Raw genomic sequence first — 245,848 nt, 5'->3', positions numbered from 1 at the left:
GCCAAAATGAAGTGCATTCGATTTAAAATGGGTATGCCAACACCTACTCTTTCTTCAGGGATTTCATCCAGAGTGTCTTCACAATAATCATTCTTCCTTCATGTAGTGGGAGCTATCCTTGTAGGAAAGCCTGGCTGCTGGAACAGCAGCCCCCAGCTACAGCAGGACAAAACCTCCATCCGGCCTGTGGTCCCTCATCTAACACCGTTTGTGTACATTCATGCCAAATGGAACGGGGCAGCTTGAACTGCACACTGGTAAGGTACCTGAGGAGCTGGAACAAAGCCAATATTGACATTTACTAAATACTTTAGTTTCATTTTAGGGGAAAAGATGTCCCATGCCTCAAGACTAGAGGGATGCTTTTGGTTGTCTTGATAGTGGCACACTAGGGCTGTGAGTGAATATTGCTGAAATGTGGCAGTGGTGAATGTAAGGTTGCTGTGTAAACAAGCCTATTTGGTACTAGTTTTTTGTTTGTTTGTTTTTTTAAGAATGCTAGTGGCAGAAATAATAGCTATTGAAATACTTAATATAGCACAGGAATTACCATTTGCCAACATAAACAGTCACCTCCTGTATTGCTGTGCTCTTGACCTTTGGTTCCTAGCTGTCATTTTCCAAGGAGTTTAGGTTTGGCCTAAAAATAGCTCCTGCTCTTTGCTTGCAGTCTGCAAGCAGGAAGTGGGAGAAAAGCAAGGAATGACTTTTATACACTCATCACTTCACAACTGGCAAACCCTCACTGACCAACTCTCAATGCAATTTTAAGCAGAAAAAAACACTCTGCCAGTTACTACTTTAACTTAAAGCCCCTTCCAGGAATGCTAGAGGACAGGAGCAGCTGCTGCTCAATCAGGATTAAACTACTCCAGTAAGGCAGAGACTTGTTACATGACTTGAAAAGCTTCACCTCAAGAGGGAGGCGATCTCAGTAATAATTACCAATCAATTATCAAGCCAAAGTTAAATTACTGAAAATAAAGATCTTGAGTCAGCGCTCTAAGAGCTGGTGTACACGTACAAGGGCGCAGCGTGTGCAAGCCCTGCGGGAGGAAGGCAGCGCTGAGCTCTGCACTGATACAGAAGGAGAGCACCGACCTGGTACAGCTGTTTCCTACAGCACCCAGCAGCCCGCCTCTCACCGCCCCTCGCTATCGGCTCCCAGGCTGTAAGAGGCAGCCGAGACACGCTGGAAGGCAGTGAAATGGGCACAATTAGCAAATGTAGCCTGAGAACGCACGCTCTTGTTTCTCCAGTCTACACATTTAGGCTGGGGCAGCCTGAGGTACCCAGTTAATGCACAGCACAGACTTCGTTACTAAAATAAACCACCAATCATTTAACTTAATTAAATGTAGCACTGTATACGTCAGCCCCAACTTTACCACCTTTAGCTCAATACGCTGGTAAGGATCTGACTTAGCCCTTTCATTACAGCATGTTAATGACTTTCACAACAACGAGGTCTAAGGATCAAGGAGGTTTACTTTATTACTATAAATTGTTTTTATGTTCTTATACTTCACATATAAATACCTTGACAACTAAAAAGGCACATCTATGAAGACATCATGCACCTTGTCCGTGTCTGTATTTTGTTACAAGAACTATCAGGTTCTCTGCACTGTCAGAAATAAAAGGCTAGAACTGCTTTTATGACATATACCTCTCTGTATTGACAAAATACTTCAAACAGTTGGTAAAAATTTACATTTCTACAAATTCTAAAAAATGACACTTCATATCTAAATGGCAAGTTCCACTTTGCCTAGGGCAAAAGGACAGTTTAAAAAAAAGGTGATTTGACTCATCAGGTTCTAAAATTCAAGCACCACTTACAGTTTTATTCCAAAACTTACTGATTCTAACCAGTAAGGTTTCAGTTCCTGGCATAACAGCCTATTTTATACGTACAAAGCACTTGCTGCTTCCTGTTTCTGTGTCTTCCATCAGCATCCTAAAAATAAAGATGAATGTTCATACTTCAATGAAAACACAGAATTTACAAATATGTTTCTTTAAAGTATTTGCCCCTTAACACCTCTAGATTACCATTTCAGCCTGTTCCCTTTATTCCCAAACGAAGTAAAAGAACTCTCTTTAGTATACAACATATTTAACTCAAGCTAAAATGGCAGGCTTAACAGTTTTGTCACTGTACTTCGTTTTTAAAAAGATGGAGTTGTTATAGTCTTTTTGAAATACATAGATGAAGAAAAATGCATTCTCTAAAAAGGAATGAGGTAAAGATTCACACATTCAGTGGTGTAAATAAATACCAGTAAAGTTTTATAGGAACAGGAATATAAGTTTACGGGTTTTATTATCAAAGGTTTGTAAAACAATTTCAGAAACTGTACATCAACATGGCACAGACTGTAGCCTACTTTTGTCTTTTTACCTGCACAAAAGTAAAAGCTCTTGAACTTCTGTAACTAAGAAAACAGCTTGCCTACCTACTTTGCATATAACATGGAATCACTGTGTGCATAAGATTACTACTGCAGTGACAGTAACACAAATTTATTAGTTTATACAACTTGAGATCAAGTAGAAAGTACATTATCAAGTAGACTTGCTTTTAAAAGCATACAAAGATCAATTTTAAAATGCACTACCCTTTTTGCAATATGTCTAGCTCATTAACAAATAAAACAACCTGGATTATGAAGACTGCACAAATCAACCTTTAATCACCGGGTACAGTTCAAGCAGAGACTTTCACTCCCAAGGCCCAAGATGAGAAGCTAAGAACCATTACAACTTGTCACTTTTTGCTGCCTGGGACGGATTTGAACTGACAGATTAAAATAAGTCCTCAAAAAGGTCAGTGCATTTTAACTTTGTCAAAGCCAAACAAAATCCACCGGAAAAAGAAACAAAACAAAACAAAACGAACAAAAAAGCCCAGCTGTATGGCTTAAAAACAAAACAAAAAACCCTACCTATATCAGAATGGTTATTTTCAGATGTACTGTCATTTTCTGTGTAGTCACACTTAAGACCCTTAAGTAGATCCACCATATGTTGTAAGATTTTAGAACATTTAGGATGTTTCTGCCACAATCAACATGCAGTCAGTGCATTCCCTATACTGCTCTATTACTGCAATGAATCAAATTCTAGAAACACTATCATAAGTGAGCTGATTTACTAAAGGAGGTCATACAACAAACAGTCCATGCCTGCTGTAGATGCATGCAGCTTTTTGCTTTTGCTTGAAGCATCACTGAGTTAGTAAGGATTGCTTGGATACGCAATCCCTTTCGTCCGGAACAAGAATGGTTACCTTTCTATAAAGCTTTTGATGGGAGTTAGTATCAGGAGCTTTACAAACCATATATAGCTTAGAGCTGTATACATCTAGATTTAGGATTAACAAGTACAGCATAAAAGAATCACACAGGAATGACACTGATGCACGTCTGCAGCTGTGTTGACTGCAAAGGCAAAATTCAGTCACTCATATCCATGTCTTCTTCGTGATGATCATCCCCATTTACTTTGGACTCCCTTGATGAATCTCCGCTTCCTTTATCTGCTGCAGACTCCTTCACTTTAGGAGAAGAAGAATCTGCCATTTTCTTTTCTTCCTTTTTCTCCTTCTCGCTGTCATATCCTTGTTCTTCTTCATCATAATCCCTTGTGACCTGCTTCGCCGAGATAAAAAAAATAAAAATTACAATTTGCTTTCAAAGCCCCCGAGGGTTTAAGGTTAATGCTACAGTAAAGGTGGTGAATAAACAGGTTTTTAAAACATACTTTCACATCTTTATCACTTTCGGATTTTCGTTCTCGATCCTTCTCTTTGTCTTTGCTTTTTTTTTTCTTGCTGGTTGACCGTTCCCTCTCATCTCTACTTCTCTCTTTGTCTTTATCCTTCTTTTTTTCCTTTTTATGCCTATAATGTTTAAGAAGAATGAAAATCAGAGTCACACCATTCCATAAACAGAACACAAATTACATCCGCACTGTTACCCACTGTTTTTTAAAAATCTAAATGGAGAAAGAGTCATGTGCAACTAAGATGCGCCATTTGCTTTCAGAAAATAACCAAACATCCTGATTTCTTGGCTCCAGATCAAAAACAAACACTGCAAAGTGAAGCCTAATAAATGTTTTTGTTAAGAATAACATTATAGTGGTTTAAGGAGAACCGCAACTTCCACATTTAGGGGAAAATGATCATAATATGGCTAGGCCACACAGAATTCAATTGACCAGTACTGTATAGAGCCAAATAGGCCAGGAACTCGGGATGTCTCTTACTCCTCATCCCTAGAATACCTCATTTTGGAACTCTTGGTACTAACAAGCTCTATGCTTGAAGCCAATTAAATTATGATAAAAGGTAGCAGGCAGCAGAGATCCACTCTCTCTTAAGAAGTCAACCCATGGCCTAGGTAGAAGAAACATGCCAAACCAACCACCTGCGAGCTGACCCCACTGTGATCTCTACTATAAGTTCAGGTTCAGAATTTTCCACCAGCTTTTTTTAGCCAATTGGTACTGACCTTCTTGGAGATGGGGACCGGGACATTTTCCTTTTAGGAGACCTGGGTTTTTTAGGTGACCGTGTTCCACTCCTGCTTCTTCTACGTCGTCTTTCTCTGTAAGGAACAGAGATTAAAGCCTTTCTATTTTTTTTTTCCCTTTTTTTATTTTTATTTTTTATTATTTTTTATTTTAAGCTACAAATGCATCCATGGCTCCATAGTTAGTACTGGTTAAAATGTAATAAATATGTATTATAAATGGAAATTGATATTTACTATTAGCAGTACTGCAGAACCCCTGCAGTTGCTGATCAGCAGAGTAAACTTTTCTATTCTACCACCACCTTAATGAATAAACGAACAGTTTCAACTCTTTTAGGGATGCTGACTCTTACTTTATCCATAACAGACACAAAACAATTTGTTCTTGTTACTACAGTAAGTAGATTTTCAAAGCCACTTTCAAAAAGAACACAACTATACATCATGCCAGTATATATTCCAGAAGCCAGGAAATAGTTTAAAAGTGATACAGAGCAAGGAGTACTGTGCTTTGGGGTCAAAGAGAAACTATTCTAAGCCCAAATGATACCTCCAGAAAATTACAGGAAAAAAAATAGTCTTAGAGACATAGGTGTAGAGAGTACATATGCACTTGTACAAGCACATGCGCATACAACCAATATATCCGCATCGATCATCATCCTATTAAATACAAGAATGTTCCTTCTATGAAGTGGATAAAGCATACTGGAAACAGAGACTACAGAAATTTTTCAAGTTACCATACCTGCTTGTGCTTCTAGATCGTCTAGTTGTGCTGTAGCTCTTGGGAGGAGTTTTAGAACGCTTCTTCTCTTTCTCTTCTTTCTTTTTATCCCTTTTAGTAAAATACACATTTTAAGTCATTTTCAGACTATTCATGTATTCGCTACTACTGCTGTATCAGAAAGTGAATGAAGACATGACAGTTACATTGGATAGCATAATTATTTCTTTTATTTCTGGGGCCAGTTATATTATGTTAATGGAAAAGAAGAGAGATGACTTTTATGGAGAAATAAAAGAAGAGCTCTTTTATAACTACTGTGCACGAACAGCACAAACTCTTCAAGTCTAGATACCTGCATTTCCTGTTTTCTAACGATAGCTAATGCATGATTCAGCTAATGCATGCTGCAACTGTTGACTCCTAGGAAAAGCACGTTACCTCTTTTATGACTAACTGCACATGTGTAGGACAAACTAAAAAGATGCAACAAAAGATTGCTATTAAAGAGCTATTTGTTCATTTTTCCCTGGATTTTTTTTTTTTTTTTTAATTAAACACCAGAATTTAAATTCATTTCTGGAAAATACAGTAAGTTTAGTGAAGGATTACCTGGTTTTGGATGTGCTCCTAGATCTTCTGCTTCTCTCTCTGGAATGAGACCTTCTTCGCCTTGGACTTTTAGATCGCCTCCGGCTTCTCGATTTTGAATGGGACCTTCTCCTTGATCTGCTTCTTGACCGTCTACCAATAATACATTGGACATGTGAGTTAAACACACAAAATGCTGATATACTATTCAGAATTCATCATCTCAATACTGACAGTATTGCAGTGCAATGATACAGAAAACAGAATAAAGAGTACAGAAAACCAAGCAAAGGCGTCACATTCAGTCCACTGAGGAAACAGAAAAAAGGGAGTGCACAAATGCTAGACATGAAAGAAGAAATGATGCTTTGGTCAGCTCGCTTACTACGCTCATTGTGAAAAAATAACAGCCCTATAGTAGAGGAAGAACTGGCAAGTCACATTGAAATGTGAAGAAGAATTTTAAAATGCTAAAACCAAATAAGGGCCAATTACAGAATATGCAAATAGCAAAGAAGTACAAATGAGAGGGTCATAGTTAAAATGGCTTTGCACGGACAGCTAGCATGGACTGCTTCATTGGAGGTGACAAGCCAACAATGCATTTGTTTAGGTAGGTCAGTGTTAAGATCTTTAGTCAGGATACCCACACAGACCTAGGTTTTGATTTTTGACTTGGGTAACTTCCACCACGCTGAATTGCTGCACATACTAGAAACAAGCAGCTCAACAGATAAACGTTCAATGTACATCAATAATCACGCTCACAGAAATTTCTCAGTACTTCCTTCTAAGACAAATTATAATTACATAGGCACACGGGAAAGAGATTGAAGAAAGAAAAGAGGTTTAAGGAACTAGTGCAAAATGGACTGCCTATGGTAGCTTAAGTGTTGATAGCAGTAAGACCTATGTAAAAATCAAGGCTTTATGCCGTTTCCTATCTGAAACAAGAAACGGTAAATTATTTAAAAACAGAGCCCAAGCACTCCTAGAAAAGGAAGCCCTGTCAGAAGATGTCCCATTCTTACTGTTCCTAAGTTCTTGCTGCAGTGGCTTAAGGTATTTTTGAGATATTTTTGCTAGCATTACCCTCTCAACTTTCCTATAAATACAAGAATAGGCCTTCATCTCACACTATATTCAAGCCAAACCATGGTTGTAGCTTCTTTAGAACATTTGCATTTTTTTTTTTTGTCAGCCTCCATGAGTCCAGCATCACTTTGAAGCAGTAATTCTGAAGAAATTGTTCTGTTTGTTTGTGTGTTTTTAAGTAAATGCAGTAACTACCTGTGTCTAGATGAAGAAGGTGTCCTCCTCCTCCTCGAGCGTGATCTTGACCTTGAATGCCTTCGTTTTTCATCTTTTTTATCTGGAGTTGGAAAGGAAAACAATCTACAGTAATCTAAAACTAGAAAACTACAAAATAGAAAAATATTTACTAACTTCTACAGCTCAGGAATTAAAGGAAAACATCGCCATGAACAAACTTACCAAGGATGTCAAAGTTAAGTCTCTTGCTGTTTCCAATGAAGTCTCAGAGATGGCAATATGAGCTTCAAACAGGGGAAGCTCAAGCATTTTGCTATCTCCAAATCAAGTCAATTTTGGAAAACAAACAGATGATTCCCTGCATCATTATGCTGGACACTTGCAGCATTAACACTGTAGCACAATTAAACACTTGTGAACTAACCATTCGGTCACCATAGATCATGAAAGCACTAAGCCAATATTGTGCTGACCATTACTTTTTGCCATACACTACGTGGGAAAAACACCTTGAATTGAAAATTCCATGATTTAAAATTACCTGGCTCTATAGCAGCAGAAATTAATGACTGTGCTTCTCGTACTCTTTTCATTGCTTCTTCTATTTCTTTACTGGAGGTATCTGATTTCAGACTTGGTGAAACAAGACCTGCAGCTACATGGTTCAACCTGGAATAGGAAAACAGAATTTTACCTATTCAGTACGTCAGAATCCAAAAACCACAATCCTCCATTGTCAGTTTATAGCCTATCCAAAATGACTGATCCAAGTGAACCAGAACCTGTCTGCATTTTGTCATCACTCAGATAACAGAGAAGTTTATGATGAAAAAGTCCAGAATGAAGCCTGTAGTGATAACAGTTGCATAAAATACTAGCACACGTGGCTTTAGAATTCTAGTAAGCTCTAAATAGTAGGGGAGTTCACATTGTCCTGCACAGGCAAGTTTCTAACGACGCTTTTCAGTACATTTTTGTATAATTCAATTTCAATTTTCATCACCTGAAAGAGCAGCTCCACAGGAAACAATACATTACACACTAGAAAGTCAGTTTCCACTCTATAAGCCATACTGAGAACCCCACAAACAGTGATGAAAATTAAATTGTATAAGTTCTGCTCTACATGGTAGTTTTAAAGACAATCAGGCATACCCAACATACCTTTGGCTGATATTATTTAATATATTACCCTTGATAACTAGTTTGTTCAATTAGTTGTACATTCTCTACTTACAGAAATGTCAATTTAAAAGAGAATAATATACTGGAATAAAATTAAAAATGAAGGTAGAACACATCCAGCTTTATCCACCGGTATAGATCAGATGGCTTTGACTTGATACAAGAACAGTGCTTCCCTACTTGCTCTTCACATGTTATAACGTTTTGGACAAAATTGTTGCTTTTCTATAAAGTTAAATAAAAACTAGCAAATACACGTGTTTATTGTTATTTGCTCCTTCTATAAAGTAAGTAGATCTGCTATCTTTTATTACCTTCTGACAGCTGTAACATATGTATTCTTATTCTAGTCTTTTACAACTGTTGCTCATTTTAGAAAATTCTTGGCCATAGCTTGTTTTGCCCCTCTGGCAAAAACGTCATACAAGAAACTAAATTTCTGTCTTTAACACAATGAAATTCCAGGGATGGATTGGTGTTATTCCATAGATACAAGGTTGAATAATCTTAGTTTCCTACCCCTCTTCCCCTTACTGCAGAAAATAGAACCCACAACAGATTTCCAAGATATTAGGTTTCTCCGAAAGACTGGATGTTGAATCACAGACGTAATTGCCAAGATTAAGTGTATTGTACAAACATCTGTAAATACTGAAGCTTACTTTGGATCCACTGTGCTCATAAGTTTTAGTAGCTGATCTGCCGCAAGAGACTGTGGGGAAAAAAAGAAGAAGTTAAAAGCATGTCGGAAGATGCATGTGCTTAAGATTATCACCACCCTCAGCAGTGACTATAAAAAAATCCCAGCAGTACCTATACAAAAATCTCTACAGATGGAAAGAAAAATAGAGGGGGACGAGGACAAAAAGCAACCCCCCAGTAAGTTACCAACAGAAAGATATACCGCTCTATTTTAAAACTTGTGGATGGGGGCAAGGGTGGGGATGAAGGTCTGACCACTACATTTCATGGATGCTTAAGTACTTCTTTTTCCCCCAAAGGAGCCAAACAGCCTTTCCTGGGTGGTATCAAAGCACTTCAAAATGCAAACTGCTACATAGTTCTGGTATTTGCAAGTTATTTCTCTGTCACTCCAAGAGAATAGCAAACTCATTAGGGAACTAAGTCACATGCCCATGGGAAGTCTTCAATGTCAACTTCTAAATATGCAAAAGCTCCTTTACTCTAAAGATTTAATTACAAAATATCTTTTATAGCTCTTAGGAAAATCCAGGTACTATCACTACTGGTAACATCACGAACCAATGGTACATTAACAAAGCAAAATGTTTTGTTCACAATAAATTATTTTATATGGAGGCAGCCATTTGCTGAATCCAAACAGCTTTACAATCTACAGGCCTAAAGAAAAGAAGAAAGAGTGATTCATCATTCCAAATGTGTATTTTTCTAATTTGCAATTCGAATGCTTATTTTGCTTCTTTTATTTCATTGTCACTATTATTTGGTTTTGTGTGGCATGCAGAAACAGAATGCTAAATGAAGGATTTCTTAAGGAAGCATTAATAATTTAATGCAATGTTTATCCACAGAACATGCTCTGTACAATATTTGGTTCTTATATAAGCCTTTGGTGATGTTTTAGAATCACAGAATCATAAAGGTTGGAAAAGACCTCCACGACCATCTGGTCCAACCAGCACCTTACCAGCAATGTCACCCTTGTTCAAACCCAAGTACAGTGCTTCCTGATCTTCACGTTGGTATTTAATACACTGGTGAACACTAAAAGCATCATGAATCTTAGCACATCTATTGACGTACTAGGGACAATAAAACCAATTTTAGAATGTGTAACATACCTGAGAGTTTAAGTTTGCTCCAGGAAGCCCAAGAGCAGCTAGGGCAGGATCAAGAGCAGGAGCTCCTAAAGCAGCTAAAGGAACAGCACCAATCTGTAACAAAGAGAGCAATTGGTCAAAACCATATTAAAAATTGATAAAAGGCTGATAATTCAAGGTTTACAAGCATTACATGCATGGAGATTTGAAGCTAGCCAGAGAAAACGTTGTAGTAAGGTCAGTAAGAATACTTTCTATAAATACTCTAAAACGAGTGTTTCCACTGCATCCCAGCAGGTAGGGGGGAAAAAAAAGTAAAACCTTCCAATACATCCAAGAAATAGTTTAAAATGAAATTCTGTCAAGAGTTACCATGAAAATTCATTAAAAGTTTCTGAACCAATTACCTCCTATTTAAGTCAGTTCAGGATTTGAAATTAACATATTTTATGTTAAAAGACAATTATACATTTCTTTATTTTTCTATAATTTGGTTTAAAATAGCAAAGAGTTTAAAAAGCTTCTGGGAGAACGGGTCTGAATTCCTTAAGACATGGATCTAGAAGCCTCATAAAAGAACATCATTTTTCGGCCACTTAAAGCAAGATGACCGAAACACAGACTGGAACCGATCTGCTCAGAAACTCACGATCTTAGACTAATCGAACGGTTCACAGTTGCTGTGAGGTCTTGCTCTCCCTCCCATTACTTCTCACTTCTTCCTTTTGGTCTTTGGCACTTTTGAGTGTCATTTGTCAACCAATTCAACAAAGCTGCCAGAGAAATTATTGTTGGGCTGCCTGCAACAAGCTTCTTCCATAACCTTCAGGTTTCAAAATTATACTTCAGACTTTTCCCTCTACATAAGGTTAAAAGGAGTTTCTGAACAGCGGCAAGTACATCTTCAATGCAATCGGAAGTAACAGAAGCTATACAAAGTCCTAAGCACAAGCTGAAGATTTAATCTGAAAAGTGCAGAATTAATGAAGCCTAACTCCTATTAATTTTACTCTTGCACTTTGATTCTCTTTTTCGTAGTAAGCTATGTTCTTTGACAGAATTCTTCCATACTGTACTACTCTTACTGCTCAACTTCCATGTGAATTTTTGTGTAGTTAGATAGAGAAAATATATACTGCAATTTTTTCCCCCCTTTAAGCTGGAGTATTAATGGAAGTTCTCTCCACACAGCACATCACTCTCTCAAACTTCACAAATTTAAACTTCCATCTGTAAGATCTCTACTCCTTGCCCAATTTGTCAGTAAGCATACAATGGAGGAAAGAGGGATAACAAATAGATACAAACACAGAGGTCATGAAACACCAGAAGTGTCATATTACGGAAACAGAAGAACTCCACCTAGCACCTGATTACTGCTTTGCCACAAATTGTATCAGAAAGCTGTAACACCACCATCCATCAAGGTACACAAGCTAGGACATTCGATGAATCAGCATTAGCACAGTGTATTTGCCCCCCGCCCCATCAAAGAAACACAACAACGACAAAATAATTAAATCAGCATTTAACAATATATTTAATAGTTTCCCTTCGTGTTAGTCTTAATTGGAAAGCCTACCTGAGAAAGTGGGTTGGGAGTAGGCAGGAGTCCACCCCCAGGCAGCAGACCTGCCACAGCATTAGCTGGTGCCAAGAGAGACAAAGCCTTAGTCTCATCAGGAATAACTCCTGCAGAGAAATAGCCTGGCATTAGAACGCATTCTGTTTCAATAGCAGAAAATACACAAATACACCCAGAAAATGTCTCCCTGATACACCACCTGAGTTTGTTGAAAGTACTTATGTTGGCTAAAATACAAAGCTTGATGTCTATTAATATTTATCATTAAATTTTTTGTCAGAACGAAACTTCAATGTGTGAAAATTTGACTGTTCCTTTTTCTCTACAAATGGTTAAGTATCTAGAGCAAAAAAATAGCACAATACACACTACTTTTTTGTTAACACTGCCAAGATTTCATCACCTGTACTCGATTTTTAAGTCATGAACCAAACGTAAGCAAGCACAGTCGGTTCTCCAGGGGTGTGCTCTCAACTTTCAAAAGCTGTTTTATGAACAACGACTCGTGTCGGCTGCTTCACTATAAAGCACACAGAAAAATCAAGATACACAAGACAAAAAAAGTTTGATTTAGGGGTTAATAATATGGTACAGTTCACTATGTTTTCTTTTACACCTACCATATAAATTTTGTAAAACTTAAGAGAAGGTATGGAAATATATTTTGTTGAATCAAGCGTAGGGCTTTTGCTGACTTGTCAAATAAAAATGAAAGTCTGCAGATCTTCAAATACACGCTGTGTGTGTGTGTCTGTGGGTGGGCAGGTGCATACGTACAGTATATGGTGGCACATTCCTTACCTGTGCAGTAAAATGCTTATGTTCCAATATGTGCCATGCTTATTGTACCAAGAATGCTGCTACATACTGCCATTTCAGAAGAAACTTCCGGCCCCAAATCTTGCAGCCAACTAAGACAAGTGTCTTATTTTACTGCCTGCTCTGCACATATCGTTTTAAGGGTCCTACTGTGAAACAAGTACTTATGTAGGTATTTTTTATTCTATCCAACAGCAAAAGCCCTATACAGATGGATTAATTTGTTAATGTGCCCAAGCCCCCAAAATGAGAGTTCAATAAAACAATTTTACTATATATTTGCAAATACCAGTAGTGTTTCTGTAATACATATTAAGAAACTGCATCTCATCATAAAACATACAATATGTACAGGGCACTTAAGAGAAACTGGATAAGCTGCAGAAGAAAACTGTTGGGTGGTATTTTCAGCAGGGCCTGGTATATAGTTCAGGCTGAACCAGGGAAAAGAACTGTAAAACACAACAACAAAAAAGAAAAACCACTGTTAAATAAAGGTAATGGTTCCTTCCACCTATACTGAGAGTGCCGATAATATAAACAAATGTATAATACACAGCACTGTTATCTTGCTTGTGTCATTGAGCTGTCATCAATTTAGATACCAAAAGTTATGGAGGGAGAGCGGGGGAAAAAGGTCATTTAGATAAAGGGCATTAATGCATAAATATATTAACATACCTACAGAAAGATTATGGGGTAATTTTGCATGCAAAATTATGTCTCAGAGGATATTTATAAATTATATCTAAACATTTCAAATTAGTGCAACTACAACATTTCTGGCATCTAAATACAAATCCTCAGACTTATTTTGAGACACCTCATAGAAGATCTGCATTCATTAAAAAAAATCATGCATCTGATCCTCTAATTGTTTTTTAAAAAAGTATTTAGAAATAAATAAACTACAATTTAAAAAAAAAAGCAATGAGGCCCCTCACCAGTTAATTTTCATGCTTCAAGAGTTTTTTTTACTGCTGCTTTGTTAGAACCATGAAATACTGTATGAATGTGTAGAAATGAAAGAAAAAGAAACAGACAAAAGAAACAAACATTAACCAAAGAACCTAAATACCCCCCCCAGCCACCTTTAATCTTAGAGTTCCTTCCAAATCTAGGAATAGCACAGTGAAAATTACAATTAATACTAAACCTTACCGTAGACTTTGTGTATAGTTCTATAACACAAAGCAACAGCCAACACCAAAATGTCTGTGTATGCTACAATTGGAGTGCACTTGTGATATAGGGGATAAGTACTGCACTAAACAGATAATAAACATTCACTTTAGTGACAGGCAATATTAATACAGAATTATCACAGTAGAAAACAAAAGCGAAAAGGGCCCAGTTCAGCACACCAGTTAAGCATATGCCTGACTTTAAGCACGTGAGCAATTCCACTGTGGCTTTAAGAATTTTGCCGTATCGTGCTTCAATAAGTTGTTGACTTGGGAGCCTGGCAGTATGTATTTGGAGGGAAAACTATACTCCAATACAGGGACAAAAGCATGTGATTACAAAACCAGGGGGCATGACTTTATTGGCTGAACACATCTCTTGCGATATGCCACAACAGTATGCCAAACCCATTATCGTTCTGATTTACCACCACAAGAAACAGCCCATAAGGAACCCCGTGACTTAAACGGGCCCGTTAAAATACAATAAATGGGTATTTTATTTTCTTTACCCAGTCCAAACCAAAACTACTGGGCAGATTTCTCTATGTGCCAGATTTATCCACCATCAAGCACAATGGACAAGTCAGACGGACAAAGAGAAAGTTGTTTTTATCCTTACTGGGAAAGTTAAACACTAACATTTTTCACCTCAGGCCTTGGAGAGTATTTCAGTATAAGCTCAGGTGGACCGCTACTTTCTCATGCTTTAATATAAAGAGGAGAATGAGATGTCTTTCAACTGCTGTTATACCTGAACTAGCGAAAGCAGAGGCAATAACTCAACAGCAATTTCAGAACGGGTTCTGTACTAGCAAAAAGCAGCAAGTCTCAGTCAAAGGTCATGCTGCAGATTCCTACAGCCCATAAATTAAGTTTTCGTATCTTTTAAATTGCAGGAATACAAAGATAAGACAGCTCCCCAGGCCTCAAGAGACATTCTATAGCATTATGTCTTGGCAAAAGGTCTGACCCCAGGCCGTGTACCAAATTTATTATTGTAGCATGACTCAATCTGCAGAGGTTGTATTTAATTCAAGCAATTTGGGAAAATCCATTATTTCAGAAGTAAATCAAGAAACAGTACAATGGAAATCAATTACTTCTAAAGCAAGTCTAGAAGAGTTTAATAAGACTTCTGCAAGAAGAGGTGTCTTCTCAGCACTTTGCTTTTAAGTTCCAAAAACCCTGCTCATTGCCTTTCAAATTACTGTAACACCCTAAAATGTAAAAATAAAAAGAAGAAGAGAAAATGTAGTTAACAAGTGGTTACACCAGGAAAACACTTGGGGACTTGAGTGCTTGCTGGCCTTTAGTTAATGTCTAGAATCCCCTGTAGCTGCAGAGGACCCACTGTTTTTCAGTCATCTGGAAGGGCTTTGCATTTGCCTTCTCCACTACAAAAATCACACACACAAATAACAGAGAGAAGAGTTTATTATTTAGTGAAATTCTATCAAATATAGCAAGGCTGAACAAGAAAACTTGGAATAAAAACTAGCACCAGTGCCCATTTGGCACCTCTTGGAAGATCTCACTTCCCAATTAAACCTTAATTATTCAAACCCTTGGTATATTGGAGTTCACAAGAGTGAATGGCTTTCCAGGGAAGCTCCCAACTAAACGCAGTGGCAGCATCTCCCAAAACGTTAATCTACTCTCCCATGTCCTCTCAGGGAGGGAGGAACCGTTCCCATAAAGAGATTTATCATAGGTGATAGAAGCAAACACTTATGGCAAAATTTCCTTAAAACGTTGACCTGTTTGCATAAGTTCATTTAGGAAAACATCTCACTGAAATTGATAAAGGGCATAATTTGCAAGTAATTCTGCCTAAACTGTTCGTATTCTAAACTGAAGGCACACAAACCCAGTAAGAGTTAAACTCCCCAGTTTCATTCAGTGTCGCTAAACAACAAAAAAGTATTTAATCCATGGGCAAATTGCAATATACCAAGGGTTTCAAAAAGTTAATCTCTTATGTTTGACATTTAACTAATCCTCATTTTTGTGAACTATACTGAAACGAAATGCCATCGTATGTTGGCTTCATAGGCCATTAAACAATTCACAAACCTTCTGCATAGGGTACGACTATCAACGCTCTGTCAACGAATACAGTGTTTGTCAGATGCTGGGCCACAACTGCCGAGTCAGGATCATGGAACTTTACAAAACAGACACGCGATGAAACAGGCAAAGGAGAATCACTGAAAAAGAAGGAAAAAGAAATTAGTTAAATGGAAACTTGTCTGCCATTATGAGGCTTGTAACTAACACGGTCTCTCCCCTTCCATCAAGCTAGAAAGTCATATGGACTGTGTAAAAAAAAATACAGCTGGATGAAGCTACTTCCCATAAAATCACAGGAACAGTTTCATTGCCTCTTCTGTAATTGGAAATGAGTTCTAGTACGCAGGATGCATCTCTGCCCAGTCACCTACATGCAAATTAGTTTTTGTGACCTATCTGTGGGAAAGGAAGGCTATGAAGTACTTAAGAGAAATAAAATTATCTTACTTCATATATGACAGAAGTTGACAAGATCAGCAGTTTTATACTCTCTGCGTTAGCCCCCACGTTAGGTTTTTGCAGTACACTGTGAAGAGGGTAACGATGCAAAACGCCATTACGATTTTCCCTATTAACACAATTCCAGAAAAGCTTCTAACCCAACCTCCGTTATACTTCCCTTAGCCAAACACTCACGCACAGATCTGCCAGGCTCATTTTGAAGGGCTGTGCACTGCTAAATATATGCCTACTACTCAGCAGTAACAGCACTAAACCCAAAAATGCAGGAAATTCACGTAGGCAAAACTACAGCTGAAATCTCACTAGCAGGTGAAAACTTTCTGAACAACCCACCAGTAAGCATAAAATCGTTTGTAAGACGGGTCCCTGCCTACTCCACAGCTCACACAGGTGCCTGTCAGCAGAGCTGCGGAAAAATCCTCGGGCGTGGAAAATCCAAGAGACCACACACGTTTTGAGTGACCATATAGCCAGGAAACCATGCAGATTTTCCTTTAGCCAGAGGTATCAACCACAAGAAAGCAAAAGAAAATGTTACACAGACAACTGTGCCGCAGATGAGCTAAGAGCTGCCTGCAGAAGACCCAGAGCAGATGCAGCAAGCAGCAGCAAGTCCCTCAAAGCCCAGCTTCTAACCAGGGCCAGATACGGCCACCCTTCAGCTCTGCCCTGAAGTATCAGACACATTATTCCGAAGAGCTAGGTCTGAGCAATGCTGAGCAACTCCTCATGACAATCACCTGCCTTTACCAAGCAGGTACCCAGGTACAGCAGTAGTTTTTTGAAGTGCATCCCACTGCCAAAGCATTTCATCTAAGTTGAAGCAAACTGATCAAGTCTTTAATCAGCTGAGAGGGAACCTGTCAGAATTTAGGAGAAAGGAGAATGACTTTGATACCAAACAAGAACAACATCTACTACAAGTTCTTGTCAGTGTAAATGCCAAAATGCTACCTAACCTTCACCACCAGGCACAGGCTCAGCCCAACATGCAAGTTACGTAAACTCAACAGCTGTCTTAAACGAGTATCAGGTTACCCTTAAACATGTACTTTACATCTCATCTGGCATTAAAAACTAGATTGGAGCCAGTGCCTTTTATCTTTTAAAAGTATTAAAACCAGAACTATCCAACCTGCGGCTGTGAACAGCACACTGACAGCAGAGGCCAAGGAAGGCCCTTCCAACCCAACAGAGACACAACACACCAGGAACTCCCAGACATCAGGACGACAAACACTGGGACACACGACGATGACTGCAGCTCGACACTGCACCGATTCTGAAACACAACAGGGCAGCGGGGCACTCCAACCTTCACCTCCTAGCCTCCAAACAGAAGCAGCGTTCCCACACAGCGCAGCCAGCATTTTAAACATTACTCTGATTTCTGAAGGTACGCTCCTGCCGCTTGCATAAACCTTCTTGCTCATGTAAAACGAAGCTAGAAGCAGGCTGGAGTGACACGATTGTGCAAGCAAGAGATGCTCTTCAGCATTACCATATTCATACCAGAGTGGGAAGAAACAGAGTAAAAATACCCAGCCATGCTCCTCACTTTGAAGCCCAAGTTGTCATCCTTTTCTCACTGAGCACCCAACTCCCAGTGGCAACTGCAGGCAAAGCCAGGATTCTGCGGAGCGCCTCCGTCTAGCTGTCACTTCAGTTATTGCAGAGGAGGGAAAAGATCTTGCAATTACTGTCATCCAGCTTATCAAATCATTAAAATGTACGTTCCTAATTTTATTAAGCTTTAGCACTGTAGATGTTAAGTTTTCCATCCAATGTGCTTTTTGCTTGGTAAATTTCTCCATCCATAACAATTTGACTGGACCGTTCCTGCCCATGAGCAAGGCCAGAACACACACTGGGGTCTGTAACTCCGGTAGCAGTTCTGCCAGTAAATCCTTTTGTACTTAAGCTTTGATGTAAAGGCACTTTTCTTAGGCTAAACAGGATGTACTGAAATTAGCTTTTTAAAAATACGTGTATGTGTGTGTGCGTATGGATGTATCTGTATTTTTTTTTTCAAGCCCTCTCCAAAGTCCATGCCCTCCACTTTTCAGTGCTGCCTGTCACGGAGTTGGGAAAAAGCAGCAGCAGCAGGGGTGACACCCTCCTTTTCAAGGAGAAGTTACGGAGCCTGCTGTGGGTTACAGCTGCAACATGAAGCTGAGGAGCATGTAAAGCCTGAAACAGCTGATTAAATAAACTAGGCTGGAGATGGACGATGGCAGAGAAGGAGAAATGGAGAGAAGTTTAGGAAGCGACTGTTCTGGAAGCCCACAATGATAACAAACTTCTACAGGGGACAGCAGGATCAGAGTGACAGGAGAGAGAGATCAGCTGAGGAGGAGAGCAATGAAACGGGTGCCCAGGAAGAGCGTGTGTAAGAAAGAACCCCGGTACAATCCGGGACAGAGAGAGATTCAGATTAGGGAGAGAAATTACACATTTAATTTGTCCTTTACCCCCCAAAAATGGGTGAATGCCAACGGCAGGGAGAAGCCAGGAGGAGGAACTGGAAAGCACTCAAAGAGATGAAAGAACCTGCTGCTGCTAGGAAGTAAACCTCTCTCCAGGGTGAAGTGAAGCTGAAGCCCTCAGAGCATCCCTCCCCTGCCAGCACCGCGTGGCGGCGGAGCAGAGCACTGCCCCCTGGCGCTGCAGCCCGGCAGGGACCTGCCGCGACCGATCCCTGCGCACCCCAGCGGAGACCCGCGGCGGGTCCCGAGGTGCCGGGCAGAGCCCTCGGCATCTCTGCCGGGACAGCCGCACAAAGGGAACAGCGGGAAAAAAAACTTAAAATAGTCAAATTAGAAATTTAACCCCAGCCCAAAAACCCACGAGTTCTCATTTTCATCAAGAGCACAACCTTTGGCTAATTTAAATGCACTCTCTATTTGCAGACGTGCTGTTTTTCCACCAAGCCCTACACTCCGCAGCGAAGACACAATACAGCTCACTCCCGCAGCTCTTCAATATTTTCTCCATCTCTGTGCCAGACCCACTTAGCTATGATGCATTTCCTCTCCTGCGTTCATCTCTTCTATGGCTCTGCCTTTTTCATAAATACTCAGGACCCTTCCCAACATCCCTCCGTGGCGAAGCACTGCCTTCCTCTTTCATCTACAGAGTTGAAACCTAAGAAATGTAGGCCAAATGTTTTCACTGATTTTTAGTCTTCTGCTTTGTGATACTTGGAATCTGGGTCACTGGAGTTATTTGCATCGTGCTGCCTTTCCCTTGGTCAGCAGCGAGCCCTCAGGGGCCCTGAGTAAAGGCAGGCAGCTCACTGACCTTCTGTAGAAATCAAGCAGCCCAGCTGAAGCCACAAAACCCCCGATGCCAGAACAAAGGAGGCAGAAGGCAGCAGGCAAGTGCAGGAGCCCAGCCTGGTGGAAACAAACTTACACCAGGACACAATCCAAAAAGTTTCCCTTGAACACAGGCATCCCCTCGTACCCAACTAGTATCAGACACTACAGACACCAGGATTCAATTCAGGCTCTCCAGAGCCAGCTGTCCCGCCTCACAGCCCAGCCCTACAACACACCCTCACAGGCTTCTGCGCCAGGTCTCGCGGGGCCACCACTTCACAGCACACTGGTGCAGAGGAGGTACCTCACGAACACACAGCCAGCCTCAGCTGAGCCAAAAAGAGAGCTGCTGGGATGAGCTTTTTTTTTTTCCCCCTCAGAACGCTTCATTCTGAAACCACAGAAGCGATCTTCTGACACCTTAGTTAATGTGTATCTAAAACAGTGCAAAGTTTCAGAAGCAGAGCTCACCTATAGTAACCTCTCTTGAAACCTGGAGAAAACATTAAAGTACCGAGCAGCACGTCAAATAACCGCATTTTTTTTTAAAGGCGGTTCACTCTTTTAAAGGCTGCTGAGCACCGCTGCTGTGCTGCTGCAGTACGGCTGTCCCGGCCCTCACACAGCAGCGCTCAGGCCTGGCACTGTCCCACACCCAGCTATGAACACATCCCCCTTCCTTCCGCGCCTAATTCCCGACATGAAGTCACCGCTGGCCAACTCAAAGGAACTACACGGAGCCCCAAAAAAATGATCCTCAGTGTGATCTGTGACTGGCTGGCGGGACGGACGAGCACCCCCAGCTTTGGGCTAGCAGCGATTGAAGGCTGAGCGATAAAAACCTCACTCTGCGATGCCTTTTTCCCTGAAAACGGCACCTATCAGGCTTGTGGATCAGCCCCCAGCCGCCCGCTTTGCGCACAACTTTTACCAGGGAACCACGCTGCTGTCCTTAACACCAGCTGGGGACCAGGCCCCCAGCAGCCTCCTGCAGCCCCGCTGCCTGCCCAGCACAGGCGGCTCCGCCGGGAAAGAGGCCGCGAAGGCCCCCCCAGGCCCCACACCCGCGGCTCGGGGCCGTGCCGAGCCGTGCCGGGCGCCATGGCGGCGGGAGGCGTGCCGGGAGGGGGGGAGGGGAGGCGGCCGGGCCGACTCACTCCGGGGGGAAGAGGCGCAGCTCCTCGATCTTTCCCAGGAAGCCGAAGAGCGTCCGCATCTGCTCGGAGCTGGCGCTGGGGGACACGTTGGTCACCTGGATCACGTCGGTGCCGCTGCTGGAGGCCATCGCGCCGCCGCTGCGAACACACGGGGAGAGGGGGGTCAGCGGGCGAGGGCCGGGCGGCTCCTCCGGCTCCGGGCGGCTCCGGGAAGCCCTCAGCGGCCCCCCCCGCTCGGCCGGGCCCCGTCACGGCCGCTCCCGGCCCCCTCCGCCCCCGCCGCGCCGCGCGGCGCCTCACTCACCCGCCCGCCGGGCCGCAGTATCCCACAATCCCCCGCCGCCGCCCACCGCGCAGGCGCAGCGCGCGCGCGCCCCGCCGCCGCACGCAGCCCCGCGGCCCGCACCGAGCCGCCGCCGCCGCCGCCGCTGCCGCTGTCACCGCGCATGCGCGTGCGCGCGCCCCCTCCCGCCTTCGGCCGGGGACGCGCGGTAGGGGCGGCGCCTGCGCAGTGGGGCGGGGGTGGGGGAGGCTGCTGCGCCTCAGTGCGTGCGCGCCGCGGGTGTGGCGCATGCGCAGAGTGCTCGGTTGGTTCCTGAGGGACCAAAAGTGGTTGTAAAATAATCACAGAATCACAGAATTTCTAGGTTAGAAGGGACCTCAAGATCACCGAGTCCAACCTCTGACCTAACGCTAACAGTCCCCACTAAACCATATCCCTAAGCTCTACATCTAAACGTCTTTTAAAGACTTCCAGGGATGGTGACTCCACCACTTCCCTGGGCAGCCTGTTCCAATGTGAACGTTAACGTGCATAAAGGTATTTGTAACGTTAATCGGTGCGGGAACGCCGCCCCTTCCAGCCCCAGTCACGGCTTCTGGGGGAGTCACCTCGGCTTCCTTCACCCCCACGCTTGCAGATGTCTGCCTCCAAGTTTAACTTGAGCGCTTCACGCACAACTGGCAGGTGCCGGCGCTTTATTTAAAGGCCGGGTTGAAATATCCGGAGTTTTCCTATGGGGTGGTGCCCGGTGACACCCAGCATGAGAGGAAAAATGAGGTTAAAAACGAAAGGGCCAAGTCCTTGGTCACAGCCCAGAGAACGACGTATGGCGGGGGCTCGAATCACCAACCCGCTCACCACGGTGGTATTTAGCCCTTAACGAACTACTTCTACATTCAATGGAACTTAGATTGTAGATTTAAAAAAATAAAAGTAAAAAGGTTGTGTTTGGAACACCAGGTGCTTGAAAACTCAAATGGCTGTAAGTTTTTAATGACTGAGGGAGAAGCATGTTCCTTTATTCGCTTCTCAGAGGATCCGCCAGGTGGGTCAGACACCGATCGCACCCAGGAGCCGAAAACAGGGCTGGTCACCAGTAATGGCAGGTGTTGGTGGGCAGCCAGCGCTGATCAGGTGGGAGTCACAGAATCACTGAATATCCTGAGTTGGAAGGGACCCATAAGGATCATCAACTCCAACTCCTGGAGTATTTTCACTTAGTTTGCCAACGCTGGGCGACAAGGAAACGAATTGAAGTAAAAGTGCCTTTTTGTGTGGCATACCTCGCATGTATATTTACAGTGTTTTCCAGGTTATTTGGTCTGGATTCACTCCTGCGACAAAGGTGAAGACCTTAAATAAAAAGGGGGAGAGGAAGGAAGTGAAATCTGAGCAACACAGCATCCAGTTGCAGCTGGCTTGTTTCTCCATCTCCTTTTGTAGGAATTTTGTACCCTCCGTTCTGCTGCCATCACGCAGTTCCCGGCCTGGCTTCCCTCCCCACACGCCCGGCTTTGTACCCGCTCCCTCCCCAGCCCCAGGCTTTTTGGTGCGGCACCAAATGGCGCTGGGGCTGAGGCCGGGGCCGTGCCTCCCGCTGCTGCCTCCCTGAACCCGGGGCGGGCGCTGGGCCGGGCCCCGCCACCCTGCGGGGCGGTGCCGGCGGCCGAGGCTCGGGATGGCGGCGGCGGCGCGGAGGGCGCGGCGGGGGCAGCCCCGCTCCGGCTTCGGGCGGGCGGCGGAGGAACCGGGCCCCGCCGTGCCTCAGGGGCTGCTCCGGGCCGCCCGCAAGAGCGGGCAGCTCAACCTCGCGGGCCGCGGCCTCGGCCAGGGTGAGCGCGGGCGGGGGAGCCGGGGAGCTGCGGCTGCAGCGCCGGGAGGGCCGGGGGCTTCCAAAATACAGCGATAAGGGAGGGCAGAAAGATCTACAAGGGGTACAGCGGCCATAAGGAGCGCTCCCTGCCCTCCCGCCCTCGTTGCTGCCGCCTCCAGCCACGTCCAGTTGTCAGCTCTGGAGAAATCTCCAGAAGTGTAATTGTGTGCATGCGGAAAGCACTCAGAATGGGGAAATTTCAGGGTGAGTAGCAGGTGTATGTAGCTGACCCGTGTGTGTTTGTGCTTGTAGTGCCTCAGCATGTGTGGCGGATAAATTTGGACACGCCGGAGGAAGCCCATCAGAATCTCTCTTTCAGTGCCGCGGATCGCTGGTGGGAGCAGACAGACCTGACCAAGCTGATTTTAGCCTCAAACAAGCTGCAGCTTCTTTCAGAGGACGTCAAGCTTCTGCCTGCACTCACTGTGCTAGATGTACGTACAACGATCCTGCTATGTGCTCTCTCTGTAGGAGGTGGGACAGGATAGTCTTAGGCCCTTGTTTTCTGTTTCCTATGGAGGTGGATGTGTAGAAGTGCCATTGGTGTGTTCTCAGGATAAAGGTTTGTTCCATACCACCCTGCTGATACATCAGTTTATACACTGGTCGTAGGCATTGTTCTGTAGAAAGATTTAGGAAATATTAATATGGGCACTGAAAGAAGATCTGGTATTGGATGCAACCACCTTTCATACACTTCCCCCTACTTCATATTAAATAATTTAATTTCTCACTGCTTACTGTCAATTAAGTAGAATTTTGACAGATTGGCGGTTGCAGTGCTGTTATTGGTAATTGTATCGAGTCATATACACAGCTGCTACTACTGTACAAAACTATTCTATGTATTAGTTTTTTTAATATCTTTTTGTCTTTTGATGTTGGGGAAGAAAACCTACAAGGTGCAAATTAGTAACTCTTCTAAAAACTCTATTTTTCAGGTACACGATAATCAGCTGACATCTCTTCCATCTGCTTTAGGACAATTAGAAAATCTTCAGAAACTCGATGTCAGGTAAGCACGTTACAAAACTAGAGCATTGGTTTCCAAGGTGTGAATGAGAGATTGTAGTACAACAAGTTTTGTTGCAGAAAAGTTAACTTTTGGTTTTTAAATAGACAATATTAATATACTGAGAATCATAGGTTTTGGGTCAAAAAAATTATTTAGGTTTGTTACAATTATTTTGACTAATACTCAGTCACATTAATAGTATAATAATAATAGTATTATTTTGACTAATACTAAGTCACAGTCTCACTTGGAAGCTGAAAGCTGGTATTTTGAATAATCACACAAAAGTAGTATCAAGATTCATTTGCTTCAGTGTGGCAATTTTGTTTTAAAGGATTAAAAATGTTTTTTCTCATGAATAATATACATTGGAAATAACTATAGGCCTCGTTTATGCTCTTCATAAGTTCACATTCTTCAGTTACGAGGAATAACTATGTAAGTTTGTGCACAAGGAGAAACAGGGTACGTTCCTTTTGTGTGTGTGAACTGCATTAAAAAAATTAGATCCATCTGGAATATTGTAAATTCAGATGAGGATTAAAACTGGTCTTGAACAAATAACCAGACATAATTCCTCCTAGGAAACCAATCCATTGCAGAGGGCTATAACAGCTGTAAGAGAGATTTTTTTTAAAAGTGATGGTGTCCTGAACAGCATTCATATGCAAGCTGCACTCTGAAAATGTTTCACAGGAGCCTGTCTCACTGCAGCTGTAATGAACAGTCGGTCTGTGCCAATATCAGAATTTCAGGTGCATGCTGGAAATGCTTGATACTTGCTCGAGGGCCCAAACAGTTTGCATTTCAAGGGGTCATGGTGGCTAGGACAGCCCTGTAGGTATTAGGGTTGTAACGCTAGTTTGGATGGCATCATGTGTAACAGAAGTTTTTTCATGCAGTTATGTTCTTGAAACTACTTAGTGATTGAAATTTCCCTTTGTTTTCCACATTTTAATACCAGCCATAACAAACTGAAAAGTATCCCGGAAGAGTTGATGCAGTTGTCGCACCTGAAGAGCCTTCTTCTTCAGCACAACGAGCTGAGCGACTTGCCGGATGGGTTTGGGCAGCTTGTCAGTTTAGAAGAATTGGTAAATTACAACTTTTTGAAAAATATTTATTTGCTCAGAAATGTCAATTTATCCATGTTTTTCTATTGCAAATGTAAATCACAAAAAAAAAAGTCTTACATTGCAGAACCTTATGAATATCCCAGTCATTTATGTAGCTTATCAGCTATTACGTTTTTGTGTGTTTGCTCAAAACCAAGCTTTACTTTGGGTTTGCCAAATATTTTAAGAAAAATCAAATCCCATATGACCTGTCAGTCCTGGGAGACTTGTCTCAGCCATTCACATTTCTACCAGGGAGATCCTGAAGATGTCAGCAAACTAGTTTTAATGTTCTGCCAGTAATTAACTTTACAGTAGCAGTACTCATGGGATACTTTAAACATCTCTCTTTGTAACCTCTTTCTTTCTCTTTTTATTTAATCTGCAGGATCTGTCCAACAATCATCTTACAGACATTCCAACAAGTTTTGCTTTGCTCATTAACTTAGTGCGACTCAACTTGGCTTGTAATCAACTCAAGAACCTGCCTGCAGATCTCAGTGCGATGAAAAGTAAATTTGTTTCCTCAGCTTATTAAGTGTCATACAGCCATTTCTGTGGTTATGTTCGGAAACTTCTTGTATGTTATTCAGGATTAAGACAGTACGTTTTGAAGGAGTTAAAGTATTCTCAAGAGCTCTAGTTCAGTGTTATGAAAAAAAATCAGCTACAGCTACTATATATCAAGCTTAAGTCCTCTCGTGGTTTGTGTTTCTTGACAAATGGAGCACAGGGAATTGTTAGAAAAGCCTAAGGATTACTGTTGCTCAGCTTTGAAGATATTAGCCTTAAAACTGCAATAAGCAATTTGACAAATGTTTTCTTTAATGCATATTTTGAGTGGAAAATAAAGCATAAATAAGAGGGTTGAATTCATTGGAAAGAGAAAAAACATGAATTTTTCACTGATGAAAAAATCTATTTTTACTGTTCAAATGTTAAATATCAAGCTTATTCGTGTCAGATGCATATTTGAATAGCTGTGGCAGATCTGATGGCAGGACCAGGTGGTAGATTGCCATCTTTTTTAAATGCTGCAAAAATTATCTGCAGATCTTTCTGAGGTGGTCTTTGATATCAGACTGAATGTTTCCTGTTGTCTCCAAATGAGAACTGGTATCTGGTAGGGTCACTGGAGGCGTTCCAGAATGTCTGTGAAGAACGAAAGAAAAACAAATGCTTTGTTTTCAGAAATGCTGATGCTAACTGACTTGATTTCTTCCAAAATTCCAATTGGCAAAATGTTTTTAGGCCTACATCAAAAAGCAGGAAATGTGTGCTTCTGCAGAAAACTATTTTTATTTTCTTTCTTTGTCATTTGCACACTTACTTCTGTAGGCTTAAGACAACTGGACTGTACTAAAAACTACCTGGAAACTGTACCTGCTGAATTGGCGAGTATGGCATCTTTGGAACAACTTTATCTGAGAAAAAATAAATTACGTTCCTTACCGGAACTTCCCTCATGCAAACTACTGAAGGTAAGGTTTGAAATAGTTGGTGCACTGTAAATGTGTTTGCAGTAAACTTCTAAAATAATGATTGTTATGTCACAAGTTACTGTGAATCACTGCGGTCAAAAATTAAGAATTCCCTGTGTAGAATTCTGTTTAATATGTACCCATTTGCAATTCCTCATATTGTCCGCGTTGGTCTGTCCTAATGTCATTTGGAAGGCAAATTTACAGTGGTGCTCTTCAGATTTGGAAAACAAAAGAAATACTAAAGGAGAAGAATGACTGAAAAATAGATGTAATATTGTCTGCAACAGTTGTGTTTTATCTCTGGCAACATCTTCTGGATGAATTTACATTGTTCACTGTATTTTTTTCTTTGTAACTGCAGAGAAAATATGCACTTGAAAGAATCCCATCTTTCAAATATTTTGTAGCCTTAGTTCCCCATATGTTTATAATTGAAAATTCCCTGGCTGGGAACATCATGTTTTTGTTGCTCTACTAACAGAAACATTATTGGGCCAACTGAATGCCTGTATCATTGTGTTGTTTCCAATGACCAAATCCATCACTGAATGCGGACACCTTCGTTTCTCCGAACTCTGAACTCAGCCTTTACGATCCCAGGCTATTGCAGCATTTTCTAACCAAGCTCCTGCTGCTGTGAGAAGTTCAGTGTCTGTAGGGCATCCAGTAGCATGGGTCTCTTTGGTCTAAAGCACCGTTCAGTTCTTCCATTGTAAGTGAAGCATTTCCAGTAGGGAGATGGAGAGCTGCCGTCTCAGCTTCATATAGCTTAGAATTTAAGAAACTTCTTGGGTAAAGTAGTTGTTAACAAGTTCTTGACAAAAACGGAGCAGATTTATTTCTAACTTGAACATGAAACTCAAAGCTGGGAGTTCTCAGATGGTTTCAAAACAAGCTGAGTTCAGACACATGTCCCCGGATCTTTGGAAGCTTTGATGTTTCCTGTGTAGATAAGTGGGTATCAAGATCTGTATCTTCTCCACGCCATATGTTTTGGCTAGTGCCATGATTTGGGAGATTAATAACTTGCAGGGTAATTTTACCAGGGTAACATAACTCTGTGAGGGATCTCTGTCTCCACAGGAATTACATGCTGGTGAAAATCAGATTGAAATATTAAATGCAGAGAATCTTAAGCATCTGAATTCCCTGTCTGTATTGGAACTGAGAGACAACAAGATAAAATCAGTTCCTGATGAAATTACTCTGCTTCAGAAGTTGGAGCGACTTGACCTTGCCAACAATGATATCAGTAGGTAATAATAAAAACCACGTATGTCTGCGACAAGGCCTTGCTCAGGGCATCTACTGATGGCTAATTCTGTAGCTAATGTATTACGCTTTGTAAAATGTGATTAAAAAAGGACTTGGTTGTAAAATGGAGGAGCCCCTTCTGTGTTATATAAATGCTGTGATCAAAGTCTGCCTTTCTTAAACGTAATACATTCTGTATCTTCTTATTTGAACCCGGAGCTTCAGAATAGCAGGCCATCTGACAAATAATTGCAAGTGCTTTGGGATTTATTTTGAAGCTGCTTTGAACTGAAATGGGTTGTTTCTGTTTGCAGATTGCCCTATACATTGGGGAACCTTCCGCAGTTGAAATTCCTGGCATTAGAGGGAAACCCTTTGAGAACCATTCGAAGAGACCTTCTACAAGTAAGCACGTTTAGGTAGTGTTGAAAATTTGGCTCTGTTGCATACTTATGTTATCCAAATCATGTAGCCAAAATATTATTAGAAAACATCGTAGCCTGCACAACTTTAATCTGTCTCTTTTGTTTGTGTAATTCATGTGCTCTTTCCGTGGGAGTCTGATAAAATGCTTTAGATCATAAGGACTGTGGAATAAAGGAGGTTGATGCTTCATAGGACCCATTTCTGATTTGCTGCAGAAGCTGTAATATATATTGCAAACAAAGCAACAGATGTCTGGGGAGAAAAGGATAAGGCAGCTGTCTGCTGCCTAATTCTGCTGCAAGTCACAGTTCATTGCAGTGCTAGGCAAGTTCTTTATGTCAGGCTTTTCCTAGATGAGCGTGGATTTCTGTTTCTCATTTCCTGCTTGCCTGAATTAAGGATCTAGGATTCAATTTCCAAAGAGTTTTTAAAACAGATGTGTTTTGAGCCATGACAATATGAGGTACTATGTTTTCTTGTGGATAACCTACACCTCAGATCTGTGTTCTCTCTGTAGGTAGATGGCAAAGTGAAGGTGTGAGTTGTGCATGAGAAAACAAGCATGGAGGGCAGCAGGGAGGCTGGAGCATGGGCACTGATGCTGCTATAGAATTCTCTTTTATTTTTATCTCAGCAGGCTCTTCTTGGTGGTGGCATACATTATTTCTTCTTTTCTGTGCTTTTTCCAGTGCTTTAAAATAAATGTTTCCAAAGCACTTGGATTCTCTAAATACAAACAACATCAAAGGCCCTCAGTTGAAATGAATTTTTGTAATATGTCAGAAATAAGAGGGAAAACATACGTATCTCATTAAGTGTGAATTGTAATTACTGAATTAATGAGAACGTCATACGTGATTCTGGAGTTCAGAATTGTCTTAAAATGTACATACAAAGGAGTCTGAGTTAGGGTTGCTTGGCTACTTCAGTTCTGCTGTTCCCTAGTATCTGAGGATTTACTGTCTTTCAGCAGTAAGACCACAGATATATGTAATTTTTTTGTATATATTTCTTATTTATACCAAACTACAGCTACAAGGATTCCAGTATGACATTTTTTACTTATACCATCTTGATCCGTTTCCATTACACTGGAAATTTATAGCTGGAATTTTATGTGCCTGACTAGATTTTTTTCCACTTGATTTAATAGAGAAATAGATAAATCTTGTAGGGTCCCCAGGCACTTGCTAGCAGCAGGTGAATGCTGAGATGAAGGAGTTGCAAAGACGGGGGATAAAAGTATAGCCTAGCAGGCACAGATTCTGTCTTGTGCATCCCTGATTCATCTCTTCCTGTTCCTCAGGTTTCTCATTCTGGTCTGAAACCCACTCTTGTGTTTTGTTTTGCTTTGTTTGTTTGTTTTTCCAAAATCCAGTCATCTCTTATTAAATCCTAGTCTCTCCTATTTGCATAAAATTATCACCTGACTGCTGAGCTTTGTCTTACTGTCTGCCTTCCTCTCCATGAGCCAGATGACCATCACTTAACTTTCTGTTTGACCTTCACCTTTTTCTTTTTAGTTTCTCCTATATGGGCTCCTCTTGCCTTGCTCAGCTCAGCAGATGCCAAGTCTTCCTGTGTCTGCATTCACTCCCAATCTTCTCCAGCCTCTCTTTCTCTGTCTTCTGTCTTCAATTTCTGTCTGGTTTCATTAGATTCCTTGTGAGAATTCTTCCTTTCCCTTCTCCACGTTTTCTTTTTCCCCTCCGCATTCAGATCAGTCTCTTCTCGTGTATAATAAATGTCAGCTAGAATGAGAAATGTTAATTCATATTCACTGCTTAAGTTCAGTCTCTTCTTTTAAAACTTAGAGGAGAAACACTCAAAATCATGAGGAAAGCCTAGTTTTATCCTAAAGCAGATGGGCTGGATGAGATTATGCTTAATTACTCAGAGATTGTGCAGGTAGTAACTGCGTTTGACCAGTAGAGGTTGCTATGAGAGGATTGCCAATCAAATCTTTGGAGAATCCAGCAGTTAAAAATGCATGCAAATACATAAACTGTGGTGATACAAACAGTTACTGGAACACTGAGCAGTCAGCTTCCCTGACAAATGTTAATTTTCTTCTCCAATGCAGAATTGTGTTAGACCTTTTAAGAGAAAACTAAGTTCTTTTGAACAGTTTTTCCTCACTCTTGGCCAAAGTCTTTAGATTAAAAGCTAAAAATGTGCAGCCTAAGGTGGTAACATGGGTCTGGACCTTTCCATCTGGAATAAACAACACTCTAAATAAGCAAGTTCATAAGCTACCACAAGAGAGTTTTTCTACACAACCTGTTAGGTAGTTTTTATAGTTAGCAGTGCTATGAGCTCTACCTGTGTGACTGAAATTGTCATTCCTGATTGTCAGAACAGCTGTATAAATACTGGCTAGCAGATGCTTACTGATCTTTCCTTTTCTTTTCTTTCTTTTTTAAGAAGGGTACCCAGGAACTTCTGAAATACCTAAGAAGCAAAATCCAAGGTATATTGTTCCATCGCGCTGCATTTTACAGATAATCTTTCTAATAAATTGCAATAAGCTAGAGTCTACTCCGGGTAGCAGTTTTAATCCAGTTTCCTCCAGTTTTCCCGCAGTAATAGTTTTCTTTACTCAACAATGTGCTCTTATATCTCACTGTTGTTTCTTTTTCTTATTCTATTGGATAATACTGAACAACAAGCATTCTTTATGGGTTACTGTCACTTAGAAAAATAATCTTAAGTGTTATCCCCTGGTCCCTTTATGCATTTTGGATGAAGAATTCCAGTAGCTTTTTATTTTTTCCCTGAGCATCACAGGAAGTTTATATAACAAGTTCTTCATTTTAAGCTTGCCATCTGTCTGCTGGCTTGGTCGCAGTATGGAAGGGCAGGTGAGATTATGCAAAGGTACTCTGTATTATTGATTCATTCATGTGGGAATGTGGGCAGTAAAGTCCAGTGATTCCCAGAAAGTATATGCATGAAAAAGTCTGCCTTGAAATCATGGTGGTGCCATAAGGTCCAGCATGTAGCTAACGAATAGTATAAAAAATTCTGGGGGAGAAAGTAGTTGATTATTTTAAAGAAAATTCTAATCTTGGCCTACTAGAATTCATCTTTCTATGACGTATGAGTCTTGATCCCAACATTCCCTATAGAAATAACTAAAAAGTCATAAAGCAGAAATTCAGATGGAATATCTCAAGATTAATTCTCTGGATGCCTGCTGTATGTTTTTGCAGAATCTTCTTTTGGATTCTGAGATCCAACTGCATGGATTAAAAACCACCTAGCTGGTTGTGTATCACATTTCTCTAACAGATGCAGTACATTTTACTACCACCAGTTCTTTTTACAAAAAGGGATCATAAGTTTTTAGTTGCTTCCATGAATGGAAATCACTTTTCAGATTATTACCTGGGCCTCCCATTCAGTGAGATACTTTGCCTTTTTTTAGTTTTGTGCTGTATTTTCTAAGTAAAGTGGTGGAGATGACACTGTATTTTTGATTATATAGGAAACAGGCTGTCAGAGTCTAAGCAAATGGCATGTTGAGGAGATGAAATCTTTTCAAAAACAGGATTTTTTTTTTTTACCATCTTTAGAAATCTTCATCTTTCTTAAAATGTATGACATGAAATAGGCAAAATAACCGGGTTTGCTGATCATGTTAAATATCATATGGAAATGATTTTGCAGCGCTTAAATGGCAAAAAATGCTTAACTTCTTCATTGAGAAGGGGCCTTGATAAGACACTTAGGCAACTTTTATTGAACATGGTACGTGTAAATTTGTATGCTTTCTGTAAGTGAGCTTTCTCTCCATCTGCCAGATGATGGCAGCATTAATTAGGTTACTGCAGTTTGTGAAATTGCTTCAAAATGCCTGATTCCATGCAAGTATAACCTAGTAGTAATTTCGCAAAAATTAGTTGGATGCTAGAGTACATACTCAGAAGCTCACCTGGTGACCTATGACAATACAATTGTGGATAATAAAATAAGCTAATGTCCTGCATGGATGGCAGCGTTTATGATTTTACTGTATCTGTTACAGCATCTAATAGGGAGTTAAACCAGTAGCAGTAACAGTCTTATTCATGTAGGGATATAATTGAAAAAGTGGCTCTTAGATCTTGGTTTTGGTTCTTCGTAATGTAAAGCTGACTAGCTGGGCTTAGCAGCAATAGTCAGTTGACTTCTATTCATTAATGCCACTGAATTTCCTACAGTTTTGTTCATTTATTTTAATGGAAGCTGGGTTTATCATGCTTGGACTTCTGGGTGAGCTTCACCCTACTTAAGCATATGTTGAATGCCTAGGGTGTGATGCCGCAGCTCAGACATGCAGAGCATTTTTAATTGACTGCTTTTCTTACATACTCAAAGGAGCAAACAACTTTTTCATGTGGATTGTAGAGAGTAATCAAAAGGAACTCTACAGAGGAGGATATTAGGAAGGTGTTTATAAATATTAATGTTTTAACTATAATTATGGTCAGGTTTGCTGTTCTGCAGATAGTTGACCCTTATCACTTCTTGCCTACCTTCCCTGTTTCTCACCTCCACACCCTGAAGGTTACTGGCTAACATAAAAGCTAGCTAGTGCTAGCATACCAGGTGTGGTGTTTAATGACCCGTTTTTTCAAAATCCAAGTCAATTCTTCCACCCCCCCCCCCAAAAAAAAACCCACAAAGAACCCAAACCCTGAAACCCCAAAATATATGCAAAAAAAAAAAAATTATTAGGAAAATCTTGAAATAATCTGAATTAGATTATATGCAGTCAAGCCAGAAGATAGGCAGAGTTAAAATGGCTGATGGCAGGTGACTAGGGACCCTAAAAATTCACCATCTCTGCTGCTCAGGGCACATCTACAGCAGCCTGTAGGTTGTGTGACTGTCTGTGTGTGCTATCTCCAGATGATGGACCTAGTCCAAATGAGGAGCCTCCTGTGACAGCCATGACTCTCCCAAGCGAGTCAAGGATTAACATGCACGCCATAACTTCCCTAAAATTACTGGAGTATAGGTAAGTGTTTGGAAATATTGCCTATCTCTAAAGTTATAAGAAAACTTGTAGGACCCTTCCAACTTGGATATTCTTTCTTATATATTTTTTTATTTATTTTTACCTCATGGTGTTTACCAAACACTTTTTGAATTCTGATATATTTGTGCATTTTTCACTTTAATTTGAGTGCTCAGGAGTAGGCAGACGTGATTGCAGTGTGTTTCACATCTCGTTTTCTTTTTTTTGGCCTGTGTATTGTCAAATACTCCACGATAACATTCCTTTTAACTCATTGAAATGCTTAATATCTTTAGATGCTTTAAGAAGCTTTTACGCTTCCTTAGTTATTATCATTAAGTCTCAAAAAATCTCCTGGTAGGTGAGTATTTCTTCAGTTACTTCTTAAATGTAGCCAACAAGTTAACTTGTTAGGCTAGGAAAGGGGAATAAAACCCTGCTTGCTGAGAACTGCTGGGTGAAATGCACAGTCCTGCAGAGAGCTGGAATGTAGAAGGGGCTGCACTGTAGTGGAAGGGCTGGGATGGACACCTTCAGTCTCCTCAGATGGTCAGAGGCTCCAAATTCAGTAGTTACTTGAGTTACAGTGGGGGGATGTTTTCTCAGCTGAGAGGAGGAAACAAGTGAAATGCTGATTTACTGCAGTTTCTGGCCCAATATATGGCATTGACACATTTGTTGATGTAGTGACCTAATTAAGCTCTTAATGATTTTTCCTAAGCAAGATGACAAAACAAGATGTCAGCTAACATGGTGCAGGGATTGGTAGCTTTTTCACAGCCATCCTTTCAGGACTTTTATTTTAGATATTTATGTATTTCTTTTATTGCTCATCTTTTTCTAAAAGAAAATGAAAATGTTTTGTTAATAACTAGGAGATGATTAACATGTTTGTGTAACTTGGGTAAATGCTTTTTATTGTTCAGTGAGAAGCAGGCAGCTGTGATTCCTGATGAAATGTTCAACGCGGTCAGAAGTAATCCTGTCGCCACTGTCAACTTCAGCAAAAACCAGCTGACTGCCATTCCTGCAAGGTACTTTCAGACAGATCATCCTTGTTCGTTTTTATTCTGCCTCTGTTCCTCAGCGTCTTGTGTTGTTTCCACTCAAGCATATTTACACTTCTTCCTCTCTCTGTGTACACACACACAATGCAATTGAGATGCTGAAAAATGTGCTCATGTTTCTGGTACAAGTAGCCTGCAGGTGGGTCCATTTATTAGCACAAAGATCACGGTAAAAACAAGCTTGGCTCTGCTCATCGGTGCTTACATTATACGTTGTCTTTCATACTGCTTTTCTAAGCATTGTTGAAATGAATAGGGGTGGACTCTGATGTGACTTCTAATAATTATGAAGTGCTGTACTTAACTGCAGGCTAGTATTGTTTTCCTTGCAGAGTGGTCCTTTTCCCATACGAAGATAATCTGTGTGTATTCACCACTTTGTTAGGTGATAGCTTTGGACTATTGCAGAGATCCTTTTTCAATGTGGTTTCTTCAGACAGTTTAATTGTGAGGTTTTGGGGTTTTGTCTTCAGAAGCCTGAACAATATCCATGCCTTTTTTCTTGATAGCTATTGTCCCACCACAGCACTGGATATTATTGCACTTGTTCCTCCATCCCCAGTCAAGGAAAAGCTTTCTGTTGACAGTAAGGGGAATAAATACTCTTATTGCATAAGGAGGAGGCTTACTGCATCTCTGTAAGCCTAAGAGCATCATGACAGCTGATTTTTAAGGATACCACCCCACTCGTGGGGATAACTTACTTCCATTCTTGGACACAAATGTGCTGAACATTTAACCTTTTGCACATAGAACTCGAGGAGGTGCTATCTCACATGGAGAAAATGTCTTTTCAGTACAATTTAGTATAGCAAATCAATTTAGTGAGATAATGCTTGCGCCGCCCATGCTTTTTCGCTCTGTGAGAGTCTGTTGCATTCAGGGGGAGGAAGGTGTAGGTGTGCAGCTGCTAGGTGCAAGGGAATTCAGTGACAATCCAGATAGGAGAGGCGAGTGTTTAGTTCATTTAATTACTTTCTGTTTTTAGGGTTATGACAGACATTCTGTTGTCAGGATTCAGCTACTAACTTTTTGAGCTTTTAAATGCTTTACATCACAGCATCTTAATTTAATATAGAAGCAGAAAGAATAGCAAGAAGCAGCAAGTGTTGTGTTTCTTGCCGTTTGTAACAGCAGAAGTGTTGAACAGAATCAAAAGATGGAAATAAAATGGCAATCTCTTTCAGTTTGATTGCTTAAAGATGGATAGTCTTCCTGTCAAAGCACTTGCAGGACTGGAGATGGAAGTGATTGTCATTTCTGCCATAATTTCTGAAATCTCTAAACTGCATTTAAGTGAGTAGGCTTTCTTAGCAAATTTACTCTCCTAATAACTTTTTAAAAGTGCTTCTGAGTTTTGTTTTTACATCAAGTGTAACTCTCCAGGATGGAGAGTTTTCAGAGGTGGTTTCTATAATCTTCACAAAATTGCTTCTGAAACATCAAGAAACACCAAATGTTCTTGATTTGTAGATTTCTAGAATGAAATATTTTTTTCAGCAACTTAGAATGCAACACGTGCTTACATAGTAAAAGGATTTTCACGTTGGTTTCAGGATCGTGGAGCTGAAGGACTCACTTTGTGATCTCAACTTTGGCTTCAACAAAATCTCATGTATTTCCTCGGAGCTCTGCATGCTTCATAAGTTGACACATTTGGATATCAGGTTTGTGACGTGTGTTGGACTTCCTTTCCCAGTGACTTGTTTTCGTGCCTTTTTAAACCAGCCATCTGTTGCAGTGGAATAGCAGTACTGAAATAATTTTTCATTTCCCAAAACAGCTCCGTAGCAGCTGAATGACCGGCAGATCCAAAATAGCAAGTGGCCTAGATTCAGGCACTGGTTAAAGCACAAAACAAGTGGGCAAGCTCCAAGATTTGCTGTGATGGAAGGGCTTGCCTCAGTCACTCAGTGGTTCTCAGAGGTGTTAAGAGCGTGTTTAAAAACAAAACAACACGGAAAAAAAATAATCCTGGGGGATATCTGGGAAGTAGGACAGTGACTGTACCAACTCTGGTGTGCTGCCTGAACCTGCAGCTGTCAACTGGGATCTTATTGCAATACAGCAAGATACTTACTGTCATTCTTCCTTGCATAACTCCTGAAATATGCTCAATGCATGTGTTTAGACCTCAGGGTTAGCTTGCTAGCATTTATTATCTTGGCTGTTTCACAAAATGAAGAGCAGCAAAGCAGAGTGCAGAGACAGGTTTGTACTTTGGCTTGGTTTAAAGTAATCTGCCTGAGGTATGTGCTGCTGGTGGAGGAGTTCTGCTGAAGACTGCAGAAATGGATGATAATGAGAGACTGATGAGGGGACAAGGTTGAATATCTGATTAAGAATTTAGGCCTAAGTCTGGGCATCTTTTAGTGAGTGGCCTTTATTTTCCTGTAATGAGACTTTGTGGCATGTTCAAGAAATACCTTGTTGGTCCTTACAAAGCTCTGTCTTCATTTTATTTAAGAATGGCTTCCTGTTGTGGGAAACTGTGCAGTAACAGCAGCCATAAACGAGTTTGTTAAAGCAACTGGATAGCAGGCTAAATGAATTTTGAAGAGGTTTAGAGTTATCTTAGTGATTCATGTTGGCACCAACATCTGGGCTGTTTCATGAGATTTCCTCTGAAACCCAAGTAGCAGAATGCCTGTTTCAGAACTGTTAGATGCTTTGAAATGCCTGGGAATTTTTTAGAGAACAGGCTTTTATGTTTTCTTATTGGCAAAAAATGAAAATGCAAACCTGGTTTGCACTCTTGAGCATGGTCTTGATCCATTTACGAAGCAATATAGTGGTTTAAAAGAGCACGTTAACACTGATAAATATGCGTATTCCATCTGTGGATTCTTAATTTAAACATCTTAGAAGTTAGTGATTATTCTTTGTCTTCGTTTGATACACAGAAATAATTTTTTGACATCTTTGCCTGAAGAAATGGAGGCGCTGCCAACACTACAAGTAATAAATCTTTCTTTTAATAGGTGAGCAACTGTTTTTTTGTTTGTTCCTCTTTTTGTTTGTTTTTGTAACAAAAAAATCAATATAATTTTAATGTGTTGTAAGATTGAGTAGGGACTTCATCAACTAACTGTGAGCTTAAAACAGTTAAAGAGAACGTATTTCTTTACACAGTGGTAATATATTTTTGGAACATCCTGCCACAAGTTTTTGGAGAGAGACAGTAGAAACCAGTTAAAAAAGGGTTTAAACAATCTTGTGAATGATAAATCAAAAAATGGCTTCCAGCAGGACTACCCTGCAGCGTCCCTAACACAACAGTTCTGAATGATGGAAAAATACAAGGGGAGTGGGCCACGGGAAGCAGCTGGGAGGTGGCCGTAACTAATAACTGTAGCCACCATGTTAGCATCTTCCTCTGGCTCAGCAGGGCAGTTGTTAAGTACACAGGAAAATGACTGCCCATTGCTCTCCCCTCCTTACACTGGAGAGTCCCCTTCTGTGTGACACAAACTGTCATTCACAGCTGGCCTGTAGTTCTGCTACAGGTGCTGAGCTGTCACTGTGCAAATTCTGTCCATCTTTTTCACCATGTGCAAGATAATAATAAAATAATCAATGCTTTCTCCTTCCAGAGCAGCACGTTTAAACATTGAATTTCAGTAGACAACACTAAAATGCCATCACACTTAAAAGGCTGTTAATTTTTGAATGCCTTGTTTCTGACTTTCATTTGTTTTTCTCCTTTTTACTGAAGGTTTAAAGTATTTCCCGGTGTCCTTTACCGCATCCTAGCACTGGAGACTATCCTGCTCAGTAATAATCAGGTTGGGTCCATTGACCCTCTGCAGTTAAAGAAGATGGAGAAGCTTGGAACACTGGACCTTCAGAACAACGACCTTCTCCAGGTGCCACCAGAACTTGGAAACTGTGAAAATCTGAGGTGTGTACTTTAAGTGACGACACGTTTTATAAAAAGTATATTCTGGCTGGTTTCTTCAAGGCATGTTTTGTCAGAGCATAAAGGGTTCAAAAAAAATCAGTCTTATTTATTAACAAGAAGATGATGCGTGATAGTATATACTATCTTGAGGTAGTCTGCATTTGGAGAATATCTCCAACTCCTGATACTGATTGCTGAGTTCTCAGCAGCTTTGACCACTCACCTATCTAAGTATGAGTGTCTTTATCAGCAGTGTATGTTATTGTGTTCCGGCTATGGATGAAAAAATTAAAAGAACTAAGAAAAATGCCAGATGCCTATAAGAAGTATGAAAAAAAAAAAAAAGGAAGGTTGTGTTGGTTTGTGAAATGCCATGTCAGAGCCTCAGTCAGTTACCTTGTCTGTATGTGTGTACACTGCTGGTGTGTCTGCGGACGAGCCTGTTGGCCAGGTGGGTGAGCCATAGCACTGCCTGTCAGTAACTCCAGTTGGCTCCTGAACTGTGTAAATAAATCCAATTGCTAGAAAAGAGATGGAATAACACTCTGTAAATAATAATGCTCATATAGGAACAAGGCTGTCAATATCTTCAGTTACATACCTCAAAACCAGTTGTGGATACGTAGTCTGTCTTGTCAAAGATAGCAGATTATCGTTAGTATGGTTTTCTCCTTTAAAGGGCACTTCTCGAGGGACTTAAAAAATACAAAATAAAACAACCCCTCTGAACACAAACAAGCAAAAAAAAACCTCCACAGACATTTATGTTTAGTGAAGAGTGAGCTAGCAGCCAAGCTAGAAAACGGAGGGTTGCAATTTAACCCAGCTTTTCTGTTTAATTTTGCAATGTACATACTTGAGGAGCTCTTTTTCTCACTCTGTATTTTGACAGGTTGCTTTAGAAGTGGGGTATGTGTGTATTGTGCATCTACAGTAATATACCACCACCGATTTATTAGCATAAATTAAAATTCAGAAGATAGGTTAGTATGAAGTAGGGTAGCAGAAGTTAACATTTTTTGGAAGAACAAAAGAGGAGTTACGTAAGAATTTCAAGATTCATAAATCTATCTGCAGTGTGTGTGTGGTACAAGGAAAAGCCTTCATAAAATAACTCGGCATCTCTGTCTTTGCAGGACGCTTCTTTTGGAAGGCAATCCCTTCCGCACTCCCCGAGCAGCCATTTTGGCAAAAGGGACAGCTGCCGTGCTAGAGTACCTGAGAAGCCGAATTCCTACCTGATAGTCCGTTTCCCTCCCAGATTTGTGAATCAAAGTACAAACACAATACTTCTCCTGCCTGACCAAATGCTCTGCGATTATATTGCCTTCTTCCTTCTTTGTAAACTTCTTGTTAATCTGGCCCGTGCCATAAAGCATTTGTAATTCTGTTCATGGTTTGCATGTTAAGAAAGAATTCACCCATGAAATATTTCCCCCTCAAGGCTGCATGTCTCAGGAGTGCATTTTAAAATACCACAACCTACGTTTACACTTTTTTTTAATAAAGAATACAGTTGAAAGCTGCATTTAGTAAGAGAGACAATGTTTTTCTACAACTAAGCTATTTTTTTTTAAAGAACTGTAAACACCAAAGTACTTGAAAAAAGGTGTAAGTAAACTTACTGATTTTTGTATGCCTGTTTTATAATCTTCTGCAAGGTGTTTGGTCTCTCTTCACTGCTGCCTCAAACAATTAGTTACTGGTCTGTACGTGGTGAAATGCTTGAACCCTTAAACTGTATGGTTCTAAGAACACAGTGTGAAATGTACTGCAGACTGCCTGCATGCCTCACGTAAAAGTAAGCAAAATGTGGTTGCTATTGGTAGCTACTCTGAAACAATAAATGTTTGCTCTTGGATGTGTGTTTTCTTTCTACATTTTTAAGAACGTGCTCTAAATTTTGTAGCCAGTGGCATATAGACATTTAATTTTTTTATTTAAACACACTTCAACATCATGAAAGTGATCTCTTTATTTGTAACAGTAACACATCATCGTTGTTAATAATATAAAGGAAGGGCTGCTTGATGTTACTTGCTCTGTGACTGTAGATCTGCTTCTCTGTTAGACTGTCCTAGGCCTGTGAATTGACATGAAATTGAAGAGAGATCTATCACATGGATTTCCACTGGTAGGGTTTTTGTTTGTTTTTTAAACTACGCTAAGTATTTCCATGATGGCATTTGGATGATTGAACTGCTGCTGCTCTTAGCCCTGTGACCCTCTCTTTTGTTTCCCTGCCCTGTGTAAAGCATTTGTACCACAGAGAGCAGCAAATCCTGAGCTTTTCTTCCTAAGAGTGCAGACGCTGCACTGCCATATTTGATGTCTCACCAGTAGCGATGTGCTGAACCAGTGGAGTTGCTCAGTTTTCAAGTCTCTCTCTGACATATCTGTAATTATCTGTAATTAAAATGTCTCTTTCCTGAAACGTTGCTTTGTTTGCTGGTAGATAGAGCAAACATTTCTGAAGCTGTAACTTAGATCACTGATGATGCAGGTGTAGCTGCTAGCTCCCTGGCCCAGTTTTAAGGAGATGGGTTGGTAACAACCGCCTCACCTTCCATCCCTTGTAGAACTGCGACTTTGGAAAACTCGGATCCTTTCCAATAGTAAAAAATGACAAAAAATAATTACAATAAGGTGACATTTTTATTATTTATACAATAAAGAGACTTTTTAATGTTATTCAAAACACTTTTTTAAATACTGAAAAAGTTGGGTACACCAAAGCCGAAAAATGGCTCTGCTATACACTGCACAGCATTGTTTTAGTCCCTGTATTTGTTTTATGTACAGAAGCATCTGCAAAATGCATTCTAAACACAATATGCACCTTACGGATAAGTGTCATACATGAAATAAAACTGGAAGGATACAACCTGCATGTGCAAATTAACCGACAATATAATTGATTGCACTGAATCAATAGATTTAAAATATAATTTTGAAGTACCTTTTTGCACATAAAATGAAGCAGCTTTCAAGTTCAGTTAAGTCTTTATACTGCAAAAAACATTAAGTACATTCACAATCTATGTTAATAAAGTAGTAAATATTTTTCATTCAGCTTTATTTACATTAATACTGTAATTAAACTGAAAAGTACAGTTAGTCATTTGTAATATAGCAATCTTTTAACACATACAAAAATGACCATTTTCTGTATATAATTTAAGCTCAAAATCACAATTATCTCAAAATATTAATTACAATACAGCCATCTCCATCATAATTAAACATGTCTTTTATAAAATGGTAAAATTTTTAATAAAGTAAGCTGTTGGTTTTGAACTGGATACAGTACTCACAAGTAGAAAACTTAACTGATAAGTGTTTGTTCTGACCAGGGTTTCAGGGCAAAGCCACATATGCTAGCAAAGAGACAAAGAAGGCCCCAATTTACAAAGATGAAGCCTCTTGTGCTGCAGGGCTGTGGCTCGGTTGGTGGTGCTGCAGGAAAAGCCTCACGAGGGCCGTGTAAATTCAGCATACAACGCAAAGATGTCATTCACTTCTGGAGTATTTGCTTGGATTCTCAAGCAAAGAGGATTGGCAAAGGCTTTTTTGTTTGTTTGTTTGAACAAAACTATTTTAGTTCTATGACTATTAAATACTGTAATTTGAAATTTGCTTTTGCAACAAAAATTCACGTTGGCCGCCCCAGGCTCACGCCGCTGGGGAGGAGCGCGGGTTTCCTTGCCTGGCCTCTGGTGTCACTGCTGTGCTGCACGCGTGGCTAACGCCAGCGATCAAACGTACCCGAACCAAAGTTGTTCGAAACAAAACCAAACCACCAATTAGTTCATATCCTATCCAAACTACTGGCCTGAAAGTTGTATCATCACTTTGTATTCCACTCATACTAGCAAGACTGACAAGTGAAATAAGTCCTTAAACCTGACTGGCTGAAAATAAAATGGGAAGTCTTTGTGCCCTTGTGAAAATGAGAATTTTGAAGGCAGAAGAACTGGGAGAAGAGCGCTGAGGTGGGATGGTGAGGGTGGCAATAGCCCCTGGGTTAGGAGCTCAAGCTTTAGACAGCATTTTATTCTGAACTGGAAATCCCAAAGGTAAATTCTGCAAAGGTAAGTAGCGGATCTGCAGCCCACAGCTGAGGTTTGTAATCTCCTGTGCTTGTTTACAAATTTGGGCAAATTGATACTTGTGTTTTCTTTCTGTTTTATGTGTCCTGCCTGGCTGTGAGAGCGAGGGGTTAGACCACAGTGAAGCAGATCCCCGGGTGCTTGTGAGCTTCACTTTCATCTGGGAGGCTGGGCAGCACACAAACCCCAACCCTCGTCCTGCTGCCAGTCAGTTCCCCAGGAGCCAGCAGCCAGCCTGGTCTAAATCCCCGTGTCTGAGAGCAGATCCTGCACGTGGGCAGGTTGGAACGCGTGGTTTGTCCTTTCCTCCTGTCTTTGCATTTACTGTTGCATATACCCCTGTCAGATATATACATATGTACACAGAGCTATAGGTACGCGGGCTTTTCTTTGCATAAGAAAATTCAATGCTATATTACAAGCCGGAGAGGTTTAACCAAGGAGAGTCTTTACATTTTAAGTGCTCACTAACAACAGCAAACCAATCTCACGAACACTTTGTACTGCATTTTTAGTTGAACTTTTGGGTCACGAAGATTAATGGTGTTCTCCAACATCACTGATTTGACTCTTTCGATATTAATCTATAAGCTAAACGTATGGCTATTAGAGCAATGTTTCCAAGGTCTTTCAACTGCTCAGAAAAAGGCCACCCCACAACAGCGCCGTATCTGATGGAGGTCCACAGAACGTACGCGCAGACAGGGACACGTTAAAATACATCTTGGAAAACACCAACACTGATTTGAAGATAGCTATTATGAATGACTAGCCTTTAAATATCACAGCTCACCAACACCCTGAAAAAAATTGCAAACTGTGAATGGAAAATGAATGAATTATCCGGACTGAAGGGTCTGCACAGGGCTTCCTGGGGTTTTCTCTTAAAATGTTGCTCAAAATAAGAAAAGCATTTGGCGAGCAACTTTTTTTTTTTTTTTCCTTTCTTTTTTTTCTTAACAGCAGCCCACGGGGCACTGCTGTGGGGGACGGGGCACTGCTGGCAGCGTGAGCCCAGACTGCGACCACCGAGCTCCCCAGAACCTGCTGCAAAAGGAGGCTAAGGGAATTACAGCGCAGGCATCCCTTTCCAATCTAGTCCTTCCCTGAGGATCGTTTGTTGTTTATTGCATGGGAAATCCAGAAAAGCAGAGCTGTGTGCTCACCGCGAGCGGGGCCATTGCCATGGGAACATCACAGCTGAAAGCTACCGGGGGCAGCCCTGCCGGGGAGAGCTGCCAGCAGCACACCGGACCTTCCAGTGCTGTTTCTAACCCGGCGTGTTTCAGTCGGTATTAGCATGGCCAGGAGTAGCTTCAGAAAAACAGAGCGTGTGAGTGCCGGTGTAGTTACTGTGGGAGAACATATGGGGTGCTTGGGAGTGCTGAACAGCCCGAAGGAAGGAAACCATCTGCAGTTCCCAGCCTGCTTGCCTCGATCAAAATCCCTTCACACACATGAAACTTAACCCACACACGGAACTCGCCTCTGGGTAAACTGTCACCTACCACCAGCACTTGCCATATAACCACATTTAGTTGAAAAAAATATATATAAACAGTATATATATATCACATATATCGTACCTATGTGCAGGGCATGCACATAGCCGGGTTCCCCACCTGCACACCGGGCTGTACACGACCATGTACGTGAGGCTGCTGGGGACTCCAGGACAGACAAAAGGTGCACCTTATTTCGAAGGACTAATGTACAAATTCTAATCGGGCTCACTGAATCAGTTTAGTCGCTCATAGCATTAGTCCTATCTAAACATCATTTCTACAAATTTGAATAAAAATAATGCCAAAAAGGAAATATTTGGTGATTTTGGACAATGGAGGTTGATGTTAAAGGTTCACTGCTGTTCTGTTTCATCTGGGAGGCCAAATTCACCGCAATCCCCTTTCTAGAGTCAGCAGGAGTTTTGGATAAGTTAATTTGGCATTCCATTGCACTAATTCAATTTTATTGTAATTTCGTTTTCATTATAATCCATTAATGAAAGCACTCAGCAATCTTGAACTACAGTTCTGCACACAGCCCTGGCTGATTGTGCCGCTGCGCCTCAGCTCTCAGAAACTCAGCACGCAGAAACCCAGCTGAGCACAAAACGCAGAATTAACAAACACTGAAGACTGCTTCTGCCTTTCTCGGTTTCCCATTTTTCATCTGCATGTTATCTTGGGTATAGGTGTCAGGATGGGCCCCCTGTCACCCTTCTGAGACCTGCAGCTCCCCAGCATGTTCCTGGAGCTGCTGAGCAGCCGCCACAGGCTGCAGATCTCTGCCTTGGAGCTGTGTGCGGGGACGCGCTGGGTGGGTGTGCACCGAGTCCTGCGCCATGGCAGCAGGCAGCGGTACAGCAGGATTCAAAGCTGCGGCAGTAATTTACTCCGTTTTCCTGCTGGAAGGAGAAGTCATGGGGAAAATTTCTGCGCTAGGGAGCTGTGCTATCATGGACTGCCCCCGGGCATGTAGCAGCAGATGTGCAGATGTTCGCTGCACCTCCGTGTGCACGCGTGCTCATGTTCTTAAGTGATTTTTTTTGCATGAAAAGACAAAAGTAGCTCCAAAGAGGAGCTGGGTGCGTAAGTACCTATTAATGTCCCTAATTCCCATTCAGTATAATTAATGACAAATGATGTAGGTGTCTGCAGTTTTCTGAGCATATGATGAGAAAATCCTTACTTCTCTAAAGGGCAATGGGCTTAAGTATGGCAATGTTGGCCTCTGACATGCCATGCATGTTAGCAAAGTTTTAGATGCATTCTGCCAGAGCCTCTGTGGTTTGAGGGGACATTATGAGACTAAAAAACTGGAAGCTGAAAAAATGGGGTAAATAACAATCCAAACCCAAATCATATGAATTCAGCAAGCAGCTTTGGCTGGTAGCGTCGAGGTTTTAATTTACTGAAAATAATTCATTATTTAAATTTATTTTCTAGACATAATCAAATCATGTATTCAAATAGCACATTTTAGGACTAGCATTACTATGGCTCACTGGGGTACCTGCTGCTGTGCTGCCACTCAGGTGGTGCAGAAGCTCTTGCAGTGTGAATGCTTGCATGTGTTAAGTAAAAACTCGTATTGTGTGGGAACCTGCTCAGTCAGCTTGGAATTTATGGCTCATTAATGGTTATATTAATAAACCTAATCACTCCTATTGATTAAAGAGAAAGGGGGAGGTGTCAACGACCATAGGACAGGGAACTTACATGCAAATGTAAGTCTCACTTTCCTAGCCACTGCTAAACAAATTCCTGTGGGGAGCTGAGGTGAGGGCTGTGGGCTGCGTTTCTTTGCACAGTGCTGGGGGCTGCCCTGACCATGCTTTGCAATCGACGCCACAGAGGTAAAAAAAAAAAAAAGGAAAAAGAGTGCAAACAATAAAAATCCTGCTGCTCCATAACGTTAGAGGATAGTTCCTACTCCTACTGATTATGTATGGGGTACTTCTCTCTCCTTTCCCATGTGCATAGGTGGTCTTTATATGACCCTTTCCTTCCCAAATGTAACAAGTCTTTTTTTTTGAAGGCCCAGGAGCTTCCAGAGAGAGGCAAAGAATGACTGCACCAGCTTTGGGAAGCCTGAGTTCATTTGGAAACCTTGCTTTGACAGTTATGGCCAGGCTGGGGGGGGAAGGAGGGGCTGATTATGCATTTTCCTTTGTGGCTGGTGGATGGGATGAGGCCCCAGGTCCCCTCGCTGTGTAGGCAGTTTCTAAGAGCAGCCAGATGTGAATGCACAGAGATGATAACTGAGTAGAGCAAGGATTTGGGGTCCTGGCCTGGCTGTCCCTCTCTCTACCCAGTTCCTCTCCCAAAACCCACAGCCAAAGTGATTGCTGTGCACATAATAACCTCAGTAGACTGCTCTTCCTGAACTCGTTGGGTTTTAGGGACTTGATGTAAGCCCCCAGCACACCAAGCAGCACGTGCAGCAGTGCTGAGCACTGGGGTGTCTCAGTAACACCAGGGACACATCAGGAATGCTGCCAGCACCTTTGATAGCTCCAGTCCTTCCACTTACTATAAACAAGACTGCAGCAAAATTCACAAAATGCATTTATACCCCTACAGCAGGACGACTAGGTCCATACAGCAGGCAGGGCAGTAGACGTAAGGGCTCTATTGTCTCTGGAAGTCATGTTAGTTTAATTCGAAGTGTAATTACCTCAGTCATTGTGCGCTTGCTTATGGGACGAGAAGAAAGGTTTGAGAATTTCTAGAGGCTCTTGTAAGCAGCAAAGTGACACGTCCTTTGCCATGCCCGTGAGCTGTAGCACCGTGACCCTGACCAGGGCCCGGCTGCAGCCCCCTGCCCGCGCTGTGGCTCTCCCTGCAGCCCACCACCACCGCTGCCAGGCCGATGGCAACAGCACCCCTCGGAAACACCTCGTGGGAGGTTTCCTTCTGTTTCGCCTTCTTGCTGTCAGTTACGCCCATGATGTAGGCCTGAATTACTGAACCAGCAGCAGGTTTGCAGAGTTCTGTGCTGCCAGTACGCTCTGTCGAGAACAGCGCGAGGATTTTTACCTTAAGGGTTTCAAACTGAGTGCTTCAGTGGGAAAGCTCTTCCCATGCTCTCTCAGCGCCGTTCTTCTGCTCCCCCTGTGATATGTCATATCTCAGATTAAATCTATCCCCACTCGTTTTAAAGAGACTGTTACACAAATAAAGGGTTGTATAAAGGTTAAAGCCTTACTGATAATGAACATATCGAGAAGGGGATAACAGCCTGCACCAGAGCAAGAATACAGAACACCAAAGACTGGGGGAATGGGCAATGCCCAATGGAAGGGGCCTACAGTTTTAAATTCAAAAGTTAAAATAATAAAATTAGCAGCAACAAAAGAAGTTTTACTGCCACCCATCATAAACGTCTTCCATTTATGAAGCGTATCTGTCTAACCTCACTGTTCGTCCATTTAGTGTGTTCACATGGAATCGACTGAAAGTGCCAAAGAAAAGGAAGTTAACCAATCTCCATGTAGGTTATTTATATCTAGGTCCCAGAGTTGACAGTATCATTTATTAAGTATCTCACCCTGTATAGTGACATTTTTACTAATTAGTATGGAGCCAGCTATACACACTGCATATGTACAGGTATTTTCATAAGGCATATAATATCTTTGCATTGAAAATAAATGAACATTATTAAATTTAATTTAATATATACTTTCTTTGAGGTGTTTATGAAAATATTTTTTCTCTATATTTTTGTATGTGACATGATAGAAATATTTCATGGGAAGTACAGGTTAATATATTTTATCTTTATAAAGGCATATACAACTTTGAGGCAGTGTTTCTGATGGACAGCAGAATTCCTAAAGAATTTGTATGTGCTTCTGTGTTTTGAAATCATATGAAATTGACTTTAAGAAGTAACTTGATTAAAAAAACGCACCAATGCACAGCCAGAGGCTGACAATTAAAACTAATACATAGCCACATGAACAATATATTTATATAGTTAATATATTTTTTTCAAGATGATCGGTACTAACATAGAGTATTATACATTTGGCACTACTGTTTGCCATTGGTCCAGCAATTGGCAAAAATTTGTTTCCTATGTATAAATCTGTTTGAACATTAGATCTGGCTAGACATATTTACTATTTATAAAAAAATATTTAGACAGTAAGCTCACGTTGAATAACTAGGTCTACTGTATTCTGGAAACTCTTCAGTAGTAATACAGCTTTCTCATGTTCCATATGTACAAAACTGTGTCCATTTGCCTGCAACACAAAAACAAGAGGAAAAATCAAATGAGATCCTATTTAATATCTTCATTTTGTGGGGGCAAAGGGATATATGGAAATGAAAAACAAGCCTAAAATAAACAACAGTCATATGGTGTTTTCCTGAAAGCAGGAGTTCGAACGGTACCGCTGAGAGAACACGTTTCCCTCTTCCTGCACCGGAGAGATTCAGCACCCCCGGGGAATTAGTGCAGCTTCCAGCAGGGGAGGGACCAGGTGACCTCAGGGGCTCCCTTCCAGCCAAAGTTTCTCTCTGACTCTACAATATTCAGCATATTTTCCTAAGAATCCAGAACTCTGCGATGTAAGGGTTTCCTACACTCTGGAGCCCAAAGGAGCCTGCAGCAGCACAGCCTTGGTCTCAGACACTGCATGTATAGGGAGTGAAAAATTACTGAACAAACTGCTCTGCTTTAGTGCTAATTAAATCTTTCTGTAATTGGCTGTTAAAATGCTACTTCAAATCGTCAAACTTTAACCTAATTATCAACAGCTTACTGCATGGGATCGATAAGTAGAACCTCCACAAACAGAGCAAGGCTTGGCCTTCACCAGGCACCGAACAAAGACAGCGCTCGCTGCACACATCTGCCAGTTAGCCACCCACAACAGCTTCACAATTTGGGCCAAGGTTACACCCCAGGACTGCCGTGGCTGTGCTGCTGACCCCACACAAGGCAGGGTGACTGCTGGGCTGCCCCTGGGCTCCCCTTCCCTACAGGGCCCCCAGCAGAAGCCCCGTCACTGACCCGTGCCCAGGGTGCAAGCACAGCCGGACCAAGATGGTCACTGGGAGAGAGGAGCCAGGTCTCTAGCTTAGGGTAATGCTATAAGCTTACTGTGCTGTGACAAGATATACATTTAAACTCTTTAACATTTTAACTAGCATTTATGAGTAGGTTAGTGAAGCCTTCCTGCCTCAGGCGATGGCAGCAGGCAGTCACGGAATGCCCTGAAGAGGCCGCGTGCAAGCAGCAGTGAAAGCAGCTCCTGGGCATCGAGTGATGCCAGTGAGTGTTAACACATTTAGGTTCACAGAACCTTGGGAACTGGATCCTGTTAGCTAAAGGCATTGCTTGTATTGGAGAAGTCAAATATCCTTCATCCTTTCACACCTATGTTTTTTTCCCCTGTTAATTCTTTCACAAGATTAATGGCTTTCCTTTATTTGCCACAATATAAATCAATACCTGGTAATAGGTATTATGGTTGCATAAAGGAATTGCAAGTAAAAGGAAAATGTTCCTGCTGGAGAATTTAAAATGACATGCTGACAGTGACAAATGAGAAACTGCTGAGACTGATCTGTGGTCCTACAAGAATGACCGAGAGCACCAAGTCAAACGAACGCCATCAGATCAGTGATGAAAAGAGTTAGGAGAGGGAAATCTGCTACCTGAAAAAATGCAGCAGTAGCTTATACATGATTACGTCAGTACAGGCAAATGCTCCTATGTTAGGAACAGAAGCTGAAAACCCACCTGGATGTAAGGAGCAATGTTTTCCCTGTGAGGGTGGTTGAATGCTAAAGCAGGGGCCTGCTAGGTGCCCCATGCTAATGACAGCAGGAAAAAATCTTTGGCATAACAAAAGCCATAAAAGAAACAGCTCAGAAGAGCTGACAGGTGCATGCACCTCTCAGAACTGCTCCCACACAGCCCTCACAGAACCCGTCAAGAATGTCCCCACTGCCTGTAGTTCATTTAGCATATCAATTTCTTTTTTTCACTGCTTTTGAACATACTAACAATTAATTGCAGATGTTAGAGCTGATGTTACAGAGATGTCAGATGTTCTGCAGTGCCCAGACAGGAGGGGCTGGGGCAGCGAAGGGGAGAGGGAAGCAGGAGGGGAGAAGAAGGAAGGCTCCCAAAGATGCCTGACCATGTCCTTGGTGTGCTGATTTTCTTCATAAAGTGATGACAACACAGTTAACCTCTAACCCTTGATCAGGCCAAATGGCTTTAAAAACTGTTATAAACCTTTCAGACAACTCCAGTGACTCTTCATTTTGTCAAAAGTAATACTATTTGCTGCCAGTGGTAATACATTTTCCAGGCTTAAAAGCAAACAAACGACCTTGCAGGACGTGGCAGAAAACATTTTTCCTGTGTCAACAACCACCATTTTCTGCAAATGAGGAATTTTGGAAAGGTATTTTAGGTAACAGCCTGCCTTTATTCTAAAACCTGAGACCTCTATTTAAAAAAGTACATTTGAATACAGAAAATATTTGCTTCAGAAATGTAAAAGAAAACCAAAGGCTGAGGTTTCTCTGTAAGTTGTGCAGAACCCAGCAGAAGGGCTGCTTTTCATGCAGGCACATTCAAAAATGAGGAAGCAAAGGAGAGGCAAAAACAATGCCAACCACAAATCCCTCCCAGGGTGTGACTACTTTGCTCCTTACACCAGGATCACATCAGCTGCAAAGGTGAAAAGTAGAAACACGCCTTACTTTGTCATATCCTGCTGCTAGAGAAACTGCTTGTAAAGCTCCTTCCTCCCTGCGGCATCTTGCACTATTAATGTTGAAAAGCTGGGTATGATGTAAGGAACATTTGTATTTTCAAGTTTAAATTGTGTTACCTGGATTTTTCCTGTGACAGGCTGTGATCATTAGCCCTTTTCTGCAGTGCCATGTCCTCTCAGAAAGCTGGTGCTGGCATGAACGTGCTTTATCCAGCATCCCTGGGGAGGGAGCAGAATCTGCCAAGCAAAACAAAGGCCAGCCTGGCTCCTGGCTGTGTGATGCTCCCTCTGTTCCTAATGTGCTCTCTGTGTTTAATTCAGCTCCCAGCTAGTGGTTAGGGGTTTGTCAGCCAGCACACCCCAGTGCCTCTTTCCCACATACTCATTTGGTTTTCAAACAGCTTTGTTCCTTCCGAGACCAGCTTTCAAGAGTACTGACAACAATACAACACTCTATTATAAATCAAGTGCCATAACACCAAAAACTGTAGTTGTACTGAAAATAGTGTTACTGTAAGATGCAAAGATTGGCTTTATATCACTTCAGTTACAAAGCAGTCAAGTCCAGCCATACCTGGAGGATCTTGTCGCCAGGCTGGAGCAGGCTGGATGCTGGTCCGTCAGGCTGAACCCTAGTAACAAAGATACCCTATAAGTCAGAAGTAACAGAGGTTAGGATGCTATCACCAAGAACTAGTTCCCAAAATACAGGTGTCTCCCTAACTGCTGCTCTGGGGGATCTGTATACTCTGACAATGCTCTAAACTCTAAACTCCTTTTTTAATTTGTAGGTAACCAAACAATGGCAGTGACTTGCAGCAGCTCTCTGTGACCTTCAGCCAGTTACTGCCAAATACAAACATAATTGTGGGTCATTGGAAATTGAGATTCTGCTTCACAAAATAATGTGCAAGTGGAATAGTTTTTGGGCATAGACAAGAGTAAAAGGATTATCAGGAGGTTAATTAAAATGGAGCAATGGTCTGTAGCAACTTCTCTTAATCCATTGTCTGAGGAAGAAATGACTTTGAAAAGGGATAAATCATTAAACAGTGAAGAATATTTTAGATTTGGATTTCAAATTTCTGTAAAATATGTTAATAAACCCCCAAACTAAAGATTGAGTTCCTGGATGATGAACGCATTAGAAATGTTACCCATACAGCTCATGCAGTCCTGCACATCTGCACCCATGGTCTCACCCTCTCTGCTGTCCTCACCCTACTGCTGACGGCGAGCTCCTATAAGCAGCCTGGAGAGCTGGGCACAGGCCACATTTTAGCCACTTACATTGCTCACATAGACACCAGGGGAATTCCCTGCTCGTTATCATCATGCAAATCATGAGTTTGAGGGATTTTATAGCCTTCCAGAGCAAGGTACTGCCCAGTATTTCTATTCACCTCACAGAAAGCTGAGCTTCTGCAGAGCAGAGGGATGGAATTTTATCATGCTTACATTTCATCCACACACCATTAATGAGTGACTTAAGTCTGCCATTCAAAATGACTGCTTCTGTGCTTTTTACTGCTTTTCCTGTCCTTCCCTCTTTTCACAGCACCGTCAGCACGTCATGGCAGGGACACATCACCGCGCAGAGGAGGGCTTGCTGCCATCCCTGCAGACTTCATCTTGCAGACAGAGCAGTACCATGTGCATGACTTAAAACCATCACGAATGACTGGCATGTATGATGAGAGACAAAGTCACCCTCCTACTGCTTCTGTGACATGCCAAACATGGTAAATCTGATTTAATGGTATGGGAAGCAAGGGTTCAGTGTAATAACATAAAACTTTAACTGTTAATTCTTTCAATATAACCACCTCGTCAGTACCTTACACACAATTTTGCATTTCTATTACTGGTAAAATTAAGTCTATCTAAAGCTATTACTGCACTGAACGTGTTACCCATGTAGGCACATTCATAGTTGGACAGAGATTCCTCTTAATAATTCCAGGCAAATGATAGACAACAGAAGTATAGCTTAATTCTAACATCATACATCAAACTGAAAAAGGGACACGATGTTATAAAGTGTAATACCAGTCTGCAGTCTCAAAAAAGGACACCAAAAATGAGCACGTTTTAAGGGCTAACTGTTAAAATGCCTGATGGCACGTACATTACGGTAAACTATACTTTAGGTTCAAAACAGGGATTATTGATGATAAAACTGAAAAAAAGTAAGATTGTGTTAGACTGGTATTTTAAAGAGCATTTTACTTTTCCTATTAGAATCTCTTGTAGTTTGAGAGTGGTGGGTAAATTATTTTTTTTAATTTGCATGCAGATCTCAAATTTATGATACAAGATGAAGATTCATTATTATTTTCATCATTTGCCAAACATTCTCAGTGTTTTTGTAAATTATGACTGCCTCCTGAAACTGAATCCAATATTATCAAACAATATAAACTATAATAATACATTTAACTTAGAGGTACCCATAGTCTTCATTTTCCAACAAACTCCTGTCAGTTTTATTGCACAGGACAGATGAACTCACAGGTCTAAGAAAGAGTTTTCTAATCCTAAAGCACTGTATAGCTGATAATCACCAGATGTTGTATTCTTATTAGTCATCCTTCCACTGACTAAAGAGATTTATCATCCTCTTAAATGTGTAATTCCAAAAATGAATACTGAATGTCCCTGGCCATCGTGTACCATAATGGTTATTTTTTTAATTAACATTATAAACTAGGAGATTGCTTGTCACGGTGTTTGCAAGCCGTCACTGCTTATCTCCAGACCAGTTTGTGGGCCAGGCCTATTTTATTTGACACCCTCCTATAGACCCTGGTATTTCAGTTATCCAGTGAAGACAGTGCTGTTTTAGCATTCCCTCTAATGACTCCAGTGACAATTTAATCAGGGCCTATACCGAGTCTCGAAAGAAAAAAAGTGAAAGAGATGGTACTCCAGAAAACAGTCTGAAAAATTATCTTACACATGGGCTGTAAGCCCGACACCCATGTGACTTCTGGTTTGATTCTCTTGTCTTCATTAAACACAAAAGAAAGAAAGCAAACACTGCTGCCTGAACAGAAAAATGCCAGGCATGGGAAAACTTCTTTCATTTATCACAACAGAAGTGCATAGAAATGTCATTCATGGTATCTATGTCTCCTCTATATGGCACTCTAAAATAAAGCCTATTTAGTGAGCAATTTATTACTTACCTTATCAGAAGGTTTGAATGGATTGCCTTGTCCACTTATTCCACCACTGATACTAAAACCAAGGCCAGGATTCTTCTCTATTCTCACACAAAACTAGGTTAAAAAGATACGGCAAGATAAGTCAATGCCAACACTAAAGGCTATCTAAACAATGGCATCTTCTTCTCATACAGTCCCGTTTACCATTACTGAGCTGACCTGACCCTCTCAAAAGCTGTTTAGCACAACACAGTAAAAGCCAGCAGAATGCTGTTACAAAATGAAAGTATTCTAATTGTTTTAACATGATGCAGCGGTACTATAATATTCACAGCACTGTGTCTATTTTTGCATATATAAAAAATTTATTTTCAAGGAGAGAAAAAAGGGACTCTTGAAAAGACAGTTTATGTTGGCCAAATTTTTTGCTCTCACTTGAACTTTGGGTGTATGCCAGTGAGAAGGGAATCTGCCCGTACATAGACTTCTTGTGCACTTGTGTTGTTCCAGAAGGTGTCACACAGGCAGCACCCCTGGATGCTATGCAGGTGACAAACGCAAGCATTAAGTAACCTGAAGATCTTCAAATCATTGCCAGTTTTAGGGCCAGGGCCCCAGTAGCTCTGAGCACCAATGGGTTTTGCAAGTGCCTTACTACAAAAAAAAAATGCTGAATCTTATCTTTTAGTCAGGGTGAATTTAAATGGCATTGGCTAACTTAATATAAAATGAAAATGACTTCAGTGCAGCTTAATGACTACTCATTGAGCCAGTCTGAACACGTACCACAAGCCACGCAAGCAATTGTTTCCAAATCTCAGTGGTATACTCAGAGACTTAATACAGGCTGCTCCTTACATGGATTGCCCAATGTTTTACCCAAGAGAAAGGTTTACTAATGATTTGGAGCCTTACTCTTAAAGTCAGGTGCCTCATACAGTTGTTGAAACCATTAAGGCCAAATTTAACAGGGATAGGACCACTTAGTGCAGAAGCTTGTCAGCACCCGCTACGTGCAGCTCAGGGACTGGAGCTGCCGCTGGCCTTTCTGGGCACTTGGCTGCTGCAGCCTGTACAAAGCTGAGCAGATCAGCACCTTGCCAAATATGCTGTACTGTTAGCTCTGAGCTAGGTTATGCGGGAATTGGTAGAAATTCAGCATGACTCAGTGATGGGTCAGAAACCTCGGTGCCAGGCTGTGTTGCTTGGTCAAGCCAAGCAAGAATGGTGTCAGAGCCTGGTGCTGGGAAGGACAGAGCTGCTCACACCCCTCTGTGTGCCTCACATGGTATGGCACATCTGCCCTTACTGCCACAGGCTCCCTCTTACTGCTATGCACAAGAGAGGGAATAAAATGAAGCTTTTGTCAGTGTTAGCTTATGCTCACACTTTCCTACCTGCTCCTGATAGGTGTCCGTACTTCTCTGCCCCTTGGTCTGGATGAGACACCGCCCCGTCTGAGGTGCTCGGGAGCTCTGCGAGGAGGGGATCTGGATAGGCAGTGGTGGCTGAAACTGTTGGATGGTCACCTTGTTCATGTTTCCTTCGTACTGCTGCTCGCGGCTCCGGTGCTGCAGGCTTTGCGATCCCATTAAGGTCTGGATATGGCTACCTGCCTGTGGGTAACGCAACCCGTTAGGCCCGAAAGTCAGGAAGCTGCAAAGAAGCAATTATTACAACTTACAGAGTCAGGTCAAAGCAAACCTCTTATATCACATCAGAGGTTTGTCTTTTGACCACGACTGGAAGCAACTGTGATTAAAAGCAGCGAGGATATGTACAGTGCATTTGGCAGCCCTGGGAGAATAAAGGGAAATTAGGCAGATAGAGCTTGCTTTATGAACAGGAAATAGTTGTTTCCTCATGTCATAATGATTCTGCTCCAAATATTTCTTGAACTGAAAAAATACAATAAATTGAAACAGAGTGCATGCTACAGGCATTGGAATGTTTTGTTTGTTTGTTTTCTGAAGCTAGTTTGGAATAGGATTTATGCCACAAATAGATATTGTCCATTGCAGTGTGCTGCGTACAAAAAGCATGATTAATTGAATTAGTCTTGTCCTAGGAACAAATGTGGTCCTTACAAAATTTAATTAATCAAATTACCAATTTCTATGATAATTTCTACCAAACTGAAACTCTAATATTTTGCAAATGTAAGTGAAATATTGAATTTACATTGGCTTGACATGTTGATATTTTCATTTAAAAAAGGGCAATTACTGCCATCCCTCTATCCCCTCTGCCCCACTACTTTCTACGTTTTCAGCAGTGGTCTAACAGGTGCGGTTTGTGTTTTGTGTTCTATTCCTGACATAGTAAAGTCGCCTACTTGCTTAATCTTCAATACACGTTGTCTGTTTAGGCACGTGAATTACAGAAACATTTGAGACAAATCTTTGCAAATGAAAATAGGTCAAGACAATTTTACACCTTTGCTATATACAAGATTGAGATGTTGCTTTTAAATAATTGCACGCAACTTAGCTGTAAGGGAATGAGCAAAATTCCTGCTCCACTGTATGACCAAATATTACTGCCTCCATGAATTATCACTCCATCGCATTGTTTTCAGATTAAAGCACTCATCAACCAGCAGTTTTATTTGAAGAGCCTGAACGTGAACGAGCATTATGACCGCACATCTCAGTACCTACAAGTGGCTTTGGATGAATGGAGCTACTTAAACAGTGCTTCACATTGAGTTAACACCAGCCAAGGGCACAACCACATCTCCTCATCAAAGTCTAATCCTCATTACCATGGAACCTTTATGATCCTGGTGGAAGAATCACCGGTGGTGAGACCGTATTTTAGACACAATTAAAGTTAATACAGCAAAAGATCAAAACAAGTCTTACCCACTGGACATTCACCTGTCCTTGCAAGTTATGGCAGCCAGGGCCATAGAATTGATTGCATGTTGTCATAGCAAAAATACATCTGAATGGCTTTTTAAGGTTTGTCTGCGGAATACATCATTAATACAGGTGCAGATGGAGCTACTTGAGTCACCGAACACAAAATCCTAGAAAGACACACAGTTCCTGCAGTGACTGCAGGCAAAACTGATCTGCTCTGACGTGCTTTTTTGCTGACTACATTCTGACAAAGGAATGAGCCAGAACAACTAGACCACTTTTCTGGAAGGTCTGTATCTTAGTATATGAGGGAGATAGTCTCAAAGTGAGTAATGGCAGAGGAAGCTGTTACATCCTGTACCCAAATCTTCAATGCCCAAACTCCTCTGTGCTAACAGATGTTGACCAACTTCCTCCTGGAAAAGCCTGGTGAAGTCAGCCTGTGCTGTGAATAGCCCACTTCACAGGTCAGAAAGATCTACTATTCTTCCAAGATCAGAAGGGAAGAAAAATGCCCAGGACAGACTTTTTTTGCTGCTCATTAACTCCCCAGCAGCACCAGGCCATGCCTGCAGCAGGTCACTGAGTCTGTGTCACCCTGAGCTGTGCAGACCCACGCCAAGCAGGTGCCCGCATGCAGCAGGGCTCTGTGCTTCATCTTGTGCCAGGTTGCCATTGCAACAGGATCCAAAAAGCAGAATCTCATAAATTTCACTGTTCGACTCAGATATAATCCCAGCGTATCCACCACAGCATACACAGCAGGTACATTCTGCCTCAGAGGAAGACATCTATTTCAAATACAAATAAAATTGTGCTTTTTCACTGAAAATCCTCCAATCTTCTTTACCAGCTTAAAAGACCTGTAGGTTGAACAACAGCTGCTGGAAATGAAACAGAAAGATGCCCCAGCTTCTCAGTTCTGGCTAACAGATACACTCCCAAGTCTGAAAGGGTGAGCAATGGTGACCTGGCCACTTCTGCGCTCCAGTTCCATAGCACACGCTTCTTCCACAGCCACCGAGCCTGTTGGAGCCCATGCAGGGACCTCCAGGAGTTTGTGTGGCCTCAGCCTCTGTGTGATCTGCTGCCATCCCGCAGTACCTGCAGAAGAGCCCAACTCCCATGGTCCAAACACCCATCCCAGACCTGCATAGCTCGTCGTCTTCCATGACCATCAGCATGCACCCAGGTCGGCTGAACTGATGGCCATTCATTTTCCATCTTCATTCTCTCACTTCGACTACTCTTTTTCATAAGGAGTGACTTCCAGGTTCCCTTTTGGTGGTTCCCCCTGCCACACTTCTATCCTTTCCCTTTCTTCAGAGAAGCACATAACTCAGAATGCAGCTGACTTCTGTCTCATTTAGCTGGCAGAAAAATTGGGTCTTCCAGGAAGTATAAATACTGTAGTCTTTTAATAAGTCAGTGGATTATTCGATTTAAAGATTAAAATATCCAACTTCTCCATAGGAGAGACATCTCATAAATTATGGGCTGATTACATAAATGATCATAGTTAAATTAAAATAAAACTGGCATTTAATCTCTAGTCTGAACAGCAAAGAGGACAGAAACAAGCACTCACATAATATATAATGTAGTGACTACTGCGTAGTATTCCCAGCCTACCTAACATACATGAGTAGTATATGCATACCACATTAGCCTAGGTACACAGCCTGTCCGTCTATTGTACATGCTCTTTCCCTTGGAATAACAAGTCCCAATTTTTCTTCCAGTGATTTCCCAAGTACAGCTCTACCATGGGCTGACCCTGCTCTGCACAAGCCCATTCACACTGGTACTACTGTGTTACTGGAAAACCACAACATACACTACTATTTATATTTACATCATTTAATTGTTCCTTATGTTGAACTTTATTTCTATAGATTTTCCAAGTCTGACTTCAAATAATTGCAGTATATTAATCCCCAGACGCTGGTAAACCAGGACACTCCAGGTGACTTTATTGAAAAAGACATTAGCATCGTTGTACCAACACACTGCAAACCACCTCCTGAGGATGGTGGGTAAACAATTTTCAGAATTCATTTTCTCATTCCTGTTAATAGACTTTGTTTGAAGAGATCATATTGTGATTTGGTGTGTATTCATACTGTGGCTCTTGCTGGAGGTGGATAAGCTGAAAACAAACCCTTTTCTTAGAAATGGCAATTATTTATTCTGCAGAAAGAAACTTTACTATGCAGACTGTTCCCCCTGATATCATTTGTATTCTGTACTTTATTTAACATCCACCACAAAAGTTAATTATTTTCAGCTCAGTGTCCAATATTTACAGTATAATTAAAGTAGCTGACAGCGGATGTAACAATGGATTGCTCCACTGAGTTAAGCAGATTTCAGGACAGTTATGCAATGTTTGTACTTACCACATCTGAGCAGCAAGACTCTGAAATATTCAGAATGAAACAGAATCTGCAGTTTCTTATTATAGTACCACTGATGCACAAATGAAAGACATGGACTTGTATTAGATTGTGTGAATGGATATGTGCAGGCTTTATCCCAATATGTTCATGAAGATAAGGAGTAACTCCTCTTAAATATCTTATCTGCGTTTCTTGCATACCAGAGGATAAAGAAACCCTTTGAACATCTTGGCTGTCAGAGACAATTCCAGTGAACAATGCCAAGACACTGTCCTCTTTACCCTCCTGCACCTCGGGTGGAGCTTCTGGGCTGCTCTAGGTGTAACAGCTCACAGCTCCCATCTTTAAGCAACCCTCCTGCATGCGTGCAAACTATCTCGTCACTATTTTTTTTTTTGTAAAGGCAAGGGCTAGTGCTGCTGAAACTGTCTTGGATAAATAGATGTGAAGCCAGTAGGGAAATATTTGCTTCATCAGTGCTGACAGTTAATTACACTGCAGAAATGATCAATGTGCACATTATGACTCATAAGACTTCACTTCGTCAATGAGCAGGACCCATCTCCATACAGTTAACAATCAGTGGAATTATCATTGCTTACACGTGCAGCTCCACCTTCTAAAGCTGATTGCAAACAGTTCACTTTGTCAAGATCCTTTATTCTGCAGCTTTATGATGATAATATCTAAAAAAGACAGTTTCTCAGCCAATGAACAGAGCCAAGTCGAGCTGGGAGACAGCAGCCAGTGTTTTCACAGGAACTGGCCAGATCCCAACACTGTGCCATTTACTGCCACGAGGTACTAGGAATTAGACACCTTTCTAGTTTATCAGCAAATGGTATGTGCTCAGGATGTCTCTGCTGAGATGTCTGTAACAATCTGGACAGTGAGCTGCTCCCCATCTCAGCACTTTTTTTTTTCTTTTTTTTTTTTTTTTTTTTTCCATGAACTCCATAATTTAATTCAAACAAAGAATTTAAATGGCATAATTAGAGGACAAGAGGGGGCTGATAGCTGTCTGCTACATGCAGGAATACTCCTGCTGAACCAGTGTGCCCGCATCACGCACTAGAGACGTACTACTACCATCTGCATAAATAAACAAAAAAAGCAGGTAGCAGGAATGAAAACATCCTTAATTCATAGCAATTGTTCCTTCAAACTTTGAGACAAAACCAAGCGTCCCCCAAACCTGTCCCCGTTGCCCCGTGCTCCTCCTTCCGTGGATTCCCCAGGAAGGGAAGGGAACCGCAGCCGTGCAGCCGCTCTGCTCGTGCCACCTACCTTCTTGGTGACGGTGTCGGGGGGCACGTCCCGCCGCCCCAGCGGGTAGGGGTTCCACTGGCCACTCACAGGCACCTCGTCCTGCCCGTTGTCCAGGATGCTGCTCTGCTGCGACGGGGTCTGTTGCAGAAACGGTAGGGCAGCCTTTAGTCACTGGCAAAAATTCTCTCCTCATGCTTATTTCAGTCATCAACCCAGTTAAACTGCCGCACACTATTGCTAAATGGAAAGCCTCCAGTTCCTACGGCATTTCATTAACACGTAATCACAGTGCAGTGGGACTCTGCAAGTTAGAGATCTCGAGAGACATACAGTGAAAATAATGAGCATGATGAATGATGAGAGAAAAGAGAAAAATAATTTAACGTAGTTCCTTATTTCAGGAAAGCAAATTTTGGTGAAGCCACGTATTTAAATTGCAGTCTGCCACTAATTTTTTGAATGAAATGTTTCTAACAGGTCATTCAAGTATCAAAAACATTTTACTGAGTACTTGACATGAAGATTAAATTATATGCTCGTATTTTCTTTAAAAAATATTCCCCATAACGGCAATATTGGACCTGTGAGTACCGTGCCTCAGGCAGAGGGAGCTCTGTGTAACTCCGCCTGTTGTACACTGCTCACAGACCTCTCTAGGATGTGCTGGCTTTGTTTTAGGTTAGCAGGACATCACACGCACGACAACCAGTAATTAAACTCTTCCTGAATATGAATGGACATAACACACATGCAAAGTTTCCTAAATGATCTCAATACTTTTTTCTTTTCCACTTTTCTCTCCTTCAGTCATGGTTCTCATCACTTTTTCACTCCTTACTGTGCTCCCGCTTTCAGTACTTTTCAGGGCATGTATACCTTTGCTGTCCCATCCAGCTTTTATCTTATCTGTGTCTATTTCTTCACAATAGCTGGAAATTTTCCTAACATGGGTATGACTTTTTGTGTCAGACCTTCCAAAATACCAACATTATTTTACCACCGACAGCATATTACATTATACATTATTACATTAATATTATTATCTACATTATTATTTATATTACAAAAAAATCACCCTTGATTTTAATCATTATTTAAAAAGACAAGAAATCTGACATCATAATTCTCTCATCATTCAAGAAGTCCTCCAGAAAAAAATCAGGAAAGATGTGATTTTCCTCGTATTAAAATGCTGCAAACATTTCCCCTGCTGAAAGCACAAGACCTCCCCTTAGAGCTCTCTTTGCACATACTAAAAAGGGAAAAATGAGACCAACCTCAGCACTTTTTCCACTGGTGACCCCTCACAGCTCAGCGGACCCTGTCCTAGTGCCTGACACTGCAGTGCTGCCGCTCTCTGGCAGCACAAATCTCCTTTAATGTTGGCTAAGGTGGGCCCAGAGCTCGGCAACATAGGGACAAATGCATTTGAAAGAAGGGCTGCCTGAGCAGGGGCCAGGGAGGGACTTGGTGCCTACATAAAGCCCTGGATCAGCCTCTCTGCCCTGTTTGCTGCTCGCCCCTGTGTCCTCACCCAAAGGGGACACATCAGCTGAGAGCCAGGCAGCAAAGTTCTAAAACGAAGAGGTACTATTGCAAAAATCCGTGCTCTGAGGAGTAACAAAAACAAAGGAAAAGAAAGGAAAAAGAAAGGACATCATCTGCGTGCCATGAGTCAGCCTTCCAGACCCACCACACAGCGAGATGCCCAAGGCTGGGCTGGAAATGTGGTCACCTCCCTGCGAGAAAAATTGATGAAGAATTGATGCCCGCAGCCACACAGCCACCGAGGGATTGTGCGGAGGCAGCTTCCTACTGGCACTTGTGGTTTTTCTCCTAAGTGATGTATGGGAATACGCTGATTATTCCTGAAGGGAGGGGGTGCCGTACACTTCTGAGACTGAAATGCACCAAACCGCAAACTTTTAAAAGAATTGTGACACAGATGCCAACAATTCAAAGCAATCTTCTGAAAAGTGGTTCTTTTGTTACTGCAGACAATGCTGCGTCTTTTTGATAAGCGACTGACTAATCTGCAGAGGTGAGTTAACACTCAAAAAGGAAAAAATATAGAGGATGCTTTCTGAAGAAAAAGGAAAATTCTGTGATAAGTTTTCATTTTCATTTTCATTTTCATTTTCTGCAGTAAAACAAATTCATTTACTTGCAATATCACTCATTTACAGAGCTTGGATGGACTGCAAACCAGTAAAAACTATGTGCTTTTTATGTCTAGGTAAATAAAGAAAAGCAGCAGTTTAACATTTTATACATGCAATAGACTCAGTGTAATAAACTTTCCCAGTTTAGGCAATTCATATACTTGATTTCCTGATCTTCCACTGGACAACTAGACCCCACTCATTACTCTCCTGAATCGAGGCCACAAGAAAGAGGAAGAAAAGGTAAATTTGAAGCTGCTGTGGCCTGGATTCATTGAGAAATGCAAAATGTTTTAGAACATGTGAAGGAATAAAACTGATCAACAATGAACATTCAAAGTTCAGCAATAGTTTTACCCCACTTCCCAACAGTACAGTAAGAGAATACACCCCCTTCATGCATTTCGGCACCATATTTTGTATGGATATGTAGCAATGAAATGCCGGTGAAATATAAAGCAGAATAATTCACATAAGGCCACACCAAAACATGTCCAGTTTCATGAAGTTTCATGCCCTGACCATTTTCATTAAGTTCCTCATATATCCATATTAATTTATACTTTAAAATTGTCAAGTATGTAAGATCTTATTCTTAAATGTGTGTACAAAAATACTCCCAACATTTGGAGCTACTGTCAAATTAACACCTTTCAAGGACTTGTGACAGGAATTCCTACACACCTAAATAGACAAACAAATTCTTTGAAATAAAAAAACAACATGACCAACACTGGGAAGCTGTCTACATCCAAACAAACACACAGCTACAGCTAAGATTTGACCTAGATGTCATTAACTGAACAACAACGGAGAAGCACACACTAACACTTGGACTTCAGTCCAGGGACAGCTGAATGGGAGCTGCAAATGAAGATAACAGAGTATGGAAAGTTACAGCAGGAGAAACCCAACAGTGATCTATGTGTAGTGTGTGTGCACATTGTTAAACTATCACAATTTTGTTGAAAATAAATCCAGTGCACTGTGTATACCTGCATTAGCTCAGAAATACTGCTGCCTGCCCTCCGGCCAGCAAGTGCAATCTGGTCGTGCTGCTGCCCCTAAATTCTCTTACTCTTGTATGCAGGGTTAGATCTCAACTCTTACACTGGGCACTGAAACCTCCTTTGGGAACTCACCCTGGCCAGGCAGTGCCTGGCACAGCACCAGCTGGCTCAGGCCAAACGTGCCTGTGGCCAGCCCGACAATTAGCAGCACAGATGATGGCATTTCAGTGCCTGGATCCATGCTCTGTGACCATTTAATTACTTACAGAGATGCAGCTAATTTGTACCAACAGCTACCGCTGCTAATGCAGTAAGGCACAGAGCGGTGCTCGCTGTGCTGCTTCTAGCAATGCTGTGGTGCCACTGGCCTTAAGCACTGACCCCACAGCACACGCATGGCACCTGGCTGATGCTGCGACTCCAGCATGGCCACACACAACAGGGAGTATGGGCTCGGCATCTCCTCCCTGATATGCAGATACTTCAGCAGTGTCCCTCTCTGGCCTGCTGTGTGTGCTTTTCCTACCAATCATTTGCTTTTGTATAATCGTGTATATATGTGCTAATCAACAATAAGTCATCCATTGCTCACAAATAGAAAAAAAAAAGATGAAGAAAAATATTTCTATGGGCAGTCCTCCAAACAAAAGTTTAACATTAGTTTAAGTGTGCTAGGCACCTACTCGTAATGTATCCGCTATTACAGCATACTCAATGTTCAAATGTTAAAATGTCCATCTCCTGGAGACTATTTAACTGCATGTCAAACATCTCTACATCAATTTTTCTTTTTCCTTTTTTTTTTTTTAAGATAAAACAGTAAAAAACCAAAACATGTTCTTCATTTCTATGCACAGATTAAGTCATTTACAAAATATAATGATTGCATCAATCTAACACAAGAGCAGAAAGCAGTAATGACAGCCATGTGAGCTACTTAATCCAAAAAGCAAGATTCTTAAAAGATTCCAGGAAAACTGTGTTACTATCATCTTTGCTTTTTGGATTGTGTATAGTATAAGCATGAACTATAGGCAAAAGCTAAACCAGGAAAAAGCAAGGAGTATTATTAATTTATTTCGTAATGCTGGTATATGCTGGCTATCCCATACTTACTTTCGGTAGAGGTAGCTCTTGAAGCATTTGGTTTTCAAATTTAGATTTAGTCTGCAAGTTTAAAGTCATGCTTCTGCCGGCATGCATTGCTGAAAACCCTCCAGAGTGCAGCATGCCAAGGCTAACTGTGTTGTGTTTGTAAGCAGCGGTCTGAGTAGAGGAAACAACCACGTGACAGGATATGAACACACATGCTCCTTGAATCAAGTATCACACATATATGGTTAATTTCACAAAGTTTTAGTTTAAGCAAACAAACAGTACCAAGAAATAAATAGCTTTTTGATGCATGCACTGAGTCACACGGAAGCAAATACATTGCTAGTTATACATAAAATGGATACCATAAAAGACTTCAACGCTGACAGCAGATGAAATATGTTGTTATCTGTATTCTGAAAACTGCAGCATATAACATGGTACAAGTCTTTATTTTGCAAATATGGCCAAATTTTGGTATGCCTGCACAACCACAGAAGGGCCAGAAAACATATCTAGTAAAGGAGCATCAATGTCAGAGAACAAACCCTCTGCACCAGGACCCTACATCCCTGTGAACATTCTGTGGGAGCTCCCAGGTCCTCTGGGGAAAGCCCCCAGGCGTGGCATGGCACAGCAGCATGAGGCTTGTGCAAGGCAGAGCCTGGGCATTCATTCATTCCCTGGATAGCCCCCACACCAGTTAGCCCAACTTTGTGGAGCTTTGCTGGTCCGTGCCGCAAACAGCTGGAGGCCGGCTCTCTGCCTCTGCAGAGATCACTGGGAACTTGATTTAACCACCAGTGTCAGCTTTCCACGAATTAAAATATTTCTTAGGCATATACACATTGTAAACTACGTGTAAAGATGTTTCCAAAACATCTGGGAAGTGTTTCCACCAGAAACTTCTCTACTTGGTCTGTTCTATTTTGGTTAGATATTATGCATATTCCCACCAGTTTCACATAACTCAAGGAAACTAGCTGAAGTAAGGAAAAAGCTTCAGCCTTCAAGCCAATTTGTAAAGTTTACCCATTTGATCGTTAATGTTATTTTAGTATGCATCACGTCGAGCAATTGGGAAGTATTATAAATATATTCATACCAAACGCATGAATATCTAGCATTAAATACGTATATGGACACAGTTTGCAACTAACTTACGCATTAGACCACGGTAACTTTTCACAATCACTTCAGATTATGAAGTAAATCCAGATTCATGAAGTAGGCCATTAAATAGTCAAAATCATTATAGAAATCATGCACTGTAGTACTTGTATTATGTTTTGTATTTATGTTTTGAGGTTAAATAAGCATAACTTTCTACTGCTAAAAGGAGTAATAATCATATTCCTTGTTAAAAACAGTGGCAATATATATCCAGTAATATTTCTCAGTGTTGAGAGCTTTAGATCCCCTCCACTAACAATAATACGAAAGCTAAAACACTTTTTTAAAAAAAACTTTTTATCTGCGATTTTTTCATTTATTTTGTTTTTCTGCAAAGATGTATCCAGCATCTTCTAATGCTCTCAAATCATTACTGAAGTGGTGGACTTCAGCAGCATGTTCACATCTGCTGATAAGAAGAGATTTTTACTTTTTTTTTTTTTTTTTTTTTTTTTTTTTTTTTTTTCACTTCAGACAGTGCTGCAACAGGCACTGAATAAGCACCGTGTGCCACGGTGCAATACCCATGCAGAGGCTGTGTGCCAGCCTCTGCCCAGGAATGCCTCACTCCAGCTGCTTTGTGCACCCACAGACACCTTTGCAAGCCGGTTCCTCTGACACCAATGCAGGAATTTCATTACTGGGAATTCTGGTGGTTACCACTGTACGTGCAAATAGTTTGAAATACCAAAACACACAACTAAAGGCATTAATTGCAGAGAAATGCCAAACATACCCTGTCTAACCTTCTAGCTTCTATATGTCTAAGTAGCTGTTGTCTCCAGTCAGCAGGCATTTTAGCACAGCTCTCATTTCCCTTCACAGGGGTAGGCCTTGTCTTTATATCACTGTTATCGGAAGGCTTGTCGCCATAGTTACCCAAGTTATAGTCTGACGGTATCTTTTCCAGCAGAGCTGCCATTGTAGGCCTCGCTGAAACTGGCCTGGTTTGAGAGGTACCGTAACTCTCTGTACTGTAGCTTCTTGCAGACAACGGCCTCCTTTGTGTAAGGTTTTTAACAGGAAAGCTGCCAGTCTGGGCTTTCACTTCTTGGTAGGAAGGATGCTCGTCTTCGTACCTGCCGTTCCTCTTGAGGAACTGAGACTCGGAGACCGAGATGCTGCTTTGGCGCTCCACAGCTCCTCGGTACGGAGGCCTGCCATACCTATCGCTTGGGGGCAGCTCATGGGGCTCACTGACCCTCCTGAACATAGACATCTCGGTGGAACTGGCCAACGAATCTGCTCTCCTCAAGAAGCCCGGCCGAGAGCCCTGGCTTACGAAGGGGGCACTGACGGCCTCCTCGTTGACCGACGGCTGGGAGAAGGAGAACATGTGCTCCACAGGGGGGTAGCCGCGGTATGCCCTTGGGCTGACCAGCTCCTGGGGCAGATTTTTACTCTGCTGGGGAATGTACTCGGGGTTGAGCTGGAAAGGTGGTGGTAACCTCTTCTCGGCTGTGACCTCCACTGCTCCCTGCGGGTTGAAGCTTTGGTCAAACTGGTAGACCTTCTTTGTCACGGACGACTTCTGCTGTGGCTGCACCTTGACACTGCCGTAGGTCAGCAGCTCGTCATCCAGCATGGGGACCGACTGGCTGCGGGACATGCTCAGCATGCCGTGCTCCGGGCCCAAGAGCTTGTCCACCCTCTCGTGGGCTCCTACAGTATCATTACCAGATGCATAGTTTTCTAAAGGTATATTATAAACTTTGTACGTTCCAATGTCTATCTCATCGATACTCTGTGACTTCTTAAATTTGTTAGTTTTTAAATCCCTCATCATTGGAGACAGCCTTTCTGTGCTCTTGCTGATCGAAATAACACTTTTAGAAGGGTCTGGGCGACAGTGAATATGTGAAAAGACATTTGTGAGACTTCTGTTAGCATTTGAATCGTGATATTCCCATGCTATTCCTGGAGTGAAAGTGCTAGATAATTCAGGAGACTCTTTGATATGATCTTTCCGCTCAGGCAAAGGGCTGGTGGTGGGGGTGTTTTCCAGTTTGGAAGGAAAAGCTGTCCTGTCTTCAAAAGGACTAGGGGTTCTGGTCCAATTTTGCCAAGGATTGGGAGGAGGCACTTCAGATTCGTGTGTGTTTCTGAGCGTCGGCTGCTCCAGCTCCAGAGGAATGCCAACTATCCTGTCTTGTCTGATTAACGGCCTGCGCCCATGCGCAGATGTGCTTCTAGATTTCGTGCTTAGGAGAGGGTTAGCGCTCGGGTTGTCCACCGTGCTCTCCTCTGCAACGAAGCCGGTGTTATCGTAGTGCGAGCTATCATTCCAGCTGTCGGTGAAGGTGTCGCTCAGGGGACGCCTGTCGTTGCGCTGTGGCAGGTTTCCTGCCGGAGCAGATTCCCGCTGGCTCAGTAATGGCTTTGTTTCAAGGGGCTGTGGAAATGACTGCACCAGCCTGCTGAAATAAAACAAAATTAAATAAAGTAAAATGCTCTCTATTAGAGCACAGAAACAGTCAGCAGAAAGACAAATTTATAAAGCAATTTAATATTCTCCCGTCCATATTCAGGCTTTGCGATGGGCACTTATGTCACTGAACTGGCATGAGTGTCTGCAGCAGTTCATTGCACTGGAGCACAGATGCTTCAAGTATGCACACAGAGAAAATAAGAAGCGAGTCAAAAGTCCTGGATGGCTCAACACCAAGTTCATATATAAATCCAGCTGAACATATTTTTTTACTGTAAAAATAACCTTCTATGAATTGCAATATATTTATTTTTTTAAAAAACAAAGCTGCCAGATGCAGTTTGTGCATCTTCTCACCACCAAGATGCTATGCATCGCCAGTAAGCAGGCTCCAGCCTCTATTAATGGGGAAGAGCCTGTGCATTTCTTAAGACAGAGCTACATTTACGCGACTTACAGCAGGAACAGACAGGGCAGAGAGTTCCAGGTATGGTACAAGGGTGCTTTCAGGTTGCTGATGGCCAGTGCAGATTACAGCTTTCAATGAACTGTATTGCAATTGGAGGTCCAGGGCACAGTGATGCTCAGGACAGCATGAATATGAGACACATGCACTCTGTTAGCTACACTAAACTATAGCCAGCTGCAGCTCAGGACCACACAGAACAGAATAATTGCAGCTTGATTACTAGGCGCTTTTAATGCATGGCTATAGCACATGGTTGAAAAGACAGCTACAGAATTACTGACATTTATAGAGTATGAATGGGTGGCCAATGCTGCACAGCCTGGGCCATGTATGGCTATGTACACCTCAGGATAATTGGGGTAAAATGTTATGATTTTGATCTGAATATTTTTACAGACAGTACACAATTACTTTGAATGAGTACAGCAATGTAAGACAAAAAGCAGTTGGAAGCTGTGTTAGAGAAAGAGGATCACACCTGTTTCCCCACAAAGAGTTATTCACTGCATCTTTAGCTGTTGTCTGCAAGGACCCCATTTTAACATGCGCATTGGAGGACCCTGAGGAAGCCTGGGAAGGGGAATAGTCTGAGTAAGTGCCTGAGGAAACGCTGTTATTCAGACAATGGATCTTATCTGCTTCAGACTCATCTGTCGACTCTGAAACAAAACACAGCACATGTTTTCAGGAGGTGGTGTATGGAAACTAAACTCCAGAAAAATGCATTTTCAAATAGATACTATACATATATACATGTATGTGTGTGTGTGCACAAATACATACACGATATGTTTTAAAATCAGTGAAGTGCAGAATACGTTAAATAACACATCTATCTATGTGCATTACATATGCTTCCATCTAGCAGGCTGTAAGTCAAGTTAGTACCTTTCTTCTCTTTACCCAGAAGAACAAGCTTGGGTGGGTACAACGGAGTCTCTGGTATGGAAGGACGAAGTTCACCTATCCTCATCTCACTGGCAGGATGTCCAAAGGCATCCTGAGGAATACAATAATGTAGAGTAAACACAGGAAACAGAAACCACTTCAAACTGCAACGAGCAAACATTTCGAAGCCTTCTTTTCATCAATGTGACAACACACCGAAACCCCACCATACGGGCAGAGATTGTCTAATTATGATGATTTGTCAGCTGAAATTTCTAATTAGTTCTACAAAAATACTTGTAAAATTATGGTGATGTGTTCATTCTGAAAATGTGTACAAAACAGATGGAGCTCGTAAGATACATCAAGGCCGTGTAAACATTTTTGATCAGGCAAAGGTCACAAAAAATGCAAGCTGCCAGCAGAAATAAATAAAAATTTTGAATAAATATTTACTTATTATTTCAGGAATAACTGTTCCTCATTCATTCATGGCACAAGTCTTTCCACAGATTCAGCTCTCCTTATAGCTATATTTAATTCAATTACTTTGTCTCTAAAGAGTTTTCTGCTAAATTAAAATGATTCAGATTTCAAAAACTTCTCATAGAGAGTTTAGCAAATCTTGACATTCTCAGACTTCCTGCACAATTGTTTTGCTGTTCTAGTCAGCAATAGGATACAAACTGAAAATAACATGAGTTGAAAAGTGGAAAGAAAGTGGTCTTAAAAGAGACATTTTAAATTAAGGCTTTTAAATTGAGCTCATAGGATAACTAGAAGAAGGGAACAAAGACACAAATAACCAATCTGTAGCATTTCTTATGCCATCACTGAAAAAAGTTCAGAAATAAGAGAGATGCTACACCCAAAGATAGGTGACACGGGGAGACAGGGTAGGGGAAGACCCTAACTGGAGGAATGACAGAGGTAACCCAGCTCTCAGGAAGGATGGGCAACACAGGAATCGCATGCTGGGGGTGTTAGTGCATGGGCTCAGGGGAACATCCCGGAGAGAGAACTGATGGAGATGGGCACAGCAAGACCGGATGGTCGTGCTAACTAACACCAGTGAAGATCCTTGTGGGAAGGGGCAAGAGAAACACATATCATCTTGGAAGCAGGAGGATGAGCTGTGATTTTGTAAAGAGAATGGAAGCCGGGGAAGGAGGGTATCTAGTAAAAAAGAGGATGTGTCAGACAGGTACTAGGAGAAAATCCATAATTAGTAGCAAAAATTAGGAAGGGAATAGTTAGGGGAAACATATTTAGGAAGAAACTTTCCCTAATGGAGACAAAATGAGGATTTCTGTACCCTGACATTATGTTGTTAATGGTACTCCGACGATTATGGGTCATATGGTTTTGCAGAGAGAAGTCAATAAAGGAAGAGAAACAATTAAGAATTAAATATTTAGAGAAACAACTAAAAATGGAGTACCAAAACCAAAAATGCATTATCAAAATGTAAAATTCTACATTTTAAAACTTTATTGATTTTACTCATAGGGTGAAAACTTTGTGAGGTGTAGCTCCATTAACTACTTTTGAAATAACAGTGGAAACAAATATTTGTTAAAGCATTTGCCATGTGATTTATCCTTGAAGAACATAATTGTATTTAAGAAACAGATATTTTAATCCTTCTACCTTTGGTGTACTACTGGAGGTAGCACCATACCAAAATAGCAAAGAACAGGCATCTTCACAGCCCATTTAATTAACCCTGCCAATGATAACATTTAAGTAAACACAGCCACATGCTGACTCTTACATGATGTAATATATTCAAGACTTTAAAACACTTTGATACCCAGAGCTCCCTTGTGGTGTATGGTATTTCTCACATAACGATATTGATGTACATACAACTTAAAGTGAGCAATAGTGCAATAGCATTTTTTCAGTGTAACACAATCATTTCTACTGCAGTGTAGCAAACTTATCATGCAAAACCATTTTTGAAAAATAACAAAGTGCATAGCATTCACAGAACGTGAAATTCCCCACTTTTGAAGCATAGTGTATGCTTCAAATGTTTTTGTTTTGTTTTGTTTTGTTTGTACCTCTGAGCTTTTTGTATGCTCTTCTTTCTCCTTCCTGTCTGGGATTTCCAGAGTCGATTTATGAGTGTTGTCTGTATCAGACAGGTGACTCTTATGGAACTCTTTACTTTCTCTATCTTGCACCTAGAATCCCAATATTGTGCCATGAAACTTTTAAAAGTTATAAGCTTAAAATAAAACTACTTGCTGTAAGATAAGAAGAACCAGCAGTTCCATATTTGACATAATGGTGAGCACAGGTTTTTATTTTAGTTGCATGATTTCATGAAGTTTTCTGCTATTCCTTCTTTCTTTCTTTCCTCCTTTCTTTAACTTACTTTAGCCTCTAGTCTAGCTATTCCAACAATAATCTATACACTTTTGAAAGAATTAGTCTGGCACTTCTGAACATACCATGAAAAAGTGAAAGATGTAAAAAAACAAAATCATATTCCATTTACTTTTACTCTGCTTAACAGCACCCTTTTTCTTAGAAGCCCAAGAACAAAATGGGCACTAAAAGAAAAAAGAAAAAAAAGTATTATTAATAGGACCACTTGCAAGAGCAAAGTAAAGAAATAGACGTAATTGTGTTTTCTGAGAACCTATTCCTGAAGAGTAACCACAGAAAGATACAGGCAGAGGAAAGAAAAATATGTTGAGCTGTTTCCCAAGAGAAAATACATGGTAAACCCCAGTAAAATAACTGGGAAAGAGAAATATTGGCAATTATTCATGCTGACAACACAAAAACATCAAATTAAAATCTAGAGAGCTGTGATTTTCAAAATAACCTAATTCTGAGAGTCTGTTTGCAAAGAACAGAAAAAGAATAGAAAGACCCGGGCTCAGTGCAGATGCATCATGCATAGGGCAAAGGCTTGGAGGACCATTAAGGATGGATCTATTCCAAAAGAACAATTAAATATACATAGAGGGTTGGCAGCACTTCTGAACTGGAGTAGGCGAGGGCAATCTGAAAAATGACAAGCTGGCTATAAAGAAATCGAGAAGCAAAGACAAATAAACAGATTCAGGCTAATATTACTTGGTCCATATTTTATTAAAATTTTAATGAGGGACTGAAGAAGATCACAGAAAATGTAGCAACAAATGTAACCAGATAGATATCAGAATATCTCTAGATACAGTGATACATGTTTTCCCCCAGAATCACAGTTAGGTCTAGAAGTGCAGTCTTAGAAAAAAGCCTCACTGAGCCACTCGCCATGTCACAGACTCTGCACATAAAATGGCAGATCTTCTGTCTCTCAGCCCTGCATGTGGACAGCTTCAAAGTCCCACTAAAAGTCTTCTCCTGATAAGACCACAAAATGCAGACTTCCTGCAGCTCCGTGTGAAAGTCAGTCACAGTTCTGAATATGTTGCTAAAATAGCAATGACCAGATTGACCTAAATAAAACTCAGTCACTAATCCAGAAATGCACTGAGAGTCACCCAAAATGTGGGATTATCCCAGAAGAATGTAGAGTGCAGGGTCTTCCTCCTGCTCCCACAACTCTCCCACTCTTCTGCCTGCAGAGGCTGCTTCCAGGAAGGCCATTTCAGTAGCCATTAGTTCTGAAGGCTGTCCTGTGTGTACAGGGTGTAAAGACGAGGTATAAGTCCTACTAAAGAACTGAACTTGTGGGAGGAGAACTTCTGAATGTGGATCTGGAATCTGAGGGTGGGAGAATGAAGAAACCCTGAAACACGTCTCACCTGCTGGGGGGTACAGCAGCCAGCACACTGTTAGAGCATTGACGCAGTGAGCTCTCCCCTTTTTAGCTCCAGCAGGCATTCCCAGACATACAGCATGGCTTTAAAAGGAGACATAAACTTGCTGATTTGGTGACACAAGTACTTGAGGAACAGACTGGGATAGTGTTTGGGCTCCACACAGAAAGACGGAGTAGATCCTGAAAAATAAATTGTTCTGGGCAGGTAGGGCTGTTTCTGCCATGTCTTTCTGCTTTGCAGTCCTGGGGACTGGCAAGCATTTAGAGGAATGCACACTTTAACCTTGCCTGTTAGGTGATCAGAAGTACAGCCCATCAGATGCACCCAGGCACTGACCAGAATTTGCTGCCACCTAAGAAGTCAAAGTCTACAGAGATGCATTTATTGTGAAAACTTCAATTTCCAATAGTTTTATTTCAAATGGCTAAGCTTGTTTGCTGACATGGTCAGAACTCTGGAAAGATAAGCTGCGGATTCTTATCCAAGCAGTTTGTCATGTACTGCAGAGGATGGGAAACCCTGTAACGTCATCCTAAGTTATAACCCATGGAGATGGTCTTGCCCAGTTCTGTATGTAGTCTTCAGTTTGAGGACAGAAGGCCCAGCAGTGCTCTGAGTTACAACACCCTAATATCCGAATTGCACTCCCTGTGCTCTCCCATCTCTGGAGGAAAAGAGCTTCTGCCACGCTTGGTCTAGATGGATATGTACCCAATTGCATATATTTCACTGGGGTGAACAGAGACATTCTCAGGTCTCTTGAAAAAGAGACTTTTTATGGCCCATCAGACATAATCCAGGCCTACATGCCCTTCGTATATGAGCTTGTACAGGGTGCCACATCCAGACGTGTGATACTGCATCTCCCAGGTCCTCACTCAAGTGGGGCCAGGCAGAGCAGCAGCCTCAGTGGGTCCGCTGATACCTTGGACTGATTTTATGGAAGGTGGGCTTTATCTTGGAGACAGTTCTGAATAATGCCTCTCCAATCCAGACACAAAGATAAGGTCAGGCAGAAGTCAAAGTAACTCAAAACAGACTTTAAGACATTTGACATCTTATGTGGAGAAAAGTCTCTTGTAAGCCGAATGTCCAGAACAGGAAAGCATTACTTCCCTTCTCCTTTGACAAGAAGTCACTGAGGTCGTAACCTCAATAAGCATCCTTTGTACTATGGAGAAACCATATGGCAAAACTATGATGAAGATGTTTCTGCCTCCTTATTAAATATAGGTAATTCTGTTGCAAAGAGCTTATCGTGCTATGGCCTTAAAGCAGACACAGACTGAAAACCTTTAGGACATATTTCCCTCCCAGTCAAGAGAGACTGCCGTTGTGCATCTCATTAAGGGAAAACAGTTCCCAAAAGAGACACATCAATTGAATCAATTGAAGCCAGGCAACCTGGGGAAAACAAAAGTGTGCAAATTCTCTTGGAAAGGCAAGATGATCTTTTAGACAGTCTCTAAAACTTTCACTAAAAACAGAACAAAAAGAACACCTTTCTCCCTCTCAGCCCCCATTCCTCCAAAACAACCCAAACCCATGCAAGTAATGAACTAAGAAGTTAAAAGGATTACAGTCTTATTTTGATTGAGATGAGATAAAGGTCTCAGAAGAGCCAATGCAGCTGAGGCAGTATTTTTCTGGCTGTTAGCACTAGTACCAGCACCAGCATCTGGAGCAGATTACTCAGAAGACAACAATCTCTCCTTTTTACACAGTACTAATGAACCTGCTAGGAATTAACACGAAGGATGGAATGTTGCATGCTGGACTAGAAACTGCTTTTTATTTATTTATTTATTTATTTATTTATTTAAACACAAAGCTGACAGTTATACAGAACTCTTTCAGATGATTTTCTCAGTCCATACATATCAAGAATATTAACTAAAGATCTCAATTGCCTATTTGTGGTATTTCTCAGTGATGCTCATGGAAAGGGTACAAAATGCACTAAGTTATCCCAACCTTCTTTTTGTCTAAAATGCACATCTTTCGCAATGACATAGGACAACAAAAAGGTTTATTTTAAATGGTGATTAATTAAGAAATTGTTTATTATTACCAAAGGTGGAGGATAATACAGGGGTTTTGAAATGTAGCTTATTACTCATTTCAGATTCTCCTTTTAATTATTTAGGAGCAATTCTGTGAAGACACACGTGTGAATTAATTGCAAGAGAACCCAAGAGAGATCAGAAAAGAAACCAGCTTATCTGGCTTCTGAAGATGAAAAAGTGAGCACTGCATCTGAAATTAAATTACCTTGTTATAAGAAAACTGTCTTCAGTCTAAATCTATAGCAGAACACACCTGCATTTTCAAACTGTATTTTAACTTGAGGCTTGAGATCATGTCTCCTAATTATCTGAAAAGCAAATGGAGCTTAATTATGTTTTATTTAATGTGTTACAACTGAAATCATGCTAATGTTATTCACAAATAATTCATAATTTTTCTACAGTTTCTCATACCTCTTCTTTATCTTTATGCAGGAAGCCAAAGAGGAAAATGTGTACATGATCTTGTTTTATTGCCATAAAAACTTCCCAGCAATGTTATTTGCCTGAATGACAAATTATTTATTTATTTATTTATAAATAAAATATTTATTTAAATATTTTATTTGCCTTTGTTTTGTTTTCTTTATTTGATGAGATAGCTGTGCTACTAGTCTTGAATAAGCACTAGGGAATCTAAAATCTGGAAAAAGTCTACCATCTTCACCCTTGTAATAAAGGAAGATGAGAAATATGTTTCTATTGATATGATGGAAATAGCTCATGGACTCACATCAGTTGCTTGTGGTAGAAAATCAACTAGGAAATTGCAATCACACTATTTAATTGCACTTCAGGAATTACTGCAGGGTCTTTAGCAATTCAACTATTTTTATAAAACATATATTTTGATACTCTTGGATTAAACAGTTCATGTACATTCACAGGAAAACTAGATATGATTATTTTCCCGTTGCAAAAGTGAATGCATTTTTATCAAAGAATAAAATGCAAGAAATCTGTCTTTATCTTCTTCTGTATTAAAATTCAGTATGCATTCTACATACTGGCGAATAACGGAGGCTTTGCTAGGCTTTGGATACTCTCAGAACTCTGTCATGGCTGTTAGCTGGGACATTACTCCCTGCTAAGGGGCTCCTCTTGGGCGACAGCAGCAGAACCAGTACCGCCACCTGTACCTGAAGCCCTGTGTTGCCAGACCCAGAGCCACGAGACCTAACACCCAATGGCTTTATCAGACAATACTGATTCCAGATAGTATGTATGTGGTCTCAGTATGGTTCATTAAAAACATCAGAAACCTATTAAGAATACTTAAGTTCAAAGTTAGTTGATGCACAATAAATTGTATTCAGCAACAAATCAGAACACGTAAATACTCATGCCACAAGACGTAAGTTGGTTAAAAGGCCAAATTTACACAGTGAGATAGAGAATAATTGGTAAAAAAGAATAATGGTAGAATTTAAGATTTCACCTTTAGATAAAACATGAATGATTTAACTTAATTTGAGATTTGAAGAAAGTTTTCTGAAGCCATCCTAAGTCAAAAATAGATATTCTTTTAATAAATGAAAAGATTTATCTTTAAATAAAATACACAGTACTGACAGTGCAGCTACAGTGACTGCTGTATAAGTGTGAACAGCCAATCTGTGTTAAGGATACAGAAAATTGAGGAAGAAAAAGTCATCCACACCCAACCAGCCAGGGATATTTCAAAGACAGTGAACTTATCATAATATTTAAATAACAAAGGGGTGAAAAGATAATTTGATTTTTTTTTTCTTCTCATTTATTTCTTTTGAGTATTAGGACTTCATAAAGATTTGTAAGAATGGAGGTATTCCTGTAGACCTGTCCAAGCATTTTACAAATTATCAAGAAATACTGCCAGAGTAAGAGGTTTCTGCTATTTATAAGGTGTGGCTACACAAAGTAAGTCATTAGTATGAATGTATCAATGAGTAGACATCCTCTGAGATCAAACTTCAGCTAATAAAAACAGCTTTGCACAGGACTGTGCAGTACTTTGGAACTGATCTTTTACTAACTGTATTTATATCAGAATAGAAAACTTTGTCGCTATGCATACTGATCCACTTTTGGCCAAAGTATTAAGGGCTAGATTGTGCCACTCATTGAAAAGTACTGTTCAGGGGCAACTGATTTTTAAGTTCCCTGCAGTCAAAGAATCACTTCTGTTGGCTTCATTAACATTTGGCAAGGTTTATTGGCTAAGGGGGATTGGACTAGATGATATTTCAAGGTCCCTTCCACTCCCTAACATTCTGAGATTCTGTGATGTATTATGTATTACGTTTAATGGGATAGAAGAAGCAGAGCCTAATGGCATAGTATTGTGAGACAGAACAAACTGATTTGTCATTTACATATTTGGTGCAGAGATAAACTTACGTAAGCCTGATGTGTAAATCAAGATCAGGTCTAATCTCCCAATAATATGCAAGTCTCTCATATCATTAAAATTTAGGAGAGTGCGGGTATATATCAATACAAAAATTCAGATTTAGCTAGATTTAAAACCCAAAATTCAATCTGATAATCTTAGTTGTATTGAGAAAAAGAGCAACTCAATATAAAACTAGACTTACTTTACAGAATTAAACTAGAAACTCTTAGGTATGAAGTTCACAGCAGATGTAGCATATAATTTGAGGGAGTTATGTTAAAACCCCATCTTGAACTATTGAAAGGAACAACGATCCTTTTACATTACCTCCACTGAAATCTCCTTTGGTGCCATGGGCCACTTGTGCTCATACTTTTCTTTCACAGTTTGTTCACTGTTCGCAGTTGGTGCTGTGTTCTCAGGCCGTACTCCATGGCTTGTTTTGCCCACCAGATTTTGAACTGATTTTACCATATTCTTTAAATCCTCCGGGTATGGAGTGGGATAACGTTTTAGATTTATTTCAACCTGAACATTCATAAAAAGAATTAAAGCACAAATACAAAATGAAAACAGCATGCAAACTAAAACCATGGTTACAGTACTATGCCTAAGTGCAAATTCCTCAAATTTTGAGTTAATCTATTTGAGGCAATTTGTTACATATAGCTACCTTCATGGATTTTTAAGTTCTTGGACTGAAATTTGCATTCAGTTACATTATGGAAACCTATAATGGAAATTCAGTGACATAAAATAATGGATGGGAATGCTTCCCTATAAGCTTATCTTTCACCCTGTGAGAATATTGTATTTTAATTCTACACTTGACTTGAGAGTACTAACATATTAAATCACACTTTTCCAAAACGATACTGGTGTAAATGAAGAATTAATTTAGCCATGTTCAGTGTACTGAATTAATCTGAATTATCTATAACAACTGAGAACAGAATCTGATCTACTGGGAGCTATTTGCTCTTTGAGATGGATAATGTACATACATACACTCAAGTATATGAATACTCTTAAGTATACAGAAAATGCAGGAAAACAGACTCAAACCACTACAGAAAAGTCACCCCAAATCACACTGAATATTCCTTTGACTGAAAGAGCTACTGTTTTGTTACAATGATCAACATCTTAAGCTTATATTTTTTTTTATCACTCAGAAGTAAAGAAACACGGTATTCACCCAAGTCCAAAGCAACCCTAATTTTAAGACAATTTTACAGAATCTCAGAGTTGAGTGAAAGGGGAAGAGGGACATGACATGACGCTATCAGCAAATCGCTCAGAGGAGACGGTGCTGTAGATTACCACGTCAGCAGGGATCTGAGCAGGAAAGAAGACATACATGGTGCTGGCCTCTCCTTACACCTCCCCATTGTGTTACAGATGTATTTTGTCTGCTGTACATTGCACCCCATCGTGAGAAGAGATGCTGAGGAACCAGAAGAGCATGTCCAAACAGAGCATGACCTCAGCAAGGCTGCTCGGGCTGTGCAGAGTGGGCATTTGGTAGGTTTGTCCCTTGCAGCCAGCGCATGGCAGAGGCCCCCACTCAGCGCATGGCTCTGTCCTCCATGGAGCAGCTCCTGCCCTCCCTGCTCTGTCCTTCCCACTGCAGACCTGTGCTATCTGCACTGCTGGGACTGATGGTTGAGGGTCAAGCACCAGCTCCGTGGCTCATGTGGTAAAACAGAAAAGGTCTGCAGAGTGGTCTGTCCGCTGTCAGGCAGGAGTAATGGCCCCCAAGCATGGCCAACTGAAATAGAAAAAGTGCTGCCTGAGTCTGCCACTCTCTTTGGGCCTGGGCTTGGGGTGGAAATGCAATAAAATCCTTCAGTGAAGGAAAATTACAGCTCCCAGGGCAAGCTCTGTGTGTCAGGATAACTGTTGCTGTTTATGAGGCTGTGAACTTTGAAATTACTCTACATTTGCCATGTGATAAGTAAGTATTTAGAAGCATTTACCACAAAGCTGCTTTTACCTGGTTGTGTATGTGAAGTAAGCAAAGGGAGGTTGCTTTTAATAGCTCACTAATACAGCCACTGAATTTTACACCCCTAATGAGTAGGTAAAAGGTAATTTTGGATTCAAATGAATATGGTCTGTTGATGGGAATATTTTAGAAGCAAGAGCATGATCAATTTGGAAAATGAAACTATATGAAATACTAGCTTATAAGTCTGAACCACAATAGAATAAACATTACAGATAATAGATTCTGACATGACCTTAACATAAAACGTTAAAATGTATGACTATGATGTCATATGTTAATAAAGAATTTCAACAGAAAAAATAAATTAAGTCTGTAAAGCATTACTAAAGCTGTGGTTGATTTGCGGTTGAAAGAAATCGTATTTGGATGTAGCCTAATTAGGCAATAGCTTTTTCACAAAATCCGAGCCATGATTTAAATGCAGGTTGTACAGACAAACAGAGCTAGAACTCAAGTCATAGAGCAAATCCTCAATGAGTACTAGTCAAGGAAAAATTAACTGAAAGACTTTCATGTGATAGGCAAGTCAGACAGGGATTTCAGTAAGAGTCTTATATCGCTATGCGCATAACTATTACACAATGAAAGTACTGGCAGTTGTGGTGGGTGATATCCAGCAGAAAGCAGGCATTTTCATCACTGATTTAGAATTACCATTACAGTGGAAATCTGCACTCCCTGTCGATGCAATTCATTAATGTTTTAACGCTACACCAAAAGTACCATGACCCTGAAAAGAGAATTTTCAAAGTTCAAAATTCTTTATGGAAGTATTTATTGAATAATTAAAATAATCAAATTAATGTTATATAGTTTGGCTGAGAATTCAGTTTTAACTGTGAAATATAGAAAGGAAAAACCATTTACACTTTTATAAAATGCTAACACTGTTTCTGATTACCACCTATTGTTAATTGGTTAATCTTCGAATTCATCCCATAAAGGTCTGATGAAACTGCTGAAACTGCAAATACAAAATAGTCCCTACAACCAATTGCAACACATGGATGGACTGACACACATTAAGTTCACAAAACATTCCAGAAATTAGCTTTTAGCTCATGTGCATGCATTTAAATGAATGCTTGTGAACAGTTGAATCAAACAACTCTTTATGGCACTTCTAGGGTCATTCATATATGCAGATGAATTAGCCCTGCTGGAAAAGAGCACAGACATATCAGAAGGATGCAAGTAAGTGTTTCTACCCTATTAATTAAATTTGAGATTTATTTTTTTTTTAATAGCTTGGGAAGAAAGGGTGTTTTACGGGTGTTTTCCATCACCCACATACCTACAGTGGGTAATCTTTTCCTTTCAAAGTCTGGTAAGATTTCCTTGTTTTGAGCAATGTTATTTCCACACTTTCCGTTTTTACAAACTTACGGGATTTGTTGGTATTTAGTGTACACACAGTGAGATATAAGAAAGGAAAGATGTTTTCTTTAAGAAACACAGATGGGAGGAAGTATCTGAGCAGCTCCTAGCTCCTTGCTTAACTTTTCATTTAATATCTCTTCTCTGTATAAGCAACGACTATGGCATCTGCTGCAAAACGTAATGGTTTGCTTTGATGAAGAGATACTAGGATCATTATGGAGGAGAGGAACATTGGATTGGAGCACCTCTCCTTCGAAGACAGGCTGAGGGAGATGGGTTTGTTCAGCCTGGAGAAAATAAGGTTCATAGAGGCTTTCCAGTACCTAAAGGGGGCTACAGGAAAGCAGGGGAGGGACTGTTTGTCAGGGGGTATAGTGACAGGACAAGGAGTAATGGTTTTAAACTTAAAGAGGGTACATTTAGATTAGACATTAGCAAGAAATTATTCACCATGCAGGCAGTGAGGCCCTGGCCCTGGCTGCCCAGAGGAGCTGTGGCTGCCCCATGGGGTTTGGGCAGCCTGGGCTGGTGGGACGGGTCCCTGTCCATGGCAGGGGGTTGGAACCAGATGATCTTTAAGGCCCCTTCCAACCCAAACTACATAGCAAAATCTCATGCAGAAATGGACTTGTATATTACAGCGTTGGTATATCCACTCTCTATGGATGAGAGGGAGAAGAGGTAAGTAACAACTCCAGAAAATATATTTTAGTATTGGACTCTTCCCCCCACACTGACACAAAGGATGACAACTGTCTTGACCTTCATCAGGCCAAGACGAAGCAGTAGGGAGACCTGCAGCCCCGGGGGCCATGGGTCACCCACATGGCACAAACCGCTCCTCCACGACCGGCTGTGCCACAGCTGCCTCCTCGTGCCAGCCGTGAGCAGGCAGCCCGGGAAGGAAGCACTGCAATCGCAGCATCCACAGCATCCTGAGCAGCTCTGGTGCTGTGTGCCCAGGCCTGGCGTCACACCACGCCATGGCAGCTGCTCACCGCACGGCACAGGCCAGCTCCTATCTTCACTAAATGCTGTTTCTAGGAAACCTGAAAATATGGCAATGAGTCTTGGCTGTGTTTGCCTCCCCATTTTCCATACAGCAGATGGCAGCATTGGAACTCGAGTACAAGAACACCATTTAGTGGATGAAGGATATCATTTTTCTACAAAAACATCTTACTCGAAGGAAACACTTGTTTCAGTCATTCATAGAGTTCAGATATATATTAAAACCAAAATGGCTAAGTGACATTCTATTGCATTTAAATATTGAGAATAATGCTTACAACTAGCATATAATACAGTTAAGTTCTTCTATGATCTTAGAAACTTATATCTATTTCCCTGTTAATATTTCAGTTATTTTGCATATTTTACACATTTGGACATCCATATTGTTAACAGTTAAAATTATGATAAGAAGTAGTGGAACAACGTAAAACTCTCCCTGATTCTCTGCTTTCCATATGTGAGCCATAAATCTGCAGTTCACCTGGGGTAAAATTTCAGTTTAATCTATTTATCACAAGTCAAAGATTGCTTTATGATTTCATTTTTCTGTTTTGTGAAGTAGTTTTTTACTTTGCTAAGTAAGTTCTGTTTTGCAGTAGAGTGAATTATCTCTAGTTGCAAGACTTTGATGAAAATTCCTAATTAGGGAAAATAGAATAAAAAATACAAATTTTCCAAACAGATCTAAACCAGATGTTAAATATTTATTGCTAATAGTATTGCTCTTTTAAAAATTAAAATATGATTTTAATATCCTCATATGATTTTTGTCTCTGGCAACACTTGTTGGGTATTCTACTGCAGTTCAAAATGTGCATTGTAAAGTGTTTGATCTGGGGTAATTCCTTTATATAATTCAAAAGATAGACATTGACATTTTCAAGTTTTTGATAGGTTACAAAATTGATGAAAGATAACCCCTCTGGTGCACATTCCTGTGTAACTCCAAGAAGTCGCAAAGTGCTCATCAACTTCCACAGTGAGAGGAATATGGAATATAGGGTATAAATATTTCTAAAGAATGGGTCTAAATATTTCTAAAGAATTAGGTGGCTGGAGGGTAATTCTAAGTCCCTAAACATTTGTTGTTAATTTTGGCTTAGTGATAAAACACCTGTCACATTAGGAACCCAACACTAGGGTTCTTAATTCGAAGTTTTGCTGTCTAGGCAACAGCAGACTACCTGGTACCATGTACTTCAGGGAGAGCAGGTATGTTCTTCTTTCTTAACTGCTATACTTGAAACATGGTTTCAAGTATTTTCTGCTTATTTATAAAACAGAAATAGTTCAATACAAGATCAGTATATTGGACTCTGTCCATAACATGTGAGTACCAGAAAAAATCAAACAGAGCTTACCTTAACTTTCCCTGCATTTTCCTCCTCTTCCTTTTTGTCTTCGAATTCGAAGGCAACAGTCATACGTTGCTGTCTCTGCTCCTCCCATAAAGTAGGATTAAAACTATCACTGTCTGACTGGAAATCTACAGTTAAATTGCAAACAGCAATGCAACAGAACAAAGGATTAGTGCACTCAGCAAATGATTGGAAATGACCTAAAAAGACAAGTTCTTAGTGGCTTCTATAATCTTGGGTGACTGCCTTAAAACTGTTGTGGGGTGTAATGAAAGTATTAACTGACAAACCACTACAAACAAATTTTAATGCTAAAATCGGAAGAATGGTGGAAAGCAAGAGGGTTTCAGGGCAGAGGGGAGTGGGGTACGGGGATTCCAATGTAACAGGGGTATGTCAGGAGCCAAATTCCCAGATGTGCTGAGCCCAGAGCTCCGCACCCGCACATCTCGGAGGTGCCCCCACCCCAGCTCCCTCAGGCAGGCCGAGCAGTCCCTGCTCAGCTCCAGCTAGACCCTTGGTTTCTGCCCCACACACACTTCATGCCCAGGTTGAAATCATTTATACGAGGCCATTCTTCTGAAAATGTAAAAGAAAATGTAAATCCTGAGAATAATGGACAGGAGCCCTTTGTGTGTGACAAGATATGGGCTGTTACGTGTGCACTGCTGACTTTACGTGTCAGAAGAGAGACACTCATACAAAGAACCACATCTGAAACCCCTCCCTCTCTTTTATCTCCACTACCTGAACAAGCACTGCTCCTGCCTGTGTAGGAACTGCTGACGATGTTTTACCTTCATCACTGCGGGGTTGCTGGGGAAACATGTAGTTAGTCAGCACTCTCTGCTTTGTTTCTGGGTGAGCCTCCGTTTGCAGTGGAATGAGAGCCTTGGACTGTATAGGAGAGGCAAAACAAAGGACTGGTCACTCAGAGCATGTGTGTTAACTGAAACAGGATTTTAGTATGTGATAAATAGATAATACAGGAAAAACTAAAATTCTGTGTGAAAATAATCCTCTCCATGGACTAAAACCAGTGTTAGTTTGATGGAAATTCTTACTGTCCCATTCCTCACTTCTAGTCTACATGTGATTCCCACCAGGGCCACCTGAAGAACACTAAACATCAGAAATATTGACTGCATGTTCAGCACCACACCGGTGGGGAAGCTAAAGGATCAGAAGAACAGAGCTGCAACTGCACAGTAGAACACCCACATTATGGCTGTGAGTTGTTTTAAGTCAAGGTTAATGACAGATGGGTTCGTGATAGCTATTGGTTCAGCTGAGCGTAAACCTGGTGCAAGCTACATGGAAGCACCTTGAATATTCAGATTTTACCATTAGGTTTTACTTTAATTGATTATTTTTATTGCCTTGCTCTAATGTAGGAGTGACTGTCACAGTTCACAGAAGAGAAGTTGATCTAAAATGCATCACTGGAAAGTCAAAATGCTGAAAAAATATAGTAAATTTAAAAAGAAATATATGTTCTCTGGCTGAGTGGAGGTGTCATGCAATGTTAGTTTTTTGATGGAAATAAGAGTGAACAGAAGGAGAATCCTAATTTAGCACTTTAAAATTATCAGTTTCTATTATCTCTCCCAGTTAGTCTCCCCTCCCTTCAGCTTTGCAATTCTTTGATTAGCTATACAAGCTAAAAGTAAATTTAAGGAGAGATGCAATGAGCAAGTGCTGATGTAAATCTATTGACTGCAGTACACTTGGCCTTGTTTGGGGGCCCAGCTGAGTGCTACGTGCTGGGCAGGAGCCCGGAGGTTTGTCTGGTACCACTACAAAGATACAACCCTGTTTGTGCTGCTCTGCACGGTTCTGCCCTCAGCCATGCTCAGCATGGGCAGATGCGCCTGGTCTGCAAACGAACAACAGCAGGACCAGAGTCCCTGTGGCTTCTTCATCCAGATAAAAGGATGGATTAATTTCCAGTAGTATGATAATTACCCCAATCAACTTCAGTTAAGGAGATATAATATCTGATGTCGGGTGTTATTGTAAGGTGAGAAAGAAGAGATTATGAGAATTTATTGCAATTATTAAAAACTGTTAGGTATGTTGAACATTTCTAGCATGTTATTAATTGAGTTTTTCTCCACTTAAAGTCACATTCTGGAACTGCAAGATTATTTTATTCACCAATACTGGCAAAGATTGATGGGGGACTTATTTTAGTGCACAGATGCTGGCTAACTGTTGCATTTCCCTGTGTTCGTGTTACAAAATTTGTTTAAAAATAGAATCCTAAAGAATGTATAGTAGTGATATATAAACCAAGAAAGATATATAAACTAAGAAAGGCATATTTAAATTTAAAAGGAACTTAAACAAGAATTTTCTCCAAAACAAGATTAAGAGTACTTGTTCGTCTTCTACATTTTTAAACTCCCATTGACTTTAATGGAGTTTAAAATATGCAGGAATGGAAGCATGGACAGGAAAAGGCAGAAGACAAAAATGTAGGCATAGATGGAATATGGAGTGGGACAAACTAAGAACAAGTCCAATGAAAAATCTTACCTCTTGAATTTCTATTTAAAAAAACATTTTCTTGATAATTCTGGACTTTATTTTCTACTATATGTTACTACTTTTGTCAGGATATAGAAGGTTAGTTAGAAGCAAGAGGTAATAAATGACAGCCAGGAGAATCTACACCTTGGTATGAAAGTAGCAAGCTCGACTGAGACTAAACACTTCTAAAATTCTACTAAAGTCATGTATTAAATTATAGGCTTCATTTATGGCCCTTGCTAAGAACCCTACTACTTTACTAAAGAAATTATGAATATTGAAAGCCATTACCTGGTTGTCAGAAAGCCACAAAGCTGCAAGTTCTTTAAGTTTAGTAAAAGTGAATGGTAAGTTCTTCAGTCTGTAAATGATAATGGAACAACATGAATACTTCATTTCCACAATAGTTTCTTTTTAATCTACATGCAGCACATTTTGGCTCAATCCTACAGAAATTGCTGTCATATCTTTATTTTCTCTTGCATTTTATTAAAATACAGTAAGTTACTAAGGGGATTCCCCTTAAATTGCTTCCACATTAAGAGAGACTTTTGGATTCTAAAACTACTGATTTCATTGCCTAGAGGTACTAAGGAGATACCAATGTCTTGCCATCTTGCCATGGCTGTAACATAACCAGCTTTATAACTTATAACCAACACAAGTTACAGCTTATAACACAGAAAAAATCTTGGTCCCAGTGAGACTTATAGCAAAGTCCTTACAGTTTACAGTGTAGTTAACACAAACCCTTTTATTTATCAGTTAAATTTCTGAACACAAATTACTCTAAGATAACTGAAAATTCATTTTTGCAGAAATGTTAGGAATGAAATTAAAATCAAATTAAAACAAACAAAAAAAAAAACAACAAAAAACAACATTTTAATTATATGCATGAACCCATTTCCTAAAATAATCTGTATGTGGGAACAGGGAAAACATGACTAGATACTTGTGGAAACATCATTCATGTTTTTCCCAATAAGTAACTCATTATGAAAACATTATTTTTACTTTGCAGCCTGTACTAAACCAGAGAGGGATGTCCTACTCACATCCTGATATCCTCCCATCTTTGTGTTACAGAAGGTTAAAGAGCTGGAGGACTGTCGAAAGAAATGGACCAGCCAAAGGAGTGACTACAAAGACAAAATCTAAATGTGATTTAACAGAAAGAAGAGAGGAAAAGCCCTTCTCTGAGAGAGTCAGACAGGCTGATATTGTGAAGAGGCCTGACAAGTATGTTCATTTGCACCTCAAATAAAGACAGGCATTCTACTCTAAGGGACTGCACCTGCCCAGCATCATCAGGAGAATCCTTTGTCCCTCTATCATTAAATAACTGATAATATTCCTACAATCTTCTTCGCATTAAAAATCTATCTGCATATCTGGGAGATATGTAACTCACAAGCTTTTGTACCATTGCCTCTATGCAGCGTTTTGAAAGTGCATCCACTGTGGAATTACTTTGGATGCATTTTTTGCCACAAAGATACTACCATTAAATATTGTGTTATTTTTGAAAGCAGTGTCTACTTACTGCAAGTAACACATTTTAAAGACTGTGATTTTAATAAGAATATCTTATACTAAAGATGACTTAACTACAGAAAAGAAATAAATTGACGTGAATATATACAAATACAGTGTGTTGGGAGATAATCTCCAATTAAATGCTTGTACAGATTAGAGTATCTTTACATATGTGTGCATGTTTAAGCCTGTAATTGATGCCACAAGAAAGGAAAGAGTTCCTAAACTTCCTGATATTTAGCTTTCATTCCTATTTTATCAAAAAATTCATACTGCAGTGTGTTTAAATGTAAATTTTCACTTTTCTCTGGAATAGTGCAGAGTGAGACATTCTTTATAAATTAAGGTTACAAGATTAACCTTTAATAGATAGTTAACATAAAGATTGTTAAATAGTGTTTATCTGGATGTTTTATTCAGGGTGCTTTTTTTTTTTTTTTTTTTTTTTTTTTTCCCCTGTATAAAAAGATATGCACTTTGGGTTTTCAAGTGATGCCCTTATTTCTTTACACTTTAGGATTCCGTAGGATGAGTTTCAGAACTGCATAGAAACTTTTGTCTGCAGAGCACTACTGGTAAAGTTTCCAACTCACTCAAGCTGAGAAGTGTATATCAGAGGGAGAAGCAAAATTGGTAAGCACTCTTCAGAAATGATGTGTGGCAAGTGGATCTCCAAGCTGGTTTTCCATTTCCATATTCAAATAAAACACCAAACACTTCATTTTTTGTTCTTTCTTGCACATAAGCCTGAACACCTAGCTTTAAACATCTGAAGAGGACTGATTTTAAGGAGTCCAATAAGAAAAAATCTCAAATTAGAGACCAAAGAGTGGAGGCACCCAAAATCAGTACCATTTTTTGAAAAATTTCCACTGGGACAAGACTCATTCTCTTTTTCTAACTGCAATTTCTTTTGACAATTTTAAGACTGCTTTTTAAATTTTATGAAGTTTATGAACATTTCTCCTTATGTGCACTAAAAATGCAAATGCAAGCATTCTGACTTTCATGAACAACTGAATTACCAAGTCATTTTGTGTTTTACCCATTTTCACAACAAGGCCTGTTATACTTGTTATTTACACTACATTAGTTTAACCATGAAAGGTAAATACGTAAATGTTTTTATAGCTTCATCTGCCAATATAAGGTTATGATATAGCTACAAAGCACCTCAAATGTTACTTATGCATAGCTGTAGCTTGATTACTTTCTACAGATTAGGAATTTTGGTATAAATCAACATAACTTTACTGATTTCAAAGAACTAACTCACAGCATTCTCAGTTAAAGATTTGGCCTCCTCCAAGGAGAAAATTGTCCTTCAGTAATATAAAAAAAGTGATTAGTTTGAACTGCTTCCATTTATCTAATATATGGCTGCAATCAGATATTAACACAAAGAAATGAAATGTCCATGAATATGCTATTCAACAAATAACTTTTCTGTTATGCTTAGATGCTGAAGCATCTCACTAGACAGCATGGAAAATTACATGCATAATTGTTTTTGTAAATCTAAGGAAAATATATTCACAATGCTAGATGAAACTTTAATAAGTGCATCTTCTTAATTATTAAGAAAAATCAATTATTAATTATATTAAGAAGATGTCCAAATTAATCAATTTACAATGAAAAGGCATATTCTGCTGTACCAAAATAACTTATTCTTACTATGGCTGAAACTCTGCTCAGCCTGAGTAAATAACCTTTGCATGAGGCCATTTCCTTACTGGTACAGTAGGACTTTCTTCAGTAAGGACTTTTCCTTACTGAAGCAGTAGGACTGCTTCAGAGCAGCCAAAATCCAGAAGTCAGGACTGGGAACTTGCTAATAGAAACAGAGCCATAGCTCCTGCACCCATCAGGCACCAGGTGAAGGGCATTCAGAGGCTTGAGTTCTGTGGGAAGGCAGGATCTCTGAATCTTCAGAACAACTACACTGCTTCTGACACTTGGCAGCCATCTGTTGCACATGCTTGCTTGCATAAACAACAGTTGCATTCCTGTACAAGTTTTAAATCACTCTGTTTTGCAGTCTCTTAAACTTAATTGTAAAAAGAGCTAAACATGCAATAACAAAATAAGGAAATCTTTTAGTGCTACAGACATTTTCTGTATTTATATTAGTTATGTTAAAATATATATAAAATCATGTATGCCTTTGGTAAATGTAAAAGTTTAAAGGTTATTAATAGAATTATTTCTTAAAAGGAGAACACTGAAATACTGATTTTTCAGCAAAGTAACTCTCCTCAGTAATAGTTCAGAAAAATAAGAAACACATATGTTCTTTATTGTATTTAATTTTCACAGATAAAATGTTTTCCTAGGAGGAAAAAAAAACGAAAAACAAACAAACAAACAAACAAAAAAAAAACATCCTGTGAATTCCCTTAGGTGAGTAAAACCAAAAACTAAAGCAACAACAGCACACCTTTTGAAATGACATCCTTAAACATTAAAACCATTAGCACCCTATGACCCCACAACCTCAAAGAAACTATATGTCACTGTGTTACACCAGGCTGGAATGAGGACTTTAGGTTAATTTAGAGTAGACTAGCCAGTCAGTCAAGCCCACAGACAGTTGATACTTGTGACAGTTCTCTACAGTTACACTCAGCAAACTGACAACAACAGGGTTTTGGGAGTGTGAAAGTTTAAAAGAACATAATTCACATTAACTCTTCAATATACTGTTCACATGAATGCCTGTGGATAATAATGGACAGGAATAATTATCTCTTTGGCAATAAGCAATATTGTACAATTAAATAATTGAACAGAAAAGATACACCAAGGAACAGTCCTTTGTTTTGGAATGGATCACATAATCTGGGGATCTTTTTTTATCTAACTTCTGTTCGTGAGATTCAGAGTAGTAATTGAGTCTGACTCCAGGACAGAAGCAGAAGCAGTGCAAATACAGAAAGGTAATGACTCTTTCAGCTCTTCTGTAAGAACAATCTAAAACTAGAAGAAAGGTTACTTACCAGTAACCGATGCTCTTTGAGAAGTGTAGCCCAAATGTACATTCTAACAATTCTACCTCTCAATCACAGGACTCATACCTGGAAGGACTCTGAGGAGAGAGGAGAAGCAGATGGAAGACAAATGTATAGGTGGACTACACATTGTGAAGAACACCGGTTACTGGTAAGACATCTTTTTTTTCTTTGAATGAATCCCATGTGCAGTCTTAGCAGTGAGTGTATCCAAGCAGCTACCCCAGTGTGATGGAGATCTCAGTACCTTTCACGCAAGTGGTAGCTGCACAACTACTTTATCAAATGCTGCATTGGTTCTTGAAGCACTGGAGATAGATAGTGTTATGCCTGGCAAAGGCAAGGATGAATAACCAGGTAGCTGCATTGCAGGTATCTGGAATCAAAACTTTCCAGAATGCACAGGGTGAAGCCACCTAGGCTCTTGTCAGGTGCACACTAACCCTCATTAGACTCCACTTTAGCAATGTGATAGCAAGTCAGGATTCAGCCCACCATTGCCTTTTATTGTGTAGCGACAAACAAATACTGTATTTTCCAGTGGTGTAGAGTCTGTAACAGGGTTGAAAAGGTTTGGACCTGTAAAGATAAAAGGAAAGAGGACTCCCAACTATGGAGATGAGAATTATAGATACAGTCTTAGAGTGTAAGGCTTGGGAAGGAAAAGCTGGAGTCTAATTCCCTTGTTAAAATGGAGTTCTAACATGAATGTCTGTAGAAAATCCTGGAACCAAAATAGCTTCTGGTCTATTAAGATAAGCAAGGTTCATCTTTCAGTGATGAGGGCCTTCAGAAGACATAGAACAAGAGCCTGCAGTAGCTGAAACCATAGTATTAAAAATGCACAAGGGAGAGAATCCAAATACTGACCCACCTTTGATCAAAATGTGTCAACTCACAAAAATTTGAGATTCTTGTTAACCTGAGTGGCAAAGAAGTCTATGTCTGGTTTGTCTCCTTCCTGAAAGATACCCAAGGAGGACTTTAAACCAAATCTGCCACTTATGATACTGGAGGATGTGGAAAATGTAGATTTTTGACATTCATACTCAGACAGGCTACAGGTAACACAAGGAAGAGAGGGCTTCTTTTTAACTCGTTACATGCTATTTCACAGTTAGGTTGTCCATCACTCCTTGTATGCATGACCATTTGGAGAGCAGACAGTAAATTTTCCACTCATTTGAGCAAGGCAAGTTCAAAGCCACCAGCATCTCTGCGCTCTGCATGCCTGGAGCTGGGCTGCACTCCCCATGCCGTGAGAAACATATTCAGAATTAACATTTTTGGTGGCAAAAAGGCATCTCACAATAAACACTTGAGTAGCCCAGTCTCAGCAGGGCAGCATTTAACCTCAGATGGAATTGATGTCAACAAAGTAGGAAAACATGATCCCCAAGGACTGCTCAAGAAAAGTATGAGATAATTCAACCAGTTCCTCTGTCTCCTAGTCTAGACTCTGCTCTTCAGCTAGCTCTAGAATGTCTGTAACTCACTGTACAGTTTTTCATATCAAGTTGAGAGAACAGCTTCCCATGCCAATGGGCAAAGGCCCTGTTCTCCTGCCCTCCTCATACTTTCCCATTTGGTGCGCAGCCACTGTTTACCTTCAGCTGGCTTTGATGCTTGCAAGACTCCACTGCGAGCAAATTGGACACATGGGGAGCATCAGAAAGCAAACACAATAAGAAAAAAGATCAATTCTTGAAGTTTCAGTGAATTAAGTCATTGCAGTCATTTGACCAATGAGCCCTGAGTAAGCCCAAGGCAGATAGATGCAGGGCTACCAGCCAGCACAAAAAGGGAGTGGGCAGGGCAGTGACTGGTGTGTTCCAGGCTGAGGAACATCACATTGCTGGGATGCTGGTCCCACCATTTACCCCAAAATGGAAATCCCAAGTGCTCTCTTATCTCTGGGCAGCCAGGGAAAAGGCAAGTGGGCTGAACTGCTGTTTCAGTTGCAGCCATCAGGTCAGCTTGGTCAAGAAGCCTTGCATACTCTGACCACCTCTGCTGCCTTCTGCCAGCAGTGAGCCACCTCCTCCCTCTCGCCCCAGCAATAGCACTCATAAGCAGTAATTACACATGTAGTCACAAGCCTGAAATACGCAGCTGATCTGGCTGAAAAGTTACTTGGCAAAAGGAAAGAAAAGAAGAAGAAAAAAAAAGACTAATTTCTGCTTCCTCAACACACACTCATGGCATGATTACAGGTTTGAAAAGGGGTCAGAGTGACCCAGCTCGGATTGGCTTAATGTGCCAGTGAGGGCACTCTACAGCTGCAGCTCCTTGGAGTCCCTAAGATGCCCTCAGCCAGTGCCATCCTGTTGCCTCCCCAGCCCCGTGCACACCCTGTGCCCTCCCACATGCTGCTAGAGCTGGCTGGGCAGCAACACGATGGAGCAGCCACCCGAAATGTCCACCTGAAAATTCACCATGTTTCTGACATTTGCTGCTTTCATCTGAATTGCTTATGTATTCAGCATCACCATACACCTGGATGTGCCAGCCTGAGGGAGTTTAAAGTTAAAACACAGCTCCAGTCTGTAGCTCCACAGATAAGACCACAAACCTCCACTACTGTGGTGACATGCTGATGGGAGAGTCCTCCCATGTCCCTGTGAAAGCACTGGAATGTGAAACCCAAAAAGATTTGATTCTGGGACTTGGACGGTTTCTGCATGGATTGGAGATCAGTTTAGCTTTACATTCTGGTCCATACATAATGCACTACGTAATACACAATTACAGTGAGGAAAATGATCTAATAGAAGTAAGTAAACAAATTTGAATAAATATATTACAGGGATATCTTGATTTTATAGTTTATGATCAACCTTAATTTCAACAATGAAACTGGTGACAGGAAATCAGACACAGATGTGCAAAGTTCTTCCCCTGATATTTACTGAGCACAGATGATAGCTACTTGGAACAGAATGGTGTTCACACCCTTTTTATTTTTATTTTTTGCATTATTAGGCAAATTTGTATTTCTGTGGTTGTACTGAAATTAACATATTCTTGGAACATATGTTTCTTTAAATTCCATGGAAAGGTCAGTCATTTCTGATGCCTATGGGAGCACAGCATAAGTACCAAGAAAGTCTTGTTTCAAGCATTCAATTTCTCAGAGGAACAGTGAAGTGTGTGAGAACACAGAATCTGGTGTTTGGTTTGTGTTTTTGTTTGACAACACTTTTGCCCTGCTGAAGGAAACAGAACATTTTCTTTTGATTTCAGTGGGGTCAGGGTAACATGTAGTATGTTTGCACTTACTGATCTCCTATATAATAGCTTGTCACAATTTTTTGAGCAGGGCACAACACTATATATTATAAAGTTATATACAATTTTAAAACCAAATATCACGCTTTCACGTGGAAATTACAGGTGATAATATAAGTAAACAGTCTCTCATCTCTGAAAGCACACCGAGACCCAGATGCTCACCACATTCAATTTTTTCTTTGGATATTATGCAATTAAAACCAAACCATAAAGATTAAAAAAAAAATAATAAGAAATTTTCCATATAGTTTAAATACTTAAAGTATTCATAAACATCATTTCTATGTATTTCATATACTTTCATATATTTTAAATAAATGTATTTTAACAATACCTAGAGAGAATTATCTATTCTTTTAAAACAAATTCTTGTGACGTGAGTTAGGAAAATTATGTGAACTATACCTGTTATCACTCAGATTTAACACTCTTAGCTTCTGCATCTGACCTATTTCATCAGGAAGAAATTCCAGCTTGTTGGAGCGCAGAGACATCACTGTTACATTTTTACAGCTTCCAATCTATGGGAATGGAAAAAAAAATAAAAAAAATGTTAGGATTTTGATAAAATTTATTATCACTAATTTTATGTCAGAGGGTGGCCATTTTTTCCCGTATAAATAACCAAGAACAGAAAATACAGTATCCCAAGTCAGAAAATATTATTCTTCTTTGTCAGAAATCTCATGGAAATGCACTACATTACTTGAACTTCTGTTTCTGAGTAATCTCATCTTTACATGAGTTTACTAGTTTAGTTTTTATTATTTTACTACTGAGTATGTAAGAAAGATTTGGTATTCAACACTACACAGAAATAACCACTTTAAGAGATATTTTATCATAGTATGGATAAAGTCTTAGGCCTACCAAAAACCATTTAAATCTAATTTAAAAACAGGATCAGCTTCTCACTTCTCTGGGCAGTTCAGGAAGGAAATTCTCATCCACAGCCAACGTCCTCAGGTTGTGAAGGTAACCGATTGTTGAAGGTAAGGACTCCAACTCATTACAGCTGCAGTCAAATTCTTCTAATAAAGATAAACTGAAATTGTAAATGTAGTCGTTAGATGCTGTACAAGGGTTAGGTAATAAAAAATAACAATCTAAAACCTTTGAAAGTTTAAAACCATCACACTTCTACAGATGCCATTCCCTGAAGATGGAAAGTTTATTGCAAATTTCCCTAGAAGTCTATAATAATACAACTTTACGAACTACTAGGAACACTATTTTTCAGTCATAAGTGGTAGGACAGTTTAAGAAAAACCTCTTAGTTTCCCATATTATCATTCTTATTTTTTGAAGTGAGGATGTATTCCAGGTATTCCAAATTCACAATGATCAGGGCAATTCATACTAAACTGAAGAGCCAAACAAAAAATTTATAGTCTTAACATACAAAGACATAAAACAGCTAAAGAAATATCAGTGGTGAGCAAAAAGGAAAAAAAAAAAAAAGATGCAGAATTTGCCTTCACTGTAAGTCTAACTTACCTTTATCCCATTTTCTTAACTCAAAAAAAAAAAAAAAAAAAAAAAAAGGTCTTTTAACCTTCAGATTTTATCAAATGTGAAACCAGAAATAGATACTCCTTACAAGGAATTCTCAGAACTTTCCTATAATTGCTGTGTTTCAGTAGACTGAAAAGCCAAAGTGAGTCATACAGCGATTAGTGCAAGAGATGTATGGAATATATCCAGAAGCCCTGCTAGGTTTTAGCTTTTCTTTAATATAACCTTTGCATCTACCTAATTTATTTCAAACTAGTTACAAACCAATTTCAGTAAAGGCATAATCCAGACATGTTTAACTACTTCATACGGAATACGTGCTTTGACAGATGGAAGTCCAGCTTGAAAACTTGTTAAATTGAAAGATGTGCATATTCTACCTTTTACTGATGATAACACTATCAGAAAAGCTTGAAAATAGATAAACTAATTTTGAACAACTACGTTTCCGATGGAAATCGGAAGCTCTGATTCTCTGAACTGTAACTGTGCAAGTTTCTATGACAGCAAAGAATCACTTTATCAGACAATAGAGTTTTATTTGAAAGATATTGTCTGGCATAGACATTCTCAGCCTCTTTTCTCCCTGGTGACATCATCAGTAGACAATTGAAGATGGCCACAATAAAAACAACAAAGTCTCCATGAAACTATAATTTATCTCTGTAACTACCATTGTTAAATAATACATAGTTCAGAAAGTGATTTTTCATTCACCATGACTTGATGAACAGTATGTTGAGAATAACAGCTATAATTACAATCATGCTAATTTAGCTAAAATGTCATTAACTTTAATGTCTTCTTGGGCTAAATTCAGATTGTTCTCTATAGATTTAAAGAAGAACAGCCAATAATCAGATATGAACCTGCCACTCCGTTTGGCACCCATTAAAAGGGGTAGTTCTCAGCAGTGTCCTAAGGTAGATGAAGAATATCTTTAGGCAGATTAGTAAGGAGACATTCATGGAGAATGAAGTCTGCCATGAATAGAAGAGTAGTTCCAGCCTGTCTCAGCCCCATTTTGTACAGTCACAGACTTTTTCTCTCGACAGCCACAGCAGCCTAAATCCCAGGTATTAGACACACCCACTGTTATCTGTTCAACAGCAAGCAGAAGGAATTCTGTAGATCCAGGAACAGAAATTTGCACTTTCCTTTGCAGCATCTAATACTGTCAGATATGGTGTTGACTAGAAACATATACAAAACACTCATCTGACACAATATGCTGGCTCCTGAGTTACTGCACCATTACCTATGTATGGGGCACAACCTTCCTCATGACCTTCCTACACAGAAAGTGGGAGAATGGGCATTTGCTCAGGTCCTGTACATACAATCTCCAGTCCCTGGGTCTGATTTGTAAAGTACATAATCGATATAAATCCTCTGATAAACACATGCTTAAACATTTTATTAAGCTAGGTCTACTGTGCGTAGTATACTGTAGGGTCCAACTCTAAATGCCACTTACAGGCTTGCCCTTTGAACAAGACTGCCAAAAATGAGGGTGGTGGCTCACTGCTAACAACATTGACTCAGGCAGTGCTGAAGTGCTCTGTGTCTCATCATGAAATTGGTCCCTGGAGGGAGAATTCCCTCCTCCACATCACTAATCTTTGTGTGACAATAATATACTCTGCAGTGGGTACTATGACTATCATTCAGGAGAAAGAGACCCAGTAGGAAACTATCCAAATGGATGAGTCAGAGAAAGGAAGTTCATTTTGATGTGGGAGACACTGTCCTCATTAAATGAGGGAAAGTACTTCATTTAAAAGAAACAACCAATCATTCAAAAATAATGTGATAATATTAGATGATTAACCTAGTGTTCTACAAATACACCTTTTAGAGCAGCAGTAAGCAACTCTTCAAATATAATTATGGATCCACAACAAACAATTCCGAACAGATATTAAAAAAAAAAAAAGAAAAAGAAAAAAAAAAGAAAAAAAAAGAGGGAATCCTCTTCAATCTGAATTAATCTGAACAATCAATAAGAAAGCATTGTCACGACAGGTTATAAAAATGATTCTCAAAATTATTAAAGATAATGTTCGACATTATATCAACCTTTTTGCATATAACTTTGAGCCTTATGAGCTTTCACAGTCAGAAGTTATTGCTACACAATAAGATCTTCTTTTTGTCATTCATTTAACCAATTTTTACTACACATCATTAATATCACATAACTCTAAAGGCACTGCAAGAAGTAGAGCATAACAAGCCAAACTTCAGCTTTCAGATTTCATAGTTCACAAATTTGGATTTTTGGATTTTTTTTTGGATTTTTCGATTTTTTTTTTGAGGTTAGAGCTCATTTCTATTCTAGAGACCTCACTGTCCTATCATATTTTTGAACAAGTTCCAAAAGCTTTCCAGGCTTTAATTTTGGAAGGCTCACAACAGCACTGGCTTAAGAAAAATACTCCCAATGAAGGGGTTTGTTGAGCTAGAACTCACTGAAGAGAGAATAGTTTTTGGACTGTAAGAACAGGCAAAGAGCCTCAGTGCAACTCCGTGAACAGATGCCAGAGACATTGCCTGCCCCTTTCCCCATGTTCTGTGCTGACAGCACGGGATTGGTATAGCCATGTGTTCAATCACATCAGACAGACAATCATTTTTTAGGCTGAATTTAAGTAAACTTTAGGTTTACTTATAGAATACTTTAACTTTTTGATGTATACACCTCTGAAATTGTCATGACTTTTCCATTTATGTTACTTCAATATTTTCAGATATCTTCATACACATGAGGTTTACAGCCATTTTCTTTCCAGCATCAAGTCCTAGCTGTTGCTATAGAAACAGACATATTGCCCCAAATACTTATATTTCTTATACTTTTGTTGCTCTAATCATCCAAATTGCAAGTGATTCATACAGAAGATAACTCTTCGTTCTTTGTCTTGAAAAATATGATATACTTCACCTTCCCGTCACTTATGCCAGAGTAAGTCCACAACAGTAATGGTGTTGCTCCAAGTGTAAATGTTACAAGCTGCATGTTAGGCACACATTTTGAAATTACTTTGTAATTCAGTACACCTTCTCTGTCTTACTTTGATTTCAGGAAAAATACATTCCACAAACAGAAGGGAAAACAAATTTTTCTTAATTTTGAAAAACTTGAGACTTATACTCACTTTCCGATTGCATTTGGCAGAATTGTAAGCTGATTGTCGTCTACTTTTAAAGTTGTCAGCCTTTTCAACAGTCCTACAAAACAGAAAAGAAGGGAGTAATAGAAAAATATCTCACCTTTTTTCACTTTCTCCAATATTCTTAAATAAGCAATGATGTCTAACACTAAATAATTTAGGTCTAGATTTTAGAAAAAATACAGTATACAAACACATTCTTGTCCCATTGAAAATATGTTTCATCAAAATGAAGCACAGATTAAATGTTGAACTGGATGGCAACAAGTGAAATATTAGGTATATTTCTGAAGTCTTGAAAAAAAATGAAAAGAAAAAAAATAGGAATAGTATCCTATCTGTCTAGGAAGTGCAGTATTTCTAGTTGTTTATGAATTATCATGAAGTCTCACAACAACCAAAAAAAAAAATAAAAAAAAAAATCCTCAACTATAAAAACATGAGCTATGGAGTTCTCACCTATGGAGTCTGGCAGTTGCTGCAACATATTTGATGACAATAGGAGATCTTCAAGTCCTTCACATCCTGATATGTCCAAATCAACAGTTTCTATCCTGTTTTTTGACATATCCAGGTACACGAGCTGTTTTAACTTCCCTATAGACTTAATAGCATGTTACAAAGTGTTACTTGAACAGATAGAAACTGCTTGCCCACCTCTAAATTTAAAGACAAACAACTGTAATATGGATTTATATATAGTTCTCAAAACATGCTTTTTTATTTATTTCACCAAAGCAGCATCAGTAGTGGTCTAATAGCCTCACGGTTCAGGAAGCTGCAAAAACAAAGGCTTAACTATGGGACAGAGCTGAAAATTAGTTTCTCTGTGACTTTTAAAGAGATCAGGTGAAAATTCTAGGGCCTATTAAGATGCTATCCATTGTGGTTAAACTAGCCTTTAATTCTGTAAGTCAGCTGTACCTAAGTGACACATGCCACACTAATTCATGTGTTCCAGAGGCATTAAATCTGCTGAAAGTTTGAGTTCTCCAAGTCATCCAGCTGTATTAATTCTTCACTTGGACACAGAGCCAAGAGACATTTACTCGCAATTCACATCTACTTGTACCAGCAGGCCACTGGGGCTAGATATGCAGGCAATGCTTTTCTGTATCATACCGATTGTCTACATTTGATAAAATCTAAAATTAGACTTCAGATATTCATAGCTCAATTATAAGAGGTTAATCCCAACAGTATACTTTGTGAATGCAGTGTTTAATTGCTGCTATAACATCAATGAGTAACATGACAGAAATTCTTCCCTAATTTCTTTGATAATCTGTTTATCATGCAAAAGTTTGAAGCTATAGAAGTAATTTGCTTCTTGATTCATTACCACAAGATGGTCACTTCATTCTAGACATGAAATTTCACCCCCAAAAAATCAACAAGGTGCTGTTGTTTTTCCTATACTAAAGCCTACGAGTGGAACAGCACAGAGATATCACTGCTGGGTTTACAGTGAATGAGCTGGATCTACAACCAAATGGCACAGATATGATTGCAAAGGAGGAGTGAGATAAGGCAGCACAATACCATTACTAGAAGTTGCCATCTGCTTGCAGTGCCTTGCATTAGCAATTCACATCAGCACTTTGTGTTAATGTGAATTACTTGTTTTCCACAGAAAGTACAGACTTGCTACAAAGTAAAATGAGCAATATCAAAATTACATTTCAAAACACATGAATGAACATTTATGGTCTATAAGAGAACTTTATAGCTTTGGGTAGACCATGGCAATTGCCTATGAAATTGTATGGATTCTACAAAAGTGTTGGTTTTTTTTGTTTGTTTGTTTTTGTTTTTGTTTTTGTTTTAAAGTTATTTACGTATACTTTTAGTGGCTATCCACTGTACGTATGAAAAAGGCTAATAATTTTAGACAGCTTTATTTGTCAAACAATATGAATGTAGTTTGCTTTCATCTCTTACCTTGCTGACACCTGCTCTCTGCTTCTAAGTAGGCAGTTTCCTATTATCATTATTCAGATCTGAGTTGTAAAAAGGGAAAAATCTCCCTTTCAACCCTATCTTTGCCATTCTAACAGTTTAATATAATCTTTGTTTCTAGCACAGACTACTGTTTATTTAAACCAAATTATCAACACTGGAAACCTGACAAATCTCTAAGTCTTCAAATCAATTACCAGTTAGTAATTCCTTTCTAATTTCAGAAGTCAAAATTTAAGGCTAGTATTAACTGTTTTAAACAGCCTGTCTTGGAGAATGTTTTCATAAAACATTGGGTCTTACTAGAATCAGATTTAGTAGACATAAATTATTCCCTGAAAATAATTAAGTTTCTTGGGACTCAGTTCCAAGATCTGCAGAACACCTTCAGCTCTGAACACCCTCTCTAGGGTTTATGATAGCTCAGCAGAACTGTGTCTGGAACACATTTTAGCACTGGATATATTAACGAATTTCATTGTCATCAGAAAAGAAATTGAATAATGGTTAAAATATTTATGCCCACATCCTCTTGTATAGGTGACTTCTTCTACTCAGTTACACTGCAGCAATAATACTGTAACATGTCTGTTTTTGATCTCCATTTGGTATCAGAATCAACAAATGGTTTCAAAATCAGCCCTTTTTAAATCTCATTTTATTTTTTTCCACTAACAAAGTTTTCAAAAAGTGGACATATGTACAGTGACTGAAAATGACCATTTTCTGTGGAGACATCCTGCTTAACACAAAATGAAAAATGATCCTAAATTATTTTAGATTAAAAAGAGTCCTTGTTCAATGAAGAAAATTGAATTTTGATTAATAAATGTTCAAAGCTGAAAGAGGACATAACACTTCTCCTTACAACACCTAAATGTTTTTATGCTAGATCTATTTCTAAAAGTTCCCTGCACCAGTGGAGCATCATTATGTGAAACATAAGATCTGCTACCTGTGTGGAAAAAGGTTAATGACTGGGATATCTTTCCCCAGTCATTGTTTATTAATATCAAATTATTTATGTCAATAAATATTGAAAAAAAAAATATCTAAGTTCTATCACGGGGTAGCAAGAACTCAGAAACAGCAGTAATACAGACCCATGACCCTAATGGCTAGATTTTTAAATAGCTCTTGTTCTTTTTCTAAATGGAACGCTTTTAGAGTGCTATCTTCATTCCACTGTCTCAGTCACTTCTAGTATAGTTAAACATGTACATACTACCAGTTTTCTTTAATTTTATTTAGATTACTTAATATTTCCTCTTCCTTCTTAAAAGTCAAGTAGGATTTTATAAAACTGCTAGTTAATGTATGGTGTCTGAGAAGACAACAGTAAACAATTTCCCTTCACAATGAAAACTACACAAGGCTTAAATAAAACAGGCACATTCCCATTTAGACACTATCACGCAATAACACAACATTTAAAAGGTCTTCATATTTATGTCTGCTTTTAGGGTATGGCTACTATATTATTTTTTGATAATAACTAATTCACTTTAATTAATTAACTTTAACTAGGAATATGCACCCATTCAAGAAATGCACATACATTCATTTACTGCAGGGTAAATAGTTAATTATTAGCTTAACAGATTTGATTACATGAAATAAAATTTCATACCCCAGGTAGTATTTGCAAAGAATTATTGTCCATCCACAATTCCTTTAGATTTTGTATTTGTTCGAGAACCTCAGGCTGAGGAAAAGAATAGATAGTATTATGGACAGTTACATAAACCTGTTAGTTATTTTTAGTTAAATAAATCAGTATTTTCTTACAGAAAGATTCCCTCCATCTTCCTTTTTTTTTTTTTTTTTTTTTTTTTTTTTTTAAACACCCATCACACTCTCAGATAGATAATGAAACAAACAGTATATTAAATGAACTGACTTTACATGTTATTGCTCTTTTTAAAAACTTGTAAGAAATGTAAGAAACCTTTGGAAATGAAATGAATACAAAGAACTCCTTAGAAGCTCTTGTTCTAAGCAGTTTATTGGCAGTATGCAATTTATGAACAAAGCAAATAAGCGAAGTGAGAAATGTGGAGTTTTAGAAACAATCTGCTGAGAAGAAAGACCAAATCTCATCTTGCAGCACATGTTAAACTCTGCCTTTTACATAATTTATGGTCTCAAAAATAGCTTAACAAAGGCTGATTCCTGAATGCTTTCCACATTTATGGAAATTTACCATATTTATGAACTATTTAATGTCTGTAATTGTCATATTCAGTAGTTAAAACAGCAGCATACAATGATCAAACCTTAAAATTACAGTAATATTAAGCTTTAATCGGATGTTCTATTTTTTTCAACATTATAGATGTCAGTGAGAGAAACAGAAAAGGGCAATTCCCCCAAATCATTTCTCATTCATTACAGCTTTGAAAATCAAGAATTATCAGGTCACCAACATTTCCATGTTTCAGCCTAACCAGTATTTTTCTTTTTGATGAAACACAATTTTCACAGGTAAAACAAGACTTTCAATTTGCCTTAACTCTGTAAAGTTAGAGTTTTTTTCAAAGTCTGCCAGAAACTGATAAAATACTTGATTCAGAATGAACCAGAGTCTAGCATGTGAAAAGCCTGTAGTACTATTTCACCAGAATTATTAAACATAGCTAGAAAAAATGTATCTGTCTAACATCCTAGGACCTCATACTGACCTCATACTGTTTCTGAGACGTGTCAGTTCCTACAGACATTGTAAAAACTTCCCTGAAGGGAACAGCAACTTGATTATTTTCTATACTAAGACTGGGGAAAATTCCTGAAAGCCATTCTATCCCAGGGAACCTGAGTTACCTCTTAGAGTTTAGTTAGGGACAGAAACTGCTTTTGGTGCAAAAAAAAAAAAAAAAAAAAAAAAAAAAAATTACTTCTGCTAAAAGTAATTTCTAATATATTTGGGATTTAATGCTAGATTTTAAGGATATGTAATTAACATGGGTATTTACAGTAAGATCACCAATTCATCTCACACTGAAGTAGTCCAACAGTAGCAACCGGCTGAGAATGAGAATCGCTTTGATCTGAGCTGCAGAAGCTTGATGCAGATGTAGTGTACTGCATTATCAATGCTGACCTCATGGAAGACAACAAATCTATTTTACAGGTAAATGTGACCATAACGTGTGGCCATAATACCGTAATGCCTTTCAAGTAAAAGTTTAATCTCCCAAGCACAGAGCATCCGAAACACAGTGGCATGCTACTAAGAAAAGGCATTTCTTACCAGCTCAGAGAATTCATTATTGCCCAGATCAAGTCTCTCCAGTTGAGTCAGTTTATGCATTGACCTGTAACAGATTAGGAAATTTCTAAGATGAAATTTTTCCTTGGGAGCAGTCAGTCAAATTTTACTTAGGGAAGAAAAAAGCTCAGATGATATTGTTGTTGTAAGAAGAGTTACATCAGCTGGACATTATTGCAGATGAGAACAATGCGCTTCAGCTTCCTGACATTAGCTAAAGTTCTAGAACTGCTAAGATAGCAACAAATATTTTAATATAAAAATGAACATACAATCTCACTATAATTTTGCATAATTGCTCAAGGAAAATGACTCATTTATAAGCAATTGAAAATAATATAAATCATGACATCTACATTTGTAAATTTATGATCAACTTCTTCATAAACTACTAAAAAGTATTTAGTCTCTTTACAGCAAAAGTACAAAGGATGCCTGTTACATCCCTGAAACTGCATCTAACTTCAGCCATGATACAAAAGCATTTTTGTGACAAGGAGAAGCACAAAGCTGCACGCTGCACAGCTGGAGCTGAGCTGAGGCTGTTTGGGGTCCTTGTGTTGGCTTAACAGACTGCCCTGAGCCCATGGGGTCCTCTCCTCTTGGGGCTGCTGTATGGGTGACCTGAAACAGGGCTTCTGTTTTGGTCATGAGGAAACTAACTCACACCAACGAGCAACGGTACTCAGTGGCATTTAGTGACACTCAGTGTCTTCCAGTAGCTTAGGAAAAAAATAGCATTGTAAGTGGATGAAAAATAGAAAAGAGTTTTCTAATTAAACAATCAGTTTGAGATTCAAGCCTCTAACATGCTGCAAGGCACACCTAGGCAAGTATTTCTCTGTGCAGTCTGTGGCCATGCAGCACGGTGCTGCACAGGACCCCACTGGGGTGAGACAGGCTCCACGCAGCCACGGCTGCAAAAGCCAGGGTGACAGCAACATCAACCAAAGCAGCTTATCCTCTTCACAGCATTAGGAAGGAGAGACAAGTAAGAATGCATCATGTGAAACTGAACCAAAAGTAAGTATCAAATATGCATGATGGAGTAAAGGGCTTTAAATGACGAATAATCGGGATTTATGTCTGCAGCTGATCACCACGTAACAGCCACAAAGGCACTTTCATTGTCTGGGCTCAGGTGATTCAAACAGTGAAATAAGAGGAAAAATGCAAAATGACTAAAAACGACTTGATGAAATTCCTGATTTATTGAACTAAATGGAATAAATCTCCCAAGTTTACCTCCGGATTTGTGCTGTGAGGAAAAAAGGGTTATTTCTAGTATAGCTTAGACCTATAAAGGCACACGTCACACCGTATGTGGACTGACTCTGAAAAGGATTTAATGTACCAGTTTTGAATATAGGTAAGCTTTTAAAAATACACAGAACTTTAAAAATCTATACTGAGAATGTGTCATGGGCGCTGACTCAAAGAAGTAATCCCAAAGCAGCAAAGATATTTTCAAAATGGAAGGAAAATTGCTGAGCAACTTCTTAACACGAGTTGAAGGACTGAACATGCCAGAAGGGTGGCAGTACGGTGATTTCTTCCATTGGAATGGATGTTCTGCTGTAATGTAACGTACAACTTTGCTCATACTGGACAAAAAAATAAATAAATAAATAAATAAATAAATTCTAAGGCTGATTTATACGCTGATAGATATGAACTATTGCTACCTCACACCTTCCCAAACTGTTAAAATCTCATAGTTTTATGAAATTAAGATTAGGAAGTTGCATTCAAAATTACTATGACATTAGAGAGTAAGAGCAGCATCCTCATTTGAATATATTGATCTTCATGGTTTACGATGGTTGACTTTTAAAGTAAGCAAATGATTTCAAATAGTGCACTCAATGCTTTATATTTAAAGAGGTTATTAAATTTAAACCAAATAGCTTTATAAATATTACACAGAGATTTTATTCATTTTGAAAATAAAATGGAATAATGAGATCATATTCCTCAAGGCCTGCTAATGAAAATTCTGCACTAAACAAGGCATTTCAGACATTAAGTCTTCCAGGGCCGCACGAGCTGCTGCTGTGCAAGTGGTGCAAGATGCCAGGGATTGCCCTCGGGTGCTGGCTCACAGCTTCCCTTCTGCTGCCTCAGCACGAGTGCTTCCTCGCCCAGCTTTGGCTCCTATGGGTTAGCTCTAACCAAGCAATTCCTGGACATATCTGGGAGACAGCCTGGCCAGAACCGCTTCCAAAAGGCAGGCAATGTGGCTGCCCTGTTCTGGAAAATGTTCAAATTTAATAAATTAATTACTGCCTCTATTTCCATGAACAAAACTGGGACAGGATAGTATCACTGCTGTAGGACTTCTCTTTAAGCCCTACCATTTTTCAATAGTAGAGTGAAGTATTTTCTGCTAGACATATATTGTTAAAATGAAAAAGTTGGTAGATAAATATTTAGCCCTCAAGTTTAAGAATTTATATATTTTATTAGATTTCTTTAATTAAACAGACTCTTTGACCTACTGCATTTCTCCATCTTTCATCTTAACTTCAAGGAATGAATGTTAGGGTCATAACTTAAGATCAAGTGCCACATGCACTTCTGTACTTTATAGAAATTAATGATCTGCAAAGAAAAGTTGTTAGAAGACATCTAGGACTCCTAGGCAAATCGCTCACTGCTGCACCAATCAAGTAATTCCTTTGGACAGGAGCTCCTGTATCTAGCTCGTTATTGTTCATGTAACATAATTTCCAGTATTTTCAAACACAGAAAATTTAAGCAACATAATGTATAAAAGCCAGTACATTTACACAATGGTTTGGGGAAATGCAATGCCAAATCCTTTGCAGGTGATGTCATCAGTACTGTGAAACTACTGCAGGTCACACTCCTATGTTATTGATTTCTTCAGTGCTTTCTTTGTTCTTTTCTAAAATGTTCTTATATGTATTTATTACTGGTGTGTTTTTTGTTTGTTTGTTTGTTTGTTTGTTTGTTTTTGTCCAGTTCTGCACAATCTCTGCTTCTTGCCAAGTCTTTGAGACTCAGCAACTAGCTTATTTCTGCTGATCACACAGTGTTTTGGAAATACCTCAAAACAGTCACAGATTACTTTCAAAATCTTTCATGCTGAAGTCACCCTAGTGCAGATTAATTCACGATAACATCTTTTTAACGTCTTCTGATAGTTCATTTATTTAGTAATCACTCGAGCTCACTGTTCTAGATAGTTTCTTTATATTTTTTTCTTCCTGTCCCACATCTTCCATCTATCTGATCAATAATCACAGATATCTTTGAGACAGGAAAGCAAGAGAGACCTTTTGGTTTTGTTTGCTAGAATGAGAGGTAGTTGCCTGCACAGTTCTGAAGGGGTTAGCACCTAAATTGAATGGAAAAGTTACAGCAATTTTTTGACTATAAGGTGCAAAACAAGATGGTGTAGTTTAAGCCTGAAGCATGGAGTGGTTAAATCTGACATTGTTCCAAAACAATACTTATGAACAGAACTATGATTAATCAAGACTGAGCACACAGATTATTAAACAGAAATGACTTTTTATATACTCTAAACAGAGTCCCCTTTTAAGTTAGTAATATAACTCTTGATTCATGCTCCCCAATTCCCAATCTGCTTCTTACTGCCTTTTTGCACTTAAAGTATTTATTACTTTGAATTATTATTGTTATAAAGCCAGACGGAATAATGAAAATATTTTATCTTTCAACAGTAACTGTTCAACATGTTGAAGTATCTAGAAGACAAGAAGCCATTCACGAAGCAATAAGCACTGCACTGGCACAACAGATGAGGACACTAAAGATAATGATGTCACCTGGACAATGTGAATATTTTTCACTCCTTTCCCCAGAGAATTCTGTTTTATATTATGCTCTCCATTAAAATTCTAGCAAAAATATGTTTTAACTCCTCTGGTCCTCCAACTGCACCATGATTCTCTTTGGAAATATCTTGCAAGACCAAGAGAAATTTTACAAAGCCAGACAAAAGCTAATTTTTTAAAACAAAGCTGCAACATACTCATCAGCTCATTTACACTCCCTTTCTCCTTAAATAACACATAAATCCCAGAAAATGTTTACATTTGGTCTAACTTGCTTCTTCTAAAACTTTCACCATTGTGTCTTAATTGATTTAATATTAGCCTAGTTTAGACTTCTGGCACTTAGATACAAGTTGTAAATTTCTATATAAATTTTTAGATTAAGTCAAGTTAATGGAAAAAGTAATTACACTGGTAATTGCAAACACTTGATGACTAAGGACAGTCTTATTACCATAAAGAATCTCATTAACTTTATGAGGATTCTTTACACTAATGTGTGCAACCCCTGGCAGCATGTGCTTACAAGACTGGACTCAGCTTATGAAAAATGATTACAATTACTCAACTACAATTTACCAGTTGCCGTTTTGGAAATCAAAGTATTTCTGCCTGAAACAAATCAATCTGACCCTTCTGAAGACCAGCCACTTGTTCAGCAGTCAGGTAGTACCCACACTTTCAGCCTGAATGATTAGGTTGTGAAAAACAATTAAATATTACAAATCTTGACTACAGGTTTCACTCCTAAGTACCATACAAAGGGTTTATACCCTAGGAAACATCTCAGCATGTCAAGTGAGCATTGCAAGTTTATTGTTATTTACACTTGCAGACATTAAATGTTTTCCAGTTACAGCATTCGCTGCATGCACATTCACAAGTATCACTTAGTACATTGCCTTTACAGCTAAAATGAGGAAACGCGACATATGTTTACAACAGACAGTTCTAGTGAAAACTTTTCTCTCAAAGGCAGTATTACTTGTGGCTTTACCGTTCTGCATTAAAGTTAATAAAAGCTTCTAGTGATTATGTTTCCCCATGCCCATGTTAACAATATGCTCCAAGAATAATCAGCCACAAGGCTGCAATTACCTGCTAACTGGAACTGGAAGCTGAACAGCAGCTTTTCTCTGATATTTACATATATAATTACTGTTTATACACGCATGGAATTATGTGTCTTGAAATGTAAAACTCTGAAATTCATCAACAATGAAATGAAGGGTAATTTTAAATTACAAACAGGTTTGGGAAAACTTGTGCATTTCATACTGTCTTCTACCTTTGAACAAAAATTCTGCTTTAAAGGGTTTGTTTGCAATACTGTAAGTTCATTATAGAAAACATCTTCTAAATACAGCTTTGAATCATGACTGCATAATTTCTCAAGATGGTCAAATAAATAGTTTCAGAAACTGCAACATTTGTATGGAGACAGATTAATTTCATTCAGCTGATGCTGTATTAAAAGATAAAGCACACTGCCAAATGTACCCAAGGGAACATCATATGAGATTTTCCATTATCTTGTGATATTTTTGTCTCTTTCATGTAACTACTTATATTTTTCTTCTGCAAGATCCATTATATATTTTTTTATTTGGGGTCATTTTATAAAGGTTGAAAAGGAAAGGTGCAATTATGAGTAATGCTCAGTTAAATATTCATTGCTTAAATGATGTAATGTAATTTAATTAATGTGATAATAAAACTTGCAGCCAAAATTTTCACATAAATCTTTATCCATATCACATTTGGATCCATTCTTCCACTCATAACCAACTGCAGGAGCTATATGCAGGAGATCTAATTCTCAGCTGTTGAAGTGGACCTCACAGTAGGTTCAGAATCAGGTGCATTTTTTTAGTTCTACACACAATAATGGACTGTAGTTCTCAAAAAACAAATGTGTGAAAACCAGTGTAAAGAGTAGTTCAGACAGATTACTGAATACTTGGTGGAAAATCAACATTGCTTATAATAGTTTTAATAGCATTCATAATCCATCAACTGTAACTCACACTACAAAATTCAGTGGTATCAATTATAATTCATGGTAATTACATACACTATCTAACATATCTTGCTTATGTTCTTGCATGTTTGCTTAAGTTGCCTTATTTAGAAGTTACATTTCTACAGATTGTTAACACTTCAAATAACCAGGAAATTATCTTGCATTAACAGTTTCACAATAAATAAATAAATAAATAAAAGACAACTACCACAACTTATTTTAAAGAAACCATGGTGTTACCACCAAAATCCTGGTCTGACAGAGATGAAATGGTGATTAAGTAAAGGTTTATTCAAACCTTCAATCACAAACTTTTACACATTTCTGATTTTTTTCTACATACAAAGAATTGTACTCATTAATAAAAGTATCTCGAGTAGGTAAAAAGGCATGAGTGAAAAGCAGGTGTGTCAGAGACATGGTTAGATTCACATAACGATAAATATGATCAAAGATGCAGTACAATACTGCTATATAATGAATGCATAGTTCTTTTCTGTCATAATTCTACTAAGATAGGACTGATAAAGTTATAACAGTTACATGATCTATTTCCTTGTGGAGAAACATAAAGGATTATGTTTATGCAATTTTCTGACAAATGGATACCCTTATTTTCTGAAGAAATAAAAAGCACCTAAAAGGAAATATGTTGTCGTTACTGCAATAACTGCTGTATTAATTTCAAATAATATTTTCTCACACTTTTGTTGTACACAGTAACCTTTATTGCAAAGTTGTTAAAAATGTCACATTCAGGAGTCCCTTCCATTTCTGCTATTTTAAAGCTTACAATATAACTTTCAATTCATTAATTATTCAGTTTAGAAGTTGCACTGTAAAATTAGTACCTAATGTTGAGAGTCTACCTGTTGCAGAACAGTTAAATTTTAACCAGAACTACAATATTACGTGATACAACCACAGAGAACTGTTTACTTCTACAGCACTTAATGGATTACAAAGAAATTTCACTATTAGTTTTCAGTGAATCTTAAGACAATGCATATCATTTATTGAATATAACACATGTGGCATGGAAAGCAAAGAACTACAAGTATAAATTAATGTGTCATAAACCATTTAATCTACATTTTATCCAGACTTTATAATGACAGGATATGTTCAATTAAAAACTTATTTGGAGGTTACCAAATATTGTTATACATAGACTGTAATATGTATATATTTATGAGGTTACTATCAAAAATAGCCTTTATTTCAACTAAAGTTATAAATCATATATAAGAACTTACATTTTTGCAATCTTTAACATCAATCCACAAATCAGAGAATGTAGCAGAGACCATGAAGAACAAATAACCCCAGAAACCCCTGATCACAAGTGGCACTGTGTTGCTTTGTTGCTTTCATATGGTCTCATCGTTAACACAGTTAGGAGCAGCTAGTCCACAAAGCATGCTGTCACCTTGGCTGCATGGCTCTCAGAAATACTACTGCAAAAGGCAGCAATGTGCACAAAATTAACACATGAGTTAAATATATGGGAAAAGCAGACAGCATATTAATCTGCATTAAACATTCTGGACTAAGAGGCAGCCTTCATCAGCCTTTATATACCAGAACTGTTTGGTTGCATAGTATAGTTTGGGAGAACTACCTCAACACAGTCTACTCGTGCTGATGCTCCTGACGCTGCCATTTCTGGTGCCCGAAAATCTGCTGACTCCACATCCTCTGCTGTTCATGCCACTGTACACACTCAGGCGATGGGCAAGGGCACACTCTCCATCTTCAGATGCTAAGATGAGAAAAATCAATTTCAATGCCCAAAAGATGGAACTGCTAGTGCAGAAGGTGTCTAAACACAACCCATTCATCTATGGCACTGGAGACTTGGGTGACTTTATCTAATTCTATCAAGGGGTTAAAATAAAAAGCACGACAATAACAGAAGTCCTACATACAGAAACTGGAAATCAAGCTCTTTTGTGATTCAGTCAGAATAAAAACACATAGGAAAACATTTCAGGAAAAAATATTTGTGTGCAATATGTAAGCATTTTAGAAAGACACTTCTGACTTAATGTATAGGAAACAAATTTCCAATCAATTTTGTTTATGGTATATATGGATCAGATCTCTAAAATCAATCTCTCATTTCAGGACCAAGTGTTGAATCACACTATAACTGGGAAGATATGCTTGACTGATTGCAGAGAAAGGTGAACTCTTCACAATTTTGATCCTTGTTACCACACAAAATTCTTTCCCAATGCAGCTTATAAGACTATTGGGAAAGAGTATTCTAAATTTCAATTCAGATCTGCTTCTGCTTACCTGATTGTATAAATAAACAGAACACAGAGTAACCTTATTACCCATTGCAAAGCTCCTAGCAATATCAAGGCTTTGCAAATAAATTTTTATACTTTTTTTTTTTTCTTCTTTACCATCCTTTTTTCTCTTATCAGTTTGCATCTGCTTCCTGGATTCTTCTACCTTCTTCCTTAAACAGGCTTTGTGTGGTTAAAACCAGGGTTAATGAATGTTTCCACTTTCTGGACTGAATTAGTCGAGTCAGTCTCATCTGGTGCATAAGGTGTTCCTGTGTGTCTGTGGATGCCAGGGGTGCCCTTGCATGCAGCAAAGCCCCTCTGCAGCCTGAGCAGAATTTTAGTAATGCCAAAGTTGTCTGGTGAAGCCAATGACATCAGATGTCTCTTGCATCACCATTAAAAATTAAATTTATCCCATGACCAGTAGTCATCCAAATTCATTATTCAACTGCATTACTAGGAGCCTTAACAAACCAACCATGTTACACAGTTATTAACAAAGTTTACGTCATCCTTATCATATTTTTGAAGGTATCTGAACAATATATTACAGGCCTATTTTCCTCCACATTGGAGCCAAATAATCCCTGACACGTCAATTCACAGCGTGACCCTGAAATACCCCATTTTGCTTATGAATCGCTACTTAAATCACTACTTTCCTTTGGTACAGAAAATTGAAAATTTTTCTTTCACATTTTATATTTTCTATGCCATGCTGTTTATCTCAGAGAAATCTGGAGGAACACTTCAGAACATAAAAGAAAATATATCCATATATCCCCACTTGTGGGATTAAATGGCCTCAGCTAAACTATTGCTCCTCTTCCAGAAAGTAATCTGTGTTTCTTAACCTTGAAATGCTGATTGCAATGAAAAACTTGAACATACAAAATTCATATTTGCAAAATTTCTATGTATATCTAGTTAAAAACATTCAAAATACAAGTAACAACAAACATACAGTTACTCTGTCTGTGAATTTCAGAATTTATATTCCTGGAGATAAGTGTGAGGTTTGGAACGTTTGAGTTACAGGGTAAATACAACATTAAACCTCGGTGCCAAATTTACATCCACTAAACTCTGTGGTGCTGATGACATCAATGATTTAATTCAGCTGTCTATGATGTCTGCATTTAGACAAAGAAGCAATCATAATTTTCACATAACATATACATAGCATAGGTGACATAATGACGATAAAAAAATGCTTGATAACAAATACACCTGTTTTTAATAATTATGAACTCAGGATCCATTGTGGACATTTGAATTCAAAGACATTGAAACAGAGCAAGATTGACTGCATCAGTCACTGCCAGAAAGGTCACCTCCCCCTTTCTGCTTAAAAGGCTGGATATCTGGTAAGTGATATACTTGGCAACACATATTTTGTTGACAGTGTAATAATACATTGAAAAGTAAAGAGCAGATTTGTAAACACTACAGTACTGATCAACTTGAACATTTTAATAATTTTAGTCAAGTTTTTATATATAAAATCACAGTGGTATTCGGGATCTGGGTCTCCAAAATTTTGAAGACAGACGAGAAGCAGGCTCCAGGTTTCCTATTACTAAATGACGAATAAAAATTTCCTATATTTCATCAGGATATAAAACATATTATTCAAATCTCTAAAGCATTCAGCACTTGATTTATACCCCTGTGTGCTAGTTTTGCATGGAATGAATGAATATAAGTTACAGACAGACCTACTTTTGACATGCAAGACTGAAGATGCAGTTTTTGCCCTGCTTTCCCATTTACTTTGCCAGAGAGCAGGACGAAGACCTAACTTAAGGTGCTGAATAATCAATCAGGAGGAACCAAGTTCAAAGGGCATTAATGAATACCTGAGGAGTAAAAATTAACTGAGTCAGCTAACCCAAAAAACAAGAGCCAAATAAATTTATCCTCAACGCATTTCTTATTTAGTAGTCCTTTTGATTCCTATTTCTACTTAAATATAGCCTGAAGACAGCAACAACACATATAAAAACCAAGAATATTTCTACAGCTAAAGCCAGAGAAATGAAAGGGGAATGTGCTAGAAATAGACAAGGATGAATTGGAGATGAAAACTGATGGGACACAATAACAATCTACATGTTAATCAAGGAAGAAGGATGAAGGAGTCAGAGATGGCAAGGAGAACGTGAGAAAATGTGAAAGCAGGACAACCCCTGCTGTATAGCACATGAAATATCTGGATATAAAATATGCGCATTACAGTTAAGCATTCTCAGTAAAATGGCTGATGTCTTCTGTAATCACTGGTGGAGTTATAACTGGGTGTATCATTTTTATGATCTGGAAGATCTTTACTGATGAGCTCTCCACATTAGTTATGTTGCCACTCACTAAGCAATGCTTTTGGCTGCACTGGCTGATTGCCAGCAGGGCTATGGCGAACATCACAAGAAAACTAATGCCGTCTGATATACACAGCACTTGGGAGCAGGTGCCAGAGACTTGGCCATGACTTCTATCCAAGAACCATGCTTAAAAAGAAAAAAACAAGCGAATACAGGGCCAAAATGTGATCTTCCTATTTAGTTATTAGAGGACTGTTGGAGGTAGACAAAAAGATAATATTCCATTTCGAAGTATGGCAAACATGCAAGACCTGTTTCAGAGTCTAACAACAGGAAGCAAGCTGCAACACATAGCTTGTGAGCTTGAACCAAACCAGTCCATTGGGGACACCGAAATGGGAGAAGCACAGAGCAGCCACATGTGCTAAAAAGTCAGCTGCAAGGCATAAATGCTGGGCATAACTGGTATCTTTTGTATATTTGTACAAATATATTTCAGTGGGAAATACAAATATAAATAGTTTATAACTCACTGACCAGCTACAGAAAATAACTGTGATATAAGAATAACAACCACTGCAATCTATTCACACACACGTACTCTACAGTTTTTCAAAAGGAAGTCAACCACTTGTCATACATTCAGAAACACAAGCAGCTGAGAGACATCACATTTTTCATGATTGTTTTTTATTTTTCTGGTTACATAAATAGAATGCCTCATGGTACAGTGAATTTTTCAGGGCTTGAGGGAAATGATCACACCAGGTAATGTGTCGCGTACCCCGAGTTGATCACAGGTTAAGTGCTGTCTGCTTGGTGGCCTTGGTGACACTGCCGCAGTGCCCTTCCGAGGCTGTCCCACCCCTCTCATGGGAAATGGGATGCTGCTGGAGTTCACAGCCCACAGCGTCCACACGTACAGTTTCTACAATTTGATAAAGCGATGGATGGCAACAACTGACGATGTCTTTTTACAGGTGTTTATCTCAGAACCATCAATCCTTAATCTGACGATCTATGGAATGGCAGACACGTTGTCCCAGGGCATCAGGCTGGGGTGTTTCTCAAAGCTGACACGAGAGCTAACACAGCGCAGGGCACGCGGACGCTCCGAGGTGGTAATATGTGCCTAGTGGTCTCCTGTTCCAGCTGGGAGAAAGACAAAGTCTGCAATGGCCATGGCAGGTAAAAACGCCATCCCGTTCTCAATGCACTCCGTAGTCATCTCTAAATTTAAATTCCTGTTGTCATATCAACCGTACACAGGTGTCTTTACTCTGCAGATGTTTTTCAATCACGTAGAATTAACACTGACTTAAGGTGCCCTGAGTATACTGAGCAATTTCCTTGCATACCATAAAACAACCATACCCGAGAGCTGGGCACACAAATTAATATCTCATTAATAACAGTCAGCTTGAACTCTTCGTGTCTTTAGCTTCAATGTCCTGGGAAGAGCTCAGGGTTCTGGTATAACTGAGAACAAAATGAGTGTAAGGTGGACCACGGTGATTCTCCATGGTTAAAAATGTTCTCCCCTCCCGCCGCTTTATACTGTGAACTCTCTATCTGAAATTTAACCCTACTAGTCAGATAGAAAATATAAATCAATTTCATATCTGTTAAATGGAAGTTTTTGGACAAATAAATAATAAATAAATACAAAAATATTTGGTATATGAAACAAGCCTGCATACAAAACTCTAAGTTCCTTTGTGTCTTTCCTTCATCCATTTGAAACACTAAAATTGCACACAACACAAACACTCTCAGATAAGAACCACTAATTCATAAGATAATTCATTAGAACCATTAGTTCATAAACTAAAGTAATGTCAAGATTATCCTAGATGACAGAAAAAGTACTGGTATATTTTTAATGAACTATAAGTTCTGGCTGTATCACCTCTCAGACTGTCGCTCACTGGAGATATGGCAAAAAATTGCCACTATTACCTTTAGGAAAGAATAATTATGGCAATTTTTCAGATAAGCTTGACCCACTATTGATGTTGGAAAAACACTCTTGTAACAGGAAAGCAATAAAATGCATTTTTCTGCATCTTCTCTGAGCAGCAAATATATTTAATTTAAAACAGCCTAATGGGAAGTTATGTAGTAGTAGTTTCTCAACTACTTATTAAAATACCAGCAATATTTTAATAATGTAATGCCAAAGTACTAAGTCATTTAGAATATGATTTATTAAACTCAGCAAGAGTTACCATTAAAGAAAACAGGTCATCATGAAAGATGAAAACATTTGTAATCTCAAAGTGCAAGAAACAGTTTACATCTTTATAATGAACCAGGAAAAAAGTGGAACAGCATTTCAAAAAATAGCAGTCTGAAGTTATGCTTTTAAATCTATATTTAAATGTTCCTGGACATATTCTCAACTGATATGAATAATTGATTCCATTGACTTCAACACACTTCACACAAACTGTGTTTTTTGCAAATCTACTTCCTAAAACAGAATTTTGGAGGTGGTAAGGATTTCAGGATTATAAATGTTATCTAAGTGAATGGAACTCATGTTCTTAAGTCACAAGAATGCTTCCAACAACTCCATCTTCAGGATTAATGGAAATAATAATTATCAGTTTTATTCATCAAATTTAATACCTGAAAAAACAAAATGGATTGTGATGTTTTAGATGCCTGAATATCTTTCAGAATCTTTTATTGGCTCACTCCAAGCAACACCAAATCTGCAGTCTTTCAACGTGGCAAAAGCTAGAAATGTTTGTGCTTATCTTAAAGTCAAAGCAAAATGGTATTGATATAGGGAACAAGAGCAAAATAACTTTATCTGACAGTGTTTCAAAACTATGTTTCTATAAATCACCAAAGATGCTCATGAAAGATATATGACAGTTTCTATACTAAAATGATTATGTATAGAGGAATGCCAGCATTCAACACATACAATGTATTTATACAAGACCTGACTACATTATTCTCTTTATTTTTTCAATTCAAAACAAAGTCTTAGCTACAGAAAGTCATAAGACCTTTAACTCTCTACAGGTAGATAATTCAAATTTGTAAATAACCTCTGCAAAATACCTGTCATTATTATAGATATGTTCTGCCAAGGCAGAATCTAGTCTGCAACACCTTACATTGTTTCCTTACCAAGTTACTGTGCGTTTTTTATAAATTTCTTAAGATGCTGCTTAGAAACCTTGGTCTTTTGAGTCTCCTTATACACAGTCTCACTCCTAAGAAATGAGCAACAGGAAGGAGGGAAGGACAGAAGGAAGAGAAATATCAAATTTTCACATTATATTTATGGAAAAAAAAAAAAAAAACTACACTAGAAATTCAAAAGATAGAAAAATCCATTAAATTTAATTTCTTAGTTAGACTGAACTCTTCTGGGTGAAAAACGGGATTCTTCTCCCCTGTACATTTTGTGATAATGTATTTTCATCTTTGAAGACACAACAGATACACTACATATGCACAAAAAGATTGGTTGATTGGTTTCACCATTCCATTCATTACCCGGAAGGAAAAAGTTAATGGATGGCATCCTTTTTGCTTCTGTTTGAAATACCTTTCATGGAAAATTTCAGATGATAGTGACCTTCTGTGCTTTTAAACAGGTGGAAGAAAACAGACCCTTTGCCCTTAATCACGTAAGAATTTCAAACATCCATAATAAAATATTATGCAAAAATAGAAATTTGTATTTTTCTCAGAATTTTTGAGAACTGCTCAATTGTAGAACTAGAATGCACAGAAGTACTGTTGTAATGCAAAAAGTGGCAGTAAAAACCCAGAGATTCCCTTTAGAACTTGGGACATTTGCAGAAAAGAAATCAAAACAGAAGAGTACCAGCTTTATATCACATTGCCTACAATAGGTGTGTCTAAACAATAATTTTACAAGTGAAATGTGAATTCCGACAGAAAATATACTTATTAGCCTCAATCCTCAGAAATATGACCTTGTGGCTAAAACATACTGCCAGTATTTTTCCATAGTTACATTTTATTACAATTAAAACCTAAAGCTGTGCAGTTGAGACTAGAAAACATCAAGTTTACATTTTAAAACTGAAAACACATGAATGCAAAAAGGTTAATTATAACAACAGGAAAAAAAAATACCCTTCACCATCATCACTTCCCTAAAGTCATGCTATTCCTGGCTCAAGCTGACAGGTATGAAAGATATGGAGGTTGCACTAAAACAACTGCAAACTGATGGCACGGGTATTTAAAAAATAAATATCTTTCAGAAAGGTACTCTAATGTAATGTACTTAAATGTACTTTAATGTAATTTAAAACAACAACTAAGGAGTAATAGAATAATGCATGTTGACTTCTTCGAAGGAATATAAAGTTGCTAATCAACAGTATCACTTGTGATTAAAACTTACTGTTTCTGGTTGATTTCAGACACTGTGCTTAATAATCAACAAACTTTGCTTTGCACGGGGAGCAGATTTCACACAGCAATGCACCAAGTTCAAACCGGCAGGACCGCAACAGATGCCACCAGAGTTTAATCGTCCCACAATTGTCTTGTGAGAATGAAGTTTCTGACAGGAAGGCCAGAGTGGCCATGCAAGCAGGCTGCATCCTGGCCCTTGAGCCCATTGGGAACGCCCGGGACCAGTTCCAGCAGTGGGGCAGGGACCACCCTGCCTCTTCCCACCTTTGGCATCTACTGGTCTTACAAGGGAGAGAGGTTCCCAAGCCGCAAGCGTTGTTTTTGTCTTCCAGCAAAACACAAAGGGGTGTGTGTCAATCTTAAAATAATAGAGACCCTGGAGGTGGGGCTGGCTATGCACTCAGAGTTCTCGTTCCTATGGCCAGCTTATTCTCATCTGCTCCTCTGCCAAACAGATGAACCTGTCCAGGCTGAAGATAATTTTCTCTTCCAAGTTGCCTCACCTGACTGTGTGTAGAGACAAACACTAACATATCTCCCCTCACCTTCTGTTTTCACAGCAATATGCTATTTCTAGAGCCTTGTCTTATGACACATTTTGCAATCATTACTTTTCCCAAAGGATTTGGACCTTCTTTAGCTCTTCCTCGTACTTGTTGCATTTGGAATCTTTCCTAATGAGGTCTCCCTTATTTTCTGTACAGTGCCACAAACACTTCTGTATCTCCAGTGGAAAAACTTTGTCAAAGAACATTTGGCTTTGTCAGGACACTGCTAGGTTGATGACTCATAGACATTTTACATCCCACTAATACAATAATGTCTTCTTTTCTTCAGTGTGATTTCTGACTGAAGAACCCCTAATTTATAGCATAATTTCATATTAGTCCCTCAGTACATGACCTTGCACACCGTATTATTAAATATCACCCAGTTTTAATTGCTCATCTTCAGAATTCCACAGTTCTTCCAATTTTAGAGGCTGTTCTTGAGAATTTGATCCAAAACTTTTACTCTTCACACAGCAAATTAATTCTGAGCACTAGCTGAAGGCGAAGACAAGACCTGTTGTTTTTTTCCAAACATTAGCTGCCAAGGACCCATCCCCTTGGTAATGTCTTCATTGTATGTTATTTCCTAAAAGCATGGTATTGTAAACAACAACAAAACCCTAATAGCTCTAATATCTATTGTCAAGAAAATCAAAGAGATGAGAAGCCACAGCTTCAGGTGGGAAATGGTGAGTCATTAAGATGAGTGCAGCAAATACAAGTATTTTCTCATCAATTACCAGCGCCTACACTTTCTCAGACCCTAGTGACTCACCATTTACAATTGCAGTTTCTACAGTTTTTCAATTTCACCAGTTTCTACTGAAGGATATCCTACAAAACCCTGAGAAGGTGTTTTCCTGAGCTCAAACAGCTCTAAAAGCAAAGACCATGCTAACTACTTCAATTTATTCAAAGGTTTTTGAAAAACCACAGGCAGGCTGCCTTGCTGCTTGGTGCAGGTACTGTTTCCAGGTTCCTTCCTGAGATATGAAGTACCCTGGACTCCTCTCAAGAATTCAACAGGATATTAATGTCCCCAAACTTTCAGTTTAGGAGTGTCAAGTCTGCTATGAAGAGCAATGAATATTTATGACAGAGCCTAATTTCAGAAAATATAAATTTAAATGCAAATTAATGAGCTTCTGTAAAAGTGGTAACCAGACCAGGTTTCAATGGGACTGTTAGACAACTTAAAAAATTTTGTTGTTACAGAAATGTGCTCAGAACATTTCTTTCCAACTAAGCTGTAAATTCATGTACCGGCTTTGAAGAACAGAGGGAGATTTACTTCAATCAATGTAATAACTCAGCACTATCCTGAAACAACCAGGCATCCTCAGCAGGCAAGCAAGCAAAGTGATGAACATGAGGGAGGGGAACCATCTGAGTTTTGTGTATGTACCACTGTTCCTAAAACACTTGGCTAAAAATTTAGACTTGGAATAGGGTTAATTTCTGGATTAGCTAGTTTTTTGTTTTTTTTTTATGCCAGGTTAGTTGCTGTTAACCATTTGATGAGAGAGAAAGAGACAACACATGCATATATGTTTATATAGCATATATGCGTGGATATGTATATATAAACACGTACACATATGTTTTATCTAACTGCATAAATGTGCACACAAACACACCAAAGGCATATTTATATACAGCTTCCACATATCTCTGCTTTTTAAACATGGTGGTGTAGTTATGTTATATGAGATTTTAGGTTTTACGATTTACTCTTCCATCCTAAGTGGGTACTTTCATCAGCCTGAGTACACTGGTTCCTTTGAGCTCCAATGCATTTGAAAGGATCTTTGGTTTAAGTTATAAAAGATAACCTTAATTTTTAATGCACAAACCAAGCTATACGCAAACTCCTCGAAAAAAAGTCAAGATGGATATAAAAATACTGCCTGTGGTAGACATGTAAAGTCTAGCTAACAGATCTACTTTACCACTTTTAAGAAAACAAAACAAAACAAAACAAAAACCACCACCAACAACAATAAAACAACAAAACAAAAAACTAGGAAAATAATGCCAGGGTTTAACCAGATGCCCATTGGTAGTAGGGCAATACCAATATATTCTTCTCAATAATCTAGATTTAAATCTAGTTTGAACACAGAAGCTTTTGATTTTTACTCTTTTAGGGAGAATATCAGTCTGTATTTGGAAGGTCTACTGCCCAATAGTACATTTATTGGAACTAAACATCCAGAAATATTTTATATAATATATAGCACGAGGCCTCAAACTGTGGTCAGAAATGAAGCAATCATACCCACAGGCCACCTGCAGAACCCAGCTCCTGCCGCATGATTTAAGGTTGACTCATGTAACACAGAAATTGTTTCCTACAGTGTGGGCAGCACAAACACGACTTCAGTATTTGTATCCACTGGGAATTTTCATTCAGCTAGTTCGGAGGGAACTTCTCAGAAACAACTAATTGGTTGGAAGAGGTGTACTTTCTAACAATGTGTGCTAACACAAACAGAAGTGCTTTGCAGCTGAAACTCACAGACATCAGTAAAATCCACTTACCAAGCAGCGAGAAAACAGAGGTATTTTTTATCTTTTACACAAATCCTCAAATAAAATTATTAAATACACTGAGCACCAGAGTGGTTGGATTAATCACACAGCTTAGTTACTGTCAACCCATTTTGTGGTTCTTACGGGAATGTCCAATACTCAGAGCCATTCCAACAGCCTCAGAATGAAGTACAGGCCTTAGAGTTCACAGTCCCAACACAAAATTTATTTGGCAAATGGCTTCAAAAACATCAGCACAAACACTGTTAGCCTAGTAATTTTTTAACCACTAGGTTAGAAGGGGCCTCATTGTGCACTCATACAGAAAAACTACACTCCAATTTGTTTGTATCAGAGGTGAGACAAAGCCATCTAAGCTGAAACTGCAATTAAGAGTAGGAAATAGATAAGAGGGTAACAGAGGTGTGAAAGCTGTTTATCTGGACTGAAATGGGAATATTGCAACAACAACGTGAGCATCTATTTCACTGTCACCAAGTCAGGTGTGCTCACACACTCACACACTTCACACTTGTCAGAAAGACTCATTAATTCCTGTTTCACCATCATGATGCTAAAACGGCAAGATATACTTGCACCTCTGAGGTCCAGAGATGCAGGCACACATCCCTCCCTGCATTAGCAGGGTCAGGCCCCACATGAGCAGCCCCCTTCATGAGCAACGTCTGGCCTCTGGGGTCAGTGGCACCAGCTTTTTTCAGGATGGCTCTGGGCAGGTAAGAGGAAAATAATCACAGCAAGAAGTCCTTCCTACCAGCTAAGAAGCTAAATTGCTGCTGTGAGAAGATCAACACGTGCAAGAATTAAAGCAATACAAAACTACCTGTGAAAAGGACCTGAGAAAATCCAAAGCAAACATTGCTAAAAAAACTTAGAAGACATCCTTCAAAGAGATGAAAACACATCCAAATAAGGAAAATAGAACAGAATGGTTAGCTATAAAAGGCTAGAAACTATCTTCAGAAATATTTGGAAAAAAGGCATAAAAAGTAATAATAAATCTTTCTTCAAGCACCTCAGGAGCAGGAAACCTGCCAGAGCCTATGGAAAGGATATAAAAAGAATGCTCAGGAAAAAAGAAAAAAAGGTCATAGCAGAAAAACTAAATTAATTTTCTACATTTGTATTCAGAGCTTGGGCAGGCTCCCATGCTGCAGTGCTTACCCACAGAGAATCAACTGGGGGATTTGTCTTAAGCAGAAGTCTCAATAAAGCAAACCAAATGAACAGCGCAAAATTGCTGAGATGAAATGGTACTCAGGTAAAGAGCTCTAACAATGTGCACGTATGACACACAAAGCCTCTCAAACGGTGCTTCAGTGCTAGATGACTGGGAAGTGTATAACTACTGGCACAACAGCTTTTAAATTACTCCAGGATAAGTCTAGGAAGCCACATGTCACTGACTGGCATGTGTACCAGACAAATTAACAGAAACTCTTCTAAACAATAACGTAAGGGAAATAACAAAGTAAAGATAAATATGACACACTGGGAAAAAAATCTACAGTTTTTCTGATGAGAAGGGGTGACTCAGAAACCTCCTGGAGCCACTTGAAAGAGTCAAGAGTACAAGAGATCTGGACAATATAGTCTACCAAACTGGAAATTCTTAACCTAAGCATCTCTGTGATGAGAGAAGGTCTTTGTGTAGGTAAATAAATGGCAGCAGATTGGAACTAACTAAATAAATAAATGAGTGGGTGTAGGAGGAGGCTCTGGGCTGGGGCACATGGTGCTCAAGTTGTTTGTAAATGACTTGGAAAGGATGTTAATGAAAAGAGGTTTCCAGAAATCAAGTTTTTCAGGCCTTGCCAGGTGAGGGTCAACCACTGCCACAGATAGGACTGAGGGCAAGACAGGTCCTTGTGGCACCTGTGGGACTCTGGAGGTCTCCTACCGCACTTCTCCAAGTGGCTCTCCCTTGGCAGCCTCCTGTTCTCCTGTATCTTCCCATCCAGGTTGGACCAGAGCATTATTCAGCAAGATAGAAAACTGGGAATTACATCCCTCCACTCTGAGAAATAACTCAAACACAGAATAATTAAACACTGAAGCACAAATTGCCTCATTCAAAACCCATTGAAGCTAACAGGAATCTCTCCACTGAATATAATTGCTTCAGTTTGGGTGCAAAATGCCTGAAAACATCACTGGCAATTGAAAGCCTTGCCTCTAGCTCCAAATACGTATTCAGTAGGGTAGCATTACAGAACAGAATGCTACACAGCTATTGGGAGCTGCGGACTATTAAACATCGCCCTGAGCTATTACAGTGATATTACATGTCACTGCAGCGACTAAAGATCAAGTACACTTTTATCCAAACAGAATAATATAAATTATATTGCTTGATTCTTCAAGCCAAAGAGGGCCTTGTGATCAAGGTAGTAACATATTTCAGGCTTAAGAAATGTAGTCAGAATCTCACAAATGCTCCAGAAAGTTAACAGAAATTACAGAGAAGAAAACACATTTTTCTGGTTTTGTTGCACAAATTAATGCTTAATAAAACATTTGTAATATTGGATAGAGATTTCCAAATATTTCTAATTTCCCCAAAGCTCTTGGAAATAGGTATCTGTAACAATCTTTAATCAAACTATTTTCAGTATATAAAAGTAGCAGTAAACCTAAGAGGATTTTCTGAAGAGAAAGTACTGCTGAGAGAAAACAGCAACATCCTGCAGCATGTTCATCTGAAAACTAAGGTACATCTCCAGACCACGACGGTACAGCAAGAAATGTTGTTTTAAATGTTTGGTATGCTTGTCAGAAGAAATCAGAAAACTCTTCAAAACGCTTCATGAACCATGCGTCACTAATTTCCTATCAGGGAACTGCTGGGGAATACAGCGATATGTTTAGATCAGTTTTAAGTGCTGGAAAATTATGTTGACAAATTCAGCAGTCAAAGGAGAGCTCTCATTTTTTAATAAAAGATGTATTAAAGAGGGACATTTTTGAGATCTAAGCTCTGGTTAGAGAGCTACCTTTCAGCCACTGATCATTAGTATTTACTTAATCTGATGATTTTGTAAATAATTTTTGAACATTTTGCATTCGGTTACTATGGGTACATTTTACAACAGTCTTGACCTGTTGACTGAGAAGCAAAAATAGAGCTATGGTAAACACGAAGCACATTTAATTGCTATTTATGCCAAAATGCCAAATGTTTCCTTCAAAAATTCTTTATATGCATCTATCTTGACAGCACAGAACAGGTGAAAGAGCACGATCTGCTTTTTGATAACTTTTTGTTCCACATCTTCTAAGTTGCACTGAGCACGGTAGCAGTACTGAGCAGAAGTTACTTGAAATGGTCTTACAGTACATTTCAAAACTATTAAAAAGCCAAAGTACAGTATTAACATTTTTATTTAACTTCCTTTTCACGTCTACTCTTACATCAGAATTACTGAACAAACTACCAGCATAATCAGGTTACCTTATCCACAATACATCAAATAAACTTTAGGGTAAGAATGAAAGCCTTTAAGCACCTAGCTGAAAGACCTCCATCACCTGTTTTATCACTAGAGTGAAAAATGCATTCTGATTTACGTCACTGCATTTGTGTTCCTAACGGCAGGTTGTTCTCTCACAGGCACAGTGCTCTGGTCACAATTACTCGGAAGCCTTCCTGGTTTCCCTGTACAGCCCAAACATTGGCACTGGTGTGCCAGCTCTGCCTGCTGCTGCAGGGCCTTGTGCTCAGCCTTATTTTTTTTTTTTTTTTTTTTTTTTCTTGAAGATAAAACTGCTCTGGAGGACAAAAAAGTCCAGAAATACATAGATCTCTCATTTTTGTCTCATCTCATGCAAAAATGACCTTGCCATCTTTCTTCCCTCTTACTTTTACTTTATTTTTTAATACAGCTATTTTAACAATAGTTTTAAGGACAGCATTTGCACACGCAAAAGCTTTTATTTCCACTCTCAGTAGTATACAGCAACGCCTTCTGCCACAGCACGGAGCAGAGAACAAACACCTGCAAATAACGTTTCCCCTGGTTACTGGAGTCACAGAATTTCCTTATTGTCAGAATTACACATGGGGAAAAGTCACGCTTAGCCACTTTAGAAAACCTAGTGCTGCTAAAACCAGAGGCTACCCTTAGGTAGGAGGTCTTCCAAACACATGCCAAACTCGACAATTGCCTGGTAAGCACCATGTATCACAGCAGTAACAGAGCACTGATCATTTTTATTAGTAATGAGGGCACACAAGTCTAACCTTGCTGCCACTGACCTCAGTGAAAAATGTATCACTTTAAGTGGGATTATCATTAGACCAGAAGTATCAAAATATTCCATTTGATTAAAACTATTGTGGAATTCCAATTCTTCAATACTAGCACACACACAATCCATTTATTCTGACAAGCACCTTCTGTGTGCAGAGACTTCCCTTCTAAAAGAGACCGATATTTAAGAGCTGGCCTCCATAACATGCACACACTGCAGCATATGTATGGCATTTCAGATGTTAAAGTCCTCAAAGTCTACAGATGTGCCCTCCCCGCAGGTTTTATTTTTAAATGCAGCTACACTCTTCGGGAGCAGACTGAAGGGGCTTCACAGAGGGGAAAAAAAAAAAAAAAAAAAAAAAAAAAAAGGGGGTTTCCAATGATATCAGGAATATATCCTTTTAACTTAAAAAATAGCTGTCATATAAAAAAGAAAAGCGTTTTGCCTTTAGGTAAATGCCCACAGGAAGTAGTGAAAACATCATTATATCCCATATAGGTGTAAAATGCCTGTACATCAGATTTTAGTAAACACATGGTTGCTGAACAAAGTGCCCTTTTTAAACAAACTAAATAACAAATAATTTTGTATCAGCAAAGTTGCATAAATACAGTCGATTCACCATCATTATAACTCTCACTTATAATGGGGACATACGACCTCCATTTAGAACAATTCCCATATCCATGGATATTTTTTCATTGGTAAGGATCCCTGTCACATAAAACATTTATATAATATTGGTCTGACTGTAAAAATGTACTCCCTGCTTTATGCAGTGGTAGTTCCTATATTCAGAGTGGGAACCCTAGATTTTATTTTTCATTTCTTTATTGTTTCCTTTTCAAAATACCATTTAAGTGTTGGTCAAATGACAGTAAATCCCGGAGACATACTTTTTTCTTTTTTGTGAATAATTCAAGAAATGGTGCCAAACTGGACATTTCTTCAATATTCTGATGATACAAGTTTCTAAATAGCATTGTAAATGACCAAATACACTTAACATCTGCATGGATCATATGGGGAGATTGTTCTACTGAGGTTATACTGAAAATGTTTCCAACACATCAGATTACTTCTTGATGAGGAAAATACTGTCACATAATCACTGGCCAGGGTTATCCCATGTTTTGTTTCTCAATTCTATTTACATTTAATATTTTAAACATTACACTGTAGATTTGGGGTAAGGAGTTACAGTCAGCTACTGTGCCAGTGTCCATCTTCCATTATATGCTTACTTTTTGCTAAAAACCTTCAGCAGAATTTATTTTAACAGTAGAAAAAAAATAACTGAACACAAACAGCACTGTTGTATTGCTACAAATGAAATTATTTTGCACTTTTGGAAATTTCAACTGAAAGTTACATAAATATTCAATCACTTACTTTGGTAGAGTTTTCAAGTGATTCTCCCTTAACTCCAAAATTCTCAATTTGACAAGTCTAGGAACATAATAGAAAACAATTAGTTCATTTTATGAATTAGTTCAGAAATCCATAAGAATGATTTGAAACTACTTATTTCAACAGTAACAAAAAAATGAATCTGCTTAATGTATAACAATAAGGCATCTAGGTATTGATGGATTGAATACAGGATAAAATGCATTCAGAAACAAATAGCTTCATATGTACATAATTTTTCTTTTATGTCCATATCTGGACTGTTCTGAAAAACTGACATACCTCAGTTTTTCATAACAACTCTAAACTATTTTTACTAACAATTCAAATGAGGCAAAAAGAGGAAAAGTTAATTACTCTCAAACATTTCCAAATCTGTGAAAGGATAAAAACCTGCTATTGAGTTCACAACTGTCTTATGCATTTTTAGCTTTGACTTCTATACCTCCACACAGGCAGACTAATACTACAGAACAGATCTCCATTTAACTTACTGTACTTTATGCAGAAGCAGGACATACGCCTAAGTGTTGGCATGAATTAGAACCTATATACAACAGTACTTCACAATCCCATGTCATTTTGCAAACTCTAACTGGCATTATTTAAGCTGTGTGAAATCAACTGCTTCTGCAAAACTAGTTTGTAACTGTGTCATTTTTAAACAGAGACGTCACATCAGAGTCACACCATGTACGATTTTAGGCTCATAACATCATTTCTATAAGTATATATTTGTATGTGAGGAAAGTTAAAAAAAAAAAAAAATACAACAAAGCCTTAAATAGTTCTCTGTCGAGCACAATACCGGTTTTCTCTTTCTTAAACCCCAGTCTTCCCAATAATATGCTTTTCTAGAAAGCTATGATTTTCCCTTTTTCCTTCCAAACAAAGCAGAAAACACTTTTAAATCCTACATTTGCACTTAACCAGGGCTTAAGGGAATGCTTTTAAATGAGAAATGTGGAGAGATGTTTATGTGATGCTCAGGAAGGCTCCATTCCTGACTTTATTCACATAGCTAAATGAGATTATAGGAGATTAACTGACTTTTTCTGTAGCAGAAGAGATAAAGAAAGCACTAAAATCTGGAGAAGAGCAATAAGAGAGATACAGTTAAAGAGCCACATGTGGTTATTAAAAACAAAAACTAAAACTAAACAGTGCAATTTCTGTACACTAATGTTGGAAGCTTCAGAAATATGACAAGGATTTGTAAAGGCAGGATACCGAAAAATGATATAGGAGCAGCATAATCATAATGGAGTAACAACCACACCTGGAACTAGCATCATTTCATTTAGATAAAATCTGCATTTGTAAAAAAAAAAGTGCTAGGAGATTTAGAATACTAGAAATGTCCTTAAGCATCAACGATTACTAGACGAAGTACCAGCAAAGCTTCAGAAGAGAATAATGAATATAAATTTACCATGAACAGAAGCATTGCACAGCTGATAAATTGCAGGGGTGTTTCATGCATTTATTTTTCCTTGACATTTGTACATGTTGTATGATTGTGAACTGCAAAAGCAGTCTTCAGATTTACTCTGATATTCCAAATACTCATCTTCAGCTGGGCATTTTCTGCTCAGTATAACACCTAGCCTGAGCCCTGGGTCAGTGATGGGTCCACCAAGCAAATGCCAATAAAGTAGCACATTCCATTGGCCAGCACCTGAGCATACCAATGTTGTTTACAAGACAAAATACGTCACTTCAGTGTTAATTTTGGAGTGCTGTGATGATATTCCCAGGGGAACAGTGAAATACACGTGGGTAGCTAGGTGGACCAGGAAAAAACTAATACTGCATGAATTCTGTTAAAACATATATTTTGTCCCTTAATCCTGTCTTCTGGACAATATACATGTAGTCTACCAAACTGGAAGTTTCGTTACCCAGCTGGACAGCCAGAGGGCAGAAAGGCTGCCCATTCCTGTTCCCTTAGCAGTGTAACAGAGGAGGGACAAACTTCATGCTTCATCCAGACTCGAGCAGTGGAAGGATCCACTTTTAAATGGACAAATTGTCTTAACTTTGCTTTTTCTGCCCTTTGCTTCACCCTTTTCTAACACTTTTTGACTCAGTTTCTCCTGTATTTATTTTTACTCTCATTCCATATTCCTTCTGCTCTGCTGTCTTTTGAACCTTCTCCCTTGTTCTTCCTTTAATATTTTTGCTCTGCTTGCTCCACCATGCTCGGTCATTCCTTATCTACCTTTCTGACTCACGACATTCTTTCTGTTCATTTTTCAGTAGGTATAGACCATATTGTTATTTTCTGCCCTCCCCGCAATTTAATAACACATTTGATCAAGGACAGGCCTTTTCTCCAATTTCTATTTCTCTCTACTTTTTCCCTAAACCAGCAAAGTGCTTCACTTCATCATAAAATTCTTGCTGACATAAAATTTTCTCCAACAACAATCATTCATCAAAATAGGGCTGAAGAGCAAAAATCTATACCTTCTGCTGTTTAAAAAATAAAAATAAAAATAAAAATAAAATAAATACAGTTTTAAAACGCTATCAGCCTCAAGTGAGTTCATGAAAGAGCAATGTGCTTTGATGACTAATTCTTACCTTCCAAAGTTAGCAGGAAGAAACTCCAAAAAGGCATCATTTAGATAGAGCTGGGTCAAATTTAGAAGTTGTGTAAAGCCATCTGGCAGCCTAAAAAACAGTTAGAAGCTTAGTGCTCACACTGAAGTTGCTATGGAAACAATAACAATATATATTTAGAAAGAGAAAGATGACTTTCTCTCTCACCTTCTTTTTCTACCTAAATTATCAAGGACTTACTGAGCAACTTTTTACAGACATTTTTGACTGTTCTCATCTTTTCCACATTGCTATAACCACATCAAATTCAAATACTTTGCACATTCAAGTTATATCAGCTTCTTCTACATCCCTAGGTGAGGCTTTTAAGACAAAGGTGTTTTCTTTCTTTCTCGCTTTTTAAAATATTTAAAGTTTCATCCTTTCACTTCCTTCACTCCATTTTGTAAGTCATGAGATTACAAAAGAGATTGATGGTGGTTACTATCACATACAGCAAGAAAAAGAATTGCTAAAGTCCCAACCAAGAAATTATGGGAAGTGAGGATGCAGCACGGCTTGCTTCCCAAACACATCAATTGCCAGCCCCATGTCTAAAGGCTGCACTAAACAGACTGCTTTGCCAATACTTTTCTTTCTCCACCGTGTGGAGGAACACCATGTTTGTTACAGAATACAGAGATCTTTTCATAGGTACATCATCTTGGATTTTAAACAGTTAAAAAGAAATGTAGATTAATCTTGCAAATAAACTTGATACTGGTCTTTAAATTTCAGTTCACTTTGCATACATTTTCTGCACTTGCAGTATACAAACACAAGCTACTGATACTCACTTAGATACTGGATTGACACTGGCTTCAATAATTGTTAAACACTTACAACATTTAATATTTTCTGGAAAGTCTTGAATTCCTAAAAAAATATTGAAAGTATGATTATACACACATGAAAACTGTTTCATAAATGAGTTCATTTGACATTTTCAAATCAGACATAAGCTATAACAGGAAAATAAATTTTCTAGTATTACACTCTAAAAGATATTTAAGCTATAAATAAGTGTACTGCAACAGCCAATATACCATGTACTAAAAATAGTCTGTTAATACTTGGTTTATGTAATCTTCTGGAGTTAGAGTGACATCATTTGTGCTGATATTTGTGCCTTCCATTTGAGTCCCAGCTGCTCATCTTTTCCTTTTTTGCTCCCCCCCCCACCCTACCCCCCTTCTCTACGTATATAATTCTGAGAGTCTCTAGGATTATATTGATAATAAACGTTACAAAAAAAAAAATTTCCAAGAGTGCCTAAGTCTAATTTTCAAAACAAAAACACTTAAGTTCAGACATGCAAATGTTTTAACCGTGTAAATATGTAAATATCTATTTTTGAAATGCATGTCAGCAAATTGGTCTGGCTATGTAAATCCAGTTGTTCATCTGCAGCCTTATACGCTTACTTACACTAGCAAACCTGGTCCACAAGAGTTCATTAAATACCAAGCCACTTTGGAAAGTGGAATGGTTCCTAAGTGCAGTGAAAATGGTCCTACACTCCTATTTTTAATGCTTATCAGTCACAACTTGTTGTGGTTTACTATTCCAGAGAGACCTCTATTTTTTTTTAAAAGAAAATAAACAAGGTAGATATCTGCCTGGTCTTGTCAAGTGCCAGATAAGAACACAAAACATGATCCAGAAAAAGAGCAAGTTTTCTAGAACACAAGCTGATAGGAATTGAAATTTCCTTATTGTTGTTTGTTTATTCATTACAAATCTTTAAAATACTTATCTTGTTGATCTCTTACCATTTTTACTGATATCAAGTTCTCTGAGATTAACTAAGCTAGCAATAGTGGTTGGCAGACTGGAAAGGTCATTGTCAGGTATACTCAGTTTGCGTAAAGCTTGACAGTTGAACAGTTGCTGTAACATAAAAAGATACTTTACAGGGTTTCATGAAAAAAATCAGCTTGGGAACAATATTTAAATACTAAAGTAACAAATATCACAAAATTGCTTTTATTACATAAGAATTCAAAAATGCAATTATATTTTGAAAAGCAATTATTTGAGAAGACATTCCAAAGACTGTTTAGTATCACAAACACAGCTTACATGTGGTTGAAAAGAATCACCAGAATAGTATTTGGAAGCAGAAATATTCAAAACCTGTGAAGTTTTTTGTAAAAAACTGTACAGTCATTGCAATCAACATTTTGAAGGAAAATGTTATTTCATAGGTGTGATAAAAAATGATTTTTTTTTTTTTTTTTGTGGCTTGCGCTAAATTATCGTTGTTGTTTTGTTTAAAAAAACAATTGCATAATACATTTTAAAATATTTTGAGTGCACATAGACTAAATTTGCTAGCTTTGAGAAAAAATATTGGCATTATCAAAATATGTTCTGTAAATCTGCAAATCCCCATGCTTCCACCCCAAATTGAGGATATGATCCTGATTTTTAATGCTAATTGCTAATTCAATTTTTATAAAGTGTCAGAATTTCCACTATGACAAAAAAAATCTTCCTTTCAACCTGAAGTAATTAGTAAGTTGTGTTGAAAGCACCTATTTAACGTATCTGCTTTCTTCAAAAACTATCACACAGCATAACACACTTGCAGAAATTAATAAAATTCATATGAAGTGAAAGTAGTCATGAAAAACTATTTCACATTTAGGTGCTTCGCACCTCAAGGTTATTGCTGTCTTAGACAAAGAATGGGCAAGGTGTATTTTTTAGATGAAGCAGAAATAAACTTCGGGCTGGGCTGCACAAGGAGGTGCCAAATGAGCCCTCTCCGTGCCTGCCGGCTGCAGGAGCGGCCTCTGCTGAGTTCCTCAGCACTCCTCCAGGACACGCTGAGGAGATGAGCTCACCAACGGGCATCTCAGAAGTGTTCTTCAAATGGCAGTGCTATGTTTGTAAGAGATTTAGTCTTTCCTCCAGACTTCTGTATCAGAATAAATCCTAAGTACTCATCTACAGGCTATCTGAGAACGTATAGCAATTTGATTACCTAGATATGGCTCAGCCAAGTATCTGGAGGGGAGAAAATTAACGCACAAATGGTGTGCAAATGCCAGCCTGGTACTTCACTCTAAGTAAATACTAAATCATTTTGAAACTGCCTTTTTTTTTTTTTTTTTTTTTTTTTTTTTTTTTTTCCTGCAGTAACTTTCTATTGCAATCCTTTAAAAAGAAAAGCCCCTGCTTTTTCTTCAAGACCATCTATTCTCAGAAATTCGAGGGGTGATCACATGAAGCGGAACCAAGAGAACAATCAAGGCTCACAACAAGAAGTCTAACACCAGAACCACCACCACCTGGCACTGGGCATGAAAAGGCCTTTGGACTGATTAGCACCTTTGGCATGCCTTTTTATTGACAGTCCTGCTTTTCTGATCCCACAAAATCCATGTAAGAACCACAATTTCTCACACGAAATGCGCTTGTTCGTTCCTGAAACCGCGCTGCAGCCCCCTGCAGCCCTGCAGCTGGGGCCAGCAGCAGGCTGTGCAGCGCACAGTGACAGCCCCAAGGGGTGACACAAGAGCTACCTCTACGCTGGGGAACACTTCCACGCTTCCATGCTGCCCAATCTGATGTGCCAGAGCAGCCTGAGCAATTACTGCACACCTGGGAGGCAAAACGGGGTGACACGTTGCTGCCTGCAGACAGCCTTGATAAAGAGAAACCTCCCGCTAGAGGATGAGGAGTTCCTCTGCAGCACATCTGAGAGTACCTATTTTTTCTTTAAGCTTTCTTTAAGCATTTTGGACTGAAAAGTAGGGTGAGCAGTAGGCTCTAGTGCTTGCTCTTGATGTTTCTAGCCAGATTGCTGCACTAGAACTGCTGTAGACCTCAGCAATGTGCAGCACAGAGGACCTGCCGAATTTGGGAACACACACAGACAGCACTGCGCTGTTAGGCCTGCAGAATGAAATGCCTGGCGCCCATCCCAGCCATTGTGCTGGAGTCTTATCTTAAAAGACAAGGAAGGCTTGGAACTTGACAATAACTGAACCAACACAAGGCTTTTGAACTGGTGAATAAAGACATCCAATAAAACTCGTTTCCATTAGGAAAAAATATTCCCTCTGGAGAAATTCGGTGGTGTGCTATTGTATCAGCAATAATACAAGGGTGTGAATACAGGTATGCAGACCCACAGTTCCTCACTTTTTTTTTAGTGGATATTCAAAAGATGTCCTTGTCAATTTCTAGTGCTTTATGGCCTTGCCACGCCATCAGGATAGCTTGATGTAATCATTAGACTGTATGCCCATGTTCTACTTTTTATTCCTTTTAGACTGGAAACCAAGCGGTGTTAACACTGCTGTGATTTGAGTTATAACAATGGGCTATTACCCTGCATATCTCAAGTTCTCAGTGAGACAATTAAGCGTCAAATTGCAGCCTCTAACTTCAGTAGCATATTCGGCATTACTAATACCTATTTTACCAACACATTACATTTATTTTAATTACATTAATTTTGTCCATTAAATGCTAGTAAAGATTTTGCTTTATATCTATAGGGAAAAAATGCAGGGAAGAATTTTCATATAATTTGTGCTTTTCTGTATACTGAATGCCAGTGACTCCACCTGCATCAAAATCAGGTTTTTTTTTATTAGTCATTGATTCATTTGACTCATGCAAATAGGGACACACTTGCAGCAGCAGCTCATGATAATGAAGTCAAAGTCAAGTAAAATAAAAGTCTTAGCTAGGTTTAGGGAAAAATAGAGATTAAGATTACAGAACAATACAACAAATCATGAAGGAAAAAAAAAAAAAAAAGAGAGGAGAAGAGAGGAAGAGAGAAAATAGGAGCTAGAAATCCAGTTATAGTGGATAGCAAAAAAAAAAGAAAAAAAAGAAAAACAAGCATAATTATAATGCACAAAACATAAGGTAAAATTTCAAAAAAATGATAGCCAGAATTATTTTGATACATGTGTTTAATGCTAAAGAATTTATTGTTTTTATTGGTTTCTAGAGTATCAGGTAACAGTGAAAGTAAACTAAGGTATATAATGATTTAATAGGGTTTTTACCTGTGCTTATTTCAAGAAACTTTTAAACAAGATTAAGTGTTCTGTTGACAGAAAACTTGAAAAGTACACTGCGAGTAACTTCAGAGGTATATAACATTTGGTAAATAACAAAAAACTGACAAGGTAAATTTTCCCTGGAAGCAGTTTTTTGAATTCACGTTTACAGGGAGAGGAAAGTTCTGTTACAGTAGATCACAGTATATAATACAAAAATTAATGTTAGGTAATATAGAGGCATTTTAAGAAAAAAAAATGGCATTTTGTCACCTAGAATATTAATTGAGCAGTGGAAAGAGCTTAAATACATAGCAAAAAGTATTTGAAGCACAAAATTTGAGAAAGAAATTATTTCGACTGTTTAATTTATGGTAATGATTAACAAAAGGCTTAAGACAAAAATTGTGAATGGTATTAAGCAAGCAAACTAATGCTCTCATTTATATTCTAATATTTGTACAAGACCAAGACTGTTAATGATGTATTTACCCAAGCTCCAGGCTGATCAAAAGGATTTTTTTCAATACCTGGTATTTGCTTCAAGTTATTATTTAAAAAACAAAGAAAATTTAAACAAAAGAAGTGCAAAAATAGAGTCCTATTCATTTAAATCTCTCCAAAGTATGTATTTATCTGCTGTTTTGTTTCACAAATAACACATACAGAATAGATGATACCACGATGCAATGTAAAGGTTTCATTAGCATGCACATTTCAGCTCTGATTGACACTACCGCCTTCAATCCAATTTCATGATTTTGGACCCTTTACCTTTGGCCTCAGTTTATTCGTATACAATTACGACATATAGCTCTTTTTATATGTCCTGATATATTTGTCTTGCATTCTGCACTGCAATTTTCTTTAAATACCATGGTGATGCATACTTTCAAGAAACCCAAGACAAATATATCAAAAATCCCTGGCTAAATTAGAGACTTTAAATATTCTTCAGTATGATTCTTCAGTAGCATAATTAAAATATACAAGATTAACCATATGTTTTTATTAAGAGAAAAATAGCCTTGACGGTATTTGGTAACAGTGAAACGATCTCAACCACAACCATTTTATATTTATGGGGACAGAAAAAATATCTGTTTCTCTGTTGTCTTTTCTAGTAGGAGGAGAGATAAAGCAGTTCTCCATACCATTTTTCTGTGACAGCTGAAGATTGGAGCTACCCTGCCTTATCATCTTTAAATAATTTCTTGACTGACTGAGTAATCTTCAGTAATGAACTATCATATCTGAATACAGGAACTCTGTGTAATGGAAAAAGAACATTTTCTACATTTCACAGAATCACATTTGTAAATAGAATTTATATAAAATCTCTATGCAGTGTAAGTAAGAAACATGTTGGGAGATGATGAAGAATGGATTACATTGGAACAATGTTTAATTAAAAGACTTGTAAGCATCTTTCATTATTGTTGAGAAAAATTCAATTAAGGAATGGATTACATTACTTCATGCTTCATTATGTAGCTAGCACCTACTATTAATTGGTTTTTCCACTACCTTGCCCTCTTTTGTTTCCAGAACACTTAAGTTACACTAACTTTTAATTCCTTACAGTAAATATTAATCGATAGAAGACCAAATTTAAAGATTCTGTAAGAGAAGTTCTACACAGAAAGGATAACTGAAGTAACCTCATTGCAGGACCTCATTTACAGTTACAAAAATATTAGGCAGAAAGTGCTAGCCTTTCTCCCACAAGGATAAACAGCTTATCCTGACGAAGAGTTTGCTTTTAAAAGCAGCACTACCGATGATCCAAATGTGAGACCATCTGCCCCATATATTAGTGTACTCTTGGTCTCCCAAGGTACCAAATGTCATATTCATTATTTGTTGTGTGAGAAACTCTTCTAAATGACTATCAGTTTCCCAGTTTAAAACTTCATTGGCTTCCAGCTGTTATTATTTCATGAAGCAGAGAGAAGCAGGCGGCTCTGCTCCTCTCCATGCAGCATCATCTGCAAGAACGGTGTCGCAGTGGTTTGGACTCTTCGGAGAGGGCAGAAAAAATGTAAAAAACATGACTGAATCTCTAGAGTTAATAGCCCTGACTCTGCCCATAGCAAGCAGGTAATCAGTCCATGAACAAGAACTATTTGAGAGTTGAAGCACATGTTGAATATGCATTTAAGAACATAACTTTTAACATCTGTATTACAGGAAGAACACGGATTACCTTGGGTAGCTCTTCAATTTGATTGGCATCTAGATAAAGCTCCTCTAACGTCCGTTCAAAGTTAAAAACCTCCTTTGGCACCTGCTGTAAGCCACAGTGAGAGTAATCCAACACTGAAACAATCTCCTCTTCACCGCGAAAACACCGGCATGGCACCAAGCGGCCAATAATTTTCCTTTTGGTTGTCATCTCCAAGCAGGGCACTGAAAAGAAAGGGGAAAAACACTTTTCTGAAACTATCAACATGTTTGGAACTCCCTTTTTATCAAGATCAGAGTCTAATTAATTAATTTATTTATTTTCCTGAGGGGTATCTGTAATTTGCATGTCTCAATCTACTTTTCCACAAAACACAGAAAAGTGAGATTTGTCAGTGCAACCACAAGAAGCAATCTCAGTATCTTGTCTATTCCCCTACACTGGGATAGAAGAAAACACGTCAAGACCATCCACAATTCTTGCTTTCCTTAATGATGGAAATTAACTGTGGAAATGCTACACGTGTGATCACATTCACCAGACAGAGTACAAAGTGACATCTTTCACGCTCTGTGTTTTGATCCTTTGCTCGGTTTGACCATGAGTCAGTGAAGTGAATCAGTCATAGTTGTTTGGGTTCTGATTCTCTGTGACAAATGCACAATTGTACCTCATTTCTCTGAAATCAACAGAATTCCTTGGCTTTCCACAGTTATTGGTGGAATGTATTCCTTGTCTTTTTGACCATACAAATAAAGAAAAGAATATGGAAACTTAATTGGTTATGAAACTACAATAACAGAAAGCCAACAGTTTGTTTACCTGTCATTCCTGCTTCTCTCCTGCTATCTTAGGCTGTGGAAACTGAGGGAAGTGACTTAGCAGAAATCCCATTAATTTTTCTGCAGCAGAATACACTGCTGGGTTATTTCACCTCAGTCTGTTCCCTAACTTCAAATCTAGATGTCAGTTCTACAGATTTTCCTTGCACAAACAATTTATACAAGCACATCTAATTCTTATGAGTAAGTTTCAGCTTATAATATTTTGCTAAAAAAAAAAAAAAAAAACTAACTTCTTTTGAATTGAGAGAAGACTCAATAAGTAGATTTTCTACGCATCAAGCAGTCTCAACTTCTAAAAATGTCAATATCTGTTTGAGATGTAATGTTAACCAGTTTATAAATAAATCAGGCTCTTCTGAAACATATCACCATAGAGCCAAGAAGGTCTAAACCCTCATCTTCTATTTTTTAAAGCACCTACAAGGTTTTGAGTTACATTTATGAAAAGAATGTACAAAATCAGTCCAAGTAAAGCAAAACTCATCGGGATCCTCTTTCATGGAATGCCAGTGAAAAAGCAACCATGTATTCATGCAAAAAAAAATCCATAGAGATAAACAATGCAGTCACGCAACATTTCGTGCTAAAACAGCACAAATTATAGCACATAGCGTCAATTTGTGCTCTCCTTTGTCTTTTCATCAATTACAAGGAACAGCAGCTCCTCAAATGCAAGAAATCCAGTTTCATGTAAGTATAACAGAAGGCAAACAAGTCATTTCTGATCCTGGACCACTCCTTGTTCACTGAGCTGAGCTGTATTTGTATATGAGTAAGTATAGATACTTCATGTTGTTTCTTAAGCCATTATTTGTCTGATATGTAACATGAAAAAAAAGCATTGGTCAAATAATGCCCCTTTTGTGGTTCTGCAGGAATTTTATACCGTGTAATACGTTGTTATTTCAGAGGTAAGTAAAACACTCAAATGTTATATTTCCTTGTTTAAATTTTATTAGCTCTTAATCTGCCTCTAGCAATCCCAAGGAGATAGGCATACAAATACTGCCAGAAAAAATACTGTTTTTTCATGTTCTCAAGGAGACCAAGATGCTGGAAGAACAGCAGTGAAATCAGAGTGCAGCTGGTTATTCACTGGGCAGTGCCAACACGTTTCTGCTGGCTGATTTTGGCTTAAGGGTAAAGCTTTAAACACAGAAAAAGGTAATTTTGTAATTTAGCTTGACCTGATGCCAAGTTTGCTTGTATAACATAAAACTTAGCTTAATTACAGTCAGCTGATGCAATTAAAACATTTTCATAATAAAGCATACATAAACTTCTGAAAAGATAAAAGTAGAAGACTCATAGGAACATAAAAAGAAGCTATTCATTTTCAAGCTAATAAATGACATCATCATTAATTTTTATTTGAGTTCTAGCAGTGGGATAGTCCATTGCAGAACACAAACACCACCGCAGTGAAAATCTGGGGATGTAACATGGCACTCAAATTTACTTTATCTGTGAACCTCAATTGTAAACATTCCTCATTTAAATTTCTCACACCAGGAACACTGGATCCCCTGTCACATCTCGTGCACATCCTGTTTCTTGGTTGGCACTTATAATTTCCTGTGATAAATTATTTTAGTATTCCCCCTAATTTTCCATTTCAGCTTAAACTCTGTTGGGTGATTTCAAACACACTGGGGAGGAAAATTCCCAGATCCCTGCTCCAGACCCAGTCCCAGAGGAGAAAGCCCACCACCCCAGAAGTGCTCCCAGGAGGGAGAGGCAGCACACACGCTGCACCCAAGTGGTGGCACCCGTGCTGTGCCTGCCCTCTCCCTTGTCCCTCAAACCCAGTTCCCTCTCAGATCAGGGCTTTCACCAATTTCTGTGCACCAGGCAGATGTCACGGATGCAGGGAAGGCAGTGCTGAGGCCTCACAGCTTCCCACCTTCTCCACCTTGCCATATGGCCAGCATCCATGCCAGGCCACAGAGGGTATGCAGCTTGACCACTGACACCAATTAGCAACGTGTCTTCAGTTCCAGAAATCATCCCAAATGGCTCACTTGAGATTACAAGATCAAAACAGATGAAAATTGTAAAAGCATTGGCCACAGAATAAGTCTTTCACAAGAAAAAAGAAATTCGCTAGCAAGCTGCACAGCCTCTTTGTATTCAAGCATAGGAAGCAGCATTTGCAACTGCATATTTCAGACCATGACACAATACAAATAGATGCCCTTGGAATATCAAATTATTTGTAGCTTTTCAAGGCATTCGAAGATAATGAACAATTGAACAGTGACATGTACTTCAAAAACTATTCAGAAAAACATTCTTCCCATAGGCATTACAAAACACTTAGCTTTGCATTATTCTCCTCTACTGTAGGCAAACGCATAAAACAAACCTCACATTCCATTTTAATAGAAACCCAGAACAATAACAGTGTAATGGAACAGCTAGAAAATGTACAAATAGCGATGAAGTGATAGAACTGCACTAAGAATAGCAATTACAACAGCAAAAACATTAAAAAAATATTTTTTTTTTGCTTATACAAACAAAAGTACTTCTATTCCTATAGTACATAAAAATACCTGTAATTTCTCATTCAATAGAAAACTGTTTTTAAAAATTAGGAAAAAAATGCAAAGGATAAACAAGTGATTTAATTACACTGTCTTCCTCAAAGGCTAGGATAAGACATAGTTTTTATGTCGAAGTAATTTGTTGGGATTATTTGGTTATCTGTTGGAACTGTCATCTTCAGAAAACAAACAAACAGAATGCTATTTGGATAGACCAGCAATCTCTAGTAATCACTGTTTAAGAAAAGATCAATAATAGAATAAGGAAGGTATTGAAGCAGAATTACAGTGCATTGCTAAGAATTTCTTGCAAAAATTAGTGTAAAGTTACTTTACTGAAGAAACCTGTGTTTATAGAACACTTTTTGGAAGAATGACCATAGGAAATCATGAAATTTAATATATTTTGGTGAGAAGTGATTTTGCATGTGTCCATAGTCTACTCCTTTATATATCCTCTGCAATTAAAACAAACAATAATGCTGGAAAACCCTGTTAAAAGTCCCCTGGGAAGTCCTTTTCACACTGTTCTTTGCAGACATTTCAGAAAGCATCAGTATAGAATTACAAGACCTGTGATACAATTGAAAGAAGTAAAATTTAATGCCCTGTGGACTAATGGCTTTTAAACCCTTCATTAATTTCTACCCCAGACTAATTCCAGCTTTGGTAATTATACTTTTCTTACCTACATTTTAGTTCTTCATAATTTTCACAAAGCTTTTTTTTTGTTCCGATAGTTACTACAAGAGGATTGCTTATTCAGGTCTTTGGAAACCCAACCCAAGTCTAGAAGAGTCAACAGGAAGCCAAACTCCTGGTTTGGGGAGGTTGCCACCATATACGCTGCTGCTTCATAAAATTTCTTAAAGCTTGTAAGTGATAAAGTCTTCCTACTTCCTTATAGAAATACTAGTCCTTAGTACTTATCCCCATTTAAACCAGTGAAAAAAATGTGATACTCAATAGCTGAGTATTACAGGTCATTCCTCAGCATGAGTCACATGCTATATATTAATATATATTATATATATACAATATCAAAAATTTATATCACAGTCAAAAGTCAAAGAATTTCAGGGATGAGGCTGTCTATTCAGTTGCACATGTAAGAAAACTAAATTTTCAACAATATTCAACAGACCACACGTAGATACCCTCAGCAACTTGGAAAGCTATGAAGTCTTTGTTCTGCAAAGGCAGTACAAGCAGGTGGATTTTTTTTCAAAAGCAGAACTAGGATAACATGTACAACTTTTATTTTTATTTATTTATTTAGAATTCTGCTTAAGGAAATTCATTATCTTCTTAATTAATACATATTTCTAAACAGCTGCATACATAACAAAATATAATGCACAATTACTCAACATTTCAGAATAACAAAATAAAAAGCAAACATTTTTTTCCCCACAAAAGCTTAAAAATGTTTTGGCCTATTTTCTAAAAACTTTTTTTTTTTTTTTTTTTAAATACGTCCTTTCCAGAATTAGATTAAAGAAACTATGAAAGAAGCATAAATATAAACTGCTATTTATCAGCTTAAGCAAGCATCTCATTATCATTATCTTCATTTTATTCTCTTACAAAGCGAATTCCTAATCTAAGGAAAATAGTAGGTTTATGGAAATTAATTAGAATAAAATCTAATCTCTTATTAATTAATGGATCTTTTGTGCAGTAAACCCACTAATCCCTGTTTCTTGATAATCATGAGAAAAGTTCTCCTTACCTATTTAGACAAAGAAAATTGTTGTATGGCTCAAAAAACTTTGATTTAAAGATGGAAAAAACTGTCTCAACAAAACTTCAGTTCTCTTGAAAGAGTAGGAGAGAGAGTAATTTTTCACAAGATACAGTATAGAAGAATTTTGTCCTTCACCTTAGAAACCTTTCCTGCCACAGTGGGCCTACACACCTTCAGATGTAGCCTTTTTCCTTTTTTGGTCAAAAAGCAATTCAAAGTTCATTTAAAAAAAAAAAAAAAAAAAAAGAATCAAGTAAAAGTAATTTCTCTGAACATATTCTTACCTAGTTGGTTTAGTTTTACACTACGTGGTGCGAAATGGTATCATTAATATGTTTTACTTCACCATTAACAGCATTAAAAACCCTTGCAAGTGGCAATTACTGGGCAAGCAATTTGAAAGACTTGTAATGTGAAAACTAGTTTCAAATTGCCTTTGGAAGCCACTAGATCTCTTTTTAATAGTCCATTTAAGCCAAGAATATACAAATTCAGTATTTGAAAGATTTGACTGCAATTATAAAGCTCGCTTTCTTGATCATCACAGACCTACAAAACTTCAAATTTATTTGCATGTTAAAACAAACAAACAAAAAAACACAGCGTAAAAAGTACTGGTAGGAAAATTTTAAAAAGCTGTGGGATTCACGGGTTTGCCTGATATCAGCCAGCACTGATTCTCTTCACCCAGCCTTAAGCCAGCTCTTCTAGAGCAAGTTCCCCAGGACTGCTGTGTGTTAGTACCACTGCTGCTGCAGGGCATCTGCTCCACACACACAGGTTCTTCAAGCTCTTGAACATCTTCATGAATAAGAATAATTTTAAAGCATTGAAGGAAATTTAAATTTTCAGAAGCAAACAATCATTCCCTAATATCTTTTTCAAAAGCCTCAAGTAGATATATGAAAAAAGAAGTTGTAAAGTGTTACTGTTAATAACTCCAGAACTTGCCTCTATAACTGGTTGTATAAGCCAATTTTTGTTTTTGTGTTTTCCAATATAGATTGGGGATGAATTTATTTTACTTCCAAACAAGTGTTTGATGTAACACTCCCTTCATGTATTTCTTTTCACAGGAAAGTCTCAGTTCCCAATGTGCTGCCATGATCTGTGATCTGAGTCCACATTCAAACAAAAAAGAAAAACGTTGGATAATAAGGACTTTAGGACCAGCCCACGTTACCTGACAAGGTATCAACATAAAATGATCTCTGCTGTTAAAATTTCATTCAGAAAACTCCGCAAGAAATTGCAGAGTGTAAGTAATCTGGTAGTGCTGGAAAGTTACCGAGAGATCCCGAGAATAAAGAACACAAAAGTGTGAATGAGAGCATTACAAGGCTGAAATGAGTAATAACGGTAACATTTGCCAGAGGGTTCAGAAAATATTAATTATATTCAAACAGCAGACAATTCGCTTCACTGCATTCTTTGTCATACATCACAGATAAGTGATGATTTTTCTGTTCCTTTTCTTTCCCTTATTATCAGCATAATCAACAACATTAATATGCTAATATGTTGGTTCTCTGCAGTGCGTTACACTGTCAAGCTTAGAAATCACAAATATGTCAACCCCTGTACCAGGCCCAGTCTCCATCACCCCCTTCTAGCTCTCCGAGGTCACCACCACCAGAGGAGATGGAAGCAGAGCACAATTCCTTGCGATACCCATGGAGCCCTGCACCCCATCCCACCTGGGCTACCAAGGCAGGGAGCCAAGCCCCCCTGTGACCCCACAGGGGCCACCCATTGTGGACCACCCCTGCACCCCTCACCTTCACAGTGCCAGCTTAAACCCTGACAGCACAGCTGGCTGATTGCAAGGGGAGGCTGGAGCCCAAACTCCTCAGCCACTATTTCTTTTCCCGGTGCCATTACCTCCTTTCAACCATGCCTAGCAGATGGTAGTACTGCTTTTTCTCTTCAAATCCCATAAAGTAGTTGTTTTGCTAAACAGAAGTGTTTAGCCTGATTTCTGATTCTACAGCTGCTGAAGGCACAGACAGTACGGAAGGTACTCCTCTGGCCCCAGGGGGTTGTTGGGAGTTTTCCCATTCATACAGGTCAGAATTTCATGTTATATTTTCTGTGCTGAAACAGATTTGATAATAGGGACTAGGAATATGAAATGGAACAAAGCTGAGAATATGGTTGGAATTTTTAAAAAAATATCTTTTTCTTCAGCCTTTCTGCACTGATATTCCTCTAACACCTCTAGCACCGGCCAGACATTCACTTTTCTCTTCTCTCCTTTAATTAATTATGTGCGCTGTGTAGGAGATTTACATTGTGTCCATTTTCAATCCAAATCATTGAAATAATTAGGGAACTTCAAAGCACTCATAGTCCTCTTAATTTGCAGTACAAGTTTTCATTTATAAAAACAGCACTATGAATAATTTAGATCTCTTAAAAACTGCAGAAAGATTATATCTGTGTGTACAAGCTGTGCCCTCTTCATTCAGCTCTTAGTGTTTAACTCTGCTGCTCACCCTTCTATTATGTTCACATCATAGAACCACAGAACCATCCAGGATGGAAAAGACCTGCAAGACATCTGAGCTTTGTCTTGTAGGAAACTCAGGATGAGTTTCACCCAAAATTCATGCTGGGATGCTCCAGTGGCACCCAGTAGGCACACTGCTCCTTCCCAGCCTCCCGTGAGTGCCCTCCAGATGTCCCAGAAGAGGAGACCCACACACGTCTCGAAGGTGCTCACACAACACCTAATGTGTCTGCATTGACCCTGAAGGCTGGAGGTCACATAGTATTTGAGGATCAAAGCAGGGAGTCTTTCAAGGCCTGGGACCTCATTTCTGACTGACTGTGATGATATTTGGGAGAAAAAAAAATAATAAAAAAAAAATTCAAGGCAGAATTTAGCAAAATTTCAATGAATAATATTTGAATAACCAGAACTTTAACCCTCTGTGACAAAGGATCAAATCTTTACCTTTTCTACCAAGATATTCATTGGTATCAGTGAAAGTTTACTATTGGTCTTGCCTTGAAATTCCTAAGCAAGTTTTTCTGAGGAAATATTTATGGAAGCACTTAACCTTAGGCACTGATGACACCTAGAAGAGACAGTTTAGTGAAGTCAAAAAAGTTTTTGTTTGTTTGTTTGTTTCTTTTTACATTTCAAAACTGTATCCTATTCCCCTTAAAAACAGTTTTTCCATTACCTTATGGAAAATTCCAGTTTTGTTCAGTTTGCTATTACACAAGAACTGTCAGAATTTCAGTAATTCATTGCATGCTAGTAGCAAATGTTGAAAAATAATAATAATGCTTTTAATTGCTAGAAACTACAAATAGTTTGATGGCCCACTGTTCAGATACTTAAGCAGGAGCAAATGCCAATAAGCTAAGAAGAGAAATAACCTTGTTTATGAAGTGTGCTTTCTGGAATCTGGGAAATTTACATTTAAGCTTAGATCTTTGATTTATTTCAGCTTTTACTTGAAGTAATTCTTTAGTTTAAAAGATGATTTGGTATGTAATTTATTATGAAATATGCTTTATTTCTTGCCTTATGGTTTTTGCTGCCAATATCAAGGCCAGAACTGCTATCCAAAGGAATAGTATAGAAAACATAATTTACCTGCTAAATACATTAACTAAACAAATTGCTATTTAAATATGACTTTCATTAAGTCTGGTTTTCTTCCTCATAGAGGAAAGGGATCGTACAGAATACCCAATTACTTTCCAGTGCTTTACATCACAATCTGTCTGCATTATTCGTGACATATTAATCAGCTTAGCAGGAGCTTACTCCAGGAAAACTGTATACGTTTTGCTGAGCTTGCAGAATGAAAGTTCCAGAGATAATAACGTGCAACTCCAAACTGCAGTTAGAAAAAGAAAGTTTTAATTAACAGGGACAACTATGACTCACAACGAAAGCTGATCTGAAAAAGCCCAGGCAGAGGTGTGCTGGGACAAGGGCTGTCTTTCTTCCTCCTCACTGCCACCATGCTCAGCGTAAGATACAATCACATTGCAGCAGATACTACCAAAGTCCAAAATACAAGGAGATTAAGCTGATTTTTGACATGTCCAAAACATGGTTACATTTGAAAAACATGTAACCAACTGCCCAGAAAATACATGTTGCTCGCTCACCATGGTAAATGTTCAACATGTGTCTACAAACTTTTTTTTTTTTTTAAAAAAAAGCAAACTTTTGCTTTCTGAAAAATAGAAAATTGTCAATCATAAAAAGAAAAGTGCAAGCCTTTTTTTGCCAGCCTTCTCCATCACTGAAGCACCACCTCGAGACAGTTTCCCACGTACCTTTCTACCATTGGTCATATGCAACTAAAACCTCATCCTCTCCTTATTCTCCCCCTTCTCTCTACAGACCTCATATTTTGAGAAGAAAAAAAAAAATAAATCCATCACTGCCATCAGTTTATCTTTCCTTCATCATTCTATCCCCCTTCCAAGCTACAGATTAAAATTTTTTTTCATTGCTCCCCATTTCTTTCACCATATCCACTAATGCTGTAATATGCTTATATGTATGTTCGTAAATTGGATTATCAAAATGCAAAAGCCTGTATACCAAAATGCCAGCACAAGCGCAATCTCAAAACTACCCATGAAAATTGGTTACTCAAATACAAGAGTGCAATTTGTCATCTAAACAGGCATTCATCTCTACAAATACCTCACTACCTACGAATACCTGAGTACATCTCCTTTGTATTTCAGTGTGTATAGTAGCTGCCACAATTCCCTCTTGCTAATTTTAGGTAGAATCAAGTAATTAAATCTGAACTTTCAACACCAATTAGTCCCATCATTACCCTTGAACAGTGACGTACTAAGTATAAACACCCTCAAATAAAGGCCTCCAGAACTTGGGGATTGCTTATTTCATCTTCAGAGCTTAAAATATATTTATACTAGGAAAAGTTCCTTTTATTTCAGTAAGGACTATATTATATTATGTAATTACAGAATTATGACTTTTTTAGATGAATGCATACATCGGAAGTATCTTCGCAGAGCATTCTTTTTCTGCCCAACCATACTGTTTTTTCATTAAAATCTTGCAAAGTTCAAATTCTGTGGCAGGAAGGAATCTTGGGAAGCTACCCTAAAGGAAGGCCTAACAAGAAACACCACAAGAGAAGAGAAGATGCAGACTGATGCAAAAATGGTTTATGACTCTTAGACAAAGTTAATGATGCCATGGCAAACAAGCAAACTTATTTACTGGTATTTCATGAGTAAGTATCACAGTTCATTGAACACACACCAAGAATATTTAAGACTAGGAAAAGACACCACAAGTAATTGGAATTAATAATTTCTGGTAAATGTTTTCTTACAATTTGCTTTCACTTTCCTAAGGACAGCCGTGGGTGGCACATTCTCACTTTCTGCAGGCCAGTTTTTGACACATGAATGCATTTTGCAGTTTTCTCCGTTTGTTGTTTATACATGCTTTGCCACTGTCCACTGCCCCATCATCCAGAACTGAATTCAGAAAAGCACCGTGTGCCACATCAAATTCATGTCTTCTTTTTGGGCAGCGTGGGGCTGTCCCTGCTCCTGCCCCCTGCAGGACCCATGCTACTGCCCTGCCCCACACCACCGCCTCCAGCTGCGGGGCCGCTGCTACCTGGGACCTCGGGAGCCCAGCAGAACAGGAGGGCAGGCCGTTCGGGGCAGATACGGACTGTCTGCTTACATTCTGTTAGCTAATTTTCTGGCTTATGTCTATTCTCTCTACTCTTCCAACAGACAAATCAATTTTACCCAGCCATTTGCTGGTTATTTTTTTTGCAGAATACCCAACTTCCATTACCATCATGCCCACTGTTGAATCAGACATCCTTGCCAAATCCACATGCTAATGCTACACCAGGAGACACCCCTGCTAACAAGAAGCAGTCACCTCCTCATCTTTTGCCATGTGAAAGTTCAGGGTCTGGAGCAAGCTAGTCCCATAGGCTCACTTCCTGGTCAGCACCTTAGTGTGCAGATTTATTCCACCTCAAGTTAGTGGTTGGCAACCCATGGGAAAAATAATGCAGGCTATTCAAAACAGGGCATTTGAAAAAAAAATAAATGTATTTCTAAAGGTTTTCATCAGCAGAGGGCTCTAGAACTACATTCTCTTAGGTATAGTGCTCCCTCCCATGATTAATCTGTCCCAGTTTTTTTTAGTCAATTAACATGCTGTTCTTATGGTACAAATGTTCTCTAAAAAATTCTCACAGCTGAGCTGTCAAACACTGAAATTCAGTACATTGGAATGTCAGGTTTTTAACAAAGTCCTGGAGTTTGTAAAGTATAATCAGAAGTTTAATGCCCAATTATGCAATCTTAGCAATAACTTTCTGAAGAGAATTTTATTGCTTTTACTGTAAACTGGGACCATCAACCATAACTGTGCCAAACTGTTTCACTCAAGGAATACAGAGGCTTGATTCTTAATGGAGGGGTTCATCAGATTTCATCAGAAATTAGAGGTGTGAATATACCAACGCTGGAAGAGTCAAGCTCTTTGGCCCATTCTCTCCATGCAGTAACAATGATTTTCTTTGTTTTGTGGTGTTGTGTTTTGTTTTGCTTTTTCCTTAGTATTTCCCTTGCTTATTCATGCTTTTGTCTGGTGGTCATAATTAAATTGTTAAGTATTCATTCTTACAAAACATAAGGTCTCTCCTTGTCTCAGCTCATTTAGTTTAGTAGACGTTCTTCAAGGGCTAAGATACCTCCCCTGAGCAAACACAATGAATACTAAAAGTCCAAATTAATTTCTCACAGCCTGAAATAAGATAAAATAAATATGGACAAAGCACTAAGCAAAATTTTAGCATCCACCTACCTGCTCAACTAAGTCTTAGCTGTATATAAACAGTGATGGCCTTTTGGCAGCAATTTATAAATAGTCATACAACTTCCATTGTACAATCTGCTCTGGCTACAAAAAAAAAGGAGAACAAACACGGCCTAGAGGCATGTAGTTTTAAGCTAGAGAAAAGTGAAACACAGAATTTGTTGTCCTTGACTGAATTAGCAACACTATGGTATTTTAATGGGCATGTTTTCTGTACTAGGTATCTGCTAGTAAAATCATTTGGACAACTAGAAGCCAGGGCAAAAGCCCCACTGAAGCAGGTACTAGGCTAACACCAATCAGCACTGAAAAGATATGCCCAGACCTGACTGACATAGTGCCATAATATTCATACCACTATTTGCAGAGATGTTCAAATATACTCCTAATCACATTTCTAAATGTTCGGGAACATTTTAAATTCTTTAAATTCCTACAGAAGCAGTCTGTAATATCATTTAATCTACTTCAGAATGCAACGTTCAAGCAGTTGCATTTTATGAGGATTTAGCAAGTTCTCCTGAACTGCGTCAATGTAGTATTTGATTTGCCTGTTTCCATAATCAAACCGAATAAACCCTATTTGTCATTCTTACAATGTAAGCAAAAGAATCAAGGATTATCTTGAAAGTTTTATAAATTTCATCTAGGCAGTTCATGATTTCAGCAGTTTATTCCAAGTTAAATTATTCTTGCAACCTTCTATTGGTAACTGAAAATCCTGAATTGATAACTTTCTCTACATGAACAGCAGGACATGGTCCACAATACCTACTCAAGTGTCCTTTCGTATTTGACAATTTTTCTTTACTATTGCCTGACCCACCGAAAGACTTTAATGCTAAATTATACTGAGAGATTTATAACATGCTTGTAATACACACAAATTGAAAGATGCTTAATCGCTTTTCAGTCTCTATATGGCTTATTTTTATGTGACTCAGGGAAGGCAACAGAAAGGGCTGCTGTATGGATACAGATGTCCACATGAAAAATAAACAACCCATGCACTGAATGTGCAGTCCTTAGCTCTGGGTGATCACTGAACAACACTGCACATAAAGAAAAGAAGTTAGAGAGCATGCATTTCCTAATATACTACAGGTAATCAGCTCTTGTAACTTGGAGGTGATTCTGCTAAGATCAATGACGAACATTTCTTCTTTGGGTTTCATAATACCAAAATAAAAAATATTTCCCTCAGGAATTGACTTAAAATAATGTTCATAATTATCAAGGTATTTAACTCCATCTATTGAGTGGTAAGGAAGGTTACCTTTTAACCGATAGCAGAAGATATGGACTACAAGACACCACCAACAGAATCATTACTGCTCATGGCTTGAGAGGCTACACACATAAAGAACAACATTTAACTCTAATTGCCACCTTCCAGGTCTTCCAGTATACCCACTATTTCCAGCTCTCAGCTATGCTGGTTTTGACAGTTTCACACCGTGTTGTCATGCAGGAGAGGGACTTGCAGAAAACCCTTCTGCAGAAGACATTGCAAAAGCCAGCAGAAAGTACTGGGGAGCACCTTTAAGGCATAAGCTTTAGAGCCAGCTTCTCAGCCTCTTCAGAGGTTCATTGATTTGAAGGCACGTAACTGCAGACTGAAATCATAGAAAAAGAGTATCGCTCTGCTCAGTGTCAGCTACCTGTCGGAAAAAATACATTGATCTGAAAATGAGGACAGGCAAAATGATGGCTGCAAGAACAAGATCGGGACAGTATCCATTATTTTAATGCGGGAGAAAATAAGAGTATTTGGAGAGGGACATGAAAGAATCTGGAAATGCATGAAAAATCACCAGCAGTCACGATGATTAGAGAGAAGAAAAGCAGGAACAGGTAGAGGTAGTGGAGAATGGGAACAAAAGCCGAACATGTGGCTGAAGGAAAGCATTTAGTCAATACACAAGAAAGAGTAAATTGCAAATCCAGCAAAGGGATGCAATGATAGCTTTACTGATGAACCACTGTACTTTGATCTCATAGCAACTGCCACAGACCTTTTTATCTCTATAAAGAGGTGATTACAGCTTTGCTGGGTCAAGTGACATATGGATCAAGACTGCCCAGAGTACAGTACTGTAAGTGCCACTGAACCGCATTAGAAACTGAACATGAACATCTGAATTTCAGCCTGAATGAGGAAAAAACATTTGGAACAGCTTGGAATGAATCCCGTTTCTCCCTCCCACCAAGGAAAACAGATGGCATCAGAAATATGAACAACATCCTAACAGTCCATGCTACTGTTCTTAACGAATAAAAACAGAGAGGCAGAGAAGTATAGGATAAAAAGAACTTTCCTGGTGAATTATGACATCCTACTATGGCTTACAACCTTATCTTTTAATCTATTACCTAAATTCTTCAACTCCATCTCCAGTCAAATGGTTTCTTGCTCCTGCTGAGCCCTACTGGAATGTTCTTGTAGACCTTCATTTTTTCTAAGATTCATACTCCCATTAATAACTGACCTAAAATTATTCAGAGGCTATTTATACCTACTTACTCCTTTGCCAAGAGGCTCATTTATAGGTATGAACTTTATAGAATAGACACAGATCTAACGGAAGAAGGAAATTCAGAAGAAGCAAAAGAAACTTATGAAGTCATCAAAAACATTCATCCTTGCAGAATCTTTTTTTGACGTTATCTGATGATCTAAGGCATAAACAAAACAAATTTTCTAAAGCACTGTAATTTAAACTGACTTTATTTTTTTCCTTTACTGTAATAAAAACATAAATACAGCAATAAAAAGTAATGCATGAAATGGCTTCTCTATCAGCAAAACGAAGTCATGTATAGCTGTCATGGGCTCCCCCAGCCTAGCACAGCAGTGTTGCCAGGCGTCTGGAGCACGGCATAAGCAGAGAAGCTGAGAGAGGTGGGGATGCTCTGCCCCCAGAGCAGAAGGGGCAAGGTAATTCAACCGCTGCCTTCTACATACATGTACTACAGGCAGGGGGATGACAGAGGGGACAGACCTAAGCTCTTTTCAGAGGTGCACAAGAAAAGGCCAAGTGGTAATAGATGCAAGTAATAGCACAGAAAATTTTGACTAAATAAAGGACAAAGGTCTCCGTAACAAATGCACGGCACTACAATGGGTGGGCCAGAGTCTGAGGAAACTTCATCTCTGAAGATACTCAAGAGGATGAGCAGCCTAATTTAACATCAAAGCTGGCCTTGTTTTGAGTAAGGAGTTGGACCAGAGACTCTTTGCTTCTCAATTTCAGTAACTCTAAGGTTCTACGATTTGGTTTATTCATAGGTTTTCTTTCAGAAGTTCAACTTGTACACTGAAAATACATGTATATGAGACTAGGGAAAAGAATTTAGACAAAGGACATTTAAAGCCCTCCTTTTTATCAGGTGTCCTCTTTCATTACATAATGTAGAAGCCTGGGAAAAGATTTTGTGGAGATGAAACATATCCTGCTTCTTCTAAGATATCTGCATTGTTATGATCCTCAAAAAAAAAAAAAAAAAAAAAAAAATAAGGCATTCGCAACTATGGTTATGGTGTCTTGTAAATAGACATAAACTATACTCCTAAACATGCTTGCTGCCTGTTCAATGACAGAAAACCTCTACCTTAGCAATTTTAAATGTTTGGTTGGTTTACATCTTATTTGTAAATAGCTATTTACAACGTATTGTGTAATTGCTCCCTTTACTCTTCAAATTTAACTTAAAAACCCCAAACACTGTACACATATTTTACAATTAATTCCTTCCTAATTATGAAATTTACTCCCTAAAATTGCTCCTATTTTGTGGTTTGGATGCTTACAACTTCCAGCCTGCTCATCTGCTTGTTAACTTTTTAAGACAATGTTTTGAAATTCAAACAGTTGGTTATTGACAGCTACCAAAAGCATGCAGGAATTACTTTAAATTACTTTAAATTTAAAACTTTTTCAATGTTAAAAATCTTTTGAAAATAGGAAATATAATTGGTAAGTATGCTGATATTGTTCAGTTCACAAAACCTTAATTAAGTAAGAAAATGTGAATCTGAGATGTGTGCCTCTCCTACATATTCAATGACATTCACTTCATTAAATGTCTTCACCAAATACCATTTATGCTAAATGTGTTCAAATGCACATTCTACTCTGTTCTCAGCATAACCATTTCTTATCAGTAGAGAGATGTTTTGATGAAAGCTATTAAATTGCTTACATTTAAATAAAACTGAAATTTTGACATTTTTTAATTACAGTCTTGCCTCTTTTTGCTCCAAGTAATCTCTAACATATTTATTCATTTGTTTTAATCCTGTCAAAATAGACACAAATCAAAAATTAGTCCTGTTTTCAGGTTGAAACTAACTACTGTGATGAAGCTGGAGATCAACATAAATTTCAACAAGTCTTTCCCTTTGTTATCTCTCTTGTACGTTGACAACATCCAGATCTAAATGTTCAGTGTATCATAGGACCAATTCCAAATAGTTTCTTAGGTTACCTTAAATTGGCAATTATAAATGAAAGAGCAAGTGTTCATTCTAATATGATGAAATCTATTGCTAAATTCTAACAAATAGACACTTCTGCTTATGCACCTGGCCTTATTTCTGTATCATAAAAAAATAAAAGGATTTTTTTTTTTTTTACTAACTTGTTTGATGTAAATAGAGGTATCTAAAAAATAACAAAAATAACAGGAGAAAGTTTGCAGTTGTGACATCAATTTCTGATGGAAACAGAGACAAACTAATTAATTCCCTAACTTTATGTCCAGATGTTCAAACATTCAGGAAAAAAGACAAGTATCAAACTTCTCATATCTATTATAACTGCCCTGTATTTCTGCATAACACTCAGAGGCTGCAGTCAAATTGGACTAGTCAAAAACAATGGAGCTTAATCCCCATTCCAAAAACTTTGCAACCTGATTTCACAGCACAGGCAAACAAACAAATGAAACAGAAATGACAGGGCTGGTAGAAACAAGGTATTCTGGTAACATGCTGGTACATTTATTTTCATTAGCAAAAATCTACAACCCATTACATACCTGTCCACTTCCTGGCGTTAGGCAAACAGTATGGAAGGTTTACAAATAACTGCCTTAGTTATTTAAACCAGAGAAGTCACATGTAATTGGTTATTTACTCTGAATACAAGAGCCTGAAAGGTATTTTGAGGAAAAATGCTGTGAAAACAGTTTTACAAACCAATATGTAGAAAATATTCTGTGTAAGTTGCTAGCCTATAAGCATGGGTGACAGCACTTAAGTAAAAGTTGGGGAACAGACACTGTAAAGTGAAATCTCACTTGAGCTCCTTTCCCACAGTATTTTAAACACTGCTACTCCCCATTCACTCGCTGAATGGAGGGAAACGTGCTCATGAGCCAGAGGAAGCTGCCAGCTCTCCTCATGTGCTCTGCCAGCCCTACTGAGAGGATGGAAGCCCCTCAGCATGTAGCAGAGCAGCAGAGTGGTGAATCTGGGCTGTTCCCTTCTTATTTGGGGCTTACTCTCTATTTCTGGTTCAGATTGGTTGCAAGCTGAATCAAGAATATATACATGTAAGCACGTACCCAAGTAACAGAGAAACCTGTAAAGTTTGAAAAATTCTAGAGAGATCAGGATGGAAGTTGCTGAACTAGCACTGAGATTTGTGAGCATCAATTTATAACAGAATCCTTTATAATAAAATGATTTCATGTTGTCATCTTCTATGATAGAAAGAAGATATTATTTAGCAGACAAAGAACCTGTCTTCTGGATTTAGAAGATGATTATCATAGATGTCAGTCTGATTGAGAAAGAAGTTCATTCTGGTTTAGAACAAGTTGTTTCTTGAAATTTTCTTGAGTTACTTTTTCTCTTGAAGGGAGTTTTCCTAAGAAGAACTGTCAGCTTACAGACGCACATCTGAAATTAGAAAGCTTGTTGAAAAATATTCTGAAGTACGGTATAACTAATATAGCGTGGCTCCCTGGCATTTTCATGACGAAAAGCATACCAAATATTTTTCCTACTTCACGCACATTGGCAGCAGCTAAATTCTAACCCACACTTTTATGATCCTGAAAGATATTGCATATGTATACAAGTGGCCCATTGAAATACAAAGTGCATGTTTTACAAGGGAAGTTAATTCTAGAAAAAGCATACCAGACTGGCATTGTATATTACTTCATGATTTCATGATATTAAACAAAAATAAAGGAGTAGGTAAACAGAGGATGTTCACTTCTTCCTCTCCTCCACTTCTGAAACATTACATCAGTCAATAGAAAATTTAAATTGGCCAAACTCCTCCGCCTAAGTGTACAGTATTTGCCCTTTCCAAATAGAAATGTCAGACTCTGCTATGACTAAAGATGACTCACAACCAAAATCTCAGCTCCTAACTCTCAGATGAAATCAAGGTTTGAATTTTGCATGTAAACATTTCCTTTCAGAAGTGCATAAACATATACTTCTGAATGTACATTTTAATACTAATATGCATCCATAAACATTAAAATGCAAACATTCTACATAAAAATGTGTTTTTCTCTTGTTTAGTCATGTTTAAATTGTTTGCTACCCTTATCTGTATTGTCAGTAATTCACAACTTTTTCACGTGTCAGGAGGGGCGATTCCCCCTCCCAGCACTACGAGGCCACCCCCGGAGTGCTGTGCCCAGCCCTGAGCAGCCCAGCACAGCTCAGACACAGCCCTGCTGGAGCGAGCCCATTAACGATGATTAACTACGATGATTAATGGACCGGAGCACCTGACACACTGGGCATGAAATCACGCCTGAACGTATTAAAGTGCTATTTTAACGTAAGGGTAGCTGAGCACTGGTGTTGGTTCCCAGAGAGGTTGTGGAGTCTCCACCTGTGGGGCTATGCAAACGCTGTGGGACACGTTGCTTTGTGGCCTGCCCTAGGTGACTGCTTTGGCAGTGGGTTGGGCCAGACACTACCAGGAGGCTGCTGCAAACCTCCACCCTTCTGTGATCCTACAGTTCCATGAAATTTTCTAGTTAAATCTGGACATGTGGATTTCCAGTGGAAATGGAAAGGGTACATAGAAGCTCCCTCATCTTTGAAGAGATAGAAGTGAGAAGTCACACAAAACGTGAGTCTTTTTTTCATGAGGAAAAGGAAAGAAGAGTCTGAGACAAAGCTCCCCGGCGCTGCTGGCTCCATTTCTGGTTAAATGCAATTGATCTTTTATTATTAAGAAGAACAAAAAGTAAAGCTTTCCATTATCCAATCCAAATTTGATTAATATTTCAACAATGGTGTTACAAACTTTTTGTGTATTACAGAAAATACTGCTGTGCAAGTGTCTGTGTTCCCATACACAGGCAAAAGTAAGATGTGAATAACATACTCCAAAAATCCAGACTGAGCATTAATTAGCATCCCTGATGCCACTAAGTTTCATGAAAGTCAGCTCACAGAATGAGATTTATCCCCATTCAAAATTTCTTGTCTGAATTCTGTGAAGACATTGTGTGAGGTCACTGAAACTCAGTGTTTCTGATTCAAAATCAATTTTCAAAGTTTCAAGACCAACTTCGGAGACAAGCTTTTGTTTAAGAATGTATTTAGTAAATTTTATATTAATTCATGTTGTACCAATTGTAACAGTGCACAGTATGGCATGACTTATCATTTCAAGTCATGTAGAAAAATGAAACACTCTGAACTAATTAGAGGAGCAGCTGTTTTTAACACCCATGTGTTAGACTGTGATAACATTTCTAGACTACTGAAAATAGCTGCTCCTCCAATTTACTCACAAGGTGTCTAATATTTTCTGATTCAAACTGTCAAGATGTTCCATTATAGCACAAACAGGAGAAACTTTGACCAAGAAAATAAGGCAAAATGTAGCAGTTTATAGTGGTTTAAAAATAAAATAAAATGAAACAGAGACAATATTTTGACTTTCATGTATATAACATCCATATGCCATGTCAAATAATCTGAAATGACATCAAATGTTATTTTGAACTTTTAGTGACAAATAACCAAGTAATTGAAACAAAAATTAATGTATTTCACAGCTATTTTTAAAATTAATATCTGACATTTTCCAAATAATTTAGGTAAATTACTTGCATTTCAGAATTAGCTGTCCAACTTCAGATTTTGACAGCTTCAAGAATTTCCTCGAAAGCATGTATGTAACTCTTTTCTTTGAAACAGACTGAAAGTTCCTGGTCAGGAAGGGATCAAAGTACTGCTAACTGTGAGGCAGGAAATGTGGGTTTGATTATTCACTTTCCTGTGGTGGAATTGCCCTTACTAACTAACGTTTCAGGAGATGGGGTTTGTGCATGCTGATCTAAAGGCAGAGAACTGAAATCACTTCACATTTTCTAAAAAGACGTATGAGTATTTTTAAACAGTCCTGACTGACATGTTTCATAATCCTAAGCACCTGCACATTAATTTCTATGATGACAAATCCTTCCTGTCCTAGCAAGACTTTCTTGTGTCTCTATAACAGAAAGAATAAAGCAGCTGGAACCTAAACTAGGGTATACCTTAACTCAGCAGAACTACGAAATTAAGCACAATATACCCAAAGATGATGTCCTTGCTCTTTACTGCCTTTACATATTATTTCATCACAAAGATGAACCAGCAAACATGTGATTTATTAACTTTGGCATGTTAACTATGGATCTTCCAACAGTGATCACTCAGTGTGCTAGCAGTGGTAAGCTCCACCACTCAGATTCAATTCAAAATGCTCTAGCTTTTGGAAAGGCCACAAACACCAAGTTTTTAGTTTTCCAGCATGGTCTATGGCAAATGAATAATAAAGTTCTGTGATTTTTCTTCTGAATGTGTTGCATGAGACACAGACAATGCTCCTTGGAGAGAGAACTGCTTATAAGATGTTTGAGCAAACATCTCAAAATCACTTAGTTAATGCCACTACTTAGAAGGCATTATCAGTTATATGGAGACAGATAATCTACATGAATCCACATCAGAAATATAATTTGAATCTGTGACTAATCTCCTAAATAATATAGAACTTTTTTTTTTTTTTTTTTTTTTTTATATCCAGAGTTGTGAAAATCAGATAAGATGAACAGAGAGGGCTGCCTTTAAAATGGCATCAGCTCTGCAATGCTGTTAGACTATTTTTCAAACTGACTCACATAGAAGGTCTTGGAGTTATACTGCCAGTGGCAGCTCATGCCAGAATACTATCTTATTCCTCAGCCGTTTCATGTCTCCTGACTATAGCTAACTTTCCTACACATTTTTAAGGTAGGAAAGTAGAACTCATTCCTTGTAGCCAAATTGCAAGGAAGGAAAAATATGTCAGAAGTCAGAGTCAGTGAATGGCTGTGGCTGGAAGGGACATCCAAGATGACCTGGTCCAACCCCTGCATGGCACCAAGCAGAGACAGCTGGAGAAGGCTGCTCAAGACCAGGTGCAGCCAGGTTTGCGTGGCTTTGCAGATGAGACTTCAACATCTCTCTGGGCAGACCGTTCCAGTGTTTCATTACCCTCACAGTAAAAATGTGTTTTCTTATGTTCAGATCAGATTTCACATTTCAGTTTGTGCTCATCACCTCTTGTCCCCTCTCTGGGCACAACTGAGAAGGGTCTGTCTCCAGCTTCTTCACTCCCTGCCCTCAGGTATCTGCACATTTATTTGTATCCCTCCTGAGCCTGTCCTTCTCCAGGCTCAGCTTGCTCAGCCTCTCCTCCTAGGAAGGATGCTCCAGGCACTTAATCATTCAGTGGCCCTCCACCAGACACGCACCAGTGTCTGCATTCAGCCAGTGTCTAAGCAGTACGAATGAGAGGGCTCTTAGCTGGCCTAAATTGGCATCATTATATTGATTTCAGGGCGAATTCAGATCTATTTAGATAGATAATGGCTCCATAATTTGACAGCAGTAAAGGCAACCACTGAGTTGGAAGGAGTAAACATGAAAACATTCTCAGTAAAGATGAGTGTTATATATCCAGTGGTAAAAGTTTATACTAATTAAGTAGCATCATTGAAGCTAAGAGGTAGCTGCTAAAAAAATCTCTCGATTTTCAGTTCACTTTCCTCATAATTATAAAACAAGATTTTGGGACAGAGAATCCTTAATAGTTCTGGAACAGGTGTTTTGTACTTTGCAACGCAATTTCTCCCATTTTTGTTTTCCAAATTACAAATGAGTTAACTGAAACCAATTAAAGTATATTCTGCACTGTGAAAAGTAATCATGGACATACAGTTAAATGTTTAATATATTGATGCAGTTTGATTTCAAATACAATATTTCTAATGAAATGTATGCATAATATAATAGTTCATACCAAAACTTCTACAGTCCAGATCACCTTGAGAGATGTTCTGGTATCACAGCATCATGTGATAAAGTACATATAGGTAAAGTATTTTTTACTACTCTATCAAGCACCTGACACAGGACAGGGGGCAATGTGCTTCCTGCCATGATGTCGCTCTAAAAGCCCAGCCCTATCTGAGATTAGCATAAAGCCCGTGCCAGTGCACAGCACGGCCAGATTCCCTTCTCACTTCAAGACAAGTACACCAGGATTAGCATTCATTCATCTTTCTGAATTCAGGAGAGCTGGTAGAAGAACAAAAAGCACTGTTACAAAAAAATATGTTGACACATTTTAAGTGAGATCCATGATGTTGATGAAATCCTACTTTTGCTAAATTCAAGCAGTTTTGCCTCTGAATTCCTCCTAACATGGAAGCAGGATTAAGAAAAAACCTGATTAATACAACAGACTTGCTCTCAGAGAAGATTGGTTTTTATATCCCACCCTACCTATTGCAAAAATCTGCTTCCTCAGCATGATTCACAAAAAAAAAAAAAAAAAAAAAAAAAAAAAAAAAAAAATCCAACCATGGCAGCCTAAACCTTTTTTACTTTTAAAATACTACAGAATGTGCCTCAGCCTTAATTACATCTCTTGAACATAACACAAGTTTCTTCTCTTCTGTAAATAAGCAAACATTCCTAACTGAAGGTGACATTAATTTCCACTTCTGGAGAATCTGGTGTGCTACTTTAATATATACATATTTACACATATCTATGCTGTTTGGTTTATTTTACAAAGAATATCACGTTATGTATCTCAGGAAACAGTTCTTGAATCTTCAGGAAAAATTTGAGGAAAAACAACTATGTATTCCCAATGGCCAATGTAAGGTTGTTAACAGAGATTCCAGGTCTGCTTTTGGTTACGATATTTTCGTTTATTCATTGCTCACATACCAAAGCACAGGCAGAAGTTCACAGTGTTCCAAGTGATACTCCCACTGCACTCGCCTTGACATATTTTGACATCTGTTACTGGTTCTTTATCAAGTTTTTACACGAGTATAATATCGGACTGGATTTTTTCAGATCATCCCTTTCATCAAGCAATTTGGAGATGAACCAGACATTACCAAACACATTTGGGTTGACTTTCACAAATAGTAAAAACTTAGGAAAATAAAAAAATCTTTTTAATGGGGTTAAAAAAATATATCAAAGAGAGGCTCCACATTTTACTAATATATAAGCAGTAAATAGGTTACATTTTTAAAGAAGGAAGTTACATTAAAAATCCCACTAATCTTACCAGAAGTAAGCAGAGACTTTAGAGAGGTTGTTCCAATGGTGCTGCATACTGCTTATTTTTCATTTTGTATTTTCCTACTTCACTTTTATTTGAATGCCCACTTTGCAAATAATCTTTTACTTCACATAACAATAAAAATACAGCAAACCCTTCTGACATATTTAGATTGCTGTTCATTGTTTACTTGCATTTTAATTAATTGCAACATAACCTTTTCAAGTAGATTGAAAGCTTATTAAACAAGACAAAACGTTCAATTTCAAGATGGAAACAATTCAGTGAAAAGTAAGTTTTCATTTACAATTTAAAGCTGACCCAGTAGACTGGTGGCCATAAAGACACTTGCATTTCTTTCTCATGAAGAGAGCATACCCTAATATCTGAGCCCTCAGATGATAATCACAGTGTAGCTGGAACCTACTCTCCGCTGTACTTGTGTAAATCTGTAATACAGTCATTTATTTCAGTAGATTTCAGCTGGAATACTCTAAAAGCAACATTTGTTTTAAAATGAATGGGTAAGCGTTAAAAGAACTTGCAATTTAGCACTCTCCAGACTAGACACACACTGTACACTACTAAGTAGTGCATTGTCAGTTAATTCATTCAAATGATTCTTTTCCTCTTTTTTGTTTAGACATTAGAATGAAAATCTAGTGACTGCTGCTTAGCACCCTTTCAGAATGAAGTCTATGCATGTGCATCAATTAAACAGCCCTGATTACAAGAATATTAATATTTATTAAGGAAAAAAGGGAGTATCTACTTGCTATTTATTCTTGTAGCTGCGTAACTTCTTGTAACTTCTAGGTAGTGACCATTTTGATTCACAACAGTTTTCACGTGGTGAGTTCCTATAAGAAAAAAAAAAAAAGAAGAATTTTTAATTATGTATGATTAAAGAGGCCCCATTAAAAGCAAGTAGGTCAGCACTTCCTTTGAAAAGACTGCTTTGAATGAAGTCATTACAGTAATGCTTGTGCTCCAAGCTGCCTACTTTTTAATTTACACATTCTACTCTTAACATAGGCCCAGCCAAACCAGTTAACTTTAAAATGCTCAAAGTGAAATGAAAATAACTTAAAAGTGAAAAGAAGAGCAAAGTTATGTCTCCAAAATGTGAGTTTCCTGCTGTCAATCAGCTAACATGATCATACCTTTTTATGAAAGTTTGACAATCTCATAAAATCAAATTTATACTAGACCTATCCTGATATCTTGGCACTTGCCATGAATCACAATGCATAGAAGTTATTATAATGGACATTTGAGACTGAAAGGTAAATTTTATTGATAACCTTTTAGTGGTGTAATAGAAATACAAAAAAAAAAACCCAAAAAAAAAAAAAAACAAAAAAAAACAAACAAACAAAAAAACTTGCTATAAACAAATGCACCAATGGGACAATTTAGAATGAAACTACCTGACGGAGTAAAGGGAAGAAGAGGAATCATCCTGTATCTTATGGAAAGTTCTCCAGCAGTTAATTTACAGAAACTCTGTATATTTACAGAAACTACCATCTATACTCTCTAGCATTATTTAATATCAATACCAGCAGAATATCAAAGAAGTGCCAAACATCACACTACTTCCTCTTCACTCGGGCTTGTAAGCAGGTAGGAAAGAAGGAGATCACGAAGCTCAAGGAAAAAAAAAAAACAAAAAAAAACATTATATATAAAGAATCTCTCTTACATCAGCTTCACCTTGAGCTCAGTAAAGCACAACTTTATTTTCTTTAATCCAGCTCCTTGCTTTGATCCAATGACTGTTGAATTAAAAGTGTACAACTACAACATCTGTAACCCCAGACTAAAGGGGCTGCACCTGTGCATGCTCGTGACCAGCCGTTCAGAAAGGAGATATGCTCACGCACAGCCGCTCACCAACAGCCCACCCGGACACTACGCCAAGCTGGGTAACCCAGCCAGGCCGTAAAGACAGAGGGAAGAAATACAGCAGTGCTCCTAAGCTGAATAAATAATGGGTAGGGACTAAAAAGTCACTGTCGTGAAGAGAAACCCCAAATTCAAACTTAGAGAAACAAGTACACCCCCTGCAAAAATTTCCAAATTAACATTTTTGAATTGAGAATAATCTTTTGTCAAAACCAAAACTTGTCGTGCAAATACGTTCCTACAAGAGCTTTGTTTTCCAAACAGAAGCTGCAAAAGTGTTCTGATGAACTCGAGATGATCCATTTTAAACTTTCTGGAGCAGAATACCAAAATAACTTTCAATTTAAATGTTTTCTATCCTCTAACAAACTCAAAATCAAACTTTTGGATTATAACAGAATGAAAGGCTCAACTGACCATTTTTTAAACAGTGATTTTGGAAGAAGTTCTGTAGTCTTTGTTTCAACCCAAAAGGAAAAAAAAAAAAATCCTCTGGAACTGAAATCCCCCAGTTTGACCAGCTGCGGTTTCCAGGCAACCAAATCCCTCTCTGAAGGAGGATGCTTAAAGCAGGCTGTGGCTTGAACACAACTTCCCCAGAGAAATGCAGTGTACTTAGCACACTTGTTTGGAGAAAAAAGAGGCATATGGGAATGGGAAGGTGTCTTGAGCAGCCACAGGGAGATTTTGGACAGCTCTGACACTGAACATACAGATGGAATTGAAAGAAAATACAGAAATCTCCCTATCAAACTAAGCCAGTCAGTAAATAATGAAGCCTGTTCATTTATTGTCTAGCACGATTTAATCTTATTGCTTGTGCATGGTACAGCCAGCCAGCTCCAGTCACCCACATCCAGCGCTAGGCATGATCCAGGACAAGAAAACATCTCAGAGGGGAAGAAGAGGACACATCAGAAATGTTTTTATTCAGTATTTTTAGAATAAAGACGTTAACGAAAGTAACAATACCTAAAAGCCTTGTATTAAGGACATTCTAGCGGAGAACACTGTTGCTTTGTACAGCACCCCTAGGGGGAAACTGTCTTCTGAAAGGCTTTTAAACAATATTTATAGGCCCAGTAACAATAATATTTCAAAGCCTTTGAAAACCAGCCTTATTGCACTTGGCTAGTCTCCTTCATTATTTTCCCTTTGTGCATAGCATAATGACCTTCTATCAGGTTCCCCACAAAAAAACTATTTCAAAATAAGCTGGAAAATCAGGCACTTCAAAAGTTAAGAAATGCCTAAAATAGGTTGCCCTTAGAACCTTAATTTTACCCCATTTTTATGTCTACAGTCCTCAATTGTATGGTATGATCAATGTGGTTTGGGCTCTGTTTGAGGCAAAAGTACTGTGAAAATCAAAGCAAACGTGTAATAAACTCCACCAAGAATGCCAAGGATCTGTATGTCACACAGTTCTGAATTGCTTTTCATAAGCAAGGAAAGAGGAATAATTTCATTTCAGAATTACTCACTGCCAAATTTCTACATTCTGCAGCAGAATGTTCAAAACTCCTACAATAATTTTTAAGATCAGAAAGTAAGCTATTCTTCATTGGTCCTCAGAAGCTTCTCTGATAGTTATTAAAACTATTTTTTAAAAAAAAAAAAAAAAAAAGGAAAAGAGGACAGAAACAAGTCTGGAAAATGTCAATAAAATGCTTCATCTAGCCAATATATACGCAACTTAGATGGTGTGACTAACCTGGCAATACTCAGCCTGCTTAGTTACACACAGCGACACTGTTCTGTCTGTAAATCAGAGGAACAGATCTAGCCTTGGATATTCAGCCTCCAGAAAGGAAGCACCACTGTATATGACTAATATAACAGTAACTTGCTTTTGTATTTATTTTTTTCATTAAATTTCAATGAGCAAAACAATAAGGAATCAAGAAAACATTAAAAGTCTAATAAATTTGTCCACTGAAGTGATACAGTGAGATACATGACTGAGAAATTGTTTCTGCAGGTAGCAAGAATATCTCAATATAAAAGCCTGCTTTCTAGCTATTCTCAGCTATAAACATGCCTGAATATGGCCAAAACACACCACTGCTGCTTTCCCAATATGCAGCTTCTTATTCCTCTTACCAGCTCAGCCTGTGCCTGGCTCACACGAGTACTTCACTGATTTACACACAGAAACTTTGGGCAGAGATGAACTAGGCCTGCATTGTTTAGATAGAATCCATCCTCTGGATATCATAAACATTTATCTGGAGAAAATATTTCTAGTGTTTTATTTTCTTCAGAACACACAACACCTGGAGGCATGTACAACCTGGAAACACAGAACCCAACAGTCAGTGTCTTACAGAAAGCAGGTATTTGTTCAATATGCCATTCCGAAGGGACAAATTCTTTAGCCACTTAAAACCATTTTTTTCCTCCAGAATAAATTGTTTGCTTTTTAGTGTCTAGCATTGATTTACAGCCCTTACAATGAGAAGTGATCCAGACTGTGAGCATGAGAGCAATTATTTTCTGATGATGCTGTGCCCTTCCCAGACTGGATGGAATAAGAACAGCTCTGTTTGCACATCACTGTTATAAATGCAAAGATTTCCAATGCACTTACATGTTTTATGCTGCAAAAACATCTCCTAAGCTTAAGTGATAAATACAGATGGGTATCACTTGAGAGCATCATAAATTATGTCAGATTTGTAAATGTGGCAGGGTTTCATCCTTTCATAGTCAAGTACTTGTGACATATAATTGGATTATTAAAAGATGTGAAATACTTTTTTCTCACTTCATGATCCAGTTTACTCACAGCTTGTAAATCCCATGGAGCAGCAGTACAGCAAGGACCATGTAAGTACAGTAAGGAAACGCAAGGACTGTTGCCCTAAGCACTCAGAACATGGATTTGGCACTGGTGGAGACAGCCCCTCACGACCCACCAGGCTGACTAGCAAAGCTCCAGCCAAAACCAGTGTTCGGCACACTCCTGTATAGAACAGGCAGGCAGCACAGAGGAAACGCTTGTGCCTGATGAGCTGTGAGTGCCTATGCCCTGTCCCAGGTGCAGTGCAGGGAGCTCCACTTGCACAGCATCGGTGTTATCTCTAATCAGGAAAGCTGTCAAAACATTCCTGTCTAAACTAGGGAAGGGTCTGGATGCCCCAGATACTGGAGCTCACCAGACTCAAGTTGTCTTAGATCAGACTATAATCTGACTTCTACATGTACAGTATTTAATGTTTCTCTTCTTTCTCCTTGAATATTTTTGCTACCAACAGTGTTCCTCTTTTTTTCCCCCATCCCATCTCCCGTTTAGAAAACTAACTTTATGACAATTGCCCTCTGGAACCAGGAATTTGTACTTATCAATGCATTACAATAATTACAATAATATTTCCACACGTGTTCAGAAAGTAAGGAAAGTTGAATATGGTTTTAGGAAGCAGCAAACCCATTTTTCATTCTTTCACTGCTGTTTTAGGAAAGAAACTATCAAGGACAGCCCATCTCGCAGAGGAACAGAACGTTATTTCCTATAAGCATCAGTTAATGAATGCTCTATTTTAGGTGTTACGACTTTCCATCAGGAGACAGAAAATTGTATATAATGTAATATAACGGAGTTCAAAAAAATAGTCTGGTACTGCTAGCCTCAAGTTTCCTAACAAACCAAATACAAGCTATTGGGAAGCTATTCTCAGGATAGATATATTACATTTCAGATATGAAAATTCCAAGACATTTTGAGAGAAATGTGTAATTTCCCTCAAACAATAAATACAGAATGAAGCACTACCAAACATTACTATTTGGTCTATAAGAGAACAAATTTGTTTAATATAGTGTTTAACCTCAAAGATGAAAAATCAGATGCATCTATAAAGTGTATCCTAATGAGGATTCTAGCCTGGGAGAACACCTAACTTAGCAACTTCTGATTTGAAGGGCTATCTTCCATTATCAGAAGGTTTACTTACAGGTTTTTACACAATGAGTTTGGAAACTAATTATGTCACACACAGAGAATGAAATTTATCTGAAAACAATCAAGTAATAACACACTTCAGCAGAACTAACCCAGATGAACAGCTTTTTTCAGATGAACAGCTTTCCTTGTCACATTAAAAAAAAAGAAGTCTGAAAATAGTCATTCTTTTCAAAAATTTCAAATGGGAGCTGCCAACTAAGGAAAATACAAAGTATAATGAGCAAGTGAAACCAAGTTTCCTGTCAGTGTGCATGTCCCATTCTTCACTGGATTCAGACTCAGAAAACCAAGTTCCGTGACACTCAGCAGTAGCAAAGCCTGTTTTCCTACAGAAGTATGTTTTTTGTTAAATCCCCTTCTGGTCAATTGAAGCTTTTTTCTGCAATGGGGATGTTTACAAATTTTCTTTCTTTTGTGGTTCCCTCCTGTATGAGTTTATTCAGCAACCTTCTTCCTTAGGTGGGACACCCTTGAGGCCACTTAATTTTTTTCTCCTGTCCCCAAATGTGTCAATATTTAATTGCACTGGGTAACTCTATCCAGTTTGCTGAAATCAATCAACACGATCAAAAGTTAACAGAGAAGGACAGAGTGAAATACACACACGTGCAGTGCACAGCTCCAAGAACTTAAGGCCAACTAAGGATTGCCATCCTGAGGCACCGATGCCGATGTGTGGTGCTGTTGTGGGCAGAGCTGTGACCCCACAAGCACCGGAGCCAGGCCACCACCAACAGCACCAGGGAGAGCTCCAGGCCCTGAGCTCGCTCAGAGGAGCCGGGCAAAAATGCACAACTGAGCCAGTGCCATGTCTGGGGGTGGATTTCAGAAGCCTCAGATAGCCTTTGCTACAGCCCTCGGACAGTAGGCTCAGGAGCATTTCTTCCTGAGAGGAATCCATGGCAGTTAGCACTGGAAAATCAGAATCATGGTAAGTAATCGATTTATCTGTATATTTCAAATGAATCATACCAGCATGATTTTATTTCAAGCAAATGCAAACAAGTACTATATATCCATAAAAAGAGGACTGGAAGGCAGCTCATCTAGCCTGTCTCATTCACTACTACCAGGAGCTCAAGTTTCATGCGAAGGAACCCGGGCTGGCACCTTCTGCAGCATTAGCTGTGCATTTGGTTGAAGTAGCAAGCATGGAAGTAGTACTGATTTTCCTGCTCCTCCACACCTTGCCTATGCCATGCTTTTGGTAGATTTTCTCATGCAATAAAAGTGTTTATAAACAAAACCAAAAGAACTGAAAACCCAGAAACATGAAAATCCACAAAATTTTAGACCCTTCTTAATTAAGGAAAATAATAGCAATATATGTTGGTGTACTGACTTACATGCGAGCACCAACAAAATTAAAGAAAACAAGCATTTGTAATAACACAGTGGTCTGAAATGTCAGACCATGATTCTAAATTAATTTTCACGGAAGTCTGAGTTATATAAGCACATGGCAATATCCATCATCTTCTGAAGTCACAGACAGCAGTTTTGAAAAAAATGAATGAAACATGAATGATATATGCATAATTCTGAGCTATATTCTGTCATCCACTACACTGTAAATCAGCTTGAGAGCTAACTCAACTGACTCTTGCAGCCTTTCTTTTCAATAGGAAAATCCTCCAGGGCACACTTCTTCCGTAGCAGTACACGTTCCATTTTTTCAGCTGGCTTTCAAAATTATCTTTGTGCTAACAAAAAGGAATAAAGGTTTCCTTAAATGCAGGAGTCACTGTCTTTAAGGGCAGCCAAGCATAGGACCACCAGTTGGGTGAATGTAATGACATGTTTAGAGACTAGGGAAACTCTTAACAGCACATGTACAAAAAGAAACACATTATATATCCCAGGGCTGGAATATATTTTAGATGAAAATGAAGCTTATCCTATTGTCTTAGCTGGTCACAGGAACTCTGCAGGAAAGGTGATGGATAATTGAAAACTGGCACCTTTCTGTTCATAGCCTAGCATGTCTGTCTTTATCCAGTGGACGTATTTCTGCAACCTGAGGCATGATGAAGTTGCATGATTTAGACTGATCTTTTTCAAGTATCAGGTCACTGTAAGTTTTATGTGCAATCTTACAAACCAAACAATGCTGCCACCTTTTAGGCAAAACTTTCAACCTCTTTCAAGGCCCCATATACCATTGTTTGGAAATAATGAACAATGATTCAACACAAATCAGTGTCATCTATATTTCCAGATGATTAACACTGCAATGAGCTATCAGGAAACTAAGTTGCTCACAAGTGCCCAGAGACACAGCCCATTGTTCAAGTTCTGGAATTACTCCCATTCACCCAAAACCAAGCAAGTCTTCCACCAGCAAGATCAGAAAATGGGGAGTTAATACCACTGATACTTCCAGCAACTGAAATCATTCAATTATGTTTTTGAGAGCTTAAAAACAGCACATAATTTCCACAGAAATAAAAACCAGATTAGCTGAGACATGCCCATCAAATGCTAGACAGTTCTGTATGCACTAGTGGATAAAGCAAGGTCATTTCTGCAGGTCAGTGATCTTCTCTGGCTTGGATCCTTTTCTTCCAGACACTTGGCAAAATGTATTTTTAAAGGATTTTCCATGCGGTTATTTTTAAGACAAACAAGTCATTTCAGACTCTGTATGGAGGTTACAAATAATTCTCTGGAATAAAGCCTCTAGACTTCGCTTCTGTTTCTGTGCAGAAAGCACTATTTTCACTTCAGAAAGGGTGATTAAATTCTTAATTACCCAACTTGCACATAAACGTGTCTTTCAGTAGAAGTAAATGTGCTTTTTATAGACAGAGGTTAAAGCCCAGTTTCAAAATATGTCCCTTGGTGTCTATTCAGTAACTACCAAGCTGCTAAAAACTTGGAGAAGTGCACACACGTACTCATACAATGTCAGAGGCTCCCTCTGGATGCTCAGTGAGGTGCATCACACCTCTGCCTTTGCAAGCAAGCGTGGAACATCAGCACGCTGCGGTCAGGCTGCAGCAGCAGGCACCGCTCCCGGCAAGCTGGCCTTGGCTCCCAGCAATGATGGGAGAGCTCTGCTAGCAGGAGAGGCATGTTTATGTGCACTGTAAAGATAACACTTAAAATAGTTTTGATTCCATTTGGGAAAATAATTTTAGTGAGTGTGAATGCAATTGTGCTCTATATCATTCTAATTATATTGTGGCACATCTCATAAAAGGAACTCAAAAAAAAAAAAAAAGGGGGGGATTTGCATGTTGTGTAGTTCATTGGCACGGTATTTACTGTCAAATACAGTAAATACTCCAATATTCCCACACATTTAAGAACATTCTATCCACAAATGTTGGATATGTGAGAAAAATGCTTGCATGCTATCCTTTTAGAACTTCAATAAAGCCAAATCTATGACTAATAATAAAGTGTAATGGTTAAAGATGGTTACATCTTTAATAATAGATATTAGTCAAAGTGTCACCAAGTGTGGTTTCTATAATTTAGTATCTCATTCAAAGATCTATTTTTCAGTGCAGCTAATGTCAAGTGCTCAAAACCCCTACAAAGATAACACACTGATTTTATCCTGTGCATAAGGGCAGCACGGGAAAGAAATCAAGATGAGTAATTTCTCCTTAGCAGCTTGTAACAGAATGGTATACAAGCCAAAATTTTAAATGGATTTTAAAAAGCATTCAGACATGCATAAGGGAAAAAAAAAAAATCTAAAAACAAATAATACAGATAAAATGTTTGATTCAGGAAGTCCTTGAGGGGCTGCACATTAATAGGAGTGTGTGCCAGGGAAGGATGATCTCATGCAGTATTTCTGTAAGCATTGTATGTGTATAATACCAGGCTCTTGAATGCCTCAGTGAAGGTCTCTACTTCTCCCTGCCATGAGCAGCTTACCTGCAACCTACCAACCACACACCACACTGCCATCAGACCTCTTCAGAAAAATGGCAGGACACAGAGCCAGGGCATGGATGAGGCTGGAGGTGCCTCTGAGCCCACCTGCTCCAACCTTGGCTCCAGCAGGGCCACCAGGAGCAGAGCCTCAGCACCACCTCCAGGACACAACCTGTGGGGACAGCATCCAAGGCCTTGCTGAGGCCCAGGCAAACAGTACCCGCTGTGCAAGGACGTCAGGAAAAGGGGAAGTCTGAGAAATATCAGAAGTCCTGGTAGGAAATGACTTACTTGTACTGTTCGTACAACAGAGACAAAGCTTCCCTGAGAGCTGCCATAAAACATCTTGGGTTTAGGAGGCCCAGATGTCTATCCATGCATGTTCCCTCCTGGTTGCTGCCACCTGCAGCCTCCTGCTTTGCCACAGACATGCCCTGTACCGAGCAGCAGCAGCCCCCGCCGAGGAAAGGCTCAGATGTATTTGCCCTTACTTGGTTTCCTGCCTCGCCCTTTAGCAAGGTAGATTTCACCGCTCATATTTTCCTAACGGTGATGTTAGTTACAATCCATTACCTCGTTTATGTGATAGATGGGAGTTCTACTGAAATCAATGCAGTTTTGTACAGCTACCGAGGTCTACTCATAAAGAATGCAAGAAACACGCTACAGGATGAGGTCACCAGAGCCCTGTGCTGCAAATATCCTCTGCAAAGCACTCACAGGAGGAACAGCCTTTAGCTAATACTAGTCTAATATTAAACATCTGAAGACTTGGGTCGTCAAAAATAACAGCTAAACAATAATATTAACAAACAAACAAGATAATTGCAACAAGCAAAGGTAGAAAGATACATTTTAAGAAGTATGTTTTAATAGGTTATAAAAGTATATTTAGTAGAATCCTTCATGGAACTGCACGGACAGGACAAAAGAAGGTAAATTGAGATTTAAAAAGAAAAAACGTTCCTGAGTCAGCATAGAAATGTGTGAGTACATACAAATGTGTACTGAGAGAAGCAAATGACTAGGGGACACTAAATCCAAGTAGAAACAGGAGGAAATACTTCCTATGTGTAAGACTATAAAAGAGACAAAAGACCTTATGAAACAAAACTGTAGCGAATGTGAAAGCTAGGAAAAAAAGCTAAAAATGACCCTGGGAGAACTGCCCACCATACAGATGAAAATAATAAGAGTAAAAAGAGATAGATAAGTGCCTGGAGAGTAGAGATAAGCAACATCATAAAACAAATTATTTGCTTTGAGGAAGGGAGGGCGGCTCTTTCTGTTGTCCCTGCAGTACTGCCTCACAGAGACTGCAGCTAACTCTGCAGAACATATTCCTGAGCCTTTGCCCATTTGAGAAAGAAATAAACTTCTTGTAAAACATACTGCAGGCCCGCCTCTATGTACCCACATAGGCATCTTTACTGCCAGGATGTAAAATTCCTTCTATATGTGACTGGACAAAGTTTTCTTCTATTTCACTTCCCATCAACTTGCAGGAAGGAGGAGAATACAGTAGCAGCAAGAGTTGACTCAAAAAGAATTGGGAATCAGCCATAAAAGAAAAAAAATAATAATCAAAAAACAAACAAACAAAAAAAAAATCACAAAGAAAAAGCAAAAGAGGGTCAAGGAATGCGAAAAGGGAGGTGGAACACTGCATTTTTCTTCAGTGGTAATGACGGAAATCAAAAATGAAGAAAAGAGCTTCTTCCAAAAATTAACAGTTAAGCACAACTCTAACATGAGAGAAAATTACTGCAAAAAGCTGAGGTGGAAGAGATGCTATCCAATAATGATTCACTCCACATTAAAAGGAAACAGGAGAGATGATGGAAAAAAAAAAAAAAAACTAAGTCTCTAGGAAAGGCTCTTACTGTGGAAAATTAGAGAACTTAGAGAAATACGTATTGAGAAAAATTAATCAGTGATTTTTTCCAGTTGAAAATTGATTTCTCAAGTCTGATAATAAAGGCATGACAAAGGAAATACTTATGAATGAAAGGAAAAAATATTGTGCCTGCAAATCTGAACAGTGATTAAAGGCAGAGCACATAATTAGAAAAATATATTTCATGATTATTGACAAAAAAATATTTTAAACCATCTTGCCACCTTCATGATGTCATAACATTCATCAATAAATTTTAGAACATGGGGAAGTCGTAGAAAGTTATATTGGGATATTTACTGAAAATAATACAAGATGGAAATGAAATGTTTTGTCTAACAGATGATGATGTATAAGGACAATGATGTAAAAACAAAGAAGCAATGTCCAGTTATTTTAAAGGGTAAATAGTCCCTTAAATAAATGCTGTGGCTTTGTCAACTACATCAAAGTTAATCTGAAAAATTTTATGTTCCTATAATAAAATGGCACTTGGCCTGCCTCGCATGTTCAAACTTTCTGCTAAAGAAATGAGGTTCAGGATCCAACAGTGTAGCAAGAGAAAACATTGCCTTAAGAGCTTCCTGCAAAACTCGGCCAGGCAGAACACCACAATAAGCTGTGTTTTGTGGGAGTTTCAAACATAATTATGTCTTCAGCTTTATGTTAAGGAATACTTTAAAAATACTTTATGTTACAGAAATATTTTAAAAAGAATTTTTAATACTTTTTTTTTTTTAATCTTTACAAGTGAAATAAATTAAGATTGTGGCTGCTGCAGTGAAGGTAAATGTGAATGTGTTAAGAATACATATTGCAAGGCAGCACGCTTTTCATCCTGAGTGTGTGTATATACATATACACATGCGGTGGCTCCTACCTGGGACTGGGTGAGGGCAGGAAGAGGACAAGGAGCTCTAATTGGCCTTTCTATTCTGTATCCAGTTAGGTTTTTTATTTTATGTATGGAGTGAATAAAAAGAAAAGAATAAGTACATATAGTATTAGAAGAACCCCAAATTAATGTAGTATTTGCATTTTAGTTATTTTATGTTGGCATATCACTATGCTACATTTCTCTTTGTCTTCACCTCAAGATACTCTCGGGGGCTTGTTAGGTAACTTAACTGAAAAAATCTTCGAAGTTTTATTGTCTGTAGAAAATTATAGCAGCAAATATCCCTATGTTAAAGGAAAGGGAAAATACAGAGCACGAGTGATTACTAGACAGTGACTCCTTTACTTTTTTTTTTTAAATTTGCTAGAAAGCAAGGAAGGGTTTGTAGCTAAAGAAACATGCACCTCTACTATGACCAGCCTGCTTGCTTTCATTCCTCAAGCGCTGCTCCCAAGACAAAAACTCAGCAGCTCCCCAGTGAACGTCCCACCCACAGCAGCAGCAGCGAGCACCACGCGGCCGCTCTGCCGTGGTTTGCGCTCACCCTGCCGGGGAGGCATCCATCACTGCTCCGATGGATGTGGCTCTCGCTGGAATGCAGGGCAGTCGCTCATGTTTCATCCTGGTAATTTCGCTTCATTAGCTTCCATTTCCAACGCTCATACATTTTTTTCCCCACTGTACAGATGTTCATAACTACACAGGCAATATATCACCCTAAGATTAACAGCGCTTCATTGTTCCTGCCACCCAGCCCTCCTATGTGATAATGAAACCTTATGAAACCACTAGTGTATCCAGCTAAAACTTACAGTTAGGTTTAAAAAGCATAGTGAGTAGACTAAAAAAAAAGATATTAAATAAAATCTTCCTTTCTTGTGTCCAAAAATGGGGGTAACTAGCTCAAACAGAATTGACTGATTTACCAACTGTTCTTTAGGTACATGAAATCACTGGGCTCTTTGTTTTAACCCTAAATTTAGTATGGTACTGCCCATAAAAACAATGAATAAACGGTGCTTTTGTGACTTTCCCACGAGAGGCTCTGGAATTTGCTTGCACTCTTATTCCAGGGTCATGCCATTAGTCCTGTCTGGTGGCAAGGTGAAAAACGTGGGTCTGCAACTCAGGGTTCCCCAGCAAGGGAGGGACAACCTGTGGGCTCCCACAGGGAGGGCCCAACTCACCCTTTCAGCACACAATCCATTGCTTCACAGCCTACAGCACTACAGCTCCACGTAGCACTGTCCTTCTGAGGCACCAGATGCTCTTTCTCTCCTCAAAATAAAACAGCAATTTAGAACAAAAATACAGACATACAAGCAGACACGTTCAGGCAGTCATATTCACACATTCATATAAGCCCTGTGGGTCTCTGTGCTGGAAGCCAACCAAGTACAGATTTATTCCTCCAGTTCAGCCCATTAGGTTTTGACTCCAATGTTTCCTTCACTGGAAATGCCAATGCCCCTACTGGCTTCGCTCGGGAATAAATGTAGGGCCCAGCAATGGAACAGCCTTATGCTTAGATACAGTATCTCCATCCCAAGGCGAAAGTGGTTGCTGAGATTGCAGTGTTTATAGGATTGCATACATGCATGTATCTGGCCACACGCTTCCCTCACAAACCCAGTCAGACTAGAAGACAAAAGGAGTTGTAAAAGCCCAGTCTTTTCAGCAGTTGTACACTGCTGAGAAGGACTTCTACGCCAAAGCCTTCCACCAGCCTCCTGCCTTCAGCCATGCAAATGCCAGTAAGGGCACCCCGAAAGCTTGGGTGGGATGCCTGAGGGCTGATATGATCATGTCAGAAGATCACAGATCAGGATGATACAGTTAATTTGTTGTATAGAGCTGTCAGAATAAATTTTTGCTGTAGAATAACTAAAACAATCTGCCCATACTTTCCTTTTTATCAGAAGTTCAGAGGTAAAACGTTTTTAGCAGAATACACACACCACCTATCTTTATAATCACACAGACACCCTTACCTTTTTACCTTTTTTCCTTTTTTTTCCCACATGTAGAATTATCTTCTGACCCTTTTCATCCCTGACACAATGACAAAGTAGCAATCCTTTTATATTAAGAGGTTATTTATTGAAGCAAAACATACCTGAATAGCTTAAATCAGATTAGGAAAGGAAACACTATCTCATGCTAAAGCACCTAGCAGAGCACTGGGAGATCTGCATCACGTCTTGGCGCTGCAGCACACGATGCACGACGGGCAGCTGGTGCTCCCAGCACAGCACACAGCACCCCACATTGCCAGCACCCACAAAGGGTTTCTCCATGAGCTTGGGCTGCTCTTTGTACACCAGTGCAGCTGCACATTGGTGCATGTTGTTGCCTTAACGACTCACAGCCTCGTTAGTTCTGGGCTGGCTCAGGTCGCATGGCAATCTGACCACGGAGAACTGCCAAACAAAAAAAATTCGGGGTTTGATCCCTATGCCTTTACATCACATCACAGAAATACTAATGTGAGCACACAGCCAGGCTCATCCATGATACAATTTCACTATTTGTATTAAAATTTTACCACTAGGTAATCTGACAGGTATTTATTTCATTTTTTGCATGGTATGTGGCTTTTGGAAACATGCTGGCTTGGTTTGCCCTGTACTGATTTTTGGTACAGAAAAAACACTTTAAGACAGTGAAAGCCAGCAGAGATCACCCCAACACTTGGCTTTCCATTACAGCCATGGTCAGCAGCTGGCACCTCGTAGTGGCGTGCAAGCACCACCATGCAGCCTAAGAAGATAGGACATCTCTGGGGCCAGGCTGGGCATGAACGAAATGCATTAAATCTAAGCAATAAGCTATAAATCTTAGCTATAAGCTACACATTCTTAGAGTGCAGACGCCTCTCCTACTGGCATAAAGATCCACCTGCAGGCTGCCAGCTTCTGCACCAGCTGTAGGGGATAGCTGCTTTCCAGGTACTCCTTGGGCTGCTCATTTTCTCTTACAAGTGCTCCTGGCTGCAGCTGTACTGCTTCAGCTGCAGGGCGCTGAGCGTGGGCCCACCCTCACTGCAGGTTTTGCAGCTTTACCAGGTGAATGTCCTTCACTGAAATACTTCTGTATTGCCTCAGTGCCTGGAACAACTCCATGCTAAAATTACTGGTAAATAACTATGGTGCTGAGAGTGAGAAACCCAGGGAGACAGGACTTACATGACCACAAGGACCCTCAGACAACTCTTTGCTGAGCCTCTGGGTCTGACCTCCAGGACTCCCCTTTCCACAGAAGAGAAAGTGCTTTACAAGCAAGGTAACCACCCTCCCCAGCCTCTTCTCACCAATTTCTTCCCACCTGAAATTCCAAACTATTAAAATTAAGTTCTGATGCTGCGTGTTACCAGTTATTAATCAAACTGCATATTAACTGATTATCAGAATTTATATTTGGCTTCTATTTAATTAAAAAATGAACTGAAATTGACTTGTAATTCAGTGCATACTACTCATTAACAGCTAGGGCTATCAGTGTGACTGAACACTATCATATATGGATATTCTTAGAAAAAAAAATCTAATTTTGATGAGCAGTTTTCTATTTTATGAAATCAAAACAGCAGCAGATCAGCACAGAGGTTGCAAAAACCATGAGCCGCCTGCCCCACCGGGCTGGAGGAGCCCTGTGGCAGCCAGTGGGACACAGCCCTGCGGGCACAAATCTGGGACAGGCAGCTCCTACGTCCCAGGTAACACTCGCAGTACTTCACCGGCACTTTTTGGCATCAGCCATCATAACAAGAGGGCAAACAGAAGCCTAATTTCACCCTCACAATGACTTGGATTTCAATAATTTCCAAACAATGTGTTTTAGTTTCATGGAGAGCTCTTCTCATGCCATTGGGAGGAGTTCTGGATAGTCAGACTATAAAATATATAAAAAATAAACCTATATAAATAAATAAATTACTTTAAACTCTAAAAAGTGAGCTTAAAAAAAAAAAAAAAAGTCATGAGTCACATCTACTAAAACACAACAAATTGCTTTAAAAATGCTGACGGAAGAAATGAGGTTTGCATTCTTTTTTAGTCAAGCCTGATGTAAGTCGGGGCCACACCGTGCAAGTTTCGCACACTGGGCCCACGCCACGCGAGTTTCCCACTGGGGCCCACGCCATGCGAGTTTGCATGCAGGCAGCAGCACCAGAGCTGTCAGGAAGGACAGAGCCTCTCACCACCGACGACGTGACACATCCGTAAGCCAGCCCACGGTGTCCTAGCGCAGGAACTAGGCAAGCTGCAAGCAGTACTTCAGGAAATGCTATAAAATAAAACGCACCGTGGTGGTGGAATTCTATTTCAGCTTTGTGCAGCTAATTCCCTTGGAAAGAGGTCTCTTTGGAGGCACCATGACTGTGTCACACCCGGACCACGCTGCTGCAACAGCCCTCTGCCCTTCTCGGACTATCTGCAGTCAATAGTGACCACAGAAGTTTATTTTTCAGGTCAGTTGGAACTGCAGAGCTCCATTTGTCCATCATCTCTACCCCGTGTTTCCAGTGTACCAAGAGATCTGCATGCATCACGGTATCAGACACTAGGCAAGTACTTGGAATGAAAGCTCCCTACATAATATAAGCAAAAGACCTATATTTATGTCTTGCATGTTTGCATGCTTTTATGTCCTCATTTATATTTTTTTTATATTTATGTTTGAATGTTTAGATGTCTATATATTTCTGAGTTTATATTTATGCATTTATATTCATAAATTTAGCTATTTATACACTTATATATTGTGTGCTCATATACTTACGTATTTATATTTATACATAAAGACCTAAAGGATTTCACATTGAAACTGAAGAAACACTGGAGAAAACAAAAATCATTTCTGTAACTACATGCAATATCTGTTGCTTAAGAATTAAAAGACATCAATAACTTTACATTCATATTGACATTAAAAATGTTATTACACTCTAGATTTTTTTTCCTGTGCATTCTTTATACCTAACTCCAAGTGACAGTAATGGGAATCCTATGAGCCGTTTTTAAACAACAGAATGAACCTTTTAGCTTTAAAACCTTTGGGTTTACTCGGTGGTTTTTAGCCCCTGGGGAGACCTGTGGATAATAGCTCACATTAAAAAGAAGATCTGTATTTTACAAAATGCAGGGAAAGGAAAGTCAGAGCCAAACATCTTTTGTATTCAAGGTCACACGTTACTTGGTGTGGGTGAGGTTACTCCTTTGGCTTGGACAGAGCTCCTCCAATTCACAGCAGCTGAGGGTTTGGCTGCTTGTGCCAAGGTTCACAGTTCTACCTGCACCACTCCAGCTGGACAAACGCTTTGTGGTGTATCAATCACATGCAAGGCAAAATGAAATGAATGATGCGGCTTAACAGCATTGCAATGTACCACGCAAAGTATTTCAGAAAACTACTGTGGCTTTTTCGTGTCACACAGGAAACCACAGAGAGACACCAGAGAGCCCATTCAATATGCCATTTGCTTGTCATCTATTTAAATTACATTACAAATGTATGTCGTGATCGACAGCCATAAGCAGAGACCTGAGATGTTGCAGTATGTCCCCACCTCTCCCCTCATGAGTGACACTGTCAGCTCTCATTTTCTGTCCTCCAGCCCAGCACCTTAAGGCAAGATTTCACAGAAGCGAGCTGTACAGTATGGTCAGTTCAACCGGCTGAGCAAGTCACCCCCAAGACAAACACTAGAGAGATGTTATACATGCTGTGGCATAGTCCAAATTTCAAAAGGAAGTTACTGAGTATTATATCACTTGGCACAGTCCATTTTTATTCACTGATGTAAAATACCAGCTGAACATTAGTAACTGCCTATGGCTACGCATGTCTGCATCACTGCTTCGGCTCATCAGCTTCATTCAGGCACTCCTCCAACACAGAATAATGGCACGTTCAGTCTGGAAGTGCTCATCCTTGGTTCCTCCTTTCTCCTTCCATCCCAGTGACAGTTCACAAAACTGAAAAACTGCAAATACTTTTTCTTCATTACAAAAGCATTGGCCAATATTCTCCAACTGGCAATAAAACAAAAATGTAACATTTGTGTTAAATTCCAACTGACAGTCCAAAAAAAAAATAAAAAATAAGGTTCTACGTTAAATATTAATGATTCATTTTGTTTCCATTACAGAACAGCTAAAAAGCAGCAGTTCAAGATTGTTTCAGAGCCCTCCACAACTTTAAACACGCTAAGGCTGTAATGTGCATGTGTATCTGTCGCAACCGATTTTGCTCCAACTTATTGACATTCTCCTTATGCACATCACAAGGCACCAGCTAGAATGTTTGGGCTGGATCCAAAAAAGGAATTACTTTACCACTCGGATTTCTGTGCTCTCTCAGACGCATATGCTTTCTAATGTTATTTAACATTCATGGCTGCTAGCAATAATTAAGCACTCACTGGATCTGCAGAGGATGCTCCTGGTACAGCACGAGGAGGACAGCCCGTGCAAAAGACATAGGGAAGGAGGGGTGACCAGTGTGGGGCTGGTCTGAAGAACCAGGACTTCTTCGAAAGAGCTCGTCTCAGCCTTCCAGCCTCAGACACGGTTCCTAGAAATCGTGTTGTCCACAGCCCCGAGGCAGGCAGCGCTGGCCCGCGTGTCTGAGCCGCTGCTGCAGGCAGAGCTCTCCGAGCTCTCCAGGCCCTGTGGAGAAAGCCCAGGCTGCCAGCCTGGCACTGCGGAGCTGCCACACTCCAGGCACCTGGCACGGCCACTATCCTCGGCACCAAAGGCCTACGGCAGCTCCAAATCACCCCGGTCGCTGTGCCGCCTTGGTTCTCTCCCTGCTGCACAGAGACGTTGCTGCATTTTTAAATATAAAGTTGTTTATGGTGAATTAACTTGAGCTAGGTAGTACCTGTGTAAATAGTAGTGCAGACAGGAATGCTACAGGACTCCTGAGGCTTGTGGCTTACACACCGTCTGGCAGAAAGGGAAACAGACTGCAAGCCAGACACAAAACTAGCACTCTAAGATGTTCTTGAGGAAGAACCTGCACTCTGAGAAGAACTCAAAATGCAGCAGTTAGAGGTGTGGAGAAAACCTGCCCCTCTCCTCCCAGCAGACAGGGGACTGCTGCTGAGCACATGCATTGTGAGTGTGGATTCTGGGGGACGTTTCCCTACAGGCAGGGAATCTCTTCCCTCTTTTATCTTACAGGAACACCAGCAATAAGCTTTTGCTTGCAAAGAGGATGGCAATAACTGACTGTTTTTCTCTTGTGTGATGTCTGAGATTGAGTTTCTTCCCCTTTCCCTTCCTCTCAGCAGTACAGTTACAAAATGCAAAGGTTAAAAAACAAACAAACAAACAAACAAAAAACCATACACACACATCCTCTTCCCCTAGAGCTTCTCTGAAATTACATTTCTATCATATTCTTTAACTACCAAAGTTTTCTGTGGCTTAAATTGTGTTCTTGCCACCCTCAGCAGTAGAGCATTCTCAGAGCACTACAGAAACAAGCAGTGAGAACCCTCAAACACAGTTTCATAAACTTCTAATCTCTAGTCCTTCACGACTTCACCTGTGACGACAGCTGTAGACGACAGCTCTAGAATTTAGTTATTTCTCTTCCTCCACTTTCCCTGCACTAGTCCCTACTCCACCAGCTTTTTAAAGTTTAAATAGTTCATCCTGCTTCAAAACGTCTGTTGAGAGGCATCGTTCTTTGGGAAGCATCCCATTTATCAAGCCTGCACCGCAGTGATACTACATGGCCGCGTGCAAGCTGTGTGCAGAGGCACAGCACTGCAAGTCCTTCCAGCCGGAGGCTGCAGTGGAGACGTGGTGCACCACAAGCTGCCAGCCTGCACAACCTACACCCACCACCAGACTACTTCATAGCTGCTCAGAACAAGCCACCTTGCAGCTCTCACACCAGCATTCAGACCTGGCAAGGTCTGTATGCACGATGGAAGAGTCTGCAGATACATAACCTAGAGCTGTAATGCTCCCACAAAGCCTTCTCCAGCATGGCACACAGAAGGACCTCCATGCAGATGCATTTTCTGAGCCGGTGGTGCAGTCAGAGGGCTGGGACATTTCTACCACGGAGGTCAGAGAGCTGGGAGGACAGCTTTGCTGAACTCCAGCCTCATTCCTAAATAACACAGTTCTTTGCTATGGTAGTCTCCTGCTGCCTGAAAGGCTTTTTGGAACCAAAGCAGGTGGCATGAGAGAGGAATCCAAAATTAAATTATTCCAGTAGACCAACCCAGAGCATCAGCTTTGCATCATTTTCCTTCTCAATTTCACCAAACATCGGAAGAAGACAGGGAAGATCTTGCCCTGTGAATCAAGAACACCTCGACGCAGTCTAGCAGTAGCTGGAAGGTATTTTCATAGTCTCTAAAGAGCCATGGGGACTTCTCTTCCGTTCTTAAAATAGATTTTCTTATTTTGCAAATCTGGCAATGGCTTACTAGATAAGAAAGGGAGCCATAAACATAAACTGAGAAGGTACAAATTTCCCTGCAGTACAAGGCCAGAGTATAGAACCAGCCAAAAAACCATTTCACTATACAGCAGTTCATATTCAGAAAAAATGCATTTTGCTGTAACATTTCCCTGAAAAATATACTAGCAACCAAAGTATTAAGAACAAAATGATAGTTTAATAGATATTAACCCTTCCTTTACTGCTAAGTTTTAAAGATATAATTACAATAATCTTTTTTTTGTGACATACTGCAAGTCCTTGGCAAGAAGAATCAGAATGAACCAGACAACTACTGTATCAAATGAGTAATAGAGAAAATGAGATAATCTGGATAGTTACAGGTCTGCCAGCCTGACACCAATCCTGCACAATGTAATGGAATAAGCAATATGTAACATTATTTATAAAGTACAGACGCTTAATAAAGTAAAGTAAATGCCAGTACATGTGTGTATAAAAAATGCAGTGTCAACCTAGCACGGCAAATTTATTCTGATGGGATTACAGGTGTGGGGGTTAACCAGTGGTAATGCAAAACAGCTCAGCAGGCATTGGATTTGCTACTGTACGAGTTTTGACTATGTCAGAATGTTATAAAATCAGTATATTACTCTAAATGACATGAAAGTGACAAAAGAAAACTTTAGAAAAGAAGACTAATTGTAAATGGAGAACCAGCAGAGGAGGAGGCTGTGTTCAGTCCAGGTCCCAGGTTTTGGCCTTTTGTCACTTCACCTCTTCTCCGGTGACTTAAGATGTGAAATCATTACTGTGCAAGTGAATTAAAAATAGCTGAGCTGAAAATAACTAAGAGAGCAGGTGACTGTCCTTGGTTGGACAAGAGGGAATAAGCAAACAGCATATGCTACACCGTAGCCAAACATTGTCCTATCGGTAGGCAAAAAAAAAAAAAAACAGTATCCAACTGGATCTGTCAGAGTAAAGGGCTCCAGCATGGAAAAACATGAGTTTTAACAGCTCTGGGAGAACAGGCTGGAGTTACAGAAAATCACAGTGCAATAACATGGCAAAATGAACTACTGCAATCTTCAGAAATGTAAATAAGGCAACACTCTATTGGAATACAGAGGTTCTATTAGCTCTGGGTTTTGTGCCCACAATTAAAGAAAAACATTGAAAACATGAATGATGTTCAGAGAATTGACAGGAGACTAATCAAGGGACTGGAAATAAGCTTTCTAGTAGAAAAGACTGTTCATCTTATCAACAAGGAATCTTTCCAGAGACTTGATCAAAATTAGAATGCAATAAAAATGGGGAAAAGATGACTGACAGTAAACGACTCTTCTGTATTACAGACTAAAATTGTAAGATACAGTGCATTAAAGAAATCAGGACCTTAGATGGAAGTTGTGATCCCGGAGATCTGTGGAACCTACAAGGGTCACTGAGAGATCAGTATTCTCCCTCAGCCAGGTTCACAATAGCTCGGGTGCATACTGGAGGCAGTATGGCATGTGGAAGGGGCAAGACCTATAGAGAACTGCTCTCTACAGCTTAAGGAAAGTGAGGGAGCAGCATAACTTAGTAAAAAAGAGCAGAGGAAGTCAAAGAGAGGAGTCCCTGCTGCTGCCTGGACCACTGTGTTGCACTGTAAGTCTGGGACAGCAGACAGTAATATATGTTTGGGGTATTATAATGTTTGGGATAAAAACAGAATATACAGTTTAGAGTAAAACCATCAGCCTGTTCTGTCTGCACTCCCTGCAGCTGATAGATGGATCTTCTACAGGAGGAGGATGCTCTCGTGATCCGTGCTGTGCGGGGTGTATTAATGAGACCCACACTCCAAAGCGTCAGCCGCAACAACAATGTTCTCCTGAATTAGGATGAGATCCAAATATCCATTTTCCTCAGCTCAGTTCTTGTGGAAGCTAATTTCTTCCTAATAAAGTTTCAAGAGATTAAACCTCAAATGTGAAATGTTAGCAGAAAAAGAAATGTTCAAAGGGCAGGGACTGAAGGAAACCATCCAAGTCCATCAAGTCACACTAGATGCTGGATAAGTCAATTAAAAGCAGTGAAAAATGCTCAAATGTGCTGAACAGGGCTATAGGTTTCTCATTAATTGCGACTGTACAGCAGATAAGACACATCCACTTAGCTTGAGAGGAAAGTGAATAGGAATATTCAAAGAAGCTTAAATATCATCCTTGGGCTGATTATCACAGTCTTTCCCCTAAAGAAGAGTTTCTCTGTCAGTGTGCTTTTCGCCCAGAAAGATGAAGGACACAGTTATTGATGTCCTCCCTTTTGTAATTCTTTTAAACTTAATGTATGTAAAAATACATACATTTTGTATGTATTTTTCTTTCACAAAGCCACAGAAGATGCAGACATGTCTCTGACCTCTTCCTTGGAGTTTCGTCAACTAAAATAAATACTGTATGTGTGAGTAGGAAGATTAATTGCTTTGCATGGTTGTGTTTAACAAATGCAACAAGTGAAATTAAATTCATTTACTCAGAGGACTTAATAATGGGTTTTGTGGCATTTCACTTTCCCTATGAGAAAGTCTCCTTCTATCAAGACTTGGAAGAATATTTTTTAAAACCATTAAACTAGAAGTATTGTTGTCAATTATCAAAATCAATAAAGTCTTGCAGAGATGCTTGTGACAGCTGAGGATTATTCTTCAAGTTGTTTAAATGCTTTACATTAACAAATACTTAAGTTTGTAAGAAGACCATTATTACAAATGCTACAGATATCTTAATTGTACTAGTAAATTATATTGGTCCACAAATGACATTTAAAGTATGCTTAAATATTACACCGCTGATTTTGGTTCACTTTCCCTCTCATCTGCTGATCCAAAGACGCTAAGTTCATCTCTCAAGAGGATCTTGTCAGGGTAAAATGTCACTTGAGTAAAATCTTCAAGATTAGAAATGATTATTTTTAATAGCAGAGAGCAGGGAAAGGGCAAAGCAGCTTCCCTGAGGCAGGGCCAGCTCAGTGCAGGGCGCCTGGCACAGGCTGCAGCTGGGTGCCCAGTGCCACATGGGGGTACCCCTGCCTTGCTCCCCGGGGGACCAGGGCTGGCAGGACTGTCATTTTAGGGTAAAAGGGCCCAGATTATGTAAAATGGCTGGCCTTCAGTTTAATCTTACCCTTGCAACACCACCCACTTAGAAGGGCCAGTAACTCCCATTCAATTTCCAAGCCCAAAGGAACACTCCCTCAGTAAACAAAGGCCATTCTGACCAAGCCCCAAACAATCCAACTGATGGCAAAAATCCAAAATCACTTTACAGATAAGTGCCCTCTGATGGCAATATAAATTCAAAGAAAATAAACTACTGCTGAAGGTGCACGTTCAGATTTCTAAAATATTTATTCATTGCGCTCCCAGCTTTGAAACGAGCTCTGACTTAACCAGGAGCTTAACGATGCTGTTGGAAGGTGTCTGAATGCTGCTCCAGCATCCACGCAGACGAGAGGGACAAGAGTGCCAACCTAAGAAAAGTAATACAAATGAGCACACGTCAGGATGAAGAACACTGGAATGCAGCTCTGAATCACTAATCAAGAAATGAACATGGCATTTAAAAATACTGAAAAGATCCAACTACCATCTATTATAATTTATTGGCAAAGCTTCATGGGTTTCCCACAACTGTAAGGTTTCTCATGGTTCAAAATGCTTTCCTGTTGAAAAAGGCTGAGATAAAAGGTCAGGGAAATGGATATGACAGCACAACAGCGTAGGCAAGACGACAACCGTCACTCCATGGCTTTATTCCACGAGAGCTGACAGAACCTGCCAGATTTTCCTTATCTTTCTTTTCGCTAAAGAGGAGCAAGAACAAACGCTGCCTACCTGGAGCATGGTCATGCAGCACAAGCTTTAACCAAGAGAGCAATTATCTTTCCAAATCACTCTACACACATTTCATAGAAGCCTTCACAACCCATGTAGGTGAATTCGAGCTTTAATGTTGACTGCAATAAAAGCAAAAACTATATATGAAGTTCAAACTAAACAATTTAATTGTTAAGTAGATTGGTTCACAGGAGAAAGGGCACATACAACCTGGAGGAAAACCGCCATTCATTCTCTGCCACTGTCTCTCTGCCTGTTTCTTCACTGAGCACTGAGTTAGTACACAAGAAAGGGGGAGGGAACACACACAAAACCAGTAGTGTAAAACTGAAATATTTGCACTGGGATGCAAGGCACCGGCAGCTTGCAAACGGAGGGCTGATCTTCAGCAGACTATGGGATTCCTGGGCGCTCCTGTCCGCCTCCTGTTCCCAGAAAGGAAAGCCTTTCTGAAACAATCCATCAAAGACTGGCAATTGGTAAAGATGAATTACCCCATCAGAGTGCCTGCCCATCTTGGCCTAGACATGCCACCTTTATTTAATCATTTTCATAAGTTACTTACTGCCTCATCTGTAAGTCTCCAGGGCTCTGGGAGCCAGGCTCGGGCTGATCTAGGCACTGTCCCAGGTGAAATGAAGCTGCAAATTAGAGCAGCATGAGCCTTGGTCGCATCTGAGCTGTTACTGTGCCTGAAGAGGGGACTGGCTCAAACAATCGGCAAACAATCTGGCTCATAATTAGTATTAAAAGGGAAATCAAAAGGAGGAGACAGGCCGCCTTATGCAGAGAGGCTTATGGCCACCAGGCCACCAACATGCGTTGGTGGCCTGGTGGCCAAAAAAAAACACACAAAAAGCCAACAGCCCACATTATGTAGACTTTGGCATATCAGAGACAAACTGTGGCACCATCTATGAGGCTGAGCATGGCTGAAGCAAGAGCAGTAGAAGTGGTTCATTAAAGCTAAGGTCCTCGCCAATACGTTCCAGATGATTTTGCAGCTCACCTTTCAGCAAAAGATACGGTTCTAATGCTTTTTCCTCTCAGAGTAAGTGGCCTGTGCTGCTATTTTGATCCGTTATGGTTAGTGCTGGCAAATAACACAACTCTTTATTTGGTGCATAAAAGAACTCCTGCTGTTATGTAAAGAACAAAAAATCCAATTACGAAGCTTTTAGACTTCTCCCCTAGCAGTAGCATTAGCAAACAAGCTAATCTGTGCAAAGCTCCCGCAAAGATAGTGGGCGAGGACTTTGTGGACCTCAGACGGTGCAGAAACTCTTTGCAAGCATCACCAGCGCACGCTCTCCCTACCCAGAGGGACGCCTGGCAGGCACCAAGGGCAGCCCGACCTCTTTGGACAGCTCTCCCTTCGTTTCCTTGCCTCTCCAGAAAGAGGCCTCTCCGCCTGCCTCTCCACTCTTTATTTTTTCCTCTTTTACTGCCATTTTTTGCTGAAGATCAATAGAATCCAGCTGAACACTGGTTAAGAAAACACAATTTATTTCTTCACACACAACTGGCAAACAATACCAGATATCATAAGAACGGGGTTCTAACCGCTGGTTCCAAACAAAATTTTGGGGCAAACCCTGAACTATTATTAGGAGAAACTGGGCATGACACTGTGCAGAATAGCTTTTTGAAACAGCGAAAAGCATCTCAGAATGATCTCTTACCAATATTTTTATACTTGCATTACACTAGGCACTATCTCAAGTCCAAATACAGGTTTTGTCAAAAAGCTGTATTTAGCTCTGTCCAGAATAAAACCTCTGATAAAGCTGTGCTAAACAAGTAAGTATTGGCAGCCTGATTCAAATCTCATGCAAGTTAATGCAGGTGCTAGTGAACTCTGTGAACCTTTGGATCAGGTTCCAGTTTGTTCATGATTCTGAAAGCATGAAGTGACTCATAATTTTCTAGCTTTCCCTCGGTGGTTTTAGAAGAAGTGTTAAGTTACCTGGGACTTCTCTTACAACTGTCAAGAATTAGGAAATCATACACATTTACAAAAACAAGTGAAAGCCCCCAGATAAATTGCAATAACAAAATGAAAGGCATTATTTCTCTTGTATTAGCATACTGCACAGGGCTAATAAAAACACAACAGAGGAATCGGTCATTTGAAAGTCACTTATGAATTCTTTACACAGGACATCTCAATGTCTTACATGGCTGTTCGCTCGGTTTGCTCCAGCTAATGAAGGACCAGCTGTAGGACACGAGGATATTCAGCTTCTGTTCTGGGGCACCCAAGCCCCAAGCCTCTGAGTGATCCCGCAGCTCCTGCCACGAGGTCTGCTGGTGAGAGCTGAGCCCTCAGCATCTTATTGCATGTGAAGCAGGGAATTCAGTTCTGCCTCCTGTGTCACCTTGAGTGAGAGACCCCTGGCTTTTGGTACAGCCAAGGAATCCAGAACCTGCCTTCTGCAGCTCACGGGCTGCCTGCAGGCCGCTTTCTGCTCACTTTGATTCCATACACCCCCCTCACTGTGCATTACACACCTGCATTTAAGTGCTAACTCCAGAGAAACAACTGGATTTGCACTCCTGAAAGAGTAAATAAGCAAGGAAGCAGATCCTAAATGCAATGAAACCAGCAACATTCAGCACAAAATATAAAAATTAAAGTATATTCAACAATATGCCCATACAGAGTCTGTAGAAGTTATTCCAGCAACTTAATTGAGCCCCCCATATAATCCGATTAACTTTGTGTTGTAGAACTGCAGCTGAAGCTGGCTTTCTATCCACTGCATTTTGTTAAACAGACATTGTCAAAGGACTCTTAAAGTGACTACAAATATATACGGCTTTTGCTCTTCTTGTTGACAAATACAACATCACGAAGATATAGGACACTAAAATATCACGCAATTAAAAGCTGTGTTCCAGGAAATCGATTACAAAATCGCTATCCATATTGCAAAAGACCTGTGTTTCTTTCTTGACGTGCTGTTCTGCAAGGGCTCATGTTTTTAAATGATTCTGCCGTGCAACCACCGAAGTTGCCGGCCCATTCTGTCCCTGCGTGGCTGTGTTCGGCGTGCGTAGGAGAACCTGTGAGGATGCAGCGCAGTGCCCTGCAGCTCTATTTTCTTCCCCGAGAGGAACACGACACAGATACCGACACAGGATATTTTTGTAGGGTGGGTGTTAAACCAAGCGAATTGCATCTGCAAATGCTGTCGGGCCACGGCAGGCATGAGGCAGGCGAAGCTGGGCGGTTGGAAGGCGGTGGTGAAGCAGCACTGATGTCCCTGCCCAGGCACTGCTTGACCCCGCAGGGCCCTGCTCTGCTCTCAGTGATGCCAGTTTTCCAACCCAACGGCTCTTGGGTGTGTTTTAAAGAAATGCAGCCCCATAGGCCAGCTCTCCCCACCTTCCTCCTCCAGCATGTAAAGCCATAACGCAAGGCAGCGTATGTAAAATAAAGATTAAACAGGCAGGAAACACTAAAAAACATCTGAAGAATAAATCATTCAAAAAAGCTGGGTTTGCTGGGAAGGAAAAAGCAGTGAGAGGACAGCATGCCTGGCAGGGCAAGCTGGTGTGGTGGCAGCCACAAGACCCATGCGGAGCCCAACGCCCGCATCGCTGACGCACGGAAGACACAGGACCAACGCCTCTTCCACGTGCACGCGCTAACTCAACACCAAGTTACTATGGAAATAAAGCAGAATTCGTCCTATCACAATTTGGAAAAATAAGTAGAAAGAGTGTAAAATTAGAGAGACAAAATGTGGGAGAATGAACTTAAATTATGTTTAGCTGTGGACTATCTTTGCCTTCAGAGTAGTTTTAGTAACAAACCACATACGCATCTCCAGAATAACGTCACGATGTGGCTTGCTAATAAGCTTTTTTCATTCACTAATTAGCAATAAGCATTCATTTTATATCCTCAGTTAAATGGTGTCAGTAGTCACCACATTGTATTTTAATTCCATTTGAATTTAAAATCCCTATTTTAATTCTATTAGCTAAATAGTAGCCACTCCAGCTGAAACACTAGAAGCTTTTGTATGACAAACATAGGTGGATGGCTTTCTCCTTGGTTCATTCATGTGCTACCACCTTTATTTGATGTTCAGTACCCTCCCATACTGCTGCGATATCAAAAATGGATATACTTTCATATGAATAGACCTATGGAGCTCTCTTGACTTTGATTAAATTATGAGGATAGAAACAAGCAGGATTTGACCTTCTGGGTACATCCAGATAGAAAGAACAAGCTGCATGATATCTTGGAGTCAAATCTCGTGCATCTGGTCAGAGACTCCTTTCCCAAGATGAATTAAATTAGCCTGCGTAACAGACATCAGAGCAAAAAGCTTAATGTGTTTTGATGTTGAGATGAGCTACACACAATTTATTAGGAAACAAATAATCATACCAAATTACAGTTCACAGCTGAAAACAAGAGAAAGTGCCTTAACACTAATAGCTTTTTCCACCATACAGTTTCCAAGTACTCTCTCCATCCCTCCCTGGAGGCAGCCATGGGATGCAGTGCAGCACCTGCAGCAGCACCAGACAGAGGCTGCTTTGCCTCCTGAAACTGGTGGGCAGGCCACCTATGGGTTGCACACCATGCATCCCCGAAAGCCATCTGCATCCCTGTCCTGAAACCAGGATGGTCAAGGGGTTTGTGGCTCGTCATTTCTGCTGTGGCTTGGCAAGAGCTTCTTACTTCACTGTTTCAGTGTCCTCCACAAACCTGCTGTGCAGCACACAGAGCCTGCACTCAACAGAAAGCAAGGTTGCTAACACTTAATAGTTAAAAATGCTAGGTCTGTGTATGCTGCCAGCATTACACTAAATTGTTTCTCATTGCAGGTTTGGGCTGATTTCGGCTCTCAGCTATGAATATGCAGTCCTCACTGGTCAGAAAATAATGCAAAGGGTACCTTGGAAGTCATAGAAAAAAAAAGTCTCAAATGTTTCTCTGTGTTTTCTTGGGGCAGAGTTTGTTGAAATTAAATTACAAGAAAGGTTAAAAAAAGAAATCATTATAAGTTCTAAAAGCAAAAATGGTTGGCCCCTCAATGCTCAGCTGGTACTGTAAAACTCTAAGGGCCACGTGACTGGAAGGAAATATATAAATTATTAAATGCATTACGGAATTGTGAGACGTGTATTTTTAGAAGACAGCAACAGATACTAGGTACAAAATAATAATCCTGACGTTCCCCATTTCCGCATGTGGAAAGTGCTTGTTACAAGATCGCAGCAGCAGTCAATGTCAAGCTTTACAGCATCACAGAATGAATGCTCCTTCTGCATCGATGCAGTCTTGCCGTGCGCTTCTATTACATCACCTTTAACCACACGATCTCACACTAATTTTCCCGCAGAGCAGCTGTTTCAGTGCACAGGGTGGATGATACTCTGTGAGCAGCTCCCCCCGTCTGCTTTCTCATCCTTGTTCAAAGGACACGGCTGGATACTGAGCACTGCTGAGAGCCTCGGAGCACAGCCCGACTGTACGAGTCGCCGTGCTCCTGTGGGTACCTGAAGCTGCTGCCTGAGCCTGCAGGGCTGCCCTGTGCGCCGCAAACCTCCTGCTCGTGGCAATGGGGCTCCCAAAGGCACATAACAGCACTACAGCCTCCTGTTCCAGAGGCTGACCTCTTGTTCAAATCCACCTGGGTTTTCAGGAGGGTGGGAGAAAGCTCGCAGCTGCTGGGATGGCCACCCCACGGAAAATCACGGTGCTCTGCTGCTTTAAAAGGGTCAGCATGTTTCAGAATGGGAGAGCATCAAAAACTAGTACCCTAGGCAGAGGATTGTGTTTCTTCCCACCTAGTCTTAACAGTCCTGAGAAGAAAATATTTATCAGGGAGCAGTTATAAACGGGAAGAACTCAGTTCAGGACCTACAGCTTGGCTGATGTGTGAGCTTCACAGAGCAAAGAACCAAAGAGCAGGTCAGGAAAACTCCTGGTGTGCCTGAAAAGCTCTATTTTTGCATTTTTGTTAGCTGGTCTGAGAAAAAATGTCACCCCTACCTCCACACTGTGCTTTCTCTAAAAAACGATGTAGATGAGTCAGAAATTCTGGGCAATCCTGAAAAAGCCAAAAGCTACCACCACTCTGTGGCTTTGCAAAGCCAATCCTCCACCGGGAGCGTGGCGAGGCCTGGCCCAGGCTGCCCAGGGGAGCTGTGGGTGCCCTATCCTTGGCGGTGCCCAGGACCAGGCTGGGGGGATTTGGGCAGCCTGGGCTGTGGGCAGGGTGTCCTGACCATGGAAGAGGGGCATATGGGGTCCCTTCCATCCCAAACCAGTCTGTGAGACTATGAAGCTCCTGTGAAAACATCACTCAGCAGGGACAGCAAGACATGCAGGATTTCAGGAAGATCCACGTACATGCGCTTTGCCCTTCTTTTCTGCAGTAAAATAATAAGAAACACTAATTCTCTTCTGACTTGGAGGAAGAAGCTATTTGGCTCCCAGATTTCTTTTTTTGTGCTATCTGGTTTCACAGTTCTTCATGGAGTAATTGACTTCATGCATTGCCTACAACCAAGCATGTATGAGGACCAGAAACACATGCATCACCCAAAACAATCTGCTCAGCCCATTTCCAACCTAATCTGATCCAGCACAAATTATTCCAGTGCTCATTTTTCAGGGGGGACCAAGAACCCACAGGAAGTAAAAATTAAGCCCTGACACCACCTCCACCATGCTGAAGGTTTTTTGAAAACTCAAATAACTCCTTCATGCTTTCCATTCTGCTTGCTGCTTGGAAGTTTCCAGGTGCACTGCTATCATGAGAATAGATGATGATTATGGAGCAATCCCTCTGATCAGGGTGAATTCAAATTTTTATTTATATAAATCTGTATTTTATATAGACACATGCATTTATATAGGAAAACATACACAGATTGTGCACCAGAGACAAGGGCCAAGAATAGGTTTTGTACTCAGTGCTGAAGTGCTTTTCCTTAACCCCGAAGAAAGAAGAAGGCAAGTTCTCTGCTGTAAAGTAGATAGAGAAAGAGGATGGGTAAAAGCTGATAGGTAGGTTCTGCAGATGATATAATATTCAGACTTATCAGTTCATTAGAAAGATAATGATCTCTTTTTTCTTTCTTGTCAACTATGAACTTCTTCTTAAAAGGGTATTGTATTTTAGGTAAGCATTTCTTAACAAGAACAAACTCATTGTATTCTGTTAATCTTATATTTCTATTAATACCGGCTATGTTTTTTCCTGCTGTTCACCCCATGCTGCCAAAGTCAGTGCATTCAGACTAATGGACTAGAAAAATGCAGAGTATTTCAGGAAGGACACAATTTAGTTTTCTTTCAGGTTTCTGAGAGCTATTCTAAAGCTATAAAAAATGGTTCCCTCATTGAAGTAGAAAGGAAAATGCTCAAAATAGGGCTAAAAGGATGGGCAAGGGAATGGACTTCTCTGTGAAGACTGACTAAGTAGGTCATAAAAGAGACGAGCTGGGGGAGACATGATACATATCTACCAAAACCTGAGCAGCACCGAGAGGACAAAGTGGGTTCAGATCTTCAACATCTCTAGCGCAACGGGGGCTTCAGCCCAATGGTGTATCAGAGAACAATTTCTGACAACACAAGACATTGATACCACCCCTCAGTTCCTCTGCGAGTAACCCCGTAACTTATTATAAGTTTAGTGTGACTAGTCGGGATCAAACCTAGCAAGAGTAATTAAGATTTATCTAATCTCAGACTAATCTGACAGCCAACACAGAAGAGCTTTTTCTGCTTTATCTAAATCTACTAATTATATCATTATATATATAATAGCAATCTATTAAAATGTAATGATATAATAACCAAATCTACCAATTATACCAATTGCAGGAGTTGCACAGAAGAAGGTGCAAGTCCTGAGAACCCCCAAGCCTCCTTTCCCAGTAATCTTGCCCTCGGTTTGTTTCCTGTTGTCAGGCAGAGGCTGAGGAGGTGAAGGGGCAAGCACAGCATCACAGGTGAGAAAGGCAACCATGGAATATTCTTTCTGCTAAGAAAGAATTTGTAATATTGAAATGTGGAAAAACAAAACAAGACAAAACCTACCTTATACATCACTGTATAAGGCAACAAAGAAACCCTAGGAGCATGCTCAAGTAGCGTATTCTGAATGAGGCACGTAGACCTCAGTGTTTCTAAAGGCAGCTATGGACTGGGGCCAAACCCAGCGACAACCAATGTAATCCCATTTAGCTCCACGTGCTTCAGATTTGCCATAAATTAAGCAGCCCTTTAAGTTATTGCATGAAACATGCACTGTGCAAGCAAGGCAATCACTTAACTGTATTGGAAACCCTTTTCTTTGCTGTTTCACACAAACTTGGTTAAATGGAGGAACAACTGGGGTGGAGGCAGGGAGGAAGCAAATGATAAAAACAGATTCTTTCCCCCTCCCCACGGATAATGATTAATCAAGAAATACAAAGAGAGCCATTCCCAAACTAAGATGTCTTGGACAAAGACTAAATGTGCTGTGACACTTTGCATCACACCTATTTATGCTAAATCTGTCCACATAAAAATAGCAGCGCTGATTAAAGAATGCCAGCAGCCCTTTTGCTCTGACTGGCAGTTCCATGGTCTTAATTTTTAACTTGTCGAAGTTAACATATTGTTGCTATTATAAATGGAAATGATCATCCAGCAGCAGAGTGTTAATGACATCCCATTAAAAAGAGTGCCTTTCCCTGGCAGAATGAAAACTCAGGCACCAGTTAGCCTTGGGAAATGCACAGAAATACCTACTTTAAAGGGTTTCTGTGCACATATTTAAAAGCTAATGTGCTAGCACAGGCAAGCATTTCAGTGCACATTTTTAGTGCGCCCTTTCACACATACTTCTGTAGGAATCCTGAAATGAGGCTTTACTAGAGAAAATCCTCCAGTACTTAGAAAAATACTGCAGCAGCCCCTGCATCCATGAAATAATGAATAAAGAAAACCACATGTTATGGCATGAAGAGAAGAGAAGAGAAGAGAAGAGAAGAGAAGAGAAGAGAAGAGAAGAGAAGAGAAGAGAAGAGAAGAGAAGAGAAGAGAAGAGAAGAGAAGAGAAGAGAAGAGAAGAGAAGAGAAGAGAAGAGAAGAGAAGAGAAGAGAAGAGAAGAGAAGAGAAGAGAAGAGAAGAGAAGAGAAGAGAAGAGAAGAGAAGAGAAGAGAAGAGAAGAGAAGAGAAGAGAAGAGAAAGAGGTGCTCTGCTCTAGTGACGTTTGTACACCACAAGCCATGTGGTTATGCAGTCTGTGTCACTGTGTGGTTACAAAATCCAAGGTGTCTATGTCCTAGCACCTCTCACATAAACCGTTACTCTGTTAAATATTGGTAAAAAATGTTGTTTGAAAATATCATTGTCAATACCATTTTGAAATTCTCAGAAAGCAAGGGATGGATCTGCTTAGCTGTCACGCCAAAAAGACACTAGAAATCATAGGTGTTGATGGCATTCCTGACCCAATTTGTTTCGATGTGTAAGCCCCATCTTAAACACTCCAACACTCTCTCGTGTAAATAAGTAAGTTTTGCTTGATTGTAGCCCTTTCAAAATATTATTAAATATTGGAAAGTTATTAATATAACTTTATTAACTTTTTAAATATAACTTTATTAATATAACTATAATGGCAGATCTCCGTGGATCCCCGCTCCTCCCTTCTTGCTGTGTGCCTGCCCAGGAGGGAACCAAGTTGCACAGCCCCTCCAAACATCATGACAGCCCCTGAGACATCGCTCACCCATCCTCGGCCTCTGGCTTTCCCAGCAACCAGTGGGGATGAAGCCCACTCCTCCTCCTCCTTCTCCTCCTGCATGTAGCCACAAGCATTACAAAACCTTCTGGTACAAGCCAAACACTTCTGGGGTGTTGTCACTCAACAGGAAGGCAAAAAGTAAAAATGAGTATTTCCCCCAAAAATCCCTTTGAGGGTCATTCTGCTCTTCCATCATCATAAAGAACTCCTTCTCTTTATTTCATATTTTCATGAATTTGTAATCAGCCTGTCCCCAGAATTCACTCAGAACATCACAAAGTACTGGAGTAACCCGTTTATCTCACCATCTCACTGCATAGCGTGGCAAGATACCTCCTGCTACATCCCTGAAATGCACGTGACAAGCAGACATCCTGGCTTCTTCTGCTGAAATGGCTGAGCACGAGGAGGAGCATGCAAATGCCCAGCAAAGATGAAGAAGAGATGCACGATGCCTGGCAAGTTAGTACCAGCACCCTTGCTGCTCACGGGTGCTCCTCCATGGAGCATCTGTACACCTACGAGCTGCCAAAAAGCACCAACCATTTCTAAAAACACTTCCTGTGCAGTTTGCAAGGCCATGGAGCAGGTTACACGGCGGGATATTTTTGCCAGGAAAAGAGACAGACCACTTTGTATTTCTGGTTCACGATCAATACCCAGCCTACAAGGCACCAGGGAGATAAAACTGCATTATTGCTGCAGGAGAAGGCACTGATGGCGTTAGGAAAAAATCCCTCACCATATAAGGGCTGCGAACATTTTCCCACTTAAGACAACGTGTGGGATCATATTCACAGACACAGAAATATGTTCTGTTCCCTGACACCCACAAGTCCTAGAACACCGGGCTGAAGTGCTGGCAAGAATAAGAACCATTTGTTAAGTACAAAAAATGTCTCACATAATTAGAGAACTGCTGAAAGCTACCAATTTAGTACTCAGGCTTTAAAATTTAAGAATTCTCATTGTAACAACAGCTCAGGCTCCGGTGCGCCTAGAGATGGGAACGCCTAACACACGCACCATGCGGCTCCATCGGCGTACCAAGGCAAAATTAAACCAAGGAGACTTCGTCACCACTCAGCCAACACCTTGAGCAGGTTTTATGGCAGTGACGAAGGGAAGCTGCCCTGCAGGCTCTGGGAACGTCTCACCAAGTGTCCCCCGGGGAGAAGAGCAGCCCCTGCCTCACTGATGCACCCCATCAAGACCCAGCACCAGGTAGCAATGAAAGAGCGCCTGTCAGTGCAAGGGAGGACAGCGGTGATGGTCCCTCTCCTGGCCCATAACACAAAAAAATGTGAATCCATTACAGAACTGGGTTCCTCCAAGAGCAGGGTCCGGCATGCCGTGCTTCTTCAAAGTTTCCTTAACTCAGTTGAAGTCAAATTTCTAAAAGTGAAACGAAGACAACAAAGCAGTATTTTCAAGCCAGCAGCTGAAAAACACTCCAAGCCAACCCCAGCTCTCAGCAATCCCTGGGGAGCGCTGACACCCGAGGGCAGTGGCTGCAGCCCACTGACGCCACTGCTGGCGCACGCGCGTGCAACGCCACTCACAGCGCCGTACAGCATGAGCGTCTGAGATCACATGGATTTCTCTTGATCAAAACGCTCCTTGAAAACGTATTTTATACCTGCAAGCTCGCTCTATTGATTGCTCTATTTTTAGTCCACGCCGTATCTCTCAAGCATCAAGCTTCGGTGAGAAACTGAGCATCGCAGATTCCACAGGCGTGCCTTTACACCCTGAGCACATCACTGCAAGAAAGAGTCACGACTGGCAACTGACGTGACATAAATGCTGTACGTTTGTTCCCATCACGGGCGCTTGCACAGCCAGCACAGCCCCACAGGAGTCCCCCCGACTGGTTCACATGTCTGAATAAACCCTGTCATTGTGTTTCACCCAACCAAGACAGATTCCAATTTTTTCTGCCCATTGTCCCCTGCCTCCTGTGCTTGTAGGCTGATAAACCTGCTTTCCTCAGGTTCTCTTTGTTCCAACTCTCATTTTCTTTTTCCCCAGCAAAATATTTGGAAAAATAGCGTTTCCTTCCAATAGGCTTGAGGTCCCATAGCCGTGTATCCACTTCACTCCGGGCAGTGCATTAACTAAGGGACGACAGAGCTCTCCTCCCCTGCTCCACCACCTCACCACAGCCCTGAGAGCTGCTCGGGGCTGCTGCCCCTTTGCTTCCACACTCCCACACTCGGCTGCAGATCCACAAGCAGCTGCCTCCCCTTCAGCCCAGCCCAGCCCAGCTCCGTCCACACTCTTCCTCCTGGGCTTCCACCACGCCTCTGCCTCTTCCAGGGCTCTCAAACAGCTCGTGCTCGAAGGCGGGTATCTGCCCCACGGAGATGCACAGTAAAACATGTGGGATTTAGCTGCTATCAACAAATTGCTGCATTCCAAGGAAAAAAAAAAGAGAGAGAGAGAGAGAGAGAGAGATCTGACAGAAAGCTAGCAGTTCTAAAGGACTTGTGCTAGGATTTGATGCAATCTGCCGTGCCGGCAAATTAAAGCCTACAGAAACCATGCTAAAATTAGAGAGAGCTGAGCTGAAAACCAAAGACTCACGGTGGCTGCTGCAAATCCTTAAACGTGGCTTAATGCAACATTTCGGTGCTCTGTCTGAGCTCGGCTTACGCCCACCAAGGCCGTTCATTTGTGCTGTGAAGTAGCACCGACCGCTTCTGGGATAGTTTTCCACCCCACGCCTCCCATGGCTACCAATGTGGCCTTTCAGACACCAACACAGCAGCCCAGCCTATGTTCGAAGCACCTGTGATGGCCCCGAAGGAGTTGCACACCCTATTTTGGGTGAACACTTCCCCTACACCCCCCACAGAGGGTCTGACTCCGAGGCAGCCGGGTGCAGGCTGCCCATGCGGGGTCCCCTGGCACAGCCCCAGCAAGGGGTCTCCCACCCAGCCCACCACATCAGGATATGGCCCTGTGTTAGCCAAAGGTCTTGCACACCATGGTTCCACATTTCTGGAGCATGGCAAGACCTCTGCTGCACCCAGGGGGCCCCAAGAAGCACCCCCCAGGCGGCTGCCTGCTCTCTCCCTCCTGAGCTCCTGCTCTCCGCATGCTGCGGTGCCTCGATCCCCGCGTTCAGGGCTCGGGATGCAGTTCAGTGCTCTGCTGGATTTCACATCACTGCCACCTGCTCTCAGCTCAGTGTGCACACCACCACGGCTCCATACAGACGCAAATGCCCCCGGGGCTATTAATTGCTCATTAATCAGAAGTTTTGTGGCTTTACCAGCATGCACACGCTGCCACCTTGAAATATTCCAGAGAAAACGGGCAACCTTCCTTTCAAAATCCCATTTGGTAAGTAACTGCTACTCGATCCATTTTTTAATCAGTGGTTAAGAAGCGTTTATAGATTCCCGTGGGACAAAGGAGTGATGAATTTTGACCTCCTCCTTTCGCTGGGCTCCCGCAGTGGTGGCAGCGGTGCCCATGCCATGTCCCGCAGCTGCCTCCCGCCGGGCTCTGCAGCGAGCAGCGTTTGCTTCCCAGCTGCCGGGCCCGGCTTGGGAAGCACCCGGTGCACAGGGTGCAATTAGCTGTGATGGCCTCTTCTTCGGGAACTGCAGGAATTGGTTTCGTGTGAAGCCAGTTTTAAGTTTTTCACATTGTTTGTATAATAAAAATGCGCAGCAAAGCTCCCCTGTGAGCTGTCTATAAAACACCACTTGCATCACTGAAAAGCGGTTTTATGCATCAAACACCGACCAAGGTTAAAGTTCGCAGGGACATCAAGCTAGAACAACCCACCAAGAAATTTGACGTGAAGGTCATTGATTTCATGCAGGTTTTTTTAAGTGTGCACTGCTGGAAAACGAGGAAACCTCCGTTCACTAGGATTGCATGAAGAGAAAAATGCATGACCTCCCCAGGAGGCTGGCTCCCGATCCTGCCCATAAAACACACACCTATGAACCCAAAGGAGCATTAAAATTCTTGAAAAAGAGGTCATGCTTTCCAAGATGCGCAATCTATCTACGATTACGTAGGTACCGAAATAAGCTGTTCCTATTTCTTTAACAAGTCTTGCTACTTCCAAAAAAGTGGCTGCAATATGCGACGTGGAGGTTGCCATGGCAAGCATACATTCCCTGTCGAGTATCTGAGCAAGCAGATGCGTAACAGCAAAGCCCACAAGATTAAGTCACTTCTCCTGCCATGGAACAATGGGGAGGAAAGCGCTTGGTATTTCATCTCTTCCCAAAACCGAAAATTGCTCACAGCACCCGAGCTTAACACCGAGGACGGCACGTGGCCGGAGGCTTTAGCCGAAATTCCCAGATGTGCAAAATGAAGGGGCTGCACGGGAGTTCCCGCACACCCGAAGCGCCCAGCACCTGTGTCCCCCCCGAGCAGGGAACCTCCCCCGGCACGACCCCTCCCCGCTCCAGCCTCCCGGGAGCCCCGGGCGCGGGCACGGAGCCTCCCGTGCCGGGGCTGGCAGCGGCTGCGGGGGGAGCCCGGAGCCGTGCCGAGGTTCCCGAGCCTCCACGCCGGCCCTGCAGCGCCGGCCGCGTTTAAAACCCCGGCCGTGGCGGCGGGCGGCGGCATCCCCGGGCTCGCATCCCTCGGCTGCGCCCGGCCACGGCTCTCCCGGGTGCCGGTGCCCGCGGAGAGCCGGCAACGGGTGCGGAATTTTCCAGGGGCTGCGCCCAGCACCGCGGCCGGGCCGGGGGGCGACGGCAGCGCCAACCCTCCCCGAGCGCCCTGCGCCGCCGGTGGTACCCGGGGAGCGCCGGGGAGGGGCCGCCCCCAGCAGCCCCGCGGAGGCTCCGCGCATCCCTGCGGGGCTCTGCCCCCCGCTCCCTCCCCCGTCCCCCTGTCCGTCCATCCCCCGTCCGTCCGTCCGGTACTCACGCTGCAGGCGGGAGCGCGCATCCACGCGCGGCCGAGCCGCGGTCCGGGGGGGGCGCGGAGCCTGCGGGGGCGCCGCCGAGGGCTGCCCGCGCCCGGGGCTCGCCGCCCGCCGGCCCCGCCGCGCAGCGCCCGGCCCGCCCCGCTGCGGGCGGCGCCCGGCCACAAAGGCGGCGGCGGCGGCGGCGGCGGCGGCAGCGGCGGGGCGGGACCCGCTGCGCGCCCGCGGTGCGCTCCGAGGCGGCGGCGGCGCAGGGGCGGAGCGGCTCCGGGCGGCCGCGCCCTCCCCGCGAGGGATGCGGGGCGCGGGGATGCGGGGATGCGGGGCGCAGGGGTGCGGAGCGCAGGGATGCGGGGCGCAGGGATGCAGGGCGCAGGGGTGCGGGGCGCAGGGATGCAGGGCGCAGGGATGCAGGGCGCAGGGGTGCGGGGCGCAGGGATGCAGGGCGCAGGGATGCAGGGCGCAGGGGTGCGGGGCGCAGGGATGCGGGGCGCAGGGATGCGGTGCCGCCCCGACGGGACGCGCCGAGGCCGGGGCATCCCCGCGCTGGGGGCTCGGAGGTGTCGCTGATGCCGCTTTCCCCCTCTGCCTCCCCCTGCGCTCCCCCCTCCCGTGAGGCCGGAGCTATGTTTCTGCTCCGGGGCTAAGCTGGGGGCCCGGAGGGGAGGGCGCTGGGTGTCCCCCGGGAGCGACGGGGCATGGTGACAGCTCCCCAGCCTCCGGGTTGAGCCGGGAGAACGCGGCGGGGGCGCTGGGGCAGACCCCACGTAGGGTCGAAGACCATGGGGCTGCAGCCCTCCAGGTGCTCTGACAGCAGCTCCCACAGCTGGTGGGGCAGGGACCTCTCAGGGGTGTTCCCCTTTGCTTCCCTCTTCATCTCCAACTGCCCCAAAGCTCCCAGCAGCAGCGCTGGCACCTGGCCTGGCACGTTGCTGGCCGCCCGTCCTGCCCGCTCAGCCTCGAGGGCTCACTGTGTGCCATGAGGCCACCGCCTTGTTCTCCCAGCACTGCAGCGTTGGCCAAACATTGGGTAGGGAAAGGGGTTGGTAGCAGCTGGAAGAGGATCACGGGAGGGTTTATACCTGCGCTGAGTTCTCCACTCCTGTTGGATTTGACTAATTCCTTGGTGGAGATGACCTGCACCCAGGCTGCTCCCAGCCTCTCCCACTGTCACTGTGTGGAGCAGGGGCTGAAATCTGCTCTGGGCTGGGTTTTGCTTCCTGTGACACAGTGTGAGATCTGGGCTGCTGTCACCTGGCTGGCCCCTTTTGGACACCCTCACTAAGTTCCTGTCCTTTGCAGGACAGGTTGGAGATGGGTTTGGCCTTTGCTTTGGTGGAATTATGACTATGGAGGGTTTTTGCTTCTTCCAGCTTCAGGGTTGTCTGTGGCTATTCCGAGATGCACGACTTTTTGTTGATGGGAATGCAGGGGGAGGCTGTGGAGGCAGCAGCCCTCGTTCCCACCCATGGGATGGGTGCGTGAGGGCCTCAGAAGTGCCAGAGCTAAATGCGAGGGCTGGAAAATGCTCATGGCTGAGCCACTCAGCTGGATTACGGGCTCTGATTTAAGCAGAGTGACTTTGGTGCAGGTGAGCACTGGCTGTGCCAGCAGCAAGCCCCCTGCACCATGCCAGGGCTGTGGCACTGCTGGAGGTGGGCGGCAGGATTGACTCTCCTGGCTGTACTGCTGCCTTGGGCACAGCCGCTTGGGTTTCCCAAGTAAGCACGGGCTGATTTATTCTAGTCTTGGGTTTTTGCACAGCTTCATTGGGTGACAACCAGCTGCTGCCTCACCCCGTGCCGCGGAGAGCAGAGGATGTGTTTGCAGTGAAAAACTCCGGAATCGGCCTCTGGCGATCACTAATGAAACAGCCTACGGTCAGGCCAGGAGTTGGCATCCCTGCGAATGAGGTTTGGGAGAAAAGCCTGCTGCTTTTGTTAGCTGCTTATCAGCAAATGTGTGTTGTTGGTCCTGTTTACAGATAACGTTGAAGTGGTTGCACATCACACAAAGAGCCTCAGGAATCACAGGAGTTTCATCGCGGTTTCACTTCCACTAACTGCAGCAGGGATGTGCCAAAATGAGGCTAGCGAAGAGCAGGCCAAAATAGCTGCTTTCTGAAAAGATGTGGGTCCAGGGTATATCCCTGCAATCACACTGCTTCGTGTGCAAAGTCAATTAGCTGGGCTTCAGCATGGGGAGTTGAACCTATTTTCACTGGCACATACATATAAATAACCACACTCCATACTGATTTCTATTCATTTGTACATCTGGCTAATTAAAGTTTTAAAATCATGAAATTCCTTCAGCAGATTTTAGTGGAAAGCTGGCTGTGCTCCTTGCGTGGATTCCGCAAACCTGGGTTCACTGCTGGCTGCTGGAGTTACACCAGCATGGCAAACCAGAGCACGTGCTTCAGACTGATAACCCCGATTTTTTTCTTCTCATTTTTAAAGTGCCTGAAATATATGGGAAAGTAGTAGTTACTAATGGCACAGCTCCTTGCACTTAATAAATGGTGGTGCTACATAGCTTTAAAAATTTCCCCTGTAGAATTCCCGATCTATTTTTTTTCCTTCTGGTTGCGCTAAGTCTTCTCAAGTGCTACTTCATCTGCTTCTAGACAACGCCAGCCTCCCTTCCTGAAGGCTTTCAGGTTGAGAGGAGCGGATGAGTCATGGGCTGTGGTGGTGGAGATGGGGGCTGATTTTTGGGTCACCCTCTAAATAGGCCAAGGCTGGTGGCTGTTAAAAGTCCCCCTGGCTGTGAGCCAGTGCCCGTGGCTCCAGCTGGGGACTGTCAGCGCGGGTTCTGGCAAAAAGCATCAGTAACTTCTGAAACAAGAAGTACCGAGAGCAGACCTTCCTCCTGGGGGTCCTGGGGAAAAAAAAAGCAGGGCAGGGAGGGTGGCTGGGCAGGAGCAGCCCTGCCTGAGCCAGGAGTCGGCTCATTGCTGCACTGTCACCATCACTGGCATCATCACTGCCACTGCCACCATGGCCATCATCACCACTAACTCCATCACCACCATCGCCACTTCGTGTCAATGCAAAGGCACACATGTGCAGCCCAGAGGCAGCCAGTGCTTACCTCTTTTCTGACATTTTGAAGAAAAAAAGCTATGAGATCTATGAGATCTGCCAGTCCCTGAAAAAAATCTGGGCAGAGTGAGGGTGCTGAGGTCTGGTCTGGGTGCTCGCCGGAATAATGTTGGATATCAGCATCCCTGTGCCTTGTCTCAGGTCCAATTTGCATGAAATAGGTCAAAAAAAAATGAAGTTATGTTGTATCAGGCCAAGCACGGTGCTGAGATGAGCCAAGGTGCTTCTCCATTTACACAGCCACTTGCAGATCTTTTTAAAAAGCCCTTAAAATTGCAGGCATCCCGCTGGGATGCTGGACATGCAGTGCTGGGGCTGGTGTCGGGGGAGCACCGAGTGCCCCCACTTCCATCCCGTTCCCCCAACGCATGGAGCTGCCGCCCATGGCCGGACACCCGGCGCCCAAAAGCCCTCGCTCCTGTTTCATTGCAGCCCAGAGAAGGCAGAGCTCTTCAGGTCGATCCAGCAAAAAGTATTCAAATGTCTGCTTTAAACCTAATTACAGCTGTCTCTCAAATCCATAATTTCATCTAAATTTGCCACAATTCATGCATGACCTTCCCTGCCAGAACCGCCGTGTGAAGAACAGCTGAAGGTCACTCCCAACTCCGCTGCGAGCACGGGGAAATTAGTGTGGCTTTGATGCAGAGGCTTCCCACCAGTGTTTTGTGTCAGTGCTGGCAGAGTTGCCGGCTATTACATTTTTGCTGTACCTCCCATCAAAGCACACACACGGCGCTTTCCACCGAGTGCAGGAGGAAGCGAATTCGGCTCCCTTCCTCTGCTGCAGTGGGCTGCACTCTGCAGCAAGCGTGTGTCAAAAATACATTGCAGACACTGCAGCAGTAACAAGTCCTCGCCACGTGCTCCAGCGTGTTCCCACACAGGCAGTGGGTGTTTGTCCCTCTTTGTGTCCCTCTGCCCCTCGGGGTGCAGCTGCAGCACGTACCGTGGGGCGAGGTGCAGGGGGGCAGCGTGGCCGAGCCCCCACTGTGGGTGTTATTGCCCGCCGTGGGTCTGCACCCCAAAATACTCCGCATCCCGAGGTGCAAAAGAGCACGAGCAGTGAGTAGTAACCCCATGATGGATTTGTAATGAATTGGCAATAAGAGCAGAGACTGTGCCAACCACAAGGAGGGTGCTGGGCAGACCTTTGGGGGCAGGCTGGAGGTGCAGCGAAGGTCCCATGCAGGCTGGCCCCAGGTGTGGGAGTGCAGCGGGGCCCCACACTCCATGCCCAGCAGCAGCAACAGCATCAGATAGAGCCTCACCTCCCCACATGAGCCCACGGGATGCTCAGCACCATGCCCGTGTACCAAGCTGTGTGTGTGCACCGGGCATGGGGCTCGGAGAAGCTGCACCAAGGGAAAAGCCTCAAAGGAGGACGCAGCGACAGGAGCAGGCTCTCTGCTCCCCCGAGCTGGAGTATGTCCAAGGGCAAGCACCTCGTCACGGACACGAGCAATGTAAACCAGCTGCCGTGATCCACTGCTACTGCTCCCTCAAGGCTCACTGCCATGGGCAGTCCCGCTTGCAACGTCCTGGGGAGCTGCAATTTTCCCACTCAGGACTCTGTCCGTAACACACCTTTCAGCTTTTTTTTTTTTTAATATCTATTTTCCTGACATCCTCTTATTATTCACAGGTCCCAAGCTATCGGAGACACTCCAAGTCATTTCTGGGGTTCTGGCAGTCTGACAACTCGCCCTCTTTGTGCCTCTGGGGGTGGTTTGGGGCCATTACCCCACAGCCTGCCCACCCCAGCCCGCAGCACTGCCGGCAGGGCTGAGGAGCAGCCCAGCAGCCACCCAGGTTCTGGTTTATTGCTGTCTTGTTAAGGTTATTTTGCAGCAGGGGTGATATTTGCAGCAATCAAATGTATACACAGTAAAGGGCTTTGCTGTTATCAACCCCCTGAGCCTTATTTTGGTATTCAACCAACCATAGAAACATTGATTTTTTTTGCACATATTTAATACTGTGAACCTTATCCCTTATATAAAGGAGGTGTGTATATATAAATATATTAAATGTGTTAAAAACACAATAGGTGATGGTGGCATGGGTCTTTAGGGACAACTTAGCAGAAACCCCAGCTCTTCCTCAGCCCTGGGCCATCCCCCAGCCATGGACATTTATGTCCCCTAAATATGTCAGTGGGCTTGCAGGCAAGAAAGGAAAGAAGCCAACAAACTCATAGCATTGATCTGGGTGGCAAAAACTCAGCCACCCTGCCTGTGACCACAGCCGTAGCCCACCCTGCTCGGTCCAGCTTGCCCCGAGGTCACTGCCTGCATTTCCACCACATTTAATGTGAGGTAGGTGGGAGATGGAGGAAACTTTCCCTGCATTTATTTTTTATTTTTTTTTGTCTAATACCCTCTTAGCATTTAAAAATAGAGCTGTTACTAAGCAATGGCAGTAAGTAGAAAGCAAAGCCTATTGAGGATCATTTCTGTGAACAGGTATTTTTCCCAGCCTAAGTACTGTAAACATTGTGGGTTGACAAATTATGAATCAGAGCGATCCTTCCCCATCACAAGCTGCCCCTGTTCCCATTATCCCCAGAGAACAATAGCAGTGATGATCAGGAGATGTTTATTTTTGCTCTGGCTTTGAACACCTGGGTTTGCAGGTCAGATTCGCAAGCCTTTCCGCACAGTTTAAGATCTTTAAAAAATAAAATATAAATATAAAATAAATAAATAAAAAGAAAAAGAGGAAAGAAAAAAAAAAAGAATAAAGAAAAAAAAGAAAAAAGAAAAGAAAACCGGAAAAAAAAAATGAATAAAAATGAATATCAGCATATAACAGTGTAACCGTGGTGGGCAAGAGCTATGAGAACTGCCCGCGATCCCCGTGTCGCAGAGCAGCCCCTGGGTCACAGCAGGAGCAGGGGCCGACTCTCCTGTGGTGCTCTGGCTGCCTGCAGGCAGGTTACAAGCTGAGAAGGGTGCTGAGAAGATACAAAAACACACCCCAGGCCCAGGGGTCACCTGGCCAGCAGGAGATGCACAGGCCACGGGTGTCACTGCCTGATGCTGGCTGCTCCCAGCCGCCCGACTGTCTCAGAGAGCAGCACCCATGGGTGGGCATCAGCCCCGGCCCTGGTGGGTGCCCCTCGCTGCCAGCACAGCCCATGGCAGCTCCTTCCATGAGCTGCAGCGTGTGCGAAGAGAAGGAAGCGTTGCCACCCGCTTGTTTCCACATCTGCAGATTTCCGTCATCCAGATGGTGTCTGAGAATAAGAAAAATGAGGATGGAAGGGGAAAACTGGTGACGGAGTAGCACCAGTGGCTGCAGCCGGGCACACCGACTGAGCTGCCTTTTGGGGTCAGCCCCCACTGCTCTCCTCCAGCCCTGTCCTTGGTGTCTGGGCTGCAGAGGAGCCACGGGGAGGAACCAGGACGTGGGTGCACGGAGGCACAGCGCCACTCCAGCACCCGCTCCTCGGTGGCATCTCACTTCCAATGTGACATTGCAGCCACCCGTGTTTAATGTGTAACTGTGCTGGCTGAGCAGCAGCACTCTGGTAGTTCCTTGGTGGGAAAAGCCTAACCCAGCATGCGTAAGGTGAATATTTAAACAATGTCTTTATGATTGCTGCGGTCACTGGGGACGTGACGATGTGAAGAGCAGGGAAATCCTCACGGCCGCCTATGAGCCACTCGCAGGGCAGCAGGGCAGTGGGTGTCTGTGTGTGAGCACAGGGGGTCCTCCCCCGGGGGGCTTCCAGAAGCCATGCCCTGCTGCCCGCGCTTTCAAAGCCCATTTAAAAATTCTCCCCACTTGCGACACTTTTCTCAGATGCTGCTATACCAGGCTTTCTCCTGGCACTAAAACTTTGTGTGTGTCGCAAATGCCATTTTAATGCTACATGAATCATTGCAAAAAAAATGCTTTGAAAGGAAAATGTGTGAGCTCCTTTCCCTTGAAAGGGAAACGGGTGAAAACGCGTGGCCCTGGGGCCACCCCAGCTCAGAGGCAGCAGGACCCATGTGCTGGCTGCACCCCGCTGGCTGCAGGGCCTGCTGCTGGCACTGCATCTGTGGCCTCACCTTCGGGCTGCTGCAAAGAATCTTTCCCCATGCCCTGGAAAAAAATGGCCTTAAGCTGCATCCCATGAGGTGCTGGGGAAGGCTTCTTGCTCCTTGCAGCAGGGACCCTTGGGCATGGGCCTGAGGAGTGGCTGGATAGGGCAGGGCTCCTTCCACTTTCAAAGGGTTGAAGAAAGCATTAAAAGCTAGCTGAGATGGCCAGGTTCTAACAAATCATTTGCAGTTGCATTATTTTATTTCTTACAGTGGGGAAAATTTGTAAGATTCATTACTGCATACACTAATTACTTCGGTTAAGTGTCAAAACTGCACAATTTAATGTTGTGTTTTCATATATTAAAGACATTAATTGCCAGCAAACAGTATGCCATGACTAATTCTTTTTTTTTTTTTTTTAAAAAAAAAAAAAAAAAAGAAGAAGAAGAAATCAATATTAAGTATTTTTACTATTAGGAGCTGAAACAGCACAACATATCCGAAGTCAATGTTTCCCTACTGAGCTGTGCTGTTTAAGGACTCGAGGCTTAGCAATTGCATTATTGCTACCCAAACCGTTATTGGCTCTGTGAATCACGTTACTGCCAGGTTACCGCACATGAATTAATACAATAATAACGTGCAGACCCCAGGAGAACACAGGCAGGCACTGGCTGCAGGGGCTGGGGCAGGATCCGGTGGTGCAGGCTCAGGGGCAGCAGGGCAGATGGGTGAGCCAGTGTGGGGAGCACGGGCACTGCTTCCATTTACCTTGGGGAAATCATTGAAATCAGTGACTGAGTGGTAAATTAAAAGCAAAAGGCAAATTTGGTTGCAGTGATGGAGGGGAAGGCAAAAGGCAAGAGAAGCTGCTTACTTTGTTCTCTGCTATGACCTACACATTCCCTTAGTTCCTTGTACTTCTCTTGGCAACACGTTAAAATAAAGGTCATGTTTGTGCCTGTAGGTGACCTGGTCGCTTTGGGGATTTAACTGCATATTCTAAATGTCAGTGTGAATTTCTAAACAATGCAGGTGAAAATGGATGGAAAGAAAACGAAAAGCCTGCCCACACATCCAGCCACTGCGGGTTGTCCACCTGCAGGATGGAGAGCAAGAGCTGGCAGGTGGCTTCTGTAAGCAGAACACATCCACAGGAAAATAAAATATCTCACTGGGTCTTCCCAGCAGCAGAGATCTGAATTTGACTTAAAGATGTTCATTCTTTCCCCAAGCCAACTGCTGGCAGTGCCCGAGCCCCCTGTGTTGCCCCTTGCCAGGCTCTCACAAGGGCACAGCAATGTTTTTTTTCTGCTCATGCTGACCACAGGATGGCTTCACACGCAGGTGGGTCAGGCTGCATGGACAGTGCTCCTGGAGTCTGCTCCTGGGCAAGGCTGCTGGAGGAGCCCAGGCAGAGATGAGGATGCGTGTTCCCCCCCCACCCCTGGTGGCATGGGGCTCTGGCAGATCTCAGTCTCCCTCTGCTCCTTCCACAGTTGTGCCCCGGGAGCAGAGCTGGAAAGCTGAACATCCAGCTTTCACTCCAGCTTCTTGTGCAAATCACTGTTTAACAACTATCTCCATTGAAGGCTGCAGTGTGTAAGTAGCATTTCATACCCCATAAAATCAAAGTCTCACTTCATTTAATTGTGTCTTTTTTTTTTATGTCATAAAACACTTAAATTGCCCTCATAAAGGCATGGGAGGATTTGCCTCTTCACTGCAGGCTCTTGTCCTGGCGATGTGCAGTGCACCCTGCCTGCAGCCTCCCCAGCAGCCACGTGCCTCCGGTTGGCTCCGGACATTGACACCCAAACTCTTCAGCAGGTGGCATTTTCCAGGCACCGTAAGAACATAAATTTCCTGGGAAATGGCTCGGTTTCAGTCACTCGAGCACTTTTGAAAACTCGTGACTACAGGCAGTAAAGAGGAGTACCAGCTAGTAAAAGGATCTCAGCTGAGGACGGATCTCAGAGAATGTTAAATACTGTACTTGCAAGTTGGCACCAGAAGCTGCTCGGGCTTGAAGAATTCCTGTTCCACGACCAAAGTGGAATAACAATTTCTGTCTGGCTGCAGTTGGTCTCCCCATGCTCATTTTCCCTCCTTATTCATTTTTCTTTTCTAAATCTATTCTTTGCAAGTCAGATCAGAAAGGACAGTCAGATAAATGTAAGAAAAAGCGTGTATTTGTGAATAATCTTGTGCCTTGTCAGCCTCCCTCATGATGATTAGGAAGGAGGCTTGGACAAGACACAGACTGAGTTATATCTGAAGCTGGGGAATAAAAATGACACCTTGGGTAGATGTTTCTTTCTTTGATGATAGGGTCATCGTTCTTCCAGGCAAGCCTGGTTCACGGGTCCTTGCTCAAATTCAATTGCCCATTTTCTTCTGCCTCAATTTTCTGCTGCTGATTGAACTGAGCATTGCCTAAAAGCCTGGAATAGCAGTGAGCGTCTTACGTTTCCAGGTAGCTCCCGCATCTTCCCAGCACAGCCGTGGAAGCAGTTATCTTCAGGTTTTCAGATCGTACAGAAAGGCAGCTGTAATTGTCACCATTTTGTCTCTATGGTTTCTCCACCCAATCCCTCAAACCAGGCTGTTCAACAGGATCACATTGTAATTCTTAATCACAGTTGTGTCCTTCCCAGTGTTCAGGGCATCTTCCTACCTTTAGCAAGCAAAACAAAGACCCTGGAGGTTTCTATATTGCCTTTGACTTGTGCTTGGATTTTGGCTGTGCATGGTGTGTGCCCTGCAAGACGCACTAGGCCCGAGAGCAGCGTGGCCACCAGCGCAGCCTCAACCCTGCTGCCCGTGGCCCTCCCAACCCTTAACCACACAGGGAAATGGTGACTCCAGAGCCCATTCCTTGATTAAAACAACAGTTGTCTCCACGGTGGGCATGGCTACTGTTCTGTGAGCTGTGACGATGGCACTGAGAGTGTGTGCCAGCGGCCTGGCACAGCGGCTGCTCCTCCTGCCACGGTCAGGGCTGGGCAGTGCTCACCTCACCACAGCTACACCGTCTGGAGACCCAACAGCTGACAAAGTGCAGTCAACAGTCACTAGGGAGGCACAAGCATCCCCAGGGAACTTGTCCCGACCTCAAGCAAGGTGCTTGGATGCCATAGCCACCATCAGGACAGCTGCATCTTCTCCCTGCGCATTTTTGGGCACTCTGACATGCTTCGAGCATGGACACATGGTGCTGCTGCTTTTCATACATCTGCTGCCAGCGCCAGACCTTTGCTAGACCTCCTTAATTTCATTGTTTTCTGTATCTCTACCAGAAGGCTGAGAGCAGCACCAGTAGAGGTGTGGAATACGTGAAACTGGAAGAAAGACCTAGAGAAATTGGAAAAATATCTGCACTTTTCCTACAAAGTATTAAATATATGAGAACTGAGGTTTAAATCCTTGTTAGCTCAAGTAGCTCTCCTGAATCCCCTACTGATTTGTGGTAGCTGAGAATTCCTGCACTGTGTCTTTATGACTAGATTTACGATAAAGTCTCTTCTCACAACAATCACTATCACAGCCAGTGTCAGAGTAAGGGAGAAAATATTATTAAATATAATAATCGACATTTTCAATTAACCAAGACTTTGCAGAGGAAGAAAGCAGCTTAGAATTGCTAGGTCTGCTGAAGAAAAATGGGTAAAAAGCACAGCTCATGGTTATAAAAATTGTAGAATATGGCTGGAGAAGTCCAGGTATTAAAACTAAGAGTCATACATTAAAATTATGAAAAGGAATGAAAGATTTGTCTGTATTCCATGCTCTTTTGTGTCAAAATAACTACATACAGCAGTAGGTAAGCAGAGGCTCTCCCTGACAGAGGGAGACAGTGCAGCCCAGGTTCCTCCATCCTCCTCTTCTGCAAACCAGGCAGGTGTTTTGGGCATCCAAGAAATCCCAGAGTTCAGCTCACAGGCTGCAAAAAATTGGATGGGATGTCTGCAAGGCAAAGCAGTCACACACCAACGCCGCTGCTGCCTCATGAAGATGCTGACGAGATAAGAGGAAGGGGCTGAAGCCATGATAGGACGAAGTGGGGGTGCCCCTTTTGGAGCCAGATCCAGGTCGCTCCCGAGGCCCTGAAACCTTGGGTTTAAAGAAATCCTATTCTTTTTGAAAAGTTGCACTGTGATCTGCTCTCCAGTGGGGCCCATTTTATGAATTTTTATTCAGGTAGAAAATGGAGCAATAAAAGAATTCAAAAACTTCCATCAAAGTTCACTGCCACGTGCATAATTCAGCACCCGGCTGGCAGCGTGTGCATGTGTCTGTGGTGGATGTGCTGGTGCTGGCGTGCCCTGCGGGGCAGGCCTCCCACCCTGGGCTTCCCTCATGGTGGGTTAAAAGTACCCCAAAACTGGCCCCAAAGTACTGAGATGCTGGAAGACCTGTGCCCATCTGTACCCTGACAGCAAGGCAGCATCATTAATGTCCAGATGTCCATCTGTCCCAGGAGACCAGGGCAGCACCATTAATGCCCGTTGGAGGACAGGCACCTCCTGTTAGTCCCAGCACCCGTGAGTCTACATGTATTCAGGATTGGGGTTGCTGCTCTGAATTACAGACTGGACGTGCAGCTGAGCTGAAGGGCAGCAAGCCTAGCCCTCTGCTTCCCCCAGTTTAAAACCTCTCCATGTCCTCAGAGCCTCACATGTGTGTGACGATCAGGATCTTCCTGATCTCCTGTGTTTATTTTTGCTTCCCAAATTTCTGTGTTTCAAGCCAGGGTCCCCGTGCAGTGCTGTGATGGCTGCCTGTTGTGCTTCTTGTGACAGAGCCCAGGCAGGGCCAGGTGGGACATGCGCCCTTCTCCCAGAGCTTTCCATGAGGGACCAAAAACCCCAGCCAGCAGCAGTGCCCAGCAGCCAGGGGTTTAGCAAGGAGGCTGCAAGGGATGGGCTCATTGCAGGAGCCCTGCAGGGACCATGGGCACTGAACACCCACAGCACTGGTCAGCATGTCCTTGGGGGAGTGGTCGCTGTCTGTGGCAAATTATTCAGGAATTCCGTGTTCGTTTTCTGAGTAACTGCATGAGCACCAGTGCAATGCTCAGTACATGTATATATTTAAATATATATTTTTAAATCATTTCTTCCTCGAGAGTTTCCAATCAAAAACTTGAATTAAAATCTCTTGAAACTTCACTTAAAACCTCTGGAACCATACTGTAAATAATATTTTGCTACTGATGCAATACACATCCATTTCCCCTTATTTTTCTTTTTATTAACTTTGTTTCCACATTTAGACAGAGTAACTGCTTTCTAATTTCCCATACAAAATGTTTAAAAAGCATCTTCCTCCCTCTATTAATGCTTACAGCTGCCTTTATACACAAAATAAGGTGGCTTTGCAAAGAAATCATTGCATCCTCAGTACTGCAAGAGCCAAGTGAGCAGCTTTGGCAGAGAGGGTGCTGGCTTTCGACCACGGGCATCCCCTTCCAGCATCACACCCAGGCACATGACTGCCACCACGGTGCAAGGTTTACCAGGTAGCCCGTGGCCACCAGCCGATTGCCTCCAACACTAAGTCACCACCAACCTCCTGCACAGCAGCAAAACAACAGCACGAAGCACAGATGGATGGGCAGGGGGGCAAAGCCGGATTGCCTGCAGTCCCGTGCTGTTGGCACACCCCAGATGCCCCTCGTGCACATCACCAAGCGACCCGTGGCAGCTCTGCTCTCCCCAAAACCAGGGCACCGTGTGCCTGCACCCCGTGGTGGCAGCGTGGTAGCTCTGCCCGTGGGCAGGAGGGGGCTTTGGCCACCCGGCAGGACCATTCCCATCCATCAGGTGTGCTGCTGGGCTTCTCTTCATGAGGTATCCTTCATTTTCCTTCCCCTCAACAGGGGAGGCATTCCTACATTATTCATAGATAACCTTTCTTGTCCATGATCTAGGGCAGACATGGTGAAAAACTTGACTTTAAAAATTTATTTTCTTTGGGAAGAAATAGCAAATGAATATGAAAAGAAATCTCTTGCATTAGCTGCTCCATGTTCCCAGCCCCTGTCACAGGGGACACACATTGCATGTGTCCCAGCTGAGGGGGACAGGGATGTGGCTGAGGGGGGCTCACCATTTCTCTTCTCCTCCTTCAGAGGTCACAACTGGGACACTGCCACCTCCTCAAGCAAGGGGCACATTCCCCAGCCCTCCGGTCCTCCTCGTCCCACTGCAGGGCAGGGCAAGGCCGAGCTCATGTCCTGGGGCCGGGCAGCTGGCACGAACCCTGCCACGTGTCTCCATGTGCCTCCCCCTGTGGCTTCCCGGTTATAAATCAGCTTTCTCACACAAGGGCTAACCTAAAACCCTACGTCTCTCTATAGAGCAAAATAATGCAGTCGGTACATTCCTAAAGGGGCAATTCCATCAGCTCAGATGTGCCTGTCTCCCAGTTTCATGCCCCCCATGAGCACCTCTGGAAGAGCCCTGGAGCTCTTCTGCCCCTTCAGCTGTACACCCAGTGGCCGTGGGGGCGGTCAGGGTGGGTTGGCTCCCACAGCAGAGCCCCCAGAGGAGACACGGGAGCTGCACAGTGAGAGGAGCCGCCAGGAGACCCCCTCCCAGCCTGAGGTTTCCTCAGGGATGCTCTGGAGACCTTGGGGCCAGAGGTGGTGCTGGCAGCCGCTGGGAATCAAAGGGAGGAGGGCTCATTGACACACAGTGCTTTGCTCCTGGGCCTCCGGCTGGTTTTGAGAACAGACCCACAGGGATCACACGCACTTTATGCTTTTAGAGGTGTGCACAATCCTACTCTAAGGACTTTTTGAAGACCCGTGTGCTGTGAGGGTGAGCAGCAAGGTTTTGGCTAGAACTAGGCCATGCCTCCCAAGGCGAGCAGAACAGGCTGCACTGATCCTGCCCCCACCACATCAGAGCAGTGTCCCCGTGTGCCTGCAGGAGGAAAGCCTCCAGAAGAGCCACAGCAGGGCTAGGCAGCAGGAGCAGAGCGGTTACTGTGTCACCTAAAGCACACCCTGACAGTGAAACGAGCTGGGTGGCACCAGCCAGCAAGGCGCTTTGTGGCACCAAGTCTCACTTTTCCCTCTAGCCCTGCTTTCAGGACTTAATCTGCTGCTTCAGTCCTCTGACAGACAAACAGAGGCTTCACTTTTGTGACGAAGCGCGGGGTAAAACCCAAAGCAGGCAGCAGGGCTGTGCATGCAGAGCTCTCTGGAGATGGGTGGCCAGAAGCAGGACACACCGGGCACAAACTCCAGCCCTGCAGGCACCCAGGCCCTTTTCTCCTCCCCTTCTTCCACCAGGGAGCATCTTTTAGTGGCTTGTCAAGGGTGTTGCCACACTTGCCACAAGCTTCATGGCAGCGGTGAATTAACCAAGCACCTTCTAAAGCTCGGGCTCAGGAGCCACAAGCCAGCTTTGCCAGGGCAAGCTGCTGTGAGCACAAAGCTCTGCCCAGCGGGGGCTCCCTCAGTGGGGAGCTTCTTGCTTCTTGCTCAAGCTCTGTGGCATCAAGTCCCCCTCACCCCAGCAGTACGGGATTTTGTGGGCTCCATGGAGTTACCACTAATCCAGACAGCCACCCCCAGGCTGGCCCTGGCAGCCTGTTTGTGGGAGCAGCACAGAGCTGCTGCAGTGTCTGACACTGCAGGGCCTGGGGCAGAACGAGTGCAGGAACATCAGTGTGTGAAAAATACCATGAGAAATAAAGCCAGTGTGAAACTACCGGCGAAACCCGAGATTGTGCTGGACTGTATTTATGGCATTTAATATCTACCGTATTTAATGCTGCAAAATAACCACGTTGTCAGCAGCGTAGCAGCAGCAGGGCAGCGGCAGCCGTGAGGGCAGCAAAGGCGAGCACGAAGGGCTCAGACAGAAGCACCGAGGTGCCTGGTATCACCTGAAATAAGCTGCTGGTGGGCTGCAGGACTGCGTGTCCGGCTGTGCCACAGGGGCAGAGCCACACAGGGTCCTGTGGCAGAGGGGTGCACGCAGCACGGCTGGTGCCAGATCGGGTATTTCACAGCCCCAGGACCTCAGGCAGTGGAGGTCTGCCTAGCGCCAGGGAGCTGCCACCACTCCTGCCCTTGCAGAGCACGCGGGATGTAGCAGCACACAAGTGACTGAGAAATGCAAAGTGCTGCCCGAGGAACAGGAGAGCAGCGCTGGAGCAGTGCTTCACTGTGGACCCACTTCCCTGCACATGCAGCAGTTACTCTGCTCTCCGCTGAGGCAGCCCGGGGGCTTTTTCACCCACTCGATCACGGCAAGTTTTCCAAGGCATCTTGCATAATCTTTTTTTTTTTTTTTTTTTTTTTTTTTTTTTTCCAGGCTGGGCTTGCACCAGCTTTTTTATTTCTGAACAAGAAAGGAAGGTCTTGAAAATACCCTGCTTAGACAGATCTCAATCTGTTTGCTCCTGGCTTTGCTTTAGAGCCTCTGGGGAATCAGATGCTTTTGCAAGCTCTACATCATTAATTGAAAAGTAAAACAAATGGAGCGGGACTGCAGAAGGAGCAGGTGCAGCTCCCACCCTCCCACCTCCGTGTTCTGGGCGCCAGCATTGCTGCCACACCGTTACCTGGCTTTCTGGGGACCCGCAGCTCCCCACAGCTCCCAAAATGCTGGAAAATCCCTGACACAACTGGACAACCCCAAGACACAGCCCCAAAAACTTGAATTGCTTTCTGCCCCTTATGCCCCAGGCACAAGGGCTGGCGCAGCGCAGCATCACAGCACAGCATCTGCCCGTCCGACCCCTTCCAGCTCCCCTCCTGGCTTGCCGGCCCCTCTGGGATAATTTGGGGGTGAGAGGAAGGACCTAGCCCCTAACACCATGCTCTGCACCCACGGTGCCGAAGCAGGGTGAGGAGCTGCTCACTTGCTCCGGGGGTCACATCCCCAGCCCCTCACACACCCTGCCAAGAGCCATGGCACAACGAGGTCTCCCCAAACCCCCTGCGCCCATCGAGGCACCCGGTGCTGGCTTACCGTGGGCAGAAGGCTCATCCCTTCCCTGCCGGCAGCAGCCCTGTCCACACCTCGCTCAGGCAGCTCCTTGGTGTCGGTGCCGGGCAGCCGAGGGTCCCAGGGGCAGTGCGGGGTAAGAGCAGCCTGGAACGGTTCGCGGGACGCACGGCGATGCGGGGAGCGCTGCGAAAGCTGGTGCCGTGTCTCCTGCCCTCCGCCGGGAGTGCGTGACAGATCTTAACATGAGCCAGCGAACAGAAATAAGCAGCCGACAACACCCCCGAGATCTCCAGTCTCTGTTAATTACCGTTATAAAGGTAAAACCGAGTAGACACCGAGCTCATGCTGGATTTAAACATAACATTAAAAAGTGAAGAACAAAGGAAAACGCTGTCTTGGTTTCCTGCGTTTGGCCGTTTATTTGCAGCTTTAATGCGTTCCTCTGATTGCTTTGTCTCCGTGCCAGCGGCGTCCCGGTCCCGCTCCCCCCACGCTGTGTGGTGGGTTTTGCCGTACGGACAGACCACGGGGCTCCCGGCAGCGCTTTGACCCCTCTGGGGCAGGGGGCTGCTCACTCGGGCTCGCCTCGGGGCACCCCACGGGGACGCAGCCGGGTGCCGGGGGCTGCAGCCCGGGGTGCGTGGGTGCTGCGGGGAGCGCGGTAGCCATGGGAACACGGGGTTTTAAAGGCTGGATGCTTCGTGCTTCATCACAAATTGCACTTCCCGCACTCAAGCGGCTCGTGATGCTCTCGGCAAAACATCGGGCAGGACGAGCTGTACCCCTGTGTGGCGGGACGGATGCACAGGCACAGCGGGATGGACAGGGGGGTGCAGAGGGATGCGGAGCCCAGATCCTGTGCCTATTGCTCTTGGTGGTCCCTGCTCCCATCACACCCGCTGCTGAGCATCGGCACCAGCTCCTGGCATCCCGCTGCCCCCTCACCCCCAGTGTCACAGCGGGACCGTGGAGCTGGGACCACTCACAGGGCAAGGCTGGTCTGTGAAATCCCCTGGAGGTGCCGAGGGAAGGAAGATTTCTTCACCCCTACCTACACTTAGCTGCAAGTGAAAAGCATTAAGTGGCCCCAACTGACGCTTAATTTGTTATTTTTATGAGCGAGCTTGGTGCATTTTCCCCTGCGACTCCCACCAGCTGGTGGATGCTCATGCTCAAGATTGAGAGCGTGGAATTCAGAGCTGCGGAGCAGGCAATGCCACAAAAATACAGCTGCTCTTCACCCTGGCGTTGCTGAAAAATGAGAGACGTGAGCTCGGATGCAAGATGTAGCAAATGCATTCCTTGGAAACATCCTGGCCAGAGGGACAAGGAAACTTGCTGCCTACCAGGCTGCCGCCTTGGGAAGCAGTGAGGATGTGATTGCATTTGAACCCCCTTCTTTTGGCTTTCTCTCAGCCTCCCAGTGAGGAGGGGGCACCCATTGCGTTCCCATCCCCATGACAGCCCCATGCGAGTGACTTTGTCCTGACCCCCGGTGAAGTTTGGGGTCATTCCTACAAAGCACGAGCTGCCACCTCGGCCGTGCTCTGCAGGCACCAGGGGTGTTAGTGCATGCCTGGTGTGCGCGGTAACTGGCTCGTCTCCCTCTTCTAATTGTCATTGTTTCCTGACTGTAAATCTAAAATCGCTACCTGCTGTACAGAACTGATACACCAGTAATCGTTTTGGAGTTGAATCCAGCTATAAATCATTATTAATTATTCATTTGGTGGTTGCACACTTAAACAAAATAATGGCCCGGGAAAGCCTGAGTCACGGTGTTGTATTTACAGAGCATGATCTGCCGATTAACTGGAAGCCGTTTCCAGTGCAAAAAAAGCAGGGATTGTATCATATGAAATTTTGATGGGGAGAAATTCCACAGATTTAACATTAATATTAAGCTTGCTGCGAATAAACATTCCGTTAAAACAAAACTTAATTTTTCATGTTAGCACATTTCTTTACTTTTCTGCCACTCTACTATAAAACAAAACAAAACAAAACAAAACAAAAAAACCACGGAAACCCATTCATCAGTGAATAGCACACGGGAGCTGAAAATCCCCTCCCGGCCCTGGCCCCAGTGTCAGGGCCCTGCCTGTAGCTGCTCATGTTGCCCTGCTCGGTGCTCGGCTCCTGACCTGCCCCATGCCCTCCAGGAGCACCCCGTGCCCTGCAGGATGCCCAGGACACATCCACTCAGGCCCATAATGGCACGTTCAGGCACAAGAGGTCGGGGACAAGAAATATTCCTGCTGGAATACTTAGTTTGGGCATATATTCCCAGTTTTACAATTGCAAAGCTTCAGCCTTGTGTTTTCGCCTCTAGTTTCTGTATAAATACAGAAGGTATTTTCTTCCATTTTTTTTTCGGCTTAATTTAACTTTTATTGGACTGAGCAGGAAGCTAGCCTCGTTCCATCTAATAGGAAATGTAGATCATGAAATGAGTTCCAAGGGGTTTTCCAGATAGAGCGAGGAAACAAAAGTCATAAAAAAAACTCCAGTTATGAGGTTTCCCCAGTCTTAAAAGTAAATCCTGTCAAACATATTTAGTGTAAAAAAAATAAAAAAAAAAAAAAAGAGGAAAAAAATCAGACTACTTCACTAAGAATTACCTGCAGAAGAGGGGCCGGAGGGAGAGGTTTGGTGTTTCAGCAGCAGCCACATCCCCACCACTGGGGAGCATGACTCGGGTTTCATGCCATGGGCAGGGGAACCCAGGGGAGCAGGAGGAAGGAGTGATTCAGAAATGCTTTAGCAGGCACAGCACAGCAGGTTTTCATTCAGCAGACACCCTCATGCCCAGTGAACCTCCCCGACACCAGTTATTGCCCCGAGATCTACCCAGAAATACAGCGCCTTTTCTCGGCTCCTGTTCCAAAACAACCTCTTCCACCGCACACCCGAAATCTGGCTGTTACAGTCAATGCCGTGGGTGTAGGGAGAGCCTGCCAGGAGCTGTGAGCACTGCACAGGCCCAGAGCAACCTATTCCCTGTGCCAAATGAAAAAACAGGTAACTGCCTTGCTCAGGGTTCTGCACTTCAGCTGATCTTAGACTACTTTAACCAAATTTTCTTATTTCCTGGCTTCTCTGCTCCCGGCACAGGGAAGAGCAGGGGTTCAGCAGGGTTTCGGGGTGACACATCTCAGCTCAAATCCAACTCTGGCTCCTGGCACCCGCTGCAGCAAACCAGGATGAAGTACTCCTTAGTACTTGGGTTTTCCTGTGCTGAGTATTTTCCCTTTGTTCCCCTCCTTCCCCCCTCTCATTTATCACTTCTGGTCCGCCTTCACCTGCAGCCGTTCCAGATTAGCTCTCAGCATCTCCTGCATCCTCTTGCGCTCCTCTTTATTGCTTAATTATTCGGGGACGTTTAATGGTGATAGCTCTCGCCGCTAATTTTCCTGTTATTATGCAGAACCTCATCTGCGAAATGCCACGGGAGCAGGCTGGACTCCAATCACATCTCTGAGGTGTGCTCCTGGCCACACGGACACTTGGCAAAGAGCTCAGGGCACGCACCCCACAGCCCAGCACCGCGTGCAGCCCAAAGAGCAGGAGCTCATGGACAGGTTACCAAACATCTTAAAAATCCTTTGGGAGAGAGAGCGCCGTTAGAAGGTAAGCTTTAATTTATTATAGCACCACGCCGTGTGTTTTACCAACTGCTTTTCTCTTGCCACTGAAATGCCTCGCTGGAGCAGGCCTTGTTTTGCAGTCGCACACAGCTGCCTCTCACACCAAGGATAAATATGGTGCTAAATGGGATGCTCTGACCTACATTTTATGTATATTATGTCTCTGATGCTGATAATGAGCAGAGGAACCTTGATATATTATCACTTACTAGGCAGCATTTTTCCGTGCTTCCATCCTTAGGATGTTATATGTCATTTCTAAAACAAGATGCATTTTCTTTAATTTATGTGAAATACAGAACGTTCTGCAAACATTGCCATTTAAAAAACTACCAAGGAGCATTCTTTGGCGAGAACGATTCTCGTTTTTCATTTGAAAGTGCTCATGAATTTGCAGACAAAAATGCAAATTACAAGAAGAGCTGCAGCAGCCACCTCGCCCCTCTCTGTGCCTGGCCCACCCTGGGCAGCCCCAGGGACGAGGGGGACGAGTTACTGCAGTAATTAGGAAAAGAAATGGAAGACCCATGGATGGAAGACCTTGGTGGGCCCAGAAGACCTGCCCAAAGAGCAGCTGGCACCACTGGGACAAGTGCTGCAGGAGCAGGGCTGTGGTGCAGGTGTCTATTCCCGTCTGTTTTCACTCGCCTGCAGTTTTGGGTGGTGTGAGATTAATAGGCGAATAAAAGGTGGTGCCTTTCTGGATGTCCCAGAACTGAGAGCTCAGCATAAAACCATGAGGGTCCTGATGAGAAGCTCCTTCTGGTGTTAGCCACTTGCAGAGCCCCACAGATGTTTGCAGGGGGGATTTAAAATCCATCCTGTCACTGAAACGCCAGCTACACCAAACAAAAGGTGTAGTCTACACTCCTCAGAGGTAAGGATTCCCCACCTCCACTGCAGGCCAGCACTCCAGCCCCTTCTGATCCAAAACCACAGCACCATGAGGAGCCCCAGCACGTGAATTAGCAGCAGCTGATATCTGGCCAGCCTCCTCCTCTCTCTTCTTCACTCCAGTCTTGGTGAGGGAGCAGGGGAACATTCTCCATGGGTAAAGCTGCATTCACACGCTGGGATTATGAGATCTTTTTCCCAGAAGATGGGTTATCAGAGCTCCAGTGTTCTCCCCACCACACCTATGCCTACTCACAGGAATGTTAATTAACGTGCTGGGTTACATAGAATGAGCACACTGAAAGCAGTGCATTTCAGAACAGCATCCTGGCAATTACATTTATTTCCCCAACAAAGGGAAAAGAGAAAAATGCTTCGAGGAGTGGGGGTTGAGCAGACGTAGGTGATTCACAGCAGCAGAGATCAGAAATCCCTCCTAGAACCCAGGCATTGCCGCTCTCGCCCTCGTCCTCTGCATGGCTTCCAGGATGAGCAGCCCCACTGCGAGATCTCATACCCATCCCCACTAAAAATAAAGCCTTTGAGGACCCAGAAGAGGTATTGCAGCAGAGGGATGCTGCAGCATCACCGGGGGAGCTCCCAGCCTTGGCTCCCCTTGCCCCTGGCTTCCCCCACTTTCGCTGCTGCCTTCCCCTGCCCTTCTGCAACCAAGCTGCTGTCTGAGCAGCAAGATCTTTTCATTACAAGTTTTATCTCTTTTTTTTTTTTTTAATAAAACATTTATTAAAATTTATAAAGTGTAATTATAATTTCTTTAAAGTCTTTTTTTTTTTTTTCTCTAATTATTCATGGCCTGTTTAAATTAACTGATCTTTCCTTTGGGATGCTGTGCACCCTGGATTAAGGACACTGAGCTGTCTCAACAGAATTGGAAATTGGACTCTTTGCTTGTTACCTATCAAGATTTAATAACTGTAGAACAGGTACAAGGATGACATAAAAGCCCCCTCAGAGTGCTCAGCAGGGAGACCCAGGTCCTCGCTGTACAGCAAGGCAGGACCTGCTGCAGGGGAAACCTCAGGTGCTTTAAGTGACCCTGAGGTGGCACAGAAAATAGTTAATGTTTACAAAAATTTCCCAGCTTCTCATCTCGCCCTTTTCTTGGAAGTGTTAAACATCTATGACAAGTATTTCTCCAAGGCTCTCCTCAATTGTGGGTTTAATCCAAGAGCAAGAGATGAAAAGGAGATTTGGGTCAAGCCCTGTAAGTATTATGCTCATTCAATCAGAGCAAAATCAGTGTCGTGACACAGCTCATCTAATTCATCCCTAACCACAGCAGGCAAAGTTTTGTGAAAATTTAGTATCAAAACCCGTATACAATCAATCCATTAAAAGGAAAAAAAAAAAAAAAAGAGAGAGAGAGAGAGAGAGAGATTCAAGGCCTCACTCAGCCTGACTGAACAAATTCAAGCAGCAAACACAGCTGGACCCATCTTTTCCATTTTACAGACAAGCCTGGAGTAGAAAAAGAAACTATGTTTTCCACATCCATGTTACTCTAGTTTTATTTTTTTTATTCTTATTATTTATTTTTTTTTGCCTATTCCTTGCTCTGAGAGAGCTCTGGCTTTTCCCTGGGACATCAGAGAGACATTGGACCCCGACTAGCAAAACAGCAAAACCAGGGAGCTCCAGAATTTGCTCTTTTTGAGCCCACCTGGACTGGCACAAGCCTCAGCTCATCCAGGCACAGCTCAGCAAGAGCTGCTCCGGCCTTTATGCATCCTCAGCCTCTCACACACGAGTTTCAAATATTAATTCTTCAGGGACACGCGTGTTTCAGAATGCAGTTGGAAAACTCTAGATCCACAAGCAGCCGTGCTGTTGGGAGCAGGCCACTCCTTTTGGCACCCAACACAGGCTGTGGAGCTGGGGTTTGGGTCCGTGAGCTGGGGGCTGCCGCGCTGTGCCAGCCCCATGGGGCACATGGCAGCGATGTCCAGAGATGCCTGCCCCACGGGAGCCAGGTCTGCTCCTCAAGTGCCATTTCTCCTACAAACATAGGGATTGATTGGTGTCTGGGGGCTAAAGCAATGAACTCGTTTCAGCCGTGAAGCCACTTGTTGCGATCCCATGTCTTGTTGGCTCGTAACGTCACAGAATTACCCCTGGGCACGCAGCGGATCGTAACAATCCAATCACATAAATTAAAAGCAACACCGTACAGGCTTCTGGGCAGAGTCTGAGAAGTAGACGTGTAATTAACCTTCAGCTGAGCCATGGAAGATATTGAACCCAACTGAGTCCCAGTGCTTCAGCTGTGAAGCCACCAGCATCCTCAGCGGTCACATCAATACCCACAGGTTTCACTCTGAGCTCTCAGCTTTCCCCTGCTTTTGTGACACCAAGAGCCCATGCTGGAATTGGGTTTTCTCCTGTTTCTGCCTCCTGCCAGCCCTGTCCCACCACAGGCAGCAGCAGGAGGTGCTGCCTTGATGCATTATTCCCTGCCCCAAATTTCCTTTTCTGCCTGTATCAGCTCCTGCTCTCCTGGCCCCATGGGTGCTCCCCTGCACTGGTATTTTCTGTCACGGGGAGAAGCAGAAAAAGTAATGGGAGCAATTTTCACTTCCTAATGACTTTTCTCTGTCGTGGACGTGAGCCTTCCCTGCTTTTTGAAGACCACAGGCCAAATTATCAGTTGACACAGAACCGCACACCTCTGCTGACATCAGAGATGTCGCAGCAATTCACACCGGCTGGAAATACGCCTGGAAGCCTTTGCAGCTAATTCAGTTCAAAGCAGAGGTTTTGGCAAGCGAGGAATGGCAGAAGTTACAGACTGGAAATGTTCTGTGTTCCCTAACAAACTTGGTGGCCAAGGCAGACATCTGCCTCGAGTCCCCCCGTGCTGCAGGGAGCCACGTGGTGCCACCACAGACATCGGTGGTGTCGCACAGACACAACCGGGGTGGCAGAACAGCGGTGCCTGGGGTGTGTGGGGATCAACTGTGTAAATGAAAAGGCTTAGTTCCTCCCGTGCCCAGAGCTGACAGGTTTCATGGGCACAGATCTCACTGGCTCAGGTGCTGCTGGGGTCAACGAGGGTGCTATGGTGCTGAATTTCTCAGTGCAGTGCTTCCTACAATTTTGGGGGATGTTTTCTAGCAAGCGTAAAGCGTACCTTCTCTCCCGATTTCATAAACAAACAGAAGAAAGCCACGCTTTGTTCATTATATCTGGCCTGTAGTAACTTCTAAGATGACTCAGAAAATTACCCGTTAGCAAGGACAGGATCACACACCACAGCGGACCTGGTCTCCTGGCTTTCAATACGTACCGACACAGGAGCAGCCAGAAAAGCTCCGAGCGATTGTTTTATCCTAGTAGCAGGGACATGAAGGAAAGCAGATAGAGAAAGCGCAAGTTTCTTTATCCCTTTCTGCCCCTGATCTGCTGAGCAGAAGCAGCAGGGAAGCTGCTGGGACCACTGGGAGCCCGGGGGCTCCTTGCCACCGGCCATCACAAGCTGGCCGCACGAGCTGAGCTGTGAGCCTGGGCCCAGGACCTGTGGAGCTATCAAGCTGCCGCAGGCAGGTGCCCAAACACACACCAAAATAAAGACAAAGTTCCTTTACTCCCTGTTCCTGAGTAACAATCAATAAGTCTATTATTATCCAGCCAAGGGGAAAGCAGACAAATCGGGCTTAGAAACATTGACGTGCATGCCTCAAAACAAGGGAACTGCCAATTTAACCCCATGGAAATATTGATGCTTGCGAAAAAAAAGGCAACATATTTATTCTGTCTCTCTCTGGGAAGATGTAATTACCGAGAGATGATAACACCAGGATGGACAGGGGGAGGCGGACAGACCTGCACCAACCCACCCAGCAACCTGAAGAGCATCACCCGACGGCCAGAGGTCAGCGCTCAGCCTGCCCCGGGGAGGAAATGAAGTGCTGCCGCTGGGGCTTTCGCCTTGTCTAATACCTTAATCTTCTTTTCTGGAGCCCAGCTCCCAATGTTTAATTATGCTTCCATTTTGTGCCCTGATTTCCCCGACCCCTTCCCAGCAGGCTGGGGGCTGGCCCCATTTCCCTGCTCCAGAAGCTCAGAAGAGCAGAGATCCCCCCATCCACCGTGCGTCTGGCCAGGTAAGTGGCAGAGAAAGGGAGGAGAGGAGCCAGGGGGACCTGCAGCAGCAGATACCAGGTACACCTCCTGGCCCCTGCCCTGCCACCCTGTGCCGGTGCCTGCCGGGGTCTTACAGCTCGCTGCCCGCACGCGGGGCCTTTTTGGAGTTTTAGCAGTGATGCAAAACCAACACGTGGAGTATTTTTAGCTTACGGAGTGTATGGCATATTTCTGTCCCTCCATAGAGCAAATTAAGTATTTGATGACAAATTCGCCAATTAAGTGGGAGCAACTCAATTGACTTCAGTGGAGTTTCACTGACTTACTCCTGCTAATTCCATTAAGCAGGCTTTACATGACATTTATACAGACATACTTCTGCCTCCCTCCCTTAATCTGAATATAGAAGTAGTCCCAAGAAGCCAGTGGATCATTTCTGGTGGAAAACACTGCCAGCTTTATCTCCTGAGCAAACTTGGCAGCTTGTAAAGGTGACTGCCGTGTTGGAGGTTGGTGCATAGCAGCCACGGCTCCTGCTTGTTTCAGAGAGATCGTTTAACAATGCAATGCAGGAACCTGGAGCTTACAATCTCTAAAAATAATAATAATAATAATACAGCTATGTATTATTGTAAAGTAGACCTTTCAGGAGTTGCTTTCGCTTTAGACCTAATTCCCTTGGCTCAGGAGGGCGGCTGCGTGTTAGGTCAGAGGTTGGACTCGATGATCTTGAGGTCTCTTCCAACCTAGAAATTCTGTGATTCTGTGATTCTGTGATCCCGATGCAGTGCTGGTGGGCAGCTCTGCCCCATGGCTGCACACCAGAGTTGGGGCATTAAAGGAGCTCTGATGATGGGGAATCCAGGCTGGGCAGTGCAGGTACATCGCTGCTCAGCCCGTTTATTCACTCATTATGCAGGTACCTCGCTGCTCAGCCCATTTACTCACCCCTGGCTGCTCCCTGACTGTGGCACGAGGAAGGTCGGTGCTCATCCTGAACACCTGCACTGCTCATTTCTAAATATTATCACAGGAACTGGGGGTGAATTGCCATGCTGCTGGCACACAAAGCCTATTCCTGGGGACTGCCCCACTTCACACCATTTATTTCTATCTATCCTGCCACGGCTGTTCATGATTTTGTGTATTACTCTCTTCTCTGCTACCTCTGTTAGTTGCCCATCGATGCTCTGCAAGTTCTGCACCACAATCTGAAGGCTGCTGTGCTGAACCCTCTGACCGTAGCTGCCTTTTTGCAGTAAACTCCAAAGCAGAATAAAAGGATCTTGTCCTAATTTGCAATAAGCCTTCATGACGTCATTATGTGGAAACCAAATTATATGGGTTTCGTTTGAAATCAATTGAAACATATGAGGCTGCAGTGTAAGCCGTTATAGATTCATCCTAAAAATTACTTTATTCATAAATATTACATTGAGAGTTCTCTAAATCCAGCGATGACCTAAACTAAGGCAAATGCACTAGATACCTCATCCCGCTGTCTCCTCGTTTCAGACAGAACAGTTCCCAGGCAGTGAAAGCAGCGTAACCTCTCGCAGGGGGATGCTGGGCACCACAGACCCAGCCCAACCCAAACACACCGGATACGTGCGGCATGCTCACCATCCACGTATCTCTATCAGCCTTGCACCCCTGAGAGCAAGCATGAAGCAGCAAACCCATGGCTGGGTGACACTCCCCTGTGCTCACTGAAGTTTGTTCCCACCAAAGATCAATGGTCAGGCTCCTCAAGGGTTTGGGACTCATGGCAGGATGGGCAGGGTGTCACTGCTGCGGGGAGGTTTTCCCAGACACCGCAGAGGAGCCATCACTGCAGACAGACATTGAACTTCTCCCCCCACAAGCTTCATTTAACACACTTCACCGCTGGGTACTGCCACTTCACGGCTGTGCTCCTCGCTCTGTGCCCTGCTCGGGCACACCTCATCACACCCGAGCAGTGAAGCTTTGCAGGTTTTGCCCTGAAAAGACCAGAAAAACATCAACGACCAGAAAACACCCGCAGAGTGCAGCAGTGTGAGCGGGGGGAGACCCGCGGTGCTGCCGGGCACCCCTGGGTGGGATGCACTGGGCAGTGCAGTCACCTCCAGCCAGGATGCTGAAAGAGCAATGTGCAAATGTGCAAGGTGTTAGTGCCTGTTCCTGAGGCTGAGCATCCTGCTGTTTTCACCTGTAATGCTTTGGAAGGGAGGGAACAAACCCCACCAGGGGCCGTGCATGGCCAGGCTGGCGCCTGCTCCTCTCCAGCACTCTGTGGGGCCGGCCTTGGCCATCATGGCAGCAATGTGAGTGAGAAACCATCACAAAGCACAGCAGAAGTAGCCCTCAGGCATCAATTTATTCAGGAAATGCACTTCTGGAGCCTCCTACTATATTGAAATGCAGGGCAGTAAATTATTAGCAATACTGCTAATCACTTCGACCAGGAATTTAATTTTGCACAAAGCAGAGACAATCGCATTTTCAACGCTCAGCTCTGGCTACACTTGTTACCAGTTTCTGTTTTTACATGGTTTTCCTCTCTGCTATTTTGTGACTGTTAAGGGGAGAAGGGCAGGGGATGCAGTGCTGGGGTGGTCAAGCTCCCAGCCGACCCCGCTCAGTGCCCTTGTGCTGAGGGAAGAACCCGAAATGTTGTCTGCCATCCACAGACCTCTCCCCTGCCTGTGATATCACAGAACCACAGAATCACAGAATTTCTAGGTTGGAAGAGACCTCAAGATCATCGAGTCCAACCTCTGACCTAACACTAACAGTCCCCACTAAACCATATTCCTAAGCTCTACATCTAAACGTCTTTTAAAGACCTCCAGGGCTGGTGACTCCACCACTTCACTGGGCAGCCTGTTCCAATGCCTCACAACCCTTTCGGTAAAGAAGTTCTTCCTAACACCCAACCTAAAACACAATTATCACTTTTGTAAGAGCCAAAAAGCACACAATATTCCTAGCTATCCCGAACCTAACAGCAGCACAGAATTCTTTGTCGTAAATCAGATGTCCTAGTACAATTACTTATATAATGCTTTTTATTTTTTTCCCTTTAGAAGCCCTTGTAATGGCCAGTAACTTCATTATACACCAAAAAACACCTCTCGACATTGCCATAAGCACGCACAAGTTCTTCAAACTCTTCTAACATAAACGAAATGGGCAAATTAGTGATGCACAGCAAAGCATCCGTTGGTTGGAGTTGCATAGATATTTCTTTTCCCCGAAGAGAATACTGGTGAAATTTTCGAATCGCATTTTGAGCCTGCTCTCCATTTAACAGAGTAACAAATGCTGTAAGAGACCAAAACAAGTTACATCGCTTATGACTTTACAAATAAACGCTATAGCCCCCCTCACCTCTAAGAAAAAAAAAAAAAAAAAAAAAAAAAAAAAAAAAAAAAAAAACACAAAACCCAGCAGTAGAAGTCAGAGGAAAAATAAGAGTTTGGGATTTACTCTGAAGACACAGTACATAAAAAGAAATGCTGCAATATACACTTAAAAATTTGAGAAACGTAGATATACAAAACCTCACTCCTTGTAACACGACAGAATTTTACATCGGGGAAACAAAAAGTAATTACGTTTTCTACTTAGGTCAACATATTGGTGATTCAACTACATTTCTCTGAAGGCATCATCCATACATTCTCACTAGCGATTTACCGCATCTTTTCTGCATTTTGAGTCTCTAGGATATTTCCCAAAATTGCAGAATCACAGACTGGCTGAGGCTGGAGGCCAACCCCTGCTCAAGCAGGACTACCAGAGCTGGTTGCCCATGACCATGCCCAGCCATCTTTTGAAGACGTCCAAGGACAGAGACTGAGCCACCTCTCTGGGCAGCCTGTGCACAGCACCAAAACATTTCCTGATGTTCAGAGGAAACCCCCTCCAGGTTTTGCTTTGTGCCTGCTGCCTCTTGCCATCTTCTTGCCATCCTCTATAGAGGATTCAACAGTCTGCAATGAATCAAGCAGATGGAAGATAATTTACAGGTTTTGTTCTTGAGTCCCACTCGAGTGTGCAGCACAGGACAGCCACTGGCAAAATCTTTGGTTCACGTAAGAGAAAGAAAGATGCAAGTCTACAGCTCTGGCTGAGACATCCTCAGCACTGTCAGGCACTTGCGGACACAGGGTTGGGCACTGGACATCTTTCATACCCAAAGTGTGAAGTATCACCTCCAGACAGCAAACATTTTTCTGCTGCAATTGAGCCTTCAAGCCCACATATCTCAGCAGCAAGTACCACACGAATCTTTAAAATGTGGCAGTGGGTAGGCAGTACCTGCAGGATTTGATGCTCTTTTAACCTTTGCTGAGCTGCTGATCTTCAAACTGATCTTACAGCTGCTGAATTTCCCTCCCCATTATTACAAGTGGCTGTTGGTTGTTGTTATATTTTTATTTTACTTTATTTTATTTAACCGCTTCTTCTGCTCAGTGGGCACGGGTCCTGGTGATGCCATGGCTGTGTCACAGGGGACAGAATGTTGGCGGTGGCCATGTCACAGGGGGAGCCCGTGGTGCAGCCAGCCCTGGCGGCTATAAAAGGGCCGCAGCAGGCCAGGCCAGCCAGTCTGGCAGAGGAGTAGCCAGATGAGTGTGGGCTGAGGAGGGAGAGGAGAGGCCCTCCATGGCAATGAAGGGCGGCCGCTCCCCTCCAGCTGTTTTTTTTATTTATTATTACAGATAGAATCCTGGAAAAGGACAGAGCAAGACCATGGCTACAGCCTGCTTCCAGCACTCCGCTGGAGACGTGTCAACATTCTACAGGAGAGATCCCTGGACTCCACGGCCACACGATAAGGAAGGTCAACACCCAGCCCCTTCCCATATTGTGCCGCTGGCACCAACCCCACTGATGCCTTGTTGCCCGTACTTGCTTCTCTCCTAGCCTCACCGCTGGACACGGACACGTGCCCATGACACGTCAACATTCTACAGGAGAGATCCTTGGACTCCATGGCCACACGATAAGGAAGGTCAACACCCAGTCCCTTCCCATATTGTGCCGCTGGCACCAGACCCACTGATGTCACAGCCACATCACAGTGGGCCCAGGAGACGCCTGGTGTTAGACATGGCGGTTCTCTTGTTGCCCGTACTTGCTTCTCTCCTAGCCTCACCGCTGGACATGGACATGAGCCCATGACACGTCAGCATTCTACAGGAGAGATCCCTGGACTGCATGGCCACATGCTGAGGAAGGTCAACCCCCAGTCCCTTCCCACATTGTGCTGCTGGCACCAGCCCCACTGATGTCACGGCCACATCACAGTGGGCCCAGGAGACGCCTGGTGTTAGACATGGCAGTTCTCTTGTTGCCCGTACTTGCTTCTTTGCTAGCCTCAGCGCTGGACACGGACACGCGCCCATGACACGTCAACATTCTACAGGAGAGATCCCTGGACTGCATGGCCACATGCTGAGGAAGGTCAACTCCCAATCTTCCCACATTGTGCCGCTGGCACAGGCCCTGGTGATGTCAGGCCACATCACAGTGGGGCTGGTGACAGGGTGGGCCCAGGAGAGGCCTGGTATTAGACATGGCGGTTCTCTTGTTGCCCGTACTTGCTTCTCTCCTAGCCTCACCACTGGACACGGACGTGAGCCCATGACACATCAACATTCTACAGGACAGATCCCTGGACTCCATGGCCACACGATAAGGAAGGTCAACACCCAGCCCCTTCCCATATTGTGCCGCTGGCACCAGACCCACTGATGTCACGGCCACATCACAGTGGGCCCAGGAGACGCCTGGTGTTAGACATGGCGGTTCTCTTGTTGCCCGTACTTGCTTCTCTCCTAGCCTCACCACTGGACATGGACATGAGCCCATGACACGTCAGCATTCTACAGGACAGATCCCTGGACTGCATGGCCACATGCTGAGGAAGGTCAATTCCCAGTATTTCCACATTGTGCCACTGGCACCAGCCCCACTGATGTCACGGCCACATCACAGTGGGGCTGGTGACAGGGTGGGCCTAGGAGGGGGGTGGCACAACACACAGGGGTTCTCTTGTTAGTGCTTTTGCTTCTTTGCTAGCCTCAGCGCTGGACATGGACACGAGCCCATGATGCCACGCTCCTGGCCGCCTCTCCTTGACGCATCGCTGGAGACGCAGCAACATCCTACGGGACGGTCCTACAGAGGAGCAGATGGTGCCATCAGCTGCGGACGAGAATTCTGCAACACTCCACACTTGCTATTAACTTGTCTATGTGCAACCTTTTCTTAATAAAAGAACTTTTCTTAATAAAATGTAATTTTGAGAACCACTATGAATTGTGATGAAGTATCTTTTAGCTGTTTCCTGCTGATTTCCTGTATACTGTTCTCCCACAAAGACCAATGGAAACTTAATAATACTCATTGTTCAGCCATGAGGCCATATTTACACTCTTCTCCCCATCCCCTTCCACCAGCTCAGGGTACTGGGTATCCAGAGAACAACCAGTATTGCCAATAAAGACTGAGGCAAAGAAGGCATTAAGCACCTCATATAAAGCTTTACCTTCGGTTTTGGAGGCTGCAAGCCTCTGCTTTGTAACCCACAGAGAAAGGGGCTTGTTCTGTTTGAATTGCATGCAAAGAGACCACAGAGAATTAAATTAAAAATATAACAAAACATAAGTGAAGCACATCAGGATGAGGGGCTTGGCAGCAACTGTGTTCCTTTAGAGCAAGCGCCGGCCTGAATTCTGCAATGGATGGTGCTGGGCCATGGGTGCTGGGTGCTGAGCTGCTGGCAGCCTGATGAGGCACCAGGGCCTCATCCTACACCACTGCATCCCACAGCACCTGCAACGGGGAGCAATCAATATCTCTGAATGCATTAGGTACTTCTCAGCTGCACCAGCACCAAGCCTCAGCAAACGCTGCTCTTATTCCCTGCTGTCGGTGCTGGCCCAGGCAGAGCTCCCCAAGGAACACAAAACTCTGAATAACAAACAGCGTGAGCAAAACCAACTCGCCGTTTTGTGATGCCTCCCACGCCGCCGTGTCTCACAGTGCCTCACAAAGTGTTTTATTGCATGTTAGCATTGGAAAAAACTCTGCATTTTGCTGCGTGCCAAGACACCGAACTTTGCAGGTGGGCTTCCAGCGAGTGGGACAGGAGCCAGGCGCAGAGCAGGGACTGTCCCCCCGCAGGGGACACAGCGGCTATGTCCCAGGAACAGGAATTAACTGTGCACACACAAAGAATTTTAAACTGGAGCTTGCAACAGATACTTTGGTAAAAGATGAACCTTTTTCTCCTTTATTTGTCTATTTATGCATTGCTTCGTATACATTTTTATGGTTTCCTTCATACAGATTTAACGTTCACGCAAAGAGGCTAAGAAAAGGAACAGGGACCCAGGAGCTGACTTGAATAGAGGGAGATGTAGAGACCGGGGCTAGCAGGAACCAAACAGTGACAATTCAGTCCAAAAAGGGGACTCCAGACACCAGTCCTGCCGGGGAGGGAGAGGACAAGCAGCGCCGCCAGAGGATCTCCATCCCCGTGCTGCTGTGTTGGTTCCTTGGTGCGGGTGCGAGCCAAGCCCTCCTGCCCCACTCCCCAAAGCTCCCCATGGGGCCGCAGCCCCTCTGCCCTCTCTCACAGCTGGGTGGCAGCCCCCTGGCTGCTGCAGCCTATGCCATGCAGAATTTGCTGGCTGGAGAGGCACGGGCACTGCGATGGCAGTAAGGCATGCGGCAGCACGCACAGCTCTGCCGCACCTCCGGCAGCCCGCCGGGACGCAGCTGGGCTTGCAGCAACATATGCTCCGCTGCACGAATCTTATTAGAAAAATTAACCAAGTCAAATCCACTTAAGAGAAATATTCGAAATAATGATGCTCTGAAGTGAGGCGTTGGCTGCAGAGCAGCTCTTCCGATGGTGGCCGTACCACAAAAAGCCTCGCTGCTACTTCGAAACCTCCCTCAAATCTTGAAATACTTTGGGGGAAAAAAAAAAAAAAAAAAGGACTTTTGGGGAAAAAGTGCTGGAAAATCCCTTTTGTGTCAGTGTTGCAGGGGGCACTGCAAGGGGCAGGGCAGGGCTGAGAGGGCTCAGCCTCGGCTCCCAAACCCCCTGCCAGGAACATGGATTTTGGAGCTGCAGCGAGCGACCCCACCAGGCAGTCCTCACCTGGGAGCTCACAGGTCTGTAGTTAAAATCTTGTGTTATAAAAAGTCTGTAGTTAAAACCTTGGATTTTCAGACACCGGCCAAAGAAGCTGGGGGCTCTGTGCCACGGCCAGGCAGAACCGTCAGCAGCACGCAGAGCACAGGTGAATTTCGTGAAACTTTCACTGCAGCAGGAGGAGCCTTTCTTCTCAGAAGTGGCACCACTTATGGTAATTAAATTTGAAGAGTTCATTAGGTAAATGGTAATTGCAATAGCGTGCTTTAAAGAAATGATGGAACACAAAAACCTGCTTTTGGAAAACCCACTTATCTCCTTTCCAGGTAACCTTCAAAGAGCCATGTCAAGATTAAGAAAGGAAAACAACATTTCTGACACGCTGGCTTTCCAGACAAACTGCTAATTAGCACAGGGCAGCTTTCTTCTCCGATTTGTTTGTTTTGCTTTCGCTCTGTCTTTGATTTGACTGGCTCTTCTTCTTCTTCCCAAAAGCTGCTGGCTGCAAGGCATTGTCTTCATCACCAGTGCCTGGTCTGTGGCCACCACCAGCCACCCCCAACCACCACCAGTCACCACTGGCCACCAGCGGCCACCACCAACCTTTTCTCCCAGGGGGCAGGCACCGGCTCGCAACACTGCTGTGAGGCCAGCCAGATTGGGATTATTTTGCTAGGAAAAATAAATAAATAAATAAAAAGTAAATCCGCAGTGGAAAGGGATGGCTGGCTGCAGACACCATCCCAGCCGCGATCACCTGCCAGTGCACAGGCCCGCCGGTGCCTTTCTGGGGAGACGAGCACATTTCTGGTCTCGTAAGCCCCGCAGCTGCGGTGAAGATGTTTATTTGTGCTGCGGTGGCACTACAACCCCCAGCTATGTACCGGGATCCAATTATGTCAAGTACTCGCTGATTTAACGAGGCATTCTGGAGGCGGGGGCGGGCAGACGGCTGCAGAAAGCTGCTGCACTCCTTGCAGAAGACGAGGCTCCGGGGGACTTGTGCTGGGCCAACTCAGAGCAGGGGGAGGCCGGGACCTCCTGCTGCCAGCCCACCGCCCCTCGCCCCTCCAGGAGCAGCCCTGGAGCGTTTATGGTGCTGCTGCACCAAGGGGGACAGAGCTGGCACCCAAAGGTGCTCGTGTTCCCTCCCAGCAGTCTCCCAGCACACAGGAGCGGAGGCAGGTCCGTGGGTCTCCAACAACCATCATCTCCTGGCTGGTCAGGAAAGAAGCTTCAAAAAATAATCGAGCGAAATCTGAAGCTTCCAAATGCTTTCCGATGTGCTTTTGTTTGTTTTTTTATAAGAAGTCCTTATTCCATGCACTTCTGGCATCAGGAGCTCTAGCAAAAGTCAATGGCTGCAGCTGTTAGGGAGCAGAAATACACTTTACATGCAAAATATTGATGAGCACTATTGAAGGACGGCGGGCGCCTGTGTCACCACAGTATCTCCTCCTGCTTCTGAGGGCTAAGGACAAGCAGGAGCTGTTTGCAGACATCCTGACATCCCGTGTTGGGCAGGCAGCATCATGGAGGGGGAAATCCCCCTTTTGCAACGTTTGCATCCAAAGGAACCTGCAAAGGGCCCGAATGTTCCCTGGGCCATCTCCGCCAGCTCTGCTGGTGTCTATCCAAGGAATATTCTTGCCCCAAATGCTGCAGATCAGTGCTGGACGTGTTAGCACTGCAGTGTTTCCTGCTCCCACGCTCGTACTGGTATTTCTTAGCCACTTCTAATGCTGTCAGCACGTGGAGGGAGCCTCCAGCAACTCCAGGGGCACGGCTCGGTGTTAGCACAACGCCAAAGGAGCGCAGGGCTGCGCATTTTGGGGCAGCTCAGCACAAAGCTGGAGGCCCCAGCGGTGGGGCAGCGGTGGATGGAAGCTTCATCATGCAAAGGCATAAAGCAGGTGTTAAAACACAGGGACCTGAAGCAAAAAGGGACATGCTATAAAAGAAGAGAGAGGACAAGTTGCGAGAAAATCAACTCAGGGGAAAAGGTGTCTCTGAAACACAGCTCAAGACAGGGCTCAAGGCTGCAGCGCCGTGCGTTGGGGCCTTACAGGCACTGAGAGCACCCACCTGGCTCCCGCAGTTATTTGCAGGTTCAGGGCTGAGGTTTCTTACAGGGAGCTCATCTCTCCTTCAGCACTTAATGAGATAATTCTAAGCTCTAAAAGCCAGCAGAAAATAAGTATTAATGACTTTTCTGCTCTTTGGTTCACAGATACTCGCAGAGGCATAAAGCTGGCTTTATGGCTGCTGCTCTGTATTGTTTCCTGTTGCAAACGGCTGTGCACCCGGGGTTAATTAATTTACAAATGGTGGCATCCCATAACTGGCACTGTGCTGCAAAGTGCAGGTGTGGCTGTAAGCGTGCAGCACTTAGCAGCTCGGGTTATTGGCCGTGAAGATGACATCTTTGCAAGCCTGCTCAAAGTACAGTTGTGGGGAAAAAAAAGGCTATTAGATCATTTTAACCTCTCCCGCGTACATGGCCGTTTGCTGCCACCACGCTTATGCGAAGCTGTTCCACCCAATCCCCATAATGGCTGTGTCAGGAGTGAGCTGATTTTCTTGTTATAAAACTGCTGCTTTCCTGATCTGCTTGAGGTGAGCTGGGTGGAGATACAACCGGGGTGAAGCCCCTGTGTGGAGCTACAAGCAGGGCTCCCTGCCACGGCAAACAGATCTCGCCTGGCTGGGGCTTGAGCAGAGTAAAGGGGAACAAACAGGAGCAAGTTTGGGACCGAGTGGGAGGCCAGGAGCACGGGGCTGGATGAGGAGCTTTGCTCAGGGTCAGGTCACCTCGGTGGGGATGTCACAAGCCAGCGGGGCTCAGCTCACAGCGGGGACAAGGCGCGGATGTAACCCTTGTTTTTGGGACATGCTGTGGCTCAGATGGGGTATCTGTGCCTCTTTGGGTCACTGCTTCCCCTGCCATCAGACGTGGACTTCGCTGTTCCTGCATGCAACGACTACTTGAAGCAGCAGTGCTGGTGCATGCAGCGCCTTGGGGCAGGCTCCTGCTGGAGATGGGGACATGCACCCTGTCCCACCCTGCAGCAGCACCCATGGCCCCGTGGTGAACACGAGCAAAAGGTGCCCTGGGAGCAGCTCACATCAGCTCCTTCCCGGCTGGGGTCAGCACTGAAAACCAGACAGACTGACGCAATGGCTCTGACTGCCTGCAGAAAGCATCGGCTTTAACCTTAATTCATCCCCTCGCTACAGCCGAAGAGCACAGCAGTCTGATACGGAGGAGAAGGTAACGGGGCAAGAAAAGCAGTCATGGTTGGTAAAGACCATGGGAAGACAGCATGCTGGAGGTGGTTCTCCCCTCCACAAACTCCTGCAAAGTTGACTCTTCTTATTAAGACACAGGAAGCACATTGCCGAGCCTGCTCCCGGGAGACTTTCTGCTATTCTTAGCCGAGCGGAAGGAACAGCACTGTCACAACAAGGAGCGAGGAATAAAGGAGCTAAAAAAGGAACGGTGGTGACTTCACTCGCATTTTGCTTAACACGTTAATATTCATCTTACAAAAATGTTTGTGGTCCTTCTTTGACAGTCATTAAGTCTGACTTTCAAAGTTGGTGCCTCGAAGAGGCAAGTACAAAAGGAAGGAAATCAAATCAAACTTAATCAAATATCTGGAATTCAGGCAAGTGGTATTTCAGCGAAGGCGGACGAGATCTGTAGTTATTGGATTTTGCAGAGCCAATGTCCACCTGCGACCAGGAGTTTGCCAATCGGGGCATGCAGCAGCTCCGTGCCCCGGCCAAGCAGCGCCAGGCAGCCACTGCCTGCAGCCAGCTCGGGTGCTGGGTGCGAGGTCCGGGCGAGCCCAGGAGCTGCTCCCACACCCAACAGCTCCCACGTCCCACCAACACCCCCGGGAAGCACAGGGGGCACACAGGACTTGGCAGGCAGTGGTGCTGCAGCCCGGTCAATAGCTGCGACAGCCCCAACCCTGCTCCAGCAGCGGGTCGTTGTGTGGCCTGTGGGGTTCCTTGGGGCTTTCAGCATTATTTAACCCTTCCCCTAACAAGGGGCTGGATGACCCCAGTGACCGCTGACCCTGCCTGGGACAGCCTTGCCCAACATGTGCTCTGCCGTCCCTGCCCATGGTGGTGCCCCAGGTCCACTGCCAAAATTGCAGCCCCCTGGCTCCACCATCCCACGCCATCAGCCAGGGACATTCCTCCTGCCCGATGGCATGAGGCCGTCGGCCACCAGACAGTGTTCTTTTTTTTGTGAAAACAGCTTGTCCACAGCCAGCAGCTGGGCTGCAGGGCTCTGAAACGATGAGACCAGAGCTCCGAGACCTGCATCCCGTGGGGAGCTGCCAGGGGACCCGGGACAGCGACAGCCAGCAGCACGCTGCCGCACCCCGCGCGTGTGGATTTTGGGGGCGCCCACGCCGCGGAGAGATGCCAGCAGCTCGGTCGGAAAACGTTCCTGCACGCCTGGGCTGCCTGATGCTGCGAGCAGCATTTATAGCCGTGTGTGGGAGGAATCCTCTCCAGCAAGCTGCATTTCTGCAGCTCCCACCGGCAGCACAGCCCCGCTGCCTGCAGATGTCCCCGGCACTGCCCAGGGATGGGGGCAGCCCCCGGGGCTCCTCGGTCACCCCACATCAGCTGCAAAAGCCCCAGTGCTCCAAACAAACCTCCTGCCGGCCCCTAGGGGTGGGTTTTCTCCCTCAGGTCCCCACAGATCCCAGTGGCTGCGCCGGGCTGAACCCCCCAGCACATTGCTGCCTGCTCAGCAGGAATTTCCAGAAGCCCTCCGCACGCTTCTGTCGCATCCTGCTGATTTTTCCCTATTTTATGTAAATCACCCATTCAGCCAACTGAAAAGACCTCAGCTGCAAGGGGCTGGAGAAAGATGGTGGGTTTGCCCCTGCCAGGAAAACCCTCATTTTCTTGAACCTTCGTGCAGGAACCAGCCCCGGGGACCAGGCACTGCCCCGGAGCCCCCTGTGCTGCAGCCCAAGGCCATGGAGCACGCAGCCACCCTGCCAACCCCGTAACCTTCTGGAGTCCTTAAGAACATGGAAATTCTGTTACTGGCCCTGTATAACCCCTCTGGCCAGGGGCTTGGCTTTATTTTCATACTACGTTACCTCCACGGGTTCTTGCCATGTTTTGGGGTGAAAATGGCCTGAGCCACCCCCAGCAGTGGTGCTGCTGCTGAGCTGCCCCGCAGACCTCACTGCCTCGTAATGAACTCCCAAAGCTTCCTAGCTCATGCATCCCCGCTCGTGCTGGTGAGAGCCGACCTGAGAACGGCCACTGCTACGCGAGGAAAAAATAGGCCAGGTTTGAAAATGCCTTAATTAATAGCAATTTAAACAGGCTTTTGCTCCTAGTGCAAATGGAATGTAATACTTCCAGAAATGCGTTAACTGGTTGCGAGTCACTCTGGGGAAGAGCTAACATTTCCAAACGTAACCTATTTTCCCAGTCTAGACGTGCCAGATGCGTCCTGCCTCTAATTCTTTGCTGGGTTACTTCATGGCACTGAGCCGAAGGAACGATGACCTGCAGCACGCTGACAAGCTGCAGACACGGCATCGGTGACATCCTGGACCCTCCACACACCTGACAGGTACGAGCAGGAGGGAGCTCCCACACAGCCTGCTGCAGAGCCTGCCCCAAAACTGCCCCAAAACCATGCTGTGTGACAAGGTCCTGGCTCAGAGATGTTTAAATATCAAGATCTGATATTTTATGAGCTTTTTTTTTAAGGCCAAGCAGTCTGAACCTCTCCTCTCCTCTTGGTGGAGTAACCTAACAGCACCACCCCATCGACATGAAGCTCCCACGTGCACAGGCCTTTCCAAGTAAGGCTTCAGCAGCTGCTACCAGTCAATCCCGCGGCCCTTAAGGACAGGGGAATCCTCCAGATGGGATCCTAGGCTGAAAATTAAAATTTGTGCGTTGTCCTATTTTGCTTTGACAGCAACAAGACGGAAAATTCCTGGTTCATTCTCGCCGCTGGCAGAGCTCTCTGGTCCGAACCAGCGAGGCACCTCCGAAGGTGAGAGAGGAGAGAGAGAAGGTGGAGGAGGAGAAGAGGAAGGGGAAGGGGAAGAGGAAAGAGGAGAAATAATTCCACACACACCGGGTGAAAGTTCCTGGCAGGGCTGCAGCCAGCCCGGCTCCTGGCGCTCCCACGGGCACGGAGCTGCGCCGGAGCTGCCCGTGTTCCCCAAAGGCTGCCCGGCAGCCAGCCAGGCCCTCCAGGCATCTCTCCCTTTGATATCAATACAAGTTTCTGTTTTCTTGGCAGTTGTAATCATTAGAAATTACATAGTTGGCTGCTCTTCCAGGAGCAAATTAGAAGGAGCAGTATTGTTAGGGGAGGCAGCACAGCGAGGGGCAGAGATGGGAACCACGGCGTGCAAATGGGACACGGCACAAAGCACCCTGGAGCTGCTGGCTTTGCCTCGTCACGCCTCAGATTATCCCCAAATACCCCTCAATGAATTATTCTCAATGAGAAATTTTTACACAGATTAATGGCAAGCCAAGGCCTCCAGCACTGCCCCCAGGTAGGAGAACAATGGATGTGTTACTTGATTATTCCCTTCAGAAAACTGAAATTCAGAAATTTTCCTACCAAAAATGCCAAAAACAGAATAAAAAATGCTCTTGCATGAAGATGAGCAGGACAAACCTGAGACAGCCCAAAGGTTATGGTATAGAGGGACAAGGATAAGTCCATGTTTATAATGCAAGACTTATTATTTTCATTAATATGGATCAAAACTGTCACAGAAGAGGATTTTTTCAAGAAAAGTGAACTTCTGTGGGCTAACTGCTCTTGCCCAGGGCCACCCCCCAGCAAGACCCAGTTCTGGGACCTGCCCCGGTGCCTGCAGACCCCAGTGCCATGCTCCCACAGTGCCTCTCAGGGTGACACTGAATAAACACAAGAAATAAGGAAACACAGACACTTTGGGTTTGTTTACTAAAAATGCAGTATCACATTCCGATGCACTAGAAGCAGGCGGACACACTCTGCCCAAATAAATCACATTTAATTACAGACAGTGAAATCCTGAGCAAACCAGGATGGAGACCCTCAGCGTGTCTCCCGCTCAGCAGCACGGCAGGCTGGGACCTCGTTCTCCTCTCTCTGTAATTACAAATAGATCCTCTTCTAAAATGCTGCCAGATGTGTGTTTTTTCTCATTTTTTAATCATCCTCCTGCTCTTCCCGAGCACCTTGGAGCACCCCAGGGCTCCCCGCTGCCACCACCATGCTCTCAGTGCGGTGCCACCTCCATGAAGGCGCCAGGTGAAAGAGCCAAGAAAACTGCACCACAGCCACGGAGCACAACTAGGAATGCTTCCCGTCTCCCCAGAAAAGCCTTTTAGAGCCAAGACAGAAATACTTCTGTTGGCTTTTTTCCTGCCAATGCTGTAATCAGGAGCGTGCTGGGGTGAGTGACTGCGTTAGGCAGAGCACGGTGCGAAAGGCACCCTCATTTCCATCAGCTTCTCTTGCCGGGTGCAAGGAAGGGAATTTCCTGACAAGTGGCCAAGCAGGAGAGCAGCTTGGGCTGATGATGAGCTGTAAAACCTTACCGGGGCTGGCGGGGGCAGGAGCTGACAGAGCCCTCGACCTCGAGACTAAAAGGACACCCCACTGCTGCCCCGTGCCCGATGGCTGCAAGGAGGTGTTTGGGGGCTCACTCCAGGAAGGAAGCTGTTCCCCAGAGTCACCAGCAAATCCCCGACGAGATACACGTCCGCTGAGCTGCCCAGCCCTGCCCGGGGTACGACAGCAAGCCCGGCCTCAGCAGGCATTTAGCATTAATGTTTCAGGACTACACGGATTCGGTAAAATACTTCCCATCAGGCTGTCACATCCCTTCCTCTCGGAGTTCCTGAGAATAAAACCCTATTTGCTTATAAATTTGTGATGTGGTGGAATTACAAAACAGGTCAGCTAGAAGGTTGTTAACATCTCCCCCACTGAAACCCAGCCACGTGCACGAGCCTGCACCGTGCTGCTGGGCCGAGCAGGGACTGAACACACAGCACAGCGCGCGGCCTCGACACCGTGAGTCTGGGCACAGCATCCAGGGAAAGCCAGCGTCAGAAATCGTCATTGTCAGTGCCCCAGTGGAGCTGCCTGGGCTTTCATTTCCCTTAGAGGTGAAGGACAGATAGGTTTTATACATGCCTCATAAAACGGTATTGCTGAACATTAAAAACACGTCAAAGTAAGGAAATACAATAGCTGATGTTATTCTGAGAACCGCATTTTCTCAGAGGTCAGAGCTAGATCCTAAATTTGTGGTAGGAATTACTTGAACTCGCAGTATTAAAATTAAATATAGATGACAGAATTTGCACATTCAAGTGAAACCGGGCTGTGCATGCAAACGTGCTTTGCATGCATTGGTTTGTATCTGCTGCTGGGGAAAACAATACTTCCTCCCTGGATCTGCTGCAGAAAAGAGATCACGTAAACCTGTAAGGGAAATGAAAGCTTTCGTACAAGTGGGAGAAATGTAAAACCCAGGTGGCGCTTCCCCTTGCCCCAGGCCACGAGCACAGCGCTCCCCGTGAGGATGAGGAGTCCAGGGGCTCCCTGCCGCAGCTCTGAGGTGCTCCGTAGGCAGAGCATCATCTCTGAAGGGGGGTAATCAAACAATTCCTGGGCTTATTATCCGCATCTTTTTCACCGCCTTTTGCAAAAAACAGATGTCAGAATTTATTTGTGACACGAGAACCATTACGCTGACAGTAGGCAGAGAATAGGGAGCAATTTTGCCATCCGAAAAGCGTCTGAATGAAGGACATTGTCTGAGAGCCATCTCCTCCAGCTGCACTGTGCAGGCTCAACGCGTGCTTTACACCAACCTCTGAAAGTGCTGGGAGCTGCCACGCCGAGCAGGCTGCGTGCCATAGGAACATTTTCACCCCATGGACACGTGGAGCTGTGGCCTTGGGCAGGGCTGAGACCAGGGCCCTGCAGCAGGACGGGCGGCAGGCTGGCACAGCGGGGCACAGGGAGCCCTCACAGGGGCAGGGAAAGAGAAATAATAACAAGAAATAACTCGTCCGGAGAGCAGAGGCTGAGTGTGAAACACCTGATGGGGCAGCAGCACCGCGCTTCGCTCCAGAAACAAGTGGCAAAGCAGCTTGCGGTAAAGAAGGGCATTTTACGGGCACCTTGTTTGTTGTCTTTTGTTTCCAGGCCATCAGTGACAAAATGGCAGGTGAAAATCAATGCGGGTAAATAGAAAATAGCACACGGCAGCAAGCTCCTGAGGAGCTGGGGTCGAAGACTGGCGCTGCCCCGCTGGAAGAGCAGGAGCAGGGATGGAGGGAGCGGTCCTGCAGAGGAAACACAGGCACACAGCCCGTGAGAGGGCACTATTTATGCCCTTATCACTAAGATAAAAAACATACACAACATCTCTGGCTTCCTTTCTTACCATCACTTCAACTTGGCCAACATGAGGCCAGCTTTGCCAAGTGAGACGTGCCTGCACCGTGACTCTCCGGGGCCGCCTGCTCTCCCCCTGGCGATGCTAACCGAGGGTTTCCCCGGGATGGAGTCGGGTGGGACGGCTGCAAAGCTGCTCACACGTTTGGTCCTTTCTGCTCCAGCACCGAGGGATGAGTCCGTCCTCATCTCCTCCTAAACCCCGGCCAGAGCACGGCTCTAATATTTCATAGGCTGGCAGAGACAGAGCTGCCTTGTCACTTCGCATTAACAAAGTCATCAGATCCATTTAGAAGGCAATCAAGAATGTCTAATTTTAATTAGAGGTGGGATTGCCACGGTTAAGCTAAACAAGAGTCCTTCTTTCTTTTAGTGAATCAAACCTCAGCTGCGCTATCCCCGTGCCCTCCAGCACCTCCGAGGCACGTTTCTGCTATCCCCAAGCATGGCAGCACTGAACTCACACACAGATGCGTTTGATTCTGTAGATATGTAACACGGAGAGGTTTGGCACCAGGCACGTTTCATAAGTTAGTGACCTGTGGAAAATGCAGGAGGAAACACAGAAAATATAGAGGAGGTATTGCACTCCATGCGGTTATACTGCACTGAGCCCGGTGCCATTGTCAGGTTTTATTAAAACGCTTCTGAAAGAAGAGCTTTGATGAAAACTGCCTGTTACCTTCCTTCCTACAGCACACGAGGTATGGGGTGAGGGACCAAAATACCCTCAGAAAACAGGCTGTGCCTCAAAGCCTGTTCTTTTCCATGCACAGCTCAGTGGCACTGCATCAGATGATGCTGCTGAAAGCTTTTGCAGGTTGTGTACTGCAAAGAGAAAGTACAGGGGAAAAAAAAAAAATATATATATATATATATATATATTATTTATTTTTCTAGAGGGGAAGTGTGCTGTGGACTCTACAGGGAGCAGCTGCCAGTGTCACCCTGGGTTCCTGGATGGCACCAGCAAAGTTTTTTGGTTTGTTTGCAGCAGTGAAAGAAACCTCTGCCATTTCTCACAGGGGAAAACAAGCTGGAATCTAGCACAACGAGCACTCAGATTGCCAGGTGAGGACAGATTTGCACCCGAGCAAATTGCACCTGAGGACAGCGCATGGTAACAGCTTTCTGTATTATTTTTAGTAGGACCACTGTCTGTGTGGGCTGCCCAGGACAGCACACCTCACCGTGCGAAGCTCAGGCTCCACGAAGACAGCACAGCCAGGAGAAACAAAACCAACTCTCCTCGGCAGCAGAGGTTTCCCAGTTCATTCACAGGCAGCCAAAGAGCCTGGCAATAGAAACACACAAGGAAGAGATTTTGCTGCTATTTGATACAGGGTTAAGCCCAGGCAGAGCCAAACTGAGCACGACTGCATCACAGCATTACACCCGCTGCCGGCGTGCACGGGGCAGGCTCGTGCCCAGCCATCAGGGTGCTTGGGGCTTGGCTGCCTGCTCAGCCCGGGTTTCCTCCTTCACCAGCAGCTCCAATCTCAAACTAATTTCCAGGTTCATTTCCCTCTCGCTGTTTCTCTCTTCCGATGCGAGAAGGGATAATTTAGGCATCGCTGTTACGTTATCATCTGCCCAAATTCTGGACAGCTACAGAGGAAGAACTTTTCGAGCAGCTCCTGCTAAAAAATTATTCATTAATTTATAATGCTATCATCTGGTGCACCGAGGAAGAGGGGTGATGTCTTTGATTAATTGAAATAATTGAATTTCCCATCCCTACAGAAGGGTGAGCTGAAGGCACTGCCTCTGCGCCTGCCCAGCCCTGTGCAGGAGGCTCCTTCAGCCACCCAGCCTCGCCTGTCCCTCTGTGTGCTGCTCCCCGGCATCAGCTGCCTGAAAAAGGTTTCCCAAGCACGTTCCTTGCCCCATCACTGTGGGGATGTTCACACTCTCTGCCTGAAAACCCCAGCTTTGGCTGCACAGAGTCAAAATGCCCCAAACCGCCCAGAAGAGGAAACCCAATGGGGAGCAGGGAGCGCGCTGGGAAACGTCTGGGTAGAGCCAGTGACTGGGCTGGGGTTGTTCAGACAATTCCTATCTATATCTATTCATTTGGGTTAAAATTACCAACTCTAAAGACTTGATAAAAACCTGACAGTCCTCCCTGGCACGCTGCATCAGCTTTCTGGCCGTGGTCTCTGGAGGAAGGCAGGAGGCGAGGTGCGGTCCCAGGCGGTCGGTGGGGAGCGAGAGCTGCTGCAGGGGGCCGGCAAACTGCAAAGCAAGTGGGAACTCAACAGAGGGAGCCAGCTGTGGACAGAGCAGCTTCCCAAAAAGTGCTCCAGGAACCCACCCTCCAGTTTGGCAGCACAAGGGCAGGCAGCCAGGTGCCACCAAACAACATTCAGGAGCTGCATGTCGGCCCCAGCACCCCAGAGCCTCTGGGGAAGATAATTGTAAGGGAAAGAGCACGACGACTGCTGGAACAGCTCTTCCTAACGGGTCATCTTCTCTGGGCTGCACACTAGTCATTTTTAAAGGATTCTCTCCAAAATTGTACTGAGATGTTTTTGCATGCTCTCTCTTTTGCCCATAAAACAAGACTATTTCTGGCCATGTGCACTGCGAGACAGCCAAGAGCGTTAATCTAAATCACCATCATACCTCCCAAATGCAAGCCATCATAAATATTTTCTGTTTATTTATAAAGAGTAATTAATTCCTTTGATTTTGCTATTCAGTGCTCAGTAAACCTCTTCCCATCCCTTCCCTGCAGCACCCAGATTTTGGCTGGTGGGAGGCAGGAAGCGCCAAGGCTGGGAGGGCACCAGGGAAAGCACCACTGCAATGGGCACAAGGACTTCATAGCTGCTAAAAATCCAAGTCAGGACACAGAACTAAGCATTTCCTTTGTTTTTTCCCAACTTCTAGGAAAGTGGAGCTTTCCCCAAGCCTTATGAACCACTGAGGGAGTTCATCTCAAACAGCTCATGGTGGCATACAGCAGAAGCTGCTGTCCATGAGCCTGGGTCCCATCCCAAGCCCACCTTGCTCCTGGGGGTCCTCAGGCTTCCTCAGGGGCCAAGCAGCCACCAAGAGCCACCACACCCCAGCAGCAGGATCTTGCCCCACCCTGTAGCTGTGCACAGAAAGCAGGCTGCCAACCTGCTGTGCCGAGCGGGTGT

At 41.9% G+C, this 245,848-nt stretch overlaps 3 protein-coding genes across 9 annotated transcripts; 1 reads left to right on the top strand and 2 right to left on the bottom strand.

The window, feature by feature from the left end:
* Positions 1-2,309: 2,309 nt before the first annotated feature.
* Positions 2,310-21,137, bottom strand: SRSF11 (serine and arginine rich splicing factor 11). Of its 4 annotated transcripts, none has more exons than XM_082766162.1 (13): positions 21,023-21,137; positions 20,719-20,856; positions 15,783-15,916; positions 11,701-11,810; positions 10,140-10,232; positions 8,979-9,028; positions 7,673-7,800; positions 7,150-7,231; positions 5,881-6,012; positions 5,290-5,379; positions 4,518-4,613; positions 3,766-3,904; positions 2,310-3,656 (listed from the first exon to the last, which is right to left on the bottom strand). In XM_082766162.1, exons 2-13 carry the CDS (start codon positions 20,844-20,846, stop codon positions 3,459-3,461), a joined length of 1,380 nt encoding a protein of 459 aa, XP_082622288.1. In that variant the 5' UTR covers positions 20,847-20,856; positions 21,023-21,137; the 3' UTR covers positions 2,310-3,458. The 4 variants fall into 4 exon arrangements, with proteins under 4 accessions (XP_082622288.1, XP_082622289.1, XP_082622291.1 ...); XM_082766163.1 differs by having other exon boundaries at positions 2,310-3,653; XM_082766165.1 differs by lacking the exons at positions 15,783-15,916; positions 20,719-20,856; positions 21,023-21,137 and adding an exon at positions 12,107-13,406.
* A 1,412-nt stretch (positions 21,138-22,549) lies between these two features.
* On the top strand, positions 22,550-39,999 carry LRRC40 (leucine rich repeat containing 40). Its single transcript, XM_082766694.1, has 15 exons — positions 22,550-22,833; positions 23,127-23,308; positions 23,816-23,889; positions 24,854-24,983; positions 25,393-25,516; positions 26,343-26,485; positions 27,572-27,744; positions 28,057-28,147; positions 30,593-30,638; positions 33,062-33,170; positions 34,097-34,204; positions 35,794-35,904; positions 37,141-37,218; positions 37,953-38,138; positions 39,275-39,999. The coding sequence occupies exons 1-15, from the start codon at positions 22,680-22,682 to the stop codon at positions 39,378-39,380; spliced, it is 1,815 nt and encodes a 604-aa protein (XP_082622820.1). The 5' UTR covers positions 22,550-22,679; the 3' UTR covers positions 39,381-39,999.
* Positions 40,000-47,894: 7,895 nt separating this feature from the next.
* On the bottom strand, positions 47,895-137,376 carry LRRC7 (leucine rich repeat containing 7; the record flags this gene model as incomplete). 4 transcript variants are annotated; one of them, XM_082765782.1, is made up of 25 exons in its annotated part: positions 137,182-137,376; positions 131,721-131,838; positions 130,746-130,824; positions 129,931-130,020; positions 127,327-127,383; positions 103,678-103,741; positions 102,058-102,132; positions 98,928-99,072; positions 98,454-98,526; positions 94,696-94,825; positions 94,186-94,301; positions 86,231-86,300; positions 84,205-84,304; positions 83,411-83,535; positions 77,972-78,172; positions 71,486-71,608; positions 69,420-69,531; positions 69,010-69,190; positions 66,371-68,051; positions 64,483-64,632; positions 60,213-60,332; positions 55,060-55,278; positions 53,684-53,776; positions 51,070-51,144; positions 47,895-48,002 (listed from the first exon to the last, which is right to left on the bottom strand). In XM_082765782.1, exons 1-25 carry the CDS (start codon positions 137,368-137,370, stop codon positions 47,895-47,897), a joined length of 4,494 nt encoding a protein of 1,497 aa, XP_082621908.1. In that variant the 5' UTR covers positions 137,371-137,376. The 4 variants fall into 4 exon arrangements, with proteins under 4 accessions (XP_082621908.1, XP_082621909.1, XP_082621910.1 ...); XM_082765783.1 differs by lacking the exon at positions 71,486-71,608 and having other exon boundaries at positions 66,371-68,048; positions 137,182-137,373; XM_082765784.1 differs by lacking the exons at positions 64,483-64,632; positions 71,486-71,608 and having other exon boundaries at positions 66,371-68,048; positions 137,182-137,373.
* Between the last annotated feature and the right edge of the window lie 108,472 nt (positions 137,377-245,848).

This window comes from Aythya marila (genome assembly GCF_965140915.1).
Source record: "Aythya marila genome assembly, chromosome: 8".
NCBI classification, from domain to species: Eukaryota; Metazoa; Chordata; class Aves; order Anseriformes; family Anatidae; genus Aythya; species Aythya marila.
This window is presented reverse-complemented; position numbering and strand designations above follow the sequence as displayed.

Coding starts and splice junctions, on each gene's coding strand:
- LRRC40 (XM_082766694.1), top strand. CDS start 22,680: ATGGCGGCGGCGGCGCGGAGGGCGCGGCGGGGGCAGCCCCGCTCCGGC. Junction 23,890..24,853: donor CTTCAGAAACTCGATGTCAG/GTAAGCACGTTA, acceptor TTTTAATACCAG/CCATAACAAACTGAAAAGTA. Junction 27,745..28,056: donor GCCAACAATGATATCAGTAG/GTAATAATAAAA, acceptor TTCTGTTTGCAG/ATTGCCCTATACATTGGGGA.
- SRSF11 (XM_082766162.1), bottom strand. CDS start 20,846: ATGGCCTCCAGCAGCGGCACCGACGTGATCCAGGTGACCAACGTGTCC. Junction 7,232..7,672: donor TTCTGCTGCTATAGAGCCAG/GTAATTTTAAAT, acceptor TTCCAACTCCAG/ATAAAAAAGATGAAAAACGA. Junction 4,614..5,289: donor CGATCTAGAAGCACAAGCAG/GTATGGTAACTT, acceptor TGTTCCTTACAG/AGAAAGACGACGTAGAAGAA.